Genomic DNA, 279,604 nt, shown 5'->3' on the forward strand with positions numbered 1-279,604 from the left:
TGGTGGGCAAGACCAGGGCTTCCTGGGTCAACCACGGGGCGTGGGCACCTTCTTCCCCCACACTGGCTCTGCTGCCGGAAGGATCGTCCTGGCTCCCAGCCTGGGCACCAGCGTCCCTGATTAGGAAAGTACACTTCTTTGCTTTGTATCTGAGGCGTTCTAACAAAGGCAACACACGCTCACTGGCCCACATTTTGTCTCCACCTCGGGCAGGCTAGATACTTTTTGCTACTTCTCCCTGTCGGGGCTGGCACTGGGCAGGACAGAGCAATGCCGGGGCCTCTACGGTGCTGGTGACCTGCCAGTGCCCCGACACCCCGTGGGGCAGGAGCCTCCGCCCAGCGGCTCGTGGGGTGGCTGCAGGGGCCTGGCGGGGGGAGGGGGCCTCTGGGGGTGTCAGGGAACCTCAGCGGCCCTGGCAAGGTGTCATACCTAAACAGTGCCACTGAGGATTGGAGGGGTGGTGACTGGGGCCCCATGGCCAGGCCTTCCCTCGGGGACAGAGGGGACTGGATCCAGAGGCTAGGATTCCCCCCCCCCCCCCAGCACCTGAGCCCCTGGGAGCAGGTGATGGAGTGGTGTGAGGGATTCCCCGTAACCATGACAACTGCACACACTTGGGATGGGGTGGGGTCAAGCCCAGGTGAGAACCGTGGTTGAAGGAGTCCTATGAAAACGGGATGGGGGACCCACAGGAAGCAGGAGCTTCGCAGACAGGGAAGGCTTCCGGCGATGCAGTGAGACTGCACCAGGGCTACTTGGGTCGAGGCGGGCCCGCCGCAGGAGGCGCAGGCTCCGCGCCGCCGCGCTGAATTACCTTGCGTGATTAACATTCGCCGTCCTCTGGTGTCTGCGGAGCGCCGTGGAGGCGTGGGGGGCGGGAGCATGCTTGATGTACGTCTCCTAATTCTGAAAAGCAAATAGTAATGATAATAAAGACCAAATTGAAGCCATCAATAAACGGTCTCATTACAGGCAGGAGCCAACGGGCCGGAAGGCCGGGCAGGGCTTCCCTCCCGGCCTGGCAGCAGGTCTCTGCCAGGGACCGTGTCACCGTCTGGAAAGCCATCTCATTAAATAAGTAAATACAAAGACAGCCACGCTGAAAAGTGGGTGTCGAGCGAACGCCGCTCCACCCCGGCTGGGCCCCCATTGCCGGGAGGTGGAGAGAAGCCCGTTCCGCTCAATTGCCTTGAACACGGCTTCTTTCTGCGTCGATTCTTTGTGGCTGGCTCCGGAAGGAGCCGAGGGAGGAGAGCTATGCCTGCCCCCGGCATCGGAGGCGCCTGCGTCTACTGCAAGCGCTCAGCACCGTGACTGCCACCTCCTCCTTTTCTCTCCCTTTAACCTCTGGGCGCACCTCACAGGGGGAGCCGGGGAGAGCCAGGAGAGGGGGCAGGAGGGTCTCCTGGGAGCGGATTACTGTCCAAAAATGGCAAGGGAGCCCTCCCCCTCCTACTTCTCCACTGGGCTCAAATCCTGGACTCCCTGTACTTAGCCCAGTGAGCAGAGGAGGAGAGGAGCCGAAGCTCCTCTGTAAAGGATGCTCTTCTTTCTTCTAGTCTATTTTATTTATTTATTTATTTGCCAGTCCTGGGGCTTGAACTCAGGGCCTGAGCACTGTCCCTAAGCTTCTTTTGCTGAAGGCTGGCACTCTACCACTGGAGCCACAGCACCACTTCTGGCTTTTTCTGCATATGTGGTGCTGAGGAATTGAACCCAGGGCTTCATGCGTGCTAGGCCAGCACTCTACCACTGAGCCCCCTTCCTAGCCTTCTAGTCTATTTTTAAAGGTGTGGCAGACGATACCTCAAACCCAGCCCACCTGGGTTTTCCAAGTGTGGCCAGGAGTCACGTCACCCTCTCCCTTCACATCTGAACTCAAAGAGAACACCGCGGGGTGAGGGAGCGAGTGGATGCGTGTGCTGCACCTGTGTCCCGCCCACGGCCTGGCCGGCTCACCTCAGGCCTCAGAACCTGAGACCTGAAGAAATCCAGGGAGCCCTCCCCTGCAGGGGACATTCTGGTGACCAGAATCCAGTTTAGCCCTTCAGGAGCCTGGATGAACTCAGCCGTCCATGCCAGTTCCTTCCTCTCTGTCCCCACCTAAGCTTGTTTACAAAAATGTCATACAGGGACTGGGAAGGTGGCTCAGTGGTAGAGCACTTGCCTTGCATGCATGAGGCCCTGGGTTCGATTCCTCAGCACCACATAAACAAAAAAGAAAAAAGCCGGAAGTGGTGCTGTGGTTGAAGTGGTAGAGCGCTAGCCTTGAGCTGAAGAGCTGAGGGACAGCACCCAGGCCCAGAGTTCAGGCCTCACCACTGGACCCAAAAAAAAAAAAAAAAAGTCATACACGCCCCTCGTTGGAGGGGACACCTCTGGACCTGCCAGTGTAAAATACACTCAAGCTTATTGGTCTCTCCTTGGCCATCCACATGTCCGGGATGCCCCAGAGAAGCCTGCAGCCTGGCCGCGGGGGGGGGGGGGGGGGGGGGGCGGGGCAAAGCTCCACATGAGCCAGGCTCCTCAGCAGAATTGCCAGAAAGCATTCTGCATCTCAGTGCCCAGCCTCCATTCTGGGGCCTCAGGAAGGCCACTGCATGGACCCCCAGCCCTTCCTTGCCCAATGCCCCTGGCTGTAGTGCTGCAGTCTCCCCTGAGGAGCCAGGGATGGAGAGGAATTGCTGCCGGGACCCCAGGTGGAGGGCTCTGGAGATCATAGGCAGAGCCCTGAAGCTCGTGTTGGCCCCATGGAGGACACCTGGATTGCAGTGGCCCCAGACCCAGACCCAAGCCTCCCAGTGTTACCACCCCTCCCCGCTGCAGCCCGTGCTCAGGGAGTAGGGACTAACAATCCCCAGGGAGGCAGACAGCTGGCTGGGAGCCGGCTAGGGGTTGCCGTGGCCTCACTGGAGTGACACAGGTCCAGCGCTTCCTGAAGGGCGGGTCGTGAGGCTGCCAGATAGCCCCAGGACCCGCGCTCCCCTGGGGCCTGGCCAAATCAAGTGGGCATTGACATCCCGGGGAGCCCGGGAGAAAGGGAGACGGCTGCGGGCACAGGACTGTCGGAGGCCGGGGCCAGGCTGCGCCCCCTCTGCACCTCACACGCCGCAGCTGGGGGAGGAATCCCCGTCGGCTCTGGTGTTTGAACTTCCGGCCTCTGAGTCTGTGACTTCGATCAAAGTCTTCTCATAATTTATGAGTATTTCCACTCCAGAAGACCACTCGAGTCTGAGCAGGAGCTGCTCAGACCACTCTGCAAAGGAGCGTCTGCGGAGGCAGAAAGCCTCCATCTGTGTCTGTGGGTGTGCTGGGTGCCCACCGTGGGCGGGGCCGGCCTCCCGCTCCCAGATCACCCAGGAGCAACGCCAGGCCCCACCGCGGGCTGAGTTTTGTGGGGAGAGCCGGAGGGAGCAAGTGAGCTGCGTGCGTGAGGTGAGGAGATGGTAGGAGCCATGGAGTGAGATAATAGAAGCCAAGGGGAGAAGCTGGTGTTGAGCTGGGGCTGGTGACGTCTAGGAAAGGTGGCTGTGACCTCGACTATGAGCTGCAGTACGTGCTCCAGAATTCCGATGCCGACCCCATACCTCAGGCCCACTCTTCAAAGAGGCGACAGAGGCAGAGAGCAGAGCACTGCGGCTCTGGTCACCTCTGACTGCCATTACGCCAAGCATGAGGACACGGCCACGGCCACACACAAGCCCAGGCGAGGTGCGCCCGGAGAAGCCGGCCCTGCCACACCTCCATCTCAGACGTCAGCCTCAGGACGTGGGGTGGTGGGTTTAAAGCTGCCCAGCTGTGGTCCTCCATTCTGGGGTCTGAGCAAACGAATGTGCTGACCGCTGAGGAAAAGCATGGGCTCTGAGGAAACCAGCAAAGCGTGTGTCTATGCGAGTGCCCGGCAGGTCCAGGCCCGGCAGTGGGGTGGCCTCAGGCGGGAGCGGGCCCAGCACTCTGGGCCCTGCAGAAGGAAGCTGGTCAGCTGGGTGGGGGATGGGTGAGGCCTGAAAGAAGGCTGGGGACTCCAGGTCGGCCTCTACTCTGAGTGGGGAAGAATTCACGGGGTGTCAGAGAAGAGACCGGATCTGACTCCCGCCTCAGAAGAGCCCTCGAATACGGTGCTGACCTCGAGAGAGGCCAAGGTCAAAGGCTGTAGAACGCTCTTGGATCTATGAATATAAACGATACAGCATGTAGATCAGCAACAAGGTTGATTACTTAGTTGAAATGCACAAATTCCTAGAAAAACACCAGCTAACAAAACAGACTCAAGAAGAAACAAACCAAAATTCAATGGATTATAACAAGAGATTGAGTAGATAATTTTAAAACCTTCTTTGCTCTGGCCATAATGACTTGATTGGTGAATTCTACTAAGAATGAAAGAAAAACTAATGACAGTATTTCACAAACTCTTCCAAGAAACAAATGAAAAAGCAGAGAGCACTTCCCAACTCATCCCAGGAAGACTGACCACCCTGACATAAAAACTAGACTAAGGTAAGACAAGAAAATAAAACTATAGAACAATGTCCTTTATGAATATAGACACAAAACCCTTACCAAGCCAGACATGGTGGGCACATCTATAATCCCTGCACTCAGGAGGCTGAGGCAGGAGGATCACCCACCCAGGCTAACCAAAGAGATCATCTTACAAACAAAGCAGGGGGAAACATCCTCAAAACCAAGATGGAGGACGGGAGGGGAGGGAGGGGAGGAAGGGTAAGACCTGGGGATGTAGCTCAGTGGCAGAGTATTCTTCTGTATGTAGAAGGCTTTGTTTTTGTTCCCCAGTAACACACCTGCATTCACACACACACATACTCACATGTACACATGTGCACACACACACATACACACTCATGCACACAGATCAATAAAATATTAGCAAACTGAGTCCGGGAACATAAAAAGCATAATGCACCATGACCAAATAGGATTTATCCCAGTAATGCAAGGTTGGCTTAATCAAAAAATCAATGAATGTAATACACTGTATCAAAAGGATAATAAAATTGCTACATGACCATCTCTACTGACAGAGAAAAAATACTTATAGAATGCAATATCTTCTCATGATGAAAAAAAAAAAAGATCCAACAAACTAGAAACAGAAGTGAACTTCTTCCATCCAGGCTGGTGTCACGCTTGATTTTTCACTGTGACCACCATCCAATGCTGGCTGGCAGCACAGGTGTGCACCTGCACGCCCGGCTTCCGAGGACCTTCCTAGTGCTACCTTTCCTGAGAGTAGGAAAATGTATGTGTCTGACTCTGCAGGTTAACGGCACACTGGAGATTCTAAATGAGCAGTTAGCCAGGACAAGGACTGAAAGGGAAGTTCAGCCATTGCTGTTTGCGGAGGACATGAACTTACACAGACGGGAACCTACTAAAAACAGTTAGAACGAAACAGTAGCTCGGCAAAGTTGTAGGGTGCAAATCCGCATGCACAAACCAACTGTGTACCTTAGGTCAGTTAAGGTTCTGGAGCATACACCCTAGGTAGATCCAAGCACACAACCTCAGCTGCCTTTGGCAGAAATCAGCAAGCGCATCCTCAAATGCATATAGCATCGAAAGGGACCCAACGCAGCCCAAATAGCCATGAAAAACAGCAAGGTTCGCCTGTTCCAACTTTAAATTTTATGTCACAGCCACTCATGGACTTCCCAGGGGTATCACTGCCGGCCCAGGCCTGGGACAGTCTTCGATTCCCAATAGAGATGGCGGGGTGGGGAGTGGGGGTGAGGATGCAGCTGAATGATTCTGCAGCCGCACAGCCTTGATGGACAGTTGGCATCAGCGCTCCTTTTTGCCTCCACCCTCTGGCTGGCTGGCCACATATTTTCCCAAGGGGCTGTTCTTGGTGCTGGGGGCATCAGAAATCAGAAACCCCTAGGCGACACCCCAGACTCTTCTGCTCCCCTTTCCTTTCCGATGCTCTCGTGATGGGCCAGCACGTGTCTGCTCGTGCTATGTTCCCCGTGACCCCTGCCTCTGTGGGACCTGGGCTGCCAGGGGCCGTGCGAGTCATGTGGCTCTGGGGTGCACACACGGATGAAGAAATCACGGTGGGTGGGCTTCTCTCCATCTCCGGACCCCTCAAGGTGGAGCTCAGCTTTATCCAAGTAGCGTTTACGTACAGCTGAGTCACAGCACAGGCCTTGATGACTTTGACAGGCGACACCCCTGCACAGCGGCTGCGATCGCCACCCTGGGGGGCCTTCTGTGATCCCAGCGCTCCCTCGGGTGGCATCCATGCTGCCTACAAAGCGCTCTTCCTCAGGTGCTGGGACTTAGCTTTCCCTCACCTACCCCATGAGCCGCGTCCCGCACAAAGCTCAGAGAGCAGCATGGAAATCCCTGCGGTCCCCTGCCTCGAGGAACTCACCCCTCGCCGGTGACCTTGGGGTTCCCCTTTACCAGGAGGGCGGGCTCCCTTCTAGCCCTCCTTCACTGGGTTGCTGTTTATGAACCCTGAATGAACGTTGAATGTTGCCAAATGCTTGGGTTTTGTTTCCCTCCAAAGGATCAAGTGGCTTTTCTGTTCTGCCCACAGGGAGAATTGATTTAGAAACATTACCTACATTGGCATTCCCGGTTCTTGGGCATATATTACCAGCTCGATTTTCTGGGTTCTGTTAAGGGTGTTTGTGTCTGGGCTCACGGGAACCAGTGGACTTCAATTTCCTCATCTTGTCTTGTCCCTAGCTGGTTTTGGTTCCAGGGTGAGGAGAGCGTGGTTTCATGAGCATGGGGAAGGCTGCCAGCTCTTCTGGGCTACCTTCTGCAGTGTGGTGATGGCTGTGGCCTCCACAGCCGGACTGCTTCCCAGCTCTGCAGCAGGCCTCTCTGAGCCCTACTGATGGAAGTTGGGAGGTGAGGGATGGTACTTAGAACGGGAGGAGGGAGATGGGAGACACGGTGTCCCTCATGAAGGTGTACAGAGTTTATAACAGCAGTGCAGGAGTCACCTTTGGGATCTAGCCCTGGATGACATTCACTGATTTTTTTTATTTTTTGGTTGCTTGTGGGGCTTGAACTCTGGGCCTGGGCACTGTCCCTGCGCTCTTCAGCTCAAGGTGAGTGCTCTACTGCTTAAGCCACAGTGCCACTTCCAGTTTTCTAGTGGTTCATTGGAGTTAATAATCTCACGGGGACTTTTCTGCTCTGGCTGTCTTTGAACGGAGATTCTCAGATCTCAGCCTCCTGAGATGACAGGTATGAGCCACCAGAGCCCGGCTTCATTGATTTTTTTGATTAAGCCAACCTTGCATTACTGGAATAAAACCTACTTGGTCATGGTGCATTATCCTTTTTATGCTCCCAGACTCAGTTTGCTACTATATTATTGATTTGAGTGCACGTGTATGTGTGCATGCACGTGTGCATGAGTGTGTATGTGTACATGTGTGTGAATGCATGTGAGTTACTAGGGAACAAAAACAAGGCCTTCTACGTGCAGAGGAATACTCTACCACTGAGCTGGTGTCTGCTGTGGGGAGTCACAGATGGGGGACTGGCATGAAGCTGGAGGCTCAGGAGGGACATAGCCACCCTGGGAGAGCACAGAGGGCAGGAAGAGGGACCCCGCCGGGACCAGGCGATGGCTGATGGGCGTGGGCTGCGTAGACCCTGGAAAAATTAAGGAGTGCCAGAGAGAAAAGGAAGACTAAGGGCAGAGTGGGTGGACATGGCCTGTGGAGTCCCGAAGGTCCAGGCTTTGGTGAATGGATGAGCATGGTCCACAGGACAAAACCTGCTGAGGTCTCCAGAAAGGTGGGAGGTAGCTGGGGGCAGGTGCTCGGACAGGCCAGGTGGCAGTCCCCACTGGGCTCCTCTCCTGGGGACCACCAGCGGCCTCCTGATTTCCCTCAGTACTCTTCTCCATCAGATTCTCCCAGTCTACCTCAAGCCGGACCTCAGTGCTGGGGGAACTTGGCTGATCCAAGATCCCAAACACTATAAAGTCGGCTAAAATGCACCCCCCCCCACACCCCTCCAGGGGCACCAGCAGGACCTGAGGGCTGACCAGCGTTCTGTGCTTTCTGTAGCTGTCTGAGAGCCCCTACCAACAGACAAGTCCTTGGCTGGTATTTGCTTATCCCTGAGACCCCTCCCAACTCTGAAGATTGTAAACACACCACCTGCAGACAGGCCAGTGCTTTGAGGGCTGCCTCCCCTTCCTGGATTAGAAACATAACACACTCCAAACACATTCTCCAGAGGCCACCCCAGGTCACTCTGGGATGAAATGGCCCCCCCACAAAGTTCACCCCACAACCCCCAGGGTTGAAATTTCAATACCCATAAAGCGTCCCTGCAGGTGCGCTGTCCCTCCCCCAGACCTGTCCCTCCTCCCCCAGACCTACCTCTCCTCTCCAGACCTGCCCCTCCTCCCCAGACCTGCCCCTCCTCTCCCAGACCTGCCCCTCCTCTCCCAGACCTGCCCCTCCTCCTCCCCAGACTTGCCCCTCTCCCAATCCTGCGGGGCTCCCGGCCAGGCCAGGTGGCCTCAGTGGCTTGGCCTGATTGTCAGACGTTTCTGGGCCTTGGATGCCCCATACCTATCACCCACACTTGGCGGGAAGGGAGGAAGGGCTGCGGTAAAGATCTGGGAGGCACCTGCGACCCCAGCCCGGCGGCTGCCTGGGCCCCTGGACTGCTATACTGTTACCGCAGTGTCCCAGGGGAGCGCTGCCCCGCCTTCCCGTGGGAAGAGTGGCCACGGAGGTCGGCTCCCGGGCGCTGCCGCGGGGGCGAGGGCGGACCGGGCGCTGCGTGGAGGAGGGGACCCGAGGGCGCACTGGGCGCTGCCGGGGAGGGGGGTGACCCGAGGGCGCGCCGGGTGCTGCGGGGATGGGGAGACGAGAGCGCGCCGGGTGCTGCGGGGATGGGGGGACGAGGGCACACCAGGCGTTGCCGGGGGGGGGGGGACCCGACGGTGCACCGGGTGCTGCGTGGAGGAGGGGACCCGAGGGTGCGTCGGGCGCTGCCGGGGGTGGGGGATCCAAGGGCGCGCCGGGCGCTGCGGGGAGGGAGGGCGAGGGCGCGCGGGGCGCTGCCGGGGGAGGGGGGGGCCCGAGAGCGCGCCGGGCGCTGCCGGGGAAGGGGGGTGCCCGAGGGCGCGCGGGACGCTGCCGGGGGCGGGGGATCCAAGGGCGCACCGGGCGCTGCGGGGAGGGAGGGCGAGGGCGCGCGGGGCGCTGCCGGGGGCGGGGGTGCCCGAGGGCGCGCGGGGCGCTGCCGGGGGCGGGGGTGCCCGAGGGCGCGCGGGGCGCTGCCGGGGGAGGGGGCCCCGGAGGGCGCGCCAGTGCACGCACCCCCATGCAGCACTCGCGCCCGGCCCGCAGAGCCCTCGCCCATAGCAGCCCTGCCGGAGCGCAGAATCCCGGCCCGCGTGCAGCGCCCAAGTCGGTGCACGACCCGCCAGCGTGCAAGCGCGCAGGCCCCACGGCCCGACCCCCGCCCTGGGTGAAGCACCTGTGCCCGCGTGCAGCGCCCCGGAAAAGACCGTGGAGCCCTTCCGAAGCCCAGGAAGCAGCCGGCGCGGCCCCCGACCAGAGCGGCCTCCCGCGCCCTCGCCCACGGTCCGCGGCCCGCGGCCCGGCGACCCCGCCCCGGCCTCCGAGGCCGTGGCCGGCCGCGAGGGCCCCGCGGCGGGGCGGCCCGGCCTCCGCCCGCTCGCGCCTCGCCCAGCGCCGCCGAGCCCTCCGGGGCGGGGCGGCGTCGGCGGCCGGCGCTGATTGGGCGGTGCCCGTGATTGGCGGGCGCCGGGGCCACTGGCCGCGGTCGCGGCGGCGGCCGGCGCTCGCTCGGGCTCGGCTCGGCTCGGCGCCACTCGACGCGGCTCGGCTGCTCGGCTGGGCTCGGCTGCGCGGCCGCGGACCGGCGTGCGCGGCGCGGGGAGCGCGGGGGGCGCGGGGCGCGGGGCGCGGGCCTCGGCGGCGGCGGCGGCGGCGGCGGCGGCGGCGGCCTGGTGCTCCCGCCCGCCCGGTGCTCTCGACCAGGCGGAGGCATCGCCGCGGCCCGGCCTCCGACGGGCGCTTCGCGGGGCGGCTCGCGGCGCGGCGCGGCGGGGGCGCAGAGCGGCGCGGCCCGCCCGGGGGCGCCGCCGGCCCGGTCAGCGCGGACCGCGCTCGGTGGACGCGGACGCACGGCTGGCCGGCCCCTCCCTGCCCGCGCGCCCGGGCGCCCACTCGCCGGCGCGGGGCCCGGGAGCGATGACATCGACGGGGAAGGACGGCGGCGGGGCGCAGCACGCGCAGTATGTGGGGCCCTACCGGCTGGAGAAGACGCTGGGCAAGGGGCAGACAGGTGCGTGCGCGCCGGCGGGGCCGGGGCCGGGCCCCGGGGAGGCCCCCGCGTCGGGATGCGGCGGGCCGGGCCGGACGGCCGGGAACAATGGGCGGCCGGGTCCCGCTGCGGAGCCCCGCGGGCCGCGCGGCTGCGGGCGGCCGGGCGCGGTCCAAGGACACGCGGCGCGGGCCTGGGCGCGGGGGCCGGGCCCGGCTGCACCCGGGGCCCCCGCTGCAGGTGCGCGGCCCGGCCGCATTGTGCGCCGGGGCGCGGGGCCCATTGTGCCGAGGGAGGCGGGGGCCGAGCGGCCCCATCTGCCGTCTGCCGCCGCCGCGCTAATAGGCGTGCTGCCCGAGCAGCTGCGCCCCGGCCGCGCGCCCCCCGCCTCCGCGCCGGGCCCCGGACAGCGCCTTCCCCGCGTCCGGCGCGGGTCGCCCCGGGAGGGAGGCCCGGAGCGCGGATGCCGGGCCGGCTGCGGGCGCAGGCGCCGGGCCTCCCCGAGGAGAGGTCCTCCCCGGTGGACCTGGCCGCCCTGGCCCGGACGGGTTCGATCCTCGGGGGCCCCGCTCGGACGCCAGCGGCGAGCAGAGATCTCGCATTCGGCCAACTTTCCGGGCCTGGCCGGCCCCGTCGCCCGGTCATCCCGGCGCATTCGCACAGCCGTCTTTGTCGGAGGCTGAGACTCAGCCATTTTCTTTCTTCTCCCAAGACTGGCCTGTCTCCCGGCAGCCTAGAGGTCCGATCGGCCCGTCCACCTATCCTTTCCTATGGGGGTCAGCCCCCCCCAACCAGGGCCTGGGGTCGCGGGGGACCCCCGCAGGGGCCGCCTGGGGTGGGGGCCCGGGGCCCCTCCGGGAAGGAGGCAGCGCTGGGAAGGTGCCCGTGCTCGGGTGGAAAGTGGGCCAAGACCGGCTCCCGGGGAGGCTGGCGCGGTGATGTAACCGAGCCAGGCAGGCGGTGTCTGGGCCGGGCGCTGTCCCTCCCTGGAGGTGACCCCACTGCCGGGCACAGAGCGAGGGAGCCCGGCCACGGGGCCTGGGCCCAGGGGAGGCGCAGGCCGCGGGGGTCGGCCTGGGTTGGGACCGGCGGGGGTCCTGGGAAGAACTGTGGTTGGTGAGATTCCCGGCGAAGGGCTGGGAGCCGCAGGATGCGGGAGGCAGTGAAGTAATCTAGTTATTGTACCAATAAAACGGCTCGTGAGGAGCCTTCTGCGTGAAGTGGTGACGGCCTTGAGTTAGGAGCAGGGCCGCAGGGCTGCGTGGCCTGCGCCGGCACCCTGCTCTCCCTGGAGTTACGCTGTGGTACAATTACAGGAGGTATCCATCCTGTGTGTGTGCGTGTGTGTGTCTCAACATGGCGAGCGGTGTGTGTGTGAACACTGTGCAGTGTAGGACATCCTGGGCCCTCCCCAAGCCCCCCTCTCCTCATTATGATCACTGTGCAGGGCAGCCACCCGTGTCTGGCCCCCTTGGTCCCCTGGTTCAGGGCTGGGCCCCGCCATCCCACCACTGGGCACCGAGTGCCAAGTTGCAGGGATCCAGCCCCGCACTTAGGAGGACAGGCTTCCTGCGGAGACACTGGTGGGTGAGCGTGGTCTGGGCCTGTCCACCACGGCTGTCCTGTGGGTGAGTCCAAGGGCTCCTCCTGCCGGGTCGGGTTGTGGTGTGGCCCAGGGCAGCTGTGAAGGCCGCATGGGCGGACCCCTTGGCTTGGCCCTCAGCTCTTGCCCACTTCTTGTCCGTGGTCAAGAGTCTCAAGCCTCCTTTGTTCGCACTCTTCAAATCCTTCCGCTGGGAAGTTGCTCCGAGGTCCGTCTGAGCCTACCACCTGGGCAGGTGGGGCCTGCTGGGCCCCGGGACACTGCCTCTGATGGGGCGGGGTGCTACCTCCCTCCACCTTTCAGGACTGGTGGGTCCAGCCTGCCTCCCTGCCCCTTGTCCGAGTGGCATGGGCGCAGGGAGTTGCTCCTGTCTGGTGGCGGTGTATGCCCCCCTTCCCAGGGCTGGTGTGGCTACTGCAGATGCCCTTTGGTGGCCTGGGTGTCTCTTCTGGTGGGTGAAGCACCTGAGCCAGGTGCCAACAAAGCCAGCGTGCTCAGCTGGCCTCCCCCGCCCCCAAGCAGGCCTGACTGCCCAAGCCTGGGCGTCCCTGGGCTGGGCCTCTGCTGGACCATTCTTCCACCTCCAGAAATGCTTATTCAGACCCCTCCTGGGCTGGTACTTGCAGAGATGTAGGGAGTTCCTGTCATTGGGGACTTTCCCCCCACCCCCTAGCCCCTGACTGGACAGGGAGGGGTCCAGGAGGATGTGTGGCATGGGCCTAGCCATCTGTGCCCCTCTGCCTGCTGGTGGACACAGCAGGACACCTTCCCACCAAGGCCAGAGCTCTGCATACCCTCAGCCCCCAGCACAGGGGACCCTGGAGGAGGAGGGCGGGATGGGGAGGGGGTGGGGGAGGGGAAGAGGAGGTGGAGGGGGGGGAGTGGAGGAGGACATGGGTCCCTTGGCTTCCCTAGAGCTAGGCTCCCCAGGAAGGGGAGGGTCCCTGAGACCCCTTGTCTGGTTGTGGGATAGGAAGGAGGCTGGGCCTGGGCTCACCTGGTTTGGGACACAGGCTTGTGGATGAGATGCCAGTCCAGGGGACCCGGGGGGGGGGTTCTTCCACGCTCCCACGGGTGCTTTGGAGGCTCCAGTGCTGGAGTGTGGGGTGGGACTGGTGAGGGGAGGATGGGTAGGAGAGGGATGTGGAGTCAGGTGAGCGATGCAGGTATGTGAGAGAGGGAAAGACAGGTGCAGGAAGAGACGGGTAGAGAAGAGGAGAGACTGCAAGTGGGAGACAGAGAGAGGGAGCCAGGTGGGGTGGTCTGGCAGATCCTGCGGCGACCCAGGTCCTGGAGCGGCCAGGGAGATGCAGGGGTAGGTTGCTTTTTGCATGCCCGTTAGGAGCCAATAGAGGGCACTGGAAATGGGCCGGGCAGGGGCTGAGTGGAGGCAGGCAGAGCCCTAGAGTCCGGGGTACTTGAGGTGGGGGAGCCCCGAAGGGGGCGGCACATAGCGTCTGGCGTCTCCCACCCTGCAGGTCCCTCTGTGCGCCTGCGGCGAGCCCCACAGGTGATCTGCAGCCCCCTCCCCTGAGCATCTTCTGGACATCTGACCCAGTTGTATAATAAAGGAAACTGAGGCTAGCACCGGGTGCTCTGCCGAGGGCCATCCCCCTTGAAACAGAGCATGGTCCCTGCCTCCCTCACCGAGCGGGTGTCGGGGTTCAGGTGTCCAGGGTGTGCCGCTGTGGGGGACGTGCTGGTCAGCCCCCTTCCTCCAGTGGTCACTCAGCTCCCCGTGGCCAGATGCCACGCTGTGCAGACCCTGCTGGAGCCCCAGCGTGTGGGGATTGTCCCTGTGCCCCTGCCCCTGCTCCTGCATGTGGAGGCCCGGGGAGGAAGACAGGCCGTTCTGGGTGGGCTGGGGGCCCTTGCAGTGCTGGCGCACTGGGCAGTGTGGTGCCGTGTGGCGTTGTGCCGAGGTGGATGTGCCCAGGCCGAGCCTGCCCCGTGTGCGGTGAACTGCTGAGGCCCAGCCCTGCTCGAGGCCCAGCGGTGCCCCGGGACCCTGGCGTGAGGGGCCTGTGCAGGGCAGCCGTCCCTTGCTGGCCGTGGCTGCATCCTGCGTGGCAGCACCCAAGCCGTCCAGCGGCTCTAGGTCAGTCCACAGAGCAGTGAGCGTGGAGCAGGGCCAGGCCTGGCCTCTGTGCTGTGAGCGTTCAGCCTTGCCTCTGATCCCAGCTTGGGGATCTGTCAGGGCTGACGCGGGCCCAGAGGCAAACACCACCGGAGCCAGCGGAGGAGCCAGCGGAGGCCACGGCTCTGGGGGCTTCGGGTCTGCATCCCTGGCTGTCCTGGGGGCTCTGTGTCCCCTTCCCTGTGCTGGCTGTCCAGGGTGGTCAGGCACTTTATGAGTAGCCAGGAACTCTGCGGCGTGGACTTCCTCAGTGTCCACACCTTCTCACTGACCAGCCGCCCCCAGGACACTGTGAAGCTGGTGGGGATGGCCCGGAGGGACACCAGGACCACCTCTGCCCACTCCAGCCACCGGCACTGGCCTGGAAGCCCTGTTGTGGGATAGGAAGGAGGCTGGGCCTGGACCTAGGACCTGAGCCTGCCCCAGGACCTCGCCCTTCCGTCTGTTTCTTTCCTGGTGTCCAGAGCGACCCAGTGTCTCCCCACCCTCACCTCTTCCCCATGCCAGTGCTGAGGGAGGCCAGGTTGTTGGGAGGCCTCTCCTCGGGGCTCCTGCAGCAAGGGCATCCTTGTGGGGACCCGGTGGCTCTTTTTGGGGGGAGCCCCGGGGAGCTTCAGGCTGCCTCTGAAGTCAGCACCTCTGTGGGCTGCGTGGAGGACCAGGCCTGGGCCTGTGGGTTTGTGGGCACTCCATGGGGCAGTTCCAGGGGGGCAGTTCTGGGCTGCTGGCCGCCTGGGCTTAGGCCACTTGGTGGTGGAATGGCTTTGCGCTTCAAGCCCCATCTGTAGAATGGGCTTGCTCTGTGCTTTTGTGAGCTCCAAGGGGAGACCTGTGGGGTTGGGGACCCCAGAGGTGAGGCACCCGCCCGCCTCCTCTGCTGCTTCTCGTTCTCAAGAGGTTGGGCACCCCAGGGACGTCGGTGCCAGGGGAAGGCTGCAGGTGTGAGCAGCCACGCAGCAGCGGGCAGTGGACCTGCCAGCCGAAAGCCTGGGGCCCAGCCCCAGCTGACCAGGCCAGCGCCGGCTCCTCCAGGGCCTCCCCCGGGGAGGCCGCTGAGCCGGCTTCCTCTGCGCTCTGGACAGCACAGGCTGGGCAGGGCCTGAGGCTGTGGGGACAAAGCAGAGATTGTGTGAGGCCAGCAGCCTCTCAGAGCCCAGCCCGCCAGGTCCAGGCCTTGTGCTGCTGCCTCTGAGGGCCTGTGTTCTGGAGCCCAGCAGCTGGGAGCCGGCTCCGCCTGCAGGACGCTGCCCTGGAAGTCCAGCTGTGCAAGAGAAGCCTCCCCTTTGTTGCCTGCCACCCTGGCGTCCCGGTCTGAGGTTTCTGGTGGAACCCGGGGTGTAGCTGCAGCCAGCAGAGGGTGAGGTCATGAGGATCGTGAGTCCAGTGGCCTGGGCTCAGGTCCTCACGGCCCTGGGTCCCTGGCCTGTGAGGACAGCGCCTCCTTTCCTCTGTGGCACCGTCAGGGTTGGACAGGCCATCGGTGGCCTCGGTGGCTCTGGGCTGGCAGGGTGGAGTTTGGGGCGCTTTTCCAGGGCCCTCCCGGAGCAGGCGTGCCTTGACCTGCGTGACCCCAGGGCATTCACGCGACTGCCACCACCGCCGCTCACTCTGGGCTGAGGCGGAGGGTCCCGGAGGGCGGAGGCGGGAGGGCAGCCTGGCCAGTGACGCAGACGCGGTGGCCGCGCGCGCGTCAGCAGGGGCTCAGAGCCGTGGGCGGCTTGCGCAGGAGCCTCGGAACGTGGCCTCTGAGGGCGGCTTAGCCTGGGAGCGCTGGGTCATCCCACATGCTGGGCAGCAGCACCGCATGGGGGTTGGGCCCTTGGTGGCCAGCGAGGACAGCTCCGGGGTGCGTGGTCATAGCCGGGCTGCTCGGCTGGGAGCGGTTTCCTGGGCTTCTGGTCTCCCCAGCCTGGGTCTGAGCATTCTCTTGTTGGGTAGAAGTGACTGTCACTCACCTAGGAAGGGCTCCGGCCCTCCTGCTGGCCCGGGGGTGCTAGGATGGGAAGCAGGCCCCGACCCAGGCTGAGGTGGTGCGTGTGTGACTGGGTTTTGAACTAAAGGCCTGTGCTTGCTAGGCAGGCGCTCTACCACTTGAGCCTCTTCTCCGAAAGCCCTTTTTGAGTTAGTTGTTTTTCCGCAGGGATTTCTCTGGCTACGGCAGCCAGAGGCTGCCATCGGCTCAGCCTTTGCACCTCTGCCCGCCGTTGCTTGGATTACAGACTCACACCACACCTGGCTTGTTAATCGAGAGTGGGGCTTGCTACCTGGGGTCTTCCTAATCTCCACCTTCCAGTCGCTGCTGAGCCAGGCTGGAAACTTGAGTTCCTAATGCCCCTCAGCAGCCGGCCGAGGGCTTGTTGAGCTTCCTCCTGCGGCAGGGTGAAGGCCCTCTCCAAGTACCCAGCCGCAGACGCTGCCCCGTCCTCCTCTCAAACACCCTTCTGTGTTCTGTGTCCTGTGACCTGGGCCTTGCCTGACCACAGAGTGCCCTCTGTGCCTGGCTCCTTCTGGTTGTATCCTGAGCCAGCTCACCAGGTAGCTGGTGCATCCTTCCCCGAGGCTGGCGCGCTGCAGGCAGGACCCTGCTGGTCTCCTCTGGCACAAGGGCACCTCCAGCCAGCAGGGAGCTGGGCAGGCCCGGTTCCACGTCGGAGCCAGGGAGCATTGGTGACTGCCGGTGGTTCCCCGGGGTCAGGACTTTGCATCCCCAGCGCGTGTGTGTGGACCCCAGTGCAGGGTTATTCCTGGATTCGTTCAAGAGCCCACACTGCAGTTGTGGGGGTTCTCTTCCCATGCCTTGGTTTCCCTGCCTGCACGGTGGCCTGTGGTGTGATTGATAGAAGATGCCACCAAACAGGGCTGAGCTAGAGCCCGTGCCGGCTACGGTAGCCAGTGGCACCCTCGGGGCTGGCAGCGTGTAGGACAAGGGCAGGAGAAGCAGGACAGATGAGCCCTTCTGCCTGCCCGCCCCCTCGGCTGCACCCCCCCCCCCCCGCCCGCCCACCCCTTCTGCTGGTGGATTTCCCTGCAGCTCTCATTCATTGGACAGTGAGCTGGGAGAGATGATGGGATTGTGGCAAAGCTGCTGGCCAGCTGTGCCCAGCCAAGGGGAATCTGGGTCTGCCCAGTCCCCTGGCGGCTGCCCCTCCCTTGCAGGCCCTGGGCTGGCCAGGGGCTTGTTCTGCCCCTGCCCCTTTGTGACACGCTGCCACTGCGTTGCCGGCCCCTGCCATGGCACGTACGCAGCGGGAGCTGGAGATGCTGCAGGCCCTCAGCTTGCTGCTGCCCTGTGTGCAGACCTGTGGTTTCCAGAATTTCTGCGGGTCAGAGCTGTGTGGGAACCTCGCCCAGGCCTGGTGTGGATTATGTGTAGATTTCCAGACATGGTGTTGAGGAAGGGTCTCCAAGGCCCATCAGCAGGTCTCAGCAGCTTGGGGCCAGCTTTGCTTCAGCCTTCCCCTCCCTCCTTAAAGCAAATCCTGAGCTGCGTTTGTTTGTACATGATCCGGTGTCTGCGTGAAAGGATGGAGACAGCATCACCGTCACCAGCACCCTGCAGATCCACACGGATGTCGCAACTGCAGCGGAAACCTGTCCCGCATGGCGTTGTGACTACTGAGGGCTCTGTCCGGGGCTGGCGCTGCACGCGCATGCTCCTCGCCATAGCTGTGGTGCCCACCGGGCCCTGGGCTGGGGTTCTTCCCAGGGTCCTCGGCCCCTGCGCCCCGCTTGGGTTTTGGCCTGAGCTCCTCCCAAGGGGACGCTGGTGCTCACCTTGGTCCTCTAACTCGACCTCTGACCCCGGGCAGCAGATGCCAGCTTGAGTCTATCTATTGTAGTGTATGGATGCCTGACATTGCTAGGCCGGGCAGTGGGGCATAGCAGGTATGTCCCTGACCAGGGTTCTTAGCTCACATTCCAGAATGTTCACTGTATGCCATGGGTGCACTTGCACTCTGGGCAGGGGCTGGTGCCACGCGGGAGTGGAACCCACCAGACGGGCCGTGGGCTCAGAGCCAGGGCTGTCCAGGCTCCTGACCTTAGCTGTGGAGCTCCTATGCCAACACACCTGGTTCATGTCCTGGATCTGAGGCCTCTTCCCTGACCCACGTCTGGGAGTGGCTGGCGCAGGCAGCCGGAGGGCGTCTGTGATCTGGGGTTTCCTTCCTGCGGACGTGGGCAGTGCTTGTGCCTGTGAGCACATGCTCACCACACTAGTGTTTTGAGCCTGTGTGTGTGTGTGTGTGTGTGTGTGTGTGTTTGCGCGTGTGTGCATGTGTGCACTTTGCCGTTGGCCTGACCAGGAGTGTGGCACCCTGGAAGGAGCCACACACCCATAATCAAGCCGGTGGACACTTGGCACTTAGTGGCCCCAGACCTCCACACATCTCTGGTGGGTCTCCTGGGGGTGGGGTGTCCTCAGACCCTCTGTCCGGTGCAGAGGCTGAGCTGTGGCCAGCCAGGAGCTGCCCAGCAGGGCTGTGCTGAAGGCTCCAGTGTTAGGCCTCCACTAGCAGGCTCTGTCAGCGGTTGGTTCAGACCCTGGCTTCTGGAGGGAAGAGCCAGGTAAGGGACTCAGAGTCTTGGGTGAGTGTCCAGGCCTGGCTCCAGCGGTGGGCCGTAGGTTCTGTGTTGATGGTGGAAATGGGGCACGGGCGGGCCCTGGCGTGTTCCAGGCACAGGCCTCAGGGTCTCTGGTGAATAGTGGCCTGTGGGCACTCATTCTGACTGGAGATCTTCCCCGTGGTTCTGGTGGATGAAGGGTGTGTGGCTCTGCACACCGGTCCCCTGGGAGGGGTGGACTGTCCCCTGACACTCCTGGGCCCCCTTTATTTCACAGCTCTCGTGGCCTGAGCGTGGCTGATGTGCAGGGCTTAGGTGGACTTGAGCCGTGCTGCTGCATCCAAGCGGGGGCTGTTGGCTGTGCCCTGCCTCGGGGGGGGGGCATGGGAGTGAGGGGTGCTGGCACCCCCTCTGGTACCCCAGCCTGAGCCCTGTATTTACCTAGAGTCACTTGCCTGCAGGCCTGCTGGGCAGACCTCGTCCTTGCAGAGGCTGCCCTGGCCGGCCGCGCTCCCGACCCAGACTCCCACCGTCCCAGGCCCGCCGGGTGGAAAGGGGAGCGGCTTCGGGAAGGCCTCTGAGCTGGTGGACAGCGAGGGCCGGCGGCCCGGCCCTCGGCTCAGGGAGGTGCAGGTGGCCAGGTCATCTGAAGAGCCGAGAGCGGGCCTCACGTTGGAGGTTTGTGGGCTCTAAACCCCGAATCTGGAGGGCTCTACGCCTGCTCAGAAAGCAGCACAGGTGATTTTGCAGCACACGCAGGGTGTGATGGGGTATGCAGACGGCTCAGTGGGTGGGCTGCGTGCCAGCCGGGGCTCCTGCGTGTACCGGGAGGGCATGCCCGAGGCCTGGAGGGGCACTTCCCCACGGGTGTCTGGGGTCTGTGTGAAGAAGACAGAGGGCCCCTTTGTCCTTGCCTGGCTTCTAGGAAGCTAGTGTTCCCCCCCTTCCCAGTGTGTCTGGTGCTGGTGGGCAGCTCTGCCATTCCTGCTTCAGGCTCTTTCGCTAAGTGACCAACTGGGCTCCATGCTGGGTCCTGGCAGCTTGGTGCTCTCAGACTTCAGTCCTCTCCACCCCGGGAGTGACCAGTGGCCCTCAGAGCTGCCCCAGTGTGCAGGACAGGCACCCTGAGGCACACAGGGCCATGGGCTCTGGATGCCGCTCCCTGGCTCCATGTCCTCTGTCCCCATTCCTGAGCCCTGCTTCCTGACCCCAGTACTGTCACACCCTCCTCAGGCTGTGAGAGGAGGGTAGGGCTAGCCAGGCCCCTAGGGACATGTGGACTGGAAATCTCCCTCTGCACAGTGCCCGGTCCTCTGTCCCCTGCCCATGTCCCTGCTCCTGGAGGGCAGGGTGGGGTGAGGAAAAGCAGAGCTTATAAAACAAAGAGATGATCTCCAGCCTGAGCTCCAGCGTGGAGAGGAAGGGGCAGCCAGGCGGACCTCTGGCCTGGCTCCTGGTATGGCCACCAGCTCAGCGGCTCTTAGGGACAGAGGCCGAGGTTTGGGAGTGCAGGGGTGTGTGGGACGGCAGGCTCTGGCTGTCTCCTCTCCTGTCCTTCCTGCCTGCTGCCCACTAAGCAGATTCTATTATTACCGAGGCTGGAGATTACCTCCAGGCCTGCTTCTCCAGCATGACCAGGCCCGCCGGGGGCGGGGGCGGGGGCGGGGCTGGCGTTTCCAGCCCTGACTTTGTATGTGACCGGTCCCGGCGGGATTTCTCCACCTGGACCCACTGGCATTGCGGCTGGGTGCACGTCTATCTGTCCATCTGTCTCTCTGGTTATCTGGGCTGCAGGCCCTGGGGCAGTACCCGAGTTCTACCGAGAGCTGGCAGCCCTGCTGGGGGTAGGGGTAGAGGTAGAATACTCCGGGCTGCCTCCTCTCAGGCCTGCCTTGGCTGGAGCTGATCAGCCGCTCACCTCAGTGTTTCCTGAACCAGACGCATCATGGGGCAGGCGTGGCGTCGGTGCTGGCTAAGTGACCACTGAGGTGACCGGCAGCAGCAATGCACCTGCACAGAGTTGCAGATTTGAGGTGGAGCGCCTTTGGAGCTCTGTGTGTGGCAAAGGATGCTAGGCCTGGCTGAGCCCCAGGGACCTGTTTCTGGGCAGAGATGTCCTGGAAAATAGAAGGGGGCCCTTTCTGACAGATGACCCTCCAGGACCCCCCCCCCATGCCGAGGAGGGTGCCACCTGGAGGCACTGAGCTCTCAGTGTAGGCCGGACAGGGCAAGAACACAGGCTGGGTGGGGTGGGGGCAGTTCTGAGTCTTGCCCTCTGCTGTCTGTACTTCTGGGGGAGCATGGGGTGGGTCTGGGGTGGGGAAGCTGGCCTCAGGAAGCTGTGCCCAGGGCTGAGCGTGTGCATGAGCAGGGTAGGTGCGTGCTAGTACCCATGCCTGAGTGTATGTAGGTATGCATGTACAAGTGTGTGCAGGCCTGTGTGTGGCATGTGCTTATGTGTGTGCAATTCTGCGTCTTGTGTGTGCCTATTGGTGTGTGTTTGTGTGCATCTCTATGCACGTGCATAGCCCTATGTGTGTGCCAGGCCTGTGCCTGCACGTGTACACATGCATGCAAATCTGTGTGTACATGTCTGCATGTACATATGAGGCACTTGTGTATATCTGTGTGCAAGTCAGTTTGCATGTGCATGTGTAGGTCCCTGTGCACATGCATGTGTGTAGACGTGCATTTGTTCATGCAGGCCTGTCTCTTTGTGCCTGGGTCTGGGGTTGTGTGTTTATGTGTGTGTGTTCAGGTATCTGTTCATGTGTGCATGTGTCTATGTGCACAGGCCTGTGTGTGCACACATCTGTGCAGGTGTGTCGGTGTACATGTGTTTGTCTATAGGCCTTTGTGTGCATGTGTTTGTGCACAAATCTATGTGTGGGTGTGTCTGTGTGCATGTGTCTGTGCAGGTGTGTCTATACACAAGTCTGTATGTGTAGGTGTGTCTGTGTGCATGTGTCTGTGTGTGCAGATGTGTCTGTGCACCAGTCTGTATGTGTGAGTGTGTCTGTGTACAGGCCTCTGTGTGTGTGCATAAGTCTATATGCATGGGTGTGTCTGTGTATGCGTATGTCTGCGCATACTGGCCTGTGCATGGGCACAGGTCTGTGTGTGCAGGTGAGTCTAGGTGTGGGCCTATGCGTGTATGCACATCACTGTGTGTGCATGTGTCTGTGTGTGCACATGAACAGGCCTGTATGTGTGGGTGTGTCTGTGTGCAGGTCTTTCTGCTTGTGTTTGCCTGTGTGGGGGATGATCGGCAGAAGCTCCCCAACCTCATCCCCATGGCAACCCCACCACCCATCCCAGGGTCTCTGAGGGGCAGGGCTGGCAGGTGTGCGGCTGCAGGTCTGGGCGGGGCAGGGCTGGCAGGTGTGCAGCTGCAGGTCTGGGAGGGGCAAGGCTGGCAGGTGTGCGGCTGCAGGTCTGGGCGGGGCAGGGCTGGCAGGTGTGCGGCTGCAGGTCTGGGCGGGGCAAGGCTGGCAGGTGTGCAGCTGCAGGTCTGGGCAGGGCAGGGCTGGCAGGTGTGCGGCTGCAGGTCTGGGAGGGGCAGGGCTGGCAGGTGTGCAGCTGCAGGTCTGGGCGGGGCAAGGCTGGCAGGTGTGCGGCTGCAGGTCTGGGAGGGGCAGGGCTGGCAGGTGTGCAGGGGCAGGGCTGGCAGGTGTGCAGCTGCAGGTCTGGGAGGGGCAAGGCTGGCAGGTGTGGGGCTGCAGGTCTGGGCGGGGCAGGGCTGGCAGGTGTGCGGCTGCAGGTCTGGGCGAGGCAGGGCTGGCAGGTGTGCAGCTGCAGGTCTGGGCGGGGCAAGGCTGGCAGGTGTGCAGCTGCAGGTCTGGGAGGGGCAAGGCTGGCAGGTGTGCAGGGGCAGGGCTGGCAGGTGTGCAGCTGCAGGTCTGGGCGGGGCAGGGCTGGCAGGTGTGCGGCTGCAGGTCTGGGAGGGGCAGGGCTGGCAGGTGTGCAGCTGCAGGTCTGGGTGGGGCAGGACTGGCAGGTGTGCAGCTGCAGGTCTGGGTGGTGCAAGGCTGGCAGGTGTGCGGCTGCAGGTCTGGGAGGGGCAGGGCTGGCAGGTGTGCAGCTGCAGGTCTGGGAGGGGCAAGGCTGGCAGGTGTGCAGGGGCAGGGCTGGCAGGTGTGGGGCTGCAGGTCTGGGCGGGGCGGGGCTGGCAGGTGTGCAGCTGCAGGTCTGGGCGGGGCAGGGCTGGCAGGTGTGCAGCTGCAGGTCTGGGAGGGGCAAGGCTGGCAGGTGTGCAGCTGCAGGTCTGGGCAGGGCAGGGCTGGCAGGTGTGCAGGGGCAGGGCTGGCAGGTGTGCAGCTGCAGGTCTGGGAGGGGCAAGGCTGGCAGGTGTGCAGGGGCAGGGCTGGCAGGTGTGCAGCTGCAGGTCTGGGAGGGGCAGGGCTGGCAGGTGTGCAGGGGCAGGGCTGGGAGGGGCAGGGCTGGCAGGTGTGCAGGGGCAGGGCTGGCAGGTGTGCAGCTGCAGGTCTGGGAGGGGCAGGGCTGGCAGGTGTGCGGCTGCAGGTCTGGGAGGGGCTGGGCTGGCAGGTGTGCAGGGGCAGGGCTGGCAGGTGTGCGGCTGCAGGTCTGGGAGGGGCAAGGCTGGCAGGTGTGCAGGGGCAGGGCTGGCAGGTGTGCAGCTGCAGGTCTGGGAGGGGCAAGGCTGGCAGGTGTGCAGGGGCAGGGCTGGCAGATGTGCAGCTGCAGGTCTGGGCGGGGCAGGGCCTGGGATCTGTAGCCTGAGGGAGCAGTGGAGGCTGAGTCTTATGGGCTGGTCTTGTTTGCAGCAGCTCCTCTCGGCCCTGGCCTCAGAGCAGCCACAGCAGAGCCCTCGGCCGTCCCATCAGGTCCCACACAGCTAGGGGTTGGACAGCTTCCAGCTGTGGGTCTTCTGGTCCCCTTGCATCGTGTAGAAGGTGGGAGCCTGCTCCCCAGAGAAGCCGGTGGGGCTTCTCATGGCTGACCCCGTTTCCCTCCGTGCTCTTTGTGTCTGCCTGGCCCACCCTGACCTCCGGCCCCCCACCCCCACCCGGAACCCCTGTCCTCCCGCTGGCTCCAGGCTGGTCACCCGCTGGTGGCTCAGCCAGCGGCCCTGTCACTGGCCCCAGCCCAGGCTGCGGGAGAGCTGGCTTCTTGATCAGTGAGCTGGCCGACTGAACAGCTAGGGGATGCGTCCGAATCCTCTGCCAGGCTAATTTTACAGCATGTGCTGCAGAAAGCAGTGAGTGAAAGTCTCAGGAGGCCACCTGGCCCTGGAGCCAGGGTCCCACCCACTTTGGGGAGGGTGTGCCTCTCCAGGAAGCTGGTCCCCCTTCTGCCCCCCCCCCCCAGCTGGGGCTGCCGCGGGGAGTGAGTGTAGGGCAGTGTGCTGCCTGGTTTACTCCGTGCCCGCCAGTGGATGGTTTCACAGCACTTCCGGACACACGTGAGCCGGGCAGTGGCCAGGTCAGCCACGTGGGGAGTGTGCACGGCTCCTGGTGGTTGAAGAGGTGGCTCCCCCAGGGAGTGCCTGTGACTCTTGAGGTCCCCCGGGCAGCCTTACCCCCATCACGGGCCTCCGAGCTCATGGTGACAAGGTGACTCCCTTTGGGACTCTGACTGGGAGGGGGCTTCTCTTGGATCACGCCAAGGTTGTTTCTGGCAGTTTCTGGTTGTTCAGGGCAACCTGGTGCCAGTTGGGGCTGGGCCTGGGGTAGTGGCCGCTAGGTTGAGTGATAGCCACGGTGGATGGGACCTTGCAGGTCCTCATCGCTCCACCTGCCTGAACTGCAAGCGTGGAGCCTCCCCTGTCCCCCACCCGCCCCCCAGCCATGTGTGCTGATCGCAGGGCTTGAGGGAGGCCAGGGGTCCAGGGCAGCCCTTTGGCTGCAAACCCAGCTCCAGGGACCCATCTGAGTCTCACGGGCCACCCTGTGGACACACTGTTTCCTCACACTGCTACCTAACCCTACCTAACTGCTACCTCCTACCTGGGAGCCTGGGCACCACCAGGCCACGGCCTGGGCGGGAGGGGGTGCTCCACGAAGGGCCCACTGGCCACTGTGGGGACACGCTCTTGCAAGCCCCCACCTCCTTCCCCCATGGAGGATGTGGCCCCACGCCACACCCTGAGGAGTTGCGCCCACCCATCCCGAGCCCCGCTGTGCCCAGGTCGCACCCCAGCAGCCTGTGTCAGGCTGGAGCAGGTGCGCTCGAAGGGTGGAGGTGACTTTGTACCAAGCAGGTCTTCACACGGCCATGAGACTGGCGAGCACCCAGGTCCTTCCTTCCCTGGGAGCCCTGAGTGCCACGGCCCTTCTCGGCAGGCATGGGGATGGGTCTCCTGGGGGGCGCTCACAGCCATAATCCAGTGCTCACCCGGGCATCTGTCTGTGGCCCTTCCACCTGGCCTCTACTCACCAGGCTCCGTCAGGGAGTAAAGTGCCTGGTGGAGCCGCCAGGGCACACGGGCAACTGGACGTCCACTAGGCAGCCTTGTCCAGTAGGGGTGGGAAGCCCCGCCTGTTCCCCGAGCCTGCTGGAGGCGTGGCCCTGTGGGGCTCTCGGTGCCCGGCTCTGTGGGCCTCCCGGCCTGGGGAAACGCCGGGCTTGGCTCCTCAGCACCTCTTGGCAGGTGTGGCCTTTGAGTGTGACTGTTGCGTCATGCCCAGTCAGTGGACACATCTTTGGAGACTTGCCTGTTGGCGTGTGTACCGTGTGATTCCATCCGTGAGACAGCAAAGAAAAATGGACCCCCAATTGTGAGGGACACAAAGATGCTTCTGTGGGTGACAAGTGTGTAAGTTCTGACTGGAAGGTGGTGTGTGTGTGTGCGTGTGTGAATTCTGACTGGAAGGTGGCTTCACGCGCGTGGGTAAGTTCTGACTGGAGGTCTGAAGGAACTTTTGGAAGTTGTGCAGCTGTTGCAGGTCCGCTGCGCCCCACAGGATGGAGGACGGAGGTGGAGGGAGGCAGTGGCACGGAGGAAATGAAGGCTGTGTGGGCAGGGTGGGCTTGGCAGGCGCACCTGCAGCCCTGGGGCGCAGGCACGGCATGTCGGGGTGCCCGAGCCTCTTCCCCGGGCTCAGCTGGTGAAGCTGGGATATCCTGAGCAAGCTCCTGGGCAGAGCGCAGGCTGAGCCCCGTCTCCTCCCCTAGGCCTTGGGGCAGTTTGGGAGGAGTGGTGTGCTGTGCCTCAGGAGCCGCTCACACCTTCACCCATGGACCCCGGCCCATTCTCCACCCGCCTGCTCTTGGGGGGTGGGGTGCACCTTTGTGCTAAGGCCTGTCAGCAAGGTACAGCAGAGAGCCGGGCCAGTGGGGAGCAGAAGCTTGGCGTCCCCCATCTCAGAGGCCATGTTGGGGCCACAGCTAGGGCCCCTGGGAGGGGGTGGGAAGAGAAGGGTGGGTGCAGGGAGCTGGATGCTCCTGCCCGGTCTGCTCTTGTCGCTATGGCAACAGATGGCGGTGTGAGGAAAGGGAGGGAGAGGGCTTTGTGTGCCGGGGCTGAGATTTGGAGACACGGAGGATCCTTCTGGAGTGCAGGCCTGCCGGGCTATACTCTCAGGCAGTGAATGTCTCCTCCAGGACTAGAGGGAGGGCCTTCCCTCTGGGGCCTCCTAGCCTGCATCCTGAGCCCAAGCTATAGGTTGGAAAGAGGCCTGTGTCCCTGGCTGGACAGCCCGTGGGCTGGGGGCAGCAGCCCGGTGAGGGGCTGGGTGGCGGGCACTGCCACTCTGCAGTGCTTAGGCCTGGCTGGTGGGCACGTGGTCCGGGGCACCTCACCCATTCCCACCCTTACCTCTGTGGGATCTCTGATCACAGGGGCCCTGTCCCGGGGGTAGAGGGCCGTTTCCATGGGTGACCAGGTCCCCGGCAGCCCCGCTCCTGGGACAGCTCCTGACCTCCGCCGTAGGCGCCCACCTGGCCGCTCTCCCAGCCCAGCCCCTGCTCGCTGCACAGACCTCCTCAGGGCCACGCGCAGGACACCCATGGCTGGTGCTGCCCTGTGCATCTGTGCTAGTGCACAAACGTATGGGCCCTGTCCCTGTGTGAGGGCTGACCCAGGCCCAGGCGGCCCTGTGTGTGAGGGAGAGGGGGCTGGGCCCGTGGGCAGGGGTCTGACCCAGGCCCAGGCGCCCGGCCGCAGGGGTAGTGGGAAATTCACCCACCTGGTGAGGATGCGGGGGGGCAGTGCGGGGAGCCCGGGGCGGGCTTTCACCACTGGGAGCCCAACACTTGAGAGCAGGCCTTGGACCTGGCACTGCCCCCCGTGGGAGGCGGCTGCCAGCTCCCAGCCTAGCCCTAGAGCCCAGGGGCAATTCACAGCCCGGCCTGGCATTCAGGACTCCACAGGAGCCCGGCGCTCCAGGGGCAATGCGTGCTGCCGCTTTCCTGGTGGGCAGTGAGCGGGGCACAGCAGCCGTGGCAGAAGAGGCTGCGTTAGCAGGGGTCTGGCAGGAGAGGGCTTGGGACTGTGGGAGAGCCTTCCCTGGTGGAGACTGTGTGTGGAGCCCCTAGCCTACCTGCCCCGTGTGGACCTCAGTGCTCAGACCACCCAGAAGTGCTGTGTCCCGCCAGCCAGGTCTGCAACCAGGGCACAGGGTAGGTCCTTGTCCCCAGAGGTGGGGACAGAGATGATGCCGCTTCAGGCCACCAGCCTCCGGCTAGGAAGAGGGCAAAGCCACCCCTCTGTACCTGCCCTGCACCTCTCCTTGGCAGCCTGCGGGCTTGGGGACCAGTGGGCCTCCGGGAAGGACGGAGGGGGGCAGGGCGGGTGGCTCTCCATCTCAGGGACCCCCTGTGGGAGTCATAGTGGGCCTGGGATAGGTTGACCAGTGGACCAGGGTGAGTGAGCCCCCCGGGTCTCATGGTTCATCTTAAACAGCGCCCCCATCCTACAGGACAGGTGGGGAGGTACAGACAGGTGCTGGCACAGGAGGGACTTCCCCTTTGGAAAGTCAGTGTCAGGGCCCCCCGGAGGCTTTGAAGGCAGGAGGGCGGGCTCGGAGAAGCCATGGCTGGCTTGCTAAGATGCTGCCACTTCCCACGCTTTCTACTTCCCAGAAGGCAGGGGGGGAGGAGCTGATGTAGGGAGGACAGGCTTGGGTGGGGTCTCGAGTGACCAGCAGTGGGCACTGGGCGGGGCCAGTGGCCTGGAGGAAGGAAGCTGTGTGTGTTGGTGGGCTGCTGTGGTTGTCATGGAGCTAGGAGGGCAGGGTCAGGGTTCGAAGTCTATTGAAAAGCTTCTCTGTTCTGACATCCATGGTGTCCCTTTGCGTCCCATGAGGTTCTGGAGTCCTTTGAGTTTCCTGGAGTTCCACCTTGCCTTTCTTTCTTCTGACCAGTACTACACACTGTCGTTAACTGGGGCACTATTGAAAACCAGCCTTCAGGACGGGTGGACCTGACCTGGGTAAGGCCGTGCCCCACTAGGCACAGGAAGGACTTCAGCTGGGCCTAGGCTGGGAGACCCCTTCGGAGGGCTTTTCTTCACTTGGATCACTTATCTAGATGATGGAGCCCAGGTGTGGACATGTCTCTTTTCTGTCCCTTTCCTGTCATGTTTTGAATGCCCCGAACTGATTGTTGAACGAGTGAATGGGGCTTCCCGGAATGCCTTCTCAGGCCCTTTCATTCCCAGGTTTAGGAGTTCTTGTGTTCTTGAGCCTTGGCCTCCACGTGTCCACCTGACCCTGGCCTTGAGCCTTGGCCTCCATGTGTCCACCTGACCCTGGCCTTGAGCCTTGGCCTCTGCTGTGTCCACCTGACCCTGGCCTTGAGCCTTGGCCTCCATGTGTCCACCTGACTCTGGCCTTGAGCCTTGGCCTCCATGTGTCCACCTGACTCTGGCCTTGAGCCTTGGCCTCCATGTATCCACCCAACCCGGGCCATTGTTTCTTGAGCAATGTCTTCTGTCTTCTGTAGCTCTAGCCTCTCCTATTAGTCAAATATTGGACCCTCCCTTTGGTCTTGGCTGGTTTGTTTTCCTTTCTCTCTTTTGCCTTGCCTCATTCGTTACTTTTTCATAGTTTGAAGTCCTTACTTCAATGGTAGACACTTAGATTGTTTTCTTGTTTTTCATTCCCCTCCCCCCCCAGATTTAGGCATGAAACCCAGGTCTTGTACATGTAAGACAGGCTTTCTACCATGCGGTCCTTCCAGCTTTCGTGGTGTTTCCTGAGGGCCAGTCTCTGCCTTCCAAACTGGGGGCTCCTCCCAGATGGGCCTCACTCAGAAGGAGGCTGGGATGGGAGCTGTGGTCTCAGGAAGATAAGCAGGGATGAGCTTTTGCCTGGGTCTTAGAGGAATAGGACCTCTACATGGATCTCAGGTTGTATGTGCACATGTGCTCACGTGTTTGTGTACACTAAATGTGTGTATGTGTGTGTGTGTGTGTGTGCGCACGCGCACGCGCACATGTACCAATGGGCAGGGTGTGGAACAAGGCAGATGTGTTCCAGGGAAGCCCCTGGTCCCTGTTGGCTCGATTTTGTCTCTGGCTGTCTTCCGTGGCCCGAGGGAGGGGCCATCAGCCATTCCCTGTCCCGGCCATTCCCTCTCGCACCTCTCTAGCTGGCCCGCCCTGTTCCCCTTGGGTGACAGGCTGCCTGTAGCCCCAGCCCTGCCCCAGATCCCCGTTTCCATGCTTGGCCACTGGCTCCCTTGTGTTCTGTTTGGAGGAGGGGGGTCCCTCGGAAGAATCTGCCTGCCTGCCTGTGAGCAGACCCTGGCAGCCACTCCACACTGCCCAGCCTGGACCTCCTCCTCCTGCCCCTAAAACTCCCCACTCTGTCCCCTATCGCCTGTGTCTGTGAGGCCTCTTGGGGCCTCCCTGACTGACTCTTCACCCCTCCTGTGTTGTGACCGGCTTGATAAACGCCTTGGGGCTGCTCCTGGGCAGGGGTGTTGTCCATCCGGGTTCCCATCCCTGACCGTGGGCCTGAGGTGGAGCTGGTGCTGCCTGGGCCCCTGGGTCCCTGGGTGGGCCCTAGCTCCGCCTTGACGCAGGAGCGTAGCCCGCGTGTCGGGGGGAGGGAGTGCATCCTCGATGCCCCTTCTCAGCGTGGGCTCCTCAGTGGACACAGAACAGAACAGAGGAGTTAGGGGGTGAGAGGTGAGCTTTGAATGTTCTTGGGGGAAGAGCTCAGGGCCTGACTGGCCCAGGACCCCAGACTGGGGTCTGATACTGGGTGAGACCCCTGCTGCCTTTCAGCAGAGGAGGGAGCAACGTGGGGTGGCTGGGTCCTTGGATGGAGAGAGGCTTCTCATTGAATGTCTGCCCCAAGGAGAGTGAGGCTGGCGGAGCCTGAGGTGGACCGGGCAGCGAAGGAGACCCTCCCCGTCCCCTTGCTGCTGCAAGCCGCTGCTGGCTGCAGCCTCGGCTCAGCTCTGCTCTGCTCTGCTGGGAAGGGATTCAGCTTCCCGACGCGCAGACCCATCTGTGGGCGCCTCCCTCCCCTCCTCACCCACCCTTGGCTGGCTCTGTCCTGGGGGTGCAGGGAACACCAGGGGTGTGGCAGAATGGGGCCCCGGGCTGCAGGTATGCGTAATATTTCCGGGCCTAATTGACTGGATTGAAAGTTCCTTTTTAGAGTGTGAATTGTCTCCCCAGAGATGATCACCCTGACGCTGGTGGGCAGCCACGTGATCTGTGCAGTGCTACCTTCTCCTCCTCCTCCTCTCTCCCTCCTCCCCTTCCTCTTTCTCCTCCTTCCTCATCCCCATCTCCTCCTGCTCCCTTTCCACTATCATCTCCCTCTGTCTCCTGCTCATCCCTCTCCTCTTTTCCCTCCTCCTCCCTCTTGCATGCAGTTGCTATCCCCAGCTATGTGGGTCCGTAGAGCACCCTGTATGCTGTAGCCCTGGCTCAGGGACTTGAGAGTCCAGGCAGAAGCAAGGGTGAGAGGCGGGACCCCTGGGCCTCAGAGGCTGGAGGCGGGGAGTGGACCTGGGGCTTGTCTGCGTCTGCACAGAGCTGAGTGGCTGCTGAGGAATCAGTGCTTGGATATCTGCAACTTCAAAGGCCCTGTCAATGGCCACAGAGCAGGAACGGGGCACTGCTCTGAGCCGGGATGTGTTTGAAGTGAGCCCACTGGGTGGCTCCAGGCCAGGAGCTGAACCCACAGGTATCCAGGCCCACAGCCTGCTGTCAGAGACCTGGGGGCTCATGTGATCTCCACCGTCAGGGTCGGAGGGGAGCTGCACCCCTGCTGCTCTGGACCCTTCTGGAACCCCAGCTAGCCACGGCTTTCCTGGGAGCAGGGCATCCAGGCCCCGTCAGGTGGAGGGAGGGGCAGCCTCTCCCTGGGCTGCCTGCAGGCACAACACAGTCGTGGCGGATAAGAGCTGGAGTGCTTGGGGGCTCTGGCACCAGCCTCCAGGGCGCTTCTGGGCCCTGCCACTTGGTGTCATGCTGCTCGGCAGTGTCCATGTCGCAGCTGCAGGTGCCTGTCCAGGTGACCCGGGACCCTCCCCACCTGCCCAGTGGTTAACTCCAGCTCCCCAGCCCACGTGCCCATGGAAAAGTGACCTAATCTCTGATTTCTCTCTGCTGGACCACCTCTGCCTGGTGCCTGATGGTGGCTCCGGACCTCGACCAAGAGGGTCAGGGTGGCCACACTTGTGCCAGTACTGCTGGAGGGGCCCATGCCTCTGGAAGCCCGGCTGGTGGTGCAGTGGCCCAAGAGTGTGGCCTTGAGTCCTGCAGATCTCGACTCCCGAGCGAGTGACTTAAAGCTATGAGCCTTGATGGCCACTTCTGAGGGAGAGAGCAAAGTTTAGTGAGGATTGGGGGCGCGAGAGAGGATACTTGGGAGCCTTGCTGTGGTCACACGGTGCTGCTGCCAGAACGGAGAGTCAGCTGGCCCATGTGTATGCCCAGGCCTGAGCTTGAGGAGACATGAGAGGTCCCAGTACCCCTGCCCGGCACAGGGCCACTTGCGGGTCACCAGGGGCCTCTGGCCAGCACAGGGCCACTTGCGGGTCACCGGGGGCCTCTGGCCAGCACAGGGGCACTTGTGGGTCACAGGGGGCCTCTGGCCAGCACGCGGGCGCTTGCGGGTCACCGGGGGCCTCTGGCCAGCACGCGGGTGCTTGCGGGTCACCGGGGGCCTCTGGCCAGCACAGGGGCACTTGCGGGTCACCGGGGGCCTCTGGCCAGCACACAGGTGCTTGTGGAGCTATGTGGGGCCTCTGGAAAGCACAGGTATATTTGTGCTGGTGGCACATTGCATTGAGCAATGATGTCATCATGGGGCAAACCAGAAACCCTCAGAGATAGAAGAGGCTTGTAATTAAAGGGAGAAGACAGACGTGTTTTAGGAGGTGAGTCTTCTGTGCTGCTCCCCCAGGAGGCACAGCTGGTCTTCCCGAGGCTGGGGTGGGGTCTGTCGCAAGTGTCTCTCCAGATTTGGGACCCGGGTGGTTTCATCAGCCCTAAATCCATTGATTTCACAGTGGCATCCGTAACCTAATGCCCTGGGCAAAGGTCCTTTCCAAGGCAGGCTCCACCTCTGGGCCCTGGGCATTGGGGTGAGAACACCCTTGGGGTCACCGTTCTGCCCATCCTGCCTCTGTGTATGGCTTGGGCCTCAATACAGCCCCCAGGGATCTGCAGCTCTACTTGGCACCTCCTGCCCACGGGCTCGGGAGCTGCTCGGCCTGTTGCCTGGGCAGCACAGAGGCTCCCTGGAGCCAGGGCAGCCTGCAGCAGAGAAAAGGGACTCAGGGTGAGTAGAGGGCCAGGTGAAGACAGGCTGCTCCTGGGTGGCCTCCAGCCTGTCCTGTGGGTGCCCCTCCTCCTCCAGACAGACAGACAGCAGAGACCTGTGAAACCAGTGTGGAGCTCACTCGTGTGTGGTCGCAGTATGGGGTATAGCGGCATGGGGTATACCAGCATGGGGTTTACTGGTGTGGGATTTACCAGTGTGAGATATACTGATGTGGGGTATACCAGCATGGGGTTTACTGGTGTGAGATATACCAACCTGGGATGGGTTTACTGGCATGAGATATACTGATGTGGAATTTACCAACATGAGGTTTACTGGCATGGGGTATACCAGCATGGGGTATACCAGCATAGGGTATACCAGCATGGGATATACCACCATGGGATATGCCAGCATGGGGTATACCAGCATAGGGTATACCAGCATGGGATATACCAGCATGGGATATGCCAGCATGGGGTATACCAGCATGGGGTATACCAGCATGGGGTATACCACCATGGGATATACCAGCATGGGATATGCCAGCATGGGGTATACCAGCATGGGGTATACCAGCATGGGGTATACCACCATGGGATATACCAGCATGGGATATGCCAGCATGGGGTATACCAGCATGGGGTATACCACCATGGGATATACCAGCATGGGATATGCCAGCATGGGGTATACCAGCATGGGGTATACCAGCATGGGGTATACCACCATGGGGTATACCACCATGGGATATACCACCATGGGGTATACCAGCATGGGGTATACCACCATGGGGTATACCACCATGGGATATACCACTGTGGCATTTACTAGCATGAGATATATTGTCATGGGATACTCTGATGAGAGATCTACCAGTGCAGGGTTTACTGGCATAAGATATACTGGCATGGGGTATACCACTGTGGAGTTTACTGGTGTGGGATATTCTGATGTAGGATATACCATTGTAGGGTTTATTGGTGTAAGATATACTGTTGTGGGATATACCAGTGTGGGGTTTACTGGCATGGGATATACCAGCGTGGGGTATACCACGGTCGGATTTACTAGCATGAGATATACTGGCATGGGATATTCTGATGTGGGATCTACCAGTGTGGGGTTTACTGGCATAAGATATACTGGCATGGGGTATACCAGTGTGGGGTTTACTGGCTTGGGATATACTGGTGTGGGATACACCAGTGTGGGCTTTACTGGGGTGGGATATAGGGCTGACATGGGTGCCAATCCCATCACTGGGATGGAGAGCCAGCAGCAGGAACTTTCCCAGCCCTTAAGAGGGGAGAGGGATACAGGATTTCCACGGACAAAACTCAGGCTCCTCTGTGTCCAGCTGGCCAGGGAACAGCTGTCCTTCCTCCAGCATCCATTACGTCTGTGCGTGTCCCTCCCATTGGGGCGGGCGGAGGTGTCAGTGGGGTGGTTCTGGCCCTAGGACTTACCCCAGGGGCTTTCTGGGATGGGCTGGCCACAGCTCAAAGCTCTGTGAAACTTGGCTGTGCCCAGGGATGGCTGGGAGCTTTGTGCTCCTGACGGACATACGGGACCTTGTGCTCCTGACTGACGGACATATGGGACCTTGTGTTCCTGACTGACAGACATACGGGACCTTGTGCTCCTGTGCACAGCGAGGCAGCCCAGGTCGGGGAGGCAGGCCTTGTCGGAGCCTGGACCGGAGCCTGGCCAAGGCACTGCTGCAGTTCCTAGGGTTACCTTGCATGTGAGGGGTTCTCTTCCCGGATGCTCCTGTTTACGAGCCCCTCTGATCTCCTGGCCTGGTGTGGGGCTGCACGTGGGTGTGTGTGTCAGAGACCCCTCTGCTGCTGCCCAGAGCTGGCCCTAGGACGTTCCAAGGTGGCCACGTGTGGGCCCCGGCCGCCCCGCCGTGCCTGTTCTCAGCCGATGCCTGCAGGGTGCAGAGCACCTGACCCTGCCCACACAAGGACTCCTCCTCGTGGCTTCTTGCGGACCTTCCTCCAGGGCCGCCCCTGCCACTGTGGACCGCTTGGATGGTGCAGGGCAGGCTCAGTGCTGTAGATCCATTCCTCCAAGAGCCAGCGTGGTGCTGCCCCACCCACCAGGACAGACCCTCCCCGCCCAGAGGTGCCAGAGGCCGCCTCCGCCGCCAGGCCACCCCCACAGACTATGGGAAAATGGGTCACTGTGGGCTGTGGCGGTTGCTCTGGGAGCCGAGCTGTGGGGAAACCAGCTCAGGCTGGTGTCCTTGGTCCCTGGGGCAGCTGGTGGGAGTGGGGGCGGCACCAAGGGTTCTCAGAGCGCTCTAGGGGCACTTGTCTCCTGAGCCCCAAAATGCGGCTGGTGCAAGGCGGGGGGGGGGGGGAGGTGCTGCTCATCAGCTGACTCAGGGCTGGCACTCTGTGCATCCCATCCCATGATGAGCCTCCCCCCCCCCCCCCCCGCCCTGCCTCTGCCTCCTCCCGGGCCTGCAGCTGCTGCTGAGGCAGCTAGGACGGTGCCTGTCCCCCAAGGCCGCCTGCAGGGTCAGGCCTGCAGCCCGCTGTGGGCCGCGTTCAGCACCGCGGACAGCATCCCTGCGCGCGGAGGCCTGCCTCCTCCCCTTGTGGTGCTGCTCTGGTACCTGAGGAGGGGGCCTCGTCCCTAGGCCACGCCTCCTTCACGGCTTGCCAGGCCCACGGGGGGGGGGGGGAAGAGGGCAACCCCGCCTGCACTCCCAGCCCCTGAGCGCCCCCCCCCAGCTGGAATGGGGGAAGCTGAGAGTCCCCTGTGGCTTCCAGGCAGATGACTGATGGCCCCGCAGGTGGGGGGGCAGGTGGCTGTTGGGAGAAGACAGTGTGCAGCGCCTGTCTCAGGGGTAGGGCGGTGCAGGTGCAGACCCCCTTGCCCCTCAGCCCTGGCCAGGTTTGGGAGCACAGGCTCCTTCCTCCCCGGCGTACGTGGCCTAGCCCCGCAGGCGCCGGTGCCTCCAGAGCTGTGCACAGAGAGAGCTGCTGGCTCCTTGGCCTGGCCGCCCCCCCCCCCCCCCCGGCAGGCCACCGTGCCATTATCTGTGACACGGTGTATTTTTCCTCTGGATGCGAGCCCATGTTTGTATGAAGACAATAATTAGCGATAAAGTCACAATTGGAAAATAAGCCGCCGTGAGTTGGAGGGCTGGGTAATTAAGGGGGATCGTGGGCTCTGCACCAGAAGCAGCCATCACGCCGTTCCCAGCTGCAGGCCCGGAGGGCTTCCAGGGCTGCACACCCCACTCTAGCTTCTGAGGACACCCCCACCCCACATCTGGGGCACACTCCCACCTCTGCCTCCTCCTCTGTTCCCGGGGCAGGGCCACACTTTCCTGTGGAGACGGGAAAGGCCTCGGGTATCAGGAAAGCTGTGCGGGCGAGCAAGGCTGGGGGGAGTGTGCAGAGGGAAAGCGGTGAACGCATGCTGGGCAGCTCCCTGCGCCCTGCCGCGTCTTCCCTGCATGTGACACTTGCTCACCGGTGGGCGGGGCGTGTTGCCACCAGGGAGGCCCACCGCCCCCTCGCCTCCCGACACACCTCGAGCTTGTTGGGAGCCTGTGTTCACACACCGCTGTTGCACACTGCTGTCTGGAAGCCCCACGTGCACACACCGCTGTTGCACACTGCTGTCTGGGAGCCCCACGTGCACACAGCCTCTGTTGCACACTGCTGTCTGGGAGCCCCGCGGGCACACGGCCTCTGTTGCACACTGCTGTCTGGGAGCCCCGTGTGCACACAGCCTCTGTTGCACACTGCTGTCTGGAAGCCCTGTGTTCACACACCGCTGTTGCACACTGCTGTCTGGGAGCCCCGTGTGCACACGGCCTCTGCTGCACACTGCTGTCTGGAAGCCCTGTGTTCACACACCGCTGTTGCACACTGCTGTCTGGGAGCCCCGTGTGCACACAGCCTCTGTTGCACACTGCTGTCTGGGAGCTCCGCGGGCACACGGCCTCTGTTGCACACTGTTGTCTGGGAGCCCCACGTGCACACGGCCTCTGTTGCACACTGCTGTCTGGGAGCCCCACGTGCACACGGCCTCTGTTGCACACTGCTGTCTGGGAGCCCCACGTGCACACGGCCTCTGTTGCACACTGCTGTCTGGGAGCCCCATGTGCACACGGCCTCTGTTGCACACTGCTGTCTGGGAGCTCTGCGGGCACACAGCCTCTGTTGCACACTGCTGTCTGGGAGCCCCACGTGCACACAGCCTCTGTTGCACACTGCTGTCTGGGAGCTCCGCGGGCACACGGCCTCTGTTGCACACTGCTGTCTGGGAGCTCCGCGGGCACACGGCCTCTGTTGCACACTGCTGTCTGGGAGCTCCGCGGGCACACGGCCTCTGTTGCACACTGCTGTCTGGAAGCCCTGTGTTCACACACCGCTGTTGCACACTGCTGTCTGGAAGCCCTGTGTTCACACACCGCTGTTGCACACTGCTGTCTGGGAGCCCCACGTGCACACGGCCTCTGTTGCACACTGCTGTCTGGGAGCTCCGCGGGCACACGGCCTCTGTTGCACACTGCTGTCTGGAAGCCCCACGTGCACACAGCCTCTGTTGCACACTGCTGTCTGGGAGCTCCGCGGGCACACGGCCTCTGTTGCACACTGCTGTCTGGAAGCCCCACGTGCACACAGCCTCTGTTGCACACTGCTGTCTGGGAGCTCCACGTGCACACGGCCTCTGTTGCACACTGCTGTCTGGGAGCTCCGCGGGCACACGGCCTCTGTTGCACACTGCTGTCTGGGAGCCCCGCGGGCACACGGCCTCTGTTGCACACTGCTGTCTGGGAGCCCCAAGTGCACACGGCCTCTGTTGCACACTGCTGTCTGGGAGCCCCGCGTGCACACGGCCTCTGTTGCACACTGCTGTCTGGAAGCCCCATGTGCACACGGCCTCTGTTGCACACTGCTGTCTGGGAGCCCCGTGTGCACACGGCCTCTGTTGCACACTGCTCTCTGGGAGCCCCACGTGCACACGGCCTCTGTTGCACACTGCTGTCTGGGAGCCCCGTGTGCACACAGCCTCTGCTGCACACTGCTGTCTGGGAGCCCCACGTGCACACGGCCTCTGTTGCACACTGCTGTCTGGGAGCCCCACGTGCACACGGCCTCTGTTGCACACTGCTGTCTGGGAGCCCCGTGTGCACACAGCCTCTGCTGCACACTGCTGTCTGGGAGCCCCACGTGCACACGGCCTCTGTTGCACACTGCTGTCTGGGAGCCCCACGTGCACATGGCCTCTGTTGCACACTGCTATCTGAGAGCCCCGTGTGCACACGGCCTCTGTTGCACACTGCTGTCTGGAAGCCCCACGTGCACACGGCCTCTGTTGCACACTGTTGTCTGGGAGCCCCACGTGCACACGGCCTCTGTTGCACACTGCTGTCTGGGAGCCCCATGTGCACACGGCCTCTGTTGCACACTGCTGTCTGGGAGCTCTGCGGGCACACGGCCTCTGTTGCACACTGCTGTCTGGAAGCCCCGCGTGCACACGGCCTCTGTTGCACACTGCTGTCTGGGAGCTCTGCGGGCACATGGCCTCTGTTGCACACTGCTGTCTGGAAGCCCCGCGTGCACATGGCCTCTGTTGCACACTGCTGTCCTGGAGCCCCGCGGGCACATGGCCTCTGTTGCACACTGATGTCTAGGAGTTGTGGTGCCATGCCTCCAGGTGTCTCCTCTGTTGGGGTAAAGGAAGACAGTGCCTGGTGCTGAGCCTATGCTTGGCAGGCCTTGGCTGCAGCCGGTGGTGGTTGCATCAGCCTCTTTTAGAAACATTTTTTTCTTGTTGGTCCTGGGGCTTGAACTCGGGGCCTGGCACTGTCCCTGAGCTCTTTTGCTCAAGGCTAGCGCTCTCCCACTTAAGAGCTACAGCTCCACCTCTGGTTTTCTGGTGGTTAATTGGAGATAAGAGTCTCACAGACTTTCCTGCCCAGGCTGGCTTTGAACTGTGATCCACAGATCTCAGCCTCCTGAGTGGCCAGGATGACAGGTGTGAGCCGCGTGGCTTTACTTCCTTTAAATTGTTGTTATGAAGGTGTGCAGAGTGTTGCAGTTACTTCAGTGATGCAATGGGTACACTTCTCTTTGGGCTGTGTCACCTGCTGCAGCCTCTTAATCTTTGACCTCTGGGGAGTTGGCCCAGTGTTGCTGTGGTCTTGCTCAGGTTAGCACCCAGTTCCTCTGGCTGCTGAGGTGGCACCACATTTTCCGACCCTCAGCTCATCTGAGGCCAGAGCGGGGAGGTGCACCATGCATGTGATGGTTAGTGTGTGCATATGCCTGTGAGCGTTTGTACACACACAGGGTGAATGCACACATGCTGGTGGTAAGCATATGGCAGTGTAGCGAGCATGTGGAGATGAGTGGGTGTGCACACATGCACCTGGAGGTGAGTGTGGGTTGTGAGAGGTGTGCATAAGATCCACAGACTAGAAGTGGGGTAGGCACAGATGTCTAGAGGAGTGTCTGTGATTGGTGGCAGTTGCTTGTGGATGCATAGGCGTGTGGAACTGCGTGCATACGTATGGGATGAGCCTACATGTGCACAGGTCTGCACTGTGTGGAGATGTGTGTACATGTGTGGGTTGAGTCTATACGGGTGTGCATATGCATGCAGATGGGTGAGTACATGAGTGCACACATGCATGTGGAGGTGAGTGGGGGTGTGCACTATGTGGAGATGTATTTCCATGTGTGTGGGTGAGCAGACTTGCACGTAGAGGCGAGTGCGTGCATGCAGGTGAGTCTGTACATAGGTTGCACAGTTGCATGTGGAACTGCTCACATGGGTGTGTGCACATGCACATGGGGGTGCACCTGTGGGTGCACATACTTTGTGGAATGTGCACAGTATGTGCAGGGTGCTTATGGGGTAAGTGTGGATCGCACACATGCATGTGGAATGTGCCTGCATGCACACGTGGGGTGTGAGCACACATGTAGTCAGCATACATGCACAGCGGTGTGTGTGTGTGTGTGTGTGTGTGCGTGCGTGCGCATGTGTGTGTCAGGGGCTGCAGCCCTTAGGCTGCTTCTTCCCAAGATCAGCTGACCTGTGTTGGCTCCGTGTACGCTTGGCTGTGCTGTTGCTTTTCATGGCTGCACAGGGCCTGCGCTGCCGCAGTGGAAGGACAGTGTAACAGGGAAGGGCCTGTGCTGTGGTGTTCCTCACTCTGATCCTTGCAGAGCTGAACCGAGGCCTGGCCCACCTGACCTGGGATGCAGTCCTCTGGGGATTTTGCCTGCCATGCCCCCTCCCACTGGCTGGCCTGGTCCTGATGGCATCCTGGGTCATAGGCCAGCTTTGCCCTCTGGATCTCCTGAGGGAATCATTGTTCTCAGTGTTTCTGGGCCATTCTTGCATCTCCTCTCTCCTCTACCACCCTTGTGTCCTCATCTCTGGCTGTGTCTTCCTGGTAACTGGTGCTGAAGGAGTCTCTGGCTGTGTCCTCCAGGGAGTGGGTGGTGGAATGGCAGGGTACAGAGCAGCAGGTGCTAGAGGAGCAGGTGATGGAGCAGTGGGTGATGGAGGAGCAGCAGGTGATGGAGCAGTGGTGTTGGAGCAGTGGGTGATGGAGGAGCAGCGGGCGATAGAGGAGCAGGTGATGGAACAGTGGGTAATAGAGGAGCAGCAGGTGATAGAGCAGCGGGTGATGGGAGCAGGTGATGAAGGAGCAGGTGATGAAGGAGCAGTGGGTGATGGAGGAGCAGTGGGTGGTGGAGGAGCAGGTGGTAGAGGAGCAGGTGATGAAGGAGCAGGTGATGGAGCAGTGAGTGATGGAGCAACAGGTGATGGAGCAGTGGGTGATGGAGCAGTGGGTGATGGAGCAGGTGATGGAGGAGCAGCAGATGATGGAGCATCGGGTGATGGAGGAGCAGGTGATGGAGCAGTGGGTGATGGAGCAGCGGGTGATGGAGCAGTGGGTGATGGAGCAGCGGGTGATGGAGTAGTGGGTGATGGAGGAGCAAGTGATGAAGGAGCAGGTGATGGAACAGTGGGTAATGGAGCAGTGGGTGATGGAGCAGCGGATGATGGAGCAGCGGGTAATGGAGGAGCAGCAGGTGATGGAGCAGCGGGTGATGGAGAAGCGGGTGATGATGGAGCAGCAGGTAATGGAGCAGCGGGTGATGGAGAAGCGGGTGATGGAGCAGCAGGTGATGGAGCAGCGGGTGATGGAGCAGCGGGTGATGGAGGAGCGGGTGACGGAGCAGCGGGTGACGGAGCAGCGGGTGACGGAGCAGCGGGTGACGGAGCAGCGGGTGACGGTGCAGCGGGTGACGGAGCAGCGGGTGACGGAGCAGCGGGTGACGGAGCAGCGGGTGACGGAGCAGCGGGTGATGGAGAAGTGGGTGATGGAGGAGCAGCGGGTGATGGCGCAGTGGTGATGAAGCAGCAGGTGATGGAAGAGCCCTTGCCACTGGGTGGATACCTCTAGCTACTTGTTACCCTGGTTCCTGTTTCCCATTAGAGCCTTCAGCTTGGGGGCAGGCGGTGGGGGCTTCCACTTGCGAGGTCCTGCAAAAGGGGCCTGGCCTGGTGCAGGCCTTCTGTCGGGGGCTCACCCATCCTTTGTGGGTGTCCTGGGGCCTGGGTGTGAGGAGTTGGGTTCTGCCGCAACTCCGAGATGGTGAGCTCTGTATGAATGGCAGAGGCTGTTGGCACCCGCCTCCCTCCCCTTCCAGCGCTCCTGGCTCTCCCCTGTCTGAGTGAGAATCACAGGCTCTCACGCCAGAGCAAAGACGGCCAGCAAGAGGCCCCCGGAGCCTGTGCCAGGCCTCAGAGGTGGCCTTCCGCAGCCAGCGTGCCCCACGAGGCCACCACCTAGCCGGGGCTCCCATACAAGCCAGTCCAGCCATAGCCCCGGGGAAGCCCAGCTCCTACACGCCCTGGCTCAGCAGTGAGTGCTGGCCAGGGGGGAGTCCACCCCCTGGGGGCAGCGCTCCGTTCAGCCTGGAGACAGAGCCCTCTGCTGAACACCTGGTCCGTTCAGCCTGGAGACAGAGCCCTCTGCTGAACGCCTGGTCCGTTCAGCCTGGAGACAGAGCCCTCTGCTGAACGCCTGGTCCGTTCAGCCTGGGGACAGAGCCCTCTGCTGAACCCCTGGGCTTCAGCACCCAGTCAGCACAGTGCGAGCAGACAGGAGCAGTGGCCACTGTGGCCGTGACTGCACGGGTGGGTGTGTGAGCCGGGTGTGTGTGCCTTGTAGGGGGCCGTGCACCGTGGGCCACTGTTGGGGAGCCCGCCTCACTGTCCTGGGATGGGGACTGCAGAGATCAAGGCTGCCTTCCGGGAAGTCGTTCTGGTGGGCGGCTGCGGGGCTTCCGGGCAGCCCTGCCATGGAACCTGGTGGGCCAGGGCTCAGTGGGTGAGGGAGAGCAGGACACGAGCCCCGAGTACCACGGGGACCTGCTGGCCGGCAGGTGACCAGCCCCTCCCCCCACAGGCCTTGTGAAGCTGGGGATTCACTGTGTCACGTGCCAGAAAGTGGCCATCAAAATCGTCAACCGTGAGAAGCTCAGCGAGTCGGTGCTGATGAAGGTGAGCAGCAGGCCCTGTGGGGAGGGCTCCCGCACCCCCTCAGGCTGAGCAGAGGCAGGCCGCCCCCAGGCTGCCCGGCCCCTTCCCCTCCATCCACTCCTGCTGGCTGGAGGCACTCTGCTTGCCTGCCGGGCCAGCTGCCTGGGCCTTGGTTACCCCGGCTGGGGTGGAGAGGCCCTGCCCCTGCCAGCGGTGAGGAGGGCAGATGGGTCTGGGAAGGCAAAGGGACCTGGGGCAGGGGTCAGTTTTAAGGGGAGGACGGGAGCTGGGTGGGGTCTTCGGAGCTGGCCTGGCCCTGGAGGTGGGGCTGAGATGTGGGTGGGGCAGGGATGTGTGGGCTTGGGGACCTGAGCAGGTGAGAGTCGGGGTCTGAGCTGCGGGGAGGGACCCCGCTGCGTGGCCTTGCCCGCACAGGCCCACATGGGAGGAGGGCTGTGGACAGGGACAGGGGTCCCGGCTGGTGCCCAGCATGGGCCTGGCAGCTGCCCTCTGCCAGCCCCCACAGGGGTAGGGTAGCCGTGGGAGTCTTCTGGGAGTCCTCTGCCAGCACGCGCCCCTCCTTGGAGTCCTGGGCTGGCCTCTGCCGTCCCCACATGGGGGAGACTGCACGTGCTCCCTGCAGAGCCTGCCGCACCCGCATCCATGTCCTCACTCAGCCCTTCTACCCATGGCACCCTGCTCGCCACCCTGCCCTGGATGTCCTGCCTGGTGCCCGCCCCACTGGACTTCCCACTGCAGCCAGAGGCTGGCCTTCGGGCAGACAGCGTCCCCTTTCTAGCCTGGCCCCTGATACAGTGTCCGACAGTGAAGGGAAGAGGCACACCGGCCTGGGAGGGAGGGCCTGCCTGGTGCCCCCTCCCCCTGCCAGGAGGGAGGGAGCCCCGCCCTGGGCTGGAGCCCCGCCGCAGTGGCTCTGACTCTCTTCCTGGGCAGGTGGAGCGGGAGATCGCCATCCTGAAGCTCATCGAACACCCCCACGTCCTGAAGCTGCATGACGTCTATGAAAACAAAAAATATTTGTAGGTATTGCTGGGCCTGAAGAGCGGGGTGGGGAGCAGGGCCACCGGCTGCAGTGTGGGAGGCCAGGGGCAGGAGGCTAGCAGATAGAGGTCCTCTCCCGGGCCGGGGGTTGGGGCTGGCCAGCAGATCCCAGCTGCTGGCCTTTACCCTGGCGAGCTGCTGCGAGGGAGCCTGGGCCGGGTCGCAGGGGTCACCTCGCTGCTGGGACCCGCAGGGCCATCATCAGGCTGAGACCCCACAGGGACAGGCTCTGGTCAGCGGTGCCCCTGGTGCCAGTGCTGGACCCACTGAGGCCCCCTGCCCCGCTGCCAGGGCTGCCCGGCCCCCAGCTCCCGCTGCACCCCAGCTCCAGGCTGCCCCGCAGGTCACTGGTCCCCTCCCAGCCTGGGCTCCTGCCCAGCTCCTGGCATAGAGCCCCTCACTGGCCTGCCTGGCTAGGGGTCCTTGCGCCTCTGGGGGTGGCCGTCCACTGCACCGCCGAGGGGGGGAGGACCTCGCATGTAATAGCATCCACGTGCGCCCTGTGTGGAGTGGGGGCTGGGTGAGGAGGTAGACACGGGCAGCCGGGACCCTGCGCTCAGGGTCCTGGGGCCCCACCCGGAGTCGCGCCTGCCATCCACCTGCTCACTGGCTTGCTATGGGTGAGTGCAGCCAGGGCCAGGCGCGGGCCGGGCATGCTAGCTTAGAGCTAGCTCTCGCCGTATACAAATGGCTGGAGAGAGGAGAGAAGGGCTCCTCTCAGCGCGGATGGTGGGGTGTCGGGGCTCCGTAGCAGAGACTCTGTCAGCTCAAGGCCTCGGGGCAGGGGCATGGTCTCTTGGGCCTCCCTCCAGTGCTGGCAAAGTGGGCAGCTGCTAAGGGGCTCAACTGTGGCCCTACCCCATCCACTCCATGGGGGGCAGACAGGTGGAGACACAGCTGTGCCCAGCTTCACGGCCCCCACTGCCGCGCCCGCCTGGATGGTGAGGAACAGCCCTGGGAGCTGTTCTAGGGCAGAACTGAATGGCCAGTGCTAGCCGAGGGCCTGAGGACGGGCTGGTCAGGCTCTGGGGAGAAGGCCCTTTCTACCCTAGGAAGGGGTCATGGGGCCCGAGGCCGGGTTCTGGGCGGGAGGGGCTGGCTTGGGGGTGAGCAGCATGCAGGCAGTCTGGGCTCGGCGCCAGGAGCGCCTGTCCTGTGAGGTCCTCCCCCACTCCTCCACGCCCCAACACGGCTCTGCAGCGGTGGCCCCTCCCCGCCCACTGCTGGGCTCGACTGGGCCCGAGGGGCCTGAGGTCTCCAGGCACCGGCTTGGCTGCGCCCACTGCCGCCTCCCTGGCAAGGCCTGGGGCAACCGAGGCCCAGGAGGGCCAGTCCATGCTCAGAGGGGTCTGGGGGGTTGAAGGCGGGTGTGCTCCTTTGTCGAAGCTGACTCCTCCACACCTCGTGGCCCTCCGTGCAGAGCCAGAGTGGCCGTGGGTCCCTCAGTCTGCGGGCAGCCTTCCCTGCCGGGCGGAGGAGCTATTGACGTGGAGGCCTGAGACAGGCCCGGCCCCAGCGTGCCGACCACACTCGGGCCCTGCCTGCCACGGCTGTGCGCGCCACCCTCCCGAGAGGGCAGAGCCTGCTGGCAGCTGGGGCCCGGGGCCCACGGGGTGGCGGCACCACGCTGAGCCAAGCTCTGGGGCTCCCCACCCCGGCAGGAGGTGGGCAGGAGGGCGCGGCCTGCCAGCCGGCCGTGGTGGCATTGACGCCCCTTGTCTCGCAGATACCTGGTGCTAGAGCACGTGTCTGGGGGAGAGCTGTTCGACTACCTGGTGAAGAAGGGGAGGCTGACCCCCAAGGAGGCCCGCAAGTTCTTCCGGCAGATCATCTCGGCTCTGGACTTCTGCCACAGCCACTCCATATGGTGGGTGCTGGCCCCAGGGCGGGCAGTGCGCCCTCCCCTGACCCCGCCCAGCCCAGTTCTTCCAGGGAGCAGTAGGAAGGCCACCAAGTACCCAGGGGCCTCAGCTCCATCCCTATATGATCTGGCCTTCCCTCCCCCCTCCAGCTGCCAGTTTCAGCCCAAATCCCACACCCCCTGCTCCCCTCCCCACCATGGGGAGACACCCTGATTCTCCCACAGGGTCGGGCCGGCCACTTCCCGCTGGCCACCTGTGAGATGGGTGCCGGGCGGCCCCCTCCTCCCCATGGAGGGGCTGGGGAGGGGAGAGGCCCCCGTGGAGGGGCTGGGGAGGGGAGCGGACCCCCTCCTCCCCGTGGAGGGGCTGGGGAGGGGAGCGGACCCCCTCCTCCCCGTGGAGGGGCTGGGGAGGGGAGCGGACCCCCTCCTCCCCGTGGAGGGGCTGGGGTGGGGAGCGGACCCCCTCCTCCCCATGGAAGGGCTGGGGAGGGGAGCGGCCCCCCGTGGAGGGGCTGGGGAGTGGAGCGGACCCCTGTGGAGGGGCTGGGGAGGGGTGCGGCCCCCCCGTGGAGAGGCTGGGGAGGGGAGCGGACCCCCTCCTCCCCGTGGAGGGGCTGGGGAGGGGAGCGGCCCCCGTGGAGGGGCTGGGGAGGGGAGCGGTCCCCCGTGGAGGGGCTGGGGAGGGGAGCGGCCCCCCATGGAGGGGCTGGGGAGGGGAGCGGCCCCCCGTGGAGGGGCTGGGGAGGGGAGCGGACCCCCTCCTCCCCGTGGAGGGGCTGGGGAGGGGAGCGGCCCCCGTGGAGGGGCTGGGGAGGGGAGCGGCCCCCCGTGGAGGGGCTGGGGAGGGGAGCGGCCCCCCGTGGAGGGGCTGGGGAGGGGAGCGGACCCCCTCCTCCCCATGGAGGGGCTGGGGAGGGGAGCGGACCCCCTCCTCCCCGTGGAGGGGCTGGGGAGGGGAGCGGCCCCCGTGGAGGGGCTGGGGAGGGGAGCGGCCCCCGTGGAGGGGCTGGGGAGGGGAGCGGCCCCCGTGGAGGGGCTGGGGAGGGGAGCGGCCCCCCCGTGGAGGGGCTGGGGAGGGGAGCGGCCCCCGTGGAGGGGCTGGGGAGGGGAGCGGCCCCCGTGGAGGGGCTGGGGAGGGGAGCGGCCCCCGTGGAGGGGCTGGGGAGGGGAGCGGCCCCCGTGGAGGGGCTGGGGAGGGGTGCGGCCCCCCCGTGGAGGGGCTGGGGAGGGGAGCGGACCCCCTCCTCCCCGTGGAAGGGCTGGGGAGGGGTGCGGCCCCCCCGTGGAGGGGCTGGGGAGGGGAGCGGCCCCCGTGGAGGAGCTGCGGTGTGGCAGAGGGTGTGGAACCCAGGTCAGCCATGCCGGCCTTCTACAGCCACAGAGACCTGAAGCCGGAGAATCTGCTGCTGGACGAGAAGAACAACATCCGCATCGCGGACTTCGGCATGGCCTCCCTGCAGGTGGGGGACAGCCTCCTGGAGACCAGCTGCGGGTGAGTGGGGCCCCACCTGGCCTGGCCGCCCGGGGGCTGGGCAAGCCCAGGGGCCCTCGCCGCCAGCCAGCCTGGGTTGTGGGTGGAGGAGACGGGGCCTGGCCCTGCCCTGGCCGCCTGCGTACACTCGTGGAGAAGGACTGACTGCCCGTCTCCCGTGTCTGCTCTCGATGGGAGGAGGCCCGTGGGCCTTCCCTCCGTGGGTCTGGGTGCTGCCCCGACTCCGCTCAGGAGCAGGCAGGGTGCAGATTGGAGGTCCCCGGTTCCGAATCTCGAGTCTCCTCGGGCTGACCCAGCCTCAGCCCTCCAGAGTGGGTCATGGACCTAATCCTGGGCAGTAGCAGGGCTTGGGCAGCCACTCCCGCTTCTATTCCCTGATCTGTGCGTTTGCCTTCAGGTCACCCCACTACGCCTGCCCAGAGGTGATCCGGGTGAGTAACCACGGGGTCCCTGCAGTGGGAGGAGCCTCCCGACCTGCCGTGCAAGGCCTCCAGCTCACCACAGCCCCCAGCCCCAGCCCCAGACCTCTGCCTGCCTCCCCAAAGACCCCCGCTCACCACAACCCCCACCCCAGCCCCAGACCTCTGCCTGCCTCCCCAAAGACCCCCGCTCACCACAGCCCCCAGACCAGGCCTCTGCCTGCCTCCCCAAAGACCCCCGCTCACCACAGCCCCCACCCCAGCCCCAGACCTCTGCCTGCCTCCCCAAAGACCCCCGCTCACCACAGCCCCCAGAACAGGCCTCTGCCTGCCTCCCCAAAGACCCCCGCTCACCACAGCCCCCAGCCCCAGACCTCTGCCTGCCTCCCCAAAGACCCCCGCTCACCACAGCCCCCAGACCCAGCCCCAGACCTCTGCCTGCCTCCCCAAAGACCCCCACTCGCCACAGTCCCCAGCCCCAGACCTCTGCCTGCCTCCCCAAAGACCCCCGCTCACCACAGCCCCCAGACCAGGCCTCTGCCTGCCTCCCCAAAGACCCCCGCTCACCACAGCCCCCAGACCAGGCCTCTGCCTGCCTCCCCAAAGACCCCCGCTCACCACAGCCCCCAGCCCCAGACCTCTGGCCTGGCACCTGTCAATGTCTGGTGCTGCCTTTGTCCACAGGGAGAGAAGTACGATGGCCGCAAGGCGGATGTGTGGAGCTGTGGAGTTATCCTGTTTGCCTTGCTGGTGGTGAGGCCCTGCCCTCCCCTGCCCTCCCCTGCCCTCCCCTGCCCTCCCCTGCCTCCTCCCTCCCCGCCGCCCCTCCCCGCTCTCCCGCCCTCGGTGACCGCCCCCGCCCACAGGGGGCGCTGCCTTTCGATGACGACAACCTGCGGCAGCTGCTGGAGAAGGTCAAGCGCGGCGTGTTCCACATGCCCCACTTCATCCCGCCCGACTGCCAGAGCCTGCTGCGCGGCATGATCGAGGTGGACGCCGCGCGGCGCCTCACGGTGCGTGCCCCGTCCCCGGGCCTCATGCCTTGTCCCCCCCCCCCGTCCCCGGGCCTCACGCCGCGTCCCCCCCCGCCCCCGTCCCTGACCCCGGGTCTCACGCCGCGTCCCCCCAACCCCGGGTCTCACGCCGCGTCCCCCCCGTCCCCGGGCCTCCGGCATGCTGCCAGGAGTGTGGGCACAGCGGCAGGAGTGTGGGATGAGGGTGTGAGTCCCTGGTGCCAGGATCAGTGTTCACACGCCTGACCAGTGTGTGTGCACACAGGTGTGTGCACAGGGTGAGTGTGAGCACAGGTGGGAGCTGCCTGTGTCAGGGCCTCGGTACCTGTCTTACACACTTGTCCCTCGTGCATGACAACAGGCCGGGGCACGGGTGCCGGGTGAATCAGGGTAGGGTGCCTGAGGGTGCTGGTGTGCCAGGGCCCGCGGTCTCAGATGTGTGGACATGGGCTGCGGCGGGTGAGACTGTTGTAGGATGTCTGTGTGCACGTGTGGGCCAGAGCGTGTGTGTGCCTAGGGGTGGGGATGGGCTCTGGGCTTGAGGACAGGCCCAGGTGTTTGGGCCTGGGCCTAGGGGTGAGGGGCCCGTGAGCACAGGTGTGTACCCAGCATCTGAGCCTGCATGGGGCATGTGCCCAAGTGTGTGGGGTGTGTGTTCAGATGAGGGTTCAAGTGCATGTGAGGGCTGTCCAGGTGGAAGTGGGGAATGTGTCAGGTGTGTATGGGCTGGGGTTGTGTGAGGGGTGTGCACTGGGGTGGGGGTCCAAGCGTGTGTGTAGGCTCTCCTAGTGTATGTGGGGTGTGCAGGGATCTATACACAAAGCCGGGCTGTGTCCCAGTTTTTAGGCTTTTGTGCAGGTGTGCAGGCCCCGTGTTTTAAGGGGCTTGGGCCTGGGGGGTGACTGGCTTTTGCCTGTCACCCACGTCCTGACATCCTGTCCTCTGAAGGTGGTGAGAGCAGAGAGAGACAGGGCCCAAGCCCCGGCTGGTGGCATCGGGACAGCGTGTGCCTGCGGAGGGCAGCGAGCTGCTCTCTGGGCTAGCCCTCCAGGACAGGCCTGCGTCCAGCCCAGGCGCTATCCCTCAGTCAGTCAGGGTCAGGAGGCCTGCGTCCAGCCCAGGCGCTGACCCTCAGTCAGTCAGGGTCAGGAGCCTGTGTCCTGCCCAGGCGCTGACCCTCAGTCAGTCAGTCAGGGTCAGGAGCCTGTGTCCTGCCCAGGCACTGACCCTCAGTCAGTCAGTCAGGGTCAGGAGGCCTGTGTCCTGCCCAGGCGCTGACCCTCAGTCAGTCAGGGTCAGGAGGCCTGTGTCCTGCCCAGGCGCTGACCCTCAGTCAGTCAGTCAGTGAAGATGCAGGAGGCCTGTGTCCAGCCCAGGCGCTGACCTTCAGTCAGTCAGTCAGGGTCAGGAGGCCTGTGTCCTGCCCAGGCACTGACCCTCAGTCAGTCAGGGTCAGGAGGCCTGTGTCCTGCCCAGGCGCTGACCCTCAGTCAGTCAGGGTCAGGAGGCCTGTGTCCTGCCCAGGCGCTGACCCTCAGACAGTCAGTCAGTGAAGATGCAGGAGGCCTGTGTCCAGCCCAGGCGCTGACCTTCAGTCAGTCAGTCAGGGTCAGGAGGCCTGTGTCCTGCCCAGGCGCTGACCCTCAGTCAGTCAGTCAGGGTCAGGAGGCCTGTGTCCTGCCCAGGCGCTGACCCTCAGTCAGTCAGTCAGTGAAGATGCAGGAGGCCTGTGTCCAGCCCAGGCACTGACCCTCAGTCAGTCAGTCAGGGTCAGGAGGCCTGTGTCCTGCCCAGGCGCTGACCCTCAGTCAGTCAGGGTCAGGAGGCCTGTGTCCTGCCCAGGCACTGACCCTCAGTCAGTCAGTCAGGGTCAGGAGGCCTGTGTCCTGCCCAGGCGCTGACCCTCAGTCAGTCAGTCAGTCAGGGTCAGGAGGCCTGTGTCCTGCCCAGGCGCTGACCCTCAGTCAGTCAGTCAGTGAAGATGCAGGAGGCCTGTGTCCAGCCCAGGCGCTGACCTTCAGTCAGTCAGTCAGGGTCAGGAGGCCTGTGTCCTGCCCAGGCGCTGACCCTCAGTCAGTCAGTCAGTGAAGATGCAGGAGGCCTGTGTCCAGCCCAGGCGCTGACCTTCAGTCAGTCAGTCAGGGTCAGGAGGCCTGTGTCCTGCCCAGGCGCTGACCCTCAGTCAGTCAGGGTCAGGAGGCCTGTGTCCAGCCCAGGCGCTGACCCTCAGTCAGTCAGTCAGGGTCAGGAGGCCTGTGTCCTGCCCAGGCGCTGACCTTCAGTCAGTCAGGGTCAGGAGGCCTGTGTCCTGCCCAGGCGCTGACCCTCAGTCAGTCAGGGTCAGGAGGCCTGTGTCCTGCCCAGGCGCTGACCCTCAGTCAGTCAGTCAGTGAAGATGCAGGAGGCCTGTGTCCAGCCCAGGCGCTGACCTTCAGTCAGTCAGTCAGGGTCAGGAGGCCTGTGTCCTGCCCAGGCGCTGACCCTCAGTCAGTCAGGGTCAGGAGGCCTGTGTCCTGCCCAGGCGCTGACCCTCAGTCAGTCAGTCAGTGAAGATGCAGGAGGCCTGTGTCCAGCCCAGGCGCTGACCTTCAGTCAGTCAGTCAGGGTCAGGAGGCCTGTGTCCTGCCCAGGCGCTGACCCTCAGTCAGTCAGGGTCAGGAGGCCTGTGTCCTGCCCAGGCGCTGACCCTCAGTCAGTCAGTCAGTGAAGATGCAGGAGGCCTGTGTCCAGCCCAGGCGCTGACCTTCAGTCAGTCAGTCAGGGTCAGGAGGCCTGTGTCCTGCCCAGGCGCTGACCCTCAGTCAGTCAGGGTCAGGAGGCCTGTGTCCAGCCCAGGCGCTGACCCTCAGTCAGTCAGTCAGGGTCAGGAGGCCTGTGTCCTGCCCAGGCGCTGACCTTCAGTCAGTCAGGGTCAGGAGGCCTGTGTCCTGCCCAGGCGCTGACCCTCAGTCAGTCAGGGTCAGGAGGCCTGTGTCCTGCCCAGGCGCTGACCCTCAGTCAGTCAGTCAGTGAAGATGCAGGAGGCCTGTGTCCAGCCCAGGCGCTGACCTTCAGTCAGTCAGTCAGGGTCAGGAGGCCTGTGTCCTGCCCAGGCGCTGACCCTCAGTCAGTCAGGGTCAGGAGGCCTGTGTCCTGCCCAGGCGCTGACCCTCAGTCAGTCAGTCAGTGAAGATGCAGGAGGCCTGTGTCCAGCCCAGGCGCTGACCTTCAGTCAGTCAGTCAGGGTCAGGAGGCCTGTGTCCTGCCCAGGCGCTGACCCTCAGTCAGTCAGGGTCAGGAGGCCTGTGTCCTGCCCAGGCGCTGATCCTCAGTCAGTCAGTCAGTCAGTCAGGGTCAGGAGGCCTGTGTCCTGCCCAGGCGCTGACCCTCAGTCAGTCAGTCAGGGTCAGGAGGCCTGTGTCCTGCCCAGGCGCTGACCTTCAGTCAGTCAGTCAGGGTCAGGAGGCCTGTGTCCTGCCCAGGCACTGACCCTCAGTCAGTCAGTCAGGGTCAGGAGGCCTGTGTCCTGCCCAGGCGCTGACCCTCAGTCAGTCAGGGTCAGGAGGCCTGTGTCCTGCCCAGGCACTGACCCTCAGTCAGTCAGTCAGGGTCAGGAGGCCTGTGTCCTGCCCAGGCGCTGACCCTCAGTCAGTCAGGGTCAGGAGGCCTGTGTCCTGCCCAGGCGCTGACCCTCAGTCAGTCAGTCAGGGTCAGGAGGCCTGTGTCCTGCCCAGGCGCTGACCCTCAGTCAGTCAGTCAGGGTCAGGAGGCCTGTGTCCTGCCCAGGCGCTGACCCTCAGTCAGTCAGGGTCAGGAGGCCTGTGTCCTGCCCAGGCACTGACCCTCAGTCAGTCAGTCAGGGTCAGGAGGCCTGTGTCCTGCCCAGGCGCTGACCCTCAGTCATTCAGGGTCAGGAGGCCTGTGTCCTGCCCAGGCACTGACCCTCAGTCAGTCAGTCAGGGTCAGGAGGCCTGTGTCCTGCCCAGGCGCTGACCCTCAGTCAGTCAGTCAGGGTCAGGAGGCCTGTGTCCTGCCCAGGTGCTGACCCTCAGTCAGTCAGGGTGCAGGAGGCCTGTGTCCTGCCCAGGCACTGACCCTCAGTCAGTCAGTCAGGGTCAGGAGGCCTGTGTCCTGCCCAGGCGCTGACCCTCAGTCAGTCAGGGTCAGGAGGCCTGTGTCCTACCCAGGCACTGACCCTCAGTCAGTCAGTCAGGGTCAGGAGGCCTGTGTCCTGCCCAGGCGCTGACCCTCAGTCAGTCAGGGTCAGGAGGCCTGTGTCCTGCCCAGGCGCTGACCCTCAGTCAGTCAGTCAGGGTCAGGAGGCCTGTGTCCTGCCCAGGCGCTGACCCTCAGTCAGTCAGTCAGGGTCAGGAGGCCTGTGTCCTGCCCAGGCGCTGACCCTCAGTCAGTCAGGGTCAGGAGGCCTGTGTCCTGCCCAGGCGCTGACCCTCAGTCAGTCAGGGTCAGGAGGCCTGTGTCCTGCCCAGGCGCTGACCCTCAGTCAGTCAGGGTCAGGAGGCCTGTGTCCTGCCCAGGCACTGACCCTCAGTCAGTCAGGGTCAGGAGGCCTGTGTCCTGCCCAGGCGCTGACCCTCAGTCAGGGTGCAGGAGGCCTGTGTCCTGCCCTGCGTGCTGTCCTGCAGTCTGGGTGGAGAAAGCTGAAGCCAGGCTGCCCCTAGCCTCCTGCCCACACCCTGCCCTTCCAGCTTCCTGGCCTTCCTGGCTTTGCTCCTTCTGGGCTGCTTTCCTGCTCTGCTCTGCTCCAGGAGGGCCCTGCCGGGGCAGCACAGACCTGAAGGGGCCCTGTCTGCCTCCTGCCTCTGCCCCCTCTGCTCCCTCTGCTCCCTGCCCGGCCCCGGTCCTTGCTGGCTGCATTTCCCCTGTGTCTGGGAGGTGGTAGGGGTGCTGGTCTGGGGCTTCTGGGAGCACAGCCTCCCCCCCTCCTGTCTCACTTCCACCCCCTAACGTGGGCTCCCCTTCGTACTAACTCCCTGTTTCTCTTTCCTTGTAGCTAGAACACATTCAGAAACACATATGGTATATGTAAGTAGCTCCTGTGCCCACTAACGCCTGCTTTGCCCTCCGCTGCGGCCTGCTAGGAAGGGGGGAGGATGCCGGCCAGTGCGGGGCTGCCCAGCCTCGCTCTCCGCCGCCTGCAGGGGCCGGGTGCAGGGACAGCAGCAGGACTTGGGCCCAGGCCAGGACGGGCCTCCCACCCTCCTGGCCGCCTCAGGGTTGGGTGGAGGAGCCGTGGCCTGGGCTGCTGGTGAGTGACCACCGGTTCCATGTCGTCCGCAGAGGGGGCAAGAACGAGCCCGAGCCGGAGCAGCCCATCCCCCGCAAGGTGCAGATCCGATCGCTGCCCAGCCTGGAGGACATCGACCCGGACGTGCTGGACAGCATGCACTCTCTGGGCTGCTTCCGAGACCGTAACAAGCTTCTCCAGGACCTGCTGTCGGAGGAGTATGTGGGGCAGTGGGCAGGGTGGGCTCAGCCAGCAGCCTCTGGGCCAGAGAAGAGCCACGCGAGGGCACGCTGCCAGACACGGACACCTGGGCCAGCTCCCCCCGCATCTCTTGCCCGCTGCAGGGAGAACCAGGAAAAGATGATCTACTTCCTCCTCCTGGACCGGAAAGAAAGGTACCCGAGCCACGAGGATGAGGACCTCCCCCCCAGGAACGAGATAGGTACGAGGCGTGCCGGACCCCTGTTCCAGCCAGGCCCGGCCAGCTGCCTAGCCTGACCCCTGTCTGCACACAGACCCCCCCCGGAAGCGCGTCGACTCCCCAATGCTGAACCGACATGGCAAGAGGAGACCCGAGCGCAAGTCCATGGAGGTGCTCAGCGTGACCGACGGGGGCTCCCCGGTGCCCGCACGGAGGGCCATCGAGATGGCCCAGCATGGCCAGAGGTGCGTGCCTGTCCAGGGGCCCTGGGTGGGCAGCACTAGCACCCTACCAAGTGACCACACTCATCTCCGCACCCTGGTCCTGGGTTCTGGTCCAAGGTCATGGGCTGGGCTGGACAGACCTGTGCTAGGGATACTAGGTGGGCTGAGCTGTTGAGCTAGGCAGGGCTGGACTGGGCTGAGCTGGGCTGGACTGGGCTGGGCTGGGCTGGGCTGAGCTGAGCTGAGCTGGGCTGGGCTGAGCTGGGCTGGGCTGGGCTGGGCTGGGCTGGGCTGGGCTGGGCTGGGCTGGGCTGGGCTGGGCTGGGCTGAGCTGGGCTGGGCTGGGCTGGGCTGGGCTGGGCTGGGCTGGGCTGGACTGAGCTGAGCTGGGCTGGACTGGGCTGAGCTGGGTTGGACTGAGCTGGGCTGGACTGGGCTGGGCTGGACTGAGCTGGACTGGGCTGGACTGAGCTGGGCTGGGCTCAGCTGAGCTGAGCTGGGCTGGGCTGAGCTGGACTGGGCTGGGCTGGGCTGGGCTGAGCTGGACTGGGCTGGGCTGGGCTGAGCTGAGCTGAGCTAGGCAGGGCTGGACTGAGCTAGGCAGGGCTGGACTGGGCTGGGCTGAGCTGAGCTGGACTGAGCTGGGCTGGGCTGGACTCAGCTGAGCTGGGCTGGGCTGGGCTGGGCTGGGCTGGGCTGGACTCAGCTGGACTGGGCTGAGCTGGGCTGGGCTGAGCTGGGCTGAGCTGGGCTGGGCTGAGCTGGGCTGGGCTGGGCTGAGCTGAGCTGGGCTGGGCTGAGCTGGACTAAGCTGAGCTGGGCTGAGCTGGACTGGGCTGAGCTGGACTGGGCTGAGCTGGACTGAGCTGAGCTGGGCTGAGCTGGACTGGGCTGAGCTGGGCTGGGCTGGACTGAGCTGAGCTGGGCTGAGCTGGACTGGGCTGAGCTGGGCTGAGCTGGGCTGGGCTGGGCTGAGCTGAACTAGGCTGGGCTGGGCTGGGCTGAGCTGGGCTGAGCTGAACTAGGCTGGGCTGGGCTGAGCTGGACTAGGCTGGGCTGGCCTAAGTTGGGCTGGACTGGGCTGAGCTGGACTGAGCTGGGCTGGGCTGGACTGGGCTGAGCTGGACTGGGCTGAGCTAGACTGGGCTGAGCTGGGCTGGGCTGGGCTGAGCTGGGCTAGGAGGGGCTGAGCTGGGCTGGGCTGGACTGAGCTTGGCTGGGCTGGGCTGGGCTGGATTGGGCTGAGCTGGACTGGGCTGAGCTGAGCTGGGCTGGGCTGGGCTGGGCTGAGCTGGGCTGGACTGAGCTGGGCTGGACTAGGCTAAGCTGGGCTAGGAGGGGCTGAGCTGGGCTGGGCTGGACTGAGCTGGGCTGGGCTGGGCTGGGCTGGGCTGGGCTGGGCTGGGCTGAGCTGCGCTGGGCTGGAGCTGGGCTGGGTTGGGCTGGACTGAGCTTGGCTGAGCTGGGCTGAGCTGGACTGGGCTAGTTTGTGCTGAGCTGGGCTGGGCTGAGCTGGTCTGGACTGAGCTGGGCTGGGCTGGGCTGGACTGAGCTGGGTTGGGCTGGGCTGGGCTGGGCTGGGCTAGGTTGGGCTGGGCTGAGCTGGGCTGGGCTGAGCTGAGCTGGGCTGGGCTGGGCTGGGCTGGGTTGGGTTGGGCTGGGCTGGACTGTGCTAGACTGAGCTGGGCTGGGCTGGGCTGGGCTGGGCTGAGCTGGGCTGAGCTGGGCTGGGCTGGGCTGGACTGGGTTGGGCTGGGCTGGGCTGGACTGGGTTGGGCTGGGCTGGGCTGGGCTGGGCTGGGCTGGGCTGGGCTGGGCTGAGCTGGGCTCAGCTGAGCTGAGCTGGACTGAGCTGGGTTGAGCTGAGCTGGGCTGAGCTGGGCTGGACTGAGCTAGGCTGGGCTGGGCTGGGTTGGGCTGAGCTGAGCTGGGCTGAGCTGGACTGAGCTGGGCTGGGCTGAGCTGGTCTGGACTGAGCTGGGCTGGGCTGGGCTGGGCTGGGCTGGGCTGGGCTGGGCTGGGCTGAGCTGAGCTGGGCTGGGCTGGGCTGAGCTGGGCTGAGCTGGACTGGGCTGGGCTGGGCTGGACTGAGCTGGGTTGAGCTGAGCTGGGCTGAGCTGGGCTGGACTGAGCTAGGCTGGGCTGGGCTGGGTTGGGCTGAGCTGAGCTGGGCTGAGCTGGACTGAGCTGGGCTGGGCTGGATTGAGCTGGGTTGGGCTTGGCTGGGCTGGGCTGGGCTTGGCTGGGCTGGGCTGGGCTGGGCTAGGTTGGGCTGGGCTGAGCTGGGCTGAGCTGGGCTGGGCTGAGCTGAGCTGGCCTGGGCTGAGCTGGACTAAGCTGAGCTGGGCTGAGCTGGACTGGGCTGAGCTGGACTGGGCTGAGCTGGACTGGGCTGAGCTGGACTGAGCTGAGCTGGGCTGAGCTGGACTGGGCTGAGCTGGGCTGGGCTGGACTGAGCTGAGCTGGGCTGAGCTGGACTGGGCTGAGCTGGGCTGAGCTGGGCTGGGCTGGGCTGAGCTGGGCTGAGCTGAACTAGGCTGGGCTGGGCTGGGCTGAGCTGGGCTGAGCTGAACAAGGCTGGGCTGGGCTGAGCTGGACTAGGCTGGGCTGGCCTAGGTTGGGCTGGACTGGGCTGAGCTGGACTGAGCTGGGCTGGGCTGGACTGGGCTGAGCTGGACTGGGCTGAGCTAGACTGGGCTGAGCTGGGCTGGGCTGGGCTGAGCTGGGCTAGGAGGGGCTGAGCTGGGCTGGGCTGGACTGAGCTTGGCTGGGCTGGGCTGGGCTGGATTGGGCTGAGCTGGACTGGGCTGAGCTGAGCTGGGCTGGGCTGGGCTGGGCTGAGCTGGGCTGGACTGAGCTGGGCTGGACTAGGCTAAGCTGGGCTAGGAGGGGCTGAGCTGGGCTGGGCTGGACTGAGCTGGGCTGGGCTGGGCTGGGCTGGGCTGGGCTGAGCTGTGCTGGGCTGGAGCTGGGCTGGGTTGGGCTGGACTGAGCTTGGCTGAGCTGGGCTGAGCTGGACTGGGCTAGTTTGTGCTGAGCTGGGCTGGGCTGAGCTGGTCTGGACTGAGCTGGGCTGGGCTGGGCTGGGCTGGGCTGGGCTGGACTGAGCTGGGTTGGGCTGGGCTGGGCTGGGCTGGGCTAGGTTGGGCTGGGCTGAGCTGGGCTGGGCTGAGCTGAGCTGGGCTGGGCTGAGCTGGGCTGGGCTGGGCTGAGCTGGACTGAGCTGGGTTGGGCTGGGCTGGGCTGAGCTGGGCTGGGTTGGGCTGGGCTGGGCTGGGTTGGGCTGGGCTGGGCTGTGCTAGACTGAGCTGGGCTGGGCTGGGCTGGGCTGGGCTGAGCTGGGCTGAGCTGGGCTGGGCTGGGCTGGACTGGGTTGGGCTGGGCTGGACTGGGTTGGGCTGGGCTGGGTTGGGCTGGGCTGGGCTGGGCTGGGCTGGGCTGGGCTGGGCTGGGCTGGGCTGAGCTGGGCTCAGCTGAGCTGAGCTGGACTGAGCTGGGTTGAGCTGAGCTGGGCTGAGCTGGGCTGGACTGAGCTAGGCTGGGCTGGGCTGGGTTGGGCTGAGCTGAGCTGGGCTGAGCTGGACTGAGCTGGGCTGGGCTGAGCTGGTCTGGACTGAGCTGGGCTGGGCTGGGCTGGGCTGGGCTGGGCTGGGCTGGGCTGGGCTGAGCTGAGCTGGGCTGGGCTGGGCTGAGCTGGGCTGAGCTGGGCTCAGCTGAGCTGAGCTGGACTGAGCTGGGTTGAGCTGAGCTGGGCTGAGCTGGGCTGGACTGAGCTAGGCTGGGCTGGACTGGGTTGGGCTGAGCTGAGCTGGGCTGAGCTGGACTGAGCTGGGCTGGGCTGGATTGAGCTGGGTTGGGCTTGGCTGGGCTGGGCTGGGCTGGGCTGGGTTGGGCTGGGCTGGGCTAGGTTGGGCTGGGCTTAGCTGGGCTGAGCTGGGCTGAGCTGGGCTGTGCTGAGCTGAGCTGGGCTGTGCTGTGCTGTGGTGAGCTGGACTGGGCTGGATTAGACTGGATTGTGCTAACTAGCTGAGCTGGACTGGACCGCCGAGCTGAGCTGGGCTGGATTAGATTGGGTTGGACCGGATTGAACTAAGCTGGGCTGAGCTGAGCTGGACTGAGCCTGACTAGGTTGAAGCACACTGGATTGGGCTGGGCTGGAGTGAGCTGAACTAGGCTGGGCTGAGCTGAGCTAGACTGGGCCGAACTGGATTAGACAGGACTGGGCTGAGCTGGGCTGTGATGTGGTCCAGCCATGTGCAGAGCCTCCACCCTGGCTGGCTCCTGGGTTGCTGATGCCTGGCTGTCTGCTAGCGTCCAGCAGCAGTGCTTTAGGCAAGGATGTGGTGAGCAAGCACAGGCTGTCCCAGCAGGACCCCTGGAGAGGGAAAGGCACCGAGCCTGGAAACCGGAAGTGGTGTGGGCCGGGGGGCAGGAGAGGCCTGCTCAGATCTTCCTGCTGGGTTCAGCCTTTAAGGGATCCCAACTTTCCCCTGGGAGGTGGTGTCTCGGCCATTTCAGGCCTGGAGCCTGGCAAGGCACAGCAGTCCTGGCTACTGATGGTCTCAGCCCAGCACCCCCTTCCCTCTGCGTCGGGAGCCACGAGATGGCCCAGTGTCCATCCTGGTAGCACTGCCCAGGCTGACCGGCTGCTCACAGGCCCTGTGCAGGCATCGAGGCTGGCTGGCCTCCAGCCCAGGCTCCCACCCTTGGGCCTCTTCTCATTCTCCAGCCGCTATTGCACACTTGGGTCCTGGCGCTGGGTCGGACGGCAAGCACCGGACAGTCCTGCTGGCTGTCCCGCCACCCTGGCTCTTCTCTGGTGCCTGTGCCTGACCTTGGCAGGGCTGTCAGCCCACGTCCCCGCCTCCTGCCTCACCCCTCCACCACCCTACAGGCCGAGGCCCGTGGGGCTGTGCCCCCCTTCCTGCCCACAGGGCCTTCCTGGGCCCCTGCCCTCCCCCTGCATGGCCTGTATGAGCCTGTGCCCCCTTCCCACCCACCCACGGGGCCTGTGTGGGCCCACGAACCCCCTTCCCGCTCTCGTGGCCTGCGTAGGCCGGTGTGTCCCCTTCCCGCTCTCGTGGCCTGCGTAGGCCGGTGTGTCCCCTTCCCGCTCTCGTGGCCTGCGTAGGCCGGTGTGTCCCCTTCCCGCTCTCGTGGCCTGCGTAGGCCGGTGTGTCCCCTTCCCGCTCTCGTGGCCTGCGTAGGCCGGTGTGTCCCCTTCCCGCTCTCGTGGCCTGCGTAGGCCGGTGTGTCCCCTTCCCGCTCTCGTGGCCTGCGTAGGCCGGTGTGTCCCCTTCCCGCTCTCGTGGCCTGCGTAGGCCGGTGTGTCCCCTTCCCGCTCTCGTGGCCTGCGTAGGCCGGTGTGTCCCCTTCCCGCTCTCGTGGCCTGCGTAGGCCGGTGTGTCCCCTTCCCGCTCTCGTGGCCTGCGTAGGCCGGTGTGTCCCCTCCCCGCTCTCGTGGCCTGCGTAGGCCGGTGTGTCCCCTTCCCGCTCTCGTGGCCTGCGTAGGCCGGTGTGTCCCCTTCCCGCTCTCGTGGCCTGCGTAGGCCGGTGTGTCCCCTTCCCGCTCTCGTGGCCTGCGTAGGCCGGTGTGTCCCCTTCCCGCTCTCGTGGCCTGCGTAGGCCGGTGTGTCCCCTTCCCGCTCTCGTGGCCTGCGTAGGCCGGTGTGTCCCCTTCCCGCTCTCGTGGCCTGCGTAGGCCGGTGTGTCCCCTTCCCGCTCTCGTGGCCTGCGTAGGCCGGTGTGTCCCCTTCCCGCTCTCGTGGCCTGCGTAGGCCGGTGTGTCCCCTTCCCGCTCTCGTGGCCTGCGTAGGCCGGTGTGTCCCCTTCCCGCTCTCGTGGCCTGCGTAGGCCGGTGTGTCCCCTTCCCGCTCTCGTGGCCTGCGTGGGCCGGTGTGTCCCCTTCCCGCTCTCGTGGCCTGCGTAGGCCGGTGTGTCCCCTTCCCGCTCTCGTGGCCTGCGTGGGCTGGTATTACCTTGCAGTTGCTGTGGCCTGTGTGGGCTGGAGCTCCCCTCCTTACCCACGTGGCCTGGTGGATCCCCAGCGTCTGTCCTGCTTCCAGCCTGCTGCCGTGGGGGGCACAGCCCCCTGCGGACCGCGGAGCTGTCACGCCCCAGCCTGCTTCTGCTCCCGGCCGGCCACTCGTCCCTCAGCCACCATGGGCCACGGGCTGGGAGCGGAGGTCCCGTGGGGTGGGTGGGGGTGAGCCTTCTCTAAGCCGTTTGCCACCGCCACCTTGTCTACAAGGTCCCCAGTGCAGGGTGCCGTGGCTCTGGCCTGTCCTCTCCTCCTGTCCTGTCTGCGCTGGCCTGGGAGCAGCTCCGTGGTGGAGGTCTTGCCTGGTGAGGCCGGGGGGCAGTGTGCCTGGCCGCGGCGGGCCTGGCAGCCGGCCCGCGTACGTGGGCCACGGCAATAACTCTGTTTTCTCGCTTTGTTCCTGCTGTAGTAAAGCAGTGTTCAGTAAAAGCCTGGATATCGTTGAAGCCCATCCCCAATTCAGCAGAGAAGACAGGTACACACCTTGCCCACTGTCCTGCCCTCCCAGCCCCAGGCGGGCGGAGGGGGCCAGGCAGGCACGGGGCACCTGGTGGCGGGCCAGGCTGCGGACACTTCTTGCCCCTCCTCTTCGGGAATGGGTTGTGGCAGGGCAGAGGAAGGACCCAGCCTAGGGCTGAGGCTAGGATCTGTGTCCCGGGGCCTTGCCCCGGGCCTCGCGCTCTGGCTTACACGGCCCTGCTGTACTTGCTTACTGGGATCCACCCGTGGATACAGGCATACTGCCCCCTGCTGGCCCCCTCTGTCCAGTGGGCAGTGCTGGTCCTGGCTAGGTCTAGGTAGCCAGAATTGAAGTGGATCTGTGTCTTGTGCCCGCTGGCAGGTGTGGCAGGTGGCGGGGGGGGGTGGCCCTGGGTGGGTGGTGACAGGCAGGGCTGCCACCCAGGAGCATGAGCTGTCTGCTCAGGCCCCGGCTCAGAGGAGCCCCTTGCTGCCCAGTGCCTACCTCTGCCGTCACCCTCCTGCCCCCCACCCCCACCCCAGTGTGCTCAGGGCTGGCCTGTGCTGAGCCCTGGGAGCTTGATTAGAGCTGCTTGAAGCCAGACAGGAAGCTGCGTGCGGTGCCTGTGCCCCACAGCTTCTCCCTGCTTTCCTTGTGCCCAGCGGTGTGCTCGTGGCTGCACTGTGGGCCCTTGCTTGTTGTGTCTGCCAGCATGGCTGCCCCGCCCCCTGCCCCCCCCCCCCCCCCCCCCCGTCCCATCTCCGGTCTAGATCCCAAGTGTACGCCTGGACCTTGGCCCGGCTCTGCCCCGCGTGCCTCCCTGGCCCGGCACTGCGCCGGGCATGGGTCTTGCTGCATCTAGGCGCCTTAGTAGTCAGATGGGAAAATCGAGCTCATTGTTACATGGCTCCAGGGTCCAGCCAGGAGCCAGGGCAGCCCTCGGTGCTCTGCAACTCCTGCCCGCTGCTCCCAGCCCGGGAGCCGGGTTGTGTGCAGGCCGAGTGTCCTGGCAGGACTGGCTGGCAGTGGGAGGGCTGGGAGGCGGGCAGCGTGGGTGGTCTTTTTTCCTTTTCTGTCCTCTTTTCTCCTGTGGCACCTTGTTCCTCCTGGAAGAATGGCAGGCTCTGCTACCTGGGGATGGGCAGATGTCTGTGTCCACTCTTGTGAGTGACAGAGCAAAGGCCGGGTCTTGCCCTGCAGGGCAGCACTTACCTGTGTGTTAGTGGACATGCCAAGCCAGTGGCTGTCCCCAGGATTGGTCAAGAAGAGGGCCGTGGGCGGGCCCAGGCGCTTCCGTGGGCATCTGTGGACATGGGGGGTGGGCTGGTGGCGGCTGTAGCCCACAGGCACTGTGGTAAATCAGCTTGGAGAGGCCAGGCTTGGGCACCATGGACATGAAGTGGACACGGCATGGCTTGGCCTGGACAGGGCTGTGTCCAGTCACAGAGCCTACCTTGCTCCTCCTCTGTCCGTCCACCCAAGTGCCTCCAGACCGAGCCCAAACGGCTGATGGAGGGAGGCAGAGCCCGCACAGCCGAGCTGCTCACAGGCACTGGCGGGCCAGGCCACAGAATTACCCCTGGCACTGCCGGGGCACGTAGACCACAGGGACCAGGCCCGGCTGCCTAGGTGCGGGTCAGATCCAGAGGTGTCCTGGAGGGCCATGTGGGGGACCCGGAGCCCGGCCCGTGAGTCACCGCTCTGCTCTGCATCCCAGGTCCCGGTCCATCAGCGGCGCCTCCTCCGGCCTCTCCACGAGTCCGCTCAGCAGCCCCCGGGTGAGTGATGACCGCTCCCACCTCCGGCCCGCGGGGCTGCTGTCCTGCCCACAGATAGGCCCGCCAGGCGGTGCATGCCGGGGCGGGAGGGCAGCACCCCTGTGGACCAGGCAGCAGCCCGCCCTGGCGCACAGGCCTCGGCCGCCCGGGCTGGGCCCCTGGTGTCTGTGTTTAGGCTGCTCTGGCTAACTGCACTTCTGTTTTGTGTTTGTTTTTTTTTTGTGTGTGTGTCCCTTGTTTTCTTTTGTGGCAAACCCTCCCCCTGGCTGCCCCCCACCCTTGGGTCCTGCTTGGGGTCCTGCTCGATGCCTTTCTAATCCTTGCTTCTGTGTGTGCATGTGGGGGGGGGCGCATGGTCTCTCCGCCTGCTCGCTCTCTCGCTCGCCCTCGGCGACCCCGTAGCCTGTTAGAAAGTTCGTCCTGCCCCCTCTGCCCCCGGAGCCCTCCCGTGTGGCCTGCCCCCCGGCTGAGCCCCCCCGTGTGGCCTGCCCCCCAGCTGAGCCCCCCCGTGTGGCCTGCCCCCTGGCCACCTCCGTGGAGCCCGAAGCTTGTCGGAGCATCTCGCGGCCCGGACACCTCCTCCCTCCACAGGCCGCCCCGCGGCCCAACCCCAAGACCCAGACTTTGCCGTGCAAGGCCAAGCTGACCGACAGGCCGCTCCAGGGCGCCAGGTCCAACCCGCTCCCGGCCTGCACCCAGGCCCGGCTGCCTGGCGCCAGCCTCGGCTCCCAGTCCGCCCTGGCTCCCGGCGCCCCTGCCCTGCCGGCCACCACCCGGCTCCAGCTCACCGGGACTGAACCAAACACCAAATCTGTCCCCACCATACAGGTGACCCCTCACCCCTCACCAAGGGGTAGTCCCCTCCCCACCCCCAAGGGGACGCCCGTCCACACGCCAAAGGAGAGCCCAGCAGGCACCCCCAACCCCACGCCGCCGTCCAGCCCCAGCGTTGGAGGGGTGCCCTGGCGGACCCGGCTCAACTCCATCAAGAACAGTTTCCTGGGCTCACCTCGCTTCCACCGCCGGAAACTGCAAGGTCAGTGCCCACGCAGGACACCGCAAGCCCTTCCCCCGCCGTCCCCAGACCCATGCACCTGCAGCCACGGGGGCCACCAGCCACACTGCTGTACCCCCCCCCCCAGCCCACCCTGGCCCTCTGGCCCACCCTCCCGTCTTCCTTGGACGTCATTCTGCCCCGAAGCTCGGGCAGCAGCTGTGCCAGGCAAGGCCAGTTACAGGGTTGGGAAGTTCTCAGGACAGCCTGGAACACCAGGCACCATCTGGCCAGATCTGGGCTAGCTGGGCTTCAGCACCAGGAGCTGGACAGCTCCGTCTGGGCGGGCAGGCAGGGCCTGGGGCACACCTGGTGGGGGGAAGGAGCTGGCCCCTCATTTCTCTCCCACTTCACAGTTCCAACACCTGAGGAAATGTCCAACCTGACCCCTGAGTCCTCTCCAGAGTAAGTAGTTCTGCTCAGGCGCCGGTGGGGAAATGCGGACCCGTCCCAGGACTGGGCGGGTGGGGGAGATGAGGACTTGTCCATGACTGGGTGGAGTGGGGGGGAGATGAGGACCCATCCCATGACTGGGTGGGGTGAGGTAGAAGAGGACCTGTCCCATGACTTGGCAGGTGGGGGGAGATGAGGATCTGTCCCAGGACTGGGGGCGGGGGATGAGGACCCTTCCCATGACTGGGTGGGGGGGTGGGGTAGATGAGGACCCGTCCCAGGATTGGGTTGGGAGTAGATGAGGGCCCGTCCCAGGACTGGGTTGGGGGTAGCTGAGGACCCGTCCCAGGACTGGGTTGGGGGGGAGATGAGGATCTGTCCCAGGACTGGGTGGAGTGGGGGGGGGGAGATGAGGACCCATCCCATGACTGGGAGGGTGGGGGGAGATGAGGGCCCATCCCTTGACTGGGTGGGGTGGGGGGGGAGATGAGGACCTGTCCCAGGACTGGAAGCCACCATCCGAGGCTGTCTCCTCGGCCTGTCTGCTCCCGCCCACCACAGAACCAGGCTCACTTGCTCTACTGGGGGTTCTCAGCCATGTGGCGCAGGGTAACTCAGCCTTGCTCAGAAGCCACAGACCCCTGGGAGACCTGAGGCTGGCTAGGGGACAGGCAACTGAGGTACACGGCCCTGTGAGGGCCCGAGGATGGTGGGGAAGCCTGCGTCACCGGAGAACGTGGGAGAGGGCAGCTGTAAGACCCAGGGCCGTCTCCCAGAGTCAGGCCGGTGTGCCTGGTGGCCATGCGGGGGGGTGGGGGGGCAGCCTCTGCAGGGCCGGGGCAGACAGCAGCAGGTCCAGCCCCAGTACCCCCTGCAGCCCTCAGCTGGGGGAGGAGAGCTGCACCCACCTGTAGTCCTGTAGACCTGCTGTAGTAGGTGTCTAGAAGTAGAAATGCCTTGTCCAGTACCCAGGCCCTCTCTGCCTTCTGCAGAGACTTCTGTCATTGGTGTCTGTGTTTGCACCTGTGAAAACACCACAGGACCCTCACAGACCTCCTGCAAAGAGCAGCGGCCTGGCTGGGGCCACGTGGCCTCCTGCAAAGAGCACAGGGCCAGTGGCTGCAATCCCGCTACCAGCTCTCAACCAGATCCCGTGGGGGACAGCTAGCCCCCGGAGCGGCGTCTGGACTGGACTTCCTACCTAGACCAAAGCCACCTTCTCCACCAGTATTTCAGTGAGAGGTAGAGGCACACCGCAGCGGATTCTAAGATTCTGGGTGCAGCAAGCACTTGGTTTTGTTTTGTTGGTGATCCTGGGGTTTGAACCTAGTGCTTCATGCATACAAGGCACGGGCCTCATGAGCATGGCCTCAGGGGATTTTGTTCTGGTAGAGCCTGGGGCTTCACCTTGGCTGGCCTCGGACTGCACTCCTCCTCCTAAGGCCCCCACGTAGCTGGGAGTGTGGCCATGTCTGCTATGTGGGTTGAGAGGAGAGGTGGTTAACCCCTGCCCTGTAGACTCCAGTTTCCACCCCAGGTAGCCTGGATTGAAGGTGTCAGTCACTTCAGCTGGACGTGGCCCTCTCTCCTCTTACTGGGTTTCCTAAACAGACCTGTGATGACCCTGGTTCTTGGAAAAGTAGGAAGAAAGGCACCGTTGCCTGAGGTAGCTGGCCACGCCCCTTTGAGGATCCCCTCCAGGGGTCTTGTCCCCCACCAGGGCCTGTACCCCACAAGGGCCTGCACCAGTGCAGTAGTCCAGAAACTCAACACCATCACCCTCTCCCTCCTCCCGTGTGGGGAGCCGCCTGCTGCCTGCTGCCCAGGCAGTGAGCGGGCCTGTCAGCACCCACTTGCCTCAGTCTCCTGCAGCGCTGTCTGTCTGCGTAGCTGTCTTCCTCCTGGGGCCTTGGGTGGATGGGAAGGGCCTTCCGTGCTTTCAGGACTATGTGCAGTGTCAGACTCCTGTAGTTCCCGCCAGGCCTGTGGTCCAGCCATAGGGACCCTGACACTTCTGCCAAGGGCTGCATCACCACTTATAGATCACCAGGCTTTGGAGCGGCATGCAGGGTCCCACAGTGCAAGAGGCCCAGAGTGTGGGGGGGTGGTTCTGATACGACATTGCATGTGGATTCCAGAACTGCCCCAGTGGGTCTCTGGGCCCAGAGACCCAACATGAACACCAGGGCAGGTGGGCAACAGCCTCGAGCCGAGAGCTCTGCATACACGATGGCTGCAGGCAGCAGAAGCCTGGGCACTGGGCCAGCAGCCACGGTGCCAGGTCGGCTATGGTGATCAAACAGCTCCAGACACAGACACAGAGGAGGCGGTTAAAAGGGAGGTCCCTTGCCAAGCCCGGGTCAGAACGGGAGGTGCCCAGCAGAGCCCTGACCACACCAAGCTTGGCCATCATGGCCCCAGCAGAGTCCCCGGCCTGGGCCACTGGGCCCCTCCCCTCAGCACCTGGTCTTTATGTGTCTCTGGCTGGAACGCGTGAAGTAGGTGTGACTGGTGGGCAGCAGCTCCGTGTGCTCACGGCTGTGAACTCACTGAGGCCGCGTCTGCCTGCTGCCTCAGCCGGCGTCTGTGCTGCAGCAGCATGGGGCCAGCGAGGCGCTGCCCGGCGGGGTGACAGCCTGCGTCTGGAGCAGGGTCTCGGCAGTGGCTTCCGTGGGCCGAAGGCTTCGAGATGAGGGCCGCCAGGCTGTGGTGTCTCGGGCTGGGCTGGGAATGAACACCTCTCCACAGTCCCAGGTGCTAGACTAGACTGAGGTTGAGTCGATGCCACCTGCAGCCTCCTCAGGAGGCAGTGCCGACCTCAGGAGAGACGCTCCGGGCCGGGCCCCTGTGCCCCCTGCTCTGCGCTGGCCGCCGGGCAGCGCTTGGGCCTCTGTGGGGGTGGGGCTCCTGCAAGCAGAAGGGCATCATGACTCAGGAGACAGTGCGGAGTGGACAGATGGCTGTGGGACGGGACCGACCGCACAGGGCCCTATGTGTCCGGGGCCCGCCGCAGGCAGCCCAGGCTAGCTGGGCAGCAGGGGGCAGTGGAAGACTAGCGCTAGTCATGTTCTGTGTCAAGCTGAGACTATGTTGTCAACCTAAGAAGGCAAATCTGGTTAAGTATAGAGTTACACAGACTCGGTTTGGGGTGGGCTCTGTGTGGCTGAGAGGGGTTCTGACCCTGGGGGCCGGTGAGGGTCCTGCGTTTCACAGGGCGGCACATCATCAGCTTGGGTGCGGCGTTCTTTATGTCTGTCTTGTGTATACTCACGCACAAGGCTCCCTTCATTTCTGCCAGGAAAGGACAGAGCAAGCAACTCCAGAGTTTAGGAACCTAAACAGATGGACAAAGCCAGGGTCCCTCCTTTCCCCTTGACTGAGTGTCCATCAAGTGCCCTCCAGACGTGGGTGGGGCGAGGTCTGAGTAGCAGGAAGCTGGTAGGGACAGTGGATGGACTGATTAGGGCTGGGCTGGGGTTAGGGTTTAGAGTTGATAGGGCTGTGGCTAGGTTAGGGTGCAGTGGAGGGGCAGCCGTCAGAGTGACCAGACACCGCAACCTGGTCCTTACATCCCCTGCCCTGCCTAGGCTGGCCAAGAAATCCTGGTTCGGGAACTTCATCAACCTGGAGAAGGAGGAGCAGATCTTTGCGGTCATCAAGGACAAACCCCTGAGCTCCATCAAGGCCGACATTGTGCACGCCTTCCTCTCGGTGAGGCCGCTGGGGAACTGGGTGGGTGTCCCCTGGCTGTGGACCTGCGTCCATGTGGACCGCAGGTGCCTGTGTCCCCGGGGGAGCCGGGTGGGTGTCCCCTGGCCATGGACCCACGTACCATGTGGGCCGCAGGTGCCTGTGTTCCCGGGGGAGCTGGGTGGGCATCCCCTGGCCGTGGACCTGCATACCACATGGGCCGCGGGTGCCTGTGTCCCTGGGGGAGCCGGGTGGGCGTCCCCTGGCCATGGACCCACGTACCACGTGGATCTCGGATGCCTGTGTCCCTGGGGAGCTGGGTGGGCATCACCTGGCTGTGGACCCACATATCACGTGGATCTCGGATGCCTGTGTCCCTGGGGAGCTGGGTGGGCGTCCCCTGGCCATGGACCCATGTACCATGTGGATCTCGGATGCCTGTGTCCCTGGGGAGCTGGGTGGGCGTCCCCTGGCTGTGGACCCACATACCACGTGAATCTCGAATGCCTGTGTCCCTGGGGGAGCTGGGTGGGCGTCCCTTGGCTGTGGACCCACGTACCACGTGGGCCGCGGGTGCCTGTGTTCCCAGGGGAGCTGGGTGGGCGTCCCCTGGCCATGGACCCACGTACCATGTGGACCGCGGGTACCTGTGTCCACAGGCATCCCCTGGCCAGGCCCAGCGCACCGTGCAGGTGCTTGTTTTCAGCCTCATCCTGAGCCTGCCTTCCTGGACAAGCAGGGCCCACTCAGGCCCTTGCCTGCAGGAGGCGCTATGCTGCCCACAGAGTGGGGAGCTGCCTGTGGGTGGGGGTAACAGAGGAGGTTCTGGGGGTAAAATCACCTGCAAGCAAAGGGGAGTGGGGCTAGTGACCCTGAGGACCTGGGAGGGCCTGCTGGCCCTCTGTGGACATCCTAAGGTCAGACTCTATTTCCAGTTTGTTGCTGCTGCTGCTGCTGCTGCTGCTGCTGTGTGTGTGTGTGTGTGTGTGTGTGTGTGTGTGTGTGTGTGTGTGTGTGTCCTGAGACTTGAACCCTGGGAGCTTTATTGCTCAAGGCTAGGGCTCTACCGCTTGAGCCACAGCTCCACTTCAGGCTTTTTGGTCGTTAATCGTAGATAAGAGTCTCATGGACTTTCCTACCTAGGCTGGCATTGAACAGTGATCCTCAAAGCTGAGCCTCCTGAATAGCTATGATCACAGGAGGGAGCCCCTGGTGCCCGTTTGGTCGCTTCTTTATCGCATGGCAGGCAGGTTTTGGAGTCAGCCCCGCCCGGGGTCCAGTGGCCTGTGGGGGGCCAGGCCCAGGGCTTGGGCTTTCATCTTTTGGGATCTGAAGAGCAGGAAGGCCCTGAGACTGTGGTAGAGACTGGGCCAGCACATGAGGTCCCTGAGACCCCTTAGGGGACCGCTGTCCCTGTAGGTGCCACCCTGGCCTGTGCTGGCCCAGCCCCAACCCCCTGCCCAGCCCGCCATACCTGCCCCTCCCCCAGGACCTCCATGTGCTGACGTGGGGTGCGGGGGTAGCTGGTCACTCCCAGGCCGCCTCCAAACCCAGGGTGCAGCACAGGCGCCCCTGTCCTGTTGTAACACAGGCGCCCCTGTCCTGTTGTAACACAGGTTTCCCTGTCCTGTTGTAACACAGGCGCCCCTGTCCTGTTGTAACGAACACAGGTTTCCCTGTCCTGTTGTTCCCACGGCGCCCCTGTTCTGTTGTTCCCATGGCGCCCCTGTCCTGTTGTAACTAACACAGGTTTCCCTGTCCCTGTTGCACACAGCTTTCCCTGTCCTGTTGTACACAGCTTTCCCTGTCCTGTTGTACACAGCTTTCCCTGTCCTGTTGTACACAGCTTACCCTGTCCCTGTTGTACACAGCTTTCCCTGTCCTGTTGTAACACAGGCGCCCCTGTCCTGTTGTAACGAACACAGGTTTCCCTGTCCTGCTGTTCCCACAGCGCCCCTGTCCTGTGGTACACAGGGTCCCTTGCCTTGTTGGGCCCTCTGCCCTGGGCCTCTCAGAGCACCTGCTGAGGCTCAGGTGTAGAGCCCCATGAGGTTGAGGATGGCTGTGGAGCCCACAGGGCCTGGGAGTGGGAGGAGACCCTCAGGCCAAGTTAGGGTCTGGGTTAGCAGAGACCCCCAGCCCCCTGCAGTGCCTGCTAGCATCGCCTCACCCCTCTATTGCGCCACCAGCCAGCCCGGGCCTCATTTTGTCCTTCAGGCTGCCCAGTGTTGTGCACGCGGGGTGACCCCGTCTGCGAGGTGCAGCTCGCGGCCGGGGCGGGTGCTGCGCGCCTGCCCATTTGCTAGAGTAATGGGACTCACGAGTGTGCCTGGCTCACGTCCCACGGACAGCCAAGACCTGTGGCCCTCTCGGCCACTCCCGTTGCCCAGGGGCAGCCTGATGCCCCTCTGTCCCACCTCCCACTTGGTGTATGTGCCCCCGCCTTCTGTAAGGATTCCTGTGGCCGGGAGAGAACGCAGGGCTGGCACCCTCGGCCCCGCGCTGGCCAGGCTTCCTGGCTTCGCCCAGCCACCCTGGCTGGCAGATCTCAGGATGGAGGGCTGGGGACGGGGACCCGGGTGCCCCAGGCTGATGCCACCACACCCCGCAGATTCCCAGCCTCAGCCACAGCGTCATCTCCCAGACAAGCTTCCGGGCTGAGTACAAGGCAACGGGCGGGCCAGCTGTGTTCCAGAAGCCGGTCAAGTTCCAGGTGGACATTACCTACACCGAGGGCGGCGAGGCCCAGAAGGAGAACGGCATCTACTCGGTCACCTTCACCCTGCTCTCAGGTGAGCCCCGCCCCAGCCCTGCTCCCGCCCGCTGGCCCCAGCGCCACCCTCCTCGGGCCTCACCCCCCGCCCCATCCCCGCAGGCCCCAGCCGCCGCTTCAAGAGGGTGGTGGAGACCATCCAGGCCCAGCTGCTGAGCACCCACGACCAGCCCTCGGCCCAGCACTTGTCAGGTGAGGTGGACGCAGTGAGGCCCTGCGTCCGTGAGCGGGGTTGGCGGCGTTGCGTGGATGGGAGGCACGAGGACCGAGCATGGCTCCCGGCTCCTCGGCCGGATGCCCGCCTCCCTGCCCCGAGCCGAGCTGCTCGCAGGGAGCAGGGCTCGCCCCGGGCACAGTGGGCGGCAGCACACTGAAAGGCACCTCTTGTCCACCGTAGAACCGCCCCCGCCAGCGCCAGGACTAAGCTGGGGCGCTGGGCTTAAGGGCCAGAAGGTGGCCACCAGCTACGAGAGTAGCCTCTGACGCTGGCAGGTAAGGTGCCCGGCCTGCTGCCGGGGCGGGAGGGCCGTGGGCAGGGCCTCCAGCTACAGCCAGGCTGGCCTTGAGGGGGCACCGCCTGCCCCCTCTTCCATCCTGGTCCTGGACAGGCCAGTGGGCCCCGCATCGAGGCCCGCCCCTCAGGGCCCCCTGCAGCACTCCACAAGGGCAGGGGCTCCCTGTTTCCCCACAGCGCCTGACCACCCACAGCCTACCTCAAACTGGAGACAGCCCAAGGCCTCCACCCAGGCCCACCGCAGGGCCCTCGGGAGGCGCCGGGGCTGCGGGCACGGGGCCGCTGGGCGTCTGGCGGGGCTGAGGGCCTGCGCATGCTCACAGGCCCCCTTGCTCTTCAAGGGGTGCCCTGGCCGGCGGTGTGCACGGGGCTGCTGTCACATGAGGGTCTGGGGGATATGAAGAGCGGCCCGAGTCCAGCCTCCGAGCCTCACGGCCGGGGGGTCTCCAGGGCTTCACCCAGCCAGTGTCCACGGCAGGCCTGTCAGGTGACCTGCGGCGCGCGCAGGGTCCTGGAGGTCCTGTCCACCCATCCCCATGCTCATTCCATCCTCATTCCATCGCCTGCGGGTGTGCCCAGGGGGCAGGGGCAGGGCGGGGCCAGGTGTCCTGTGGTGGGAGGAGGTGTGGTCAGCTGGGCCTGCTTTGCCCTTGGGAGGTGCCAGGCCTCCATCTTAGAGCAGAGGAAAACACCAAGGAACTGCAGCAGGGCTGTGGAGGAGATGGGGACCAGGAGGCCCAGCCAGCGACTGGGGCTGGGCAGAGAAGCCTGGAGCCCAGGGTGGCACCCAGGGCCCTCCACCTGCAGGGCCGTCTGCGCACTGCTGCTCTGCTCTGAGGGGGTCTTGGACCACCCACGGCCTGCCTGCCCACATCGTCACCCCCAGCCCCTGCCGGCTCCCAGGTGTCCCAGTGAGCAAAGTGTGGCCCGTGAAGGACCTGGCTGTGGCTCTGCCCTGCCAGCCTGGCTCTGCTGAGCCCGTCCAGAGACCGTTGGGTGCCCACTCTCGGCCTCATCTGTTTCCTTGTGGGCCTGGGGCCCCCAGTTAGGACTGTGGCCCTGCACGGTCTCCTTGAGGCCTAACCAGCTCTCTTGGGCCTCCTCACACACTGGACACAGGCCCTGTGCAGGTGTGCCCGCTACCCCTCAGCTCTGCAGCCACCCCAGGCTCGGCCCCTCCCAGGCTGGGCCTCTGCCAGCACTGACACACCGAAGCCCAGCAGAGGGAATGGGGCAAGGAAGGGGGCACCAAGAGGAACTGAGGGGCAAATGGGAGCCAGCGTGCAGTGGCTATCTCCATAGCCAGGCCTTCAGAGGCATCTGCTGCGCAGGCATGGTCCTGCGGTCCTGTCTGGACCAGGGTCCTCAGCCTGGGACCAGGCCGCACCCAGGCCTCCAGCTGACCACGCCTCTCCTCCTGGGGCCTGCCCTTAGCTCCACCCCTTAAGCCAGCTCCGCCTTAAGGGAGGGCTCAGGGACAGGCCCCACCCACAGGAGCTCGTGCACTCCTGGCTCTGCCATCCCCTGTGGCCTGCCCCCTCCAGATGAACTTGTCCACTCCTGGCTCTGCCCCTCTGTGGCCCGCCCCCTCCCAGCCGCCGCCTGTGGGTGGAGAGCGGGCAGCCTTTTTCACTCTCTCCCTCCCTCCTTTCTCCATTCTGTGCTCCAGACACCACTAACTGTATGGAAATGATGACGGGGCGGCTTTCCAAATGTGGTAAGAATCCCCACGCTCACCTGGCACCTGGGCCTGCACCGCACTGCTCTCCCCCACAGCCTACCCTGGCCAGTGCAGCCCTGCTGGGCGGGGCTGGCTTAGGCCCCCTGTGTATGCACAGGCCCCTGGGCACCTGCCACCCCATCTTCTGCCAGAAGCAGTCTCTGTCACTCACCCCTTCCTGGCAGTCTTTGCCTGTCCCCACAACCAGGAACCTCTAGGGAGCCCAAGGCTTAGGGCAGGAAGGGCTGGCCAGGGTCTTGAAGTAGGTGCTGATCTGGCCTCAGGGTAGACTGTCCACCTGTCACTCCTGGCAGGAGGAGAGGCTTGTTAGAAAGGGGAGGAGCCTATCAGGGAGAGGAGGGGCCTTCAGGAAGTGGAGGAGCCTATCAGGGAGGAGGAGCCTGTCAAGGAGGGGAGGGGCCTGTCAGGGAGAGGAGAGGCCTGAAGGAAGGGGAGGAGCCTGTCAGGGAGGAGGAGCCTGTCAGGAAGAGGAGGAGCCTGTCAGGGAGAGGAGGAACCTGTCAGGGAGAGGAGGAACCTGTCAGGGAGGGGAGGAGCCTGTCAGGGAGGGGAGGGGCCTGTCAGGGAGGGGAGGGGCCTGTCAGGGAGAGGAGGGGCCTGTCAGGGAGGGGAGGGGCCTGTCAGGGAGAGGAGGGGCCTGCAAGAAGGGGAGGAGCCTGTCAGGGAGAAGCCTGTCAGGGAGGGGAGAGGCCTGTCAGGGAGAGGAGGAGCCTGTCAGGGAGGGGAGGGGCCTGTCAGGGAGAGGAGGGGCCTGTCAGGGAGGGGAGGGGCCTGTCAGGGAGAGGAGGGGCCTGCAAGAAGGGGAGGAGCCTGTCAGGGAGAAGCCTGTCAGGGAGGGGAGAGGCCTGTCAGGGAGAGGAGAAGCCTGTCAGGGAGGGGAGGGGCCTGTCAGGGAGAGGAGGGGCCTGCAAGAAGGGGAGGAGCCTGTCAGGGAGAAGCCTGTCAGGGAGGGGAGAGGCCTGTCAGGGAGAGGAGAAGCCTGTCAGGGAGGGGAGGGGCCTGTTAGGGAGAGGAGGAGCCTGTCAGGGAGGGGAGGGGCCTGTCAGGGAGAGGAGGGGCCTGCAAGAAGGGGAGGAGCCTGTCAGGGAGAAGCCTGTCAGGGAGGGGAGAGGCCTGTCAGGGAGAGGAGGAGCCTGTCAGGGAGGGGCGGGGCCTGTCAGGGAGAGGAGGGGCCTGCAGTGCTCAGGGTGGAGGTGGAGGTCATACTGTGGAATGGAGGTTTTTGTTTTTTTTGGTTTTTTTGTTGTTTTTTTTGTTTTTTCCAATACGGGATTTTGAACTAGGAGTGGAGTTGAGGTGGGCATCTGCCCCAGAAGGGGTGGTCATCTCATTTTTGCCCCATTCTTCCTGCCTTCTGGGACCAGGAACCTAGACCTGGCTACCTGTCCCTAGTCCCCTCACCTGCCCACCATGCCTGTCCATCCACCCATCTTTCCACCCATCCATGCACACATCTTTCCACCCATCCATCCGTTCACCCATCCACCCACCCATCCATCCATCCATCCATCTGCTGCTGACCTGTCCATGCTGGCCCGGGGCCAAGCTCTGGCCATCCTGGAGGTGTGGCAGGCACATCTGTCTTCTTCTGGGCACTGCTTTGGCCTCCCCATCCCTGGGCGGGCCATGGAGCCTGCAGTGGCCCCAGCTTGGCGTTGGAGGCAGACATTGGGGGTCTTGGTCCTTGAGCTGCTGCTTCCAAGGTGGGAATGAGCCAGCTGGCGTGCAGGAGGCTCGGCGGGGAGGGGAGGCTGGGGGCCTTCAGGGGCAGGCCTGTTGGGGGAGACCTCCGTTTTCAGGAGCCCCGGGCCCCCATGGCCGCTCCCGTGCCCTGGAGTGAGGGAGCCTGCTGCCGCCTGCCACCCGCTTGCTGCCTGCTGTCCCCCCGCCTCCCCCCCATCTCAAACCTCATCTCGCTGGTTTCTTCCTCTCACCAAGGCCCCCTTCGTTCATGTGTTTGTTCTCTTTCTCTCCTTTCCCTCCCTCCCTTTTTTCTTTTCTCTCTCTCTTGTCTTCTGTTCTGTGTACCCAGGCAGCCCATTGAGTAACTTCTTTGACGTAATTAAACAACTTTTTTCAGACGAGAAGAATGGGCAGGCGGCCCAGGCCCCCGGCACACCGGCCAAGCGGAGTGCCCCCGGCCCCTCGGGCGACTCCGTGGCCGCTGGCCCTGGAGGGGACACCGAGTACCCGATGGGCAAGGACATGGCCAGGATGGGGCCGCCCGCCGCCCGCCGTGAGCAGCCTTAGACCCTAGTCCCTCCCCAGCACAGCACTGACCGTGGCCGCCGCCGCCGCCGTGGTGTGGACCCAGACCACACCCGCCCGCTCTGACGTTGTCTCGAGCCAGGGAGGAGAGGAGGGCGGTGCCCGGGCGCGGCCTGTGTCGCACTCGCTCTCTTTTCTCTCTCTCGGTCTCTGTCTCTGCCTGTCTCTGATGACGTCGCTTGTTTCCGCTCTGATACCAGGAATTATCCTGAAAAGTTAACATGTCACCTCCACGTGGCCATCCTCTGCTCCGTGCGGACACTGGCTGACCAGCAGCTGCTGTGGACCTGCCCTCCGCCCCGCCGCTGCTGGGCACGGCAGCCTCTGCTGCCCGCCGCCTCTGCCCACCCTTGGCAGCTCCATTTGGCCCAGTGGAGGAGCACCCAGCTCCCGGGAGAAGCTTCCTGCAGCCCAGCTCACCCGGACTCCCAGAGCCCTCGGCAGCGACAGCCTGCCCACAGCCTCCAGGGCGGGCCCCCGTGGGAAAAGTGGGAAGACCATGCACCTGCCTCAGCACCGCACCCAAAGGCCTCCTTGCCACCTCCCTTCTCTGCACCTCGGCCTCCCTGCCTCCTGACTCGTCCGCATCCATTTCCGCACCGCCTTGCTGGGGTTGTGGGTGCTCCTGGCTCTTGACCATCCTCCCTGGCCGAGGTGGCACACAGAAGCCTGGACACAGCAGAGCTGCCCGGGCTGTGGGGGCTGGGCCCAGATCAGTATTATTTATTTGCTGTTTTAATTTATTGAGTCTATTTCTCCGTTCTCTGTTCAGGGAAGGGTCAGAAACAGTAGTGCCCTCCGTCTGTCCGTCCATCTGTCTGTCTGTGTGTGTCGGGCAGGGTGGGTCCAGAGCCAAGGTGCCCTTTGAGGATAGAGCCGTCGGGGCGGGCGAAGCGGGGAACGGGCCGGTGGGTGCAGCACTGGCAAGCTACTGTAAACTTAAAAGAATTCCTGCAAGCTATTTTTATAAACGTTTTTTTCTTGGTTGTTTTTGGAAAAGGGTGTGTGGGGAGCTGCTGGGGCAGGGCTGGGTTTGTGTTTGGTTCCTCGCTCCTGGTTATTTCTATATACATATACATATATATATATACATATATATATATATATTTAAAGATCGATGCGGTTAGCCGAACCCAGGTTCTGTTTTATTACTGCCTAGAAGCAGCTCCAATTCCACATGGGGGTCCGGGGCGTCTTCCTGTTGTGAGTGGCTCAGCCTGCAGCCTACTGGTCAGCTGTGCTTGAAGGGGGTCTTGGTTTTGTGTCTCTGGGAGTGAAGGGTTAGAAGCCCCCAAGCTGGCACCACCCCCAAAGGATGGCAGGGGCACCTTGGGGCTTTTTTTACGTAAAATGAAAAATGTTAAAAAAAAAAAAATGGAAAAACAGAGCGAGAGTCCGCCGTGTGCTCTGCAGCGTGTGTCCTGTCCCTGGTGTGGAGGAGGGTGGCCCTGTGCCCGCACCCATGCCCGCTGGCCGCCAGGCAGACCCGCCTCGCCTCACCCATCTCCAGCTTCCGTCTGTGTTCTGTTCTGTTCTGTTTGCCGGCCCAGGCCTGGGGCTGGCCGGCGCGGCGCACAGCACGGCCGCAGGAGGCCGGGCGGCAGGTTTGATGCATGCCCCCTCCCCCTCATGTATAGATTTTAATACTTCTGTTACATTAACCTCTACCACAGGCTGAGATTTCTATACGTAAAAACCAAACACCTGTAAAGCAAAGCCACGCGGTACGCGGGTGGGGCCGAGGCAGGACGCTGACAGCAATACTCCGCCGGCTTCCTCTTTTGTACCCTGGACACACAGGACTCACCCAGGCGTCACGGAAACGGACAAGCCCCACGCGGTGTACCCCTGTCCAATAACTGTGAGCAACTTCAGTTCTGGAACAATAAATTCCTCCATAAAACTGCGTGCCACGGGGTCTCCGTCTGGGTGAGGCATGTGTGGAGAGGCGCCTGGCATGTCCAGAGTGGCCTGTGTCCCACGTGGCCCCCTCCGAGCTGGGCCCCGCTGCACAGAACGAACCCCAGCCTGCACGTGTCCTGCGGGCCTTGACTGGGCCTTCCCCATGCTGTGTCCCCTCCTCCCTGGACCTCACCAGGGGTGGGGCCCGGGGGGCAGTCCAAGGCCAATGCTGGCAGAGATGAGCCTGCTCTTTCACACACAGCCAAGGCCTGGTGGGGGCTGCCTGGGACCTGGGCCTCCCTTGGTGGCCCGGGGGCGACACACAAGGCTGGCGGGAGAGGGTCCCAGCTGCACTCTGGACAGCCACAACCCTGTGTCTGTGCGACACCCTGGCCTAGCCGCCCCTCTGCTGCTGAGGCATGCGCAAGTCCAGGTCCATGTTTGAGGGGCAGCCTGAGCTCCCCTGAGCCCCCAGGAGTCGCCCTGGGAGCTGCCCACCATGTGTATGCAAGCAAGGCTGGGGGACCTGGCCTCGGGCATGCCCACGCAGCATGGTGGTGCTGGTGCAGGGGCCGTCTCTGCCCTGTGGGCGTCTGCTAGCCCATCTCCCGGAGATGCCAGGGGCTGTCCTTCCCTCCGGTGATAACCAAGCACCGGTCCCCAGCACTGACATGTTTCCTGGGGCAGGATGGAGACCCTGCACCAGGAAGAGTGTGCCATCCCGCCAGGATGGCAAGGAGAGGCTGAGTCAGAGGTGAACCTAGGGCTCACAGAGCCAGAGCTCAGACAAGGAGACACCACAGTGGGTGGCGGGTGGTGCCCACAGCTGCCTGACGAGAGGCCAAGGACAGGCTCATGGCCCCTGCGGCACAGTGGCTGCTCAGTCAGCCTTGGCTCTCTTCTTAGCCAGTGGCGGCCCTCCCTGTCAGCCCTGACCCCGTCCTCAGACGGCCCTGACTGGCCATCTCCATGTCCTTTCTCCACCATCCAGGCCTCCGAATGGCTTTCTGCCCACATGGAGAAAACACCTGATGTTGGGCTGATCAGAAGCCTAAAGCCCCAGCACCTTCTACCCCGTGTTGGAGCAGCAGTAGGTTCTACAGTTAGGGTACAGCTGGCAGTCCTGGCTGCGGCCAGGGCTGCGCCCACCCCTCGAGCAGCACCGGGGACCTCACACTCTACCCTCCTCCCAGCACAGGCTGGAATGGGCTCAGGGAGGAGGCTTCCTTGAGGGCATGAGTTGGCTCGGCCTTGTGGGTCTCGCAGCAGGGCGCCTTCCGGGTGAAGGAGGCAGGCCCATGGGCCACTGTGCCAGGAGGCCTGCACAGATGGCTGGTGCTGCCTTCACCAGCTGCCGCCGCCCTGTGGCTCCTGGTGGGCATGGGTCCCTCCTACTCATCCCCACACAAAGCCTTCAGCCATCCTTCTGGCCAAGCAAGAAGCCTGGCTACCCACCTCCCCACAAGGAGCCCCCGTGGGCTGCCTGGCCACGTTCCTGAATGCACTGAGCAGGAAGGACGGCCACCAGGCCAAGCCCAAGCTGCCCTTGCTGTCCCCGTCCTGAGGTCCTGTGGCACCCCAGCCTCGGCGGGCCCTGCTCTGGCTCCCACACCAGTCCCAAGTGGGGTCCAGTGGTCACGATGCCTGAGGCAGGGAGTCCCCGCAGCCTTGGGGAGGGGATGTGCAGCCCCCAGGGCTCCAGCCTGAGGTTGAACCATGGTTAGCATTGGGGATGCAGACTAGGCTGGCTTCGAGCTCAAGAGCCTCCTTTGCCAGCCCCCCCAAATGCTGGAGTGACAGGCATGCATCACACTCTGCACTGCAAGGAGATTCTAAGCTGTCCCCAGTCAGCCTAGGGCAGGAGACAGCAAGCAAGCTGAGCGAGCTCGGTGGGGAACAGGGGTGGGGCGGTGAATGCCCCTGGCTTCCTGACTTCCTGCTGGGTGGAGGCAGCAGGTGGCTGGGGTGGTGGGAGGAGCTTCCCCAGCTGGGGAGGTAGGAGGAGCTTCCCCAGCTGGGGCGGTGGGAGGAGCTTCCCTAGCAGGAAGAGGAACAACTAGAGGCAAGAGTCCTGGGCAGCTGGCCCCAGGAAGGTGCAGAATAGGGGAGGGGCCTCCGGCTGGGTGCCTTGGAGCGGTGAGGGGCTAAGGGGTGAGCAGGAGGGCTAGGTGAGTGCCAGGCCAAGGCGTGGGGGGGGCTGCAGTTCACGCATGGAACAGCTCTCAGAGCAGCAGGTGCAGCAGGCAGCCCTCGGGGCCCAGGACCCCATGCTCCGCATTCTGTGCTGACCAGGCCAGGCCCTTTTCCCCTCATCCCCTCTAGCCTTCTAGAGCCTGGGCCACAAGAGGAGTGAGTCCTGCAGCAGAACCCTGCAGCAGACCTCCAGCCAACCACAGCCCTTCCTGTTGGATGAATACACCACCAAGAGAGGAGGTCCTGGCAGCCCACAACTGGTGGTAGTGCTCGCCCAGCCTGGGAGCTGGGGGACACGCAGGGCCACCCACAGAGGGTATGGCTTGCAGGCCGGCAGGAGTAGCAGGCTGAGGACACACACAGGCTCTGACCTGAGAGAATTCTTTTTATTACGACTGAACAGATGAACTAAAGCGGATCTCATCCTTCTGCTGACAGCTGCACCTCCACACAGGGCCTTGGCCTGTCCCGGCCCCGTGCTGGCCCTTTGCACGGCAGGCCCTCCCTGGGTATTTTAGAGGCAGCAGGAAGGGGTGGCAGGAGCAAACAGGAGGTGTGGGCCTTCCCGGGTTACCCCAGGCCTCCCCATCCCAGACTCTGAGCCACCCACAGCTAGAATGAAGGCAAAGTGGGGGCGGGGCTGGAACCAAAGCAGAGTGGAACCTGGAGCTACAGCCCCCCACCGTTTCTTTCAAAGCGGCAGAGCACCCAAGGGAGGGGCTGGGGGAGGAGGGCCACGTGGAAGACCCAACAGGAAAACCCCACAGAAGGAAACTCAGTCCGATACATGGGTGTTGAATGAATGAATGACTCCCAAGGCTCTTCGCTACACACCACACTCATCCATCCAACAGGGAAGGCAGGAGACGCCGTGGCCACAGCGCATCGGCGGGCCCACGCTCGGCGCGGCTCGGGGCCTGTGGCCTCGCCACCAGTGTGCCCGGTGCGCGCACACGCAGACGCAGACACAGCTGTCTCTTCGCACATGTGCACCCTGTCCGGCCCGGGGCCTCATCTCTCCTTGACGTGGTTCTGTGCCCCAGGGGCCCCGCCGCCGGCCCCGTCCCCAGCGCCGCCCCCTCCAGGGACGCTGCACAACACCTCCGTGAGGTCGTCCATGATGGCGGTCTCTTTGGGGTCGAGCAGGTTGAACTCGCGGGCGAAGAGGATGAAGTGGACGTACAGAGTGTTCAAGTGTCCGTGCAGCTCGAGGGCCAGCGTCTCCTTGAAGTGGGCCCAGTAGATGTGGCCCAGCACATGGAACAGGTACTTGCAGATCTTCTTCACCAGGGACTCAAAGGAGCTGGGGAATTCTCTGCCTGGGGGGAGGCGGGTGTCACAGGTCTGCGTGGCCACACTCCTGCAACTGGGCATCTCCAGGGCTGGCCTGGAACATTTGGGCCTGCCTCCCACCCGCACCCCCAGCCCTGCGGCCCTCACAGGGCACACCCTGGGCCAGGGAGCCACAGCAGCCTCGGCCCCACAGGTGCTCAAGTGACACCCACCTGGGAGGGCGCACTGGCAGGATCTCTGCGTGGCCGGGGGGAGGGGGGGAAGGGCTGGCCCGCAGAAGGCCAGTGGCTCTCAGCTCCCTAGGCTTCCTGAGGGACTGCACAGGGCTCCGTGGCTGAGACTGGGGAGCCCCTGCTGGTGAGTGTGCTCACTCGGGCAGCTCGGGACCAGCTCTAGGTTCCGCCAGCCCCAGAAGCCCCAGCAGTGGACTCTGGTGGCCTCACCAAGCAGGGCCCTGTCATGGCTCCATGGTCCCAGAGCGGGAGGCGGTCAACCTGAGCTTAGCCCCCTCCTTCACAGCCAGGTCTGCTGCTGCCCTCCCCCGCACCTGCACCTCTGCCTGGGCGCACGAGCCTGGCAGGCAGGGTTAAGCACGTGCCGGCCGGCGCTGGCCATGCTCTCAGACGCACCGTATTTTGTGGGGAACACATCCTCGTCCGTCACCAGCTTCTGTACAGAGCTCATGACGAAGTCCACGTACTGGGGAGCTGTGCACTTGACCTTCTTGCCCCGCTCGTCATACCAGTAGTACTGTCTGTGGGGACAGAGAGCAAGGTCAGGCTCGGCCGGCCCTCCTCCCACCCGGAGCACAGCATGGGGCCTGCGCAGGCAGGAGGCATGCCCCGCCCCCCACTGACTGGGTAGAGACCACCCCACAACGCAACAGCAACCAAGGAAAACGCAGCGGCCGCACAGCAGCCATGTGTAGATGAAAGTGTGGCCATGGTCCTTTTCTTGACTTCTGCACAACTTTAGGTTTATTCTTTCAAGTGAATGGGCCTAGAGCAGGGCCTGGGCGGCAGCCGAGGACCTGGTGGGGGCTGGGGGCTGGCTTCCCCCACTGGAAGCCACCCTCTGCTTGGGTGCTGCAGGCCTGGCCCTGGCTGCTCACCTCAAGCCCCCAGTCAGTGCGCAGGAGGCCAGTCTTCCCGTGATCCCGGGTCCCAGGCAGGCCAGGGTCACGGCGTACGGAGGCCATGAGCCTCAACGATACAGACTCAGAGAACCACGACCTCGCTCTGCTTAGAGTGGGCGCTGCGCCAGGCACCCGGCCGGTGGCCCGCATGTGGGAGCTTTGTCAGCGAGGGGTCGGGTCACGGCTGCCGGGGTCTGGCTGTGCAGGGGGACGCAGCAACCGTCACAGACGCAGCCTCTACGCACTCTCCCCTGGTGAGTATGTCTGCCTCTTTCCCAGTTGCGGAGAGGAGGCAACCGTGGACCAAGCTGTTATTCCTGTGTGGGTTTCTGTGCTGGCACAAGTTCCTATTGCTCTGGAGCATATCCGCAGGCTGGGACGTGCTCCATTTCAGGAGGCTCTGCCAAACCCCTAGCAGTACAGGGCACTGCCCATCTGTATCCCCCAGCAAGGCACCCTGCACATCCTTCCTGCCACTGGGGCTTGCGCAGGTGCTGGCCAGGGTGCAGGGGTGCTGGCTGGGGTGCAGGGGTGCTGGCCGGGGAGCAGCAGCATTTCAACTTGCATAGCTGATGCTGCGCATCTTCTCACTGGCTCACTGCCACATCTACGTCACTTTGGTGATCTTGTCAAGCCCTTTGCTCTAGAATCTGGGTTGGTTTCCTATTGGTACAATGTGAGCTCTTTATGTACTTTGGATACTTGTCCTTTGAGTAGTATATGAATCACACAACACACACTTCCTCCCATTCAAGTTTCTGTTTTCATCAATGGGTTGCACTTTGGTACCACGCCCAAGAGCTGTTGGAGTACCGGCAGTTCTTGAAACTTTCCTTCTAAACATCTTACAGTCTCACATTTTTCTGCACAAGGCATGAGGTCAGTGTTCTTTTCCCTTCTCCTGAATCATGGTGGCTGTTTTCACAGCAGCCATTTGTTGAAAGGTCTGTCCTTTCTCCATCGAAGTTCTTTGGTTATTCTGTCAGGATCTAAGAGCCATAGGTAAGTTTCCTTCTGGACTCTGTTCTGGTCACTGATCTGTTGTCTGTCCCGTCACCAACACCACATGTTATTGTGGTTTGGTAGTAAATCTTAAAAGTTGTGGGACTCCTCCAAGTTCAAAACGAGAAACTACTGCTGTAACAGAGACTATGGTTAGCTTAAATTGGCTAAAATCTCTGCTGGGCTTTTGATGGGGTTACATTAACCCAATAGATGAGTTTGGGGCAGAATTGACATTTTTAGTAAGCTGTGTCCCCCAATGCATGAACTCAATGTTTCACCAGTTATGGAGGGCCTCTTTGATTTCCTGCATTCAAGTTTCCAGGGTACAAATCCTGTGGATGTTAAGTTTATACCTAAACTAAGTAGCTCACGATTTCTCTGACAAATTAATTTAGGTTTCCAATTTCACATAATATGTAGAACTGTGTCTGACTTTGTGTGTGTGTGCACGCACGTGCTAACCTTGCTAAATTTACTGATTGAATCTTTGAGGTTTTCACAATCATGTAGGGAAATTTTATTTCTTTATTTCCAATTTGGATGCATTTTATTTCATATCCTTGGCTTTACTGCACTACTTACTGTAAGTTGTAGAATTTTTTTTCTTTTTTTTTGGGTCTGGTCGTGGGGCCTGAACTCTGGGCCTGGGCGCTGTCCCTCAGCTCTTCAGCTCAAGGCTAGCGCTCTACCACTTGAGCCACAGCGCCACTTCTGGCTTTTTTCTTTTTGCTTATGTGGTGCTGAGGAATCGAACCCAGGGCCTCAGGCATGCAAGGCAAGCACTCTACCACTGAGCCACCTTCCCAGCCCGAATTTTATGTTTTCTAAAGTACCATTCATTTAGTCCAAGTTGTAAGATGTATATGCATGGAAAGAATCTTTGCAAAGCATCTCGTATCGTTGGCTTTGTAAGGCTACTGTCCCATCCTTATACTGATAACTTCTATCTTCTTTTTTTTTATCTTTGCATCTAAAGTTTCACCAGTTTTGATCTTTCACAGAAATTGTATTTTGGTTTCCTTGATTTGACCTACTGCTTTCAGAAGTCAATTTTAGTGATTTCTAGTTTGGCTTTAATTATTCCAACTCTTTGGGAGTGTGCTAATTCCCAGGGAGAGATATTTCTCTATTACTGATGTCCGGTTTTCCTCCATAGCAGTTGGATAACTTATGTAGTATGCTTTCAATTCTTTAACATTATTCTGTGAGGACTGGGAAGGTGGCTCAGTGGTAGAGTGCTTGCCTAGTATGCATGAAGCCCTGGGTTTAATACCACATAAACAGAAAAGGCCAGAAGTGGTGCTGTGGCTCAAGTGGTGGAGTGCCAGACTTGAGTAAAATAATCTCAGGGACAGCGCCCAGGCCCTGAGTTCAAGCCCCAGGACTGGCTAAATAAGTAAAATTATTCTGTGAGTTAGGACATGACACAGCTTGGGAGAGTGACACCGGGGAGCCGGGATGTCCCCAAGTGCTGCCAGCCAGCGGTGTGTCACGGGTGGATGCTCTGGTGGGTGCTCGGTGCAGGGTGCTGCTGTCTGAGGTATAGGCAAGGCCCTGGGTTTAGTCGCCGGTACCAAAATAAGTGAACTTTAAAAAAAAAAAAAAGGTTTTGGTAAGGATGTCCAGCCTGTGGGCTTGGGGCTGTTTTGTATATGATGTTTGTGATGTGATGTGATGGTTGTGCATGGTCCTAGAATGATGGAAATATCCAAGGGGCCCTGTGGCCTTGGCAGAAGAGAAGTTTCCTGTCTGGCAAGGTTTATGTTACTAGAGAGGTTTCATGTGCTGCTTAAATTTTCTAGTATTAACCAGTCTTTTTTTTTTTTTTTGTCAATTGTGGGGCTTGAACTCTGGGCCTGGGTGCTGTCCCTCAGCTCTTCAGCCCAAGGAGAGTGTTCTACCAATTGAGCCACAGCGCCACTTCCAGTTTTCTGGCAGTTATTTGGAAATAAGAGTTTCACCGACTTTCCTGCCCAGGCTGGCTTTGAACAGCAATCCTCAGATCTCAGCCTCCTGAGTAGCTAGGATTACTGGCGTGAGCCACTAGTACCTGGCTTTATTCGGTCTTTTATAGTTATGTTTTCTTTCTTTCAAAGTAATACTATGAGTCATATTTTTGTAATGTCATTCATTCCTATGTCTTAGTGGCATTTCCTTTATAAAATTGATGAGGTTCACTAAAAAGCAGTGATGTTTTCTAAAATTTACCTTTTTTCTTGTTTCCTCACTTTTTTTTTTTTTTTTTTTTTTCAGTCGTGGGGCTTGAACTCTGGGCTTGGGTGCTGTCCCTGCGCTCTTCAGCTCAAGGTGAGCACTCTACCGCTTGAGCCACAGCGCCACTTCCAGTTTTCTAGTGGTTTATTGTAGATAAGAGTCTTACGGACTTTCCTGCCCGGCCTGGCGATCCTCAGATCTCAGCCTCCTGAGTAGCTAGGATTACAGGCATGAGCCACCAGTGCCCGGCTTTGTTTTCTCATTTTGTTTCTAGCTCTTAAATATGAAATATTGTTAAGAATTAAAAAACAAAAAACAAAACAAAGGCCAAGTGTACCTTGTGAGGTTGCTATCTATGAATCAGGATGCTCTCACTAGACCGGCCCTGAACAGTGAGAAATGAACTTGTGCTGTTCAGAGGGTTCAGTTATGGCAGCCCAAACAGACTAAGCCTAGTGAATTTCCTGTAGAGGCTGCATGGTAGAGCTCATTAAGAATCCATTCTGACACCTGCTGTGTGATTCTGTGTACACACTGGTCCCATGCACTGCTGGGGTCAGGCTTATATCATTAGCATTCTGCTTGTTCCCTTTTCTTGCTTTTTCTTCCCTTGGATTTCCTCTTTCTCACTTTCCATTGAGCTGAATTCTCTTCCTTTTTGTTTTCTTTTGGTGTTGGGAGTGGGACTGGAATTCAGGGCCTCACGCTCTTGCTGAGCTTCACCCCCTCAGGGCTGGCATTATTCCACTTGAGCTGATCGGTTTAGTATCCCACTTTAGTCTGCCCATTACAATTCTAACTATATCTCTGTCTATAGTTTTAGAGTTGCCCAGAGTTCAAAGTACAAGTTTAGCTTTTCATGCTCATTTCGGCATCCAGGCAGGGCTGCAGCCAGGAGGTGTAGTTAGTTGCCAGAAGCACCTCCCTTCCCTCCCTGCCGCAGCATCTGGCGTGTCTTCTCCACAACCTTGAGAACCAGTCAGACCAGGTTCCTATGTGGCTCTGCCCGTCCGACATGGTCTACGAGCCCAGAGGCCTTACACTTAGGTTTCTGCAGCACTCACCACCTAGCCGGCAGCCCAGACAAGTCTCCTGTGGCAGGATGCCAGACACTGTACCTTGGCCATATTCTCAGGGGCATGCTTTCCAGATGTGGAACTGATGTCTAAGGGGCACGCGCCAGCACTTCCGCTCTTTGCATTCGGAGCCTGTGGCTATGGAGCATGCGCCAGCACGACCTCCGCTCTTTGCATTCGGAGCCTGTGGCTATGGAGCATGCGCCATCACGACTTCCGCTCTTTGCATTCGGAGCCTGTGGCTATGGAGCATGCGCCATCACGGCCTCCGCTCTTTGCATTCGGAGCCTGTGGCTATGGAGCATGCGCCAGCACGGCCTCCGCTCTTTGTATTCGGAACCTGTGGCTATGGAGCATGCGCCATCACGACTTCCGCTCTTTGCATTCGGAGCCTGTGGCTATGGAGCATGCGCCAGCACGACCTCCGCTCTTTGCATTCGGAGCCTGTGGCTATGGAGCACGCGCCATCACGGCTGAGCGTCTCGGTCCACCTCCTCTCTCCTTTTAGACTCTGGTGTCAGTCTTTTTGAATTATCCTATAGGCACTGGGGGGTAGAGTCAGGCCCCAGGCTTGGCACAGCGTTCCCCTAACCCTAGCAGGTTCCCAAACCGATTGCCTTGGTGGGAGTAAGGAGCTCTGTAGATCTCTAACCAATATCCTTTTTCCTTCCAAATTATTTGAGTCCCCAAGGCCTTGGTTTCAAAGGATTCTTAGAGAGGGGTGACACAAATCATTAACTCATATAAAATGATTGCATAAGGGCAGTTAGAGCCAAGAACCAAGAGGAGAGTTTAGGCTGTCCTGGTTCTCCAGTGGCCACTGGGTACGACAGACAGCATATCTACGGCAAATCTGCCTAACTTCCCACTTGAGGCTCTTTCCAGGGAGCTTTCTCTAACCAATCCACTACTCAAGATCCTGTGGGCGTGGAGAAACCAGGGAGAGGGCTGGGCTGGTGCACACAGGCATTTCAGACACTGCTACCAGCAGCCACCCCCTTAGCCAGATGGCACATATGCTCCCAAGGGCTGCTCTCTCGCCATTGGGCAGTCCTGTCATGGGGTCTGCGTAAGGAGGCCACCTCTGTCCCAAGCACAGTGAGCTTGCTCTAGGCATGACTGCACAGTGCTGTCCTACCTAGCAGGGCTCAACACAGTGATGTGTGCCTCTTCTAGGCATGGAGAGCCAGCTGCAGAGTACACTCACCCCATGCCACCAAGAACCAAGTTGTGACCACCATGGCCACATCAACAGGTCAGCTGGTTAAGACCAAGGGAGGCCTGCCATTGGCTGTGAGGCTTCAGGTGGGCTCTTGAGAAAAGCCCGCCTCTTAACTGAGACTGCTTCTCTCTATGCCAGGACTTGGGAGAGCCACACCTCTGGGCAGGATGGCATGTACACATACATGTTCATATATGCCTGCACCAGTCCTTAACCCTTAGCCACACCCATGTTTATATATCTGCATATGCTGCTGGCCTGTGTTGAGGAGACATCAGAAAAGATCTAGCTGGGTGCCGGTGGCTCACACCTGTAATCCTAGCTACTCAGGAGGCTGAGATCTGAGGATAGTGGCTCAAAGCCAGCCCGGGCAGGAACATCCGTGAGACTATCTCTAATAAACCACCAGAAAATTGGAAGTGGCACTGTGGCTCAAGTGGTAGAGCGTTCACCTTGAGCTGAAGAGCTAAGGGACAGCACCTAGGACGAGTTCAAGCCCCACAACCAAACCAAACAAAACATCTTTTGTCCCTCCTAGCCATGTCCACTTCCATCTGGGCCTTCTACCAGTACCAGCCCTGGTCATTCCTACCCCCACACAGTGCCTCCAACCCCACAGATTCGGTCCTTCAGGGACACCTGCCTGTGTAGAAGTGAACATGCGCACACTTCCAGAAGGTACCAGGGCCTTTCCCAAGTCTCTGAGAAGGTGCACAGACCCGAGAAGCTGCTCATGCCAGCCCCTGCCACTCCCTTCTCAGCACACTGAGCAGAGGAGCACTTCCCATGACCATGCCCACTGTCCCACGGGTAATCCCTGACACCCTCCCTGCCTGGTGGCCTCTGCTGGCTCCTGGCAAGTCTCTGTCCCAACAGGGACGTCTGATAAAAGCCACCTGCTCTGCAGGGACAGGAGGGCACTGTGGAGGCCTCCACAAGCTTGCCAAGTGAGAAGGGACTCTGAGAAGCGGAAGCAGAGCAGCAGGCCCACCATGGCCCATTCCATGGCTTTCAGCAGGGGCTATGGCTAGGCTGCTACTCACGTGTTACGCACGGCCATCGTCTGACACGTCTCCCCTGTGCAAAATTCTGAGATTGTGCTATACTGCAGGTTGATGTGGTGGAAAAACGTCGTTGCTGGAAAAGAAGGAGGAAAGGGCCAGGTGAGAACACACCCCTGCTTCTGGCTGACGTGCTCTCGGACTCAGCTGAGGAGCCCGGGCCTGTCCACAGCCACACCCTCCCCAGACGGCAGGTGGGCTGCTGAGCGCCAGCTCTGGGCGTCCTGGGGGGGGGGGGGGGGCGCCTCCCTGCCCAACGCACTGTTGCTGGCCAGCCACTCATTGAGATCGATCTCCCGGGGAAGCACCACCAGCTCCTTGAACTCGAAGTCGGTGATCCTGGACTTGGTATGCTCCGGCTCCAGGTACATCTTCTTCTCCTCTGCAGCAGGCTTCTTGCCATTTGGCTTTGCTTTAGACTTTCTGTCCGGAGAGAAAGGACAGCATGGTCACCACATGACCTGCAGGAGCCAGACCATACTAGGCCTTGAACAGGGCCACCTGAGCCCCTTGAGGTCATCTGTCTCCTTTACTCAGGGCCAAGCAGGATGGGAAGGGACAAAATAATCCAGGCAGAAAGTTGCCCAGAGATAACAGGCCTCCAGGGGGCCAGAGCAGCTGGAGTCCACACTGGCATGGTTGTAACGGAAGGGTGTGGCAGCCAGGACACTGTGTGGTAAAAGGCTGTGCTAAAGGAAATGCCACTCAGGCCACAGTTGTTTCCCAACCAGAAAGGGCAGGAAGGAGCAGGAGCTCGGTGTCCATGCCTACTCCAAGAAAGGAGGCACAAACCTCATCCTGACTTCTTCCAGGTGGCCAGTCACTGCCCCTGGATGTCCAGCATGGGCCTTGGGCCAGGACCTGGGCTGGGCACCTACCTGTCCTTTTGCCTGAGGACACGGGGCAGTGAAGCCAGCCAAGACTCATGGGGCAGGGAGGCAGTCAAGCCAAACTCTGCTCTCCAGCCTGAGAGACCACATGGGGGTTGGGGTGGGGTGAAAGGTCTCTGTAGCTCTCTGAGTCCTAGTTTTTCCTTTCTTGTGTTTTGAAAGGTTCCTGATGGTTTATTTAAGAGAAAGAAGAAAGAAAAATGTTCCCTGAATGCCAGGGAAATGTTTTCCTCTTGGCTTCTCATGGCAAATCTTTGCCTTAAAAGGTGACCTGTGCTCAGCCTCTGGGGAGGGGCAGGGAGGAGGAATGACGTATCCAGAGCCAGGCATGGGACAGGGCAAGGATCCGCCCAGCGTGGGGCTCCTGACACAGCCCAAGCTGTGTGCCAGTGCAGATGTGGACACCACACACACAGTGGGGCACGTCAAGGCCCTGGAATGAGCACCTGGGCCCTGGCACAGTGTGACTTCTAGGCTTTTCAGGAGCCATGGACAGAGAAAAACCCCAAGAAGAGCTCCTCTAGCATCCTCAGAACTGCCAGTCCCTGTCCCCAACATTTCTCTGACCCTTAGTTTTTGACTTCTAATGTGTTCTGAGTTCATGTGCAGTCGGAAAGCTGAGGCCAGCTTAGAATCTAATGCTGGGCATGTGATTCAACTGCAGTAGGTGCCAGAGCCCTACACTAGTCCCTGCTGGGTCATGCCCCTACCATCCTTGCAAGACAGGTTTTCTGAGACCTTGGTCCTAGCCCTCACCACCAGTCTGACTTTTGCCTCCGATTTGCCTCCTACACATCTGTCCTACAGTAGGATGAACTTTACCGGGGCCAGTCAAATATGCTGTGCCTGGCCTATTATAGAGCAGGAAGAGGGTATTGGTATTACAGTGTGGTCAGGAAGCCAAGCAGGTGCTAATCTCTTTCTATGCGCTTTAATGTAAGATGAGGTCACCTGCAAGCTACAGTGAGTGGGGAATGGGACGACCAGGAAGCACTTCTAATGAAAAACAGTCGCGATCAACACTGGTGGCTCATGTCTATTGTCTCAGCGACTCAAGACACTGGGATCTGAGGATCAAGATTCGAAGCCAGCCCAGGCAGGAAAATCTGTGAGACTCATTTCCAATTATTCAGCCAAAAAAAGAAAGAAAGAAAGAAAGGAAGGAAGGGAGGGAGGAAGGAAGGAAGGAAAGAGAAAGAAAGAGAAAGAAAAAGAAAGAGGAAGGAAAAGAAAAGAAAAAAATGCCGAAAGTGGATCTGTGATTCAAGTGGTTGAACACTAGCCTTGGGCACAAAAACTCAAGAGAGCCCCCACAGGCCCGAAGTGCAAGCCCCAGGACTAGCACAAAGTAACAACAAAAACCAGTGATCATCATCCTAACAACTTTTGGTGTGGCTCTCAGAACCTGCTCCAGAAGGCTTCCCAGTGAACAGCCTCCGGCACTCACACTAGCACTGTTTGGGGAGTGGGGAAGGCCCTTTAAAGGACAAGGACAAGCCAGGCACCAGTGGCTCATGACTAATCCTAGTATTTAAGGGGGCTGAGATCTGAGTACCACGCCACTCAAATACTGGAAGTGGTGCTATGGCTTAAATGGTAGAGCGCTAGCATAAAGAGGCTCGGAGACAGTACCCAGGCCCAGTTCAAGCCCCACAACCAATAACAACAACAAAAGCCAAAACCAAACCTCACCACTGGTTCTCAGAAAAGCCAGGGACGGACACTGTCTGCATGGCCCGGACCCCTCTGTTACTCATCACAGAGACTGGCTGCCAACAGCCACAAGAGCACTGGCACCTTGTCTTCTGTGGCTCCCGCCCTTCTAGAATAAACAGGCGGTACACACAGCTCCCCAACCTTTCCCCTCACGCCCTTCGCTGTTTCACTCTGTCCCAATCATTCAAGGCCTACCTAGGACCCCCAGGTCACAGTGCATTTTGGGACACCCTCATGCCAGCCTCAGTTTCTCAGGCTCCCAGTCACGGACTTATCTGACTCAGTCCCAGGGGGCTAGAGTGAGGCGAGGTGGACCCAGTCTGTACAAGGGAGGATCTGGCAGACACTGGTACAAGAGTCTCAGAAGGGTGGTAGCCCTAGGAACCTGTTTCTCTCACTTTCCCGGTGGCTAAAGCATGGGACTCCTCTAGAACACCACCTCCAGTTTCTCTGCCTGGGGTATCTGTCCTCACTCAAATCCTAGCCTGGTAGAGAGCTGAGACTGCCTACCCCCTAAGTTTCCCGGGATTTGAAACAGGCTTTGTTCAACCCAAACCCAGAAGCCTACCCAGGATCATGTCCCTGCTGGCTAGGGCTTAGAGAGACTGGGTCGGTCAGTCAGGGAAACTCGTGGATGTGGATGGAGCCTGCGGGGCAGGCCTAAGCCTGGACAGGACCGGGCCAGGAAGTGGGCACCTGGCCTAAGCCAGCTGAAAGAACAAAGCCCCCGAGAGGTGTGGCAAGGCTGGACCCCCCGGGCAGGTGCCACCCTCTGGGTGTGTCCAGCCCTACAGGATCGCTGTCTCCCTGCCTCCCCCAGGCCACTTGACCACCCCCACCCGCTCTAGACATCTCTATCCTGGGGTAGTTTGCACACCTCAAGGTAGCCCATGTGGCACATTCCCCTTGGTCCTGAGACCACACAGAACACTGCACCCACTACTGTAGCACACTGTACTTCCAAGTCACTGCAAATTGGCAACCATGGCAAGAGACACCAATCAATCCTGGCCACCACAGCACCACCCTGGCTGAAAGCCTGACCTCCAAGGAGCAAAGCAAACCTGAGATTTTAAAACAGAATGAGTCTCTGTGATGTCTGTGGTGCCATGGGAGGAGACGGGCTCCTAGACAAAGCAGGGCAGCTGTGCTCAGCGGGGTGGCCCTGGTGACGTGGGGACCAGGCCACTGGTACCCTCTGGGCCCAGGACCTCAAGATGAGTGGTGGGGGACCACGTCCTCTGCCCTGGAGTCTGGCAGGCTCTGAGCTCTGTCCTGCACAGAACTTTCCCAGGCAGAGGGGTGCTGGTGGATTTGGGGAGCACACAAAGGTTAAGGAGAGAGGGAATGGAGCCCCTGAGGCAGAGGGCAGTGGCCCAGTAGGTGAGAAGCCTGGGGACAGAAGGGAGCCATTTAAAGAGAACCATGGCAGAGCTCAGTACTCTAAGAAAGGACACCCACGGGCAGGGGCCTCAAGAGGAAAAGTAGCTGGGAGCTGACCTTCCCAACCTGCTGCCCCTCCCATCCCAGACAGGATGTCATGTGGGAATGGGGCTGGGGGTGGGCACAGGGGATGAGCAAACCCGAGCCTGAGACACAGCTATTCGGGAAGAGATGCAGGAGTAACAAGAGCACGTGGAGTGGGCCATCACAGCAGAGCTCACCCACCTGTAGGGACCAGCACGCACCCGTGCTGGTCAGCCTGCCACATCCTAGGTCAAGGCTTGTAGTGGCCTCTTTTCCCATCCCTGAGCCACAGAGGACTCTGTGGCTCCAGGGTGAAGCTCAGCAGCCCCTGTGGCTGGGCCCAGCACGCCTAGCTTCTGACCCTCAGCTCACCAGCAGCATCACGCCAGGACCGGGCAGGTGGGGAGGGGCTCACTCCCTGCCCCAGCTTCTGATAGAGTCTGGCCCTGTGTCTAGGTGGAGCCCTGAAGCTAGGAGGAACCCCTCCCCCGGTGGGTACTGTATCCTTGCCTCAGAGGCTGAGGAGGCAGACTCCCCCAGTCCACCCCCTCCCTCCACACGGCTGCACTGCCCAGGCTGGGCCAGCCAGAGCTTCAGGGACCCACAAGCTCTCCTCTGGTGGAACCCTCAGACAAGAAGCACTTTCGCCAGCTGACTGTGTTTCTGACTCAGTAGGACATCCACTCGGCTGGACGCTGCCAAGAGAACAGAGAAAGGGCCACATGCCCACCGGAGCAGGTGCTCCTTCAACCCCCACAGCCACTGTGTGGAGAGCAGGCTGGGACACACCCCTCCCTGACCCTGCTAGGCAGGCCCCCGCAGCTGCCCACCAGCACACTCTCCCTCCACTGCTGGCCATTGCTGCTCTGGACAAGAGCTAATGAGGCCGCCAGACTGCCACCTCACATTAACCCTGGGCAGACAGCTCACTGGTTCCCCCTGGCACGTGCTGCGGGGGCCTCCGCACGGAGGTGCAGACAGTCACGCTGCAGGTGAGACAGACGGAGCCAGGGGTGTCCAGAGACAGGAAGGTGCAGAGGGACTGAAGGGCCGCTGAGTGCCCTCCTGAAGGGCACTAGGCTGCTTAGCTAGTTACTTGCACTTTAAGTGGCAACCCATGGAGACAATGGACAAACACAGGAAGGAGGAAAACTATGGTGGTGCTGCTCCTTCACACCCGAGGAGCAGGCCCCGGAGCCCCTCAAAAGCACTGTCCCACCAGAGACACTCACACCAGGTGCTCTGGGTCCCCTTACAGAGCTGCATGACACCTTCCATCACTCCGCACACCCAGGCTTGGGGGCAGACCACCACCACCACCGCCGCCCGTCAGAACCAGCCCCTGGCAGCCGCTCTGCAGCTGGCCACAGCCGACGGGTGCCGCTGACACTTCTCTCTCCACTCGAACACTCAAGGACAGGCTCCGGCTTCCCCTTGTTTCAAACAGCCAAAACTGCCCCGGCCAGCCACCAGCTGGAACAATGGGGCAGTCAAACCTGCTGTCAAAACACGCCCCTTGTTCAGCAGTCAGGAAGGGCAGGGGCAGGACCCTTAGGAGCCAGCCACTGAGGGTCCTGGGTGAGGGCTCCCTTCCAGGCAGCAGCAGGAGTGGACAGGAGAACTCACTCAGCAAAGTTCCAGACCAGACCTGCCTGCCCCAGACAATGGGCTGCTGACTGCTCCGGGCAGTGGGCTCAGCAGGCTGAGCTTCCAGGCTGGCCCTGCGCTGCCCCCATGGCAGCCCACCCATCCAACCTGCCTGCCTGCCCAGTCCAGACCGCCCACCGTTACCTGAGCACTCTGCTGACAGCCTGAAGCACCATTTTGCAGCGGAGCCCAGTTTTGGGGGGCTGGCTGAGTAGAGCTCGGTCTGTGGGGAGACTGCAGGGATCTCCTAACATGATGTGAGAGTCGCACAGAGTTGGGAAGGGAAAGTGGAGGCCAGGCAAGGCAGACGCCCCGTCTCCCTCCCTCAGGGGCACCCTCCGCCCTCACTCTAGACCAATGAGGTCGTCTGCAGAGACAAACAGCTGCTCCCGCTCCAGAACTAGGGCCGCCCAGGAGTGGAGAAATACTGGAGCGCCTGAACCAACTGCCTGTTCAAAGCGGAGCAGAACTGTCTGGGCAGAGCAAGACCAGGCGGAGACGGGGCGGTCCACTAGTGGGAAGGGCAGGGCCTGTCTGAGAGGCCCAGTTCCTACTCTGAGGCCCTCCCTTGCTTGGTGCCCAGCCTTACTTACAGTCCCTGGCTAACTCCTAGCCCAGCTATGCTGAGCCGGGGAAGCAGCAAGCAAAAGGCACATGGCTGATAAGCACTCAGGGATGGACAGGATGGAAAGGCGTCTGCAAGGGTGGACAGGGGCTGCTGTTCCACCCAGGAGGGTCTCCAATCAAGCAAGCCTTAGAAACAGGGTCAACAAATACCCAGAGAAGCAGGAGGGCACTGAACTGGCTCTGTGCCAGGCAGTTTCTACAGCACAGGGTTGCTAACTGGGAGCACAACCACCAAGCGTTAGAGCTGAAAGAAGCATCCAAAACACCTAATAAGCTGTATGGTCAAGGCCTTTTTTCATTTTTTTTGTCCGTCATGGGTCTTGAGCTCAGGGCCTGGGCACTGTTCCTGAGCTCCTTTTGCTCAAGGTGAGCGCTCTACCGCTTGAGCCACAACTCCATTTCTGGTTTTTTGGTAGTTAATTGGAGATCAGAGTCTCACTGACTTTCTTGCCTGGGCTGGCTTTGAACCAAAATCCTCAGATCTCAGCCTCCTGAGTAGCGAGGATGATGGGCAGGAGCCACTGGTGCCCGGCTCATTTTTGGGGGGTGGTGTGTGTGTGTGGGGGGGGGTGTCTCATTTGTGCCTAAGCTTGCCTAGGCCACAAACCTCCTATTTATGGTTCACACAAGGCCAGGACACTGCACTAGCTTTTTACTGATTGAGATGGGATCTTGCTAACTTTTTGCCTAGGTTTGCCGTAAACTTCAACCCCCAGATCTCGGCACAGCGGGCAGCTAGGTTTCCAGGTGTGAGGCACAGAGCTCCCAACTACAACTGTTAATCCCTCACACATCAGTACGTTGCATCTATTATAATGAATGAGTCAATATGGATACACTTTAGGTTTTGTGCTGGTACTGGGGCTTGAATTCAGCATGCTCTTGTTTGTTTTTTTTTTTGCTCACAACTGGTACTCTATCCCCTGAGCCACATCTACAGTGCCAGCTTTGTAATGGTTAGTTTGAAGTAAGAGTTTCTTGGATTTGTCTGTCCCAGGTGGCTTTAAACTTCAGATCTCAGTCTCCTGAATAGCTAGCACTGTGGAATGTGAGCCACTGGCAACCAGATAAAACACATACAGTTTTACTAAGAGTTCCCTTACTCAGATTTCCTGCGTGTCCTGTCCTGCTCTGGTCCCAGGACATGCCCAGAATCCCCAGGGACCCCAGTCCTATCCCCTCCTCCTGGCTCTGGCAGCCCTGAAGGCACAGCAGGAGCCCTGAGCTGGGAGGTGTCTGACACACTTCCTGGGGTTACAGGGATTGTGAGTTTAGGGGGGTAGGGGCTCCCAGGTAAAAGGGCCTCGCTGTGGGCACAGCTCACTACCAGGACAGGCCCCAGAACCCTGGGCTGGGCATGCTGTGAGCTCCCCACTGTAGAGATGAACCTTTTCTCAGGAAGGAACAGCCATGTGTGGCACTGAGATGGACAAAGGAGGGCTTGGCTTGCCCTCGCTGACTCGCCTGGAGTCCTTTCCCTATTGATTGATTCAACCTCTGGACCGTGCTGCCTTGTGAGTCAAGCTGGCCAGCCCTGACTCGGGAGTTCTTGCTGGGCACCCATCATTATAGGAGCATGTTTAGCAACCCCCCACTCCCTAAGCACTACAGGAAGCCCCCGCTCACCTTGGGTACCTCCTGCCTGAAACCTGGAAGGAGCCATTTCTCCAGTAAGGAGTCCTGACTTCTTTATGGGAGAATATTAAAAAACAAAACGTAGGCAACTGGGTGTGATTATTTCCAGGCATCTCAGCTGCCAAGCACTAAGCCTGCTAGCTACAGATACACAAATCTCTCTATATCTGTCAATTACTATCTGCATCCACTGTGGGCTAAACCTGGTTCACTCCACCATCTCCACCTCTAATCCATCCCAGTGAGCCAGGATCTCTCCACTTCCCTGCCAGCCTGAGATCCCTCCTCCAAGGAGGAGGCACCGATAGGAGCTCCTCCTTGTGACTTTTTCAGTCAGAACTGTGCACAAAAGGCCTAAAACACAACAGTCTACCTGCTAATGACCCACAATGGGATTAAGCTTCAACTTTGAGTCCTCAGGAGGACATAAACCATGCCTAAACTGTAGCAACACCTGTTGGATGGATGCTACTTGGCAATAAAAGGAAATAGACTAGCCAGGGGACAGTGGCACAGGGCAGAGTAAGACCTAGAGGATCATGGAAGAAAGTCTTTGAGACTCCATCTCCAATTAATCAACAAAATGACAGACTGGATGTGTGGTTTAAGTGGTAGAGTGCCAGCTGTAAGTGAGCAAATCAAGCAAGAGCCCAAGGCCCTGACTTCAAGCCCCAGTACTAGGGGGAAGAAAGGAAATATACTATTGATACAATAACTACGATGACTCTTCAGGCACTATACTGAATGAAAGAAGCCAGTCCAAAGGGCTACAAAGTCTATGATTGTACTTACATGGCTTCTGAGGAGACAGACTCATGGCTACTCATTAGGCAAGAGGAGAAGATGTGTCAGCAACTTTTTTTCTTACCTATTTGAGCCACACCCTGAGCCCTTTTGTTTGTTGTTATTTTGGTCTCTTTGGCTAGCCTTGACCTGGAAATCCTCCTGCCTTGGCCTCCTGAGTAGCTGTGAGTGGAGGCATGCAGCTTCCTTCTACACCAGCTTGTTTCCAGCAATCTCTGTGTATGACAATACTCTCAGAACCATGTGCTCCTTCCTGAAAAAGCTCATTTTATTGTAGGAGAATTTCTTTTGTTAATAAATAAATCCTGAGAAAATAAAAGATGCTAGAAGTGGCAAAGTCTTTAAAAAGGATCATAATAAACATATTTAAAGATTTTGAGGAGAAAAAGACTAGGGAGCTTCCCCCCCAAAAAATAAAAATTATTTCTAGAACTAAAAAAACAAATAAAAATTTGAGATAATCAGATTAATAGCAGATTAAGCAATGCTGAAGAACAGATTAAAATAAAAGCATCAAGTTATTAAAACAGCTTCTAAGTGTTCATATTTGAAAATAAGGCTTAAAATCAATATACATCTATACAGCCCCCTTAAAAAGCTAGGAAAGCAGGTCACAGTGGCTCATGCTTGTCATCCCAGATACTCGGGAGGCTGAGATCAGGAGGCCTGAGGTTTCAGACTAGCCTGGGCCAAAAAAAAAAAAAAGGCATGAAACCCCATTTCAACCAATATAAAGCAGGGCATGGTGGTATATACCTGACATCCCAGCTACATGGGAAGCACAAATCAAATTGTAGTCCAGGTCAGCCTGGGCAAAAAGCAAGAGCCTATTTTTTTTAAAAAGCAGAAATACTGATTGGGAGATCACAATTCAGGACCAGCCTAGGCAGGAGAAATTTTCCAAGATTCCATTTTGACCAATGTCTGGATGTGGTAGTACACTATCATCCCAAGTTACCAGAGAAACACGAGGTCAGGGTGTAGTGGGTACACCTGTCATCCCACCAACACGAGGAAGCAGTCTAGGCCTGCCTGGGCATAAAGTAAGACCATATCTCAAAAGTAACCAGCTCAAAGAAGGACTGGTAGAGTGGTTTAAGTGGTAGAGAGTCTGCTTAGCTAGAATGAGACACTACTACTGTTCTAAATTAAACCCCTGTACTGCCAAAAAATTTTAAAGGTAGGAAAAACACCCATATTAAGTGCAAAGTAAGAGGAAACAGACAGAAATCTATGAAATAAAAAATGGACAATAGCCGGGCGCTGGTGGCTCACGCCTGTAATCCTAGCTACTCAGGAGGCTGAGATCTGAGGATCGCGGTTTAAAGCCAGCCTGGGCAGGAGAGACCGTGAGACTCCTATCTCCAATAAACCACCAGAAAACCGGAAGTGGTGCTGTAGCTCAAGTGGTAGAGCGCTCGCCTTGAGCTGAAGAGCTGAGGGACAGCGCCCAGGCCCAGAGTTCAAGCCCCACGACCGACCAAAACAAAAACAAAAACAAAAACAGGACAATAATAAAGAATCAAATGCCACGTAAGCTTTGAAACTTTTAAGATAAGAGATAAATTTTCCAGCTCTACTAATCAAAAATGAGAAGGATAGATGGTAGGAAAAAGAAAATATACTTCATATGAGATATGAAAGGGGTCATTACTCTTGATACTACAGATACTAAGAGGCATCAACAGAAAATGCAGACAAGTTCTCTCACAAACAGAAGTGACCAAAACTGACAAAGGAAGAAGCAGAAAATGTGAACTGATGGTTAAAAACTTTCCTCTAGCCAGGTGCAAGTGGCTCACGCCTGTCATCCCAGCTACTCAGGAGGCTGAGCTCTGAGGATCACAGTTGAAAGCCAGCCCAGGCAGGAAAGTCTGTGAGACTCTTATCTCCAATTAACCACCAGAAAACTGGAAGTGGCACTGTGGCTCAAGTGGTAGGCCCAGGCCCAGAGTTCAAGCCCCATGACCAACAACAACAACAACAACAAAAATCTTTTCCTCCAGATTAGATAGACAGATAGATGATAAATATACAGACATAATATAGGTACATTTCATATAATATATAAATTTATTAATTCAACTCCACACACAGTTTCTCAGAAGACAGAGGGGGACTAGCACAACCTCAATGCCAAAATAAGATAAGAACTTTGTAAAAAATACTACAGCCAAGTATTTTTCAGAACACAGATTCAAAATTCTATGATATAATAGTAACAAGCTGACATCCAGAGAGCACCAGCCTGGGAATCGAACCTTAGCTGGCACTGTCGCACACCAGGGTGGTTCAACATAAATAAATGCAATGTATCATATAAACAGGAAAAAAAAGCAAATGATCATCTCAACTGATATAGAAAAGGCCTTTGACAAAATTTAGCATCCTTTTATAATAAAAGCTCTCAAGAAACTTTGAATAGAGTGGACATATCTGAACTTCATAAAGGACATATATGACTAAAGTATAGCTAACATCATATTGCATGAGGAAAAACAGGTAATCTCCCTCAAGTCGGGAACAAAGACAAGGGTGTCTGCCCTCCCTGGTCTTACTCATACAGTACTAGAATTCCCAGCCAGAGTAATAAAGGCAGAATAAAGAAAAGTGATTCAAGTAGGATAAGAAGAAATCAAATTAGCCCTATTTGCTGATGATAGGATCTTGTACTTAACAGACCAGGAAAAAGAAAAAAAATTAGAACTGACAAATGCCTTTGGAAAATAGCAAGAGGGCTGGGAAGGTGGCTCAGTGGTAGCGTGCCTGCCTTGCATGCATGAGGCCCTGGGTTCGATTCCTCAGCACCACATAAGCAGAAAAAGCTGGAAATGGTGCTATGGCTCAAGCAGTAGAGTGCTGGACTTGAGCTGAAGAGCTGAGGGACAGTGCCTAGGCCTAGAGTTCAGGCTCCACGACCGACCAAAAAAAAAAAGGAAGAAAGAAAAATAGAAAGATACAAAATCAATATATCCTTCCAAAGATATTTATCAGTTATAGAATATTTTTAGAGTAGCTCTTCTATATACCAACAATGAACAAGCTGAGAGAGAGAAAGAAACAAAAAAACCCACTTCCATTCATGATAACTCTCAAAGCAAAAAATTACTAAAGTATTAACCAAGGAGGTGAAACTATGAAATCTTGAAGACATCAGGTGATGGCAGAAGCTCCATGCTCATGGACTGGCAGAATCAGTATGTGAGATTGGCCACACTGGTGATGGCAATCTAGGTTCAAGACAATACCCATCAAAATCTCAGTATCATTCCTCATGGAATTACAAAGTCAATCCAAAAATTCCCGTGGAGGCAAAAAAGGTCCAAAACAGCAAAAACAATTCTATGTACAAACAGCAGTGCCAGAGGTATCACAAAAGCAAACTTCAAGTTATACTACAGAGTCAGAGTTGTAACAGCAGCTTAGTAGTGGCATAGAAAGAAGAACAACTAAGCAGAAGACCCAGGAATAAAACCACACAGCTATGTACAACTAATTTTTGACAAAAGAGCCAAAAACATACAATGGAGAAAGACAGCTTCTTCAACAAATGGTGCTGAGAAAATGGAATAGCCACCTATAAAAGACTGAACTGGATTTCTGTCTCTTACCTTGTCTAAAAAATCAACTCCAGTTAACTCAAAGAGCTCAAAATAAGATCTGAAACTTTAAATCTACTACAAAAAGAAGGGGGGGAGGGGGAACTATGGCAGATATAGGTACATTTTTCCCTACTAAGATTGCAATCATTTAGAGGACAGAAGCAAGAATTCACAAATGAGACTACATCAAAATAGTTTCTGTACAGTAAAAGAAACAGTCACCAGAACCAAGAGACAGCCCATAGAATGGAAGAAAATCTTTGCCAGCTATTTAACAAATAAAGAATATCCAGAATATATGAAGTACTAAAAAAAAATTTAAGTAGCAAGAAAAAAATCCAATAATAAATGAGCAAGTAAACTGAACAATTCTCAGAAGAAATTCAAACAGCTAGTAGATATATTTAAAATGTTAACATTCCTAGACATAAAGGAAATGCAAATCAAAGTACATCATAATTCCATGTCATCCCAGTCAGAACATAAACAAGAGCCAGGAGCCAGTGGCTCATGCCTTAGCTACTCAGCAGGCTGAGATCTGAGGATCATGGTTCAAAGCCAGCACAGGCAGGAAAGGCTGTGAGTCTCCAATTAACCACCAGAAAACCAGAAGTGGCTTTTTTGTGGCTCCAAGTGGTAGCGTGCTAGCCTTGAGTGAAAGCTCAGGAACAGCGCCCAAGCCCTGAGTCCAAGCCCCATGACAGACTAAAAGGAAGAAAGAAAAAGGGGTGGGGGAGGTGGAAGAGAAGAGAAGACACCAGGAACTCGATGTGTAACTAAGTGGGAGAGTGCCAGCCTTGAGGAACAACAACAACAAAAAGAGCCAAGGCAGAGTGCAAAGCTCAGAGTTCAAGTCTTAGAACTGGTACACAAGCAGAGGGGCGGGGTGGGGAAATGGCAAAATAAAACGAACAACAAATGCTAGCTGAGAATAAAGGAACCTTCATACACCGTGAGAATGGAAACCAGTGCAACCACTATGGAAAAAAGTATGTAGTTCCTGAAGACCAAAACTGGATCTTCCCTAGGATTGTTATACCACTATAGGACACATAGCTGAAGGGAGTAAATCAGTACACCAAAAGACACCTGTGTAACTATGCTCACTGCACTGTTCACAATATCCAAACTATGAATCAACCAAGGTGCCAAACAACTGGTAACAAAATGCCACATACATGTATAAAAAAATACCATATATATATATATGTGTGTGTGTATATACATATATACGAATACACATACATACTATATATATGTATACATTATATAATATGTATGTTATATATACATACTTGGAATATTATAGAAATGTAAGGAAAAACGTAATCATGTCATTTGTAGAGGGACATCATATTGAATGAATTGAATCATAGTTAAAGCCAAGTTCAAAAAAAAACAAAGTTATCATGTTTTCATTCATCTGTGGAAGACCTAGAACAGCCCGTATTCAAGGATATGTAAACACACATATATTCATTTACACAACTATATGTATGGATACACATAGAATATGAATCTACTTAGGAAAAGACAAGGAATGGGATAAGAATAATAGAACTTTAAAATGTATTTTCGGGGGGCAGGGAAGGTGGCTCAGTGGTAGAGTGCTTGCCTTGCATGCCTGAGGCCCTGGGTTTGATTCCTCAGCACCACATAAGCAAAAAGAAAAAAAAAGCCGGAAGTGGCACTGTGGCTCAGGTGGTAGAGCGCTAGCCTTGAGCTGAGGAGCTGAGGGACAGCGCCCAGGGCCAGAGTTCAGGCCCCACGACCAGACCCAAAAAAAAAAAATGTATTTTGGGGCTGGGAATGTGGCTTAGTGGTAGAGTGCTTGCCTAGCATACACAAAAGCCCTGGGTTCAATTCCTCAGTACCACATCAACAGAAAAGTGCTGCTGTGGCTCATGTGCTAGAGCTAGCCTTGAGTCCCAGGACTGGCAAGGTATATATATATATATATTTGAAAGAGGATGAATACCATCAAAATAGATGGTTTGCAACTATGACAAGTGAACAAGGGAAAACAATGAAATTGTTTGGGAAGAGAGGAAGGCGAGAGGAGAGGTAGGGTAAGATGTTTACATATTTTAAACATGTAGGATGTAAAAATGTATAACTGTATAACTAACATAAGGTAACTGTTGTTTCTTTTTCTTTCTTTCTTTTTTTTTTTTTTGGTTGATGGTGGGGCTTGAACTCTTGAGCTTGGGTGCTGTCTCTGCGCTCTTCAGCACAAGGCGAGTGCTCTACTGCTTGAGCCACAGCGACACTTCCAGTTTTTTTCGTGGTTTATGAGAGATAAGAGTCTCACGGACTTTCCTGCCCAGGCTGGCTTTGAACTGTGATCCTCAGATCTCAGCCTCCTGAGTAGCTAGGATTACAGGCGTGAGCCACCAGTGCCTGGCTAACTGTTGTTTCTTTTAAGTCCATGACATAATAGTAACCAACTGTCTTCTGAAAGAAGTCCATCCAAACCAGGGATCTAAACTTAGCTGACATTTGAAAATCAGTCAATGAAATTCACACTGATGGAAGGGGTGGGGGAGACACTCAGATATAGAAAGAATAAACACAGACCCTCAACAAATCAGAAATAGAATGTTCTCAACTGATGAAAGACATTTACAAAACAATACAATGCTACTGTCAACAGCTGGGAGGCTAAATACACATCTTTCCCCTAAGAGAAGGCCACTTCTCGGCATCCACTGCGGAGAAAGCAGACCCAGAAAGGCCTAAGTACTGGATGCGAAAGGCTACCTGTCTAAAGAAGCCTAGCTCCACACCCGGTAGGGCCTACCGCCACACACGGCAAGACCCAGCAAGTGCATCTGGCACACCACAAGCTACAGGACAGCGTGAACTCAGTCATTCCTATAGGACAGAAACAAACAATGGTAAATAAAGCTCATGAAAGTCCTAGTTGTATCTCAAGTGGGAATAATTTTAATAGAAATTAGGAAAACTCTCATTGCAAAGCACAAAGCAATGATGACAGAAATCAGAGACCAGACATAGTAATTTATTACTATGGCCACAACTGGAGACTCATACTGCTAAGATGTCTGTTCTCCTAATTCAACACAGACCAACACAATCCTACAAATCCCATCATAGTTTCTTTTACATTCCAGAAATGTACAGGATTATAAAGTGAAGGTGGAACCGTAACCATGCTCACAGCTGAATCATTCTCACAGAAAAAAAGACAAGTTGGAGGATTGTGCTCACCTCAAGGCCTAAAATTTACAGCTATAGTATTCAAACCTTATGTTACCGATACTAATAGGACCAGATAATGAAACAGAATAAAGGTCCAAAATAGATCACATTTCCATGCCTGATTGGACTTCAACAAAGAGGTGAAATCAATCAGTGGGGAAAAGCAAGTGCTGAGAAAGCAGAATATCCATTAAAAGAGCAAACACCATGATCCTGACACGAAAGGCATTGAAGTGAAGCTCAGCACAGGCAAAGGTTCTGAGGATACGAACAGTGCTAACCGGAAAGGAAAGAGTTCATCAAGATTCTCTCTCTGTCTCTGACACACACACACACACACACACACACACACACACACACACACACACACACACACACACACACACACACACACACACACACACACACGTAATCCTAGCTACTGAGAAGGCTGAAGTCTAGGGGACTGTAGATTGAAGCCAGCCCAGGGAAAAAGTTAAGGTCTCATTTCAACAATAAAAGTGGTTATGATGAAGTATGTCTGTCATCTCAGTTATAGTGGGAAGCATAAACAGAAAGATTACAGTCCAGGTCAGTCCAGGGAAAAAGAGAGGTCCTATCTCAATAACAACCAGAGCAAGAAGGGCTGGAGGTCTGGCTCAAGCTGTACCTGCCTAGCAAGTGTAAAGTTCAAATCCTACTATCACACAAACACAGAAAAAGAACAGAAATAGGTAAGCCATACTCACAATACATACATCTGACAAAGGCCCAGCACAGATTATATACAGCAGTCCTTAAACCCAATGAGAAAATAACACAATTTTTTTTTTTGGTTGGTTGTGGGGCTTGAACTCTGGGCCTGGGCGCTGTCCCTCAGCTCTTCAGCTCAAGGCTGGCGCTCTACCACTTGAGCACAGCACCACTTTCGGCTTTTTCTGCTTATGTGGTGCTGAGGAATCGAACCCAGGGCCTCATGCATGCGAGGCAAACGCTCTACCGCTGAGCCACCTTCCCAGCCCCAGACAACACAATTTTTAAAAAGGGCAAAGAGCAGAGAGAAGACAAGCGTGATGAGGCGTCCATCGTGGCTGGCTGCTGGGGAAATCCAAGTTGTGCCCAACATGAGGTCCCACCTCAGACCACAGACTGGCTCAAGCCGGACCGAGAACACCCTGGTGAGGTGGCAGGGCCCCCAGAGTGAGGGCACAATGCTGACAGGAGCAGAAAATGGTGCAATGGGTTTTGGGAAGTAGGTGGTAGTTTCTTTTAAAGTGAAACACGCATGTCTAAACCAGCAACTCCTCCGCTGAGAACCTATCAGGAGAAAACAAAGACTCCGGTTCACATAAACTTGTACAAGAATGTTTACAATAGCATTATTCAAAATATCCAAAAACTGAAAACAACACCAAAGTCTATGAACAGAAGACTGGCCAAGCAAGTTATAGCACCCTCAAGCCATGTGCCATCACTCTGCCCAGAAGCAGGGGACCCCTGGGTGACAGAACCCCCAGGGGAAACCCCACGGACACTATGGGAGGGGAGGTGACAGGATGAACCAGCAGAGACCCTTGAAGTCCACTTAGGTAATGTTCTAGAAGAGGCCAAATAAGCTGAGTATGGCAACATACACCTGAAATCCCAGCACTCAGAAGGTCGAGGTAGAGGATTGGGAGCCAGAGGCCAGCTGGGCTCCATAGGCCAAGCCACCTGGCCTATATAGAGTAACTGTCTCAGAAAAAAAAACCCCAGGGCTGGGAAGGTGGCTCAGTGGTAGAGCGCTTGCCTTGCATGCATGAGGCCCTGGGTTCGATTCCTCAGCACCACATAAGCAGAAAAAGTCAGCAGTGGCGCTGTGGCTCAAGTGGTAGAGCGCTAGCCTTGTGCTGAAGAGCTCAGGGACAGCGCCCAGGCCCAGAGTTCAGACTCCATGACCGACAAAAAAAACAAACAAAGAAACAAAAAACAGAAAGAGACTAAATCAGTCTTTGCTGTTTTTGCAACCTGTTATGATTACTTCCAAATATAAAGCTAAAAAACAAAGGGCCCAAAAGTCTGCCGACCAATTGCAATACATGAACCTTATTTGAATCCATACCCCAAAATACACAGACACGAGTCAACGGATAATTGAGAAATGTCACAGGTGACAGACACTCCATGTCAGGCAGAAATTCCTACTTTGCTACGATGAGAAGTCTTGTGTCTTTTCCCTTTATGTACAGGTGGGGATATTTGGTCTATGTCCAGAACTTGCTTCACAGCGGTCTGGGTGGTGAGGAAGGGGCAGCTGTGTAGGAAGTGGAGAGCCTAGCAGGCTGGTTCACCTGCCCGCATGCCCTTCCAGAAGCAGGAGTGACCCCAGCCTAGAACGTCTTGGGAGAGCAGCTCCTGGGAAACTGTCTTCTATCTTGTCCTCACCAGCAACCCTCCTCACTTCTCTCTATTCTTTTTCAAACAGACAGAGCTACTGAAGCATCGTGATTTACAGACAAACCCAAGATGCAGATGAGTGGGGAACAAGGCAGGCGGAAGGCACACGATGTATTCTCAATGACAGATGTAGGCTCGGCACTTCTGCATATGCCAGGATGGCCCTGAGAAGGTATACAAAGGGCCACCCTGCTCTACAGCCAGCCAAAACCTTGGTTCTTAGTCCTTGTGCACAGCCCTGGGGCGACAGCCATCATTACCAATGCTGCTGGGGGCCCCCTGAATCCCATCCGTCATGGCGGCTACAGGGGAAAGCGGACAGTAACCATGGAACCCGCCTGGAGAAACCACTGTTCACTCCTCTGCCTCACCCACATTTCCAGGCAGCTAGGGACAGCAGGAGAGCTGACCCACAGGGCTGACGTGATGATGCGACATTCTTCCTGTGCACAGGGACAGGCAGAGGTCTGTGCTGCTGGGCACGTAGTAGCACCTGGTGTCTAAGAACGCTGACCCAACTCTGCACGCACGCGTGTGTGCAGGGTAGAATAACAAACCGCAGCAAACCCATTCCCAGCCACTACTGAGACCAGCAAACAGCTCAGGGCTTGCGGTCTCCACGGGAAGCCTGGTCGCCCCAGCCACCCGCACCGGCTCCTCTGGGGTGGCGTGCACACCGCACCGGGCACAGGGTGGTGGGAAGGCAGGCTCCAGACCTCTGACATGCACATCGGGCAAACAAATGCAAATGCTCATGACAGCTGGCACCAAAGCTTCAACAAAACCCAGGATCAACACAAGTCTATTCTTAAGAGAAAATAAAAACCATAACCACTGGTACTTCCAGGCATTTCCTTAGAATTCCATGAAATGTCTAGGCAGGAAGAATATGCCCACCACCTCTGTGGTGGGGACTAGGCGGCCGCATGCCTTCAATGCCCTGGACAGCGTAGGCTGTGCGGGCTTCCTGCCTCCCTGCCCAGTCTGTGCCAGACTTCAGTCTGTCCAAAGTAGAGTCTGGCACTAAGGGCAGTGCCACAGACTTGCTACCGGGACACCCCACATTCAGGAGGGTCCATTGGTAGAGACACAGGTGTGGCAGCCCCGGGAGTCCGGCTGGCCACCAGGCTCGGACAGTGGTCTCGCTGGCTGGCAGGCGGTGGCGTGACCAGGGGCACAGACAAGCAGTCACATGAGACTGCCACGGGAGAGCAGACAGACACGGGGGCTCCCCAGGCTGAGCGCTGGCTCTTCTCTGCTGTCCATGTCACACAGAGCAGGTTCTGCCACCGGCCATACCACCTTGAACACCCCTGACCCTATCTGCTCTCAGAAGCAGTCCTTGACAGCGAGAAAGCGAGGCCCCTGGGTTGGAAGGCATGGGCAAATTAAAAACCTCGGTTCTTAGCCAGCTGCAGTGGCACATGCCATGACTAGATCCCATGTCTGAGGCCCACCTGACCTACACAGCAAGTGTTATCTCAAAAAAATCAAACCAAACCAAGATACCCAACCAGCCAAAGGACAGCAAAACCTGTCAATCTTCTATACATGGGCAGACTTCGGATTTCAAGTCAAATGAGTTAAGTAAGTGGAGAAACCTTAGGCCCAGACTAGACTCAAACTTAGGACTAGACTCAAACTTGAACTCCCTATGTGATGCATGTGCTCACTGGCTGGCACTCTACTACCTGAGCCACACCTCCAACCCCAGGACCCAGTTTTGTCTCTTCCCTGAAACAAGAAACCTCTGACAGTCTTCAAGAAATGGGATGGACATGAGGCAAGGAAGGTCAAGGACCTTGTGGAAATAATACAAAGGGAACCGCCCCTTCCCTTGCTCCGGCTGATGGGAGTTTGTGCAGCAGGGGTGCCTGGCTAGAGTTCAGTGGGCAGCTGAATGGAGGAGACACTTAGTGAGAGGTGGGGTTGGAGAGTCTTCCTCAAAGCCCACATAGGCAGCTCACTGGACAGCAGGTCAATGGCAAGGAAGGGCCGTGGGACACCTCCCTGAGCCCTGAGGTCGTGAGAGGAAGGGCTCGTGAGAGGAAGGGCCGTGGGACACTCCCTGAGCTCTATGTCACAGGAGGCTGCTCGTAGGGTCGTCCCACTCCAGACCTGGCTCTTTGGGGGGTCCCCCCTGGCAGGAGAGACTTGCTCCTCAGGAGTTCTCTCTCCTCTTGAGGGGATTCTGACAGCTCCATCTACAGAACACATCAGGATCCCATTTCTTTCCACTGTGTCCCGCCTCTGGTCCCTCAGTGTCCAGTGAGTGCTGCAGGGAGAAGCACGCCCTTCTTCCTGCCTCTCCTCTCCAGGCTCTGAGTGCTGATCCTTGCAAACTTCGCTCCAATCCCATGCCTCTTTGGCTCCTAAGCCCCCATGGCTCCTGCTTCCATTTCAGTGGCTTTCATCGCCCCTCCTCTGCTCCCTCAGCCCTGGCCCCTGGTCCTACTGGTGCCATAGTCACACCAGGCTCTGCTATTCTGTGAGCACCAGAGCACGCACTACCCGCTCCCCTCCTGGCCAGGACTCTCTTCTTCAGAGAGCCAAGCCTCCAGCTCCCAGGAGACGCTCTGCAGCCTGCCCTGTCCTGCACTCATACCCCACAGACAAGCATGCATACCCTCTAAGAATGGAGAACTCTAGGGGCAGGGGCCTTGTGAGCACTATTTCCCAGCATCTGGAACAGAGAGCCAGCAGCCAGCAGGCAGGTAGTATCTGCTAATGAATGAAATTCCAAATTAGTATTACAGCTCCTAAAACACTAAGAACCAGGATGAATCACATGAATCTGCCTTCTCTGCTTCAATATGCTGTTTTCAACTCTGGGGTCTGAGCCCACCCACATCTCAGCCCAGTTCCCTGGAGGCACGCAGGGGAGTGTCACAGACTCCTCTTTGGCTGACGTGGCCAAGCACACGTACCAGGCACAAAAGCAAACCAGAAGGAGAAAGAGGGCACACAGAACATGTCACTTGTGTGGTCAGCACACAAAAGCAGTGAGGAAATATCTGAGAAAGAAAAGCAGGCTAGCTGGAGAGAGAGCACGTGAAAACGTCTTCTTAGGGCTAGGGGTACAGCTCAGAGCTCTAACACCTCCTACAAGACCCTGAGTTGAAACCCAGTGCAAAAAGAAGGGGAAAGGGGAGGTGAAAAGGGGGGCGGGGGGACGGGAAAGGAAAGGAAGATGCCTTTTTGCTGAAGCTACTCTGAAGACCTCCTGGTGTTCTGTCACGGCCATCACAGGAATGACAGGGCATAGCTGGTAGACACAGGACTCTGCCCAGCGATGGAGGCCCAGACCACAGACCCTATTTATCCTCTGGCCCCTGTGGCATGGGCAGGGATGAGGATGTGACTGGGTGGTCAGCCCTGGGAGCAGTCCCAGGGTGAGGAAATAGCCGTACAGAGGCCTGCAGACCCCTCAAGACAGAGTGTACTGGCAGCTGTTATGCCCTGGCCCCCCACAATTCCCACCTGGGCTTCCCACACAGCGGACCTTGAGAACAGCATCGGAGCTATCCTTGGTCTCAGTTCATTCAAAAGAGCCTCGGGTCACCTCAGTACCATATGGGAGCTGCTCTGGCTCTCTACCCTCTGGGCCTGGCACATGCCCTCTCCTCACCAGGAGCCTCAGGGCAAAAGGCAATGGCCAGCACCCGGATGAGAGATGCCTAAGGGCCTCGGAGGCCAAGGAAGAAGGAGGAGCTGGAGGACTGGAAGAGGAAGTGTGTGAAAGAGCAAGAAACTAAAATACTGAACACAGGTGTGCATGGGCAGGTGAGTTTAGACTGCAGACTAGGAAAGCAGGGTTTATGTCAGACAGTAGAGATCACATGGTTTCACAGGCAAGGAAGAGGATACTGGAGGGCAGTGGAGGGCTGGCAGTAGCTCAGGGACAGTGGCCAGAGAGGCAAACGGATGCTGAGATCCCTGGACATGAGCAAGATGGGGCTGGGGTCAACTCCAGGCCTCCTACTCAGATGTCTCAGATGATTACACTGTGGAGACTGTCACTTAGGGAGACAGCTGCTCATCTTTCTGTGGAAACATGGAGACTTGGTCTCCAGCCTCCCCCTCCCAGAGATGGCAACAGGCAGCGCTTGGGAAATCAGTGAACCTGTGCACAATACCCCAGACGTAGGGCTTGGCTCCCCAGGAAGCCACACTGTGTGTGTGGGTGTGGTGCCCAGAAATCAGATGTCCACAAAAGGCCTGTGCCAGTGCAGACTCACGATGCACAGGACCCTGCCTGGAGCACAGGCAGCTGGCGCTGGCACTCACACACAGCCCACACTCCTGGTGACAGACCACCTAGTCAGGGAGCAAGGCCATGAAGAGTGACCACCTCAATGCCCTGCTGCCACCGACGCAACGCTGGCCTCTTTCAGTGCTGAGTAGGAGCTGCAGGGCTCCTGGTACAGTACTTGCACAGAGTCGCTCACTGGACTGTCCAGTGCGTCCCTGGAGGGGCTCGTCACAAGCTGTGTGCCTAGACAGAAACCCAGAGCGGCTGCAGTGCCCTCCGCTCCCTCGCTCCGCGGCAGCTGCAGGCTCTGCCCCTTCCTGAGCTACCAGGAGCCTGCAGGAGAGGAGGTGCCTCCCAGGTAGAGTCAGTCTAGGCAGAGAGGAGCCCCGCCAGCTCCTGGAGGAGCAGGCTTAGGAGTGCTCCCAGCTCTTCCCTGGAGCCCAGGGGACTGGGGACAAAGGGGAAGATGGGGACAGTGTTTCTTCTATTTGCCACCAGACAGCCCCCATAGCCCATTAGGTCAGAAATCACCAGGACAGGCTGTGACCTTTCAGTTGGAAGAGGGAGGAGGTCACCAAAGGCTCCCTCCACCTCCTCCAAGAAGCCTCCTGTTGCACCTGCACCGGGAGTGCCCCTGCCATCTGCTTTACGACTGCTCAATCTGTCCAGCTGCCCTGGGGGCCAAGATATAGGGCACCAATTGCCCCTGGGTGGCAGGAGGCCACCACTCTACCCCAGTGGCTCCCTTTAAGAGTGAGCCCAAGAACACAGAAGGGTAGAGGTAGCAAGGAATTGGCCCAAGAGCAGCAAGTTCTGGATCCCAGAAAGCCCCCCTTTCCCCCCAGCCAGGTCCCTGCCCATGGCCCGTGGAGCTTCCACATTGTTGTCCACTGTGCAGCATGCGGGCCAGCCCCAGAGAAACAAAGCCTAAACTTCAGGGTGGGATGGAGACGCCCCATGGGTGGTCTGCCCTGGTGCAGAAGTCAGGCATGGACATCAAGTGGCTACGGACATCGTCCGTAGTGTGGGGTGGAATTCCAGGAAGGGGAAAGAACCCCGGGACCCTCCGGGTGCCCGTCTGTGCAGCAAAGGTCTGTGGACGGGATGCTGCAGGCAGGCCTCACACAGGCCCCCAGCATAAAGAGTTCTGGGATTTGCCCTCAAGGCTGCTCTCCTCAAGTACAGCCCTTGGCAGAAAACAAAAACAAAAATGGAAACACACACACACACACACACACACACACACACACACACACACACACACACACACACACACACACACACACACACACACACACCTAAAACAACTGTAAAACAAAGGGAAAAGCTGGTCTTAGAGACTTGAAGGAGCTGTTTGTTTTTTGATTTCTCTCTCAAGGAAACATAAATGTAAATTTTAGAAACAAACACTCAATGCCTGTAATTTGGGTCCAGGCCCCCACGTGTCAGTGAGACTGCTTGGAAGTGAGCAGCACACCCCAAACGAGAAGGCTCTGCCAGCCTGTGGCCTGGGCCAGCCTCAGGAAGGAGTGGGGGCCTCGCCGTGGCCGAGGGTGCTGTCTGACTTACAGAAGAGAGCCAACAAACACTGGAAAGCAGAGCTGGAGGGTTCTAGCCTCCCAAGGCTCTGAAATGCAAACTCTAGAACATAAAGACACAATTCTTTTTCTTTTGAAGATTAGTAGCAGCTGGAATAGTGCTGATACCTAGGAAGAAGCCAAAGTAGGAAGCATCTGTACATCAGAAGTGCATGCACAGCTCATCTTTGTTTACTGAGATAATAAACAAAGTCTAACCCTGCACCGTAATCAGGGCAGATATTTCCATACCATTTTACAACCAAAGCTGATATAAGAAAGGCACACACACACACACACACACACACACACACACACACACACTCACTCACTCACTCACTCACTCACTCACTCTCCCAAGTTCCTAACCACACAGCACAGCCCAGGAGTTACCACACATAGGTCAACAAAGCCCAAGCGAGAGGGAAAGCTCTCCAGCACAGAACTGACCTACCTAATGAGGCTGCCAGCCTGAGGGGAGTGCTGCAGGGGCTCCTATCTCCAGGCCAAGTGTGTCACCTGTGAGTACCTGTGTGAGAGACCTGTGCATCTACAGATGTCCTCCCCTCCTTCTGGCACTTTCTCTGCCTCACTCCGTCAAGGATGGTGCCCTCCCCATCCCCAGGGCCTGCTCTCACAAGCCGGCTTCCCGGCAGACGTCTCCCCTAGTACATCTTGAACCCCCGTTCCTCACAGCACAGCTACCCCTCTACCCCACCAGAAAGCCCAGGACATGAATGCAGCAGCATCACGCTGTACCCTCCACAGTCCTCTGCCCTACAAGTTCCCTCCTTCTACTCTAAGATACAGATGATGCACTTCCAGTTCTCTGAAGCAATCTTAACTCCAGCTCTTTATCAGCATGACTTAGGTCCAGGCCACCAACAATGCCAATCTTGGTGACCAACAGTTGGTCTGCTTTCCTCTCATTTGTGCAAAATGGGTACAAGGAGCCCAAAGTTTCCAATCACTGGCTATGCCCGTTCTGAGCACACAGTGCTCCCTAGCACAGTTCCTGGCAGCTGATACATCCAGTTCCAAAGAGCATGCAAAGAAGCCCTCTCAGAGAACAGAGGCAGGGAATCCCAAAGCATGGCCCGTGCAATCGCCAGATGCACAAGAAGCCCTTGGAGAACAGGGCAGAGAGCCCCAAAGCCCAGACAATGCAGTATCAGATGCCACAAGTATCAAGAGCAAGGGAAGTGGGTGCTAGGAGAATGCTTCTTCACTCTGATCCAGCTTTACCTCTTTCATGTTTGCTTGCCTTAATAAAAAGACAGAAATAAACTCAAGCATTCACTCCCCAACCTCAAGAGCCAGCTGCGGGCAACTAAAGGGTGCACATGGGGAAGGGGAGGCTTGGCCCAGGAACAGCAGGACTAAGCACTGCAGCCTCCACTTGAGCAGCAGCCACTAAAAGCATGAACCACACAGGAGTAACGGGAGTCGGGCTTCATCAAAATAAAGAGCACAATGAGGCTGGGGGGGGGGGGGGGTCATACCGATAAGCCTAACTACTCAGGAGGCTGAGAAATGAGGATGGTGGCTCAAAGCCAAACTGGGCAGGAAACGCTATGAGTCTTATCTCCAATTAACCACTAGAAAACAGGAAGTGGTGCTGTGGCTCAAAGTGGTAGAGTACTAGCCTTGAGTGGAAGAGCTCACAGACAGCGCCCAGACCCTGAGTTCAAGTTCCATAATCAACCAAAAAACAGCCACAAAACTTAAATATGCTAACCCACATAAAATATACATAGAATATTGCACTTCCAGGAGAGAGGACAGCACCTGGGCCAAGGCCAGGGGGTAGCAGAAGGTCTGTTCGCACAAAGCACACACAGACGAAGCGCCCCGGCAATGGACGCTCAGGACCCTGAGAAGGGCACGGGCCCAGGTGCTGCTAGTTTTCTGCCCTGGGTGCTGTGTGCTCACCAGTGAGACCCATGCACAGGAACACTGGAATCTGCTCTCCTGTGTGTGTGTGTGTGTGTGTGTGTGTGTGGCAGGGGGTATATGTGGGTGTAGGTGTGTGCTACGTCCCACACAACTTAACACTCAGCAACAGGATCTTTAAAAACAGTAAGAAAAGCATGACTGCTAATAAGAACTGTTGACACTAGATGGTGGTTAGTGTTTATCACATTCTTCTTTTTATGAGAACTAGTTTACAATAACAAATACTTTTTTGCCTATGTCTTCAAAGATAGAAGAAGGCAAAGAAAGTTGTGAGGGACGGCAGGACCTCCCTGTGCAAACACTTGTGTCCAGAGGCCCATCCAAAGGCCCAGCCCCTGTGTGAGAACTCACCACCCACAGGAGGGACGGTGGGTAGCAAGCTGAGCAAAGCCCTTCCTTACAGCAGGCTTCACAGCAGTCACAGGGGAGCAGAGTTGCCATGCAAGCGACAAAGGCTGGGACCCCGGAGAGAATACTTAGGTCCACTCATCCACCACCCTAAGGAGGCCAGACACAGAAGCAGAAGCATGTCTACAGTAGTGGTAGGGGTGGGGGTGGGGGACGGAACCCCCCTGTACCTGGGCTTTCCAGCCCTTACACATCCAGGCTGTGGCCATGGAGACCCTTGTTCTGGCAGCCTAGAGCCAGAGGCTCCGCCCAGCTAGTCCCCAGGGGACAGGTGCATGCCAGAGGGAGGCAGTTTCTTTCCAACCACATAGCTAGAGCAGTGCCCTTGAGCCCAGCAGCCCTTTTCAGCCAGCTCTGGGTCAGGCTCGGGTGGAAGTTCACTCCATTCAAGGGAGGTGTCTCTCCTTCCCGTCTATACCAGGGCCACAGAGGCAGGGACTTACCAATACCACTAATACCTGAGATGTAGCAACTGCCTCCCTTACACACACAGACCCCACGTCAGAGACAGTGTACCCTCCCTTCCAAACCTTCCACCCGCAGCTCGGCAGTTGGTGCAGGCAGAGATGTGAAAGAGGTGCACAGCAGGCCAGAGCAGCCCAGCTTGGCAGCAGGCCCAGGGAGGCCCTGCATGGCAGCGCTCCTGGACCACATCCACTGCCTCCCAGCCAGGCCAACAGGAGCTCGGGAAGCCTGGCAGGCAGCAAACAGAGGCCAGACCGAAGGCCAACACTCTGAGCAAATGGCAGCAAGGTGAGGCCATGAGGAAAAATCCTGCCTGGCAGGGTCTAACAGGAGACGGAGTCAGGCGACAGCTCCTCCAGGGCCAGGATTTCAGCACAAATGTAGAAGGCAGAGAAAGGTACCACCATACTACCAAAATCCTCCTGGTTCAAGTTCATGTCAAACCTAATACCTAACAGTTAAGAGAGGCTGTTAGAGCCTGGTCCCGGCCACCACAACCACAGGAGGGCAGGGAAGTCCAAGGGCCTCAGCTCCTCTTCCTTCCTGAACAAGGTCCCAGCCCAGAGCTGGGTGGGAAGCCCTGGAGTGGGAAGGAGAGCCTGTTTCCACATCCCAGGCACACACAGCACGAGGCTGAGGGGGCACAGGAACAGCTCAACACTCAGAGCTCTAGGAGAACCACACACCTGCAAGCAAGAAGCACACTGCTCACTAGTCCTGGGAGCTCAGAGGCTGCCAAGCCAGGGCCACCGGAGGCAGAGGACGGCGAGACTGCCCATCCTCCTCTCCCTGTTTCACCAAGCCACATGGGGCCTGTGTACAGGCAGCCAGGAAAGGGCAATGGTAGGCCTGCCAATCTGCCCTCCCCTGCCCTGCCCTGCCCTGCCAGTATAAAAACCTCAGCTGCAAAATTTAGCTCAGGCTCAGTCCCACAGGAAGGAGAAGGGAGCCCTACAAGGGAGAGGCCGCAGCCGTGAGCACTCGGTGAGCCAGCTAGCTCCGCGCAGCAGAGCAGGTCCGAGCCTGCCTGCACCACTGACTGCCTAGATTAGAAATCCACTCCGGTCCTGCCCCACAGTGCTACCTTCAGACAAGGGGCTCCCACGGCAGCCTCATCAAGGTCTTCTAGTAGAAACCCATGGGGAAACAGCCAGAGAGAAATGGAAAGACATCTCGTGTTGGACAAAAAGGTCTCTCTCAAGGGTAAGCATAGAGGTTCCCGCCGCCAACGAGAGGTGACCGCTGCCCCAGCCACGAGGGACTACCCTCTGCCTCAGTCTGAAGAGGCCCAGGGGTGCTCCTGTAGAACCACAAATGGCCCTGCACTGGCAGGGCTGCTGTCCACGTACACACACAGCAGGTGGCATGACCAGCCACCCCAGCTCTGTGCCTGGGCAAAGGGAGTAACAAAGCGTGAGTCACAAACTACCACCAGGGCTGCAGGCCTGAGAGCTCTGCACTAAGCAACTGCCAGTAAATGCCTAAGCGTGTCCTCTTCCCGCTGTGGATGCTGAGAGAGGGACCAGCCCAGGGCCTCCCCCAGCCTGGTCAGGGCTCTGTGGGCCTCTGGCTGTTCTACACAGAGGAAAATGGGTGGGCGTAGCAGGCAGGAGGCAGGACACTCTGAGAAGACATAAAGGCCCTGGTCCTCCCATGGCTGCACTGTGGCGGGCAGGTGCCCCTCTGAGGCACACTCCTCTCCAATGGGAAATGCTCCTATGTGTCTCTGAAGCTGGAGAAGGCATGTAGGAGGACCCTGCACTCTAAGGAAGAGCGGGACAGATCCATCAAGGGGAGCCGGCAACTTCGAAGACAACTCCCAGAGGTCCCAGCAAAGCAGCACCTACCTTCTCACTCCAAGACAAACCCTGGCCCTGAACCCCAGTCAGTGCATGGGAGTTACCTGCATGGACACTCAGCCGACCCTGGCCCAGTCTCACCCGGGGGCTCCTTCTCAAAACACAGCTTGCCCAGGCATTCTCGGACTCAAAGCCCATTTGGTTTGTTTACTGTTGCTGTAACGGAATACCTTGAGCTGGGTAATTTATAATAAACAGAGTCATTCAGCCTACAGACCTGGAGTCAAAAGGCTGACACCGGAGAGGGTCCCTGCACTGCGACATCCACAGCCAATGGCTAAAGAGCAAGAAGGGGTGAGCGTGAGCAGGACAGGGCAGCCACTCCTGAAGTAACAGCACTAACTACCTCTGCTTTCAAGCTTTCCTCCAAGTCCCACTGCTCAGCCAGGCGTCACTAGCTCTTACTTAGAATTTTAGCTACATAGGAGGCTGAGATCCAAAGGATCATGATTCAAAGCCAGCTTGGAAGAACTATTCATGAGACTCTATCTCCAGAATAAACAGCAAAAACAGCTGGAGGCCTAAGAAACAAGTTAGGTGCAATATATTTGAATGAATTTTTCAGGTACAATGTCTTCAAATCAATACCAAGGATACCACTGCATCCAAAGAAAAAGGCAAAGGAGAAAAGGCTTTCCAAGGGGCTGGGAAGGTGGCTCAGTGGTAGAGCGCTTGTCTTGCATGCCTGAGGCCCTGGGTTCGATTCCTCAGCACCACATAAGCAAAAAGAAAAAAGCCGGAAGTGGCGCTGTGGCTCAAGTGGTAGAGCGCTAGCCTTGAGCTGAAGAGCTGAGGGACAGCGCCCAGGCCCCGAGTTCAGGCCCCACGACCGACCCTCCTCCCCCTCCCCCCAAAAAAAGGCTCCAAGAAGAAAAACTACCAATGGCCAATAAACTATTCCTTGCAGGCATTCCCTGCCGGAAGACCGCCTTACAGAATGCTCCAGAAAGCATGGTTTAACAGTTTCTCACAATTCACGGCCAACAGTGGAGCATTGCTTACATGGGCTGACATCAAGAGAGCCCAGCACGCTGCAAGGGGCCAGTGTGCAGGGCTGTGTGACTTGAGGACACAGGCTTGAAACCTTTGTTAGAGGTAACACTGGAGGTGGATTTTATTTCCTTATATGTGTACACATGCCTGGAATTTCCCAAGTGAAAATGCATTTCAACGGTGGACACTGGGGGCCGACATAATATGAACCTTGCTTTCTTTACATATGGATGAATTATTGGAACTTCTCCAATAAGAAGTCCATCATCACGACCAACTGTGGTGATGTGTCCTAACTTCCAGAGGCTGAGGCAGTTCAAGGCCAAGCTGGGCTACAAGAAAGAAAAAACACCATCACTACAGTAAGAGAAAATGCTATTCTAACTTTAGGAAGAGATGTACATGAAAAGGCCTACAAAGTAAACTCCAAAGAAGGCATTTTTTTCTAGTTTCACAGCTTTCACAAGCAGGGTGCTGGAGGCTCACACCTGTCATCCTAGCTACTCAGGAGGCTGAGATCTGAGGATCACGGCTCAAAGCCAGCCCAGGCAGGAAAGTCTGTGGGACTCTTATCTCTGATTAACCACCAAAAAAACCCGAAGTGGAGCTGTGGCTCAAAGTGCTAGCCTTGAGCAGAAAAGCTCAGGAGCAGCCACCAGGCCCTGAGGTCAAGAATGCAGAAGGGAGAAGGGAGCCGCAGGTACACATCTGCCTTGCCAATGCCATCATCAGGCTGGTGTGCTCATCTGTGGAATACAGTTTAACACAGCCTTTCTCAAACCTTACCAAATCAAAACTAAAGACAGACCCAGTCAGGACAGGTAAGGGCTGCAATTCTAGCTACTCCAGAAGCTGAGATCTGAGAATCATGATTTGAAGTCAGCCCAGGCAGGAAAGTCTATGATTCTTTTTTATTTTTTGGTCCGGTTGTGGGGCCTGAACTCTGGGCTTGGGCGTCGTCCCTCAGCTCTTCAGCTCAGGCTAGCGCTCTACCACTTGAGTCACAGCACCCCTTCTGGCTTTTTTCTTTTTGCTTATGTGGTGCTGAGGAATCAAACCCAGGGCCTCAGGCATGCAAGACAAAGCGCTCTACCACTGAGCCACCTTCCCAGCCCCAAGTCTATGATTCTTATCTCCAATTAACCACCAAAAATCTGGGGCATTGCTCCAAAACACACACACATGCACGCACGCACACACGCACGCAGACATATACAAGTCCTTCTCCGCAGTGAGCCTCAACTAACCCTCAGTGTGGTTTCAGTGTTTTCACAGTGACCTGAAATGACAGTCTCATCTGAGTCTTCACAGCTGCTGTCGGGATTTAGATGAGACATTCCAGCACAGTTGACCCCAAAGAACCGCACTAGCCAGCCTGCTTCGCTATAACACAGTCCACTGCCCACACTCTTAGATCCCTTGTCTGTGCTGAGCTTCCAGTCTGCCAGAACAAGGGCTCTGTGGAAGTTCTTTGCATTTCCAGGACTTGCGTATTAGAATGTATCTTTATTCCACACTCATAAATGATTGATGGATTGGCTGATGATACCGTCTATACTGGAAATTCTACTTAAGCATTGTTTTGAAGACTTTTTTAGTTTTGAATTCTGAGTCTTATATACTGGAGATGATCTGGTTTTTGGTTTGTGGTTTTTCTCTGTGGAAATTTTTTTAATCCTTTCTTCACAACTAGTGACCTCAAGTCTCACTAGGATGGGTCTTTCTTTTGGGTGTTGGATGTTGGGTGACCTCTGCAATCTGAGAACCATCTCCCATGATTCAGCTCCTTCCCTCTGCCTTCTCTCTGGAAGGCCCTCTGGCCTTCTGGGGGTGGGAGTTACCTGCCTGACTTAATGGCCACCTCCATGCCTGCCATTTTGTTCACCTGCTCTACTTGCTCAGAAATGTGCCAGATTTCATTTTTCAGAATGGCTAACTTTCAGGCATGTGTTCAGTACCCTGGAGGTCTCCACTGCATCATCCTCGTCGATGATGCACAGCAGTCTGCAGGCTCTGAACAGACTAAAGACAGCTCTGTTTGGTTCTAGTGTTGGAGGATGCTTTCTTCCTTGGCTGTCTCAGTCTCTGATACACAGGTACTCCCCAAAACACCTATGTGACCCACAGATACTGAAGGATTCACAGTTTTGCACAAAGGAGGCCATCCGAAGAGAGAATATGTGAGTGCCTCCTTCTCACTGCCAGAAAATGGAGAACTTTCCTTTTGCCTTGGAAGGCCTTCTGCTCTGCCAGCAGGTGCAAGGGAGGGGGCTGTGTGCAGAGAAACCCCACACTGTGCATGTGGAGCAGCCTCTGGGTTTCATGTGCACGACAGCGTCCCTCCACTGTGCTCGGTACCAGACAATCCCGTGCCCCACACTCCTACCCACCAGACACATAGCGCAGACTGGGCCTGCCAGAAGAGGCCTGGTGGCTGTGTGCACACCTCCAGAATACAACCCTCCGTCTCCAGCTTCGCCTCACAAGGCCCAGCATTTCACCCATTGGATCACTGGTTCTCCTACCTCTGGATTTACTGGCTGAGGCCTCCTCTTCCTCCTTGACTCCTGTGGGTTCTAGTGGGACTGGAGCAGGTTCTGAACACAAGATGCAGTCTACCCTTTAGCTGGACTAGGAAGGGCTTATACACTGTATAAGGCCCACTGGCCTTCCCTCCTAATAACCCAAAGACATGCAGCCAATGCCCACACCAGTCCTCCACTCACACAGAAAGCTGGGTACGAGGCCACACTACATGGCAGGACATCTGTGGCAGTCCTGTATCCAGGACCTTCACTGAGGCCTACAAAGCACAGACGGAAGTCTGCTGGTATCAGGACATCCCTTCCCAGCTCAGGCAGAGCCCTCTCTCCATGCCTAGCCCACAGCAAATGCTCCTGTCTATCCCTCAAGTTTGGTGACTCCACCCTGCCGAAGGCCATGGGCCATGCCTGAGCTCTGGCTCAAGGTTTCAATCCCAAAGCTAAGGATGCAGCCCTAGGATGAGTGCTACCTGAGCACACAGGAGACGCTAGGATCAATTTCCCTCCAGCACCACAAACAAAATAAAAAACTCAAGTACTATTCCATGGAGACCTACTTGGAAACCAAGAACCATCCAGCTGTGCTCTTAATCCAGGACCCTGGGCCTGACTGCTAACTCAATGCCACCCAATATACCTGGGGGGAGGGCAAGAGCAAGGCATGATGCACACACGTGCACCAGGGCCACAGTGTTAGTCCATCCTGTACAACGTTCTGCAACAACTTCCTGGCAGGTCTGAAGTTCCAAAAACTACTGCCCACTCTGGTGAAGAGTCACAGAATCACTAACCCTGGTAATGACCTGATGCCAAGCCAAGGGGCATCCTGTGAGTGAGAAATGAGGTTGCCCTCATCAAGGTCAGTCAAGGGCAAAATGCAGAACCTCCTCTGGATGTCCCTTCAGAAGAAGCACCTCAATGCTCAAGATTCTGAGCTCAAGACTCTGAGCCCTATCTGAGAACCACATATGGACACAGAGTGGACACATTCCCCAGAGTCATCCCGACAGATCTGGAGATGAAAGAGAAGATGCACGGTGGCCTAGGACCTGTTCAAACAAGACTTCATCTTAAGTAATGCCGCTCCTTCCTCGCAAGTACAGAGAACTCAGAAAAAGGCAGAAAGATTTTCTAAAAAAAAAAAAAAGAAGAAAAAACAAAGAAAAAGTGAAAACCTCTAGCACTGGGGTTAGGGGGTCAAAATAAATGAGGCTGGAAGTGGTCCAAATAAGATAATTAAGGTATCTTTTTTCACACGTTGGAGTATCAAGAGACGGAAATGTAGGTGAAGGTGAGCAATCAGATCCTCCTGCTGCTACCAGGCAGAGGTACAGGCCTTGAGGCCTGGCTCTTAGGTCACAGGTATGCATATGTGCAGACTTGTCCAGTGTTGGCCACAAGGCACCGGCACCTACCCCAGCACTACGCTAGGCACCTGAGTACTCAGGCTGTGCTGAGGCCCTGAAGGGGCCTTCTCTCACTGATCCAACAGCAACACACGGGAGTGACCCACAGCCACACACGGGAGTGACCCACAGCCACACACGGGAGTGACCCACAGGAACACACGGGAGTGACCCACAGCCACACACGGGAGGAGTGACCCACAGCCACACACGGGAGTGACCCACAGCCACACACGGGAGTGACCCACAGCCACACACGGGAGGAGTGACCCACAGCCACACACGGGAGTGACCCACAGCCACACACGGGAGTGACCCACAGCCACACACGGGAGTGACCCACAGCCACACACGGGAGTGACCCACAGGAACACACAGGAGTGACGCACAGCCACACACGGGAGGAGTGACCCACAGCCACACACGGGAGTGACCCACGGCCACACATGGGAGTGACCCACAGCCACACACAGGAGTGACGCACAGCCACACACGGGAGGAGTGACCCACAGCCACACACAGGAGTGACGCACAGCCACACACGGGAGTGACCCACAGCCACACACGGGAGGAGTGACCCACAGCCACACACGGGAGGAGTGACCCACAGGAACACACGGGAGTGACCCACAGCCACACACGGGAGGAGTGACCCACAGCCACACACGGGAGGAGTGACCCACAGCCACACACAGGAGTGACGCACAGCCACACACGGGAGTGACCCACAGCCACACACGGGAGTGACCCACAGCCACACACGGGAGGAGTGACCCACAGTCACACATGGGAGTGACCCACAGCCACACACGGGAGTGACCCACAGCCACACACGGGAGGAGTGACCCACAGCCACACACGGGAGTGACCCACAGCCACACACGGGAGGAGTGACCCACAGCCACACACGGGAGTGACCCACAGCCACACACGGGAGTGACCCACAGCCACACACGGGAGGAGTGACCCACAGCCACACACGGGAGGAGTGACCCACAGCCACACACAGGAGTGACGCACAGCCACACACGGGAGTGACCCACAGCCACACACGGGAGTGACCCACAGCCACACACGGGAGTGACCCACAGCCACACACGGGAGTGACCCACAGCCACACAGGGGAGTGACCCACAGCCACACACGGGAGTGACCCACAGCCACACACGGGAGTGACCCACAGCCACACACGGGAGTGACCCACAGGAACACACGGGAGGAGTGACCCACAGCCACACATGGGAGTGACCCACAGCCACACACGGGAGTGACCCACAGCCACACACGGGAGTGACCCACAGCCACACACGGGAGGAGTGACCCACAGCCACACATGGGAGTGACCCACAGCCACACACGGGAGTGACCCACAGCCACACACGGGAGTGACCCACAGCCACACATGGGAGTGACCCACAGCCACACACGAGTGGTACACAGCAATACACAGGAGTGACGCACAGCCATACACGGGAGTGACCCACAGGCACACACGGGAGGAGTGGCAATCTACACAGGAGCACTCCATCTGCATGTACCCTGTCTGCAGGCCTATTGCGGTTATTGGCTCTCGGAGCAGGAGACCTGGCTGGTCAACGGCGCCCCCTGCTGGAGGCAGGACCGGGTTCCAGGTTGCATCACTCCATGGCAGACAAAGTCATGGCTTAGCTTTACTCTGGTGGGTTCAACTGGGACAGCCCTGATATGGGCCTGTGCGATCTGTGAGCGGAGGTTCTAAAGGGAGTGTTGTGTTGGGCTGAACACATCTTGGACATCTCTCAGGGGCCTCACTGTGGACAGGGGAGAGACAGTGACAGAAAGAGGAAGAGATGGAGGGAAGGAAAAAGAGCAGTGAAAACCTGAAAGAGAAGGGAAAGATGAGAAAGAGAGGCACAGGAGCCACAAAGGGAAGGAAGGGTAGAGACAGCAAAGCAGGGAGGAAGGGACACATACTTTGGGGCTTCCTTGGGAACATGTGAGCAGTGATAGAACGCTGATAGCAATCAGGTATTTTTTGTTCTATTACAACTATATTTAAAAGGTCTGTTTGCTCTATAGCTGATACAGTAATACCAAAGCGTGGTGACATGCCTGTACTTTCACAACTTGGAGGCTTAAGGCCAGAGGACCCAAGTCCAAGGCCAGCCTTGGCTACACAATGAGATCCTGTTTCAAAAAGAAAAGAACACCCATCTTTCGGAGATATGTGCTAAACACATTCCAAGGGTTTCTGAGGTCTCAAAACGCTCGTGCAGAAGGCTGGGGGTGTAGCTGGGTGGGAGCCTGCTTGCCTGGCGCACACAAGGCCCTGAGCCTGATCCCAGTGTCACACAGCTGCTCTCTGGGCAAGAGTGGGAAAGCATGGTGAGGAAGGAGCTTGGGAGCTGGGCCAGACCCTGCCCCCGATGCTGTTCCGCTGTTCCCTACTCCTACAGCATGAGGGCAGGAGTAGTCAGTCCCCTGTCCCTCAGCTTCCTGGGCTCTGTTGGTACCACCCAACATCAGCAGTAGGACCTGCTGTGAGCTATGGTCTCAAACCGGCTAAAAAGGCTGCCTGGACATGCAAGAGGAAAAGAGGGCATGATGAGCTCTCAGGATGGCCTTTCCAGTTCTGCTCAACACCTAGACTCTCGTCTCCTGAATCCAAGACTCCACTTTATTCTGGGCCCAGTGGCACCGCCTTGCTGCAGTGCCCTCCGAGACAAGCCCACAATGAGGCTACGGCCACTTCCTTCCTCACGAGTCACTTCCACATGAGAAAGAGCTTTTCAGGGCCTCCTATCGCCAACCTGTAGACACCACGTGATGCCAGGCAGAGCCTCGGTCAGCCTCAGACCAAGCCACGCCCTCCTCACTTCCTGAAAAGACAGCCAAGGAGCCTGCTTCTATGCCTGTATGCAGATGGTGCCGGGTCAGAAGCACCTCTCCCCGGCAGCACGGCCACTTCAGCACAGAGTTGGAGCCACTGGGGTTTTCACCAGACCAAGTTAGCCACCAGGACCCCAAGGTAACACCGAGGCAGCCACCGTGGCTGGGTGTACAGGAGCTCGGGGCCACAGGGGCCTGGACTTGAACCTGGGAAGCCAGGCAGGTTCCACCTCTGTTTAAACAATTGGTCCAGGGTCCAGGGCACCTAACAAGGTCTCTTGGCACCACTGACTGCTTCTAGCTCTTCCCAGAGAGGAACTCCCTATAGAGGGCAGTGATAAGCCAAACAGGCCACGAAAGCCCAGTTTTCAAAGGACAGCTACACTGCCCTCGCAGCACTGGGCTACACACACACACCTGTCCTGAGACAGCGACCTGAGGCTCAGGGGAAGAGGCAAGTGCAAGAAGGTCCCTGTGCCTGACGAGAGAAGATGGAATAGGCCAAGAGTATGACCTCTACCCTGAAGAAGAGAAGGAATCCAGAACAGAGTATACCCAGGATTGTCGTCGCGTTCCTTCTGGGCCAGTCCCAGAACACACACGCGCGCACACATACACACACACGCACGTGCGCACACACACACACACACACCAACCAGACAGCAGCATGAGTAGCCTCCCAGAAGTCCAGGCTGAGATCCCCAGAAAGGCCAATGACTCCCCCGCATGTGTCTAAGCATGACATGGGAGACACATGAGGCCGTATGAAAGCTGTGCAAATAGAGAAGTGTAGTGGACGAAGCTCCCCTCCAACCATGGCCACCACCGAGCCCCAGGGTAACCTGTCAAATTACCCAGTGGTAATTTGGAATCCAGTCCTGCAGAACTGGTAGAGGGAACGACAGGCAAGGCCTGACTGATCTAATGAGGGCTGCTTCTGAAACCTTTCAGTAAGATTCCTCACAGATGTGTGTTTTTGTTTTTAATTTTTTGTTGGTCTTGGGGCTTGAACTCTGGGCCTGAGCGCTGTCCCTCAGCTCTTCAGCTCAAGGGGAGCCCTCTACCACTTGAGCTACAGTGCCACTTCCCGTTTTCTGGTGGTTAATTGGAGATAAGAATCTCATGGACTTTCCTGCCAGGGCTGGCTTGAACCGGGATCCTCAGATCTCAGCCTCCTGAGTAGCTAGGATTATAGGCGCGATCCCCGGGCACCCGGTTAATGGCTGTGGTTATATGGGGGCCGCCTACTGTGTTTGCATCATGCTCTGCACTGACCCAGGGTCAGCTTCCAGTCTTTCTCTTCCCTTCTGTTCCATTCTCTTCTTGTTGCTAAGGAAGGGGCTGGGCCCGTGACCCCAGACTCGCCTGACCTTTAGTGAGGCGGGCCCCAAGATGCAGGATGAAGCACTTGCTTCCTCAATTCCCACAATTCCTGCCATGTTCTAGCCATCCCCACAAAGGTTGTTCCCCTACATGAGCACAGACATGCTGAGCTGTTATTACTTAACTTGATAGCCCCCCATCCTCTCCTCTGAGCTTTCATTGTTGTCCATCCTGTGCAGTGACTTCAGAGCCTATTTCCAAGTGGCACATGCCTGTGGCTCCAGCACTCCGGAGGCTTAACAGAGTTGAGAGTTCAAAGCCTGGCTGTGTGTGTGAGACCTATAAAAAGCTGAGGGTGGCGATGCCTCCTGTCAAGCCAGCCACGTGGGAAGTGTGGGGGACTGAGGTCCGAGCCAAGACACAAAGGCAAATCTTATCTTAATAAGGGGGTGTTGGGGCATAGCTAGGTAAATCGTCTCCCTGAGTTCACATCTCAGTACTACCAACCAACCAACCAAACAAGACTGCCCTGAGCATGGACCACTGGGAGATGGTTTACCTCCAGCAGAGGGCCCTGGTCACAGAGGGAAGAGGCTTAGGGGGAGGCACGATCATTTTTCAAAAGAAAAAGTTCAAAGGGATAAGAGAGTAGCAGCATGGAGGTAGGGCCCGAAGAAACACAAGATGGAAGGCTGGGAATGTGGCTCCGTGGTATAGCGTGCTTACCCCACAATGTGGTCAGGGTTCTATGGTCAGGGCCCTTTGTACTTCCTTGTGAAAGGGAGGCCACTGCTTTGTCCCTTCTCATCCTCCTAGAGACTGTCTGCCTCTGCCTCTGCCTGCTGTCAAGAGACCATGTATCCTCCTGCCCCCTCCCCAGGGTGGGGGGGAGCTAGTGGTGGCACTTTTCGCTTTGAAGGATATCTCTCAATGAAGAGAGCTGCTTAACATTAATACAAGCCAAACTGTCCATCTTTTCATTTTTCTTTATAGTTAGTACTTTCTGGACCTGTGTAAGAAAATTTTTCTAACGTAAGGGTCAAGATCTACAGCACTACCATCCAAGAAAAATATAACACAAACCCTAATGTAAGCCAGAATTTTACTTTCACTAGCCACATTAAGAAAATGAAATGTCTTTATATATTTAAATCAATAAATATAAAATATCATTTCAACAATATAAAAGTGGCATGACATTTATTTTTTCAAAGTCCAATGTCATCTCCACAGCGTGCGGACATGGTCAGAGGCCACTCTGGACACACTTGACCTCTTGTGCTACCTAGCTCAAATATTTTTTCCACGGTATGAGGGATGGGTTTCACTTTGTTGGTTTTTGTTTGTTTGTTTTTTGGTGCTGGTATGAGTCTTGAATTCAGGGCCTTGTATTCTTTTGTGGCTTTTTTTGTTCAAAGCTGATGCTCTACCACTTAAGCCACACCTGCACTTCTTACTTTTGGCTGGTTAACTGGAGACAAGAGTGTAATGGATTTGTCTGCTCGGGCTGCCTTTAAACCATAATCCTCAGTCTCAGCCTCCTATGTAGGGAGGATTACAGGCAAGGGCCACAAGTGTCCACCTGGGTCTTCTTAAATATGAACATCAATTGGCTCAGGAGGTCACTAGAAAAACTGGCTGGGCATCAAACCCCACCCCCACCCCCACACCCCCACCACGAATCTTGGCAAGTCTGACCAAGGGCTTTTAATTTTATTCCCATTTTCAAAGAATTGGTCTCTGGGCTTTATGATTCTCTCAATTAGATTCTCTTGTTGAGATTTACTTCTGTCTTCATTGCGTGGACCTAACCCTCCTTCCTTCTCCTATCTTCTCTGGCTAGCATTGCTGCCCAACCTGTGAGTCAGAATCTCTGCTTTCTAGCTTGTATACTGAAGGTTCTGAGCCACTCCACGGCCTGTCCACATTGCACAAACGCTGCAATATTTGTGCTACCTTTCAGCTAAAGACATTTCTAATTCCTACTAAGAGCTCTCCTTTGTCCCACTGGTTACTGAGAAGTGTGCTTTTTCATTTCTAAACATAAGGGGCTATCTCTGTCAACAGCTGGCTTAATGACACTTGGTCAGGAACATGCTCAAAATGATCTTGGAGAACTGAGGTCGCTGAGGTCTCTGGGTCAGATCTGTATGCAGTAGTGAGCACACAAAGAGGTATGTGGCCTGTACATGGTGGACTTGCTGGTCTTTAAGTCAGCTCAGATATAATTGTGGTCCCAAGACATCATGCTGGCTTTGAGTAATGAGCTGAGTAGACAGACAGAGCCTCCTCCCTATACTTGTGCTCCTCCTAACTGAAGTTACCAAAAGGCTTTCCAAGAACTTCCGGCAGCCCAGGCTAGAGGGGCAGCTGGGTAACTGCTCCAGGAACCCCAGGAGAAGAAAATGTACAAAGCATAGCCAACCTTCTTTTAGGTGACTAGAAAGCTCTACCCCCCTCCCCCACCCCTGCCAACCTATCTCACTCTTGAAGCTCCTGGCACATGAGCACAGAAATTAAAGCACCTGAAAACCAGGGACAACAACAACAAAAACCACCCAGGGGTCTTCACACAAAAGCGAGGTAGGCAGATGGGGCTTCCGGGTGAGGACACAAGAGTAAAGGCCAGGCACCTTGGCAGGAAAAGGGACGCCAGAGGCCAGGCCAGAGCACAGTGACAGGCATGGGGTGGGGCAGCGGGTCTCATCCATAAGCAACGGCTGCCACCAAATAGTCTTTTAAGCAGGAGGAGGATGGGCTCTGCCCTCTCTCTAGTGGTTTTACAGACAGGATCTCTCTGCCCCGAGTACCTATAAAAGCCTGGGGTCATTATGTCAACCCAGGAATATGGGAAACACGGGTTCCAGACCCATAGAAGGGTTATTTCAGGGGCATTTTGCTATTTTCTTCATTCCAGACAGAAAAAAGAGCTGTCCTTGGCTAAGATGTGGTTCAGTGATCGAGCACTTGCTTAGTGTTCAAGAAGCCCTGGGTTCCAACTCAAGGGAAGGCAAGGGAAGAAGGGAGGGAAGAAGGGAGGGAGGGAGGGAGGGAGGGAGGGAGGCATAGATGGAGGGAGGGAAAGGAAAGAGGAGAGGAGAGGAGAAGGGAGGGGAGGGGAGGGGAGGGGAGGGGAGGGGAGGGGAGGAGAGGAGAGGAGAGGAGAGGAGAGGGGAAGGGAAGGGAAGGGAAGTGAGGGTGGTGGTGAGGAAAGATACCCACCATCTCTGGGCCCTGTCAGCCAGCCGAGCAAGTGCACCAACCTCAGTGAGGGTGAAGGGCTGCTGTCCACCCCACGCAGGTGGGCCTCGCACCTGGGCCTCGTAACCCTGGCAACAACAAAGCCGGCAGTAAAACCAGCAGGTGCCTGGGGACAGGGAGTGCAGCACGAAGTGTCTCCTGAGTCAACGGCTGAAAACAAAGCACCAGAAAATGCAGAAGTCAGGCAGTGACTTAGAGATCAGCAGATCAGAGGCATTCCGAAGGAGACTGAGGGACAACTCCTCCACCCTGGAGGACAAGGGTACAGCATGCCTAGAATAGCCCTGTGCCACACCTGCCACACCTGTGGTCACACAGCTGGCCTGAACCCAGCACCCCATTACCAATAGGGCTGTCCAGTGCCTGAAAGTCCCTCTCCTCAGGCACTGTGGATACCCTCAGACACTGAGGCCTTCCCAGCAGCACCTGCCCTACAAATGGGCCCCCACAACAACCATGGCATGGACGGTTACCATGCAACCAGAGACTCAGATAGCAGGAACAGACAGGTTCAGACCCAATACAGCAACACAACATCACAGTTCCTGGCAGACTGCTTGATAAAACAGATAAGGCAGTCCTCTGACAGTTACATCTAACCTGGGCCAGCCCCATCCCAACATGTCCTTGCTATGCAAAACGAGGCAGATGCAGATGAGCTGGTACTGATATAAGATCTCCCTCACATCCTCTCTGCCTGTGTCTCTTTCCAGCACCACGTGGACTGGACCACCCACTGGGCTGGAACATGACCGCTCAGCACATAGCCCAGCAGTATGGACACACCTCAGGTTTCTGTCTAGCAGCTAATCAAGAACTACCAACAGCACTGGCACAGGGAGGACCTGCTGGTCGCAAGCAGCTGTGAATCCTACTCAGCATTGGCAGACCTGCATCTTCTCCACGTACCCTTCCAATGGGCCTAGATGGCATGGGTTCCAACCTCAGCTCATTTTCCAGGACCAAAGAGCCTTACCCTTGTACGACTGGGATACAAACCCCAGGCCACCCAGGGAGCTTGGGGACCGAATGTGCCACAGGCTTCTTGAGCTCCAGCTCAGTCAACAGTGGACAACTGGGTAAGAACCCAGGGTCCTGCTGCAGTCTGGGCAGGTGTGGTCAGGTGGACGGCACTCAGGGTCCTGCTGCAGTCTGGGCAGGTGTGGTCAGGTGGACGGCACTCAGGGTCTTGCTGCAGTCTGGGCAGGTGTGGTCAGGTGGACGGCACTCAGGGTCCTGCTGCAGTCTGGGCAGGTGGACAGCACTCAGGGTCCTGCTGCAGTCTGGGCAGGTGTGGTCAGGTGGACGGCACTCAGGGTCCTGCTGCAGTCTGGGCAGGTGTGGTCAGGTGGATGGCACTCAGGGTCCTGCTGCAGTCTGGGCAGGTGTGGTAAGGTGGACGGCACTCAGGGTCCTGCTGCAGTCTGGGCAGGTGTGGTCAGGTGGACGGCACTCAGGGTCCTGCTGCAGTCTGGGCAGGTGTGGTCAGGTGGACAGAAGATTGCAGTCCAAAGCTCAGGAGCCAACAAACCCTGAATGCTGCTGATGACTTGAGAGTCTAGTGATAGAACACGGACTGAGCAGGCACAGTACTATAAGAGGAGCACAGCTACACACCTACCCTGCTGCTTCCTCGAACTGTGTAGGTCATTCTCATGGAAAAGTGAGAATAAAGACTGGTAGGCCAGAGACCCAGACCTCTTAGCAAAAAGCAGTACTTGGCAGCTTGGCGGAGGATCATGCCAGCAGTGCACAGTGCAGCACAGCAGGACATCTGATCCTGTGAACTGTGCCTGGAGCAGAACTCAGCATGCCCTGCACTGCTTCAGCCAAGACAGGAAGCCTTCCCACAAACACAGAAGAATGTGCTGGAAAATAAGATTTCAGTCATGTGGGTTTCTGACCCTCTGCCTGACAGTGCCACCTCTAGAAAGAGCTTCAGCGCTCCCTCTGACAGAGCAGAAACTCCAGTATTCCTGTGACCCAGGACACAAGAGGAGACAGGCCTCTACAGCTCAGCATCAGGAAGCTGGGCGGGAAGAAGGGTTGGGACCTGCCAGATTCAGCAGAGGTGATGCGGAGGTCCTAGGAAAAGAAGAATCCTACCCAAGAACAGAAGCCTGCAGAACATCTTCCATCCAGGGAAGGGAGGACAGGAGAGCTCATCGGAGAGCACTGCTTTCAGTGAAGGAGAGATACTGCCCTTGAGAAACAGAGGTGCTGGTGTGCTTGAGAAACAGCACTGGTGTGGGAGTTCTCAGCCAGGTGCCAAAACTCAGACAGCCAGTAGCCCGGGCAGCCTCAGCTACATACTCACAAAAACCCTCTGAGCCAGGCCACCACACCATCATCCAGGATGCAGAAACAAAATCACTGAACGATAAATGCCTGCGCCAAGTGTGGGGAGACAAGCACACACACTTCTGGAGCACTGCCGGGCAGATACACAAGCCTACACCCTCACCAGTGCCCTATAAGCACTGGGGAGCACACAGCAGAGTGCCTGTGCACCCATACAAACCCCTGAAGTGCTCTCTGACCACTCTTATTCCACCATCACCTTAACAGCTAAGTGGAGGAGCAGGGCAGAAGACTGGGAAAGAGGTGGCCCTCCTTCTTCTTAGCATGGGTACTGGGAGTATCAGGTGCTAGAGGCCAGGGAATGGACACCACTGGTTACATTTCAACTTCAATTATCATACTCAGAATGGACTCAGAACCCCTCATACCACTGTCCAAGACCACACAAGAGGATCCTGGACTCCATGCAGTGAAACCTAGCTCACTAGGGCCCTCTTGGAGGCAGGGTAAGCTTTAAGAGGCACTGCCTGAGACCCACTGCCTTCCTGAATCCCTGCAGCCTCAACACAGATGACGTGGAGTCTCAGTCCTGAACTCCTAGCTAAATGGTACTCACTTTCACTGACTAGTGTGTGAGGTGGGCAACACTGTAAGGAAAAGAAGAACTGGTGAGAGCACCAGCCAAAGCCAGGGGAGGCACCAAGCCAGGCACTGTGAAGGGGCCACAGCTTCTGCCCGCTTCCACTGCCTATACACCGCTGTGGTGCCCGCCCCAGGCTCCCCTGTCCTTCGGTCTAGATTCCAGCATGCACACACTCTGCCCGCTGTAATCCAGAGTGGTAGCCATGCTGCTTGGCCCCACCCCACCCCACACCGTGCCTGCCTGGCACCCCAAGAACTCAGGCTAAAGTCCTAATACTCAGGACTAATCACCTTTAACACTGAGAACTCATGCCCATTTTCAGAAGACTGGGCAACCGAAGGCAGACCAAGCAGATGTTCTCAAAGAAAATGGCACAGCGGCCAGTGCGGGAGCACCACCTGCATCAGGCCTCACAGACTGACCGGTGCTCTGCCTGTCAGGGCGGGCAGTAGAGGAGGAGGAAGCAAGCACCAGCAATACGAGTGGCTCCTCTACAATTCCACCCACAGAAATACCAGGGCAGTGTGGACTTTAAAAGCATTGCTCAGCCTGGAAAGGTCCCAAATGCTCGGTGACAGAGCAACAAGTTCATCTGGACACACCCAGAGCTGGTTCTAAAAATCTCACTTTCTTCAATTGCTTACTGGGAAAGTAAAGTGGACACAGTGGGACACAGCTCTAACCTGAAATACACAACAATTACTTCTGAGTGGTGAGGTAATCTGACTTTTGTTTTGATTGTTCTGCGCTTTATATTTCTACAATGGACATGGAACATCGAGTTCCACAAGAACAGAGACCTTGTACCCTACCCAGTGCCACCCAGCACAAGACACAAAGCACACCACCTGCCAGCATTTGCCAAGCGCTGAGTAAACAGGGAAGTTGTGTCTGATGGCGGGTCCTGAGTATGCCACACCGGGTTCTAAGGGGTGAAGTGGGCGTGAGCCAGTGCCTACCCTTCAGAGGTGCACAGTCAAGCAGGCAAAGAAACCACCATGGCACCAGGATGCACACCTCCAGGCGTGGCCTCTCTGGCAACACTAATACTCACCACCAGGAAATGGCTTGTCCAAACAAAGAACCTCAAACTCCTAAGGAAACTAGGGCCTCAAATTCACTTTCCCAGTCGGCCAGAAGAGATCCCACTTCACCCAGGACTGGCAGCATCCAGAGCAGGTCCCCCTCCGTCGTGGGGGACCCAAGCAGCTCATGTCAAACACACTTGTCTCTTTGTCCTAACCATCAGCAAGGCAACTCCTCAACAGAGTAAAAATGGTCTTGGTTTCCCTGGAGCCAGCTACTGTGTCAAGCAACTCTGCAGGGCCAGTCTGTCCCCACCCCTTGAGGAGGGGAGGTAAACTGCTGCTTCCACTTGACAGGAAGAAAGCAGATGGGATCTTGAACAGCCCACAAGCTGGGGTCAGAGCTAGATTATCCAGACCCTCCCTCCTATTCACCCCCACACTGGCAGAGGCTAAGGAGGTACACGTCCAGACTATCCCGGCAGCCAGCCACCCGTGGTGTCCTCTGGTCTGCTGTGCCAGAGGCCCAGATCAATGACATCATAAACACCCGTCCCGGTGGGGCCACTAGGCTCTTGCAGAGCTCCCGCCCTTTGATGAAGCCCTTAGGGGCTCTGCTAATCTTAGGCAGACAAGCAATCCAATGGGTCTAACAGATTGGCCAGTGGTACTGCAGGATGTGTAGAGGAGTGAGCAGCCCTAAAGAAACACATAGCAAGGATCCAAGACACAAAGTGGGAGCTTCCTAACACAGGTGCGCACCACTACTCAGGTGTAGGCTGTCTGACCGGGCCTGCCCAAGGAGGGTCTTCTTCCTTCACAAGCACACCTGGCTGCTTGCTAAGCACCAGGCAGCATAGCATCACTGGTCATTCCAGGCTGTGTAGGAAGCACAACAACAATGTCCCTTGACCCAGGACCAGGCTAGGAAACTGCTACTGCAGAAGGGGCCACCCTGCTAGCAGCAGGCTCCAGCGGCATCTCCTGGCCTTACAAAAGCCCTGATAAGGTGACACTGACCCAAACCCCCTCAAAGTCACACCTGTTGGGTCAATACCTAGACAGAGTAGACAGTCAACTATGCACAGAGGGTACCCAGAAATGACACCAGGCTGCATGCCTGTACCTACAACACGTGACAAGTGCCCACTGGCAGCACTGCTACTGGTGCAAGAGGCCAGGGCACCCCAGAACCGCAGGAACAGGGACGTTGCATCCCCTCGCCCAGTGTCACCCAGCACAAGACTCAAAGCACTGGGCAAGCAGGAACACAGAGCGTGACAAGTGAAGGTCCGGGGTTGCCTACTCTGGGGTCTGGGGACTCACAACCTGGTACTTGTCAACTGTGGGATAGCCCTGTCTCACCCAGCCCCTCAGCACTTCAGGCCAACAACCACGCAGGTGTCTACCCATCTTGCCCAGGAAGCGTATCTGCTCTGGAAGCCTCTGGTTAATGAGTAGCTGCAGCTGGGTGGTAATCTTAGGTTCCTCTTTCCTTCTGGACCAGTCATTTTCTCTGTGGGCTCTCCTTGAAGGCTAGCTCCCAGGGATCCTGAGGACAGCTCAAGGGCACTCGAAAAGCCAGCCACCCTCAGAAGCCAGAAACCATCTGATGTGCTGGCTGGTCCCAAAAGCCCTCACCCCATCTGAGAGCTGCAGAGGAGAGCTTGCAGCCTGCAGGCTAAAGCCAGATCTCTGTTCACTCGCTCTCCCTCAGAAGCCCACGGGTCTCATGAAAGACCTGGTTAAGAGTTAAAGCTTCTCATTAAGGCAACTGCCCCACCCAACAGGTACGACTCTTGCCAGTGTCCCTGCTACAGCCTCCACACTCCTGCCCAGTGGGTCTGGCTACTACTGGCTGCAGGTGCACACCTGCTCCTAGCAGGACTATGCTCACTTTTCACAGAACTGCAAAATTCTGAGAGAATCAGCACAAAAGGTCTCAGAATCCAGCTCCTGAGATTGCAAAAAGTAATGCCATTCTTCTACCATTTCCCCCCCTCTGGGAAATGGTCTTAATTTCAAAAATGTCATTTGTTGCTGGGCACTGGTAGCTCATGCCTGAAATCCTAACTACTCAGGAGGCTGAGATCTGAGGATCACGGTTCAAAGTCAGCCTGAGCAGAAAAGTAGGTGAAACTCTTATCTCCAATAAACCACCAGAAAATGAAAGCTGTGGCTCAAGTGGTAGAGAGCTAGTCTTGAGCTGAAGTGGAGCTCAGGGAACCTCCTATATGCCAAAGTTATCCTTCCTAAATGAATTAAATTTTTTTCAGTTTAAACTTCTAAAATGATACTGATAACTAGCTACAGCCAACCAAAACGTAGTAATTTTTGGAGTTTAAAGGGGTCCTGAGAGCAAAGTGTTTGAAAACCCTGCTCTAGACTAAGGAAAAGTCTCAGCCGGGCGCTGGTGGCTCACGCCTATAATCCTAGCTACTCAGGAGGCTGAGATCTGAGGATCGCGGTTCAAAGCCAGCCCCGGCAGAAGAGACCGTAAGACTTCTATCTCCAATAAACCACCAGAAAACCGGAAGTGGCGCTGTAGCTCAAGTGGTAGAGCGCTCGCCTTGAGCTGAAGAGCTGAGGGACAGCGCCCAGGCCCAGAGTTCAAGCCCCATGACCGACCAAAAAAAAAAAAAAAAAAAATACCAGGAAAAGTCTCAATGTGAAGAGAAGCCCCTTTGGGAAATTGAGTCACTCCAGTAAACAGCCAGTGCCAGAGAGACAGACCTTCCCAGGCCTCCCAGCCCAGCCACCCCTAGAGGCAACCCAGGAGTGATGGAGGGGCCACAAAGCTCCTAGGTGGCTAGCAGCTGATGAGCCAGACCCAACCTCATCCCAGTCTCACTGTCAGAGACGCAGTTACCAGTAAGTGGAGCCACAGCCTGGTACTTGCCCTGAGCTGGCCATGGGCACACATCAGCAGCCTTGCTGAGCTTTCCCCTGTCAGCCGTCTGTAGATGGAATAGAAACAGTGAACACTGTGATCAGAAAGGCACGTAACAACCCGTCACTTGAAGAAGACATGGCAGAGAGCGTCGCTGAAAGGAGGGCTCCTGAGGCCTGGCCTGTCCCGACAGTTACGGCAGGACACAATCAGCACCGAGGCCAGCCAGCGATGCTATACACATACAGGCAAACCGTGTGGAACAGCCAGGAGGTACACAAAGCCGTCAGTACTCTGTGTTTATGAGATCTACCTGGATGCAACCCTAGCATCAAAAATGTTCAAAAAACATTTTTTTTTTCCCTAAACAATACAGAACAACAATTATTTTCATTATAGTTATGTCATATTAGGTTCCAAGAAATCTAGAAATGATTTAAAAGTCTACAGGAGGATATGCTCAAGTCCTGTGCACATATGTACCTTTTCTATAAGAAATTTGAGTATCCATGAATTTTGGTATCTGAGGGGATAAACACAAAATAATAAGTTTATAACATTTCCAATGTAGCATTACATTTTTTATTGTTGATATGTTGTATTTTATACTGTTTTTAACATTAAAACTGTAGTGGTGGTGGTACACATCTATATTCCCAGCACTTTGGAGGCTGAAGCACAAGGATTTCACGTCAAAGCCATCTGGGGCTACAGAGTGAGAGCCTGCCTCAAGAAACTGAAAACAAAACAATAGCTGGTGGCTCACACCTAGTCTGAGATCTGGTTCTTGGTTCTTGGTTCAAAGCCAGTCTGGGCAGAAACATCCATGAGATTCCATCTTCAAAATAAAAGCTAAGCTGGAGGTGTGGCTCAAGTGGAGAGTACCAGGCTACCAGAAAAAAAAGGAGGGAAGAAGGGAGGGAAGAGAGGGGAGGTGAAGGGGGGAAGGGAGGGGAGGGAAGGAGGCTGGGTAGGCAGGCAGACAGGCAGGCAGCCAATCAACCAAACCAAAAAATTTGCCTACTGAAGACATTGTCATTTGTTTCATCCCTTAATATTCAGGAGGCCAGTATGACCTTTGTGATAACCCCCCCAGGGCAATGCATCATCCTCAGGCCACTTCTCCCACTCTGACCAGAGGCAGAAAGTGTGTGAGAACGCTGGTCTCCTCCCTCTTCAGGCTCCCACTCCTTTTCCTATTCAACTAACAGAAGAGCTAATTCAAATATACTCCCACTGGCTAAAATTGGGATGACTCATTCACCAAGATCAATGAAGACAAGATGATAAATAATAAGCACTACGCTTGACAATAGAATGAGATGAAAACAGGCCCACAAGTCCATGGTGGCATGGGGTTAGGTGGCAGAGCCATCCTTTCTATCCAGAGGCTCTATTACTCTGCTCATGCCCGGGAGGCCAGGATGCTAGCCCACTAGTCTGAACTCCATGGCATTTTCCAAGGCCTCCCAAGGTCCCCCTATAAGCATGGCCCTTACAGCCCTGGCCCCACATCCCACCCCAGCCCTCCAGGCAGCAGGAACGCTGCCTAAGGCAGGTCCTTGCCTCTGGCCAGCACAGCACAGCACAGCACAGCACAGCACAGCACAGCAGCTACCTGACTGGACCATAATACCTAGCCTGTCTTCTTTGCATCTCACAACACCACAGCGTAGAAGAAACTCAATCATGGCATCTAAAGAACAGATTTAGGAGCACAAAGACAGGTGCGGCAGGAGGAAGACACTAAAACAGTTCCCATCCACCTACAGTGGCCCCACAGGCAGGCTTCAGGACCTCGTAAAGCCCTGTCTACCTGGACCCCAGGTGGACATGCCAAGGGTCATCACCACAACCAAGCTGACTTTTCTCCAGGTTAGTGCTGGGCTTGGGCATCCAGTTCCTCAGGGCCAGCTGAAACTGTCAAGCCTTTCCCCAGACTTAACAACTCAAGCCAGCAAGATGGGACTGGGAGCTTCAACAGGTGCAGACACCAGGGTCCTAAGACTCCTCAGGTTGGACCCCTATGCTAGCCAAGGTGGGAAAGGGCACTTCCACAAGTGAGCCAAGAAAAAAAACTACACCAAGAGCCAGGGGCCAGATTTTCTCTCCTGCTCATCAACCCCATCTGCTCTACATGGAGAAGAGCTTATGCCTTTGAAGGTGGTTCTCTGCCTTCCTGCCACCCAAGGCATCAGCAGCAACATTCTAAATTTTTTTTTTGGGGGTCCGGTCATGAGGCCTGAACTCTGGGCCTGGGCACTGTCCCTCAGCTCTTCAGCTCAAGGCTAGCGCTCTACCACTTGAGCCACAGCACCACTTCCGGCTTTTTTCTTTTTGCTTATGTGGTGCTGAGGAATCAAACCCAGGGCCTCATGCATGCAAAGCAAGCGCTCTACCACTGAGCCACCTTCCCAGCCCCAGCAGCAATATTCTAAACACAGACATACAAACACATCACATGGACTTGGTCATGTCACCCTGTTACCCCAGGGAAGCAGCCACCAAGGATCATGGGATGACCTACATGAACACTTCAGGCCACTGGCAGCTAAGAAAGGAAAGTGGGAGGCACTTTGTGAGTGGGGATAAGACCCACAACAGAGACACTGGCCCTGGCAAACAGGTGCCAGCCTCCTCCTTCTCCTCTCTTTAACCTTCCACATTTTGTTTTCATTTCAATTGTTTCTACTTCCGTGTTCCCAGGCGCTGTCCTGTGGAGCTGCAGTGAACACCAGCAGGCGTGCCCCAGCCACAGAAATCCTGTGCAGAAGGAAAAACAAACACAAGGCAGGCAAAGAATGGGAGGCACTCCTGCCAAGACAGGCAGGAATGGCTCAGATCACCTTCTCTCCCAGATTAGTCTGCTGGAAGCGGGAAGCACAAAAATACCCAGGGAAGATCAGGCACTCCTGCACCTCCCCCCACACCTCATCACCCACCAGAGCAGCAAGGGAGCGGAGCAGGGTCTAGGCCTGCCCACTCCTGCCAATGCCTTAGACTGAGCCTTACTCCGTAGCACAACAAACGCAGGAAGTGGGGCTTGGGTGTTTGTCTCCCCATGGCCACCACAGAGACAGCACAGGAAATGAGGGGCTAACGGGACCAGCACACAGGTAGCTCCAATGAGGTGGCCTCCAGCACCAATCTTCCCATACCACATGACCATGGCAGAGACCACAACTCCTCCTGGGAAGTAGTTTTAAAGGTAAGCACAGCTTTATCCACTGTCTCAAGATCTGGCAGGCAGCCCCTGTTGCAGTGGCTTCTCAAGGCCTTGCCTTGCTACAGGCGGATACCAGGATGGAGCCAACACCAGGGAAGCCACTGAGAAGGGTGAACTGTAACCTTGTGCTGTGCTCTTGGATGCACCGACACAGCCTTGTCACCCAGTGTCCACTGGCCAGCAGAGCTCTTCCGCGGAGCTCTGAGAGTGGGCTTCTCTGGGAAAAGTCCACAACAGAGAAGTGACAAGTACTGGTGCATCCAACCTCTTCCATCCTAACCCAGAAGACCACCGGGGAAGCCATCGTGAAAAGCGCTGTTATGGGTGATCCTAAAATCACAGCCTGCAGAGGGCTTCCCCTGGAGAACTTGCTGTTAAGAGACAGCCACCCTTCCTGCTTCCTGTGCCACACTGCTGCTCCTTTCTCCTTGGACAATTCCTATACACCCCAGTGCACACACATCTCACTCAACTACGCTCGGGCCTCCTCTACCAGCCAGCCTGGGAGTGTGAGGAAAGCACCAATGTTGGCACCTTTGAATCTCAGCTCAGGGCGGCTTGGAAGCAGCTGTGATCTAGAAGCTAGGAGACTCTAGATCAGGAAGAGGTCCAGCTCACTGTTGTAAAAGGCTGAGTTGTGGCAGAAGTAGTCACAATTGCAAAGAGTAGAAACAGCAAGTATCCACCCACAGGTACATGAAAGAGTAAATGTGCACGTCTCCACACAACCATCTCATATGGCAGCTAAAAGGACAGAGCTGCAACATAGTAGAGTACATGCGACATAAACTTTTAAAATGGAACACTGCTGAATCTGCCACTAAAGACCACATTTGCACAAGAACTACAAATCTACAGAGACAGTGGGTCAGGATCTGTTGCCGCGGGTAGGGTAAGAAGAATACAGTAGACCCGAGGATTCTTACGGGGTGAAGGCAATATTCTAAATTTAAGTTGAGCCGGGGATAGCTCCGTGATAGAGCACTTGTCTAGTATGCACAAGGTACTAGGTTCTAACACTTAGCACTATCAAAAAAAGAAACAAAAATAAAACTTTTTAATTAAATTAAACCATACCACGTGAAGGTTAGAAAAGCCTGTAATTTTACTAAAAATTGCTTAATTGTATACTTAAAACAAGCCAACCTTGTGGCATGTAAATAATACCTCACAGCACTGCTTAAACAAAGCCTACAGACTCCGGCAAGTCCAGTCTGGTGTCAAGACCGGAAATGCTCTCCCAGGAGGCAAAGCAAAGCTATCCACCCAGAAGCCACCCTCACAGATACCTGCATGGGGCTAGCTTTCGGTTTCTTATTCAGAGCACAAAGTTGCTGGAGGCAGCTCCAAACAGGATGCAAAGCCCCAGGGCCATTTAACAAACCTGTCAGCTGAGTTATAGTCATCAGCTGCACTCTGCTTTAAAAGACCAATACCATGCTATAATCCTAGTTACTCAGGAGGCTGAGATCTAAAGATCAAGATTTGAAGCCAACCCAAGAAATACAATCTGGGAGACGCTAATCTCCAATTAACCACAAAAGCCAGAAGTGGAGCTGTGGCTCAAGTAGTAGAGCACTACTAGCTTTTAACACGAAAGCTCAGGGACACAGTACCAGGCCCAGAGTTCAAGCCCCAGGAACAGGAAAAAAAAAAAAAAAAAGACCAACACTAGGTCCCACTTCTTTCTGCTGGCATCAGAGCTGTAAAGGCCACCTGCCTGCCCTACTTGAGCCTGGAGAGTAACAGAAGAGCACTGTCGAGAAGGTACCTGAAGATCTGAAAGAAGAGCTGAGAACGCCCAAGGAGGGCAGCCCTGGGGCCAGGCTAGAGATGCACTGCTATGGAGGGCAGTGGTGCCAGTGGTCAAAGGACAGGAGGGCTGCTTGCCCCTATCAGACAGAAAGGAAGGAAGTGTGTTTCTTTTTTCAAATTGAAGTCCTAGGAGCTTCTGGATCCTGCCTTCTGATGGATAAAGCTTAAACTGCACACATGCCTGTGGCTGCTAGTATGAGTGTAGATAAGACAAAAATGTCTCCTAGAATACCACAAAACTTCCTGAAGCTTTCCCTTGGGTGATGCTTTGTTCTTAGCTGTCCAGAAAGCAACAGAGGCTATTTCTAATTCACAGATTACTCTTTGCAAGTCAGAAAGAGGAGAGGGGGACAGGGAAAGCAAAGGATAAAAAGGGAAGGAGAACAATCAGTCAGTCACCTCGTCAGTCTGTCAGTCTAGCTACACACCACTTCAATAGCAAGTTCAAAGCAACACCAAGCAGAGGAAATGTACAGGACGAGAGTCAACCAGAACCACACCTTACAACACTCTCCAGAAAAGTCCCAGCAAGGTCTGCCACCAAGTCCTAACGTGCTCAGCTCTGCTTTCCCAGCAACTTTTCCTGCAGGGCTCAGGAGCAGCTACAGAAAGGAAGATAAAGCTGCCAAAGGCTCCAGGGGAAGATATGAATTCAACTGCATGCCTGTATACCAATCTTCTGCTTTTAATGACGACAACTGAAAGAGAAGGGAGTGAGCTCAGTTTCCTTCTATCCTTAAGTCCATACTTTGATCCCAAATGGAGAAATTCAACAAAACTTTTTCTTAAAAAAAAAAAAAGATTGTTTAAAACCTAAGAAAATTGCATTCTTATGACTCTAATGATGGGAATTAAGAAAAACATCAAAAAGAATTAAAAAAAAAACACACACACCCCAAATCTTCAGACCAAAACCTTATTGATGGAATAATGGCAAGATGAAAGCCCTGCACCCGAGCACATAAAGGACACTGGGAAAAGAGCAAGCTTCCTCACTTAATACTGACCCCCTTGCTGGCTCTCCTCTGCTTACATAAACCGCAGAGAGGGAGAGGTGAGGAGGAAGTCTCTGAAGGTCAGCAGACAGCTTTCACATCTTCCTGCTCTCATAGTAATACTCAGTGAACATGTGAAGTGAACAGGGGAGAAGGAACAGAGAATACCTGGGCCTCCTAGGCCCCACCACTGCAGGACACCAGCTGTACCTGACAACAGAAATAAAACACTTCAAAGATGTTCTCACTCAAGCAACGGTTAAAAAAAAAGTCATGATCCCCAATGTCCAATCTGCAATCCACATTACATTTAAAAGTGTAACTTGAGCAGGGAAGCAGGGCTAGGAGGAGGAAAATGGGGGAGAAAATGGGGAAAGAGGTGACATTGCTCAAGATGCACCGTACTCATAACCTGACTTATGGAACTGAAACCTTTTTGTATAACTACTTAATAACACACACAAAAAAAAGTTAGCCACACTGCATGTTAATTCCTCACTGAAAATCTCCATTGCTCTTTCAGAACTGCATCTGTAATTTTACAGCTCCTTCCCTCATCAGGGGCCTTAACATCACTCTGGCCAGCTAGCCCAGCCCCTAGCCTGAAATGAGTGCTCAGCGGTCATTCCCAAGAGGGCTACTTGTTACCAAGATCTTGGCAAGGGTTACAAGAACCAGTGCCTCAGAAGACTGACGGTGGTTAACATCTAGTTATTCATAATGATGAGAGTGAAGTCAGACTGCAGTAAGTGTAAAGGCTGGCTGCTGGTTAGTCTCGGGACACTAGAGCACCTGCTACTTAGGCACACAAACATCCAATAACACACACACACACACACACACACGCACGCACGCACGCACGCACGGGCGGCTTCCTCAGCGACCCTGCTGATGGAGTCCTGTGAATCCAATGGAAGCCTGGTTCCCTCCAGAAATGCAGAATGAAGCGTCTGACGGGAACAGGGTGACACAGCTCCCGGCCCTGGGCTCCAGAGGCCGCGCACGAGATGTCTCCGCACTGACAGCTGCCAGCGTTTACCATGTCAAGCAGTGCTGGCCCTTACCTCAGTTTACCACTCCGCGACCCTGTACTGCCAAGGCCACGGTCTCCACCAGTCGGTTCCGAAGGGCAGGTCTGGGAAGGGGCTCATGGAGAGTACCGCAGCAGGGCCGGTAAGTTGGTGCGGCCTCTTCCCGAAGCCGGACGGGTCTGCCCGCCCCCCTCCCGCCCCCAGCCGGGTCCCCTGCGTCACGCACACGCGGCCCCGAGTCCCGCACTCCGGCCGCCTCCTGATTCCAGCTGGGGCGGCTGGTTCCCCGGGTTTGCCCCTCGCCGGACGCCGGGCGATGGGGACCAGGGCCGGGGACCGGTGCGGACGCCGCGGTCCTCCACGGCCCCGCGGCGGGCGGCGGGCGGGCCGAGGGCGCGGCCCCGGGTCGGCCGGCCCGGCGGAGCGAGGGCCGAGCGGCCGGGGCAGCGCCGCGCGCCCTCCTCGGAAGTGAAGCCCAGGTCACTGCGGCGGGCGACTTTCCGGGCCCGGCGAGGGCGGCCGGCCCGCCGTGCGCGGCGCCCGTCCGTCCCGGCCCGGCCCGCGGCCTCGCGGGACGGGGCCTCGCGCCCGCGCCCGCCCGCCGCCCGCCGCCCGCCGCCCGCGCCCTCCTCGGAGCCGCCCCGCCGCGGCCGCCCGCCCGAGCGCGCCCCGCCGCCCGCCCGCCCGCGCCCGCGGCCCCGCGCCGCCACCCCCGCCGCCGCCGCCGCCGCCCGCGCCCGCGGCCCCGCGCCGCGACTCACCCCATGAGCCAGTCCATGGCTGCGCGGGGCCCGCGCTCGCTCGGCCTCAGCCCCGCCGGCGGCCGGAAGTAAACACTCGCTCGCTCCCGCCCGCGGCCGGAAGTGACGCCCGCGCGGCCTGCTGGGACGCGTAGTCCCGGCGGCCCCTGCGGCCCCGCCCGGCCGCCGCCGAGCGCCGCCCCTGCGCGGGCGCGGGCGCGGGCTCCGGCTTCTCGGGGTGGGGTGGACAAGAAGGAGACGGGGGCCCTGGGCTCCGGGTCCTCCGGGAGGGGGTGGGCCCTGGGCTCCGGGTCCTCCGGGAGGGGGTGGGCACTGGGCTCCGGGTCCTCCGGGAGGGGGTGGGCACTGGGCTCCGGGTCCTCCGGGAGGGGGTGGGCACTGGGCTCCGGGAGGGGGGTGGGCGCTGGGCTCCGGGAGGGGGGTGGGCGCTGGGCTCCGGGTCCTCGTGGGGTGGGCGCTGGGCTCCGGGTCCTCGTGGGGTGGGCGCTGGGCTCCGGGTCCTCGTGGGGTGGGCGCTGGGCTCCGGGTCCTCGTGGGGTGGGCGCTGGGCTCCGGGTCCTCGTGGGGTGGGCGCTGGGCTCCGGGTCCTCGTGGGGTGGGCGCTGGGCTCCGGGTCCTCGTGGGGTGGGCGCTGGGCTCCGGGTCCTCGTGGGGTGGGCGCTGGGCTCCGGGTCCTCGTGGGGTGGGCGCTGGGCTCCGGGTCCTCGTGGGGTGGGCACTGGGCTCCGGGTCCTCGTGGGGTGGGCACTGGGCTCCGGGTCCTCGTGGGGAGGGCACTGGGCTCCGGGTCCTCCGGGAGGGGGTGGGCACTGGGCTCCGGGTCCTCGTGGGGTGGGCACTGGGCTCCGGGTCCTCGTGGGGTGGGCACTGGGCTCCGGGAGGGGGGAGGGCACTGGGCTCCGGGTCCTCGTGGGGGTGGGCACTGGGCTCCGGGAGGGGGGTGGGCGCTGGGCTCCGGGTCCTCGTGGGGTGGGCACTGGGCTCCGGGTCCTCGTGGGGTGGGCACTGGGCTCCGGGTCCTCGTGGGGTGGGCACTGGGCTCCGGGTCCTCGTGGGGTGGGCACTGGGCTCCGGGTCCTCGTGGGGAGGGCACTGGGCTCCGGGTCCTCCGGGAGGGGGTGGGCACTGGGCTCCGGTCCTCGTGGGGTGGGCACTGGGCTCCGGGAGGGGGGAGGGCACTGGGCTCCGGGTCCTCGTGGGGTGGGCACTGGGCTCCGGGTCCTGGGGGTGGGCACTGGGCTCCGGGAGGGGGGTGGGCACTGGGCTCCGGGAGGGGGGAGGGCACTGGGCTCCGGGTCCTCGTGGGGTGGGCACTGGGCTCCGGGTCCTCGTGGGGTGGGCACTGGGCTCCGGGTCCTCGTGGGGGTGGGCACTGGGCTCCGGGTCCTGGGGGTGGGCACTGGGCTCCGGGTCCTCGTGGGGGTGGGCACTGGGCTCCAGGTCCTGGGGGAGGGCACTGGGCTCTGGGTCCTCGTGGGGTGGGCACTGGGCTCCGGGTCCTCGTGGGGTGGGCACTGGGCTCCGGGTCCTCGTGGGGTGGGCACTGGGCTCCGGGTCCTCGTGGGGAGGGCACTGGGCTCCGGGTCCTCCGGGAGGGGGTGGGCACTGGGCTCCGGGTCCTCGTGGGGTGGGCACTGGGCTCCGGGAGGGGGGAGGGCACTGGGCTCCGGGTCCTCGTGGGGTGGGCACTGGGCTCCGGGTCCTGGGGGTGGGCACTGGGCTCCGGGAGGGGGGTGGGCACTGGGCTCCGGGAGGGGGGAGGGCACTGGGCTCCGGGTCCTCGTGGGGTGGGCACTGGGCTCCGGGTCCTCGTGGGGTGGGCACTGGGCTCCGGGTCCTCGTGGGGTGGGCACTGGGCTCCGGGTCCTCGTGGGGTGGGCACTGGGCTCCGGGTCCTCGTGGGGTGGGCACTGGGCTCCGGGTCCTGGGGGTGGGCACTGGGCTCCGGGAGGGGGGTGGGCACTGGGCTCCGGGAGGGGGGAGGGCACTGGGCTCCGGGTCCTCGTGGGGTGGGCACTGGGCTCCGGGTCCTCGTGGGGTGGGCACTGGGCTCCGGGTCCTCGTGGGGGTGGGCACTGGGCTCCGGGTCCTGGGGGTGGGCACTGGGCTCCGGGTCCTCGTGGGGGTGGGCACTGGGCTCCAGGTCCTGGGGGAGGGCACTGGGCTCTGGGTCCTCGTGGGGTGGGCACTGGGCTCCGGGTCCTCGTGGGGTGGGCACTGGGCTCCGGGTCCTCGTGGGGTGGGCACTGGGCTCCGGGTCCTCGTGGGGAGGGCACTGGGCTCCGGGTCCTCCGGGAGGGGGTGGGCACTGGGCTCCGGGTCCTCGTGGGGTGGGCACTGGGCTCCGGGAGGGGGGAGGGCACTGGGCTCCGGGTCCTCGTGGGGTGGGCACTGGGCTCCAGGTCCTGGGGGTGGGCACTGGGCTCCGGGAGGGGGGTGGGCACTGGGCTCCGGGAGGGGGGAGGGCACTGGGCTCCGGGTCCTCGTGGGGTGGGCACTGGGCTCCGGGTCCTCGTGGGGGTGGGCACTGGGCTCCGGGTCCTGGGGGTGGGCACTGGGCTCCGGGTCCTGGGGGAGGGCACTGGGCTCTGGGTCCTCGTGGGGTGGGCACTGGGCTCCGGGTCCTCGTGGGGTGGGCACTGGGCTCCGGGTCCTGGGGGAGGGCACTGGGCTCCGGGTCCTCGTGGGGTGGGCACTGGGCTCCGGGAGGGGGGAGGGCACTGGGCTCCGGGTCCTCGTGGGGTGGGCACTGGGCTCTGGGTCCTCGTGGGGGTGGGCACTGGGCTCCGGGTCCTGGGGGTGGGCACTGGGCTCCGGGAGGGGGGTGGGCACTGGGCTCCGGGAGGGGGGAGGGCACTGGGCTCCGGGTCCTCGTGGGGTGGGCACTGGGCTCCGGGTCCTCGTGGGGGTGGGCACTGGGCTCCGGGTCCTGGGGGTGGGCACTGGGCTCCGGGTCCTGGGGGAGGGCACTGGGCTCTGGGTCCTCGTGGGGTGGGCACTGGGCTCCGGGTCCTGGGGGAGGGCACTGGGCTCTGGGTCCTCGTGGGGTGGGCACTGGGCTCCGGGTCCTCGTGGGGTGGGCACTGGGCTCCGGGTCCTGGGGGAGGGAGGCGCTGGTCCTGGGGCACCTGCACTGTGGCATGCCTCAAACCTCCAGAATGTTCCTCTTCCAGAGTGCCCACCCAGCCGTGCCCAACCCGGCACGTCCATCACTGGTGTGCCAAGGACCCAATGCCCTCCGACCCCAGCACACACCAGATGGCGATGCCCCAGTCCCGTCAGCGCGCTGGACGTTAGCACGCCCCAGGCCCCCAGAACGTGGCCCGTCCCTGTGCCCTAGGCCTCTGCATGCCCGGACTCAGGCTCCCAGGTCCCAGGGTGCCCGCCGGCCAGAATGTGGTCTGGCCTCGATGTGCCCCAGCCGGGGTCGTGTCCGTCCCAGCGTTATATCCTGTGCCCCAGTGTGTTCCCACGGAATGTCTTAACCCTGGCACGCCCCACGCAGAAGGATGTGCCCCAAGGCCAGTGGCCCCTGCCCCACCATGTCTCCTCAGAACCGCCCATCCCGGGCAGCCCAGGGTGCCTTGGACCATGAATGTGGCCCAGGTATCCCTGCCCTGGGACGCTCAGGAGCATGGCTGTGTACCAGGCCTTCAGCTCTGCCTGTGCTATCAGACATATTCCATCCGGTGCCTGTGACAGGACTCTAACCACACTGACCCTGTCTTTGCTGTCCCCTTGAGGATGGGCTGTCCCTTTGCACCCAAGCTGTCCCCCTACTCACCTGCTTGTCCCAGTGCCTGGGTGTGTCTTTGTCCCACAGACTTTATCTCCTGGCACCTGTCTTACACCCCTGCCCCTGCCCCACCACCCTAGCTCCTCCTCTCTAGTCTCTGGGTCTCCTCCATGTACTCTGAGCAGCTATTTTACCAACTGCTGTGTCCCACAGCTGCCTGGCTGGCACCAGGAGCTCATGACTGCCTGTAAAGGGCTGGCTTCCCCATCCTCTCACAGAGCATGCTTCCTCACACGCAAGCAGAGGGGGAAACCCCACAGTGGGTGGCACAAGCACTGGACACCAAACAGAAACGCTTTACACCGGTTACCCAGGGTAATGCAAAGCGTCCATGCTTGAAACGGCACTCATCCATACACAAAGGGGACACTGCAGTCTCCCCACCCCCTCCAGGATGCTAGGAGATGGCCACACACCCCCCCCTCCATTGCAGTGACTTTCACCATACAACTCCTGGGGGAACTTGGTGAACCTTACCACAAACAACCACCTGGGATGAAACTGTTGAAGGAGCCAGCTAATAGATATCTCAAGAAGGAAGGAAATGCAAATATATGCTAGCCTTCCTCCCCACAGACACCCACAGGGCAGTGGGTTAATGGCTCAGTGATATTTCCCACGGTGACCATACTTTTAGCCCTCCTCCGTCTGGCTGTATCTCCAGCAGAGGACCCTCAGTCTCTGGCAAGCCTTGCCTGTGGCTCCCACCATCTCCCCCATCTCCAGGAGCCATGGCCTCTCACTGGGTGTTATGCAGCCTGCTTGTCTCTTCCACTTTCTAGCTGGAAGAGGAACTTCCAGCTAGAAACTTAGGCAAGCAAATTAGTGTTCCAGTGTCCCGGTTTCCTTTTCTTCATAATAGAATAACCTGTCATGATGGGGATATTGTACAAACGTCCTGAAGTGCACTTATTCAGGTGGCATAGACTTACACACATGGACCTGGGCATAGACTGTTACACAACTAGGCTGGAGGATCTAGCCTGTAACTGCATAACTGTGTTGAATACCACAAGCCTCTGTAGCACAGTGGTGTGTGTACACCCAGAGGGGTTCATTTGTGCCAGCATCATCACAAACGAATACGTTGTCACTAGCAATAGGAATTTCCCAGTGCCACTCTAATCTTCGGGAACGTGGCATTGTATGTGCAGTCCATTCTTGACCAGAACATTATGCAGCATGACCAACATCCTGTCTACCCAACTTGGCATGATGAAGCCTTCCTCCGGGTTAGTAGTGTAGTAGGTAGCAGAGAGGGAGTGGTGAGCTGTGTGGGCACATTGGGAGTGAAGTCCTCGGGCTAATGCGGTGTGCCACAGACCCAAGCTCAGGCTGCTTTCTCCTGGACACCAGTGCACGGGGAACATATCCACAAGGCTTCCTATCCCCTGCTCCAGGATAGAGTCCAGATCGCATACCCAGGGGCTTACGGGTGGTCTGACTGGGAGCCCATGTCCTCGTGGTAGATGCTCTTGAGTTAAAATTCACTGCATGCTCTCTTTCTCTGCGACTCTCTCTTTCTTTCTCTGTGTGTGTGTGTGTGTGTGTGTGTCTGTCTGTCTGTCTGTCTGTGTCTGTCTCTCGTGCGAGTACTATGGCTTGAACTCGGACTGGGGAGCTGTCTCTGAGCTTTTCCACTCAAGGCTGCTGCTCCCCTATCACTTGAGCCACAGTTCTACTTTTGTAGCTTTGAGGTGGTTATTTGGAGATCAAAGCCTCTCAGATTTTTCTGCCCCTGCTTGCCTTGAACCAGGATCTTCAGCTCTCAACCTCCTGAGTAGATAGGGGTCACCCTTCTCTTTTGGAGTGAAGTGCTGGTGTTGCCAGAGTTCCCAGGGCCAGATTCCTGTTTTCCTGGGGTGTATGTATTTCCCTTTAGCAAGCACATCTGTTTTAGGATCCTACCTGTTACAGGCCCTCAGCCCATCCATGGGACATTATCCGGGGGTGGGGGGTGGGGGTGAAGATGACATCCCAAGTAGGCTGAGACAGAGTCTGTGTGGACCTAACTTGTGGCAGAGAGCACTTGAATTATTGTGCCCCTGAGGGGGAGATGTAGGGCTCGAAGCTGACCCCCCTGAGTATCGGCGATGTTGCTGCCAGTCTCTGTTCACTGCGATGGGGCAGGGAGCAGTGGGCTGTTCCCAGAGGGTCCGAGTGTGGGAAGCATGGTAGGGTTAGGAGGTGTTGGAAAACAGCAGAACGCTGCCCCAACACAGTGCCAGGCAGGAGCAGGTAGCCGAGAAAAGCCAGAGCTATACACCACATCAGACCCGCGCTGGAGGACAAAAGGCAACATGGGGGCAATGCGGGCTGGCATATGTACCCCCCAAAAAAGGCACGGTGAAGCCCTCACCCAGATGCCTCAGAGGATGGCATGAGAGGGACCAGGCAGGTGTCACAGGTGAAGATGAGGTCACGGTGGATGAGGGCCCGGACAGCCGCAGCTGAGGAAGGCTGGGGTGAGAAGCCCGCCGTCTGCAGCCACCGGGGCCACCGGAGCAAGCAGTGCTGAGGACACTGGCGATGTTGATGCTCTGACATCAGAGATGGAGCAACACACCCTTTTTGCTTTTTGCTTTTTTTTTTTTTGTCAGTCCTGGGGCTTGAACTCTGGGCCTGGGCGCTGTCCCTCAGCTCTTCAGCTCAAGGTAAGCGCTCTACCAGTTGAAGCACAGCACCAGTTCTGGTTTTCTGGTGGTTCATTGGAGATGAATCTCATGGACTTTCCTGCCTGGGCTGGATTTGAACTGCCATCCTCAGATCTCAGCCTCCTGAGTAGCTAGGATGATGGGCGTGAACCACCAGCGCCCTTCATGACTGATGCGACCTTCAGAACCAATAGACCCATGTCCTGGAGTGCAGTTGATGGCAAAGCACCTTCCTTCTGCTCACTTCCCAAGCCAGGACGTGTCAGGCTTTGTTCCCCAACTCTACCTCACTCCAAACTAGAAAGCCTTAGAGAGCAGGGCCCACTCCCACAGCCAGGCATGATCATCCGGGTGGGATGAGGCCTGCAGGATGAGGTCAACCAGATGGCCAGGTTTCAGAGGCAAAAAATGACTCTTTTGGTGAAGTACTGACTCTGAGATACAGGCCTCTGTCTCTCTCTTTCTGTTCTGAGCCCTCTGCCATTCCCTGAGGTCCACTCACTGCCCTCCTGCAGGCCCTGGCCCAACTCTGACGGCCAGTCAGAGGCACGGTTGGTGGGTGGGTGCACACATCCCTTCCTTGTCCCTGCCTGCCTGAGGGGAGGGCCTGGCATACAGAGTGCCTTGTGACACACACACGCTCTTCCCCTGGGAGGCTGGGAACAATGGCTCCCTCTCACCTCGGAAGCTGGCTCTTCGGCTTGGGCCCATCCCAAGTGAGGCCAGCACACCCACAGCTGCTGCTGCCTGCCAGGCAGCGAGAGGCCCTCCATCCTCAGCCCACGGGGCCAGTGTTTGTGTCATCTCCTGAAAGGCTGTCAGTCTGTTTTGAGGAACAGGTGGTAGGAAGCCCTTTCTCTGGGGGCAGTGGTGGTCTAGGCCCCAGAGAGGACCTCCTCTGCCTGCCCATCACCCTGATTTCAGATCTTTGGCTCCCAGGATTCTGAGAGAAATGCCAGTGCCCTAGGACCTGGCTCTCAGTGCCGGGCCTGGCGGGGTGGGGGGGCGAGGGGGGAGAGGGCATGGGTGACAGACAGACACCCCGCACCCGATACTTGGCTGGTGATGGAGGAACACCGTGAGTGGGGTTCTGCACCTTGCCTGGAGGTCAGTCTGCCCTGGGGGGTCGCCAGGCTGCAGGCCAGCAAAGGACACCTTCAGAGGGAGAAGAGCTTTGTGGAGAGCAGGTGGAGGGAGGGTGGGGCTGGCCTGTGGGAGGAGGCCGGCCAGGGGCGGTCGGGAGGACTGTGCAGGAGGGCGTGTGTCCATGTCTGAAGGTCGGAGTCCTTGGTGGAAGCCAGGGCGTGGCTGACCTTCCTGAGCATCAGGGAGTTCCGGGGCAGGTGCAGGTCCAGAGCACGGTGGAGGACTCCGAGGAGGCAAAAGGAAGTGTCAGGCCGTCCGTCTCTGCCTCCCCCAGCCCTCCAGGGCGCGGGCAGCAGGTGGCGCTGCCCGGCCGCTCCGGCGCTCTGGGACTAGAGGGTGGTCCGCGGTCTGGCGTCCGAGCTGGGGCCAGAAGCATCGCTGCAGCTCCAGGCTGGACCACACCGGCTGGGGAAGGGCGGGACCCTGGGCTCCGGCCTGGGCAGGCATTTGCCCACTGAGGGCAGTGCTGGACCCGGCTCAGGAGCTAGCAGGTGCTCACTGCACCGGAGTCCTGCTCAAGCCTCCCCTGTGGAGGCTCCAAGGATGAACTGTGAAGGGCTCAGGGTGGGAGAGGAGGGACAGGGAGGGGCACCCTGCCGGCTGAGCTGTCCAACCCAGCCCCTGGGCTCACCAACCTCCAGCTGCACACTTGGGTTACCTGGCAGGAGTCCTCCTGGGCAGAGTATGGAGGAGCACTGAGGGCACAGGTACTAACTCCCCCCCTCCCCCCCCACCCGTACCCGCTGCAGTGATCACCTCACGTCGGGCTGACATCTCTGCTCAGCCTGCACCCCTGGCAAAGGCCTTCCCCCTGCTTGGCCTTGGCCTTGGGAAGGGACAGGTGTGCCAGGATCAGACCGGGAGAAGGACAGGACCCAAATGTGCATGTGCATGCGCGCGTGCACACACACACACACACACACACACACACACACACACATTCCAGCCTCCACCACATCCTGCTGCACTAGGTCCACTGGTCAGGGCTCATACATGGAGAAGTGTCTCGGGGGCTAGGCTGGCATCCTCCACTTCCTCTTCCTAACACTTGTCCAGAAACTAGCCCACCTTGCTCTGCACAGGTGACCATTCGCTGAGAGGAGGGAGCTGCTGCCCAGGTAGGGAATCCCCAGGCAAGGGGAGGACCGTGGTGGGAACCTGGGATGAAGACATTGCCTAGCTGGTGGGGAGGGGGTCCTGGGGTCCTCTTCACTCCTGGGCACTAGTTGGTGCCATCTGCAGGTGCCTGGCTGGGCCCGCATGCTTCTTTGCACAGGTAGACAAGATCTTCCCACTTCTACCTCTGACCTGAGCCAGGCGCAGGTCAGAGCATGGAGGTACAAGGCCCTCCTTTCTGCCAAGCTCTGAGCAGGCCAAGCATCCTCCATGACCGTACCTGAGGGGCGGTTGGAGGGGTCGCTTGTCCTGAGGACAGAAGGAGCTATTGTGCCCAACAGGGACCCGAGGTGGGAAGCTGTGGTGGAAGCCAGTCCCCACCCCTTCCCACCCTGGTAACCAGAAGGTCAGTTGCGAGTCCCCATCCGGGTACAGCTGTGCAGAGCTCCTGACGGCATCCTGCTCCCCCAAGCATGTCAGGTGCAAGCGCCCCATTGGCCTGGGGCGGGCTGTGGACCACCGCAGGGCTTCATTCCTCCTCAGGCAGGCTCCTCTCCATGAGACTCTACAACTCCGGTCCCCATCCCTTCCTCACTTCTATTTCAGGCTCCCCTCAGCTATTTATAGTTGTGTCCAACAATTGCGTCAGCCAGAGAGGCTGCCCTCTGCCACCCAGGCCGGCCCTGTGGCCAACCCCACGCCGATGTGTGATTCATGGTGGGAAAAGGGTAAGAGGCATTTTCCCCTTGGATCCCAGCACTAGGCTTTATGGTTCCCAGCCCTGGGCTGGCCAGTGGCTATGCCTCCACTGCCTCGGTCTGTGCACTCTGCCTCCCTTCGCACACCCCAGAGCTCCTTCCTCTGTCCTTCCCCTCGGGGATCAACCGTTTCCCAGCCTTCTCTCCCAGGCCATTCCCTCCCCTGAGATCACCTCTAGCACCGCAGACACTAGGAGGCTCTGAAGCTAGACAAAACCTTTTCTGGGTTTGCAAAGGCTGAGGGGAACTGACCGGACACCTGCCTGGCTTTTGGCAAGGGCCTAGGCGGGCAGGGCCTAGGCAGGCAGGGGCCTAGGCTGGCAGGGGCTAGGCGGGCAGGGCCTAGGCTGGCAGGGCCTAGGCGGGCAGGGGCCTAGGCTGGCAGGGGCTAGGCGGGCAGGGGCCTAGGCGGGCAGGGCCTAGGCGGGCAGGGGCCTAGGCTGGCAGGGGCTAGGCGGGCAGGGCCTAGGCTGGCAGGGGCTAGGCGGGCAGGGCCTAGGCTGGCAGGGGCTAGGCGGGCAGGGCCTAGGCTGGCAGGGGCTAGGCGGGCAGGGCCTAGGCTGGCAGGGGCTAGGCGGGCAGGGCCTAGGCGGGCAGGGGCCTAGGCTGGCAGGGGCTAGGCGGGCAGGGCCTAGGCGGGCAGGGGCCTAGGCTGGCAGGGGCCTAGGCTGGCAGGGCCTAGGCGGGCAGGGGCCTAGGCTGGCAGGGCCTAGGCTGGCGGGGGCCTAGGCTGGCAGGGCCTAGGCCGGCAGGGTCTAGGCTAGTAGGGTCCTAGGCAGGCAGGTCCTAGGCTGGCGGGGGCCTAGGCTGGCAGGGCCTAGGCGGGCAGGGGCCTAGGCTGGCGGGGGCCTAGGTGGGCAGGGGCCTAGGCTGGCAGGGGCCTAGGCTGGCAGGGCCTAGGCGGGCAGGGGCCTAGGCTGGCAGGGCCTAGGCTGGCGGGGGCCTAGGCGGGCGGGGGCCTAGGCTGGCAGGGCCTAGGCTGGCAGGGCCTAGGCGGCGGGGGCCTAGGCGGGTGGGGGCCTAGGCTGGCAGGGGCCTAGGCTGGCAGGGCCTAGGCGGGCAGGGCCTAGGCTGGTAGGGTCCTAGGTGGGCAGGGCCCAGGCGGGCAGGGCCTAGGCGGGTAGGGCCTAGGAGGGCAGGTACCGGCTTTGTGGCCGGGAGGAGGCAATCTCAGAGGAAGAAGCACATTTTTGCTCCTAGGCTCCTCAGGACGCAGCTCTAGGAACTGGCTCATATCTCCGCCTTCCTCCCTCTTGCCTGGTGCAGGCTGGCCCCACGCCCAGCCCTTCATACGGCCCACGTCACTGCAACCTCATGGAGCCCGCGTCTCCTTCCAGATCCCACTATGTCTGGAAATTCCCAGCCTTCATGGGCCAGCAGTGGAGCTGGGACAGCGCTCTGCCTTCCTGTGATTTGACTGGCTCCTCCTAACCCCAGGCTGACCAGGAAGGCAATTGTGTTTCCCCGGTGCCCATGCCAGCTCCACAACATAGCTGCTGCCTGTGTCTATATGGTTCAGACCTCTCAAAGGCTCCATGGCTTCCCCTTAATGGGAGGGCCTCCCACACTTAAGATGAACCAGGTTCTTCGCAGAATACCCACCCCACCCATCCCTTCTGCCCTCGAGAGCCAAGATAGGAGGTCTCCAGCCTCTGGGTAGCTCTAGGTGTGATTTGTCCTTTGCCACTTCTCCCACTGAGTGACCCTCTGCAGTGTCCCTTCTGTATGTTTAACCCCAGCGTTCCAAACACAGCCTAGCCCTCAGGGGCCACAAGCTGCCCTCTGGACTCCATGCTGGGAAGAGGCCTACTGTGTGCTCCTGCCCGAGTCTGCTCCTGCAGAGCCTTCAGCTGCCTTGAGGACCCCGCCCGTATGAGTCTGGACTGGAGGGGCACTGAGAACAACTGCTCCGCTCTTCCAAGGGTCCTCCACGGAGCTCTGCAGTGACTGGGGCCCCAAGTCCAGCTTTAGCCAGGTAGCCAGCCAGCTCTCCGCCCTACCCACCCTAACAGCTGCCAGTCTACCCATCCTCCCATCAGCCATCGCTCTCCCTCATCCTTCCACCCCAAACCCATTCGGCAGATAAATAGTCCTGCCTGGAACTCAAGATCACTCTTGAGCTAAAAGTATTGCCAATACCAGGTCAGCCTGGGCTACATAGCAAGACCCTCTCTCAAAGTAAGCAAATGAAAACCATCAAGTGCTCTCCGTTTTGGGCCTGGGGGGCAGGGGAGACAGTGGATGCCAGGGGTCAAGACTTTGTGTGTGTGGGGGGAGGCCTGAGTAGCCACAATGTAGGAGGAGTCTGGAGTTCTCCTAGTGCATTTAGCTCTTGTACAGCCCTGGGCAAGGTTGACTTCAGTAGGCCTGGCTGAGGCAGTGACACCCCCTTGGCTCTCCTACAAAGTCCTGCACTGCTACTAGGGTCCTGAGGCCCTAGAGCCCAAGCTGATCCTCCCAGGAGAGGCGGCCCTGGTTGAGCTCCTGCAGCCGCAGAGCTCCTGTGCCCTGCTGGGGGCAGGGGAGCAGCCCGCGTGCTTCAGAACAACCGGCAGCATTTCTCAAGTCCTTGGTTTTATTGACTCCTAGGGGCTGCCAGGGTTATAAATAGATGTTCTTGAGCTAAAAATAGCCATGCTAGAGGCAGACTGCTTCTAGCTTTCGTCCTTTTTGAGGACTCTTGGGGATGCAGGACTCAGGAACCCTTCCTTCTCCCTCCAGAAGGGCCAGCCTCACCCTGTTCCCCTATCCTAGCGTAAGCGTGCGCACGTGTGCACACGCACACACACACACACACACACATGCTTGGACTCATGGAGGGGTGGCTAGTGCACACACACACACACACACACACACACACACACACGCTTGGACTCACGGAGGGGTGGCTAGTGTCTGGGTTTGAACCTCTGTCCACTGGGAGAGCGGGAAGGGTCCTGGGATAGGGACTGAGAGGACGCTGCCATAGAGGGGAGCTGTGCTCAGGACACGGTCAGCTCAGATGTCTTCTGGAAATGTCCACACCGCACCTCGAGCTGCGGCTGGCACACAGCGAGTGCCCCGCGTGACCCAGAAAGCCACGTCTGTAAGTCTGTCCCGTGAGGGTGCACACAGGTTCTCGGGGCAATGCAGCACTGCACCCAAGCGCCTGGTCTGCACTAGCAAGGCAGAGCCACAGCGCCTCCGGGGAGAGGAGGTCAGCGGCTGGGGGTGGAGGTGGGAGGCACGTGGCAGGGTTTCCGCCAGATAGCCTGGTTTGCTTCTGATCCTGACTGTGTGCAAGGGTCACCCTGCAGATGTGTTTCAAGCCTCTGTGCACAGGCACAAGCCTGGAGTGGCGACCAGCACCGTTCAGTGATGCATCCAGCGGTTTCCAGGGGGTGGGGGGAACTGGGAGTGAGAGCAGGTGACAGGCAAGGTGAGTTGTTTGTTTTTTCTGGTCCTGAGGCTTGAACTCTGGACCAGGGTGCTGACCTTGAGATTCTTTTGCTCACGGTGAGTGCTCTACTACTTGAGACACAGCACCATTTCTGGCTTTTCTGAGTAGTTTTTTTTTGTTTTTTTTTAATTGGAGATTAAGAGTCTCACCTTTGGGGGGAGGGAAAGCGGGAGAAAAATGAAGGAAGGGTAACAAGGTCAACAAGAGATGTACTTACTACCTTACTTATGTAAAACTGTAATCCTTCTGTACATCACCTTGACAATTAAAAAAAAAAAAATCTCATGGACTTTCCTGCTGGGGCTGGCTTCAAACCATGATCCCCAGATCTCAGCCTCCTGAGTAGCTAGGATTACAGGCATGAGTCACCAACGCCCAGCTTCAAACTGAGTTTTAAGTTGCATAGTTTTGTTACATCAAACTTGTGCTAGCAGGTTAAAAAAGAAAAGCAGTTTCCATCACATGGTTGTTCCCAAGGCCTGTGCCTTCCCTGTGCCCGGCCAACCCAACCCAAGCCTCAGGCTCTGCCCCTCTGCACCCTCTCCTCTGCCCACCTGGCAAGTAGGTGTTGCAGATCTGACCACCAGGCTCCTGGCTTCGGGGAGCCTCCACATGGCCCACCATCCCGTACCCCTGCCCACCACCCCAGCCAGAAGAAAGAGGCAGTGGAGACCTGGGGAAAACATCTGTCTGAGGATTTATTAACAACACATTGTTTCCAAATACAAAAGGAGGGAAGAGGAAAGTGCAGCTGGGCTAGCTGGGGCGGGTTCTGGGGGGACGGGTGAGCCAGCACCCCAGTCCTCAGGGACCAGGAGCCTTGGGCAGAGGACCAGATACTTCTCTCTGCTGGACTTTCCAGCAAATAACAGGCGGGGCTAGGTCCATTCTGGGCAGCCCCAATGCCAGGCGGTGGCCAGGCAGAAGGGGTAGGAGGGGCTGGAAAGGCTTGGAGAGGGCTTGCCAGGCCCTCCAAACTTAGGAGAGTGGGTAGAAGTCTCATGCCTCACCTCCCTCCACACACTGGAGGTGGCGGCAGCTAAGACTGGACTTTCTCTCCTGCCTTGGCTGTTCATCTTGGGGTGACCAGTGTGGAAAGAGCAGGGGCAGATTGAGGCTGGAGAGCCCAATGTGCTCAGGAGAGAAGGCATGCTTCATCAGGGAGAGGGGAGGGGCCACGGGACCTGCCCCAGAGGTTTGGGGCCCAACCAGTGGTCCCAGGGCACTGTCTCCTGGACAGCAGAGGGGTGAAGGGCAAGGAGGGGGGAGCCAGTGCATCCTCCACACCCAAGGTCACCTCAGAAACCCAACGTAAGAGACAGGAGGCAAATTTACATAATTAATAATAATAATTAACCAATAATAATAATAATAAATACTTAAACCTCTAATCCATAGATTGCAAATACAACAATGATAGCTTATTTTCTCAAGGAGCAGGGTGGGTGGGACAAAGGGAGGTGGAACAGGACGTTTGCTTAAGAAGGGGTGACAGGAACACAGGGCTGGGGGTCAAAAGAAGAACAAATAAAGGGACACAGTGAGGAGGCAGCAGGGGCAGGCAGCGCCACCCAGGCCTGCTCCTGGACTCAGTCCTGCCACCTGCCCGCCCCTAGCTTCCTCCCAACGTGATGGCCCCACTAGATGTTTGAGGAGCAGGGACCTCTATCCCGCCCCAAAGCCTTGGGCTCCAGGCGACCCAGCCTCCTGGGCCCTTCTCGCTGGGAAAGCAGGGGCGGCTGGGAATTCTCTCCTGCCTTCACTCCCCGATTGGTCCTACGGGGCCAAAAAGCGCCACCTGGGGCGGAGGCTGGCCGACCCCCTGGAGGGTTTGGGAGTGCACTCTGGGCAAGGACACACAGAGGTGCCCTGAAGATCAGGCTGACATGGGCACGCCGCTGGCACATGCTTCCACAGTCCTCTGCCTCAAACGGACTTTCCTAAGCCAGGTGGGAGCCTAACTCCCTATGCAAGGCAGGGCAGGCCTGCCCATGAGACCCCCAAGCTTCAGCTGTGCCCCTGGATTCCAAGTCCTGCCTGGGGCTGGCACCGGGTTGGGGAAAGAGCCTAGGCCAGGCCCTGGCTCCATGCCCTTACTCCTGGGCCCGTGGAGTTGGCACGAGCTTGCCTTGCTCCGAGGCCTGCCTTGCTCCTTGGCCAAGTGAGCTTTCCCTGTGCTTCATATGGGCAGGGGGGCGGTTGGGGGCACCTGCCAAGGAGCAAGAAGGGTGTGCTTCCTCTGAACGGCCTCTCTGGGCCATTCTGAAGACCTGGACCTGTCTCAGGCAGGAGCAGGGGCCTTTCCGCCCCATCCTCACCCTGGGGTCTGCGTCTTCTGACTCTTAGGAACCTGCTTTGCTAAGCTCCCTGGCCCCACAGGGCCTCTGTCTGTCAACATCAGCCAGGGCACAGCTCTGGGGTGAAGGACAGCGAGGGGGCCTCCACTTTGCTGAGGCGTGGCCCCTGAGCTCGTGGGGAAGGCCCGGGGAGACTCAGACAGCACAGCAGGACTGCCTTACCCTTACCTATGGCTTTGGTGCAGAGCCCGAGACAAGAGAGAAGAAGATAGGCAGAGGAGAGGAGAGGGGACGATGGGTGGGAAGGGAGGTTCTGCGGCTCAGTTGTGGCAAAGGTTTTCTTTTTCTTTTTTAAATTTTCTTTTATGTAAAAAGTGCAGGAAGCCGGGCAGCTCTTTGCAAGGTCAGTAATGGTCTCCCCCTGCCCCTCTCCGGGCAAGAGGCAAGCAGGGGCCGGGGTCTGGCACCCAGCCCCGCTTGGGACTGAAGGTGGCCTCATATTGCTTAGACACGTGTATTTCAGTTTAAATACCAGACAGTAAAAACAGAGCTCGAGGACCGCCCTGCACTGCCTCCAAATCACGGCCAGAGTGAACAGCTTAAATAAATTAGAAAAAAAAAGTCGAAATAGTCACGTCTCCATAAAAACGGCGGTCAGAACCATTTACCTCTCCTGGCCCTGGCATGCGCACGCAGGGCCCGCGGAGGTCACGACGTGGAGATCACGACACCTCGATGACCTCCACGCTGCCCGAGAAGCTGGCCTGCTTGCCCAGGGCTGCCAGCTCCTCGGAGCGCGCGCGCCCCTCGGCCATGCCCTCCTCGAACTCCATCTGGCAGCTGCGCCGCTTGAACTGCGCCTCGGGGCCTGGCTCCTCGGCCCAGCCGGTCCGCACATCCCGGGGCTCTGCCCTCGCCTCCCTCCGCCGCAGGTCCCCGCCGCTGCCGCTGCTCCCGGGCCCCGGTGTGCCCACCCGGACAAAGGCCGAGGCCGGGAACCGGGGGGCGCCCCCCGCGCCCTGGGCGCCCTCGGGGCTGCAGCACCAGGGCCCGTCGGGGGACGGCGTGCCCGGGGAGTCCAGGGGCGGCGCCCAGGCCCCGGGCCCGGATGGCTGGCCGGGGCCAGGCAGCCCGGGCACCGACAGGGCGGAGAGGCCATGGCGCGGAGTCTGACGGGCCGCGTCCCCGAAGTTCAGGCCAAGCGCAGGGGAGCGCGCTGGGGAGCCAGCAGGGGGCCGCGGGCGCCGGCGGGGCCGGGGCCGGGCCTCTGGAGCGCCGCCCTCCGGGCCGGGGCTGGGGCTGTCGGCCGGGCTCGGGGAGGGCAGGCCGGCCGCGCCCCCCGACGGGCTGTCCAACTTGCAGAGCTTTGGGGCCTCACCGGGGTCCGGGGGCCCGGGACAGTCCGGCTGCCCACTCGGGGCGTAGGCCGACTTGATGTCCAGGGAGAAGGAGCGCTTGAGGCGGTTGGTGTCCTGCAGCCGGTCAGCCGAGAGGTGCAGGCCGCGCAGGCCCTGCTGCAGCACGCTGGTGGCCGGGGGGGCGGCCACGGCCTCCCCGCCGCCCTCCACGGCCGCCCCGGCGGCGGTGCCCCCCGTGGCGGCTCTCTCTGAGGTAGATGGGGGCAGCCGGGGCAGCGGGACGCCCGCAGCCGGGCCCGGGAGGGGCTCCGGGTCTCCCTGCAGGACGGCCAGCAGCTTCAGGCTCCGCTCGTACTCTAGCAGCTGACCCAGGAAGTTGAAGTTGGGGGAGATGGAGGGGCGCCGGTCCTTCACGAACCTGGGAGAGGCACGGCAGTCAGGCCGGCTGGCCACAACCGCTCTGCGCTCCTCGGACACGCACACAGCCCTGTCTGGGGCAGGGCGTGGGCGCCCCTCTTTCCGCCTGGGCGCCAGGTTGGGGCACACCGGTGCAGAGAGGGAGGGAGGGAGGATGCATGCCGGGGCCTGGGGTTTCGGAGGGTACCTGTAGGCATCATCCGACGACATGCCCATGGTCTTCATGATGTACGCGATGGCAATGGTAGCAGAGCGGGAGATGCCGGCCAGACAGTGGACGATGACTTGGCAGCTGGACAGCTTGGCTTTATCTGGGGGCAACCAGCTGAGTGAGGGCTGAGACTGCACTTTTGTGTCTCTCCCCCTGCCCCCCCCCCCACACCAGGAAGAAGCCCCTGCCCTCTCCCCACCAACAGTCCCCGCTACTCCTCAGGGTCCCCCCGGTGCCCGAGCAAGGCCAGGGCCTCAGGCCAGCCTTCCTCCAGCAGGCCCCCCGCCCTGCCCGCCTCCTCATCCCTAGCCTCCTCACCGATGAACTCGATGGACTTGTCCAGCCAGGGCAGCAGCTTTTCACAGTAGTTGTCGTTGATGGGAATGCGCATGAAGCGGCTCTCGCAGATGAAGTCCGGCTTGGGGCAGGAGTTGCTGGCATTGAGAACATAGCTTATTCCATTCTGGGTCATCAGATCCTGGAGGCACGGGGGACAGGTGGGAGGTGGGAGGCAGAGGAGGCAGGGGGGATGAGCGCTTCTGTTCTGCAGCCTGAAGAGACTCGGGATCTTGGGATGTGCTGGGGTTTGTGAGGAGGGGACTGAGACCAGCAGCCCCCCTCCACTCTGGCTGGGGAGCCAGGACTGTGCTATGGGCTGGCCTCCTCTCCAAGCTCCACCCACAGCCTGGAGTCGCCTCCCTGGGCGGCGGCTTCACCCTGGTCCCTCCTCACCATTTTTAAAACTCAGGATTCTTTCTGAGCTGGCCAGGGGCCCAGTGACAGCAGCAGTTTGGCATGCAGGCGCCACCTACTGCGGAAGGCACTGGAAGCCTGCTTCTCTACCCACCCTCCTGGCCCCTCCCCCAAGCCCAGCATGCAGGCTGGGCCCCTGTGGAAGGCCCTAGAAGCCTGCTTCTCTACCAGCCCACCTGGGCCCTTCCCCCAAGCCTGGCTGAGGTCCTACTGGGGAGGGGTCCTGGGTCTCCCAGTGCCCCCACCCAATGCTCCCCCCCCTCATCCACTGCCCTCCCTACCACCCCCTCAGGAGCCGCTTCCGAGCCGAGCAGCCTTGTCTTCTCCTGGGACCCACTGGCACCCCGCACCGCGGCCCCGCACGCACACACCTTGTTCAGCACATCTTTCTGAGAGCCCAGGTAGAGGTGAGGCAGGATTCGGGTCAAGCCCACACTGGGAACAGGCAGGCAGGGCTGGGAGAGGCTCATGGATGGCAGAGCAGCAGGCTTGCCCTCACAGAGGCCGGGGAAGCAGGAGGAGAAGGTGGCAAAGCCCCCTGTAGGAGACGCAGAGGAGATGCAGAGGCAGGTCAGACAGCTGGCTGGCTGAGGTGGGAGTGAGGCCAGGACACTAGCTACCACTGTGGCTGCGCCCTGCTGAGCTTCTGGCCTGAGCACCTGGACTACTCCTGGCAGGCCATCGGGCCACACCAGGGGCACGTGCTGTGGCCCATTTATAGCCTGAACCCACGCCCACACTCTTCCCCATGCAAGTTAGGGGCGGGCCTGGGGGACGCTGCTGTGATGCCCATAAAGCGGGGTCCAGGTGGCCAGTGGACACAGCACATGAGGCTCAAGTGGAGGCTGACTCAGACCTCAGCCAGGGTCTCCTGCTGGGGCACGGGTCCTGCAACACAGACAGGAAGCCCCCGCTCAACTCTGGCCTCCTCCGTGCTGATGCAATTGCTCCCTGCCTCCTGTTGGCTGGAAGTCCCAGGCACGGTCTCCAGTGCCAGGCCCGGGAGGGAAGGCCTCCTAGGGGACCCCTCCCCCCTCCGCCCTGGGCATGACATCACCCCTGGGATTGGCGTGGCCTGTAGGGGTATTTGTGGCTCAGTCATGGCTCCACTCCATCCAGATGACAGAACAGCAGGGAAACCTGGCGCGAAGCACACACGCCTGCTCCACGCAGGTGCCCTGTCACCTGCCACGCACACCCAAGCCCTGTGCCCCAGGCTGGTGAAGGAGCCTCTCCCCCCAAGAGCCAGGAAACCAGTTCCAGTCCCTAGAATGTCTGACTTGTGTCCACAGGCACGGCGTACTTATGTCTTCAGCTTCCAGTGCTGCTGGGAGGCAGAGGGAAGCGGAGGGACATGGAGACAGAAGAGGGATCCAGGCCATACCTGGCCCGGCTGGCGTGCTGCCGTGGCTGACCTGACACTGGGCAGTACCCGGCCTGTGGTCACTACTCCTGGAGGTGAAGTGAACTGCTCAGCTGCATAAGGGCTGCCCATGTACTTTTGGGTGACACGCTCCCCTGACAAAGAGGCTTCAGGTTCTAGACTCAGCCAAAGCATCTAGCACGAGAGACAACTCCAAGCCAAGGCCCACCCTGTCTCCTAGGACTGGGGTTGAAGGCAGGGGCCTCGGGCCCTGGCCATTCCCTTGTTCTTTCCAGTCCTGGTCTACGGAAGAGGTGGCAGGGACCTGGATAATTGATGCCCCGCCCAGACCATGGATGGTTGGTGCCTGGTGTGAGGGCTCCTCTGGCCTCAAAGACAGCTTGGCTTGGGGACTATGGGCATGGGAGAAAATGCCAGGTTAGGGGAGGTTAGGCCCAGCCTTGGAAGAAAAGGGGTCCTGTCCTTGGAAACCTACCAGCCAGGTGGGAGAAGCAGGTAATCTTGGCACCAGTGACAGCAAAGCTCACTGGCTCCTGGAGAGGAGTCTGAGCTGAGCTGCAGCGGCTCCTAGGTGAGGGTCTGCTTCCTTTCGGAGGGCCGGACCCCTCTGCAACCTGCCCTGAGGGGGTGAGGCTGGGACAGGGGCCTAGCAGCAGGACCCCAGCACCCTCTCCCACAGCCTCCCATCATGGGAGGACCCACCCCTGGCATTCTCCTAAGCAAAGGTCACCCATGGCCTGGCTACAAGATCCTGGAAAACCGCTCCTCCACGCATGGGCTTCCTTTTCCCCTACTCAAAGTCTTCCTTTTTTCTCACAGGTCAAGGTAGGGCCAGCTTAGAGCAGAAGCTGTGCCCACCTCCCAGGCAGGACCAGGAGTCTGTGCTGGGCAATCTGTTGGGTGGAGGGGGGACCCTGCCTTCAGCGTTCCATGCTGTCCGCCTGCTGTGGCCTGTGTTTTCCAGAGGCTGGGTGGCAGTGTCCGTGGAAATCCCTCCTGGGGCCAGGGATGGTGGGCATCCCTGGGAAGGCAGCTCTATTGGGTGTCCCACCGCTGGGCCGCCTCCCCAGGAGGTGGATCTCCAGTAGGCCTCGCAGCCACTGCGTGTGGGTGGGTGTGCGTGAGTGGTGTGTGGTGTGAGTCAGTGCCAGTGTGTGACTGGGAGGGGGCTGCCCAGCCTCCACTCCAAGGCCAGCTGGGGAGGCTACTTTTGGAGCACAGGCATGCCTGGAGGGGCCCTGTGGTGGCCCCCCAGGCCTCAGTCAGGATCAAATAGGTTGTTGCTAGGCAACCTACAGTCAACTGACTCCTTCTGGGGAATCCCAGTTTGGGGGCAGTGCCGGCCCAGGCTGGGTTCCTGGAAAGTGGGCTCTCTGCTTTGGCCCTCTTACCAAGACTGTGGCAAGGGTGGAGGGACTGTCATCAATGCCTGGGCCCCCTGCTCCCTCTCTACACTAAGCTGGCCATGGGCACTTCCTGTGGTCCACCCCTTCCCCTGCTGGGGGTAGAAGTAGGCCCATACCGCAACAGCTCTGATATGGGCAGTCAGCGGGTGGTACCAAGATCCCAGGCCCCCCTGTCCCAGCAGACACACCCGCCCTGCTGCCCCCAGCCCCAGGCAGGCCGACCCAGGAGGGAGCCTCACCTGTTAGGATGGCCACGCTGTCAAAGCAGCCGTCCAGCTTGCTGAGCAGGATGGACAGGAAGCTGTCTGCGGCCAGCACACTGGCGTCCCGGGTGCTCTGGTCATAGACCACCACGTCCTGAGGTTCAGTGGTTTCTACCTGAAGGCCAAGGGGTCCGAGATGAGAGCACTGCCAAGTGCTCTGTGCCCAGCCACGGTCGCTGGCCCACGGGGAGAGCACACCGTGGGCGGGCAGGGGGGAGGTGCCAGCCACTCGGCTGGCTAGAAGGGAAGACCGGTGCCCTGACACATGCCTTGAGCATTCCACCTGCCCAGGTGCCTCGGTAGGCTTACCTGGACAGGTGTAAACAAAATAACCCATCCAGTCAGGCGAGGGGGGGGGGGGGGCTGGTGTTCTAGCACTCCTGGGTGAAAGGAACAGATGAGAGCTGTGTCCATTGTGACAGTCCCATTTGTAGTGAGGAGTAACCAGGACCGTGGGTGCGCACGCACCCGGGCACGCATACACGCGCACCCGCGCGTGTGCGTGAGCGTGCGCACACACCCACGCGCGCGCGCGCGCGCACACACACACACACACACACAGCCTTTGTTTGGGTCTGGGCTCAGTGGAGCTGACTGCTGAGCCAGCTTGCCTCTCTTTCTTTCTCTTCCTCCAACCCCTGATAGAGAAACTAAGGCTGCAGGACCCCCTCCCTCCGCCCCCCCCACCTACCCCTTGCCAAGTCAGGACACAGCTAACTGGAAGCTGGGGTCCCCCTTACCCTTCTTCCTCACTGTGCCAGCCTCGGGCCAGATGTTGAGAGGTTTTTGCTCAGACAGGCTGACGTCCCCACCCCCACCCACACTCAGCCTTTAAGCCAGCTGAGCTGCCAACCCTGGGCTGGATGATGTCACCGGCAGCCAATAGGATCACACCCTGGCCGGAGCCTCCCTGGGGGTGATTAATCACCGGATTCCCCTTCCTTGTTGGAACTGCAGGGGGGTGGCTCTGTCCTTAGAGCAGGGGATTCCTGAACAGCGACCATCCCCCCCTCCTCTCCTGTCCCAGCTTGGCTGGTGGGCAGGGCTGCACCTGAACCCCTCCCCAAACCTCCTGCTGCTGATTGGCATGCCCCCTCCCCACCTCCCCAGAGGGGGTGAGGGGTCCTGCACAGGTAATGCCCCAGGTTCCTTGCAGGGGTAACTGGCCCCAGGCCCCCTGCACAGATAACTAGTCCTGGGTCCCTCGCAGAAGTGACTCGGCAGGTCCCCTGTACAGGTAACTAGTCCTGGGTCCCTTGCTCAGGTGACACTGCAGATCCCCTGCACAGGGAACTGGCTCTGGGTCCCTTGCACAGGGAACTGACCCCTCTGCTGACCCTGCTTGTCTCTGAACCTCCTCACCCACTCAGTATTCCGCCCTCTGGGCTTGGGCACACTTGGCCCCACTTTTCCTGTCCTCAGAGACAAAGGCCCGTCTGAGCAGCACTGTGTGGAGGGTCTGGTCTCCCAGTAGCCCCCCCCCCAGCTGTGATACCAAGGACCCCTGCCTCTCCCCGCCCCCCCCAGTAGCTCAGCTGTTGGCTCCCGAGATGATGGGGTGTGCTGGGGAGGTGGTCAGGCGCGGGGGGGGGGGGGGGGGGGCACGCGCAGCGGGGGGTGGGTGGGGGAGGGGCACGCGCAGCGGGGGGAGGGGCACGCGCAGGGGGGGAGGGGCACGCGCAGCGGGGGGGGGCACGCGCAGCGGGGGGGGGGGGAGGTGGTCAGGCGCGGGGGAGGGGCACGCGCGGCGGGGGGGAGGGGCACGCGCGGCGGGGGGGGGGCACGCGCAGCGGGGGGGGGCACGCGCAGCGGGGGGGGGGCACGCGCAGCGGGGGGGGGGGCGAGGTGGTCAGGCGCGGGGGAGGGGCACGCGCAGCGGGGGGAGAGGGGCACGCGCAGCGGGGGGGGGAGGTGGTCAGGTGCGGGGGGGGGGCACGCGCAGCGGGGGGGGGGCACGCGCAGCGGGGGGGAGGGGCACGCGCAGCGGGGGGGCACGCGCAGCGGGGGGGGGCACGCGCAGCGGGGGGGGGCACGCGCAGCGGGGGGGGCACGCGCAGCGGGGGGGGCACGCGCAGCGGGGGGGGGCACGCGCAGGGGGGGCACGCGCAGCGGGGGGGGGGGGTACCTGGCTGCGGACGGCTGGCTGGATGAGCTCCGCGATGCTCACTTTGCCCTGCTGCAGCCGCCGTTTCACCAGCTTGGAGCAGCAGATGTTGACGGAGCTCAGCACGTGCCAGCTGTTGTACTCCACAAAGGAACGGCTGTCAATGACCAGAGGGCCCCCGGGCCCACCACGCAGCAGGCTAGCCAGCTTCTTGGCATCCATCACCTTCCGTGGAAGCCGGTCCCCTGCCATGGTGGGGCAGCGGGCAGCGGGCAGCGTGGCTCCTGGAGGACGCAGCCTGCAGTGTGTGCAGTGCCCTAGTGCATGGCCCAGACCTGAGGGAGAGGCGGACGGTCAGGCACGGGTGGGCCCTGGGTTGCAGCTGCAGGCTCCCAGTGGCCCCTGGGAGGACCCTGACATGCACACGTGGGCTCCCCCTCCACAGGGAGGGGTCATCCAAGCAGGTGGCTCATGCCTACAATCCTGGCTACTCAGGCAGCTGAATCTGAGGATTTCCGTTTAAAGCTAGCCAAGCCAGGGAAGTCCATGAGACAGTCACCTCCAATTAACCACCAAAACCCAGAAGTGGAGGTGTGGCTCAAGGGTAGAGTGCCAACCTTGAGTGAAAAAGCTCAGGGATGAATGCTGAGGCCCTAAGTTCAAGCCTCAGAATTGGTATATTGGTGCATGTGTGCACAGACACACACAGCAAAGACTCATCCTGTGGGACAGTGCCTGGGAGAAACCTCATCCAGCCCTCAGGTCCTTCCTCGGGACCCCTAGGTGCATCTATTCTCCTGCCTTCCAGACCCTCTGCCCTGCTGGCCCTTGCATTTTTCCCACCCAGCCTCCTGGTGAGGCAGGGTGCAGAACTTGTCCTCAGCCAGTCCTCTTCCAAGCCAGTGGCCCTTAGACCTGCTCTCCCTGCTCTTGGACAGTGCTGTGTGGCCAGACCCCAGAAACTAATCTGCAGGGCGACTCCCTAAACCAAGAACCTGGACCCTGGCAGGGGGTGGTTGGAGCTGCTTCCACTTGCTTGTGGGCTCTAGAAGGCTAGAGGGCAGGGTACCACATGGTTTGGGGGTGTGTGTGGGGCTCCACGTCTCAGTGCTGCCAGCCCTTCAGCTGCCCCAAGGGAAGCTGGAGGGGAAGTCCAGTTGGGAGACACCCACCCCATCACGTGGGAGGCCTTGGAGTGCAGGGAAGAGCCCGAGAGCCACGGGGAAGGACTGGGAGGGCATGCTGTGCTGAGGGGTATGAGCAGGGCATGGAGGGGTGGGCAGAAGGGCTCACAAGCTTGGTACCTGGCTGCACCCTACCCGCCAGGGAACCCTGAAGCTGTAGCCAGGCCCTATTAACCACGGGCAGTATTGTTCTGTGCAGCCAAGGGGACTCATTAGCAAGTTAGCACCTTGTTGTTGCCATGGCAACAGCAGAGGTGCCAGGCAACGGGGCAGCTGCCCCACCGCCGCCACTGCACTGGCTACTGGGCAGAGCCAGCAGGCCGCCCGCAGCGCAGGCTCCCACAGCTGGGGGGCAGTGCCGATCCTAGCCCACAGCCCCGGACTTCCCAGCACTGCAGTGTCCTTCTGCAGGACAAGCCCCCTGGGGCAGGAAGAGGAAGGAGGCCTCTGCACTGTTTACTGGTCTCTGGGAGGACCTCAGGCGGTTCTGGTCTCACAGAGCACCGTGGCTCACGGTGGGCTGGGGCTGGGGCACATAGGTGTCCCGTCCGCTTTGAACAGGTCAGTGGGGCTACAACAGTCATATGGACTCTGAGCGAGTCCTCAGGGGGAAAGTGGCTCTGACTCTGCCCTTCCCAAGACTGCGGTGAGTGGGAGGGAGTCCCATCGCCCCAACGCCTTGCAGGCAGAGCCCTAGGCCCTCAGGAGATGGCAAATCTCAAGTCCAAGGCGGGAAGGAGGCTCGGCTCAGGTCAGGCCCCTTAGGGAGGCCGGGGCAGCCCCACTGCAGGGCGTCATTACCACAACAGAGCTGGCCTGACAGCTGCTCTTTACCTGTCCAGGCCCACGTGGGTTTGCACACGGACAGGCACCCCCTCCTTCCCAAACATCTACACTGCTATGTGCAACTACTCACGTGCAAATGTGTGCACATACATGCAGCACAGGAGAGCTCAGCAGTTACACGCATAAACCTTCGTGCCCACATGTCCTTACGCTCCCGAGGTCCCCACACACGTACCACAGGTGCCAGTTCCACAACCTTCTCCCACACAGCACATCCCTGGACACATATGTGGCCAGCATCAGCCTGATTCCTGGGGTAGCCTTCTCTCCAAGCTATAGCCTGTTGGTGGAGCCACTAGCTCCACACACGGGCTTCGGGGGCACCAGGTAGGGGAGGATCCAGGAATGTGTCCCCACCCCTGTTCCTACTCAGGCAGGCTCTCAGGAAAGAGCAGGCCGTGAGGGACCAAGGTGCTGAGATGCCAGCCCACTGCTACCCAGCAGCACCTCTGGAGGCCAGAAAGGGGATGGGGCAGAGCACCTCTGGATGGCAGGCCTCATCAGACCTCCGTGCACCCTGGCCTATGGATGGGGGGCAGAGGGCAGGCCATCACTGGCCTTAGCTGGGTCAATGGAAGGGCCAGGCAAAGCTGGCCTAGTTGGAGGAGGGCAGGACGGGTCCTCAGGGGTGGATGTGGACCAGGCCTGGGTGGCAGGCAGAGGCTGGAGGCCTCCTTCCATCCCCACCAGCATGTGGTCACACTGCTCTGTGGAGCTCCTGGGGTCCTGCCCCCCTTCCCCGCTATGCCCTGGCCGGCCCAGGGCCTCTACAGGACACTGCCCTGTGAGGTCCAGGCAGAGGTGCTCCTGGCCCATGGAGTTCTGCAGGCTGACCTCATTCCCTGCTGTCTTTGAGGGCTGCACATTTAGGCCTTCTCCAGACCTGTGGAGGCCCCACCGAGACAGCTGAAAACTTCAAGACCAGGACATCAACATCTGCCCAAGAGGAGGGATGCTGGAAAGAGTCCTGAACACACCACCTGAAGCACCTTTCTGATCTCTGCTCCCAGAGGTGGCCTCTGGGACCTGGGAACCTCCCGGGTGGCTGAGGGCAGAAGGGAACCTGCCCAGAACTCTCCCGAGTGCCTAGGCTGACAGCAGCAGGAGGTACTTCAGTCAGACTTAGAGACCGACTTACAGCTGCTGATCACGTGACCTGCCGATTGGTGGTGGGTGCGTGTGATTCTGTTCTCCAGGTTGCAAGGCCGGGACAGCGAGCTACGCCGCTCCTCCTGCCGCCCTGGGAACACGCAGGTCTCAGGCTGTCCTGGCCCACACCGGGCTGCACGGGGGAGCACTGTCCCGGCCCGCACCGGGCTGCACGGGGGAGCACTGTCCCGGCCCGCATGGGGGCTGCACGGGGGAGCACTGTCCCGGCCCGCACCGGGCTGCACGGGGGAGCACTGTCCCGGCCCGCACGGGGGCTGCATGGGGGAGCACTGTCCCGGCCCGCACGGGGGCTGCACGGGGGAGCACTGTCCCAGCCCGCACCGGGCTGCACCGGGGAGCACTGTCCCAGCCCGCACGGGGGCTGCACGGGGGAGCACTGTCCCAGCCCGCACCGGGCTGCACGGGGGAGCACTGTCCCGGCCCGCACCGGGCTGCACGGGGGAGCACTGTCCCGGCCCGCACGGGGGCTGCACGGGGGAGCACTGTCCCGGCCCGCACCGGACTGCACGGGGGAGCACTGTCCCGGCCCGCACGGGGGCTGCACGGGGGAGCACTGTCCCGGCCCGCACCGGGCTGCACGGGGGAGCACTGTCCCGGCCCGCACCGGGCTGCACGGGGGAGCACTGTCCCGGCCCGCACGGGGGCTGCACGGGGGAGCACTGTCCCGGCCCGCACCGGGCTGCACGGGGGAGCACTGTCCCGGCCCGCACCGGGCTGCACGGGGGAGCACTGTCCCGGCCCGCACGGGGGCTGCACGGGGGAGCACTGTCCCGGCCCGCACCGGACTGCACGGGGGAGCACTGTCCCGGCCCGCACGGGGGCTGCACGGGGGAGCACTGTCCCGGCCCGCACCGGGCTGCACGGGGGAGCACTGTCCCGGCCCGCACGGGGGCTGCACGGGGGAGCACTGGCCCGGCCCGCACCGGGCTGCACGGGGGAGCACTGTCCCGGCCCGCACGGGGGCTGCACGGGGGAGCACTGTCCCGGCCCACACCGGGCTGCACGGGGGAGCACTATCCCGGCCCGCACCGGGCTGCACGGGGGAGCACTGTCCCGGCCTGCACCGGGCTGCACCGGGGAGCACTGTCCCGGCCCGCACGGGGGCTACACGGGGGAGCACTGTCCCGGCCCGCACGGGGGCTGCACGGGGGAGCACTGTCCCGGCCCACACCGGGCTGCACGGGGGAGCACTATCCCGGCCCGCACCGGGCTGCACGGGGGAGCACTGTCCCGGCCCGCACCGGGCTGCACCGGGGAGCACTGTCCCGGCCCGCACGGGGGCTGCACGGGGGAGCACTGTCCCGGCCCGCACGGGGGCTGCACGGGGGAGCACTGTCCCGGCCCGCACGGGGGCTGCACGGGGGAGCACTGTCCCGGCCCGCACCGGGCTGCACGGGGGAGCACTGTCCCGGCCCGCACCGGGCTGCACGGGGGAGCACTGTCCCGGCCCGCACCGGGCTGCACGGGGGAGCACTGCAGGCGCCACCCAGCCCGTCCCCCACCCCCTCCGCCGGCGCCGGGTCCCCGCCCGCCCGCTCCGCAGCGCACCTCCACCGGAGAGGAAACGGTCTCCGAAGGAGTCCAGTGACCCGGCGGGGGCAAGGGCCTGGCCCTGACCCCACCCACCGCCGCGGGTCAGGTACCCAGCCGCGGGCCATTCCTCCAACCCGGTTCCGAGGCCGCGCCCGGGCGGGGATGTGCTGCTCGGCCGGAGCTTGGATGGAAGCGCGGGGGGTGGGGGGGGTGGGGGGTGGGGGGGGGAAGAGGGGGGCCAGGCGTGGATGGACATGCGGCCCAGGCGTGGATGGACGCGGGGGCCCGGGCGTGGACGGACGCGGGGCCGGGAGTGGATGGACGCGGGGGCCCGGGCGTGGATGGACGCGGGGGCCCGGGCGTGGACGGACGCGGGGCCGGGCGTGGACGGACGCAGGGCCCGGGAGTGGATGGACGCGGGGCCGGGCGTGGACGTGGGGCCGGGCGTGGATGGTCTCGGGGACCCGGGCGTGGACGGACGCGCGCCCTCCCCCAGCACCGCAGCGGCGTATTCCGCAGATCGCGCCCGCACGGAGGCCGAGCGGCCGGCCGGCCCGCAGCGGCACCCGCAGGCCCGCCCCGCGCGTGCGAGCGGAGCTTCCCAGCGGCCGGCGGCGGTCGGTCACGGCGCCCCCGGGCCCCGCCGGCGCCCCGCGCCCCTCCCGGCCCGCGCCCCGCTCACCTGGGTCTCGCCCGCCGCGGGCGCGCACCGGGGACCCGCGCCGCGCTCAGGGCGCCCGCTCGGCCGCGCCGCCCATGGGCCCGCCGGGGGCCCGCGCAGCCGGGGCAGGGGCCGGGGCCGCGCTCGGGCCGCGTCGCCTTCGCCGCCGCCGCCGCCGCCGCCGCCGCGGGGAGCGCTCGCTCGGGCCCGGGAGCGCGCACGGCGGTCGGGCACGCGCGCTCGCGGCGCGCATCCCAGCCCGCGGCTCGGCGGGCGCGGCCGGCGACTCCGGCCCGGCTCCGGCTCGGCGTCCGGCGTCCGGCGTCCGGCGTCCGGTGGGGCGGGGGCCGCGGAGCCGGCTCGGCCACTGCGGGCGCCCGGAGTGACAGGCCGGGGCGGAGGGCGGGGCCGCCGGCGGGGATGAGGTCATGCCCGGCGAAAAAGCCCCTGACGTCACCTGCAGCCAATCAGCGCGCGCGGCTCGGGGCGGGTGACGTCAGCGAATCCGGGGCCCCGGTGCGGATCAGAGGCGCCGGCTGCCGCCGCCCTCCGCCCTCCCGCGACACCGGCTCTTAAAGGGGCTACGCGGCGACCCGGTCCCTTGTCCGACCCGGGGCTCGGCGGCGCTGCCTCCGGCAAGTCTTCCGAGCCTGGGGCTCCGCGGGACCCGGAGATCTCGCGGTCCCGCCGTGCCGCGAGCCGCGGCCGCTCCCACGGGCCGGTCCCCGCGTGCTCCCCGGGCCGGCTGCGCGCGAGCCGCGCGGGGCCGGCTTCTCCCGCGGCCTTTGTTGGCGCGGGCCCGGCGCGGAGGGGAGCGAGCGCACCGCCCTACCTGCCGCGCCCGCCGGCCCCACGACCCCGGAGGCGGGAGCCCAGGCGTCCACTGGGCTCGCGGGGCGCCCTGGCGACGTGGGTAGCCCCGGGTCACGCGTCGCGTGCGTGCGTGCGTGTGCAAGAACTCACAGTGCGAGCCCCCGCAGCCACCCGCGACGTCCCACCCTGCCGCTTCCGTGGATTGCCGTCCCGCCGTCCCAACCCGCCGCCGTGGGATCGCGGGCGCGCGTGGTCCCCGGGTCCCCGCCGTGGGATCGCGGGCGCACGTGGTCCCCGGGTCCCCGCCGTGGGATCGCGGGCGCGCGTGGTCCACGGGCTCCCGCCGTGGGATCGCGGGCGCGCGTGGCCTCCCCAGGCCCCCCGCCGTGGGAGCGCGGGCGCACGTGGTCCCCGGGCCCCCGCCGTGGGATCGCGGGCGCGCGTGGCCTCCCCAGGCCCCCGCCGTGAGAGCGCGGGCGCACGTGGTCCTCGGGTCCCCGCTGTGGGATCGCGGGGCGCGCGTGGTCCACGGGCTCCCGCCGTGGGATCGCGGGCGCGCGTGGCCTCCCCAGGCCCCCGCCGTGGGATCGCGGGCGCGGGTGGTCCCCGGGCCCCCGCCGTGGGATCGCGGGCGCGCGTGGCCTCCCCAGGCCCCCGCCGTGGGATCGCGGGCGCGCGTGGCCTCCCCAGGCCCCCGCCGTGGGAGCGCGGGCGCACGTGGCCCCCGGGCCCCCGCCGTGGGATCGCGGGCGCGCGTGGCCTCCCCAGGCCCCCGCCGTGGGATCGCGGGCGCGCGTGGCCTCCCCAGGCCCCCGCCGTGGGAGCGCGGGCGCACGTGCACAGTTACACCTGGGCCGCACAGGGCAGAGCGCCCCAGGACTTGGAACAGGGGCAAGGGAGGCGGCAGGCTCAGGTCAGTGCCTAGGAGCTCCCCACAGGGCAGGGGCCTCGTTGCCCATCTGCTCATGCTGCTCACGGGGTCACAGCCCTGAGAAAGAAGCTGAAATCCCGTGAGGGTAAACATTCGGGGTGTGCTCGTACACCCCCAGGCTTGCTCTTCCCTCTCCCATTTGGCAGCCGTGGGGATTTATCCCAGGACCTGGCTGGAGCTTCCTAGCCAGCCACACTCCCAGTCATTTTCCTCCTTATTTTATTATTTTTTAAATGATGTTCAGCTTTTGTATTGGTAGTGGGGCTTGAACTCAGAGCCTGGGCCTTGTTCCCAAACTTTCTGGCTCAAGGCTGGCACATGGCCAACACCACTTCTAGCTTTTTGGTGGCTAAGTGGAGAAAAGCATCTTAGAACCTTTCTATCTGGGATGGCTTTGAACCAGGATCCTTAAATTTCAACCTGTTGAGTAGGATTATAGGCATGAACCACCAGTGCCCCGCTTGTATTTATTTACTTAGTTATTATTATTATTTTTTGTGTTGGTCCTGGGGCTTGAACTCTGGGCCTCTGTGCTGTCCCTGAGCTTTTGTGCTCAAGGCTAGTGCTCTACCATTTGGGCCACAGGTCCACTTCTGACTTTTTGGTGGTTAATTGGAGATGAGTCTCATGGATTTTTCCTGTCTGGGTTGGCTTTAAACTTTGATCCTCAGATCTCAGCCTCCTGAGTAGCTGGGACGACAGGTACCGAGGCCCCGCTTTAAACTTTGAGACAGGGTTGTGCTGACTTAGCCTGAGCTGGCCCTGATCTCTTGATCCTCCTACCTTTACCTCCTATGTAGCTGGGATTTTAGGTGGGAACCACCTCTCTGGCTTACCTGACAGATGTTCTGTAAGTGCCCCTCACTGGGCTGCTTCATGGACAGTGGAGCCAGCCCCTCTCACCCAACAGGAATCTCTTGTCTAGCCTGGGGTCTTGGAGAAAGGGCTTTGGGCCCTGGGAATAGAGCCCCTGGAGAGGGAGGGACCTGGGATTCAGCAGGTTGAAGAAAGGTCACAAGACACGTAAAACAGGCACAGATAACCTGCCAGGCTGCCCCTGTGGACGATACAGTGGGGAGGGTGGAGCGTGAGGAGCAGGTGGGTTCTAGACAGGGCTCTGCAGGGCCTCCCCCCTTCCCATCCTGTATCCAGGGCTGTGCCCCTGGCTGGCATGGCTGGAGCTTAGTCCAGGTGTGCAGACCTGCAAGGTGGAGGGAGCAGGCACTGCTGCCTCCAAGCTAGTCAGAAAAACAATGTGGGGTGGGAAGGAAGCAGGCAGGGGAGCTGGTGCGGCACTGGTGTGTTCCTTCTTTCTTGGCCTTCACTCCCCCCCCCCCCCCCCCCCCCGCGCCCTATCCCCTCCCTCCCCCACCGTGGGCTCTGGCAAAGGAGGCTCTGGAGGCAGCCAGCTCACTGCCCGCCCAGGTCAAGGTGAGGTGGGAAATGTGGCCTTGCTGGCTTTCCACTCACTCCACATCGGAAAAGTAGAGAGTCTGGGCCCAGGGGTGGGAGGGGGAGGGGGGCCTTGGCAAGGGCTGGCTGGTGGCAGAGCCATGCGAGGTCCCCAAGGGAGCAGCAAGAGTCTGCACAGGCCTGGGCCTGGCGGGAGTGGGGGCTGCCTGGGGTTAGAAGAGCCATCAGCTGCTTGGGCATGGGGGCGGGCCGGGCGGGGTAAGAGCTGGCTTTGCCCAGCCAGGCTCAATGTTAGCTGTGGGGCTCTGGAAGACATTCTGGGTGGGCTTCTACGGGAGGGGTGGGGTGTAATGTGGTCAGCACCTGCAGGTGTCCAGGAGTAGCAGTTGGTGACTGGCCATCCGTAGCCTGAGTAGGGGCAAGCCATGACCCAGAGGCCCATGTGGACATTCTGAGTGGCCCAGGAGCTCCCTTTGCCTCCTGGCCACTCCTGGGGGGCTGCCTTCCAGTCTGTTCTTTTACATCCTACTGAGCACGGTCCTTGAGATTGAGCCCTTAAAGCCTTAGGTCCTACCCACAGGGTGGGTGGGGGTGGGGGCTTATGAGGGTCCCCAGGGAGAGGGAGAAGCCCTTCCAGGGCCACCTGCTCTGTGGCTGGCATTCACCCCTTCACTTTGCTCTCTGGAAGCCGCTGGGTACCTGCTGCAGGGGCTTGCGCTCAGATCCGGCTGGGTCCGCCAATCCTGATTGGAGGCGCCCTGCTTTTTGCGGGGCGGGGAAAAGATCCAAACCCAGCCCTCAAGCGGGGCCTGGGACAGTGCCAGAGCCGAAGCCTGGCGGTCTGCGGCAGGTGCAGTGAGCCCCGCGGCTGGGTTGTCCTCGGGCGCCCTCTGCTGCCCACTGTGGCCCACAGGCTCCCGCCCAGGCCCTGGCTGGGAGCTGGCCAGAGGGCCAGCCCTTGTCTTACAGAAAGAGAAGTGGGGATCCTTGTGCTGACTGGCAGCGGGTCCATGGCCCAACCTGACTTTTAAGTAAAAAACAAACAAAAAAACCCATTTAATGAAATGTCTGCCTCAGATGTGCAAGCAGCTGTTTTGTTTTTTCCTGCTTCTTTAAAATATTTATGATTGGGCTGGGAAGGTGGCTCAGTGGTAGAGCCCTTGCTTTGCATGCTCGAGGCCCTGGGTTCGATTCCTCAGCACCACATAAACAAAAAGAAAGAAGCCGGAAGTGGTGCTGTGGCTCAAGTGGTAGAGCGCTAGCCTTGAGCTGAAGAGCTGAGGGACAATCCCCAGGCCCAGAGTTCAGGCCCCACGACCAGACCCCCCCAAAAAAAATATTTATTATCATTGCCATCATTATTATGGTACTTGGGTTGACTTTTTATTTCTGTGTGTGTGGGGGGGTCCGGTTGTGGGTCTGAACTCTGGGCCTGGGTGCTGTCCCTTAGCTCTTCACTTCAAGGCTAGCGCTCTACCACTTGAGCCACAGCGCTACTTCCGGCTTTTTTTCCCCTGCTTATGTGGTGTTGAGGAATCGAACCCAGGGCCTCATGTATGCAAGGCAAGTGCTCTACCACTGAGCCACTTCCCAGCCTTTGGGTTGACTTTGACTCTGGTGTGTACTGCGTGGGCCTCAGGTTCAAGTCTGGAAACTGGGGTGCAGGCCAGGCTTGGGGTACCCCGGGAGAGCTTGCCTTGTCTGGTGGAGGAAGCGCGACCTTCTGGAGGCTCCTTTGTGTCAGGTGTCCCCTCAGGTCTTCTTCTTCTGGAGCTTCTGTAGCTACATGTGCCCCAAATTTCTTCGGTTCTCACTCATAAATCCCACCTTTCAGGACCCGCTGTCTGAAGAGCTCCCTGGCAGGGTGGTGTGGACAGGCCAGGTCCGAGTGGACAGCTCCTCAGTCCTGCCTGTGCAGGGGACGCTGCCTGCTCCCGGGCGGGGGCATTATTAGCCTGGGTGGGCCTCTCACCTTGAGTGTTGCTTTGGAATTCTTTTTTTTTTTTTAATTGTGAAAATACAGTACAGAGGGGTTACAATTATATGGGCAAGATAATGAGTACGTTTCTTATCAAGCATTGTAGCCTCCTCCTTTGTTTCCACTTCCCATCCCTTCCCATCCTCCCCCACCCTACCCAAACCTCCTCCCCCTCCCCAAAGTTATAAAGTTCGTTTTCGGCATAACAACTTGTACATCTCATTGTTGCAATGGGTCCACCTGTATCACTATTTAAACGATTTGTTTTTCCCCTTCCCCTCCACAAATTATACTAACATCAAATACAGTGAAAGCAGGGGTTATACTGTGGGGGAGGGACATACAAAGCAACTAAGAAATAATCTTCTAAATGTGTTAGAAACAATCGCATGAAAGAAAAAAAACATTTGAATACTTATCTTGGGGTTCATTTCCTTAACATCAACTTATCTGACCTTTTCTGCTTGACTCAGACATATACTAGTTATTGCAAATAAGGGAAACCATGGGACCTATGTTTCTGTGGGCCTGGCTTACTTCACTTAATATAATTTTTTCCAAGTCTTTCCATTTCCTAACAAATGGGGCAATGTCATTCTTTCTGATGGAGGCATAGAATTCCATTGTGTATATATACCACATTTTCTTGATCCATGCATCTACTGAGGGGCATCTGGGCTGGTTCCATATCTTTGCTTTGGAATTCTAACTGGCCCTATCTGGAGGTGGGGCTTGGCTTTCACTGAGGGAGCTGCCTGCTATAGCTTTGGGGGTCTCTTCAGCAAAGTGGGGGCTCGGCAGACGACATCTCAGCACCCTGTGCATGGCTGTCAGGGTGGGGGACCAGGAGAGGCAGCAGTGGCCCTGGCCTCTGTGCAGGGAGCCTCAGTCCAAACCCCTACCACCAGTCTCCCAGCAGGTGCTCAGCGGTGAGCACACACACACACACACACACACACACACACACACACACACACACACACACACACACACACACACACACACACGGAGAACCACCGGCTCTCACCCCACCTCTCCATGATCCACTGCAGCCCAGGAGATTCTTCCCTGCATGCACCTCTCTTCCCGTGTGTGCTTCCTGTTTCTTCTTTCTTTTTCCTCCGTGTCCTCCCCCCCCCCCCCCCCCCCCAGCACTGAGTCTGGAAACCAGGACCTCACACCGGCTAGGCAGGCATTCTGTCACTGACCTAGCTGCGCTGGTTCTGCTTTGAAGTGACAAATAGATGTTGAATTAGTACCTTTTCTCTGTTCTCCCTCTTATTCCATGAATGTGGTACATTCCATTGGCTCCAGTTTGAGGGTCACGATATAAACACGGTAGTGCAAGGGAAGCACAGACACATGGATTGCTACTAACAAACTAGTGATTTGTTAGGTGTGGTGTGACTTTTGCTCCTTAAGGTGGTTTTACAAGGAGCATCTTGATGGGTAGACACCCCCCGCCCTCGTTAAGATGGAATATGTATTTTACATAAAATATATCACCATAGCCAGTGTGGTGTGTATGACAAGTTACTTTTCATCTACAGAAGATAAGCACAGATAATGTTGGAAGACAAATTCAAGAGCCCACCAAGTGTAGCTGGCTTCCACCACCTCTGCCTCCGGTCACCAAGACATCTATTAATTGGCATAAGAGATGGCAGGCATGCTTTTGAATCAGTGGGATGTCTCACGTTCAATGCATGTGGATTGGCTAGAACTCTTCTTACAGACCCCAGCCACCCTATTCCAGCTGCCTGATATTCAGCCTTCCATGCAAGTTCCTGGTCAGAAGACCCTCCCCTTCCCCCCAAAGACACAGACCTGTGGTCTCGCTGTGTTGGAATTTGCATGCTAATAATGTACCTGTTGAGTTTCAAACTTCAGAGAAATAAAGCAGAACAGGAGCAGCAAACCCTAGTGCAGCTGAGTGTGGTGTTAGACCAGCTCTGGAGGCTGAGGCAGGATCTGAGGTCCACCCAGGCTAGGCAGCCAAGTTCCCAGGCCTGGGGATATGGCTTGAGCGGTAGAGTGCCTTGTCTAGCAAGGATAAAGCCCAGAGTTGCAGCCCCAGTGCCACCAAAAAATAAAAAGGTCTGGAATTGGCATATGACCCACACACATTCTCTAGATGACTTATAATACCTAGTGTAATATAAATCTTTGTAAAAAGTCATTATACTTTGTTGTTCAGAGAATAATGACACAAGTCTGTGCTAGTGCAGTGTGATTCTTAATAAGCATTGTCAGGTTGTGTGTGTTTGTGTGTGTGTGTGTGTGTGTGTACTAGAGCTTGAACTGAAGGCCTGTGTGATGTCCCTTAGCTTTTTTTGTTTGTTCATTTTCGGTGATTGTCTTGGGGCTTGAACTCAGGGGCTGGGCACTGTCCCTGAGCTTTCTAACGCTTGCGCCACATCTCTACTTTTGGCTTTTGGGTAGTTCATTGGAGATAAGAGTTTCATAGACTTCCCTGCTTGGACTGACTTTGGACCTTAATCCTCAGATCTCAGGCTCCTGAATAGCTAGAATTATAGCTGTGAGCCACCAGTGCCTGACTTACAAATGTCTTTTAAACACATGAGTGTAGTTAAGTGACGTCAGTCAGGCTCAGATAGACAGTGGTGCGTGTTTTCTCTCATATGTGGAAGCTGGATCTAAGATGCCCTGGCACACGATAAATTATACAGGACTTCACACACCACGAGACCAAAGGAGGACACCCCAGAGGAGGAACACAAAGGTGCGATGCCACTGTGCTTCTGATCGTATAAAATCGTGTTTATTGAAATGAAAATAGAAAACCCATCTGAGTGTGTAATTCACCTGGTCTCTTGTGCATCTCACATCCCCTCCACGAAACCATGTTCACTGCCTTCCCACGCTGCCTTCCCACGCTGCATCTCACATCCCCTCCACGAAACCATGTTCACTGCCTTCCCACGCTGCTTTCCCACGCTGCCTTCCCACGCTGCATCTCACATCCCCTCCACGAAACCATGTTCACTGCCTTCCCACGCTGCTTTCCCACGCTGCCTTCCCACGCTGCATCTCACATCCCCTCCACGAAACCATGTTCACTGCCTTCCCACGCTGCCTTCCCACGCTGCCTTCCCACGCTGCATCTCACATCCCCTCCACGAAACCATGCTCACTGCCTTCCCACGCTGCCTTCCCACGCCTCCTTCCCACGCCGCCTTCCCACGCCGCCTTCCCACGCTGCCTTCCCACGCTGCATCTCACATCCCCTCCACAAAACCATGTTCACTGCCTTCCCACGCTGCCTTCCCACGCCTCCTTCCCACGCCGCCTTCCCACGCCGCCTTCCCACGCCGCCTTCCCACGCTGCATCTCACATCCCCTCCACAAAACCATGTTCACTGCCTTCCCACGCTGCCTTCCCACGCCTCCTTCCCACGCCGCCTTCCCACGCTGACACCTTGTCACCAGCCGTCCTGGTGCCGTGCTCGAGAGCCGGGCTTGAGCCGGACCTGGCCGCGTGCTCTCTGCAGGCGTGCGGGCTGGGAGTCACTGCCCCCTGCTTGCTTGTGGAAGGGGCCAGCCCACCCCTCCCCGGCAGGCTGGCTAAGACGGTCAGGGTTGAGGGCATGAGGGTGGCCGGGGGCGGGGGGAGAGGAAGGGAGGGTTTGTGGTGGGTAGAATGGGGCTCAGGGTGGGCACTGCAGCACCCAGGCTGTCCAGGATGGCTGAACTGACGGGGGCTGAGCTCTGGGCCTCCTTGTGGCTTGGGGCTGGAGGCCGAGTGGTCTGCACACTCCTTCCAGGGCTGCCTGGGTGTGGTGTGGAAAGGAGGGCAGGAGGCTGGGGCCAGGAGGCCGGCAACAGTGTACTCTCAGCATACTCAGGACGTCCCCAGCCCTCACTGCATCCCAGTCTTCCTTCTGTGGACAGTAACACTGAGGTGGCACAGGTAGAGAGTTCATACGGCCAGACCCCACAGACCCACGCAGCCAGACCACACACAGCCACGCAGCCAGACCACACACAGCCACACAGCCAGATCCCACAGACCCACGCAGCCAGACCACACACAGCCATGCAGCCAGACCCCACAGACCCACACAGCCAGACCCCACAGACCCACACAGCCAGAACACAAACAGCCACACAGCCAGACCCCACAGACCCACACAGCCAGACCACACACAGCCACGCAGCCAGACCACACAGACCCACGCAGCCAGACCCACAGACCCACACAGCCAGAACACACACTGCCACACAGCCAGACCACACAGACCCACGCAGCCAGACCCCCAGACCCATGCAGCCAGACCATACACTGCCACGCAGCCAGACCACACACTGCCACGCAGCCAGACCACACACAGCCATGCAGCCAGACCCCACAGACCCACACAGCCAGACCCCACTGATCCCACAGACCCAGGCAGCCAGACCCCACAGACTCCCACAGACCCATACAGCCAGACCCCACAGACCCCCACAGCTAGACCCCACAGACCCACACAGCCAGACCACACAGACCCACACAGACCCACACAGCCAGACCCCACAGACCCCCACAGCTAGACCCCACAGACCCCCACAGACCCACGCAGCCAGACCCCACAGATCCAGGCAGCCAGAGCCCACAGAGCCACATAGGGCACACTTGGAAACAGCCTCGGTTTGGCCTGGCCACTGCACTGGAGACCCTGGGGTCCCGCCATGCCAGCGCAGGGAAAGCTTTGTGCAGGGCTTCCCCAGCCTGCGTGGCACACCAGTCACGCAGCCTTTCCTGAGACAGGAGCTGTTTTTACACGTGTGCTGTTCCTGGAGCTTGTTCCTTGGCTTTTTCACTCAGGTCTGGCACTCTGCCACTTAAGCCCCAGCTTCACTTCTGGCTTTTTGGCGTCTCATGGACTTTCCAGCCTGCACTGGCTTGAACCATGATTCTTACGTCTTGGCCTCCTGCGTAGCTAGGATTTCAGGCTCGAGCCACTGGTGCCCGGCTGAAGCAGCTCATTTTGCATATGTGGACACCAAGTTCTAGGAAGAAAGGTGACCTGCCCGAGGCTTCTCTGTGTTTGGGTGACGGGCCTCCTGGGAGCCAGGGTGAAGAGTTCTGGACGGGTGGGTGGCCGGCAGGTCGGGACGGAGCCTGATGCACCCAGAGGGCAGAGGAGCAAGGAGGCAGCGGTGAGGCTTCACTGAGGACACCCCTGCAGGGCGGGTGGGGGAGAGGAGAAGCGGGCTGTGGTGTGGGAGGCCTGGGCTGTGGGGCTGGGGCTTGCACAAAGGCTCTCAGCTCCGTGCCCACCGGGAAGGGCTCTCAGAGCTGGTCTGTGGCCTTGCCCTGCTCTGGCACACCTCTTTCCCGAGGAGGCAGGAATCTCCACAGGCCTGACCCGCCACCTGTGGAGAGTCTGTGCCTGCTGCCCTGCACCTGGCCAGGGCTGTGGAGGCTGCGGCCCTTGGGCTGCTGTTTCTGGACACTTGCTGGTGTCACCCACCATATTTGGGTGGGGACCAAACCCAAAGTTTGGCCAAAACTGCAGGAGCCGGTGTGAGAGCTGAGTGGTTGAGCAGAGCCCAGGGCCTGAGTGTGGCGAGTGTGAGCCCTCAGAGTCTGCACATCTGCAGAGGAGTCTGGACGCCCAGCTGTGAGCAGGGCCTGGTGGCCAGGACCCAGGGAGGCTGTGGGATCTTCCCCATTCCACCCCAAACCTGCCCAGCCATCTGTCTCTGGCTCCAGTGGAAGCCTGATCCCTCCCTCTGCACTGCCTCGTCCACCCTTCCCTCCAATCTTTTAGCCTCTCCACCCCAAACAACCAGAGCTCTGTGAGCTTCAGTCCCAGGACCGGTAGAATCAGGTGGCTCAGTGGTAGAGCGCTTGCCTTGCATGCATGAGGCCCTGGATTTGGTTCCTCAGTACCACATAAGCAGAAAAAGCCGGCAGTGGCACTGAGGCTCAAGTAGGAGAGTGCTAGGCTTGAGCTGAAGAGCTGAGGGACAGCACCCAGGCCCAGAGTTCAGGCCCCACGACCGACAAAAAAAAGAAAAAGAATCAGCCCGAAGTTCAAGGACAGAGAGGAAAATGGGTGTGTCTGCCATACCATAGTGGCCTGGTGAGTTGGGGACCGAGTGGTTTGAGTGCTTATGTCCCCGCAGGTCTCCCTGAGGCCCCCGTCCCTTGTCCACCCAGGTGGCCCTGAGGCTCCCATCCCGTGTCCCTGCAGTCACCCTGAGGCCCCTGTCCCGTGTCCCCCAGGTCACCCAAGATCCTGTGCTCAGTGGGTGATCTTTGGGTGGTGGGCTGTTGCGTGTGGACCAGGCTGTGGAGATGGAACCAGCGATCTCCTTCAGTTGCTGGGACACCTCCCCACCACCAAACCTCTGCTGGACACTGGCTAGGGTGGCGGAGAGCCGATGGCCTGCATCACCCCAGGGGCCGCTTTTTGCCCCATCAGAGCAAAGCCCTGCCCCAGCATAGAGAGGGTGTGGGCACTGTGCCCAGCGAGGGGTGGGACGGCCCCTGGGGCTCAGGGAGGAGCGGGCTGTGCCAGCCAGCAGGCCACACCACGGTCTCCTGTCTGTTCAGGGAACGCATGGCCTGAGGTGTTATCTCTCCCCACCCCATAGACAGGTACACCAACAGGTGCTGAGTGAACAGCTTTATTAGGTGTTTAAAGGACAGATATTGGAGCTGCTAGAGGCTCCGGGGGGAACAGGGATGGTGTTGGGGGAGCAGCAGGCTTGGGAAGGAGGGACAGAGTTGAGGGGACAGTGGGGGGATGGAGGACCACACCCGGAGAGCGGGCAGGGCATGTATTCAGGGGAAATTATTCTTCTTGAAGAAAAAGAGCCATGATGATGATGCTTCTTGTCAGGAGACTGAAGAGCTAGCTTGTGTGTGGTGGAGCAGGGGGAAGAGGGGGAGGTAGAGGACACGTTGAGGGGTATGAGGAAGGCTAGGCAAAACCTTGGCTAGCACTCTTGACTTCTAACCAGATGTGCTCAGTTGGTAAGAAGCTTGAAAGGCCAAAAGTCAGATCTTGCACTGGTAGCACACAGGGGCACAGCAGCTGGATGGGCAGCAGCAGGGCTTGCAACAGCTGGACTGGCAGCAGCAGGGTTAGCAACAGCTGGACTGGCAGCAGCAGGGTTTGCAACAGCTGGACTGGCAGCAGCAGGGTTAGCAACAGCAGGACTCACAGCAGCAGGGCTTGCAACAGCTGGACTGGCAGCAGCAGGGCTTGCAACAGCTGGACTGGCAGCAGCAGGGCTTGCAACAGCTGGACTGGCAGCAGCAGGGCCTGCAACAGCTGGACTGGCAGCAGCAGGGCTTGCAACAGCTGGACTGACAGCAGCAGGGCTTGCAACAGCTGGACTGGCAGGAGCAGGGTTTGCAACAGCAGGACTCACAGCAGCAGGGCTTGCAACAGCTGGACTGGCAGGAGCAGGGTTTGCAACAGCAGGATTCACAGCAGCAGGGTTTGCAACAGCAGGATTCACAGCAGCAGGGCTTGCAACAGCTGGACTGACAGCAGCAGGGTTTGCAACAGCTGAACTCACAGCAGCAGGGTTTGCAACAGCTGGACTCACAGCAGCAGGGTTTGCAACAACTGGACTGGCAGCAGCAGGGCTTGCAACAGCTGGACTTGCAGCCCCCACAGGAGCCACAGCCCCCCTTGCAGCTCCCGCAGGAGCCACAGCCTCCCTTGCAGCCCCCGCAGGAGCCACAGCCCCCCTTGCAGCCCTCACAGGAGCCACAGCCTCCCTTGCAGCCCCCGCAGGAGCCACAGCTGGAGCAGGAGCAGGAGCAGGCTGGCACACAGCAGCTCATGGTTGTGGTGGTGGAGGGTGGAGGAGGTGAGAGGAGCAGGTGGAGAGAGAGGTGAGTGGTGTGGGGCCTCCTGGCCTGGCCTTTATGTCCCTGTGGGTCAGGTGTGGACTGGGCATGAGGTCACTTCCTGGTCTGGGGCACATGGTCACTTCCTGGCCCTGGGCACATGGTCACTTCCTGGTCCTGTTTAGGGCCTCTTTCTCTTGTTTTCCTCTGGGCATCAACCCCAGTGAGCAGCCTGTGTGCCTCTAGCTGACTTTCTGTTGCCTGGCAGGTCCTGCTGTTGTCATCCTCTGTGTCCCACCAGTACCATCACTGAACTCAGAACCTCAGAATCTCACTCTGCTTTTGTGCTTATGGCTGGTCCTCTACCACTTGAGCCATACTTCCAGTGTGGCATTTTGCTGGTTAATTGGAGATTGTCTCACAGGCTTTTCTGCCCAGTCTTTGAGCCACCAGCACGCAGGTACAATTTCAGTTCTATATTATTATTATTATTATCCTCAGATCTCAGCCTCCTGAGTCCCTTGGATTACACGTGTGAGCCACGGTGTCTGGCTACAATACATCTCCATCAATGTCCGCCCATTGTTCACCCTTACCCTTAGGTTATATAGTTCTTAGGTTTTCCCCTGATCTTTAAACATAGCCCCATCCACTGTCCATTTACAATTTTCTTTGCTGTCGGTTGCAATTTCAAGCAAACTAAGCCTTGCCTAAAGCTCCGCTTACAACTGAGGGTCCTGCCTCCGGGTGCTGGGCTCACCCCGCTCCCCACTTCTCTTACAAACTGTTTTGAGCATTCTATATTTTGGTCTGGTTTTGTTTTTCCTTGACTCATTTAGGAACTCTGAACCACATTCCTCACCCAGGTTTTGTTTTTGCTTTGTTTTATGGTGGTCAAGAGGGACCTCGTGCGGCAGAAGCCGAGTCCTGCCCGGCCACGGAGCTCAGGGAAGAGTGCAGCTGCTGAAGCAGGGCTCAGGCTCCAGGGCTGTGTCCGGCTGAAGGCTCCAGCACGGCGGCCTCCTGGCCTTCTCTACCACACTGCCCCCTGCCGTCCGTTCATGCTGCCACAGGGCCCTGAGCTGGACCACATCTGTGACTTCCTCTCCTTCCTTCCCCTCCCCCCCCTCCTCCCCTTCCTTCTCCTCCTTTCCCCTCCCCTCCCTTCCCTCCTCCTCCTTTCCCCTCCCTTCCCTTCTGCCCCTGTCTGCCCTTCGGGGCGGGCGCAGCATCTTCCTTCCTGCACTGCACATTCCTGAAGCTCCAGGGCCCAGCCCCTGCTGGGAAGCGGCCCACAGGCTTGGAGTGACCTGGAGACCGTGGAGACAGTGCTCTTACAGGTAGAGGGTCCTCCTCCGTGCCTCACAGCCTCTGACTGGGTTTGTGTCTCTTGCTGGGGTGGGTGGCCTGTCTCTCCCAGTGCTGCACCCTTTTCTGTGTTTGTGCTAAGGGTTTGTTTGAGTGGGCTTTTTTTCCCCTTTACTTTTCTTCTTGTTGTTGGTATCAGAATTTGAACTCAGGGCCTCTTGCTTACTCCACCTTTCTTGGTGCCTTTCTACTATTTGAACCGTGCCCCTCAGCCAACTTTTTGCTGGTTATTTTGGAGATCAAGTATCTCAGACTTTTCTGCCCCAGTTTGGTTCAAACTGTGATCCTCCGGTTCTCAGTCTCCTGAAGTAGCTAGGATTATAGGCACGAGCACCGGCATGCGGCCTGTGTACTTAGACTCTTGGATCTGTGTGTTATATACAGGGCTTCATGGATCTGAGGTTCTTGATTTCCGGCTCACTCACCACCAGTGGGACAAATGCCTAACTACCATCCTGTCCTCTTATGTGTCTTGTGTTAATAAAGACTTAAAAGGAGATGCGGTTCAATATCAGACCTCAGGGAATCAGTAGATTATGAAGTAAACAAATCTCAGAGTTGGTCAGACCAACAGCAAGAATGGGTCACACAATCAACTAGTGATGTAGGCACCCTAGTGGAAAACGAAGCGTTAATCAAAGCAGCATCAAAAGCTTCAGCACTTCAGGATTCATTTATTAAAAAATTTCAGAGAAGCTGGGCATCTGTGGCTCAGGCTTGTAATCCTAGCCACTCAGGAGGCTGAGATCTGAGGATCGTGGTTCAAAGCCAGCCTGGGAATGAAAGTCTGTGAGACTCTTATCTTAATGAACCACCAGAAAACCAGAAGTGGTGCGGTGGCTCAAAGTGGTAGAGTGCTCGCCTTGAGCTGAAGAGCAGAGGGACAGCGCCCAGGCCCTGAGTTTAAGCCCTACAATTGACAAGGAAAAAAAAAATAGGCAGTGTCCCCTGTGGAACAAACTTGTTTTTAAAGAGCCTAACAGAAAAACTGGGTAAGGATACCATCTTTATCAGTGGAAAGTCTTAGCATTATAAAAAGTTCATTTTTCTTATGTTAAGGTAATTGTTAATGGCTTTAATTATAATTGAAGTTCCAGAAAGATTTAATTTGGGAATGTCTCTTGTTGGTCTAAAATTTCTGTGTAAAAGCTGGGTGCTGATGGTTCTTGCCTGTAATCCTAGCTACTTAGGAGGCTGGGGTCTGAGGATTATTTGAAACCAGCTGGGGCAGGAAATTTTGTGAGACTCTTACCTGCAATTAACTAGAAAAATGCTGAGAACAGAACTGTGGTTCAAGTTGTAGAGAGCTGGACTTGAGCAGTAAAGCTCAGGGACGGTGCCCAGGCCCTGAGTTCCAGCTCCAGGACCAACACACACACACACACACAATTTTTTTTGTCGGTCGTGGGGCTTGAACTCTGGGCCCGGGCACTGTCCCTCAGCTCTTCAGCTCAAGGCAAGCACTCTACCACTTGAGTCTCAGCGCTCCTTCCACACACACAAAATTGAAAGCAATAAACAGTCTGTCAAACATAAACGCTTTGTTTTATGTTTAAGACTTTTTAATGAGCACATATTCATTGTTCAGGAGAGGTTTCCTCCTGACAGACATGACTTCACTTCCATACCTCATAGAGTGCCCCCTGCTGGGCTTGCCCCTTGCCCCTCCCTCACACCCCACTTCCTCAAGCAGTGTCAGCAGGAATCATGGTTCTATTCTCCTCACACTTAGAAAGTAACCAGGCCATAACGCCCCTGTTTAACCTCTCGGTGCGTCCTCCCACCCAACAGAGCCTGTTTTACTTTCCTGTGTTCCCTGTCTTAGTGTACAGTTTCTTGGAGACTGGGTCTCCCTATGTAGCCCAGGCTGGCCTGGAACTCAGATCCTCCTGCTTCAGCCTCCCAAGTGCTGGGATTGCATCCCATGCATAGCTTCACCGAGAGCATCTGGTATATAAACTGCTCAGCACGTGTTAGATGTGCAACTGGGTGTGTACGTGAATGTCTGGTAGGCGGGGCGGTCATTTTGTAATGCATAAAAGATGCATCTTTTTGTAAGCTCGCGGGTAAGCCGTGGACTCCGTGTAAGACATGGAACCTGATTGCCATGGTTTGGATAGTGTTTATTCTGTTTTGTGGTGCCGGGAGCTGAACCCCGGGTCCCATACCTGCTAGGAAGGCACCGTACCGCTCACTGCATCACCAGGCTCTGGTCTGGGGTTTGGACGTGCCTCAAGGAGGCTGGACTCACGCCGGGGCATGTGTGGGAGTGGGCAGAAACTTCAGGAGGCTAGGTTACGTGGAAGGTTGCTCCCTGGGACACGGCTAGCCCTCGAGGGGAGCAGCGGGGTGCTGCCCCCTTTTCTCTTTGCTTTCCAGCCACCTTTTGTGAAATGGCCTCCCCGGCCATGTTTGCCACAAACCCCAAAGCGGTAGCAGCCACAGACAGAAACCTCTGAGCTCGTGGGCTAAAATCAGCCCATCTGACCTTTTGGTAGTTTGTTGGAGATTAGAGTCTCACAGATGTTCCTGCCTGGCTGGCTTTGAACTGTGATCCTCAGATCTCAGCCTCCTTACTCCTCCTAGGTGTGAGCCATGTGTGCTTGGCGGCATGGGGATCAACTTTAAAAAATCAGTCCAGTGTGGGCTGGGAAGGTGGCTCAGGGGTAGAGCGCTCGCCTCACACACAGGGAGCCCTGGGCTCCATCCCTCAGCACCACATACAAAGAGCCAGAAGTGGCGCTGTGGCTCAAGTGGTGGAGCGCTAACCTTGAGCCAAAGAAGCTCAGAAACAGCGCCCAGGCCCTGAATCCAAGCCCCAGGACTGGCAAAAAAAAAAAATCAGTCTGGTAATGTTTACTTTCAAAGTCGGACGTGTTGGCCAGCTGCTTTTCATCAAATGCTGAAACATCTTTGGTCTTCGCCTGTCCCTCCCTCCCGTTGCATCATTGGATGGAAGTTTCTCGCCTTGTTGTGCACTGAGGCTCTTGTTCTGTGTTGTGCCCAGGTCGCAGGACCCCCACCAAGAAGACCACCGAGAGTCAGACTCTACAGCTGTTTTAGGTTTTATTATGACAGGCTGCAGCTCGGGGCCCCTCCTACACTCCGACACAGCGGAGCCTAGGAGGAGAGCCCCGAGCTAAGGATTTGCAGGGCTTATAAAGGCTCACAGCCAGGTGGTTTAGCACCACGTGTTGCTCTGCTACAAACAAGCAACAAGTGGTCACTGACTCAAAACTTTAACCCTTCATTCCCCTCCCTGACTTATGGTCCTGAGACACAATCTTGTGGCTCCAGCCCAAAACTAACCTCCAACAGCTCTGGATGGCTTCAACCCATCCTGAAAAGGTATCTACAAAAACTAGCAAATATTTATATCCAAACTTTCCAGTTTTAACTTCTGTGAAGTCTACTTCCCAATACACACCTGGCCTATCTCCACGGAGGCGAGCTCCTTTTGTAACCGGTTGATTAGGGGCATTGGTGAGCTGACAGGGTTTATAATTTTTAACAATGTCCTCAGTGAGTTGATTTCCTTGCCTAATTTTTACTTCTGAGTGTCGGAGCAAGTCCTGCATTCTTCAGGTTCCCATGTGAGAGACCCGATGGATTCTCTTAAGAATCCCCTTGCCCAATATTTGTGGCAAGATAAGTTTCCCTTCACCAGTTTTCCACCAGTCTTTGTTTCCTTCTCTGTCCGGGGGTTTATAGGCCATGGGAATTTTCTTTATCCACTCCAAGTCTTCTTGGGAGTACTGAGGCTCAGGAGGCAAAGCTCGTGGCCCTGGGTCTACTAGAGTCAGCACTTCTGCTCTGGGCTGGAGGGCGCCTCCTTAGCTGCCTGATCGGCCAAGTTATTTCCTCTGGTTATAGAATCAGTTCCCTTTTGATGGCCAGGGCAGTGCATAATGGCCATATTTGCTGGTTCCCATATGGCCCGGATGAGGCTTAAAATTTCTTGTTCGTTTTTAATAGCCTTTCCCCCAGCTGTCAGCAGCCCCCTCTCTTGGTAAATGGCTCCATGGACATGCATGGTGGCAAAAGCATACCGACTGTCCATATAAATGTTTAGTCTCTTCCCTTTTCCCATCTGTAGGGCTTTTTTTTTTTTTGGTCCTGTCGTGGGGCTTGAACTCTGGGCCTGGGCTTGAGCTCTTCAGCTCAAGGCTAGTGCTCTACCACTTGAACCACAGCACCACTTCTGCCTTTTTTCCTGATTATGTGGTGCTGAGGAATTGAACCCAGGGCCTCAGGCATGCAAGGCAAGTGCTCTACCACTGAGCCACCTTCCCAGCCCCCCATCTGTAGGGCTTTTGTTAGTGCCACTAGCTCCGCTCTTTGTACAGACGTTCCCTGGGGGAGTGCTTCTGCCCACACTATCCCAGTGTCCATGGTGACTGCTGCGCCCGCGTACCTTTTTCCATCTCAAATGAAACTGCTGCCATCTGTGAACCAGGTATGCTCAGCATGAGATAGTGGCGAGTCCAACAAGTCTGGCCTGAGACTATATACTTGGGCCAGGATCTGCTCACAGTCATGCAGGGGCGCTTCCAGATCCGGATCCGGCAGCAGAGTAGCTGGGTTTAATGCTGTAGGTACGCAAAAGCTGATCCATGTGGGGGTAAGTAACAAGGTCTGGTAATGGACCACGGGGCATTGCTCATCCACCAGCCAGGCGGTTGTCTTAGCACCCCCTCTAGAGCGTGTGGAGTGGCTACAGTAAGGTTTTGTCCCAGAGTCAATTTATCAGCATCTTTTACTGAGAGCTGCTGCGGCTATTATTCTTAGGCACGGAGGCCACCCAGCGGCAACAGGGTCTAATTTCTTTGACAAATAAGCAACTGGCTGCTTCCAAGGTCCAATTGTCTGGGTGAGCACTCCCTTTGCTATTCCTTTACGTTCAGCCACAAATAATGTGAATGGCTGTTCACATCAGGTAAGCCCAAGGCAGGGGCTTCCAAAAGGCTTCTCTTAATTGCCTCAAAGGCTTTTTGCATCTGCTCAGTCCAATGAAATTCTGGGAGATTTTTAGTCAAGATTTCCCTGAGGTCCTTCTTATGTTATACCTGTTGTTGCTCCAGAATTCTAGCCAAAATCTTTTCCTTGGCCCGGTCTCTCTTTTCATGCTCATTTTCACATCTCTGTTCTCTGACCTTGCTTTCCTGTCTTTGCTCCTCCATCTCTCTTATTGTAAACCTTTTCTCCCACGGCTACTAGATCCCTAATAGACTTTTCACCAAGTCTGTCTAGAGCCTGCAACTTTTACTTTATGTTTGGTGCAGCTTGATTTATATAGGCAAACATAATCATCTGAGCCAACTCCTGGGTCTCAAGATCATATGGGGTATATTGACTAAAAGCTTCCATGAGCCGCTCAAGATGTGCTGCCCGACTTTCACTTTCTCCCTGTCTAACCATAAACTTTGGCCATATTAGTAGGTCAGCGAGCCGCCGCCTTGAGACCTGCCAACAGAGCCTGGTGGTAGACGAGGAGTTGCTCCCTACCTTCAACTGTATTATAGTGCCATGTTGGTCGGATCTCAGGAAAATAGGCAGAGATCAGGGCAGGATCCGTGATGGGCACTCCTGTGGGGCCAGGGATATGTTTCCGGGCTGCCTCTCCAATACGGTCTCTCTCTTAGTGGTAAAAAGGACCTGTAAAAGCTGACTGCAATCATCCCAAGTGGGCTGACGAGTAAAGAGAATAGTTTCTAGCAAACGAATTAAATCCTGGGGTTTCTCAGAAAAGGGGGCATTTTGGACGCACCAATTGTATAGATCACTGGTAGAAAATAGCCAATATTGGAGTTGCTGTTGACCATCCGCATCCACAGGACCTATGGCACATAAGGGAAAAGCAGCTGCATTCGAAGGGGGGTTGATCCCACAGCATCTTCGAGTGACTGGCCCCTCAGAAACTTTAAGGGCAGGTGCCGAGGGTTCTATAGCTCCCTCCTCTTGATCATTCTCAGGTTCTGCAAAAGGAACCTGGGAAGGGGAGCATGGGGGAGGAAACATTTCTTCTTCCAAGTTATCTCCCTGAAAAACCGGGGGGTACCTTTTCTTTTCCTCTTTCTCAGTTTCTTTTTTTTTTTTTTGTCGGTCGTGGGGCTTGAACTCTGGGCCTGGGCGCTGTCCCTCAGCTCTTCAGCTCAAGGCGAGCGCTCTACCACTTGAGCTACAGTGCCACTTCTGGTTTTCTGGTGGTTTATTGGAGATAAGAGTCTCACAGACTCTCTTGCCCGGGCTGGCTTTGAACCGCGATCCTCAGATCTCAGCCTCCTGAGTAGCTAGGATTACAGGCGTGAGCCACCAGCGCCCGGCTTCCGTTTCTTTTTGTAAGTCTAGGAGGCTAGATGGAGTGATGCCCATGGTTTCCAGTCCTGTCAGTCGTACAGTCCAAAAAACAATAAACAGTACAAACAAAACACACCCAGGCCTGACAGTTACGAAAAAAAGCTTATGGAGATCTCCCTAATTGGTCCGCTGACTCCTGTAATGGGACACCCACACCCCACAGCAGAAGGAGCAGACCCACAGTGGGTGAGTTGGGTCTCGGTTAGGAGGCCCTCTTGGTCAATTCCGGCCCAACACCGAACAGACCCCCACCCCACAATTCACACAGATGAGGTTCCAAGGACCCTCCCCCCACCGCACACGACAGGGTTCCAGGGACCCCCCCTCCACACGGTGGGGTTCCAAGGACCCCCGCTCCACACAGCAGGGTTACCCCTGCTCCACAACAGGATCTGGGATGTCTCCCAGTTCCTCCAGGGTTGTCGTGCAAGCGCGTCCGCTTTGACAACCCTTTATGAATCGGAGCAGCCGTCCTCACAAGGGAAAACGAAGTAAAACAGACAAACGACAGGACAAGACAAATTAACAAAGACAGCGCTGTTTTACCTTTAGAGTCTGAGGTCTCGGGGGTCTTTGGGGGGATCCCGGATGAGCCCCCACTAATATGTTATGCCAAGATTGCAGGACCCCCACCAAGAAGACCACCGAGAGTCAGACTCCACAGCTGTTTTAAGGTTTTAGTTAGACGGGCTGCAGCTCGGGGCTCGTCCTACACTCCGACACAGCGGAGCCTAGGAGGAGAGCCCTGAGCTAAGGATTTGTAGGGCTTATAAAGGCTCACAGCCAGGTGGTTTAGCACCACGTGTTGCTCTGCTACAAACAAGCAACAAGAGGTCAATGCCTCAAAATTTTAACCCTTTATTCCCCCCCTTGACTTATGGTCCCGAGACACAATCTTGTGGCTCCAGCCCAAAACTGTTGATTCTGTCTGCTTCCTGTGGTGGCTTGGCCCATACACAGCTTTGGTGCTGGGGTGGGGACCTGTGTGTTGGGCTTTGCCTATTTTCAAGTGATAAAATGTAATTTGCACGCCAGTCCTTTTACTTCTGCACTGCTTCTTAGAGTATATTAGACTTTGCCAGAAAACCACTCAGACATGCAGGTACAGAGAACAAAGAAAGGTTTATTGCTGGGAAAGGGGGCGGGCAAGACCCCTTCCCACAAGAGAAGTGAGAAGAAGCACCAGTATTATCTGAGGCGACCTATATCACCTACTGAGGCTAGGAGGGGCTAGGGGACGGAGTCCCTGGTGTGGACATGCGGGCCAGGGGCTTCATCGTGGCAGACTAGGATTTATGGCTGCTGCCCAAGTGGTAGATAAGGGTCCTGCAGCTGCCCAGACCTGAGGGTCACTCTAAGGGGCTCTTGTTGCCTTCCATGGTGGTAGCTGCCCCAGAGAAGTGCCATCCCAAGGAACAGGGGGTTGGAGACTGATTATTTACTGCCTTTACTACAGGGGCCTAGTGTTGCCTAGAAAGGGAGTGTGCTAAGCTGTGGGAAGGGGTAGGAGTGTGCTAAGCTAGGGGAAGGGAGCTTATTGGGTTAACACTGCTCTTTGGCCTTTCCATTTTGTGGCGTGCATTTGCTCTGTTTCTTCTACTGTAGGTGTGATTCCGAAGGGATGGTTGGCTCCTTTCTAATTCTCCCGGAGTGCTGTCCCCCCACACAGCAAGGTTCTTCATGGACTCTCGTGTCACATTTGTACTGGCTGGCTTCCTTGGATGCAGATCCTACTGTTCTGATCCATTTTGGGGGCTCCCCCTCCCAGGGCCCTCACCATGTCCCAGGACCTCATCCTACTGAGCGAGGAAGCTGCTCTCAGCTTGAGCTGAGTTCAGATTCATTCTGTGCCTTTCTTTCTGTGAGAACCCAGCAGGAGTTTGGTGGTTTTTCTGTTCGGGGTACACAGAGGTGATATAGGGATATGTAGGGCGGGGCAGGGGATTGGGGGCTCACCTGGCGTTTTTTATACATTGCTTGGGCCTCTGCCAGTAGCTCTGTGTGTTTGTTTCCTGTGGGGTACAGGAACATTCACACTCATGGTATGAAGCGGTACCCCCCCCACCCCGCACCCCCGTGGAATTCTGTCTGAATTTCTGATCAAGCCATTGCCAGAAGGCCATCAAGTGACACTTCCTTCTGGAAGGAAGCCATGGCACGTTTCCTCCTCAGGCAGAGCCTGGCCATGGCAAATGTACCCAAAACCACATGGAATCTTATCTCTACATGATTTTGTTTTCTTCTGCATCATGTTTCCAGGGTATCCTTTTGTGTTTTGTTTGTTTGAGACAGAGTTTGTAGGTTAACTTCTAGGTTGGCCTCAAACTTGCAATCTTCCTACTTCAGCCTTTTTTTTTTTATATTATTTTATTTTATATATATATATATATTTATTGTAAAGCTACTATACAGAGGGTTACAGTTACATGAGTGAGGTAATGAGTACACTTCCTCTTGAACATTGTTACCCCCTCCATTGTTTTTCCCCTACCATCCCCTCCCTCCCTCCCTTCCCCGAGGTTCTTTTTTTTTTTTTTTTTGATTGTGATTAAATGATTACATAATTTCAAAGTCACAAGTTCATTCTAACTTCCCTGGAGCAAATTGTCTACCACAGTCTGTAATATATAACAGTGTTCACATGTTATATACCATATTTGTGATCAGCAGCATGGGGATATTTAGTAGTGGTTCAGCCAGATGAGCGGGAGTTCTTTGTTTAAGTCCTGTTAGTTTTGTCTTATCACCTAACCTTTTGGATTTAGCATCCACTTATCAGGGAGACCATGTACCGTTTGTCTCTTCGTTCTTGGCTTACCTCGCTCAACATGATTCCTTCTGGCTCCATCCATTTCCCTGCAAATGCCATTATTTTGTCATTTCTAATGGCTGCATAATATTCCATTGTGTATAGATAACACAATTTTTGGATCCATTCGTCTGTGGTGGGGCATCTGGGTTGTTTCCATATCCTGGCTATTGTGAACAGTGCTGCAATAAACATGGAGGTGCACGTGTCCTTGTATATTGGTTCCTGTTGTTCAGGGTAGATGCCTAGAAGTGGTATGACTGGGTTGTAAGGGAGGTCAATCTTTAGCTTTCTAAGGACCCTCCAGACTGCTTTCCAAAGTGGTTGTATAAGTGTACATTCCCACCAGCAGTGTAATAGGGTTCCTCTTTCTCCACATCCCCTCCAGCATTTGTCGTTGGCTGATTTGTGGATGTGGGACATTCTGACTGGGGTAAGGTGGTATCTCAGGGTTGTCTTTATTTGCATTTCCTTCACCACCAGGGATGATGAACATTTCCTCATGTGTTTCTTTGCCATTTTTATTCCTTCATTTGAGAAGTCCCTCTTTAGTTCTCTTGCCCATTTAGTAATTGGTTTGTTAGGTTTGGGAGGGATTAGTTTCTTGAGTTCCCTGTATATACAGGATGTTAACCCCTTGTCTGATATATTGCTAGTAAATATTTTTTCCCAATTAGTTGGTTTTCTTTCTAGCTTAGTTGCGATAGATTTAGCTGTGCAGAAGCTTTTTATTTTAAGGTAGTCCCATTTGTCGAGTCTCTCTCCAACTTGTTGTGACCCTGGGACTCTGTTCAGGAAGTTCCTTCCTGTGCCTATTAGTTCAAGTGTCTCTCCTACTCTGTCCTGCAGTAGTTTCAGAGATTCAGGTTTAATGTTAAGGTCTTTAATCCATTTTGAGTTGATGTTGGTGCATGGTGATAGGCTGGGGTCCACTTTTAGTTTTCTGCATGTGGCTGCCCAGTTTTCCCAGCACCAGCGGTTGAAGAGGCTGTGTTTCTTCCATTGTATGTCTTTGGCTCCTTTGTCGAATATCAGCTGGCTGTAGGCCTGTGGATTTATATCTGGATCTTCTATTCTGTTCCATTGGTCTTCGGGTCTGTTTTTGTGTCAGTACCATGCTGCCTTTGTTATTATAGCTCTGTAGTAGAGTTTGAAGTTCGGCATGGATAGCCCTCCCATATTGTCTTTATCCCCTAGAATTGTTTTGGCTATTCTAGGTCTTTTGTTGTTCCATATAAATTTTTGGACTGTTTTCTGTATTTCAGTGATGTACGTCATTGGGATTTTAATAGGAATTGCATTGAATTTGTATATTAGTTTTGGAAGTATCACCATCTTTACTATATTAAGTCGGCCTATCCAGGAGCATGGGAGGTCTTTCCATTTCCTAGTGTCTTCTGCAATTTCTTTCTTTAACTTTTTATAGTTCTCATTAAATAGTTCTTTTACATCTTTGGTTAGGTTAATTCCTAAATATTTTATTTTTTGGGAGGTTATTGTGAATGGGGTTGCTCCCTTTATTTCCTTCTCTTCCTGTGCGTTATCAGTGTATAGGAAGGCAACTGATTTTTGTGGGTTTATTTTGTATCCTGCTATTTTGCCGAAGTGACTTATGATTTCTAAAAGTTTGGGGATGGAGTTTTTGGGATCGTGGAGGTATAGTATCATGTCATCTGCAAAAAGGGATAGTTTAACTTCTTGTTTCCCTATGCGGATCCCTTTAATGTCTTTTTCTTGCCTTATTGCCCTGGCTAAGGGTTCTAGGACTATGTTGAAGAGGAGTGGAGACAGTGGGCATCCTTGCCTTGTTCCTGTTTTTAGGAGGATTGGTTGTAGCTTTTCCCCATTAAGTATAATATTGGCTATTGGTCTGTCATAAATGGCTTTTATTGTTTTTAGAAATGTTCCTTCTATTCCTATTTTCTCCAGAGCTTTTAGCATGAATGAATGTTGAATTTTATCAAAGGCCTTTTCTGCATCTGTGGCGATAATCATGTGATTCTTGACCTTGGCTCTGTTGATATGCTGGATTACATTTATTGACTTACGTATGTTAAACCATCCCTGTGTCTCTGGGATGAAGCCTACCTGATCATAGTGTATTATTTTTTTTTTATGTGTTTCTGGATTCTGTTAGCTAGAATCTTGTTAAGGATCTTTGCATCTGTGTTCATCAAGGAGATTGGCCTGTAATTCTCCTTTTTGGTTGGGTCTTTGCCTGGTTTGGGGATGAGTGTGATATTGGCTTCGTAGAATGAGTTTGGGATAGCTCCCTCCTTCTCTGTTTCTCTGAAGAGCTTGAGGAGTATGGGTATTAGTTCTTCTTTAAAGGTCTTATAGAATTCTGCTGTGAATCCATCTCGTCCTGGGCTTTTTTTTGTTGGAAGACTTTTGATAGCTTCCTGTATCTCATCATAGGATATTGGCTTATTTAATTGGTTAACTTCTTCTTTGCTCAGTTTGGGTAACTTGTATTTCTCTAAAAATACATCCATTTCCGCCAGATTTTCTTCCTTTAGAGAGTATAGCTTTTGAAAGTAGTCTGTTAGAATTGTTTGGATATCTTGGGTACCTGTTGTGATGTTTCCCATGGCATCCCTAATCCTATTAATATGGGTTTCCTCTCTTCTTTTTTTAATTAATCTTGCCAATGGGCCATCAATTTTGTTTATTTTTTCAAAGAACCAGCTTTTTGTTTGGTTTATTTTGGTTATGGTTTTCTGATTTTCTAATTGGTTAATCTCTGCTCTCAATTTGGTTATCTGGCTTTGTCTAGTAGCTTTAGGTCCCATTTTTTCTTGTTTTTCTAGCTGTTTTAGTTGCAACATGAGATTATTTACTTGGTCTGTCTCCATTCTCTTGATGTGGGCACTGAGGGCAATAAATTTGCCCCTCAGGACTGCTTTTGCTGTGTCCCACAAGTTTCTTTGTGAGGTGTTTTCATTTTCATTGAGTTGTAGGAAATGCTTTATTTCTTCTCTGATCTCTTCTGTTACCCAGGCCTTGTTAAGGAGTGTGCTGTTCAATTTCCATGTATTAGAGAAATTTCTGCGGTATGCTTTGTTATTGAGAGCTAGCTTGATTCCACTGTGGTCAGATAGGATAAAGGGGATTATGTCGATCCCTTTGTATTTGCTTAAGTTCCTTGCATGAACTATGATATGGTCTATTTTGGAGAAAGTTCCATGAGCTGCTGAGAAGAATGTGTACTGTGTTGTTTTAGGGTGAAATACTCGGTAGATGTCAGTTAATGCCGCTTGAAGTATGGCCTCACTTAATTCGGTAGCTTCTTTGCCAATCCTCTGGTTGGTAGACCTGTCCTTTGGTGAGAGTGGCGTGTTAAAGTCTCCTAGTATTATCGTATTGGGATCTATTTTATTCTGTAAGTTTGAGAGCATTTGTTTAACATATCTGGGTGCACCGATATTTGGGGCATATAAGTTGATGATGGTTATATCCTCCTCTTGGATTGTTCCCTTTATTAATATGTAGTGTCCGTCCTTGTCTTTCTGTACTGATTTTAATGAAAAGTTTATTTTGTCAGATATCAGGATAGCTACACCTGCTTTCTTATTGGGGGAATTTGATTGGTAGATCCTTTTCCACCCCTTCACTCTGAGTTTGTTTGTATGTTTGGCTGAGAGGTGGGTCTCCTGAAGGCAACAGATGGATGGGTCTTGTTTTCTGATCCAGTCCTCAGTTCGTTTTCTTTTAATTGGCGAATTCAGCCCATTTATATTAAGAGAAAGTATAGAGAGATGCATTGTTGTCCCTGCCATTCCGTTTTCCTGTTTTTCTTCTTTCCTTTCCTCCTGTGCTTGCTCAGTTAGACTTTGAGTAATGCCTGTCTGGGGCAGGTCCCAGTTCCTGGTTGCTTTCTTCAGGTTGTGTCCCCCCTCTTAGAATTCTTTGTAATGCTGGCTTAATGTTTATGTATTCATTTAGTTTTTCTTTGCTATTAAAAGTTTTCAGTTCTCCATCGAATGTGAATGCTAGCTTTGCTGGGTATATCAGTCTGGGTTGGCAGTTATTGGCTCTCAGGGCTCGTATGGTGCTTTCCCAGGCTTTTCTTGCATTCATTGTTTGTGTGGAGAGATCTGCAGTGATTCTAATTTTTTTCCCGTTGTAGTATAGCTCCTTCTTCATTTTTGCTGCATGCAGGATTGTTTCCTTATTATTCAGATCCATCATTTTTACTATAATGTGTCTAGAAGTGTTTCTCCTGGGATCTTGCTTGTTGGGTGTTCGATAAGCTTTTGTGATGTAGTTAAGATGGTCGTTTTTGAGGTGGGGAAGATTTTCATTGACTATCTTGTTAAATAGGTGTTGCATTCCCTTGCTCTGCAATTCCTCACCTTCGTCCACTCCGATTATGCGAAGGTTAAATTTTTTTAGCATTATCTGCTTGCTCTTGAATTTCCCTTTGGTTTAATTTGAGTGATTTTTCCATATCTGTCACTTTTTGGTCCAGTTGGTGTATTCTGTCTTCTGTATCTGACACTCTACCTTCCATTTCATTCACTCTGTTGACCGTGGCTTCTATTGTGGTTTGCATGGTGGAAATGGATCCCTTTATGGATTCAATGTTGGTTCTCAGAGTACTGATCTCACCTCTCAATGAGGTGAGATCAGTATGCATTACCTCTAATTTGGCGTTTTCTCACTTCTTACTGAGGTTTGTGCAGCTTCTATTTTTGCATCCAACTTTTGTTTGATATCCTGTATATCTTTTGATAGTTCATCCTTGTGCTCTTTCGATTTCTGATCCATTTCTCGCTTTATTTCTTGAGCCATTGCCTCCAGCAACCCTTGGATGTAGCTTTTGTCTTCCATTCCTGCTTTGCTCCCACTGGGGCTCTCCCCTGCGTGGCTGCTGGCTTTTGAGGTGAGCTTGCTGTCCTGGGTAGTGGTAAACCTTGTGATTTTTCTCTGTGATTTTCGCATGGGGGTTCAGGAGACTGCTCTTCAGTCTTGTTTTGGTGTGTCTGTCTTTGCTTGGTTGCTGATTCTGTATTGGTAGAGAGAGTCTGTGCCTGATCTGGATTCTGTTGGGAGCCTATCTCCAGCTGCTATTCTGACTTACTTAGGATTCTCAGCTCTCTGCTGTAGATTGCTGGCAATTCCCGCCTTTGGAAGGGTTGAGCAGCCTAGACTGCTTGTGTTTGCTCCTGTGGGTGCTCTTGGGAAGATCAGATGCTCTGGATGCACTCTCCCAAATACTGGAGTCTGCTATGGGCTCCTGATGTGTTTTTGTTTGTTTGTTTTGGGCTGGTTGTGGGCTTGAACTCTAGGTTTGGGTGCTGTCCCTCAGCTCTTCAGCTCAAGGCTGGCACCCTACCATTTGAGCCACAGCCCCACTTCTGACCCTTTTTGCTTTGTTCAGGCGCCGGTCCCCGGGCCTGGTTCCGGCCCCAGCCTGGAGCGCGCTCGTTAGGCCTGTGCTAATGTGTATACCACCTAGGTTATGCAGCCTGGAGGACACAGTTCAAATTTCTTCTAGTGTTGGTAGTCTTGACCCAGGGGCGCTGTTCCTGGCTTGGGCATTTAAGCTCCCTTCCAGGGGCGCTCTTGCTCTGGCCTGGCCAGCAGAGTGTGCTCCACCGGCTGGTGGAGCTCTCGAACAGTTCCCAGTTTTAGTGGGTCCTGTGGTCGGGGTGTTGGGGTATGGAGTCTAGGTCAGGGTCTGGGGATTCCCTCCAGCTCTGGTCTCCCTTGATGGATTCACTGTCCCCTGTGGGGTACTCACCCTGTAGGTCATCAGTTGTTGTTGCAATCTGAGTTCAGTTGGGGTGGTTGCGGGCTGGGTTGGGCGGCCCCCGGCCGGGTAGTTGCGATCGTGATTGGGCGGGTGGTCTGCCGACAGGTCCCTTTGTCGCGCTGCTGGTGCCGGGCGGCTTTGGCGGGATGGAGCCTCTCCGCTCTGGTGGAGAGTGAGGGGTGGGGGTGGGATCCTTGTGGAGACTCCCGGCTGGTAGGTTTCTCTGTTCCTGGCGATCCGCTGTTCTGCAATCCGGTACCTGGTGATCTGCAAGCGGCCCCCTGTGTCTCTGGGGTTCCGGCAGCCCCCGCCAGGCCGGCTGGCCGGTGGCTTGGCGCACTGCCGCGCGGCCAGTAAAGGTTGGGGGAGGGGTCTTCGCTCTTCTCTGTTCTGAATTTCTTCTTTTCCTCTCTTTCTTTTATTGTTATTTTCCACCTCTGGTTTTTCTCTGAGTGTTCGTCTTTTTGTTGTTGTCGGTCTCTTGGGGAGATTAAACGTTGGAACTTGAACTCTTTTTGGTTGGAGAGAGCTGTGGCGTTTCCCTACTGCCCCGTCGCCATCTTGGTCCCCCTCCGACTCCTACTTCAGCCTTTTGAGTGCAGTGGTGGTATACCTGGAGGGTCAGGGGGCCAGTTCAGTGACAGAGATCTTTGCTTTGAGTGAGCCATTCCCTGCACTAGCAGCTGGGGGTGCAGATGTCATTCTATTGGAAACCACTGCTCCCCTTTTTTCTTTTTTTTGTTGGTCATGGGGCTTGAACTCTGGGCCTGGGTGCTGTCCCTTAGCTCTTCAGCTCAAGGCTGGTGCTCTAGCACTTGAGCCACAGTGCCACTTCTGTTTGTCTGGTGGTTTATTGGAGATAAGAGTCTCATAGTCTTTCCTGCCTGGGCTGGTTTTGAACTGCGATCCTCAGATCTCAGTCTCCTGAGTAGCTAGGATGACAGAAGGGAGCCACCAGAGCCTGGCTGTGTGCATCATGTGCAGGCATGATTCCCACTCCACAGCCCAATGGGTGGCAGAGAAGATGTCAGTAGGCATGAAGTTGCTTTCTAGACCCGGAGGCTTTATTAAAAGTAAGGCTTTTTTTGTTTTTTGTTTTGTTTGTTTTTGGTAGGTTGTGGGTCTTGAACTCGGCCTGGGCAATGTCCCTGCACTCTTCAGCTCAAGGCAAGTGCTTTACCACTTGAGCCACAGCGTCACTTCCAGTTTTCTGGAGGTTCACTGGAGATCGGAGTCTCATGGGCTCTCCTGCCCAGGCTGGCTTTGAACCTCGATCCTCAGATCTTAGCCTCCCGAGTAGCTAGGATGACAGGAGAGAGCCATCAGTGCTTGGCAGGAAGTTGTTATTTTATTTTAAACAAGTGAAGTAGGGGGTGGGAGGGAGGAAGGAAAGCTCTGAGAAAGTGACCCCTGAGGGGTAAGGGGGTGGCCTGGAGGACCCTGGGGTCCTCAAGCTGAGAACAGACTCAGCACCCACCAGTCCGAGGGTCATTCCTGACCTCAGCAGCCCAGAAAGAGGCAGGAGGAGCCCCTGCAGCTGTGAGCTGGGCAGCTGCCTCTGAGCTGGGCCATCTCCAGGGTCTAAGAGTAAATTTCTCCTCAGGAAGGAACAGGAGACACATCGCAGCACAAGAGAGGGCGGGAAGGCCACAAAGGGAAAGAGCCAGCTGTGGGAACTCAGGGGAGAGAGGTGGGAAGTTACGGACTTAGAGACACCTAGAAGCACTTGTCACCAAATAGCCAGAGACCAGAAACCTGGGCTCAGAGCCTCAGACCTTGCACTGGCAACAGCAGGGTTTACAACAGCTGGACTCACAGCAGCAGGGTTTGCAACAGCTGGACGGGCAGCAGCAGGGTTTGCAACAACTGGACTGGGAGCAGCAGAGTTTACAACAGCTGGACAGGCAGCAGCAGGGTTTGCAACAGCTAGACTGACAACAGCAGGGTTTACAACAGCTGGACTCACAGCAGCAGGGTTTGCAACAGCTGGACTGACAGCAACAAGGTTTACAACAGCTGGACTGACAGCATCAGGGTTTGCAACAGCTGGACTGACAGCAGCAGGGTTTGCAACAGCTGGACTGACAGCAGCAGGGTTTGCAACAGCTGGACTGACAGCAGCAGGGTTTGCAACAGCTGGATTTGCAGCCCCCACAAGAACCACAGCCCCCCTTGCAGCCCCCACAGGAGCCACAGCCCCCCTTGCAGCCCCCACAGGTGTCGCGGACCGGCTCTGTCGGGACGACGGAGGACACCTAGTGGAGGAACTAGAATAGGTGGGGAGATGGCAAACAGACAACTCACACACAAGAGGAGTGGATGCTGAGTGCGATTTAATGCAGAGGATAACAAACTTTTATAGCAAAAATCTCCATAAGAAAGGGCAAAAGGTTACACAATCTTGTTGCAGGGCTTCATTCTTGGGTGGTCACCAGCTGGTCGCCTGATAGGCACTTGTTTCCGGCTTATCTCTAAGAAATACAATGGGTTTCGATGTTTGTCACCAATTAACCATTACCTATTTTTATAGAGGCCTTAACTGTCCCATAAGATCTTTCCTGTTCCTTTTTTAATAGTAAGCACCACGGAGGCCTAGATCTAGCAAGTCTCTTAGTAAATAAAAGAGAGTAGCAGGAAGTTCTTTCTCCTAAGTAGTTCTCTCAGCAATTGCCATACATTCTTTCTGTTCTAGCCAACCCTACAGCTTCTTGTAAATCCCTTACAAACAATTCCTTCTGCTGAAGTGAGTCGTGAAACCCCCAATACTTTTATATTTACTTATGACTTGTCTACTAGCCTCCATAAGAGGGGTTTTCAGGGTAGCACTTAACTCTGGTGAGTTAGTCATATTTTTAAGACATCAGATATTGGAGTCGTCAACACTCTTAAGAAAGAGCTTTAAATAAGGGAACGTTGAGCATGAGTAAGTACAATGAGCAGCAGAAACAGTAAAAGATTAATAGGCACTCTTATACAGTGAAGAAAAGAAAAGCAAGAACAGAAACACATCTTTCCCTGGGGTTTGCCAGCCTTTCCAGGGCCTCTTTGAAGCCCCATTCTCTGAGGTAGACTTCGGTGAAGTCCCATTCTCAGAGACAGGTCTCTTTGAAGCCTCATTCTCAGGTCTGAAAGCTGGTTTCCCATGCTAAGCAGACTCCACTGGAGTAGGCGTGGCACACAGGAGCCACAGCCTCCCTTGCAGCCCCCACAGGAGCCACAGCCCTGTGGGGTCAGGTGTGGACTGGGCACGAGGTCACTTCCTGGTCTGGGGCACATGGTCACTTCCTGGTCCTGTGTGGGCTTTCCCTGGGAAGTTGTGTGTCATTGCAAAGTAACAAGCATGGATGAGTCATGTGGCACACTTCCTGAGACACACTTCCTGGGACAAACCTTGCAGGACAAATGAAGCAGGACACTTGGTGAGCGGGGCTGGGCTCTGTCCCTGCTGCCCGCCGCACTCACCCCTCCATGTGTGCGCTGTTCCAGGAGGTCTTGAACAACAGCAGGCTCTTATGTAGTCAGAGTTCTGGGCCTGCTCTTGACGCTAGATCCTGTCTGAGAGAGAAAGTTCTGGAGCAGTCACTCTCCCCTATGCCGGTGGTCTGGGACCCTGTGGCCTGGGCTCTGGGGCTCCTTCCCCTGAGCTTCCTTGGTGACTTTCTTGCTGTGCCGTCCTGCTTCATTCTCCGGCATCTGGCCAGCCTGGGGCTCTTTGCTCTGGTTAGTTGGGTCAAGATTTGTCACTCGGGTTTATTCTTTCAAAGAGTGCTTCTTCATCCATTGCTCTGCACTATTATTTCATTTTTCACTCATCAGCTCTGATGAGTGACTTGTGGGACTGGGAAGGTGGCTCAGTGGTAGAGCTCTTGCCTTGCATGCATGAGGCCCTGGGTTCGATTCCTCAGCACCACATAAGCAAAAAGAAAAAAGGTGGAAGTGGCGCTGTGGCTCCAGTGGTAGAGCGCTAGCCTTGAGCTGAAGAGCTGAGGGACAGCACCCAGGCCCAGAGTTCAGGCCCCACGACTGGACCAAAAAAAAATTGTCTGAAAATAATTCTTGTTACTTTAAAGGGGATGCCAGAGGGGTTATAGTTGCATAGGTCAGGTAGAGTTCATTTCATTTGGGACAGTGTCACTCCTGCCCTCAGTCTGTCCTAGTTTTTCCCTCTGCCCCTGCCCACAAGTTCTAGAGTCCATTTTCCACGTTGTGTCCAGTGAGGAACATAGCTGCATTTGTCCACCCTTTGCTCAGCTCTGATCTTTATTATCTCTGTCCTTCTGCTGACTTGGGGCTGGCTTGGAGACCTTACACCGTTAGTTACTTTGGAGGGATGTTAGGATGATCTCTGAGTAGAGTGGGGTATTTAAATCTCCTATTTTTTTATTTTTTTAAAGCAAGGATTGATTGATTGATTGATTGATTGATGTTTTTCCCACCAATACAGTGGGAAAAATCAGATAAAGGAAAGATTTCTTGACCCCTTGAAGTATCATTGCATCTAGACCTTCTGTTATTGTATGTTTTTTCTTACGTTGCCTTAAAAGCTTTCTCTTTATGATTGCTATGGGTCAGAGGATCACTCCTTTTATGCATGTATCCTGGCTTCTATCTCTTGGGGTGGATTTTGCTTGGAGTCTACATTGGGAGATATGAGCACAGGTACTCCAGTTACCATCTAGCTTCTCTTCACTGGGCATGTGATCTTCCATCCTTTCCCTCAGCCTGTGTGTGTCTTTCCCAGTGATCTGCATTTCTTTCCATTTTATCCCATTAGCCAAGTCTGTGCTTTTTTTTTTTTTTTGTCAGTTGTAGGGCTTGAACTCTGGGCCTGAGCTCTGTCTGTCAGGAATTCAGGTCTAGGTGAACATTCTACCGCTTGAGCTACATCGCCACTTCCAGTTTTCTATTGGTTTATTGGAGATATTTGTCTCCTGGACTTTCCTGCCTGGATTGGCTTTGAACAATGATCCTCAGATCTCAGCCTCCTGAGGAGCTGGGATTACAGGCATGAGCCTCCGGAGCCTGGTTGAGTCTGGGCCTTTTATTTTTTTTTCAGATTTTTTATTTTATTTTATTTATTTACTTTTTGCATTTTTTTTATTGTAAAGATACTATACAGAGGGTTACAGTTACATGAGTGAGGTAATGAGTACACTTCCTCTTGAACATTGTTACCCCCTCCATTGTTTTCCCCCTACCGTCCCTTCCCTCCCTACCTTCCCCGAGGTTCTTTTTTTTTTTGATTGTGATTAAGTGATTACATAATTTCCAGAATTTCACAGTATTGTGAAATAATGATGCTCATTTAAAGTCACAAGTTCATTCTAACTTTCCTGGAGCAAATTGTCTATCACAGTCTATAACATATAACGGTGTTCACATGTTATACACCATACATGTGATCAGCAGCATGGGGATATTTAGTAGTGGTTTGACCAGATGAGCGGGAGTTCTTTGTTTCTTAAGTCCTGTTAGTTTTGTCGTATCACCTAACATTTTGGATTTAGCATCCACTTATCAGGGAGACCATGTACCGTTTGTCTCTTCGTTCTTGGCTTACCTCGCTCAACATGATTCCTTCTAGCTCCATCCATTTCCCTGCAAATGCCATTATTTTGTCATTTCTAATGGCTGCATAATATTCCATTGTGTATAGATAACACAATTTTTGGATCCATTCGTCTGTGGTGGGGCATCTGGGTTGTTTCCATATCCTAGCTATTGTGAACAGTGCTGCAATAAACATGGAGGTGCACGTGTCCTTGTATATTGGTTCCTGTTGTTCAGGGTAGATGCCTAGAAGTGGTATGACTGGGTCGTAAGGGAGGTCAATCTTTAGCTTTCTAAGGACCCTCCAGACTGCTTTCCAAAGTGGTTGTATAAGTGTACATTCCCACCAGCAGTGTAATAGGGTTCCTCTTTCTCCACATCCCCTCCAGCATTTGTCGTTGGCTGATTTGTGGATGTGGGACATTCTGACCGGGGTAAGGTGATATCTCAGGGTTGTCTTTATTTGCATTTCCTTCACCACCAGGGATGATGAACATTTCCTCATGTGTTTCTTTGCCATTTTTATTCCTTCATTTGAGAAGTCCCTCTTTAGTTCTCTTGCCCATTTAGTAATTGGTTTGTTAGGTTTGGGAGGGATTAGTTTCTTGAGTTCCCTGTATATACAGGATGTTAACCCCTTGTCTGATATATTGCTGGTAAATATTTTTTCCCAATTAGTTGGTTTTCTTTCTAGCTTAGTTGCGATAGATTTAGCTGTGCAGAAGCTTTTTATTTTAAGGTAGTCCTATTTGTTGAGTCTCTCTCCAACTTGTTGTGACCCTGGGACTCTGTTCAGGAAGTTCCTTCCTGTGCCTATTAGTTCAAGTGTCTCTCCTACTCTGTCCTGCAGTAGTTTCAGAGATTCAGGTTTAATGTTAAGGTCTTTAATTCATTTTGAGTTGATGTTGGTGCATGGCGATAGGCTGGGGTCCACTTTTAGTTTTCTGCATGTGGCCGCCCAGTTTTCCCAGCACCAGCGGTTGAAGAGGCTGTGTTTCTTCCATTGTATGTCTTTGGCTCCTTTGTCGAATATCAGCTGGCTGTAGGCCTGTGGATTTATTTCTGGATCTTCTGTTCTGTTCCATTGGTCTTCGGGTCTGTTTTTGTGCCAGTACCATGCTGTCTTTGTTATTGTAGCTCTGTAGTAGGGTTTGAAGTTCGGCATGAATAGCCCTCCCATATTGTCTTTATCCCCTAGAATTGTTTTGGCTATTCTAGGTCTTTTGTTGTTCCATATGAATTTTTGGACTGTTTTCTGTATTTCAGTGATGTACGTCATTGGGATTTTAATAGGAATTGAATTGAATTTGTATATTAGTTTTGGAAGTACTACCATCTTTACTATATTAAGTCGTCCTATCCAGGAGCATGGGAGGTCTTTCCATTTCCTAGTGCCATCTGCAATTTCTTTCTTTAACTTTTTATAGTTTTCATTAAATAGTTCTTTTACATATTTGGTTAGGTTAATTCCTAAATATTTTATTTTTTGGGAGGTTATTGTGAATGGGGTTGCTCCCTTTATTTCCCTCTCTTCTTGTACATTGTCAGTGTACAGGAAGGCAACTGATTTTTGTGGGTTTATTTTGTATCCTGCTATTTTGCTGAAGTGGTTTATGATTTCTAAGAGTTTGGGGATGGAGTTTTTGGGATTGTGAAGCTATAATATCATGTCGTCTGCAAAAAGGGATAGTTTAACTTCTTCTTTCCCTATGCAGATCCCTTTAATGTCTTTTTCTTGCCTTATTGCCCTGGCTAAGGGTTCCAGGACTATATTGAAGAGGAGTGGAGACAGTGGGCATCCTTGCCTTGTTCCTGATTTTAGGAGAATTGGTTGTAGCTTTCCCCCATTAAGTATAATATTGGCTATTGGTCTGTCATAAATGGCTTTTATTGTTTTTAGAAATGTTCTTTCTATTCCTATTTTCTCCAGAGCTTTTAGCATGAATGAATGTTGAATTTTATCAAAGGCCTTTTCTGCATCTGTGGCGATAATCATGTGATTCTTGACCTTGGCTCTGTTGATATGCTGGATTACATTTATTGACTTACGTATGTTAAACCATCCCTGCGTCTCTGGGATGAAGCCTACCTGGTCATAGTGTATAATTTTTTTTATGTGTTTCTGGATTCTGTTAGCTAGAATCTTGTTAAGGATCTTTGCATCTGTGTTCATCAAGGAAATTGGCCTGTAATTCTCCTTTTTGGTTGGGTCTTTGCCTGGTTTGGGGATGAGTGTGATATTGGCTTCGTAGAATGAGTTTGGGATAGCTCCCTCCTTCTCTGTTTCTCTGAAGAGCTTGAGGAGTATGGGTATTAGTTCTTCTTTAAAGGTCTTATAGAATTCTGCTGTGAATCCATCTGGTCCTGGGCTTTTTTTTGTTGGAAGACTTTTGATAGCTTCCTGTATCTCGTTGTAGGATATTGGCTTATTTAATTGGTTAACTTCTTCTTTGCTCAGTTTGGGCAACTTGTATTTCTCTAAAAATGCATCCATTTCTGCCAGATTTTCTTCCTTTAGAGAGTATAACTTTTGAAAGTAGTCTGTTAGAATTGTTTAGATATCTTGGGTACGTGTTGTGATTTTTCCCGTGGCATCCCTAATCCTGTTAATATGGGTTTCCTCTCTTCTTTTTTTTAATTAATCTTGCCAACGGGCCATCAATTTTGTTTATTTTTTCAAAGAACCAGCTTTTTGTTTGGTTTATTTTGGTTATAATTTTCTGATTTTCTAATTGGTTAATCTCTGCTCTTAATTTGGTTATCTGGCTTTGTCTAGTAACTTTAGGTTCCATTTTTTCTTGTTTTTCTAGCTGTTTTAGTTGCAACATGAGATTATTTACTTGGTCTGTCTCCATTCTCTTGATGTGGGCACTGAGGGCAATAAATTTGCCCCTCAGGACTGCTTTTGCTGTGTCCCACAAGTTTCTTTGTGAGGTGTTTTCATTTTCATTGAGTTGTAGGAAATGCTTTATTTCTTCTCTGATCTTTTCCGTTACCCAGGCATTGCTAAGGAGTGTGCTGTTCAATTTCCATGTATTAGAGAAATTTCTGCGGTATGCTTTGTTATTGAGAGCTAGCTTGATTCCACTGTGGTCAGATAGGATACAGGGGATTATGTCGATCCCTTTGTATTTGCTTAAGTTCCTTGCATGAACTATGATACGGTCTATTTTGGAGAAAGTTCCATGAGCTGCTGAGAAGAATGTGTACTGTGTTGTTTTAGGGTGAAATACTCGGTAGATGTCAGTTAATTCCCCTTGAAGTATGGCCTCACTTAATTCGGTAGCTTCTTTGCCAATCCTCTGGTTGGTAGACCTGTCCTTTGGTGAGAGTGGCGTGTTAAAGTCTCCTAGTATTATCGTATTGGGATCTATTTTATTCTGTAAGTTTGAGAGTGTTTGTTAAACATATCTGGGTGCACCAATATTTGGGGCATATAAGTTGATGATGGTAATATCCTCCTCTTGGATTGTTCCCTGTATTAATATGTAGTGTCCATCCTTGTCTTTCTGTACTGATTTTAATGAAAAGTTTATTTTGTCAGATATCAGGATAGCTACACCTGCTTTCTTATTGGGGGAATTTGATTGGTAGATCCTTTTCCACCCCTTCACTCTGAGTTTGTTTGTATGTTTGGCTGAGAGGTGGGTCTCCTGAAGGCAACAGATGGATGGGTCTTGTTTTCTGATCCAGTCCTCAGTTCGTTTTCTTTTAATTGGCGAATTCAGCCCATTTATATTAAGAGAAAGTATAGAGAGATGCATTGTTGTCCCTGCCATTCCGTTTTCCTGTTTTTCTTCTTTCCTTTCCTCCTGTGCTTGCTCAGTTAGACTTTGAGTAATGCCTGTCTGGGGCAGGTCCCCGTTCCTGGTTGCTTTCTTCAGGTTGTGTCCCCCCTCTTAGAATTCTTTGTAATGCTGGCTTAATGTTTATGTATTCATTTAGTTTTTCTTTGCTATTAAAAGTTTTCAGTTCTCCATCGAATGTGAATGCTAGCTTTGCCGGGTATGTCAGTCTGGGTTGGCAGTTATTGGCTTTCAGGGCTCCTATGGTGCTTTCCTAGGCTTTTCTTGCATTCATTGTTTGTGTGGAGAGATCTGCAGTGATTCTAATTTTTTTCCCGTTGTAGTATAGCTACTTCTTCATTTTTGCTGCATGCAGGATTGTTTCCTTATTATTCAGGTCTATCATTTTTACTATAATGTGTCTAGAAGTGTTTCTCCTGGGATCTTGCTTGTTGGGTGTTCTATATGCTTCTGTTATGTAGGTAAGATGCTCCTTTTTGAGGTGGGGAAAATTTTCACTGATTATCTTGTTGAATAGGTGTTGCATTCCCTTACTCTGGAATTCCTCACCTTCATCCACTCCAATTATACGAAGGTTAAATTTCTTGGCATTATCTGCTTGCTCTTGAATTTCCCTTTGGTTTAATTTGAGTGATTTTTCCATATCTGTCACTTTTTGGTCCAGTTGGTGTATTCTGTCTTCTGTATCTGACATTCTACCTTCCATTTCATTCACTCTGTTGACCGTGGCTTCTATTGTGGTTTGCATGGAGGAAATGGATCTCTTTATGGATTCAATGTTGGTTCTCATAGTACTGATCTCAGTATGCATTACCTCTAATTTGGCGTTTATCTCACTTCTTACTGAGGTTTGTGCCGCTTCTATTTTGCATGCATCCCTTGTTTGATATCCTGTATCTCTTTTGATAGTTCATCCTTGTGTTCTTTCAATTTCTGATCAATTTCTCGCTTTATTTCTTGAGTCATTGCCTCCAGCAACCCTTGGATGTAGCTTTTGTCTTCCATTCCTGCTTTGCTCCCACTGGGACTCTCCCCTGCGTGGCTGCTGGCTATTGAGGTTAGCTTGCTGTCCTGGGTGGTGGTAAACCTTGTAATTTTTCTCTGTGATTTTCGCATGGGGGTTCAGGAGACTGATCTGCAATTTTGTTTTGGTGTGTCTTTGCTTGGTTGCTGATTCTGTATTGGTAGAGAGAGTCTGTGCCTGATCTGGGTTCTGTTGGGAGCCTATTTCCAGCTGTTGTTCTGACCTACTTAGGATTCTCAGCTCTCTGCTGTAGCAATTCCCGCCTTTGGAAGAGTTGAGCAGCCTAGACTGCTTGTGTTTGCTCCTACAGGTGCTCTTGGGAAGATCAGATGCTCTGGATGCACTCTCCCAAATACTGGAGTCTGCTATGGGCTCCTGATGTGTTTTTGTTTGTTTGTTTGTTTTGGGCTGGTTGTGGGCTTGAACTCTAGGTTTGGGTGTTGTCCCTCAGCTCTTCAGCTCAAGGCTGGTACCCTACCATTTGAGCCACAGCACTACTTCTGACCCTTTTTGCTTTTGTGATGCTGAGGAATCAGCTCCAGGGCCTCATACATCCAAGACTATCACTCTACTGCTGAGCCGCCTTATCAGCCTGAGCTCCTGCTTACTATCAGGTGCTGGCAGCCTGTGTTGCCCAATTCCCAGCCTAGAGTATATGGGTGGAGTTTTGATGGGGTTTGGGCTTCTCTTTTCCTGAGCCTCCAGGTCTTTTGTTGTCACAGGCGTGCTTCCTGGGGAGTGCTGTTCCCTGTTTTTCTCCCCTCTGTTAAGGGGTATGCTCAGCTTTTGATTCAGTTGGGAGGAGCTGATTGTGTTATTCAGGCTCCAGATCCCCAGCCCTGGTTCTGGCCCCCGCCTGCACGCTTGTTAGGCCTGTGCTGATGTGTATACCACCTAGGTTATGCAGCCTAGGGTACACAGTTCAAATTTCTTCTACTGTTGGTAGTCTTGACCCAGGGGCGCTGTTCCTGGCTTGGACATTTAAGCTCCCTTCCAGAGGCATTCTTGCTCTAGCCTGGCCAATGGAGTGTGCTCCATGGGCTGGTGGAGCTCTCGAACAGTTCCCAGTTTTAGTGGATCCTGTGGTCTGGGTGTTGGGGTAGGGAGTCTAGGTCAGGGTCTGGGGATTCCCTCCAGCTCTGGTCTCCCTTGAGGGATACACTGTCCCCTGTGGGGTACTCACCCTGGAGCCAGTTGTTTCTGTGTGGTGTAGGTCGTCAGTTGGTGTTGCAATCCGAGTTCAGTTGGGGTGGTTGCAGGCGGGGCTGGGTGGTGGTGGCTCTGTGTGATTCTTTTCTGTCTCTGCCTCTATCGAAGCTGTCGGGTCCACAGTGTCCACGCTCAGGTGGCTTCTGCATGGGTGATCTGCAGGCAGCTCCCTGTGTCTCTGAGACGGCCGGGTTGTAGAGATCGGTGGGTCTGACGCCGATACCTCAGGCGGCTTCTGCGCGGGTGATCTGCAGGCAGCCCCCTGTGCCTTTGGGACCCCGGTGGCCCCGCCGGGTCGTCGCGATTGTGATCGGGCGGGTATGGTGCCTCAGGAGGCTTCTACGAGTCTGGGCCTTTTAATTGGAAAGTTAAGACCATTTACCTATGGGTCATTGTGGACTGTCATGAGCTGATGCTCATCATTCAGTGTGTCTTTTTCTGCTTATTCTGAATAGTTTTATTTTTATATCCTCCTTATTTGTTTTGGGAGTTGGCTGATTTTTATTTTTTATTTTAAGTCATTTATTGTTATTGTAAAGGTGATATATTGGGGTTACAGTTACATAAGTCAGAAAATGAGTACATTTCTTCCTTTTTTTTTTTTTTTTTTAACAATGTCTCATCTTGCTTCATTTTCTCCATTTTTCCCTCCTGAACCCCTCCACCACAAGTTGTATAGTTTGTTTTCAAGGTGTCTAGTGAATATCACTGCTGCATTTGTTCACCCTTTGTCCCTCCATTTCTGTACCTCCCTTACCATCCCCCAAACTGATAAACTTACATACAAGACATAAGGTACAGAAATCAAAAACAGCAACAAAGGAGAAAAAATAGCAAAATAACCAAACCTTCTTGTTTCCATTTCTCAGAGTTCATATCAGTAAGTGGCATTTTATATGATCAGATGTACATAGCTAGTGGGCCTTTGTGATCCTCTCCTGAGAATATCTGTCTTTGTTCTTACTGTGTGAGTGTTTAAAGTCCTGTATAATTCATCACGTAGTTGGCTGGCTTTCTGAGTTGAACATGCTCCATTCTTTTCTAGTTCTTGTTTGTTCATCCATTCCTCTCGACATCTGTCCTTTCCTCTCTTTACCCATCGGTTCCTCTTGTTGTCCATCTGTCCCTCTTGATATCCATCTGTCCTCTCATTATCCATCTGATCTTCTTATTAGCCATCTGTTCCTCTCATTAGCCATCTCTCTCTCTCATTATCTGTTATCATTAGTCATCGGTCCCTCTCATTATCTATTTGTCCCTCTCGTTATCCATCCATGCCTCCCCAGCTTTCCCATCATCTCCAGCTTGCTTCCTCATCTCTGTATGGGATTTCCTTTAGTAATATTCTGATGCCAGCTTTTGGTCCTGAATTGTTTTTGTTTAGTTTTATCTCTCCATCAATGTTAAGGGATAATTTTGTTGGATACAGTAATCTTGGGTGGCAGGTATTATTTTCAGAAATTGAATTTGTCATTCCACGTTTTCCTGGATTCTAGGATTTCTCTTGATTTAGATCTGATGAATTTGCCTTTGTAAGTAACCAAGGCCTCATGCCGTCAGCCCTCCCCACCACCCAATCCTTCCTTGGCTCTGTTTTCTACATTTTAACTGTGATGCAAAGTGGAAGATCTTTTCTGGTCAAGTATAGTATCTGCTGCTCTAGATACCTCCTGGGTTTCCATAGCTTCCCTAGGTTCACAGAGTTTCTTGCTATAATTTCACTGCATAGACATTCTGTGGTTTTTGTAGTTTTTGTTTGCATCTCAGCTCCTTCCTCTGATGCACAATTCTTAGTTTGGTCTCTTATCTGTCTCAGAGCACTGGAAAGCTGGCATGTGATTTCTGTGGTTTTGTTTCTGTCTGATTTTCACACTTCCATGACACCATCTTCCTCCCTGCCATCCTTTCTTCTGCTTGATCTAGTCCACTGGCGACACTTTCCATTGAGGCTTTCTATTTTATTTATGGAGTTTTTCAATTCCAATATTCCCATTTTTTCCTCATATGCGTGTGTATTTGTGTGTGTGTGTGTGTGTGTGTGTGTGTGTGTGTTTGTGTGTTTGCATGTGTTTGTATACAAATCCTGGGGTTTGAACTCAGTGCCTAGGTTTTGTGCTCAAGCCTTGTGCTCTACCACTTGAGCCCAGATCCACTTCTAACTTTTTGGTGGTTAGTTGGACATAAGGTTGTCACATACTTTTCTACCCCAGCTTGCTTGGACTATAATCCTCATATCTCAGCCTCCAGAGGAGCTAGGATTACAGGTGTGAGACACAAGAATCTGGGTTTTTCCTTTTATTACTTTCAAATAGTTGCCTAACATGTTTTCCAATTCAAGATACTTTTTTCTTTTGCTGCTTTTCTTTTAAAAATGGTTTCCATTTAACATGTGTATTTAACATTCTGTTTTTTGTTTCTTTTTTGTTTTATTTTCTGTTGTTGTTTTTAGAATCTCAACTTGCTTCTGTATTTCTCATTTCAGCTGCTGAATTTCTTTATCCATTTATTTGACTCCTCTTTGAGGCCATTGACCATTTCTAAACTAGACTTTGAGCTCCTTGTGTGGCATTTCAGCTCCTGGGATGCAATGGGTTTCATCACTAGGGGAGGTAAACATTTGAAGGCTCCATAGAGGGTACAAATGAACACAGGATGTAAGTGCTTTCCTCGCATTTAGGGATTTCTGCCTTGTGATCGTTGCTTCCTTTGTGGGGAGTCTTTCATAGTCCCAAGATGGTGGAAACAGGGTGATCTGATGGGTCTCCTTGCCAGCCTGTGCTGCAGGGATGAGTGTACACACAGAACATGGAGGCCCCGTACGGAACTCCAGATGCTGGGGGGAGGGTTGGCATGACGTGCCAGCCACGTGTCCTACTCTATTTCCCAGCAGGCCAGCTCTGCCCAGTGCCCTGAGGGAAAGCAAAAAGAGGGCACAGGAGCAAGGCAGCACTATGGGCAGTGGGTCCTCCAGCCCAGGGATCCCATCATGCAGGATCAGAAGCTCAGGGGGACCCGGGTTCCTCAAGCCCTCCACACACAGAATCAGGGGATTAGCTGGCTCTCCAGCTCCAGGCCCCATCCTGTGGGATCAGGGGTCAGGGGTCCTGGAGAGCTCCATACTTGGAAATGCTCACATGTGCCCTTGGGGCTCACAGTGTGTCAACCATTAGGGGTTGTGGGCTCTTGAGGGGGCTGGCGGGTGCTGTTAGGTCAGATGCAGGTGGATGTGGGTCTGGTCAGCTCTCAGAGAGTGGTGGGGTGAGGGCATGGGCTTCCTGTCTTCTCCCACAGAGCTGGAAGATGGGTGAGGGGCCTTTGCTGTCCCACTCTCAGCCTTGGAACTGTGAGCCAAGTCCACCTCTTTCCTCCATTATTTCATTTTACCAACAGAAAACAGACTAATAATAAAAGCAGCACTGCCACGACACATACACTTGGTTGAAACTTTTGGAATGAAAGGTTCTGGACAGGAGTGGAGCCTGGCATAGACTCAAGCCCCAGGCATCCCCCAGGAGTTGGTGGAGAACTGGATTCCCTAAAAAAGACAATCTGGTCAGACTTAACCTGTTGTTCTCTGAGAAAGAGAAGTTCCAGTGTGACTGCTGCTCACCACAGTGACCCAGGGCCCAGTGGCAGGATGCCTGCCCTGTGCCCTGACAAGTCCCACCTGGGAGAGTGTTTGTCCTGCCTCCAGGCCAGTTCAGGCCTGCCATTGTATACAACTCTTGTTTCCTCCTCTAACAAGCAGCTCAGTATCCAACCACCATTGGAACCCAGTCCGAGAGGCACAATGGAGAAGAAGCTGCCGAAGCAAGCGTTTGGAAAGGAGCAGAGATCACAGCAGGCAAAGCAGCCATGAAGATGTGTCTGCAAGGAGTCCTTAGCTGGGTTCAGCAAAGAGAGGCCGGCGCAGGTGGGCGGAGCACTTCCATAAAGCTGCCTGTGGTGGATAGATGGCTTCTGATTTGACATCGACAACAGAATAAGGGACTGCAAGTTCAATGAATAGTCTCTGGCCAGAGAAGCAAGGTCAAATGCTTAAGTTTTTGCACTTCCAGTGGTTCCTGGTATTTCCAGCTGAGTGGACATCTTTCTGTGACCAGTGGGTGCCACGCCACCTTCTGCGGAGTCTGCGTGAGAGATTGTGTTGGACAAAGAGCTTCAAGGAAGCATGACCCCAGGAAGGGGGTGTTGGTTCAAGGCTTCCCATACACTTGGCTGCACCTTTATAGACTCTACCTTTATTCTTACTATATTCTTCTTGGCTGTACATTCGTTGCCTTTATTCTCATTTTGCTTATTTTTCTATTGATCTGCGAACAGAGCATGTTGTATTTTTCCAGTCCAATAGAGATGGCTTCTCTAAGTAATAAAGACTAAGGCCAAAGATTAAATGTGGGCAATCCCCCAATCCATCTATCATCTGATGTGACGTTGCCTCCAGAAACCCTACAACTTCACAAGTGGTTTTGCAGCTCACGCATAGTAAATATAGAGACTTAAAATTTCTAGATATGTCCAACAGACAAAATCAATAAATTAAACTAAGTTAGAAAGAGGTATCCTAGTAGTTTAGAGAGTTCTAAAAAAGAAGAGACCTCTGATTATATAAGAAAAAGAAAGATTCTCCCAACAGTTATGATTAAGTTTAGTCCAACTTACGTTATAGGGAATAGATGGTGTTTTCACACAAAATATAAAGTTAGTAACATATTTCCTGAACCAACCAAGAACCATTTCCTTATACAGGAGCTTATAAAGATGAAATTAGTTGGATAAAAATAAAATTAAAAAGAGTATAATGTAAGTACAGCCCTGTCTTAGGTTTGTTAATTATTAAACACAAAAAGGCTGAATAGATGACGTATTCTATTAAACAATATGCTAGACTTGTTTCGCACCACTTAGCTTAAACAGTTGGTGGGATAGTCATTAATTTTCATGTAATTCATCAATGCTTTGCCTTTAAAAAAAATTGATTACGTGCTTAAATAAACAAAGAATCTATGTCACAATCACACACTGTATAAAAATGTTAATTCTCCTCAATAAAGATACACTCAGATGCAACTCTTTTGAGTCTGTGTTTGTTTGTCACTTCACCGAATCCTTTGCCCACCTATCCCGAGATCCCTGTCCCGTCGGTCCCAGTGCTCCAGCCGAGCTGGTCCGTCGCACAGCACCGTTCTCCAATTCTGAAGGGTCTTGAGAGGAAGAGGTACCTGGCCTCTGGGAAGTGGATAGGGCTGTGATGCTCTGCCGGGGCTAAAAATAATTTCTTGGTGCTGTTCTATACTACCCATGTTATCTTTGATATCTTTGGAAATAGATCAAATGAGCCAAGTACTGGTGGGTCACAGCTGCTATCCTAGCTACTCCCAAGGCTGAGATCTGGAGGTTCGTGGTTCAAGATCAGCCTGGACAAAAAAGTTTTCTAGAGGGCAGAGAAGGTGGCTCAGTGGTAGACCGCTTGCCTTGAATGCACCACATAAGCAAAAGAAAAAAGCCAGAAGTGGCACTGTGGCTCAAGTGGTAGAGCACTAGCTGAAGAGCTGAGGGACAGCGCCCAAGACCAGAGTTCAGGTCCCACGAACGGACTCCCCCCCAAAAAAAGTTTTCTAGACTCTATCTCGAAATAATGAGCAAAACAGCAGAGTGGTGGTACAGTTCCAGTGGTAGAGCACCAGCATAGCACGTGCAAAGCCCTGAGTTCAAACCCAAGTATTGCAAAAAAGAAGAAAAGAAGAATGACAGAGAGAGAAATAAAGGAGAAAGGGCTGGAAGGAAGGAAGGAAGGAGAAAAAGGAAGACCAAATAATTTTTAAGTGAGAGTTGTGAGTGGAGGCAGACCTGCCTTGCTGTGGTCTTTTGAGACCTGTGCACTGTAATAGGTAGCAGGCTGTAAATGGCTAGATAATTGCAGGACTGCCAGGAGAGACACCCAGTAATTGAAAGCAATTTCCTTTCCACGTAACTCTGAGCTGCAAAGGTGAAGAGCTGGAGGGAGATTGGCCCTGGGAGACTTATACGTGTTCCATACAGACCTGGAGAAAATACTCTTCAAGACTCCATAGATTTCTTGTGCTGTTTTGCCTTGTTGTTGTTGTGTTCTGGTACCAAGGCTAGAGCTCAGGGCCTCACATGCTCACTCAGCTGTTTTGCTAATGGCTATGGCTCTACAGCTTGAGCCACACCTCAGGTGTTGTATTTTGCTGGCTAATTGAAGATCGAGTCAAGCAGACTTTTCTGCCCCAGCAGAAGTTGAATTGATCCCTTCAGATCTCAGGCTCCTGAAGCAGCTAACAGGAACCAGTCACCAGCATCTGGCTCACAAGGCTCCATCTTGACAGAAGTAACTGTGTGTGGTAGTGCATACTTGTCATTTGGGCACACTCCTGGGAAAATTGCAAGACCCCATAAAAAACAACTAATGGGAAATGTAGCTGGAGATGGGCTCCTTGGTTTTGCACCTGCCTGGCCAGTGTGAGGCCCCAAGTTCAGGTCCAGTCCTGGGAAAAGGAAAAACACGTTCAGTTGTTCCAACAGTCTTTGCTGGAGAGAGGGCCTGGGACCCTCCTATGGTCAGATGGGACCCCTGACCACGGGCAGCCCAGGATGTGATCTAGTAGGAGGGGCAGTGACTGCTTCCAGGTGTGCCGGTTCCCTAGGTAACACAGACACTGGGGGAAGACTTAGCCAGGAGGTGGGGAGGTCTCTGCACAGGGCCAGCTTGCCCCAGGACAGACATGACACCTTTGTTAGATTTTTGAAGGAGTGTTGGGATCATCTCTGGGTAGAGTGGGGTATTGAAATCTCCTACTTTTGAAAAAAAAATCAAGGATTGATTAATTGATTTTTCCCCCCACCAATACACTGGGAAAAGTCACACAAAGAAAAGATTTCTTGTTTCCCATGAAGTATCATTGCATCTAGACCTTCTGTTATTTTATGCCCTGCAGTGATTTTATCTTGTGCAGCATTTAATGCTGTGGGTCTCAGAGGATCACTCCTTTTATGCATGTATCCTGGCTTCTATCTCTTGGGGTGGATTTTGCTTGGAGTCTACATTGGGAGATATGAGCACAGGTACTCCAGTTACCATCTAGCTTCTCTTCACTGGGCATGTGATCTTCCATCCTTTCCCTCGGCCTGTGACTGTCTTTGCCAGTGACCGGAGTTTCTTTCCCAGTGACCTGAGTTTCTTTCCACTGAAACTTCCTCTCCATCTTCTTCTTCTTCTTCTTTTTTTAAAAATCATATCAGCCAAGTGTGAACCTTTTAATTGGAGAGATAAGACCATTTACCTCTGGGTCATTGTGGACTGTCATCAGCTAATGGTCATCATTCAGTGTGTCTTTTTCTGCTTATTCTGCATAGTTTTATTTTTATATCCTTCTTATTTGTTTTGGGAGTTTGCTGATTTTCATTTTTTATTTTAAGTCATTTATTGTTATTGTAAGGGTGATTTATAGGGGGTTACAGTGACATAAGTCAGAAAATGAGTACATTTCTTGTTTTTAACACTGTCTCATCTTCCCCCATTTTCACCATTTTTCCCTCCTGAACCCCACCCCCATAAGTTGTATAGTTTGTTTTCAAAGTGTCTAGTGAATATTACTGCGGCATTTGTTCACCCTTTGTCCCTCCATTTCTGTACCTCCTTTACCCTCCCCCAAACTGATAAACTTACATACAAGACATAAGGTACAGAAATCTAAAACAGGACAAAGGAGAAAAAAAAAAAAGCAAAATAACCAAACCCTCTTGTTTCCATTTCTTGGAGTTCATTTCAGTAAGTGGCATTTTATATGATCAGATGCACATAGCTATTGGGCCTTTTTGATCCTCTCCTGAGAATATCTGTCTTTGTTCTCACTGTGTGAATGTTTAGAGTCCTGTATAATTCACCATGTAGTTGGCTGGCTTTCTGTGTTGAACATGCTTCATTCTTTCCCAGTTCTTGTTTGTTCAGCCATTCCTTTAGATATGTGAACTTTCCTCTCATTATCCATCTTTCCCTCTTAATATCCATCCATCCTTCCCATTATACATCCATCCCTCTAGTTATCCATCTGTCCTTCTTGTTAGGCATCCGTTCCTCTCCTTAGCCATCCATCCCTCTCATGATCTATTTGTCCCTCTCGTTATCCATCCATGCCTCCCCAGCTTTCCCATCGTCTCCAGCTTGCTTCCTCATCTCTGTATGGCATTTCTTTCTTTCTCTCTTTCTTTCTCTCTTTCTTTGTTTCTTTCTATCTTTCCTTCTTTCTTTCTTTCTGTCTTTCTCTCTCTCTCTCTCTCTCTCTCTTTCTTTCTTTCTATCATTTTTTTCTTATGTGTGTGTCCGGTCCTGGGGCCTGAACTCTGTGCCTGGGCACTGTTCCTCAGCTCTTCAGCTCAAGGCTAGCACTCTACCACTTGAGCCACAGTGCCCCTTCTGGCTTTTTTGTTTTTGCTTATGTGGTGCTGAGGAATGGAAACCAGGGCCTCATGCGTACAATGCAAGCGCTCTACTACTGAGCCATCTTCCCAGCCCCTGGGATTTCTTTAGTAGATATTCTGATTCCAGCTTTTGGTCCCAAATTGTTTTTGCTTAGTTTTCTCTCTCCATCAATGCTAAGGGATACTTTTGCTGGATATAGTAATCTTGGTTGGCAGTTCTTTTTTTTCTTTTTTCTTTTTCTTTTTATTGTGAAAATACAGTACAGAGGTGTCCCAATTACATGGGCAAGATAATGAGTACATTTCTTATCAAGCATTGTATCTTCCTCCTTTGTTGACCCTTCCCATCACTTCCCATCTTCCCCCACCCCCCTACCCAGTCATCTTGAGCTGAAGAGCTGAGGGACAGCACCCAGGTCCAGAGTTCAATACCACGACCAGCAAAAAACAAAACAAAAACAAACAAACAAACAGTACACAGAGACCCACAGCAAGCAGGTCTGCCTCCACTGTCTATGGTCGTCTGTTTGTGCCATGGATCTTTCTGGGGTTTTAATATCATGTCATTTTATGAGAACTACAGATGAGTCTCAGCCCCTCTGCTGTGTTGAGTGCTTTGTCCATGAGTGTGTTCCGTGCCCTTATTGACAGAGATATCATTGGGTTTGTCTCTCTGCATGGTATGGTTGGCAGCACGCAGGTCTCTGTTTAGTGAAGTTCATGCTTCGTGTCCATGAGAAACGGGGCATTTGCCAGCACTCGCTGCCATTATGGAGCTCCCTGTGTGCGTGGGCCCCGCAGCCTGAGATTTGCTAAGACACACTTACTAGTCCCATGTCCCTGCATGCAGGCACCCATGAACCGAGGGAGCTGCTGCCAGTGGGTGGTCTTCCTGGAACCCTGCCAGACAGCCTCCCACAGGAGCCTATCCCCTCCTCAGCCCCAGGCTCACACAGGCTCAGCCTCCTCTCAGGAAGGCCTGGGCTTGGGCAGGGGCACAGGCAGCTTGGCCCAGGCAGCATGCCCAGCTTTCCTACCTGGCCACCCATGCCCTGGACCCTGAGGCTCCACCTTGTCCTGCCAGGGACCACCGTCCCTGGACAAATGAAGAACCAAAGAACTGAACTTTATTGGTCAGATAGAAGCTCATATAATATAAATAAATAAATAAATAAATGAATAAAGCTCACCACAAGAATTAGATCATGCTTTGGAAAGCTTTTTATTTAAGGACACCACAGCATCCTGTTGGACATGGTAGGGGGAGGATGAGAGAGACAAAGCAGGGGGTGGGTGAAAAGAGGGAGAAGAAGGGAAGGGGAAGGAAGGAAAAGGGGGCAGGGAGAGGGGGAAGGAAGAAAGAGAGGGGAAAGGGAGAAAGGGAAGTGAGAAAGAGGGAGGGAGGAAGAGAAAGGGACAGAGGAAGGAAGGCAGGGCTGCAAGCAGAGGAGGGAAGGAGAGAGGGAGGGAAGGAAGGAGGCAGGCAGGGAGGCAGGCAGGGAGGGAGAGAGCAGTGTCAGGGCCAGTGTTGAACAGCTGGAGGAGTCAGGGATGCTCTGGCAGGGCCCAGGGGTTGAGGGAGATTAAAGGACCAAGAGGGCTGAGGGTGTTGGCTCTTGAGAAGGGGTGGGTCAGCAAAGACAGCAGGACCAGCTTGGGGTCTGCCCCTGGGCAGGGTTCCCTGCTAGTGCCTGAATGCTGGCTCTGCAGGAGGCCAGGGTTCTGGAGCATAGTGGGGGTGGAGCTTCAGGTCTGTGAGAAGCAGCAAGACCTTTGCTGAGAAACCCAACTGTTCCAGCTTACCTGTGTCTGTGATCAGAGCCTCAGACCTTGCACTGGCAGCACACGGGGGCACAGCAGCTGGAGCAGCAGGGTTTGCAACAGCTGGACTGGCAGCAGCAGGGCTTGCAACAGCAGGACTCACAGCAGCAGGGCTTGCAACAGCTGGACTGGCAGCAGCAGGGTTTGCAACAGCATGATGGGCAGCAGCAGGGTTTGCAACAGCTGGACTGACAGCAGCAGGGTTTGCAACAGCTGGACTGACAGCAGCAGGGTTTGCAACAGCTGGATTTGCAGCCCCCACAAGAACCACAGCCCCCCTTGCAGCCCCCACAGGAGCCACAGCCCCCCTTGCAGCCCCCGCAGGAGCCACAGCCTCCCTTGCAGCCCCCACAGGAGCCACAGCTCCCCTTGCAGCCCCCGCAGGAGCCACAGCCCCCCTTGCAGCTCCCGCAGGAGCCACAGCCCCCTTTGCAGCCCCCGCAGGAGCCACAGCTGGAGCAGGAGCAGGAGCAGGCTGGCACACAGCAGCTCATGGTTGTGGTGGTGGTTGGTGGAGGAGGTGAGAGGAGCAGGTGGAGAGAGAGGTGAGTGGTGTGGGGCCTCCTGGCCTGGCCTTTATGTCCCTGTGGGGTTAGGTGTGGACTGGGCACGAGGTCACTTCGTGGTCTGGGGCACATGGTCACTTCCTGGTCCTGTGTGGGCTTTCCCTGGGAAGTTGTGTGTCATTGCAAAGTAACAAGCATGGATGAGTCATGTGGCACACCTCCTGAGACACACTTCCTGGGACAAACCTTGCAGGACAAATGAAGCAGGACACTTGGTGAGCGGGGCTGGGCTCTGTCCCTGCTGCCTGCCGCACTCACCCCTCCATGTGTGCGCTGTTCCAGGCGGTCTTGAACAACAGCAGGCTCTCCACGGGCTCCCTGGTCTTGGGGTGTCATGTAGTCAGAGTTCTGGGCCTGCTCTTGACGCTAGATCCTGTCTGAGAGAGAAAGTTCTGGAGCAGTCACTCTCCCCTATGCTGGTGGTCTGGGACCCTGTGGCCTGGGCTCTGGGGCTCCTTCCCCTGAGCTTCCTTGGTGACTTTCTTGCTGTGCTGTCCTGCTTCATTCTCCGTCATCTGGCCAGCCTGGGGCTCTTTGCTCTGGTTAGTTTTTTCAAGATTTGTCCCTCGGGTTTATTCTTTCAAAGAGTGCTGCTTCATCCATTGCTCTGCACTATTATTTCATTTTTCACTCATCAGCTCTGATGCTTTGTAAAATAATTCTTGTTACTTTAAAGGGGATGCCAGAGGGGTTTCAGTTGCATAGGTCAGGTAGAGTTCATTTCATTTTGGACAGTGTCACCCCTGCCCTCAGTCTGTCCTAGATTTTCCCTCTGCCCCTGCCCACAAGTTCTAGAGTCCATTTTCCACGTTGTGTCCAGTGAGAGACATGGCTGCATTTGTCCAGCCTTTGCTCGGTTCTGATCTTCATTGTCTCTGTCCTTCTGCTGACTTGGGGCTGGGCTTGCTCTTCCTTCTCTTCAGTCGTGGATGGGCATGCTGAGCTCTGATCTTTCACGTAGGTTCCCATCGCTACAAACCTTCCTTCTACCACTCGTTTCATTGCTGTGGAATTGCAAACACTGAAAAGTGTTATCTTTACTTCCATTTGATTCTAGGAAGCCTTTTGTTCCCCTCTCCTCCTTCTTCAATGAAAGGTCTATTGGGTGAGTGTGTTTTCTCTCTGTGATGTCTTTTTGTCTTCTTCTACTATGATACTGTGGCTGTAAGGAAATAGTCAGTTATTTTCTACTTGTTGTAAGACATGGGCTGAAGTGTGATCTATTTGGAGTCATTCCATGGTTGGCTTAGAAGAGGGAGCGTGCTGTGGCTCCAGGTGGACTAGACTGTAGACATCTGCTGAGGCCATCAGCCTAAAGCTGACTTGCCTTCTGTAAGGTGTATTCAGTAGGTAGTTTCACTAGGTGGCGCATGAAGAGAACACCACTAGGTATTCAGAGAGGAAAAGAAGTGTATTTACAGCCCTGCTGCCCAGAGGTGCATGGTGGAGAGGCATGGCGGAAAGGGGAGACCCACCCCAGGCCAGGACTTATCTGGGCCAGAGATGGGAAGAGGTGTGGCCAGGTGGAGGAAAGGTCTGGCCACACTGGATCTGGATCTGACCTCAAGGCCTAGGACCCTCCTATGGTAAGATGGGAGCCGGGACCCCCAGCAGCCCAGGATGTGATCTTGCAGGAGGGGCAGTGACTGCTTCCAGGTGTGCCGGTTCCCTAGGTAACATAGGCACTGGTGGGAAACTTAGCCAGGAGGTGGGGAGGTCTCTGCCCAGGGCCAGCTTGCCCCAGGGCAGACATGACACCTTTGTTAGATTTTTGGAGGGGTGTCGGGATCATCTCTGGGTAGAGGGGGGTATTGAAATCTCCTACTTTTGAAAAAAAATCAAGGATTGATTAATTGTTTTTTCCGCCACAAAGACGCTGGGAAAAGTCACACAAAGAAAAGATTTCTTGCTCCCCATGAAGTATCATTGCATCTAGACCTTCTGTTATTTTATGCCCTGCAGTGATTTTATCTTGTGCAGCATTAAATGCTGTCTCTTTTTGATTGCTGTTTGTCTGGGTGGATGACTCCTTTTATGCCTGTAAACTGGCTTTTTTCTTGGGGTGGATTTTGCTTGGAGTCTTCATTAGGAGATATGAGCACAGGTACTTCAGTTACCATCTAGCTTCTCTTCACTGGGCATGTGATCTTCCATCCTTTCCCTCAGCCTGTGAGTGTCTTTGCCAGTGACCTCAGTTTCTTTCCACTTAAACTTCTTCTTCTTCTTCTTTTTTTAAAATAATATCAGCCATATGTGTGCCTCTTAATTGGAGAATTAAGACCATTTAACTTTGTGTCATTGTTGTCTGTCATGAGCTGATGGTTATCATTCAGTGTGTCCTTTTCTGCTTATTCTACATAGTTTTATATTTATATCCTCCTTATTTGTTTTGGGAGTTCGCTGATTTTCATTTTTTATTTTAAGTCTTTTATTGTTATTGTAAGGGTGATTTATAGGGGGTTACACTGACATAAGTCAGAAAACGAGTACATTTCTTTGTTTTTAACAATGTCTCATCTTCCCTCATTCTCTGGGTTTTTCCCTCCTGAACCCTTCCCCCGCAGTTGTATAGTTTGTTTTCAAAGTGTCTGGTGAAATATCACGGCAGCGTTTGTTCACCCTTTGTCCCTCCATTTCTGTACCTCCCTTACCATCCCCCAAACTGATAACCTTATGTACAAGACATAAGTTACAGAAATCAAAAACAGCAACAAATGTTAAAAATATAGCAAAATAATCAAACCCCCTTGTTTCCATTTTTTGGAGTTCATTTCAGTAAGTGGCAATTTATATGATCAGATGCATACAGCTATTGGGCCCTTTTGATCCTCTCCTGAGAATATCTGTCTTTGTTCTCACTGTGTGAATGTTTAGAGTCCTGTATAATTTATCCTGCAGTTGACTGTGTATGTGAGTGGAACATGATCTACTCTTTCGCAGTTCTTATTTGTTCATCCATTCCTCTCGTTATCTGTCCTTTCCTCTCATTATCTAATGGGTCCTGTTGTCCATCTTTCCCTCTTGATATTCATCTCTCCCTCTCATTATCCAGCGGTCTCATTAGACATCCTTTTGTCTCATGAGCCATCTGTTTCTCTATTATTTATCTGTTATCATTAGTCACCCGTCCCTCTCTTCTATTTGTCCCTCTCTTCCATCCATGCCTCCTCAGCATTCCCATCATCTCCAGCTTGCTTTCTCATCTCTGTATGGGATTTTTTTAGTAAATATTCTGATGCCAACTTTTGGTCCTGAATTGTTTTGGTTTAGTTTTATCTCTCCATCAATGTTAAGGGATAATTTTGTTGGATATAGTAATATTGGTTGGCAGGTATTATTTTCAGGACTTGAATTTATCATCCCACATTTTCCTGGATTCTAAGGTTTCTCTTGATTTATCTGATGAATTTACCTTTGTGAGTAACCAAGGCCTCCATGCAGCCCTTCCCATCCCCCTACAGTCCCCACCCCATATCATTCCTTGGTTCTGTTTTCTACATTTTAACTGTGATGCGAAGTGGAAGATCTTTTCTGGTCAAGTGTAGTATCTGCTATTCTAGATACCTCCTGGTTTTCCATATGTTCCCTAGGTTCAGAGATTTTCCTGCTATAATTTCACTGCATAGATGTTCTGTAGTTTTTGTAGTTTTCGTTTGCATCTCAGATCCTTCCTCTAATGCACGGATTCTTAGTTTGGTCTCTTGATCTGTCTCAGAGCACTGGAAAGCTGGCATGTGATTGCTGTTGTTTTGTTTCTGTCTGATTTTCACACTTCCATGACACCATATTCCTCCCTGCCATCCTTTCTTCTGCTTGATCTAGTCCACTGGCGACACTTTCCATTGAGGCTTTCTATTTTATTTATGGAATTTTTCAATTCCAATATTCCCATTTTTTCCTCATATGTGTGTGTATTTGTGTGTGGTTGTGTTTGTGTGTGTGTGCATGTATGTGTGAGTGCGTGTATGTATGTGTGAGTGTGTGTGTTTGCATGTGTTTGTATACAAATCCTGGGGTTTGAACTCAGTGCTTGGGTTTTGTACTCAAGGCTGGTGTTCTACCACTTGAGCCCAGATCCACTTCTAACTTTTTGGTGGTTAGTTGGACATAAGGTTATCACATACTTTTCTACCCCAGTTGGCTTTGGACTATAATCCTCAGATCTCAGCCTCCTGAGGAGCTAGGATTACAGGTGTGAGACACAAGAATCTGGGTTTTCCACTTTATTACCTTCAAATGGTTGCCAAACATGTTTTCCATTTCAAGAGATTTTTCTCTTTTGCAGCTTTTCTTTTTAAAATGGTTTCCATTTAGCATGTGTATTTACGTGGGCACTGCATCCTATCAATTCTGTTTTTTTGTTTTTTTTTTTTTTGTTTCCTGTTGTTGTTTTTAGAATCTCAACTTGCCTTCTGTATTTCTCATCTCAGCTGCTGAATTTCTTCTTATTTCAAATTAGCTTTCCAACTCTATCCATTTATTTGACTCCTCTTTGAGGCCATTGACCATTTCTAATCTAGACTTTGAGCTCCTTGTGTGGCATTTCAGCTCCTGGGATGCAATGGGTTTCATCACTAGGGGAGGTAAACATTTGAAGGCTCCATAGAGGGTACAAATGAACACAGGATGTGCTTTCCTTGCATTTTGGGATTTCTGCCTTGTGATCTTTGCTTCCTTTTTGGGGAGCCTTTCACAGCCCCAGGATGCCAGGCTGGGCTGAGGGCTGAGTGCACACACAGAGCATGGAGGCCCTATGTGGGAGGACTCCGGATGCTGGGGGGAGGGGTTGGCATGACTTGTGCCAGCCACGTGTCCCGCTCAATTTCCTGGCAGGCCAGCTCTGTCCAGTGCCCTGAGGGATGGTGGGAAAAGGGCAAAGGAACCAGACAGCACCCTGGCCAGCAGGTTCTCTAGCCCAGTGATCCCATCATGAAGGATCAGAGGCTCAGTAGGTCCCGGGCTTCCCAGGCCCTCCACACACAGAATCATGGGGTTAGCTGACCCTCCAGGTCCAGGCTCCATCATGTGGCATCAGGAGTGAGGGGTCCTGGAGAGCTCCATACTTGGGAATGCTCACATGTGCCCTCGGGGTTCACAGTGTGTCAACCATTAGGGGTTGTGGGTGCTTGAGGGGGCTGGCGGGTCTGTTAGGTCAGATGGAGGTGGATGTGGGTCTGGTCAGCTCTCAGGGAGTGGTGGGGTGAGGGCATGAGCCTCCTGTCCTCTCCACACAGCTGTGAGATGGGTGAGGGGCCTTCGCTGTCCCACTCTCAGCCTTGGAACTGTGAGCCAAGTCCACCTCTTTCCTCCATTATTTCATTTTACCAACAGAAAACAGACTAATAATAAAAGCAGCACCATTCCCCAAGTCTGAAGGGTCCTGAAAGGAGGTACCCGGCCTCTGGGAAAGTTGATGGGGCAGTGATACTCTGCTGGGGCTTAAGAACATTTCTTGGTGCTGTTCTATACTACCTATGTTATGTTTGCAATCTTTGGAAATAGCCCAAATGAGCTGAGTGCTGGTGGGTCACACCTGTTATCCTAGCTACTCCCAAGGTTGAGATCTGGAGGGTCATGGTTCAAGATCTGCCTGGACAGAAAAGTTTTCTAGATTCTATCTGCAAAATAATGAGCAAAATAGCAGGGTGGTTCTATGGTTCCAGTGGTAGAGTACCAGCAGAGCCAGTTCAAGGCCCTGAGTTCAAACGCAAGTATTGCAAAAAATTTCGAAGAAAGGAAGGAAGAAAGAAAGAGAGAGAGAAATAAAGGAGAAAGGGCAGGAAGCAAGCAAGGAAGGACGGAAAGAAGGAAGGAATGAAGGAAGGAAGGAAGGAGGGAAGGATGGAAGGAAGGAAGGATAAAAAGGAAGACCAAATAATTTTTAAGTAAGCATTGTGAGTGGAGGCAGACCTGCCTTACTGTGGTCTTTCAAGACCTGTGCACTGAAATATGTAGGAGGCTGTAAATGGCCAGATAATTGCAAGACTGCCAGGGAGGCACCTAGTAATTGAAAGCTATTTTCTTTCCAGGTAACTCTGATCTTCAAAGGAGAAGAGCTGGGGGGAGGTTGGCTCTGGGAGATTTATGTGTCTTCCATACAGACCTGGAGAAAATACCCTTCAAGACTCCATAGGTTTCTTGTGTTGTTGGGCCTTGTTGTTGTTGTTGTGTTCTGGTACCAAGGCTAGAGCTAAGGGCCTCACATGCTCACTCAGCTGTTTTGCTCCTGGCTGTGGCTCTATGGCTTGAGCCACACCTCAGCTGTTGTATTTTGCTGGCCAATTGGAGATTGAGTGAAGCAGACTTTTCTGCCCCAGGAGACGTTGAATTGCTCTCTTCAGATCTCACGCTCCTGAAGCAGCTAGGATTACAGGAACCAGTCACCAGCATCTGGCTCACAAGACCCCATTTTTTTTCAACTTTTTTTTTTTGGTTCCGGTCGTGGGGCCTGAATTCTGGGCCTGGGTGCTGTCCCTCAGCTCTTCAGCTCAAGGCTAGCCCTCTACCACTTGAGCCACAGCGCCCCTTCTGGCTTTTTTCTTTTTGCTTATGTGGTGCTGAGGAATGGAACCCAGGGCCTCAGGCATGCAAGGCAAGCGCTCTACCACTGAGCCACCTTCCCAGCCAACAAGACAGAAGTAACTGTATGTGGTAGTGCATACTTGTCATCTGGGCACACTCCTGGAAAAAGTGCAAGACTCCATCAAAAACAACTAATGGGAAATGGGACTGGAGATGGGGGCTCTGTGGTGGTGCACCTGCCCGGCCAGTGTGAGGCCCCAAGTTCAGGTCCAGTCCTGGGCAAAGGAAAAACATGTTCAGTTGTTCCAACACTCTTTGCTGGAGAGAGCAAGAGTCTTCCCGCCATTCAAGCCATGGCACCTCTGTCACAGCCCTGTGGGCAGCGTCCCCATCCTGTTCCCTGACAGTGATCATGATGGTGGCTGCCTTGGACAGTCAGTGTGTACTTCTCCGGAGGAAGTGGCCACGCATTCCTACTTCAAGATCACTAAGGCTTTTCTTGTTCTTTTATCTTCCTATAAAATGTCTGTGGTCGCCTGCATTTGCCACGGATCTTTTTTTTGGGGGGGTGGGGGGGAGGTCTGGTCGTGGGTCTGAACTCTGGGCCTGGGTGCTGTCCCTCAGCTCTTCAGCTCAAGGCTAGCACTCTACTACTTGAGCCACAGCGCCACTTCCAGCTTTTTTTTCCTGCTTATGTGGTGCTGAGGAATCGAATCCAGGCCCTCAGGCATGTAAGGCAAGTACTTTACAACTGAGCCACCTTCCTAGACCTACCATGGACCTTTCTGAGTTTTGATGGCACGTCATTTTATGGGAACTCCAGATAAGTCTCAGGGCCTCTGCTGTGTTATGTGCTTCGTCCATGAGTGCAGTCAGTCCCATTATTGACAGAGATGTTCTTGGGTTTGCCTCTCTGCATGGTATGGTTGGCAGCATGCAGGTTTGTGCTTTGTGAAGTTCGTACTCCGTGTCCATGATGAACCGGGCATTTGCCAGCACTCGCCGCCATCATGGAGCTTCATGTGTGCATGGGCGCCGCAGCCTGAGATTTGCTAAGACGCATTTCCTAGTCCCATGTCCCTGCATGCAGGCACCCATGAACCAACGGAGCTGCTGCTGGTGGGTGGTCTTCCTAGAACTCTGCCAGGCTTCCACCCCCAGGAGTCTATCCCCTCCTCAGTCCCAGGCTCACACAGGCTCAGCCTCCTCTCAGGAAGGCCTGGGCTTGGGCAGGGGTGCAGGTCGCTTGGCAGAGGCAGCATTCCCAGCTATCCTACCTGGCCACACTTGCCCTGGACCCCGAGGCTCCACTTCATCCTGCCAGGGACCACCGTCCCTGGACAAATGAAGAACCCAAAAACTAGACTTTATTTGTCAGATTGAAGCTCATGTAATATAAATAAATAAATGAATGAATAAAGCTCACCACAAGAATTAGACCATGCTTTGGAAAGCTTTTTATTTAAGGACGCCACAGCATCCTGTTGGACATGGTAGGGGGAGGATGAAAGAGGCAAAGCTGGGGGTGGGGGAAAAGAGGGAGAAGAAGGGCAGGGGAAGGAAGGAAAAGGGGGCAGGGAGGAGGGGGAAGGAAGAAAGAGATGGGAAAGGGAGAAAGGGAAGTGAGAAAGAGGGAGGGAGGAAGAGAAAGGGACAGAGGAAGGAAGGCAGGGCTGCAAGCAGAGAAGGAGGGAAGGTGAGAGGGAGGGAAGGAAGGAGGCAGGCAGGGAGGCAGGCAGGGAGGGAGAGAGCAGTGTCAGGGCCAGTGTTGAACAGCTGGAGGAGTCAGGGATGCTCTGGCAAGGCTGGTCCAGGGGTTCAGGGCGCTTAAAGGACCAAGAGGGCTGAGGGTGTTGGCTCTTGAGAAGGGGTGGGTCAGCAAAGACAGCAGGACCAGCTTGGGCTCTGCCCCTGGGCAGGGCTCCCTGTTAGTGCCTGAATGCTGGCTCTGCAGGAGGCCAGGGTTCTGGAGCATAGTGGGGGTGGAGCTTCAGGTCTGTGAGAAGCAGCAAGACCTTTGCTGAGAAACCCAACTGTTGCAGCTTACCTGTGTCTGTGATCAGAGCCTCAGACCTTGCACTGGCAGCACACGGGGGCACAGCAGCTGGAGCAGCAGGGTTTGCAACAGCTGGACTGGCAACAGCAGGGCTTGCAACAGCTGGACTGGCAGCAGCAGGGCTTGCAACAGCTGGACTGGCAGCAGCAGGGCTTGCAACAGCAGGACTCACAGCAGCAGGGCTTGCAACAGCTGGACTGGCAGCAGCAGGGTTTACAACAACTGGACTGGCAGCAGCAGGGCTTGCAACAGCAGGACTCACAGCAACAAGGTTTACAACAGCAGGATTCACAGCAGCAGGGTTTGCAACAGCAGGACTCACAGCAGCAGGGTTTGCAACAGCAGGATGGGCAGCAGCAGGGTTTGCAACAGCAGGACTCACAGCAGCAGGGTTTGCAACAGCTGGACTGACAGCAGCAGGGTTTGCAACAGCTGGACTGACAGCAGCAGGGTTTGCAACAGCTGGATTTGCAGCCCCCACAAGAACCACAGCCCCCCCTGCAGCCCCCACAGGAGCCACAGCCCCCCTTGCAGCCCCCACAGGAGCCACAGCCTCCCTTGCAGCCCCCACAGGAGCCACAGCCCCCCTTGCAGCTCCCGCAGGAGCCACAGCCCCCCTTGCTGCCCCCACAGGAGACACAGCCTCCCTTGCAGCCCCCGCAGGAGCCACAGCTGGAGCAGGAGCAGGAGCAGGCTGGCACACAGCAGCTCATGGTTGTGATGGTGGAGGGTGGAGGAGGTGAGAGGAGCAGGTGGAGAGAGAGGTGAGTGGTGTGGGGCCTCCTGGCCTGGCCTTTATGTCCCTGTGGGGTCAGGTGTGGATTGGGCACGAGGTCACTTCCTGGTCTGGGGCACATGGTCACTTCCTGGTCCTGTGTGGGCTTTCCCTGGGAAGTTGTGTGTCATTGCAAAGTAGAAAGCATGGATGAGTCATGTGGCACACCTCCTGAGACACACTTCCTGGGACAAACCTTGCAGGACAAATGAAGCAGGACACTTGGTGAGCGGGGCTGGGCTCTGTCCCTGCTGCCTGCCGCACTCACCCCTCCATGTGTGCGCTGTTCCAGGCGGTCTTGAACAACAGCAGGCTCTCCACGGGCTCCCTGGTCTTGGGGTGTCATGTAGTCAGAGTTCTGGGCCTGCTCTTGACGCTAGATCCTGTCTGAGAGAGAAAGTTCTGGAGCAGTCACTCTCCCCTATGCTGGTGGTCTGGGACCCTGTAGCCTGGGCTCTGGGGCTCCTTCCCCAAGCTTCCTTGGCGACTTTCTTGCTGTGCTGTCCTGCTTCATTCTCCGGCATCTGGCCAGCTTGGGGCTCTTTGCTCTGGTTAGTTTTTTCAAGATTTGTCCCTCGGGTTTATTCTTTCAAAGAGTGCTGCTTCATCCATTGCTCTGCACTATTATTTCATTTTTCACTCATCAGCTCTGATGCTTTGTAAAATAATTCTTGTTACTTTAAAGGGGATGCCAGAGGGGATTCAGTTTCATAGGTCAGGTAGAGTTCATTTCATTTTGGACAGTGTCATCCCTGCCCTCAGTCTGTCCTAGATTTTTCCTCTGCCCCTTCCCACAAGTTCTAGAGTCCATTTTCCACGTTGTGTCCAGTGAGAGACATGGCTGCATTTGTCCAGCCTTTGCTCGGTTCTGATCTTCATTGTCTCTGTCCTTCTGCTGACTTGGGGCTGGGCTTGCTCTTCCTTCTCTTCAGTCGTGGATGGGCATGCTTAGATCTGATCTTTCATGTAGGTTCCCATCGCTACAAACCTTCCTTCTACCCCTCGTTTCATTGCTGTGGAATTGCAAACACTGAAAAGTGTCATCTTTACTTCCATTTGATTCTAGGAAGCCTTTTGTTCCCCTCTCCTCCTTCTTCAATGAAAGGTCTATTGGGTGAGTGTGTTTTCTCTCTGTGATGTCTTTTTGTCTTCTTCTACTATGATACTGTGGCTGTAAGGAAATAGTCAGTTATTTTCTACTTGCTGGAAGACATGGGCTGAAGTGTGATCTATTTGGAGTCATTCCATGGTTGGCTTAGAAGAGGGAGCGTGCTGGGGCTCCGCGTGGACTAGACCGCAGACATCTGCTGAGGCCTTCAGCCTAACGCTGACTTGCCTTCTGTAAGGTGTATTCAGTAGGTAGTTTCACTAGGTAACGCATGAAGAGAACCCCACTCTGTATTCAGACAGGAAAAGAAGTGTATTTACCACCCTGCTGCCCCCGCGGTGCATGGAGGAGAGGCATGGCGGAAAGGGGAGACTCACCCCAGGCCAGGACTTATCTGGGCCAGGGATGGGAAAAGGTGTGGCCACGTGGAGGAAAGGTCTGGCCACACTGGATCTGGATCTGACCTCAGGGCCTAGGATCCTCCTATGGTCAGATGGGAGCCAAGACCACCGGCAGCCCAGGATGTGATCTAGCAGGAGAGGCAGTGACTGCTTCCAGGTGTGCTGGTTCCCTAGGTAACAGACATTGGGGGGAGACTTAGCCAGGAGGTGGGGAGGTCTCTGCCCAGGGCCAGCTTGCCCCAGGGCAGACATGACACCTTTGTTAGATTTTTGGAGGGGTGTCGGGATCATCTCTGGGTAGAGTGGGGTTTTGAAATCTCCTACTTTTGAAAAAAAATCAAGGATTGATTAATTGTTTTTTCCGCCACAAAGACGCTGGGAAAAGTCACACAAAGAAAAGACTTCTTGCTCCCCATGAAGTATCATTGCATCTAGACCTTCTGTTATTTTATGCCCTGCAGTGGTTTTATCTTGTGCAGCATTTAATGCTGTCTCTTTTTGGTTGCTGTTTGTCTGGGTGGATGACTCCTTTTATGCCTGTAAACTGGCTTTTATCTTGGGGTGGATTTTGCTTGGAGTCTACATTGGGAGAAATGAGCACAGGTACTTCAGTTACCATCTAGCTTCTCTTCACTGGGCATGTGATCTTCCATCCTTTCCCTCAGCCTGTGAGTGTCTTTGCCAGTGACCCAAGTTTCTTTCCCAGTGACCTGAGTTTCTTTCCACTGAAACTTCTTCTTCTTTTTCTTTTTTTAAAATCGTATCAACCAAGTGTGCGCCTTTTAATTGGAGAGTTAAGACCATTTACCATGGGGTTATTGTGGACTGTCTTGAGCTGATGTTCATCATTCAGTGTGTCTTTTTCTGCGTATTCTGAATAGTTTTAGTTTTTATATCCTCCTCATTTGTTTTGGGAGTTGGCTGATTTTCATTTTTCATTTTAAGTCTTTTATTGTTATTGTAACGGTGATATATAGGGTTTTACAGTTACATAAGTCAGAAAATGAGTACATTTCTTTGTTATAACTGTGTCTCATCTACCCACATTGTCTCCATTTTTCCCTCCTGAACCCCTCCCCCACAAGTTGTGTACTTTGTTTTCAAAGTGTCTAGTGAATATCACAGCGGCATTTGTTCACCCTTTGTCTCTCCATTTCTGTACCTTCCTTTCCTCCCCCAAACTGATAAACTTACATACAATTCAGAAGGTACAGAAATCAAAAACAGCAACAAAGGAGAAAAAAATAGCAAAATAACCAAACCCTCTTGTTTCCATGTCTTGGAGTTCATTTCAGTACATGGCATTTTATATGATCAGATGCACATAGCTATTGCACCTTTGTGATCCTCTCCTGAGAATATCTGTCTTTCTTCTCACTGTGTGAATGTTTAGAGTCCTGTATAATTTATCCTGCAGTTGACTGTGCATGTGAGTGGAACATGATCTACTCTTTCCCAGTTCTTGTTTGTTCATCCATTCCTCTCGTTATCTATCGGTTCCTCTTTTTGTCCATCTGTCCATCTTGATATTCACCTCTCTCTCCCATTATCCACCTATCTTTCTCATTAGATATCCAGTTGTCTCATGAGCCATCTGTCTCTCGTATTATTTACCTGTTATCATTAGTCACCCGTCCCTCTCATTATCTATTTGTCCCTCTCTTCCATCCATGCCGCCTCAGCATTCCCATCATCTCCAGCTTGCTTTCTCATCTCTGTATGGGATTTCTTTAGTAAATATTCTGATGCCAGCTTTTGGTCCTGAATTGTTTTTGTTTACTTTTATCTCTCCATCAATGTTAAGGGATAATTTTGTTGGATACAGTAATCTTGGTTGGGAGGTATTATTTTCAGGACTTGAATTTATGATCCCATATTTTCCTGGATTCTAGGGTTTCTCTTGATTTAGATGTGATGAATTTGCCTTTGTGAGTAACCAAGTCCTCCATGTCCACCCCCCGTCCCCGGATATCATTCCTTGGTTCTGTTTTCTACATTTTAACTGTGATGTGGAGTGGAAGATCTTTTCTGGTCAAGTGTAGTATCTGTTGCTCTACATACCTCCTGGGTTTCCATGTCTTTCCTAGGGTCACAGAATTTCCTGCTATAATTTCACTGCATAGACGTTCTGTGGTTTTTGTAGTTTTTGTTTGCATCTCAGCTCCTTCTTCTGATGCACGGATTCTTAGTTTGGTCTCTTGATCTGTCTCAGAGCACTGGAAAGCTGGCATGTGATTGCTGTTGTTTTGTTTCTGTCTGATTTTCACACTTCCATGAGTGCCACGGACTGGGTTCTGTTGGGACGACGGAGGACACCTAAGGGAGGAACCTGGAATAGGATGGGGAGATGGCAAACAGACAACTCACACACATTAGGCGTGGATGCTGAGTGCTGAGTGCGATTTAATGCAGAGGATAACAAACTTTTATAGCAAAAGTCTCCATGAGAAAGGGCAAAAGGTTACACAACCTTGCTGCAGGGCTTCTTTCTTGGGTGGTCACCAGCTGGGCACCTGATAGGCATTTGTCTCCGGCTTATCTCTAAGGAATACAATGGGTTTGGGTTTCGATGTTTGTCACCAATTAACCATTACCTATCTTTATAGAGGCCTTAACTTTCCCATACGATCTTTCTTGTTTTTTCTTTAATAGTAAACCTCAAGGAGACCTGGATCTAGCAAGTCTCTTAGTAAATAGCAGGAAATTCTTTCTCCTAAATAGTTATCTTAGTAATTGCCACCCATTCTTTCTGCTCTAGCTGAGCCTACAGCTTCTTGTAAATCCCTTACAAATAATTCCTTCTGTTGAAGTGATTTGTGAAACCCCCAATACTTTTATAATTACTTATAACTTGTCTCCTAGCCTCCATAAGAGGGGTTTCAGGTTAGCACTTAACTCTGGTGAGTTAGTCATATTTTTAAGACACTCATCAGTTATTGGAGTCGTCAATACTCTTAAGAAAGAGCTTTGAATAAGGGAACATACAAAAAGCAGCAGAAGCAGTAATAGATTAACAGGCACTCTTATGAGGAAAAGAAAGGCAGAAACACATCTTTCCCAGGGTTTGCCAGCCTTTTTCCAGGAGTAGGCCTCTTAGAAGCCCTATTCTCCGAGGTAGACTTCGGTGAAGTCCCAAAACTTGGAGATAGGTTTCTGTAAAGCCCCATTCTCTGAAGTAGACTTCGGTGAAGTCCCAAAACTCAGAGATAGGTCTCTGAAGCCCCTATCATGGTCTGATAGATGGTTTCCCATGCTAAGCAGACTCTACTGGAGTCAGCGTGGCATTTGCCCCCCCTTTTTTTATTATTAGTATTTTTTTTTCACCAGTCCTGGCTCCGTGTATCACAGTTAACTCAATTTTATACCAGCTGTACTTGTAAGCTCCAATTTTAACACATACTCATACCATTTGCTACATACTTAAACTTTCTGAGGTTTGTCTTCTTTCCTTTTAAACACTTAAAGACAATCCTTACTTTTTAAATCCTTTCTTATCCAAAGTGGATATCAATTTTTTCCCCAATTCCTTTCCCAAGGCTTTCTTTACTACCTTCTTTCTTTACAATCCCTTTTCCAAGGCTTTCTTTACCACCCTCTTTCTTTACAATCCCTGAGCATCTTTGTAGCTGTAGTTTAAAACTGCACAATTTTCCTTTTGCTTGTGGAACCTTTATCTTAGAACAGCCTCAAAGCACCACTGTGATGTAGAAGCTTGCTAGATTTTAAGGCTAAGAGTATTACCTCCATTGATAACACATTCAGGTTATTACCATACCAGAGCCAAACTAGGCTGTGACCATAGAGTGGATTTCCAGTCACTATGCACTGGCAAGCAAGCCAGTGATATCCCCAATATCCACTGTGGGAAGAGAGGGTTTTTGGATATCACCCAAAAGAATGTCCCACAAGATCTTAGATTCAGCGGCAGTCAACCAGGAAGCAGACTCAGGTGATGGAATCTTTAGGCAGGAGTTTTTCCAGGTGGCTGTCAGGCCGTTGAACTTTAACCATTAGGGTATGCAGCAGCAGCAACAGCAGCAGGGTCTCTCAGTGGCTCCAAGGGACTGTCACACTTCATGCCGGGCTGCAAATTCCTACACAGACTGGTTAAGGATACATTGCATAGGCTTGGTAGGCTTTGATCCTGCTGGTTTTTAAGATCTTTAAACAATAGCCCAGGACAATTTACCAAAATCACAACTTTTTTACTAACCAGATATTTTTGTAAATAGACACAGAAGGCTCAGAAGGCTGTCTTGTAGCCATCTCTGACAGATGCAGTCTCCACACCTTGCACACCTACAACAGTTAACACTATTTTTTTTTAATTATTTTTATCTATTTTGCCTCATTTCTCCAAAACTGACTCTAGACCCTTGATCTTAAAATGGGGGTAGAAGCGCGAAGTCAATCTTCTGTAACTTCTTCAAGCTGACTTCAGGGGCGTTGATCTTACCTAGCCAGGAACCTATAACCTTAGTCTATTTTACAAAGAGGCTATCAGGGTTAGATGTCATTAAGAACAATATTTAACTTTTGACAACTGCACAGACCTTTTTTCCAGCTACAGCAGTGTAGCTTGTTTAACACTCTGGTTTGTAAAAGCATCTTTTAGATGGCTTAGGAATGTGATCTCTAATGATCCCAACAATGCCTAAATTACCTTTGCAGGCCTTGAGACAGATATCAATAGAAACACTCTCTCAGGTTTACAAACTTTTTCCTGAGCAGATGAATTTCATGTAACTGATGTCAGCTCAATTGGAGCTGCCAATTAGCACATAAAGGGGTTGAGATTTAAACTATCCCCCACATTTTTATAACATTAGCTTTTTACTATCACAGAGGACTGGCAAGTTTCTGTCCCTTACAAGGTAGTCATGAACATTAGGCATGCTTCCAAACTATCTTCCTATGACCTCCCGGCTCTGACCAGTTTTGAAGGGCCACAAAATGACTCTAGGATCTGAAATTTCTGCCATCCAAGCAGTGGCCTGCCTCTGGATGCTCCTCCATTGCTTTTGTCCCAGGAGTGTCTTCTCCACATTGGGATAAATGCCTCATTGGCATTTTCCTTAGCTGGTCGCTGGACTCGAACTCAGGGCCTGAGCACTGTCCCTCAGCTCTACAGCTCAAGGCTAGCACTCTGCCACTTTGAGTCTCGAGCTTGGGGCTTGAGTACTGTCCCCTGACTCTTTAGTCCAGGGCTAGTACTCTGCTGGCTGAATAGAGATGACAGTCTCACAGGGACCTTTTTGTGTGCCCGGGCTGGCTTTGAACCAGTTTCAGATCAATGAGTCTTATAAAAGGCCATTTTACTCCAATTAAAAGCAACAAGGTGGTCAACATAGAAGTAGCTTTTAAGCATGCTCTTACCTGAAACTTATTAAGAGTCAAAGTTACATTTGACAAACTTATAAGAATCCTCTGTGCTTTGCTCTGGACTTGCTGGAAACTTAAAAAACCTATAAGAGCAAACTAGAATAGCAATCATTTTGGTAATCCTAATTTTTCCTTTGTGCACATTGAGGCCAATGTCAAGAACAATTTTACATTTAAACTTTATATCCAAAAATCCATTTTTTAAATTTTTTTTAAAAGCCTCTTATTAATCACCTTTAATATTTCATACTTTAGTTTTCATTTGCGTTTTGAAAAGATCCCTTGAAATCTTGAGGCCAAGTGTCACTCATTGCCTCTTGGTTGCTTGTTTTAAAGCAGACACACATTAAGATTTTTAAACTCAAATGACAATTGTTCCTTAATGCAAAAATTACAGTCACCATCATTATACCACGAGGCTAGACTTAACACCTCTATAACTTTCAAAAACATCTTAATTGTAAAACATTAAAAGCAAGTCACATTATACAAATAACTTTTTAGCCCTCTTTTTAAGGCCTCTCTAATTTTAATGTTAACACATCCAAGGGGAAGTTTTAGCAATACTAATCAGATCATCACATCACTCATTTTAACCATCATGTTTTCAGTGTCTATCTTCAGGGAAAAGAGAGAACAAAGATGGGCCACTCAGCCCCTTCTATGGAATGGGCACACACCCAATCCGACTCTTTAGGGTTAGATGAACTGCGTTTGTGCCAGCTTGCCTCACCATGCGTGGACTCCTCCCAGGGCCTGTCCCACCATGCATGGCCAGCTGAACTGCACTTCTGCTTGTTCACCCCTTACCCCTAAAGATAGGTCTTCTGTTGGCTTCTAAGTTTTTCCCCGTCTCTTCTCTTGGTTCTCGAATGAAATACAGTTTTAGACAGACAAAACAGGTAACATCTTTGGCAGTGTTAAACTAACCTTTACATTTAAATTTCTAATATTTATCCCCAAATTTTAGCCAAGGGAATTAGATCCCAAACAGCCAATGCATTTTTGTTAAGCCAGATAACTTGATTACAGAATAAACAGTCTTATGCATTTTAAAACATTAGTCTTTTAAAATACCAGACTTTCTAATTTGCAAGTTAAAGAATCTTTACAAAGCCATTTAAAACAATGTGAAGATTTTTTAAAATCTTTGGTAATGTCCAAACCTCATAACCTTTTGAATTTTTAAATTTAAACTCACCCAATTGTTACAGCATGCTGACAATTCTTATCTTTGAACATGTTCACAGACACACACAAAACACACAGATCTTAAAGCGCGCAAAAATCAAAATCAGTTGTACGTACATTATTTCAAGTTTTTAAACAAAAATTTAATACAGTATTTCTTTTAACTAGGTACCTTTGTTGGGCTTCATTTTCCCAGAGCTTGTTTATCTAGCAAGGCAATTCACTAATTAGTCTTTTGAATCTCTGTGCTGTTCTCATTCAGCAAGCTGAATCCAGAGTCTGCTGAGTGAGCCTGCCATACTCACCCAAAACTTCCCTACCTCAGAAAACATAAAACGAACACGCACACTAAACAAGACAAACAAGTGGCCACAAAGACAAAATCAGGTCTCAGTGAATGGGGTGACATCTCACCACTGACCAGGGGACTCGAACCCCCTCTACTTATTCCAGAGAATTTTTCTTTTTAGATTCTTCTGAGATTTCCAATTATACTCAAATTATACCCCCTCTCTTTTACCTCTTTGAAATGACTGAGCAGGAGGTTGAGAGGAGTAAGCTTGCTTTGTCCTTGCCCCATCTCTGCGACAAGGAGTGTCCAAATTAATAAAACCGAGATAAGAAAGAAAAAGAAATTAAAATCACACACACACACACACACACACTCACGCCGCATACGGGGGTTGGTAATGTACGCGCACTTGGTCACGCTTTCTCTGGGGAGGGGGGCGATCTGGTCCGGGCACTCCTGGAATTCTAAAATGGTGGATGGGGCAATTAAGTGCACACTCTTCCTCTGGTCTAGGGGATCAGTAAGCCCCTCATCCACCGGCCCCAGGGCTGCATGCCTAAGATTCAAATTAGAGTTAACAGAAGACATATACGCACACTCAAGACAGACAGCAAGCGCGTCAGACTGCTGGTCTGACAGTCTGTCCAGAAGGGCTTCCAACCAGAGAGAATCGGCCAATCAGAGGGACTCGAACCCCCTCTACCCGATCTCGAGGACAGCTCCACCCAGGGGTCCAGGGGACGTCTCCCACTGGCCCCGCTGGCAGTCTTATAGCGCGTCTGCCAAGACTCTCCGCCAGCCCCAAGACCACACCTGCAGGCTTTCACCATTCCTGAAATATGAAAATTGTATCAAATGATCTAATTGTTTCTTATTCTCTTGGGGAGGGGCTGGTTGCCCCTCTGTCCATTTTTTGTTTCCTCTTGAAGAGGAGTTCCGTCTTTATGGAACTTAGATTTACATTCACTTTTTCAATGGTTCCCTTTTTCCTGCGGGAACCTAGGATTAGTTTGTTCTCCCTTTGCTGCTATGGAGGCTTTAGTGCCTCTTGCTTTTAGCATATGTTTTAAAATAGAGACAAACTATCCTTATTCTTAGAAGATGAACTCCCCATGATTTACTCGTTATCTTTCTCAGCCACAACTGAGGGGCCTGCAGCACCCCAATGAGCTTCTGACTACTATTCCAGGTGAAGGGAAATGAGAGAGATGCTTACCTCCCAAGGCTCCTTGACTGAAGAGACTGCTTCATGCCCCGCTCCGAGGACACCTAAGGGAGGAACCTGGAATAGGATGGGGAGATGGCAAACAGACAACTCACACACATTAGGAGTGGATGTTGAGTGCTGAGTGCGATTTAATGCAGAGGATAACAAACTTTTATAGCAAAAGTCTCCATGAGAAAGGGCAAAAGGTTACACAACCTTGCTGCAGGGCTTCTTTCTTGGGTGGTCACCAGCTGGGCACCTGATAGGCATTTGTCTCCGGCTTATCTCTAAGGAATACAATGGGTTTGGGTTTCGATGTTTGTCACCAATTAACCATTACCTATCTTTATAGAGGCCTTAACTTTCCCATACGATCTTTCTTGTTTTTTCTTTAATAGTAAACCTCAAGGAGACCTGGATCTAGCAAGTCTCTTAGTAAATAGCAGGAAATTCTTTCTCCTAAATAGTTATCTTAGTAATTGCCACCCATTCTTTCTGCTCTAGCTGAGCCTACAGCTTCTTGTAAATCCCTTACAAATAATTCCTTCTGTTGAAGTGACTTTGTGAAACCCTCAATACTTTTATAATTACTTATAACTTGTCTCCTAGCCTCCATAAGAGGGGTTTCAGGTTAGCACTTAACTCTGGTGAGTTAGTCATATTTTTAAGACACTCATCAGATATTGGAGTCATCAATACTCTTAAGAAAGAGCTTTGAATAAGGGAACATACAAAAAGCAGCAGAAGCAGTAATAGATTAACAGGCACTCTTATGAGGAAAAGAAAGGCAGAAACACATCTTTCCCAGGGGTTTGCCAGCCTTTTTCCAGGAGTAGGCCTCTTAGAAGCCCTATTCTCCGAGGTAGACTTCGGTGAAGTCCCAAAACTTGGAGATAGGTTTCTGTAAAGCCCCATTCTCTGAAGTAGACTTAGGTGAAGTCTCAAAACTCAGAGATAGGTCTCTGAAGCCCCTATCATGGTCTGATAGATGGTTTCCCATGCTAAGCAGACTCTACTGGAGTCAGCATGGCACATGACACCATCTTCCTCCCTGCCATCGTTTCTTCTGCTTGATCTAGTAAACTGGTGACACTTTCCATTGAGGCTTTCTATTTTATTTATGGAGTTTTTCAATTCCAATATTCCCATTTTTTCCTTCATATGTGTGTGTATTTGTGTGTGTGGGTATTTCTGTGTGTGTGTGCATGTGTGTGTGAGTGTGTGTGTTTGCATGTGTTTGTATACAAATCCTGGGGTTTGAACCCAGTGCCTGGGTTTTGTACTCAAGGCTGGTGCTCTACCACTTGAGCCCAGATCCACTTCTAACTTTTTGGTGGTTAGTTGGACATAAGGTTGTCACATACTTTCCTACCCCAGCTGGCTTTGGACTATAATCCTCAGATCTCAGCCTCCTGAGGAGCTAGGATTACAGGTGTGAGACACAAGAATCTGGGTTTTCCACTTTATTACCTTCAAATGGTTGCCAAACATGTTTTCCATTTCAAGAGATTTTTCTCTTTTGCTGCTTTTCTTTTTAAAATGGTTTCCATTTAGCATGTGTATTTATGTGGGCACTGCATCCTATCAATTCTGTTTTTTGTTTCTTTTTTTTTGTTTGGATTTCTGTTGTTGTTTTTAGAATCTCAACTTGCTTCTGTATTTCTCATCTCAGCTGCTGAATTTCTTCTTATTTCAAATTAGCTTTCCAACTCTATCCATTTATTTGACTCCTCTTTGAGGCCATTGACCATTTCTAATCTAGACTTTGAGCTCCTTGGGTGGCATTTCAGCTCCTGGGATGCAATGGGTTTCATCACTAGGGGAGGTAAACATTTGAAGGCTCCATAGAGGGTACAAATGAACACAGGATGTGCTTTCCTTGCATTTTGGGATTTCTGCCTTGTGATCTTTGCTTCCTTTTTGGGGAGCCTTTCACAGCCCCAGGATGCCAGGCTGGGCTGAGGGCTGAGTGCACACACAGAGCATGGAGGCCCTATGTGGGAGGACTCCGGATGCTGGGGGGAGGGGTTGGCATGACTTGTGCCAGCCACGTGTCCCGCTCAATTTCCTGGCAGGCCAGCTCTGTCCAGTGCCCTGTGGGATGGTGGGAAAAGGGCAAAGGAACCAGACAGCACCCTGGCCAGCAGGTTCTCCAGCCCAGGGATCCCACCATGCAAGATCAGAGGCTCAGTAGGTCCCGGGCTCCCCAGGCCCTCCACACACAGAATCAGGGGATTAGCTGGCTCTCCAGCTCCAGGCCCTATCCTGTGGCATCAGGAGTGAGGGGTCCTGGAGAGCTCCATACTTGGGAATGCTCACATGTGCTGTTGGGGCTCACAGTGTGTCAACCATTAGGGGTTGTGGGCGCTTGAGGGGGCTGGCGGGTCTGTTAGGTCAGATGGAGGTGGATGTGGGTCTGGTCAGCTCTCAGGGAGTGGTGGGGTGAGGGCATGGGCCTCCTGTCCTCTCCACAGAGCTGTGAGATGGGTGAGGGGCCTTCGCTGTCCCACTCTCAGCCTTGGAACTGTGAGCCAAGTCCACCTCTTTCCTCCATTATTTCATTTTACCAACAGAAAACAGACTAATAATAAAAGCAGCACCATTCCCCAAGTCTGAAGGGTCCTGAAAGGAGGTACCCGGCCTCTGGGAAGGTCGACGGGGCAGTGATGCTCTGTTGGGGCTTAAGGACATTTCTTGGAGCCGGGCGCTGGTGGCTCCCGCCTGTAATCCTAGCTACTCAGGAGGCTGAGATCTGAGGATCGCGGTTCAAAGCCAGCCCGGGCAGGAAAGACCGTGAGACTCCTATCTCCAATAAACCACTAGAAAACCGGAAGTGGCGCTGTAGCTCAAGTGGTAGAGGGCTCGCCTTGAGCTGAAGAGCTGAGGGACAGCGCCCAGGCCCAGAGTCCAAGCCCCAGGACCGACAAAAAAAAAAAAAAGAACGTTTCTTGGTGCTATTCTATACTACCCATGTTATGTTTGCAATCTTTGGAAATAGCCCAAATGAGCTGAGTGCTGGTGGGTCACACCTGCTATCCTAGCTCCTCCCAAGGCTGAGATCTGGAGGGTCATGGTTCAAGATCTGCCTGGACAAAAAAGTTTTCTAGATTCTATCTGCAAAATCATGAGCAAAATAGCAGGGTGGTTGTATGGTTCCAGTGGTAGAGTACCAGCAGAGCAAGTGCAAGGCCCTGAGTTCAAACCCACGTATTGCAAAAAAGTTAGAAGAAAGGAAGGGAGAAAGAGAGAGAGAAATAAAGGAGAAAGAGCAGGAAGGAAGGAAGGAAGGAAGGAAAGAAGGAAGGAAGGAAGGAAGGAGAAAGAGGAAGACCAAATAATTTTTAAGTAAGTGTTGTGAGTGGAGGCAGACCTGCCTTGCTGTGGTCTACCAAGACCTGCAATACGTAGGAGGCTGTAAAAGGCTAGATAACTGCAGGACTGCCAGGAGAGGCACCCAGTAATTGAAAGCAATTTTCTTTCCAGGTATCTCTGATCTTCAAAGGAGAAGAGCTGGGGGGAGGTTGGCACTGGGAGAGTTATGCCTGTTCCATGCAGAATGGAGAAAACACTCCTCAAGACTCCATAGGTTTCTTGTGTTGTTTGGCCTTGTTGTTGTTGTTGTGTTCAGGTACCAAGGCTAGAGCTCAGGGCCTCACACGCTCACTCAGCTGTTTTGCTCATGGCTGTGGCTCTATGGCTTGAGCCACACCTCAGGTGTTGTATTTTGCTGGCTAATTGGCGATCGAGTCAAGCAGACTTTTCTGCCCCAGCAGACGTTGAATTGATCTCTTCAGATCTCAGGCTCCTGAAGCAGCTAGGATTACAGGAACCAGTCACCAGCATCTGGCTCACAAGGCTCCATCTTGACAGAAGTAACTGTGTGTGGTAGTGCATACTTGTCATCCGGGCACACTCCAGGCTCACACAGGCTCAGCCTCCTCTCAGGAAGACCTGGGCTTGGGCAGGGGCCCAGGCAGCTTGGCCCAGGCAGCATGCCCATCTTTCCTCCCTGGCCACCCATGCCCTGGACCCCGAGGCTCCACCTCGGCCTGCCAGGGACCACCGCCCCTGGATGAATGAAGAATCAAAGAACTGTACTTTATTAGTCAGATAGAAGCTCATATAATATAAATAAATAAGTAAAGCTCACGACAAGAATTAGACCATGCTTTGAAAAGCTTTTTATTTAAGGACGCCACAGCATCCTGTTGGACATGGTAGGGGGAGGATGAGAGAGACAAAGCTGCGGGTGGGGGGAAGGAGGGAGAAGAAGGACAGGGGAAAGAAGGAAAAAGGGGCAGGGAGGAGGCAGAAGGAAGAAAGAGAGGGAAAATGGAGAAAGGGAAGTGAGAGAGAGGGAGGGAGGAAGAGAGAAAGGGAGAGAAGAAGATAGGGAGGGCAGCAGGCAGGGAGAGAGGAAAGGAGAGAGGGAGGGAAGGAAGGAGGCAGGCAGGGAGGCAGGCAGGGAGGGAGAGAGCAGTGTCAGGACCAGTGTTGAAGAGCTGGAGGAGTCAGGGATGCTCTGGCAAGGCTGATCCAGGGGTTCAGGGCGCTTAAAGGACCAAGAGGGCTGAGGGTGTTGGCTCTTGAGAAGGGGTGGGTCAGCAAAGACAGCAGGACCAGCTTGGGCTCTGCCCCTGGGCAGGGCTCCCTGCTAGCGCCCTGAATGCTGGCTCTGCAGGAGGCCAGGGTTCTGGAGCATAGTGGGGGTGGAGCTTCAGGTCTGTGAGAAGCAGCAAGACCTTTGCTGAGAAACCCAACTGTTGCAGCTTACCTGTGTCTGTGATCAGAGCCTCAGACCTTGCACTGGCAGCACACGGGGGCACAGCAGCTGGAGCAGCAGGGTTTGCAACAGCTGGACTGGCAACAGCAGGGCTTGCAACAGCTGGACTGGCAGCAGCAGGGCTTGCAACAGCAGGACTCACAGCAGCAGGGCTTGCAACAGCTGGACTGGCAGCAGCAGGGTTTACAACAACTGGACTGGCAGCAGCAGGGCTTGCAACAGCAGGACTCACAGCAACAAGGTTTACAACAGCAGGATTCACAGCAGCAGGGTTTGCAACAGCAGGACTCACAGCAGCAGGGTTTGCAACAGCAGGATGGGCAGCAGCAGGGTTTGCAACAGCAGGACTCACAGCAGCAGGGTTTGCAACAGCTGGACTGACAGCAGCAGGGTTTGCAACAGCTGGACTGACAGCAGCAGGGTTTGCAACAGCTGGATTTGCAGCCCCCACAAGAACCACAGCCCCCCTTGCAGCCCCCGCAGGAGCCACAGCCCCCCTTGCAGCCCCCACAGGAGCCACAGCCTCCCTTGCAGCCCCCGCAGGAGCCACAGCCTCCCTTGCAGCCCCCGCAGGAGCCACAGCCCCCCTTGCAGCTCCCGCAGGAGCCACATCCCCCTTTGCAGCCCCCGCAGGAGCCACAGCTGGAGCAGGAGCAGGAGCAGGCTGGCACACAGCAGCTCATGGTTGTGGTGGTGGAGGGTGGAGGAGGTGAGAGGAGCAGGTGGAGAGAGAGGTGAGTGGTGTGGGGCCTCCTGGCCTGGCCTTTATGTCCCTGTGGGGTCAGGTGTGGACTGGGCACGAGGTCACTTCGTGGTCTGGGGCACATGGTCACTTCCTGGTCCTGTGTGGGCTTTCCCTGGGAAGTTGTGTGTCATTGCAAAGTAACAAGCATGGATGAGTCATGTGGCACACCTCCTGAGACACACTTCCTGGGACAAACCTTGCAGGACAAATGAAGCAGGACACTTGGTGAGCGGGGCTGGGCTCTGTCCCTGCTGCCCGCCGCACTCACCCCTCCATGTGTGCGCTGTTCCAGGAGGTCTTGAACAACAGCAGGCTCTCCACGGGCTCCCTGGTCTTGGGGTTTCATGTAGTCAGAGTTCTGGGCCTGCTCTTGACGCTAGATCCTGTCTGAGAGAGAAAGTTCTGGAGCAGTCACTCTCCCCTATGCTCGTGGTCTGGGACCCTGTGGCCTGGGCTCTGGGGCTCCTTCCCCTGAGCTTCCTTGGCGACTTTCTTGCTGTGCCATCGTGCGTCATTCTCCGGCATGCGGCCGGCCTGGGGCTCTAGTTTTTTCAAGATTTGTCCCTCGGGTTTATTCTTTCAAAGAGTGCTGCTTCATCCATTGCTCTGCACTATTATTCCATTTTTCACTCATCAGCTCTGATGTTTTGTAAAATAATTCTTGTTACTTTAAAGGGGATGCCAAAGTGGTTATAGTTGCATAGATCAGGAAGAGTTCATTTCATTTTGGACAGTGTCATCCCTGCCCTCAGTCTGTCCTAGATTTTCCCTCTGCCCCTGCCCACAAGTTCTAGAGTCCATTTTCCACGTTGTGTCCAGTGAGGAACACGGCTGCATTTGTCCAGCCTTTGCTCGGTTCTGATCTTCATTGTCTCTGTCCTTCTGCTGACTTGGGGCTGGGCTTGGTCTTCCTTGTCTTCAGACGTGGATGGGCATGCTTAGCTCTGATCTTTCATGTAGGTTCCCATCGCTACAAACCTTCCTTCTACCACTCGTTTCATTGCTGTGGAATTGCAAACACTGAAAAGTGTCATCTTTACTTCCATTTGATTCTAGGAAGCCTTTTGTTCCCCTCTCCTCCTTCTTCAATGAAAGGTCTATTGGGTGAGTGTGTTTTCTCTCTGTGATGTCTTTTTGTCTTCTTCTACTATGATACTGTGGCTGTAAGGAAATAGTCAGTTATTTTCTACTTGTTGGAAGACATGGGCTGAAGTGTGATCTATTTGGAGTCATTCCATGGTTGGCTTAGAAGAGGGAGCATGCTGGGGCTCCGCGTGGACTAGACTGCAGACATCTGCTGAGGCCTTCAGCCTAACGCTGACTTGCCTTCTGTAAGGTGTATTCAGTAGGTAGTTTCACTAGGTAACGCATGAAGAGAACCCCACTCTGTATTCAGACAGGAAAAGAAGTGTATTTAACACCCTGCTGCCCCCGCGGTGCATGGAGGAGAGGCATGGCGGAAAGGGGAGACTCACCCCAGGCCAGGACTTATCTGGGCCAGGGATGGGAAAAGGTGTGGCCACGTGGAGGAAAGGTGTGGCCACACTGGATCTGGATGTGACTTCAGGGCCTAGGATCCTCCTATGGTCAGATGGGAGCCAAGACCACCGGCAGCCCAGGATGTGATCTAGCAGGAGGGGCAGTGACTGCTTCCAGGTGTGCTGGTTCCCTAGGTAACAGACACTGGGGGGAGACTTAGCCAGGAGGTGGGGAGGTCTCTGCCCAGGGCCAGCTTGCCCCAGGGCAGACATGACACCTTTGTTAGATTTTTGGAGGGGTGTCGGGATCATCTCTGGGTAGAGTGGGGTATTGAAATCTCCTACTTTTGAAAAAAAATCAAGGATTGATTAATTGTTTTTTCCGCCACAAAGACGCTGGGAAAAGTCACACAAAGAAAAGATTTCTTGCTCCCCATGAAGTATCATTGCATCTAGACCTTCTGTTATTTTATGCCCTGCAGTGGTTTTATCTTGTGCAGCATTTAATGCTGTCTCTTTTTGATTGCTGTTTGTCTGGGTGGATGACTCCTTTTATGCCTGTAAACTGGCTTTTATCTTGGGGTGGATTTTGCTTGGAGTCTACATTGGGAGAAATGAGCACAGGTACTTCAGTTACCATCTAGCTTCTCTTCACTGGGCATGTGATCTTCCATCCTTTCCCTCAGCCTGTGAGTGTCTTTGCCAGTGACCCGAGTTTCTTTCCCAGTGACCTGAGTTTCTTTCCACTGAAACTTCTTCTTCTTCTTCTTTTTTTAAAATCGTATCAACCAAGTGTGCGCCTTTTAATTGGAGAGTTAAGACCATTTACCTTGGGGTTATTGTGGACTGTCTTGAGCTGATGGTCATCATTCAGTGTGTCTTTTTCTGCGTATTCTGAATAGTTTTATTTTTTATATCCTCCTCATTTGTTTTGGGAGTTGGCTGATTTTCATTTTTCATTTTAAGTCTTTTATTGTTATTGTAACGGTGATATATAGGGTTTTACAGTTACATAAGTCAGAAAATGAGTACATTTCTTTGTTATAACTGTGTCTCATCTACCCACATTGTCTCCATTTTTCCCTCCTGAACCCCTCCCCCACAAGTTGTGTACTTTGTTTTCAAAGTGTCTAGTGAATATCAGGGCGGCATTTGTTCACCCTTTGTCTCTCCATTTCTGTACCTCCCTTTCCTCCCCCAAACTGATAAACTTACATACAATTCAGAAGGTACAGAAATCAAAAACAGCAACAAAGGAGAAAAAAATAGCAAAATAACCAAACCCTCTTGTTTCCATGTCTTGGAGTTCATTTCAGTACATGGCATTTTATATGATCAGATGCACATAGCTATTGCACCTTTGTGATCCTCTCCTGAGAATATCTGTCTTTCTTCTCACTGTGTGAATGTTTAGAGCCCAGTATAATTTATCCTGCAGTTGACTGTGCATGTGAGTGGAACATGATCTACTCTTTCCCAGTTCTTGTTTGTTCATCCATTCCTCTCGTTATCTATCAGTTCCTCTTTTTGTCCATCTGTCCATCTTGATATTCACCTCTCTCTCTCATTATCCACCTATCCTTCTCATTAGATATCCAGTTGTCTCATGAGCCATCTGTCTCTCGTATTATTTACCTGTTATCATTAGTCACCCGTCCCTCTCATTATCTATTTGTCCCTCTCTTCCATCCATGCCGCCTCAGCATTCCCATCATCTCCAGCTTGCTTTCTCATCTCTGTATGGGATTTCTTTAGTAAATATTCTGATGCCAGCTTTTGGTCCTGAATTGTTTTTGTTTACTTTTATTTCTCCATCAATGTTAAGGGATAATTTTGTTGGATACAGTAATCTTGGTTGGCAGGTATTATTTTCAGGACTTGAATTTATGATCCCATATTTTCCTGGATTCTTGGGTTTCTCTTGATTTAGATGTGATGAATTTGCCTTTGTGAGTAACCAAGTCCTCCATGTCCACCCCCCGTCCCCCGATATCATTCCTTGGTTCTGTTTTCTACATTTTAACTGTGATGTGGAGTGGAAGATCTTTTCTGGTCAAGTGTAGTATCTGCTGCTCTAGATACCTCCTGGGTTTCCATGTCTTCCCTAGGGTCACAGAATTTCCTGCTATAATTTCACTGCATAGACATTCTGTGGCATTTGTAGTTTTCGTTTGCATCTCAGCTCCTTCTTCTGATGCACGGATTCTTAGTTTGGTCTCTTGATCTGTCTCAGAGCACTGGAAAGCTGGCATGTGATTGCTGTTGTTTTGTTTCTGTCTGATTTTCACACTTCCATGACACCATCTTCCTCCCTGTCATCCTTTCTTCTGCTTGATCTAGTCCACTGGCGACACTTTCCATTGAGGCTTTCTATTTTATTTATGGAGTTTTTCAATTCCAATATTCCCATTTTTTCCCTCATATGTGTGTGTATTTGTGTGTGTGGGTGTTTGTGTGTGTGTGTGCATGTGTGTGTGAGTGTGTGTGTTTGCATGTGTTTGTATACTAATCCTGGGGTTTGAACCCAGTGCCTGGGTTTTGTACTCAAGGCTGGTGCTCTACCACTTGAGCCCAGATCCATTTCTAACTTTTTGGTGGTTAGTTGGACATAAGGTTGTCACATACTTTCCTACCCCAGCTGGCTTTGGACTATAATCCTCAGATCTCAGCCTCCTGAGGAGCTAGGATTACAGGTGTGAGACACAAGAATCTGGGTTTTCCACTTTATTACCTTCAAATGGTTGCCAAACATGTTTTCCATTTCAAGAGATTTTTCTCTTTTGCTGCTTTTCTTTTTAAAATGGTTTCCATTTAGCATGTGTATTTATGTGGGCACTGCATCCTATCAATTCTGTTTTTTGTTTCTTTTTTTTTGTTTGGATTTCTGTTGTTGTTTTTAGAATCTCAACTTGCTTCTGTATTTCTCATCTCAGCTGCTGAATTTCTTCTTATTTCAAATTAGCTTTCCAACTCTATCCATTTATTTGACTCCTCTTTGAGGCCATTGACCATTTCTAATCTAGACTTTGAGCTCCTTGGGTGGCATTTCAGCTCCTGGGATGCAATGGGTTTCATCACTAGGGGAGGTAAACATTTGAAGGCTCCATAGAGGGTACAAATGAACACAGGATGTGCTTTCCTTGCATTTTGGGATTTCTGCCTTGTGATCTTTGCTTCCTTTTTGGGGAGCCTTTCACAGCCCCAGGATGCCAGGCTGGGCTGAGGGCTGAGTGCACACACAGAGCATGGAGGCCCTATGTGGGAGGACTCCGGATGCTGGGGGGAGGGGTTGGCATGACTTGTGCCAGCCACGTGTCCCGCTCAATTTCCTGGCAGGCCAGCTCTGTCCAGTGCCCTGTGGGATGGTGGGAAAAGGGCAAAGGAACCAGACAGCACCCTGGCCAGCAGGTTCTCCAGCCCAGGGATCCCACCATGCAAGATCAGAGGCTCAGTAGGTCCCGGGCTCCCCAGGCCCTCCACACACAGAATCAGGGGATTAGCTGGCTCTCCAGCTCCAGGCCCTATCCTGTGGCATCAGGAGTGAGGGGTCCTGGAGAGCTCCATACTTGGGAATGCTCACATGTGCTGTTGGGGCTCACAGTGTGTCAACCATTAGGGGTTGTGGGCGCTTGAGGGGGCTGGCGGGTCTGTTAGGTCAGATGGAGGTGGATGTGGGTCTGGTCAGCTCTCAGGGAGTGGTGGGGTGAGGGCATGGGCCTCCTGTCCTCTCCACAGAGCTGTGAGATGGGTGAGGGGCCTTCGCTGTCCCACTCTCAGCCTTGGAACTGTGAGCCAAGTCCACCTCTTTCCTCCATTATTTCATTTTACCAACAGAAAACAGACTAATAATAAAAGCAGCACCATTCCCCAAGTCTGAAGGGTCCTGAAAGGAGGTACCCGGCCTCTGGGAAGGTCGACGGGGCAGTGATGCTCTGTTGGGGCTTAAGGACATTTCTTGGAGCCGGGCGCTGGTGGCTCCCGCCTGTAATCCTAGCTACTCAGGAGGCTGAGATCTGAGGATCGCGGTTCAAAGCCAGCCCGGGCAGGAAAGACCGTGAGACTCCTATCTCCAATAAACCACTAGAAAACCGGAAGTGGCGCTGTAGCTCAAGTGGTAGAGGGCTCGCCTTGAGCTGAAGAGCTGAGGGACAGCGCCCAGGCCCAGAGTCCAAGCCCCAGGACCGACAAAAAAAAAAAAAAGAACGTTTCTTGGTGCTATTCTATACTACCCATGTTATGTTTGCAATCTTTGGAAATAGCCCAAATGAGCTGAGTGCTGGTGGGTCACACCTGCTATCCTAGCTCCTCCCAAGGCTGAGATCTGGAGGGTCATGGTTCAAGATCTGCCTGGACAAAAAAGTTTTCTAGATTCTATCTGCAAAATCATGAGCAAAATAGCAGGGTGGTTGTATGGTTCCAGTGGTAGAGTACCAGCAGAGCAAGTGCAAGGCCCTGAGTTCAAACCCACGTATTGCAAAAAAGTTAGAAGAAAGGAAGGGAGAAAGAGAGAGAGAAATAAAGGAGAAAGAGCAGGAAGGAAGGAAGGAAGGAAGGAAGGAAGGAAGGAAGGAAGGAGAAAGAGGAAGACCAAATAATTTTTAAGTAAGTGTTGTGAGTGGAGGCAGACCTGCCTTGCTGTGGTCTACCAAGACCTGCAATACGTAGGAGGCTGTAAAAGGCTAGATAACTGCAGGACTGCCAGGAGAGGCACCCAGTAATTGAAAGCAATTTTCTTTCCAGGTATCTCTGATCTTCAAAGGAGAAGAGCTGGGGGGAGGTTGGCACTGGGAGAGTTATGCGTGTTCCATGCAGAATGGAGAAAACACTCCTCAAGACTCCATAGGTTTCTTGTGTTGTTTGGCCTTGTTGTTGTTGTTGTGTTCAGGTACCAAGGCTAGAGCTCAGGGCCTCACACGCTCACTCAGCTGTTTTGCTCATGGCTGTGGCTCTATGGCTTGAGCCACACCTCAGGTGTTGTATTTTGCTGGCTAATTGGCGATCGAGTCAAGCAGACTTTTCTGCCCCAGCAGACGTTGAATTGATCTCTTCAGATCTCAGGCTCCTGAAGCAGCTAGGATTACAGGAACCAGTCACCAGCATCTGGCTCACAAGGCTCCATCTTGACAGAAGTAACTGTGTGTGGTAGTGCATACTTGTCATCCGGGCACACTCCAGGCTCACACAGGCTCAGCCTCCTCTCAGGAAGACCTGGGCTTGGGCAGGGGCCCAGGCAGCTTGGCCCAGGCAGCATGCCCATCTTTCCTCCCTGGCCACCCATGCCCTGGACCCCGAGGCTCCACCTCGGCCTGCCAGGGACCACCGCCCCTGGATGAATGAAGAATCAAAGAACTGTACTTTATTAGTCAGATAGAAGCTCATATAATATAAATAAATAAGTAAAGCTCACGACAAGAATTAGACCATGCTTTGAAAAGCTTTTTATTTAAGGACGCCACAGCATCCTGTTGGACATGGTAGGGGGAGGATGAGAGAGACAAAGCTGCGGGTGGGGGGAAGGAGGGAGAAGAAGGACAGGGGAAAGAAGGAAAAAGGGGCAGGGAGGAGGCAGAAGGAAGAAAGAGAGGGAAAATGGAGAAAGGGAAGTGAGAGAGAGGGAGGGAGGAAGAGAGAAAGGGAGAGAAGAAGATAGGGAGGGCAGCAGGCAGGGAGAGAGGAAAGGAGAGAGGGAGGGAAGGAAGGAGGCAGGCAGGGAGGCAGGCAGGGAGGGAGAGAGCAGTGTCAGGACCAGTGTTGAAGAGCTGGAGGAGTCAGGGATGCTCTGGCAAGGCTGATCCAGGGGTTCAGGGCGCTTAAAGGACCAAGAGGGCTGAGGGTGTTGGCTCTTGAGAAGGGGTGGGTCAGCAAAGACAGCAGGACCAGCTTGGGCTCTGCCCCTGGGCAGGGCTCCCTGCTAGCGCCCTGAATGCTGGCTCTGCAGGAGGCCAGGGTTCTGGAGCATAGTGGGGGTGGAGCTTCAGGTCTGTGAGAAGCAGCAAGACCTTTGCTGAGAAACCCAACTGTTGCAGCTTACCTGTGTCTGTGATCAGAGCCTCAGACCTTGCACTGGCAGCACACGGGGGCACAGCAGCTGGAGCAGCAGGGTTTGCAACAGCTGGACTGGCAACAGCAGGGCTTGCAACAGCTGGACTGGCAGCAGCAGGGCTTGCAACAGCAGGACTCACAGCAGCAGGGCTTGCAACAGCTGGACTGGCAGCAGCAGGGTTTACAACAACTGGACTGGCAGCAGCAGGGCTTGCAACAGCAGGACTCACAGCAAAAAGGTTTACAACAGCAGGATTCACAGCAGCAGGGTTTGCAACAGCAGGACTCACAGCAGCAGGGTTTGCAACAGCAGGATGGGCAGCAGCAGGGTTTGCAACAGCAGGACTCACAGCAGCAGGGTTTGCAACAGCTGGACTGACAGCAGCAGGGTTTGCAACAGCTGGACTGACAGCAGCAGGGTTTGCAACAGCTGGATTTGCAGCCCCCACAAGAACCACAGCCCCCCTTGCAGCCCCCACAGGAGCCACAGCCCCCCTTGCAGCCCCCACAGGAGCCACAGCCTCCCTTGCAGCCCCCGCAGGAGCCACAGCCTCCCTTGCAGCCCCCGCAGGAGCCACAGCCCCCCTTGCAGCTCCCGCAGGAGCCACATCCCCCTTTGCAGCCCCCGCAGGAGCCACAGCTGGAGCAGGAGCAGGAGCAGGCTGGCACACAGCAGCTCATGGTTGTGGTGGTGGAGGGTGGAGGAGGTGAGAGGAGCAGGTGGAGAGAGAGGTGAGTGGTGTGGGGCCTCCTGGCCTGGCCTTTATGTCCCTGTGGGGTCAGGTGTGGACTGGGCACGAGGTCACTTCGTGGTCTGGGGCACATGGTCACTTCCTGGTCCTGTGTGGGCTTTCCCTGGGAAGTTGTGTGTCATTGCAAAGTAACAAGCATGGATGAGTCATGTGGCACACCTCCTGAGACACACTTCCTGGGACAAACCTTGCAGGACAAATGAAGCAGGACACTTGGTGAGCGGGGCTGGGCTCTGTCCCTGCTGCCCGCCGCACTCACCCCTCCATGTGTGCGCTGTTCCAGGAGGTCTTGAACAACAGCAGGCTCTCCACGGGCTCCCTGGTCTTGGGGTTTCATGTAGTCAGAGTTCTGGGCCTGCTCTTGACGCTAGATCCTGTCTGAGAGAGAAAGTTCTGGAGCAGTCACTCTCCCCTATGCTCGTGGTCTGGGACCCTGTGGCCTGGGCTCTGGGGCTCCTTCCCCTGAGCTTCCTTGGCGACTTTCTTGCTGTGCCATCGTGCGTCATTCTCCGGCATGCGGCCGGCCTGGGGCTCTAGTTTTTTCAAGATTTGTCCCTCGGGTTTATTCTTTCAAAGAGTGCTGCTTCATCCATTGCTCTGCACTATTATTCCATTTTTCACTCATCAGCTCTGATGTTTTGTAAAATAATTCTTGTTACTTTAAAGGGGATGCCAAAGTGGTTATAGTTGCATAGATCAGGAAGAGTTCATTTCATTTTGGACAGTGTCATCCCTGCCCTCAGTCTGTCCTAGATTTTCCCTCTGCCCCTGCCCACAAGTTCTAGAGTCCATTTTCCACGTTGTGTCCAGTGAGGAACACGGCTGCATTTGTCCAGCCTTTGCTCGGTTCTGATCTTCATTGTCTCTGTCCTTCTGCTGACTTGGGGCTGGGCTTGGTCTTCCTTGTCTTCAGACGTGGATGGGCATGCTTAGCTCTGATCTTTCATGTAGGTTCCCATCGCTACAAACCTTCCTTCTACCACTCGTTTCATTGCTGTGGAATTGCAAACACTGAAAAGTGTCATCTTTACTTCCATTTGATTCTAGGAAGCCTTTTGTTCCCCTCTCCTCCTTCTTCAATGAAAGGTCTATTGGGTGAGTGTGTTTTCTCTCTGTGATGTCTTTTTGTCTTCTTCTACTATGATACTGTGGCTGTAAGGAAATAGTCAGTTATTTTCTACTTGTTGGAAGACATGGGCTGAAGTGTGATCTATTTGGAGTCATTCCATGGTTGGCTTAGAAGAGGGAGCATGCTGGGGCTCCGCGTGGACTAGACTGCAGACATCTGCTGAGGCCTTCAGCCTAACGCTGACTTGCCTTCTGTAAGGTGTATTCAGTAGGTAGTTTCACTAGGTAACGCATGAAGAGAACCCCACTCTGTATTCAGACAGGAAAAGAAGTGTATTTAACACCCTGCTGCCCCCGCGGTGCATGGAGGAGAGGCATGGCGGAAAGGGGAGACTCACCCCAGGCCAGGACTTATCTGGGCCAGGGATGGGAAAAGGTGTGGCCACGTGGAGGAAAGGTGTGGCCACACTGGATCTGGATGTGACTTCAGGGCCTAGGATCCTCCTATGGTCAGATGGGAGCCAAGACCACCGGCAGCCCAGGATGTGATCTAGCAGGAGGGGCAGTGACTGCTTCCAGGTGTGCTGGTTCCCTAGGTAACAGACACTGGGGGGAGACTTAGCCAGGAGGTGGGGAGGTCTCTGCCCAGGGCCAGCTTGCCCCAGGGCAGACATGACACCTTTGTTAGATTTTTGGAGGGGTGTCGGGATCATCTCTGGGTAGAGTGGGGTATTGAAATCTCCTACTTTTGAAAAAAAATCAAGGATTGATTAATTGTTTTTTCCGCCACAAAGACGCTGGGAAAAGTCACACAAAGAAAAGATTTCTTGCTCCCCATGAAGTATCATTGCATCTAGACCTTCTGTTATTTTATGCCCTGCAGTGGTTTTATCTTGTGCAGCATTTAATGCTGTCTCTTTTTGATTGCTGTTTGTCTGGGTGGATGACTCCTTTTATGCCTGTAAACTGGCTTTTATCTTGGGGTGGATTTTGCTTGGAGTCTACATTGGGAGAAATGAGCACAGGTACTTCAGTTACCATCTAGCTTCTCTTCACTGGGCATGTGATCTTCCATCCTTTCCCTCAGCCTGTGAGTGTCTTTGCCAGTGACCCGAGTTTCTTTCCCAGTGACCTGAGTTTCTTTCCACTGAAACTTCTTCTTCTTCTTCTTTTTTTAAAATCGTATCAACCAAGTGTGCGCCTTTTAATTGGAGAGTTAAGACCATTTACCTTGGGGTTATTGTGGACTGTCTTGAGCTGATGGTCATCATTCAGTGTGTCTTTTTCTGCGTATTCTGAATAGTTTTATTTTTTATATCCTCCTCATTTGTTTTGGGAGTTGGCTGATTTTCATTTTTCATTTTAAGTCTTTTATTGTTATTGTAACGGTGATATATAGGGTTTTACAGTTACATAAGTCAGAAAATGAGTACATTTCTTTGTTATAACTGTGTCTCATCTACCCACATTGTCTCCATTTTTCCCTCCTGAACCCCTCCCCCACAAGTTGTGTACTTTGTTTTCAAAGTGTCTAGTGAATATCAGGGCGGCATTTGTTCACCCTTTGTCTCTCCATTTCTGTACCTCCCTTTCCTCCCCCAAACTGATAAACTTACATACAATTCAGAAGGTACAGAAATCAAAAACAGCAACAAAGGAGAAAAAAATAGCAAAATAACCAAACCCTCTTGTTTCCATGTCTTGGAGTTCATTTCAGTACATGGCATTTTATATGATCAGATGCACATAGCTATTGCACCTTTGTGATCCTCTCCTGAGAATATCTGTCTTTCTTCTCACTGTGTGAATGTTTAGAGCCCAGTATAATTTATCCTGCAGTTGACTGTGCATGTGAGTGGAACATGATCTACTCTTTCCCAGTTCTTGTTTGTTCATCCATTCCTCTCGTTATCTATCAGTTCCTCTTTTTGTCCATCTGTCCATCTTGATATTCACCTCTCTCTCTCATTATCCACCTATCCTTCTCATTAGATATCCAGTTGTCTCATGAGCCATCTGTCTCTCGTATTATTTACCTGTTATCATTAGTCACCCGTCCCTCTCATTATCTATTTGTCCCTCTCTTCCATCCATGCCGCCTCAGCATTCCCATCATCTCCAGCTTGCTTTCTCATCTCTGTATGGGATTTCTTTAGTAAATATTCTGATGCCAGCTTTTGGTCCTGAATTGTTTTTGTTTACTTTTATTTCTCCATCAATGTTAAGGGATAATTTTGTTGGATACAGTAATCTTGGTTGGCAGGTATTATTTTCAGGACTTGAATTTATGATCCCATATTTTCCTGGATTCTTGGGTTTCTCTTGATTTAGATGTGATGAATTTGCCTTTGTGAGTAACCAAGTCCTCCATGTCCACCCCCCGTCCCCCGATATCATTCCTTGGTTCTGTTTTCTACATTTTAACTGTGATGTGGAGTGGAAGATCTTTTCTGGTCAAGTGTAGTATCTGCTGCTCTAGATACCTCCTGGGTTTCCATGTCTTCCCTAGGGTCACAGAATTTCCTGCTATAATTTCACTGCATAGACATTCTGTGGCATTTGTAGTTTTCGTTTGCATCTCAGCTCCTTCTTCTGATGCACGGATTCTTAGTTTGGTCTCTTGATCTGTCTCAGAGCACTGGAAAGCTGGCATGTGATTGCTGTTGTTTTGTTTCTGTCTGATTTTCACACTTCCATGACACCATCTTCCTCCCTGTCATCCTTTCTTCTGCTTGATCTAGTCCACTGGCGACACTTTCCATTGAGGCTTTCTATTTTATTTATGGAGTTTTTCAATTCCAATATTCCCATTTTTTCCCTCATATGTGTGTGTATTTGTGTGTGTGGGTGTTTGTGTGTGTGTGTGCATGTGTGTGTGAGTGTGTGTGTTTGCATGTGTTTGTATACTAATCCTGGGGTTTGAACCCAGTGCCTGGGTTTTGTACTCAAGGCTGGTGCTCTACCACTTGAGCCCAGATCCATTTCTAACTTTTTGGTGGTTAGTTGGACATAAGGTTGTCACATACTTTCCTACCCCAGCTGGCTTTGGGGTATAATCCTCAGATCTCAGCCTCCTGAGGAGCTAGGATTACAGGTGTGAGACACAAGAATCTGGGTTTTCCACTTTATTACCTTCAAATGGTTGCCAAACATGTTTTCCATTTCAAGAGATTTTTCTCTTTTGCTGCTTTTCTTTTTAAAATGGTTTCCATTTAGCATGTGTATTTATGTGGGCACTGCATCCTATCAATTCTGTTTTTTGTTTCTTTTTTTTTGTTTGGATTTCTGTTGTTGTTTTTAGAATCTCAACTTGCTTCTGTATTTCTCATCTCAGCTGCTGAATTTCTTCTTATTTCAAATTAGCTTTCCAACTCTATCCATTTATTTGACTCCTCTTTGAGGCCATTGACCATTTCTAATCTAGACTTTGAGCTCCTTGGGTGGCATTTCAGCTCCTGGGATGCAATGGGTTTCATCACTAGGGGAGGTAAACATTTGAAGGCTCCATAGAGGGTACAAATGAACACAGGATGTGCTTTCCTTGCATTTTGGGATTTCTGCCTTGTGATCTTTGCTTCCTTTTTGGGGAGCCTTTCACAGCCCCAGGATGCCAGGCTGGGCTGAGGGCTGAGTGCACACACAGAGCATGGAGGCCCTATGTGGGAGGACTCCGGATGCTGGGGGGAGGGGTTGGCATGACTTGTGCCAGCCACGTGTCCCGCTCAATTTCCTGGCAGGCCAGCTCTGTCCAGTGCCCTGTGGGATGGTGGGAAAAGGGCAAAGGAACCAGACAGCACCCTGGCCAGCAGGTTCTCCAGCCCAGGGATCCCACCATGCAAGATCAGAGGCTCAGTAGGTCCCGGGCTCCCCAGGCCCTCCACACACAGAATCAGGGGATTAGCTGGCTCTCCAGCTCCAGGCCCTATCCTGTGGCATCAGGAGTGAGGGGTCCTGGAGAGCTCCATACTTGGGAATGCTCACATGTGCTGTTGGGGCTCACAGTGTGTCAACCATTAGGGGTTGTGGGCGCTTGAGGGGGCTGGCGGGTCTGTTAGGTCAGATGGAGGTGGATGTGGGTCTGGTCAGCTCTCAGGGAGTGGTGGGGTGAGGGCATGGGCCTCCTGTCCTCTCCACAGAGCTGTGAGATGGGTGAGGGGCCTTCGCTGTCCCACTCTCAGCCTTGGAACTGTGAGCCAAGTCCACCTCTTTCCTCCATTATTTCATTTTACCAACAGAAAACAGACTAATAATAAAAGCAGCACCATTCCCCAAGTCTGAAGGGTCCTGAAAGGAGGTACCCGGCCTCTGGGAAGGTCGACGGGGCAGTGATGCTCTGTTGGGGCTTAAGGACATTTCTTGGAGCCGGGCGCTGGTGGCTCCCGCCTGTAATCCTAGCTACTCAGGAGGCTGAGATCTGAGGATCGCGGTTCAAAGCCAGCCCGGGCAGGAAAGACCGTGAGACTCCTATCTCCAATAAACCACTAGAAAACCGGAAGTGGCGCTGTAGCTCAAGTGGTAGAGGGCTCGCCTTGAGCTGAAGAGCTGAGGGACAGCGCCCAGGCCCAGAGTTCAAGCCCCAGGACCGACAAAAAAAAAAAAAAAAGAACGTTTCTTGGTGCTATTCTATACTACCCATGTTATGTTTGCAATCTTTGGAAATAGCCCAAATGAGCTGAGTGCTGGTGGGTCACACCTGCTATCCTAGCTCCTCCCAAGGCTGAGATCTGGAGGGTCATGGTTCAAGATCTGCCTGGACAAAAAAGTTTTCTAGATTCTATCTGCAAAATCATGAGCAAAATAGCAGGGTGGTTGTATGGTTCCAGTGGTAGAGTACCAGCAGAGCAAGTGCAAGGCCCTGAGTTCAAACCCACGTATTGCAAAAAAGTTAGAAGAAAGGAAGGGAGAAAGAGAGAGAGAAATAAAGGAGAAAGAGCAGGAAGGAAGGAAGGAAGGAAGGAAGGAAGGAAGGAAGGAAGGAAGGAGAAAGAGGAAGACCAAATAATTTTTAAGTAAGTGTTGTGAGTGGAGGCAGACCTGCCTTGCTGTGGTCTTTCAAGACCTGCAATACGTAGGAGGCTGTAAAAGGCTAGATAACTGCAGGACTGCCAGGAGAGGCACCCAGTAATTGAAAGCAATTTTCTTTCCAGGTATCTCTGATCTTCAAAGGAGAAGAGCTGGGGGGAGGTTGGCACTGGGAGAGTTATGCATGTTCCATGCAGAATGGAGAAAACACTCCTCAAGACTCCATGGGTTTCTTGTGTTGTTTGGCCTTGTTGTTGTTGTTGTGTTCAGGTACCAAGGCTAGAGCTCAGGGCCTCACACGCTCACTCAGCTGTTTTGCTCATGGCTGTGGCTCTATGGCTTGAGCCACACCTCAGGTGTTGTATTTTGCTGGCTAATTGGCGATCGAGTCAAGCAGACTTTTCTGCCCCAGCAGACGTTGAATTGATCTCTTCAGATCTCAGGCTCCTGAAGCAGCTAGGATTACAGGAACCAGTCACCAGCATCTGGCTCACAAGGCTCCATCTTGACAGAAGTAACTGTGTGTGGTAGTGCATACTTGTCATCCGGGCACACTCCAGGCTCACACAGGCTCAGCCTCCTCTCAGGAAGACCTGGGCTTGGGCAGGGGCCCAGGCAGCTTGGCCCAGGCAGCATGCTCATCTTTCCTCCCTGGCCACCCATGCCCTGGACCCCGAGGCTCCACCTCGGCCTGCCAGGGACCACCGCCCCTGGATGAATGAAGAATCAAAGAACTGTACTTTATTAGTCAGATTGAAGCTCATATAATATAAATAAATAAGTAAAGCTCACGACAAGAATTAGACCATGCTTTGAAAAGCTTTTTATTTAAGGACGCCACAGCATCCTGTTGGACATGGTAGGGGGAGGATGAGAGAGACAAAGCTGTGGGTGGGGGGAAGGAGGGAGAAGAAGGACAGGGGAAAGAAGGAAAAAGGGGCAGGGAGGAGGCAGAAGGAAGAAAGAGAGGGAAAATGGAGAAAGGGAAGTGAGAGAGAGGGAGGGAGGAAGAGAGAAAGGGAGAGAAGAAGATAGGGAGGGCAGCAGGCAGGGAGAGAGGAAAGGAGAGAGGGAGGGAAGGAAGGAGGCAGGCAGGGAGGCAGGCAGGGAGGGAGAGAGCAGTGTCAGGACCAGTGTTGAAGAGCTGGAGGAGTCAGGGATGCTCTGGCAAGGCTGATCCAGGGGTTCAGGGCGCTTAAAGGACCAAGAGGGCTGAGGGTGTTGGCTCTTGAGAAGGGGTGGGTCAGCAAAGACAGCAGGACCAGCTTGGGCTCTGCCCCTGGGCAGGGCTCCCTGCTAGCGCCCTGAATGCTGGCTCTGCAGGAGGCCAGGGTTCTGGAGCATAGTGGGGGTGGAGCTTCAGGTCTGTGAGAAGCAGCAAGACCTTTGCTGAGAAACCCAACTGTTGCAGCTTACCTGTGTCTGTGATCAGAGCCTCAGACCTTGCACTGGCAGCACACGGGGGCACAGCAGCTGGAGCAGCAGGGTTTGCAACAGCTGGACTGGCAACAGCAGGGCTTGCAACAGCTGGACTGGCAGCAGCAGGGCTTGCAACAGCAGGACTCACAGCAGCAGGGCTTGCAACAGCTGGACTGGCAGCAGCAGGGTTTACAACAACTGGACTGGCAGCAGCAGGGCTTGCAACAGCAGGACTCACAGCAACAAGGTTTACAACAGCAGGATTCACAGCAGCAGGGTTTGCAACAGCAGGACTCACAGCAGCAGGGTTTGCAACAGCAGGATGGGCAGCAGCAGGGTTTGCAACAGCAGGACTCACAGCAGCAGGGTTTGCAACAGCTGGACTGACAGCAGCAGGGTTTGCAACAGCTGGACTGACAGCAGCAGGGTTTGCAACAGCTGGATTTGCAGCCCCCACAAGAACCACAGCCCCCCTTGCAGCCCCCGCAGGAGCCACAGCCCCCCTTGCAGCCCCCACAGGAGCCACAGCCTCCCTTGCAGCCCCCGCAGGAGCCACAGCCTCCCTTGCAGCCCCCGCAGGAGCCACAGCCCCCCTTGCAGCTTCCGCAGGAGCCACATCCCCCTTTGCAGCCCCCGCAGGAGCCACAGCTGGAGCAGGAGCAGGAGCAGGCTGGCACACAGCAGCTCATGGTTGTGGTGGTGGAGGGTGGAGGAGGTGAGAGGAGCAGGTGGAGAGAGAGGTGAGTGGTGTGGGGCCTCCTGGCCTGGCCTTTATGTCCCTGTGGGGTCAGGTGTGGACTGGGCACGAGGTCACTTCGTGGTCTGGGGCACATGGTCACTTCCTGGTCCTGTGTGGGCTTTCCCTGGGAAGTTGTGTGTCATTGCAAAGTAACAAGCATGGATGAGTCATGTGGCACACCTCCTGAGACACACTTCCTGGGACAAACCTTGCAGGACAAATGAAGCAGGACACTTGGTGAGCGGGGCTGGGCTCTGTCCCTGCTGCCCGCCGCACTCACCCCTCCATGTGTGCGCTGTTCCAGGAGGTCTTGAACAACAGCAGGCTCTCCACGGGCTCCCTGGTCTTGGGGTTTCATGTAGTCAGAGTTCTGGGCCTGCTCTTGACGCTAGATCCTGTCTGAGAGAGAAAGTTCTGGAGCAGTCACTCTCCCCTATGCTCGTGGTCTGGGACCCTGTGGCCTGGGCTCTGGGGCTCCTTCCCCTGAGCTTCCTTGGCGACTTTCTTGCTGTGCCATCGTGCGTCATTCTCCGGCGTGCGGCCGGCCTGGGGCTCTAGTTTTTTCAAGATTTGTCCCTCGGGTTTATTCTTTCAAAGAGTGCTGCTTCATCCATTGCTCTGCACTATTATTCCATTTTTCACTCATCAGCTCTGATGTTTTGTAAAATAATTCTTGTTACTTTAAAGGGGATGCCAAAGTGGTTATAGTTGCATAGATCAGGAAGAGTTCATTTCATTTTGGACAGTGTCATCCCTGCCCTCAGTCTGTCCTAGATTTTCCCTCTGCCCCTGCCCACAAGTTCTAGAGTCCATTTTCCACGTTGTGTCCAGTGAGGAACACGGCTGCATTTGTCCAGCCTTTGCTCGGTTCTGATCTTCATTGTCTCTGTCCTTCTGCTGACTTGGGGCTGGGCTTGGTCTTCCTTGTCTTCAGACGTGGATGGGCATGCTTAGCTCTGATCTTTCATGTAGGTTCCCATCGCTACAAACCTTCCTTCTACCACTCGTTTCATTGCTGTGGAATTGCAAACACTGAAAAGTGTCATCTTTACTTCCATTTGATTCTAGGAAGCCTTTTGTTCCCCTCTCCTCCTTCTTCAATGAAAGGTCTATTGGGTGAGTGTGTTTTCTCTCTGTGATGTCTTTTTGTCTTCTTCTACTATGATACTGTGGCTGTAAGGAAATAGTCAGTTATTTTCTACTTGTTGGAAGACATGGGCTGAAGTGTGATCTATTTGGAGTCATTCCATGGTTGGCTTAGAAGAGGGAGCATGCTGGGGCTCCGCGTGGACTAGACTGCAGACATCTGCTGAGGCCTTCAGCCTAACGCTGACTTGCCTTCTGTAAGGTGTATTCAGTAGGTAGTTTCACTAGGTAACGCATGAAGAGAACCCCACTCTGTATTCAGACAGGAAAAGGAGTGTATTTACCACCCTGCTGCCCCCGCGGTGCATGGAGGAGAGGCATGGCGGAAAGGGGAGACTCACCCCAGGCCAGGACTTATCTGGGCCAGGGATGGGAAAAGGTGTGGCCACGTGGAGGAAAGGTGTGGCCACACTGGATCTGGATGTGACTTCAGGGCCTAGGATCCTCCTATGGTCAGATGGGAGCCAAGACCACCGGCAGCCCAGGATGTGATCTAGCAGGAGGGGCAGTGACTGCTTCCAGGTGTGCTGGTTCCCTAGGTAACAGACACTGGGGGGAGACTTAGCCAGGAGGTGGGGAGGTCTCTGCCCAGGGCCAGCTTGCCCCAGGGCAGACATGACACCTTTGTTAGATTTTTGGAGGGGTGTCGGGATCATCTCTGGGTAGAGTGGGGTATTGAAATCTCCTACTTTTGAAAAAAAATCAAGGATTGATTAATTGTTTTTTCCGCCACAAAGACGCTGGGAAAAGTCACACAAAGAAAAGATTTCTTGCTCCCCATGAAGTATCATTGCATCTAGACCTTCTGTTATTTTATGCCCTGCAGTGGTTTTATCTTGTGCAGCATTTAATGCTGTCTCTTTTTGGTTGCTGTTTGTCTGGGTGGATGACTCCTTTTATGCCTGTAAACTGGCTTTTATCTTGGGGTGGATTTTGCTTGGAGTCTACATTGGGAGAAATGAGCACAGGTACTTCAGTTACCATCTAGCTTCTCTTCACTGGGCATGTGATCTTCCATCCTTTCCCTCAGCCTGTGAGTGTCTTTGCCAGTGACCCGAGTTTCTTTCCCAGTGACCTGAGTTTCTTTCCACTGAAACTTCTTCTTCTTCTTCTTTTTTTAAAATCGTATCAACCAAGTGTGCGCCTTTTAATTGGAGAGTTAAGACCATTTACCTTGGGGTTATTGTGGACTGTCTTGAGCTGATGGTCATCATTCAGTGTGTCTTTTTCTGCGTATTCTGAATAGTTTTATTTTTTATATCCTCCTCATTTGTTTTGGGAGTTGGCTGATTTTCATTTTTCATTTTAAGTCTTTTATTGTTATTGTAACGGTGATGTATAGGATTTTACAGTTACATAAGTCAGAAAATGAGTACATTTCTTTGTTATAACTGTGTCTCATCTACCCACATTGTCTCCATTTTTCCCTCCTGAACCCCTCCTCCACAAGTTGTGTACTTTGTTTTCAAAGTGTCTAGTGAATATCAGGGCGGCATTTGTTCACCCTTTGTCTCTCCATTTCTGTACCTCCCTTTCCTCCCCCAAACTGATAAACTTACATACAATTCAGAAGGTACAGAAATCAAAAACAGCAACAAAGGAGAAAAAAATAGCAAAATAACCAAACCCTCTTGTTTCCATGTCTTGGAGTTCATTTCAGTACATGGCATTTTATATGATCAGATGCACATAGCTATTGCACCTTTGTGATCCTCTCCTGAGAATATCTGTCTTTCTTCTCACTGTGTGAAAGTTTAGAGTCCAGTATAATTTATCCTGCAGCTGACTGTGCATGTGAGTGGAACATGATCTACTCTTTCCCAGTTCTTGTTTGTTCATCCATTCCTCTCGTTATCTATCAGTTCCTCTTTTTGTCCATCTGTCCATCTTGATATTCACCTCTCTCTCTCATTATCCACCTATCCTTCTCATTAGATATCCAGTTGTCTCATGAGCCATCTGTCTCTCGTATTATTTACCTGTTATCATTAGTCACCCGTCCCTCTCATTATCTATTTGTCCCTCTCTTCCATCCATGCCGCCTCAGCATTCCCATCATCTCCAGCTTGCTTTCTCATCTCTGTATGGGATTTCTTTAGTAAATATTCTGATGCCAGCTTTTGGTCCTGAATTGTTTTTGTTTACTTTTATCTCTCCATCAATGTTAAGGGATAATTTTGTTGGATACAGTAATCTTGGTTGGCAGGTATTATTTTCAGGACTTGAATTTATGATCCCATATTTTCCTGGATTCTAGGGTTTCTCTTGATTTAGATGTGATGAATTTGCCTTTGTGAGTAACCAAGTCCTCCATGTCCACCCCCCGTCCCCCGATATCATTCCTTGGTTCTGTTTTCTACATTTTAACTGTGATGTGGAGTGGAAGATCTTTTCTGGTCAAGTGTAGTATCTGCTGCTCTAGATACCTCCTGGGTTTCCATGTCTTCCCTAGGGTCACAGAATTTCCTGCTATAATTTCACTGCATAGACGTTCTGTGGCATTTGTAGTTTTCGTTTGCATCTCAGCTCCTTCTTCTGATGCACGGATTCTTAGTTTGGTCTCTTGATCTGTCTCAGAGCACTGGAAAGCTGGCATGTGATTGCTGTTGTTTTGTTTCTGTCTGATTTTCACACTTCCATGACACCATCTTCCTCCCTGTCATCCTTTCTTCTGCTTGATCTAGTCCACTGGCGACACTTTCCATTGAGGCTTTCTATTTTATTTATGGAGTTTTTCAATTCCAATATTCCCATTTTTTCCCTCATATGTGTGTGTATTTGTGTGTGTGGGTGTTTGTGTGTGTGTGTGCATGTGTGTGTGAGTGTGTGTGTTTGCATGTGTTTGTATACTAATCCTGGGGTTTGAACCCAGTGCCTGGGTTTTGTACTCAAGGCTGGTGCTCTACCACTTGAGCCCAGATCCATTTCTAACTTTTTGGTGGTTAGTTGGACATAAGGTTGTCACATACTTTCCTACCCCAGCTGGCTTTGGGGTATAATCCTCAGATCTCAGCCTCCTGAGGAGCTAGGATTACAGGTGTGAGACACAAGAATCTGGGTTTTCCACTTTATTACCTTCAAATGGTTGCCAAACATGTTTTCCATTTCAAGAGATTTTTCTCTTTTGCTGCTTTTCTTTTTAAAATGGTTTCCATTTAGCATGTGTATTTATGTGGGCACTGCATCCTATCAATTCTGTTTTTTGTTTCTTTTTTTTTGTTTGGATTTCTGTTGTTGTTTTTAGAATCTCAACTTGCTTCTGTATTTCTCATCTCAGCTGCTGAATTTCTTCTTATTTCAAATTAGCTTTCCAACTCTATCCATTTATTTGACTCCTCTTTGAGGCCATTGACCATTTCTAATCTAGACTTTGAGCTCCTTGGGTGGCATTTCAGCTCCTGGGATGCAATGGGTTTCATCACTAGGGGAGGTAAACATTTGAAGGCTCCATAGAGGGTACAAATGAACACAGGATGTGCTTTCCTTGCATTTTGGGATTTCTGCCTTGTGATCTTTGCTTCCTTTTTGGGGAGCCTTTCACAGCCCCAGGATGCCAGGCTGGGCTGAGGGCTGAGTGCACACACAGAGCATGGAGGCCCTATGTGGGAGGACTCCGGATGCTGGGGGGAGGGGTTGGCATGACTTGTGCCAGCCACGTGTCCCGCTCAATTTCCTGGCAGGCCAGCTCTGTCCAGTGCCCTGAGGGATGGTGGGAAAAGGGCAAAGGAACCAGACAGCACCCTGGCCAGCAGGTTCTCCAGCCCAGGGATCCCACCATGCAAGATCAGAGGCTCAGTAGGTCCCGGGCTCCCCAGGCCCTCCACACACAGAATCAGGGGATTAGCTGGCTCTCCAGCTCCAGGCCCTATCCTGTGGCATCAGGAGTGAGGGGTCCTGGAGAGCTCCATACTTGGGAATGCTCACATGTGCTGTTGGGGCTCACAGTGTGTCAACCATTAGGGGTTGTGGGCGCTTGAGGGGGCTGGCGGGTCTGTTAGGTCAGATGGAGGTGGATGTGGGTCTGGTCAGCTCTCAGGGAGTGGTGGGGTGAGGGCATGGGCCTCCTGTCCTCTCCACAGAGCTGTGAGATGGGTGAGGGGCCTTCGCTGTCCCACTCTCAGCCTTGGAACTGTGAGCCAAGTCCACCTCTTTCCTCCATTATTTCATTTTACCAACAGAAAACAGACTAATAATAAAAGCAGCACCATTCCCCAAGTCTGAAGGGTCCTGAAAGGAGGTACCCGGCCTCTGGGAAGGTCAATGGGGCAGTGATGCTCTGTTGGGGCTTAAGAACATTTCTTGGAGCCGGGCGCTGGTGGCTCCCGCCTTTAATCCTAGCTACTCAGGAGGCTGAGATCTGAGGATCGCGGTTCAAAGCCAGCCCGGGCAGGAAAGACCGTGAGACTCCTATCTCCAATAAACCACTAGAAAACCGGAAGTGGCGCTGTAGCTCAAGTGGTAGAGGGCTCGCCTTGAGCTGAAGAGCTGAGGGACAGCGCCCAGGCCCAGAGTTCAAGCCCCAGGACCGACAAAAAAAAAAAAAAAGAACGTTTCTTGGTGCTATTCTATACTACCCATGTTATGTTTGCAATCTTTGGAAATAGCCCAAATGAGCTGAGTGCTGTTGGGTCACACCTGCTATCCTAGCTCCTCCCAAGGCTGAGATCTGGAGGGTCATGGTTCAAGATCTGCCTGGACAAAAAAGTTTTCTAGATTCTATCTGCAAAATCATGAGCAAAATAGCAGGGTGGTTGTATGGTTCCAGTGGTAGAGTACCAGCAGAGCAAGTGCAAGGCCCTGAGTTCAAACCCACGTATTGCAAAAAAGTTAGAAGAAAGGAAGGGAGAAAGAGAGAGAGAAATAAAGGAGAAAGAGCAGGAAGGAAGGAAGGAAGGAAGGAAGGAAGGAAGGAAGGAAGGAAGGAGAAAGAGGAAGACCAAATAATTTTTAAGTAAGTGTTGTGAGTGGAGGCAGACCTGCCTTGCTGTGGTCTTTCAAGACCTGCAATACGTAGTAGGCTGTAAAAGGCTAGATAACTGCAGGACTGCCAGGAGAGGCACCCAGTAATTGAAAGCAATTTTCTTTCCAGGTATCTCTGATCTTCAAAGGAGAAGAGCTGGGGGGAGGTTGGCACTGGGAGAGTTATGCGTGTTCCATGCAGAATGGAGAAAACACTCCTCAAGACTCCATAGGTTTCTTGTGTTGTTTGGCCTTGTTGTTGTTGTTGTGTTCAGGTACCAAGGCTAGAGCTCAGGGCCTCACACGCTCACTCAGCTGTTTTGCTCATGGCTGTGGCTCTATGGCTTGAGCCACACCTCAGGTGTTGTATTTTGCTGGCTAATTGGCGATCGAGTCAAGCAGACTTTTCTGCCCCAGCAGACGTTGAATTGATCTCTTCAGATCTCAGGCTCCTGAAGCAGCTAGGATTACAGGAACCAGTCACCAGCATCTGGCTCACAAGGCTCCATCTTGACAGAAGTAACTGTGTGTGGTAGTGCATACTTGTCATCCGGGCACACTCCAGGCTCACACAGGCTCAGCCTCCTCTCAGGAAGACCTGGGCTTGGGCAGGGGCCCAGGCAGCTTGGCCCAGGCAGCATGCTCATCTTTCCTCCCTGGCCACCCATGCCCTGGACCCCGAGGCTCCACCTCAGCCTGCCAGGGACCACCGCCCCTGGATGAATGAAGAATCAAAGAACTGTACTTTATTAGTCAGATTGAAGCTCATATAATATAAATAAATAAGTAAAACTCACGACAAGAATTAGACCATGCTTTGAAAAGCTTTTTATTTAAGGACGCCACAGCATCCTGTTGGACATGGTAGGGGGAGGATGAGAGAGACAAAGCTGTGGGTGGGGGGAAGGAGGGAGAAGAAGGACAGGGGAAAGAAGGAAAAAGGGGCAGGGAGGAGGCAGAAGGAAGAAAGAGAGGGAAAATGGAGAAAGGGAAGTGAGAGAGAGGGAGGGAGGAAGAGAGAAAGGGAGAGAAGAAGATAGGGAGGGCAGCAGGCAGGGAGAGAGGAAAGGAGAGAGGGAGGGAAGGAAGGAGGCAGGCAGGGAGGCAGGCAGGGAGGGAGAGAGCAGTGTCAGGACCAGTGTTGAACAGCTGGAGGAGTCAGGGATGCTCTGGCAAGGCTGATCCAGGGGTTCAGGGCGCTTAAAGGACCAAGAGGGCTGAGGGTGTTGGCTCTTGAGAAGGGGTGGGTCAGCAAAGACAGCAGGACCAGCTTGGGCTCTGCCCCTGGGCAGGGCTCCCTGCTAGCGCCCTGAATGCTGGCTCTGCAGGAGGCCAGGGTTCTGGAGCATAGTGGGGGTGGAGCTTCAGGTCTGTGAGAAGCAGCAAGACCTTTGCTGAGAAACCCAACTGTTGCAGCTTACCTGTGTCTGTGATCAGAGCCTCAGACCTTGCACTGGCAGCACACGGGGGCACAGCAGCTGGAGCAGCAGGGTTTGCAACAGCTGGACTGGCAACAGCAGGGCTTGCAACAGCTGGACTGGCAGCAGCAGGGCTTGCAACAGCAGGACTCACAGCAGCAGGGCTTGCAACAGCTGGACTGGCAGCAGCAGGGTTTACAACAACTGGACTGGCAGCAGCAGGGCTTGCAACAGCAGGACTCACAGCAACAAGGTTTACAACAGCAGGATTCACAGCAGCAGGGTTTGCAACAGCAGGACTCACAGCAGCAGGGTTTGCAACAGCAGGATGGGCAGCAGCAGGGTTTGCAACAGCAGGATGGGCAGCAGCAGGGTTTGCAACAGCAGGACTCACAGCAGCAGGGTTTGCAACAGCAGGACTCACAGCAGCAGGGTTTGCAACAGCTGGACTGACAGCAGCAGGGTTTGCAACAGCTGGATTTGCAGCCCCCACAAGAACCACAGCCCCCCTTGCAGCCCCCGCAGGAGCCACAGCCCCCCTTGCAGCCCCCACAGGAGCCACAGCCTCCCTTGCAGCCCCCGCAGGAGCCACAGCCTCCCTTGCAGCCCCCGCAGGAGCCACAGCCCCCCTTGCAGCTCCCGCAGGAGCCACATCCCCCTTTGCAGCCCCCGCAGGAGCCACAGCTGGAGCAGGAGCAGGAGCAGGCTGGCACACAGCAGCTCATGGTTGTGGTGGTGGAGGGTGGAGGAGGTGAGAGGAGCAGGTGGAGAGAGAGGTGAGTGGTGTGGGGCCTCCTGGCCTGGCCTTTATGTCCCTGTGGGGTCAGGTGTGGACTGGGCACGAGGTCACTTCGTGGTCTGGGGCACATGGTCACTTCCTGGTCCTGTGTGGGCTTTCCCTGGGAAGTTGTGTGTCATTGCAAAGTAACAAGCATGGATGAGTCATGTGGCACACCTCCTGAGACACACTTCCTGGGACAAACCTTGCAGGACAAATGAAGCAGGACACTTGGTGAGCGGGGCTGGGCTCTGTCCCTGCTGCCCGCCGCACTCACCCCTCCATGTGTGCGCTGTTCCAGGAGGTCTTGAAAAACAGCAGGCTCTCCACGGGCTCCCTGGTCTTGGGGTTTCATGTAGTCAGAGTTCTGGGCCTGCTCTTGAGGCTAGATCCTGTCTGAGAGAGAAAGTTCTGGAGCAGTCACTCTCCCCTATGCTCGTGGTCTGGGACCCTGTGGCCTGGGCTCTGGGGCTCCTTCCCCTGAGCTTCCTTGGCGACTTTCTTGCTGTGCCATCGTGCGTCATTCTCCGGCGTGCGGCCGGCCTGGGGCTCTAGTTTTTTCAAGATTTGTCCCTCGGGTTTATTCTTTCAAAGAGTGCTGCTTCATCCATTGCTCTGCACTATTATTCCATTTTTCACTCATCAGCTCTGATGTTTTGTAAAATAATTCTTGTTACTTTAAAGGGGATGCCAAAGTGGTTATAGTTGCATAGATCAGGAAGAGTTCATTTCATTTTGGACAGTGTCATCCCTGCCCTCAGTCTGTCCTAGATTTTCCCTCTGCCCCTGCCCACAAGTTCTAGAGTCCATTTTCCACGTTGTGTCCAGTGAGGAACACGGCTGCATTTGTCCAGCCTTTGCTCGGTTCTGATCTTCATTGTCTCTGTCCTTCTGCTGACTTGGGGCTGGGCTTGGTCTTCCTTGTCTTCAGACGTGGATGGGCATGCTTAGCTCTGATCTTTCATGTAGGTTCCCATCGCTACAAACCTTCCTTCTACCACTCGTTTCATTGCTGTGGAATTGCAAACACTGAAAAGTGTCATCTTTACTTCCATTTGATTCTAGGAAGCCTTTTGTTCCCCTCTCCTCCTTCTTCAATGAAAGGTCTATTGGGTGAGTGTGTTTTCTCTCTGTGATGTCTTTTTGTCTTCTTCTACTATGATACTGTGGCTGTAAGGAAATAGTCAGTTATTTTCTACTTGTTGGAAGACATGGGCTGAAGTGTGATCTATTTGGAGTCATTCCATGGTTGGCTTAGAAGAGGGAGCATGCTGGGGCTCCGCGTGGACTAGAGCGCAGACATCTGCTGAGGCCTTCAGCCTAACGCTGACTTGCCTTCTGTAAGGTGTATTCAGTAGGTAGTTTCACTAGGTAACGCATGAAGAGAACCCCACTCTGTATTCAGACAGGAAAAGAAGTGCATTTACCACCCTGCTGCCCCCGCGGTGCATGGAGGAGAGGCATGGCGGAAAGGGGAGACTCACCCCAGGCCAGGACTTATCTGGGCCAGGGATGGGAAAAGGTGTGGCCACGTGGAGGAAAGGTCTGGCCACACTGGATCTGGATGTGACCTCAGGGCCTAGGATCCTCCTATGGTCAGATGGGAGCCAAGACCACCGGCAGCCCAGGATGTGATCTAGCAGGAGGGGCAGTGACTGCTTCCAGGTGTGCTGGTTCCCTAGGTAACAGACATTGGGGGGAGACTTAGCCAGGAGGTGGGGAGGTCTCTGCCCAGGGCCAGCTTGCCCCAGGGCAGACATGACACCTTTGTTAGATTTTTGGAGGGGTGTCGGGATCATCTCTGGGTAGAGTGGGGTATTGAAATCTCCTACTTTTGAAAAAAAATCAAGGATTGGTTAATTGTTTTTTCCGCCACAAAGACGCTGGGAAAAGTCACACAAAGAAAAGATTTCTTGCTCCCTATGAAGTATCATTGCATCTAGACCTTCTGTTATTTTATGCCCTGCAGTGGTTTTATCTTGTGCAGCATTTAATGCTGTCTCTTTTTGGTTGCTGTTTGTCTGGGTGGATGACTCCTTTTATGCCTGTAAACTGGCTTTTATCTTGGGGTGGATTTTGCTTGGAGTCTACATTGGGAGAAATGAGCACAGGTACTTCAGTTACCATCTAGCTTCTCTTCACTGGGCATGTGATCTTCCATCCTTTCCCTCAGCCTGTGAGTGTCTTTGCCAGTGACCCGAGTTTCTTTCCCAGTGACCTGAGTTTCTTTCCACTGAAACTTCTTCTTCTTCTTCTTTTTTTAAAATCGTATCAACCAAGTGTGCGCCTTTTAATTGGAGAGTTAAGACCATTTACCTTGGGGTTATTGTGGACTGTCTTGAGCTGATGGTCATCATTCAGTGTGTCTTTTTCTGCGTATTCTGAATAGTTTTATTTTTTATATCCTCCTCATTTGTTTTGGGAGTTGGCTGATTTTCATTTTTCATTTTAAGTCTTTTATTGTTATTGTAACGGTGATGTATAGGATTTTACAGTTACATAAGTCAGAAAATGAGTACATTTCTTTGTTATAACTGTGTCTCATCTACCCACATTGTCTCCATTTTTCCCTCCTGAACCCCTCCTCCACAAGTTGTGTACTTTGTTTTCAAAGTGTCTAGTGAATATCAGGGCGGCATTTGTTCACCCTTTGTCTCTCCATTTCTGTACCTCCCTTTCCTCCCCCAAACTGATAAACTTACATACAATTCAGAAGGTACAGAAATCAAAAACAGCAACAAAGGAGAAAAAAATAGCAAAATAACCAAACCCTCTTGTTTCCATGTCTTGGAGTTCATTTCAGTACATGGCATTTTATATGATCAGATGCACATAGCTATTGCACCTTTGTGATCCTCTCCTGAGAATATCTGTCTTTCTTCTCACTGTGTGAAAGTTTAGAGTCCAGTATAATTTATCCTGCAGTTGACTGTGCATGTGAGTGGAACATGATCTACTCTTTCCCAGTTCTTGTTTGTTCATCCATTCCTCTCGTTATCTATCAGTTCCTCTTTTTGTCCATCTGTCCATCTTGATATTCACCTCTCTCTCTCATTATCCACCTATCCTTCTCATTAGATATCCAGTTGTCTCATGAGCCATCTGTCTCTCGTATTATTTACCTGTTATCATTAGTCACCCGTCCCTCTCATTATCTATTTGTCCCTCTCTTCCATCCATGCCGCCTCAGCATTCCCATCATCTCCAGCTTGCTTTCTCATCTCTGTATGGGATTTCTTTAGTAAATATTCTGATGCCAGCTTTTGGTCCTGAATTGTTTTTGTTTACTTTTATCTCTCCATCAATGTTAAGGGATAATTTTGTTGGATACAGTAATCTTGGTTGGCAGGTATTATTTTCAGGACTTGAATTTATGATCCCATATTTTCCTGGATTCTAGGGTTTCTCTTGATTTAGATGTGATGAATTTGCCTTTGTGAGTAACCAAGTCCTCCATGTCCACCCCCCGTCCCCCGATATCATTCCTTGGTTCTGTTTTCTACATTTTAACTGTGATGTGGAGTGGAAGATCTTTTCTGGTCAAGTGTAGTATCTGCTTTTCTAGATACCTCCTGGGTTTCCATGTCTTCCCTAGGGTCACAGAATTTCCTGCTATAATTTCACTGCATAGACGTTCTGTGGCATTTGTAGTTTTCGTTTGCATCTCAGCTCCTTCTTCTGATGCACGGATTCTTAGTTTGGTCTCTTGATCTGTCTCAGAGCACTGGAAAGCTGGCATGTGATTGCTGTTGTTTTGTTTCTGTCTGATTTTCACACTTCCATGACACCATCTTCCTCCCTGTCATCCTTTCTTCTGCTTGATCTAGTCCACTGGCGACACTTTCCATTGAGGCTTTCTATTTTATTTATGGAGTTTTTCAATTCCAATATTCCCATTTTTTCCCTCATATGTGTGTGTATTTGTGTGTGTGGGTGTTTGTGTGTGTGTGTGCATGTGTGTGTGAGTGTGTGTGTTTGCATGTGTTTGTATACTAATCCTGGATTTTGAACTCAGTGCCTGGGTTTTGTACTCAAGGCTGGTGCTCTACCACTTGAGCCCATATCCACTTCTAACTTTTTGGTGGTTAGTTGGACATAAGGTTGTCACATACTTTCCTACCCCAGCTGGCTTTGGACTATAATCCTCAGATCTCAGCCTCCTGAGGAGCTAGGATTACAGGTGTGAGACACAAGAATCTGGGTTTTCCACTTTATTACCTTCAAATGGTTGCCAAACATGTTTTCCATTTCAAGAGATTTTTCTCTTTTGCTGCTTTTCTTTTTAAAATGGTTTCCATTTAGCATGTGTATTTATGTGGGCACTGCATCCTATCAATTCTGTTTTTTGTTTCTTTTTTTTTTGTTGTTTCCTATTGTTGTTTTCAGGATCTCAACTTGCCTTCTGTAATTCTCATCTCAGCTGCTGAATTTCTTCTTATTTCAAATTAGCTTTCCAACTCTATCCATTTATTTGACTCCTCTTTGAGGCCATTGATCATTTCTAATCTAGACTTTGAGCTCCTTGGGTGGCATTTCAGCTCCTGGGATGCAATGGGTTTCATCACTAGGGGAGGTAAACATTTGAAGGCTCCATAGAGGGTACAAATGAACACAGGATGTGCTTTCCTTGCATTTTGGGATTTCTGCCTTGTGATCTTTGCTTCCTTTTTGGGGAGCCTTTCACAGCCCCAGGATGCCAGGCTGGGCTGAGGGCTGAGTGCACACACAGAGCATGGAGGCCCTATGTGGGACTCCGGATGCTGGGGGGAGGGGTTGGCATGACTTGTGCCAGCCACGTGTCCCGCTCAATTTCCTGGCAGGCCAGCTCTGTCCAGTGCCCTGAGGGATGGTGGGAAAAGGGCAAAGGAACCAGACAGCACCCTGGCCAGCAGGTTCTCCAGCCCAGGGATCCCACCATGCAAGATCAGAGGCTCAGTAGGTCCCGGGCTCCCCAGGCCCTCCACACACAGAATCAGGGGATTAGCTGGCTCTCCAGCTCCAGGCCCTATCCTGTGGCATCAGGAGTGAGGGGTCCTGGAGAGCTCCATACTTGGGAATGCTCACATGTGCTGTTGGGGCTCACAGTGTGTCAACCATTAGGGGTTGTGGGCGCTTGAGGGGGCTGGCGGGTCTGTTAGGTCAGATGGAGGTGGATGTGGGTCTGGTCAGCTCTCAGGGAGTGGTGGGGTGAGGGCATGGGCCTCCTGTCCTCTCCACAGAGCTGTGAGATGGGTGAGGGGCCTTCGCTGTCCCACTCTCAGCCTTGGAACTGTGAGCCAAGTGTACCTCTTTCCTCCATTATTTCATTTTACCAACAGAAAGCAGACTAATAATAAAAGCAGCACCATTCCCCAAGTCTGAAGGGTCCTGAAAGGAGGTACCCGGCCTCTGGGAAGGTCGACGGGGCAGTGATGCTCTGTTGGGGCTTAAGAACATTTCTTGGTGCTGTTCGATACTACCCATGCTATGTTTGTAATCTTTGGAAATAGCCCAAATGAACTGAGTGCTGGTGGGTCACACCTGCTATCCTAGCTCCTCCCAAGGCTGAGATCTGGAGGGTCATGGTTCAAGATCTGCCTGGACAGAAAAGTTTCTAGATTCTATCTGCAAAATCATGAGCAAAATAGCAGGGTGGTTGTATGGTTCCAATGGTAGAGTACTAGCAGAGCAAGTGCAAGGCCCTGAGTTCAAACCCACGTATTGCAAAAAAGTTAGAAGAAAGGAAGGGAGAAAGAGAGAGAGAAATAAAGGAGAAAGAGCAGGAAGGAAGGAAGGAAGGAAGGAAGGAAGGAAGGAAGGAAGGAAGGAGAAAGAGGAAGACCAAATAATTTTTAAGTAAGTTTTGTGAGTGGAGGCAGACCTGCCTTGCTGTGGTCTTTCAAGACCTGCAATACGTAGGAGGCTGTAAAAGGCTAGATAACTGCAGGACTGCCAGGAGTGGCACCCAGTAATTGAAAGCAATTTTCTTTCCAGGTATCTCTGATCTTCAAAGGAGAAGAGCTGGGGGGAGGTTGGCACTGGGAGAGTTATGCATGTTCCATGCAGAATGGAGAAAACACTCCTCAAGACTCCATAGGTTTCTTGTGTTGTTTGGCCTTGTTGTTGTTGTTGTGTTCAGGTACCAAGGCTAGAGCTCAGGGCCTCACACGCTCACTCAGCTGTTTTGCTCATGGCTGTGGCTCTATGGCTTGAGCCACACCTCAGGTGTTGTATTTTGCTGGCTAATTGGCGATCGAGTCAAGCAGACTTTTCTGCCCCAGCAGACGTTGAATTGATCTCTTCAGATCTCAGGCTCCTGAAGCAGCTAGGATTACAGGAACCAGTCACCAGCATCTGGCTCACAAGGCTCCATCTTGACAGAAGTAACTGTGTGTGGTAGTGCATACTTGTCATCCGGGCACACTCCAGGCTCACACAGGCTCAGCCTCCTCTCAGGAAGACCTGGGCTTGGGCAGGGGCCCAGGCAGCTTGGCCCAGACAGCATGCCCATCTTTCCTCCCTGGCCACCCATGCCCTGGACCCCGAGGCTCCACCTCGGCCTGCCAGGGACCACCGCCCCTGGATGAATGAAGAATCAAAGAACTGTACTTTATTAGTCAGATTGAAGCTCATATAATATAAATAAATAAGTAAAGCTCACGACAAGAATTAGACCATGCTTTGAAAAGCTTTTTATTTAAGGACGCCACAGCATCCTGTTGGACATGGTAGGGGGAGGATGAGAGAGACAAAGCTGCGGGTGGGGGGAAGGAGGGAGAAGAAGGACAGGGGAAAGAAGGAAAAAGGGGCAGGGAGGAGGCAGAAGGAAGAAAGAGAGGGAAAATGGAGAAAGGGAAGTGAGAGAGAGGGAGGGAGGAAGAGAGAAAGGGAGAGAAGAAGATAGGGAGGGCAGCAGGCAGGGAGAGAGGAAAGGAGAGAGGGAGGGAAGGAAGGAGGCAGGCAGGGAGGCAGGCAGGGAGGGAGAGAGCAGTGTCAGGACCAGTGTTGAAGAGCTGGAGGAGTCAGGGATGCTCTGGCAAGGCTGATCCAGGGGTTCAGGGCGCTTAAAGGACCAAGAGGGCTGAGGGTGTTGGCTCTTGAGAAGGGGTGGGTCAGCAAAGACAGCAGGACCAGCTTGGGCTCTGCCCCTGGGCAGGGCTCCCTGCTAGCGCCCTGAATGCTGGCTCTGCAGGAGGCC

General features: G+C 55.4%; 6 protein-coding genes across 15 annotated transcripts in view; 1 reads left to right on the forward strand and 5 right to left on the reverse strand.

Moving 5' to 3' along the window:
* Window positions 1-9,856: 9,856 nt before the first annotated feature.
* On the forward strand, window positions 9,857-74,563 carry Brsk2 (BR serine/threonine kinase 2). 5 transcript variants are annotated; one of them, XM_042671534.1, is made up of 20 exons: window positions 9,857-10,326; window positions 41,760-41,854; window positions 42,788-42,873; window positions 44,622-44,762; window positions 46,135-46,251; window positions 46,649-46,682; window positions 47,355-47,423; window positions 47,537-47,683; window positions 52,674-52,705; window positions 52,961-53,125; window positions 53,252-53,349; window positions 53,423-53,573; window positions 61,770-61,830; window positions 62,659-62,866; window positions 63,241-63,289; window positions 66,865-66,988; window positions 69,579-69,759; window positions 69,843-69,932; window positions 71,924-71,971; window positions 74,028-74,245. In XM_042671534.1, exons 1-20 carry the CDS (start codon window positions 10,233-10,235, stop codon window positions 74,243-74,245), a joined length of 2,208 nt encoding a protein of 735 aa, XP_042527468.1. In that variant the 5' UTR covers window positions 9,857-10,232. The 5 variants fall into 5 exon arrangements, with proteins under 5 accessions (XP_042527468.1, XP_042527471.1, XP_042527469.1 ...); XM_042671535.1 differs by having other exon boundaries at window positions 9,863-10,326; window positions 74,076-74,245; XM_042671536.1 differs by lacking the exons at window positions 71,924-71,971; window positions 74,028-74,245 and adding exons at window positions 60,002-60,067; window positions 74,464-74,563 and having other exon boundaries at window positions 10,233-10,326.
* Window positions 65,722-143,072, reverse strand: Mob2 (MOB kinase activator 2). 6 transcript variants are annotated; one of them, XR_006146331.1, is made up of 6 exons: window positions 93,229-93,353; window positions 87,627-87,787; window positions 87,347-87,440; window positions 80,281-80,405; window positions 79,006-79,677; window positions 65,722-65,732 (listed from the first exon to the last, which is right to left on the reverse strand). XR_006146331.1 is itself a non-coding variant. In XM_042671543.1 (6 exons), the coding sequence occupies exons 2-6, from the start codon at window positions 93,258-93,260 to the stop codon at window positions 79,370-79,372; spliced, it is 720 nt and encodes a 239-aa protein (XP_042527477.1). In that variant the 5' UTR covers window positions 93,261-93,307; window positions 142,988-143,005; the 3' UTR covers window positions 78,726-79,369. The 6 variants fall into 6 exon arrangements, 5 of the variants coding, with proteins under 5 accessions (XP_042527477.1, XP_042527478.1, XP_042527479.1 ...); XM_042671543.1 differs by lacking the exon at window positions 65,722-65,732 and adding an exon at window positions 142,988-143,005 and having other exon boundaries at window positions 78,726-79,677; window positions 93,229-93,307; XM_042671546.1 differs by lacking the exon at window positions 65,722-65,732 and adding an exon at window positions 142,988-143,005 and having other exon boundaries at window positions 79,547-79,673; window positions 93,229-93,307.
* Window positions 143,073-156,600: 13,528 nt separating this feature from the next.
* Dusp8 (dual specificity phosphatase 8) lies at window positions 156,601-166,373 on the reverse strand. Its single transcript, XM_042671540.1, has 6 exons — window positions 166,111-166,373; window positions 163,962-164,100; window positions 161,304-161,470; window positions 160,498-160,657; window positions 160,156-160,279; window positions 156,601-159,969 (listed from the first exon to the last, which is right to left on the reverse strand). Exons 1-6 carry the CDS (start codon window positions 166,339-166,341, stop codon window positions 158,916-158,918), a joined length of 1,875 nt encoding a protein of 624 aa, XP_042527474.1. The 5' UTR covers window positions 166,342-166,373; the 3' UTR covers window positions 156,601-158,915.
* A 17,344-nt stretch (window positions 166,374-183,717) lies between these two features.
* Window positions 183,718-219,630, reverse strand: LOC122101195 (keratin-associated protein 5-4-like). The gene is given in 2 exon segments (XM_042671526.1): window positions 183,718-184,387; window positions 219,620-219,630. Coding segments are annotated over 2 exon segments (681 nt in total).
* A 2,950-nt stretch (window positions 219,631-222,580) lies between these two features.
* LOC122101196 (keratin-associated protein 5-5-like) lies at window positions 222,581-225,298 on the reverse strand. The gene is made up of 2 exons (XM_042671527.1): window positions 225,262-225,298; window positions 222,581-223,053 (listed from the first exon to the last, which is right to left on the reverse strand). The coding sequence occupies exons 1-2, from the start codon at window positions 225,296-225,298 to the stop codon at window positions 222,581-222,583; spliced, it is 510 nt and encodes a 169-aa protein (XP_042527461.1).
* Window positions 225,299-263,404: 38,106 nt separating this feature from the next.
* The window catches only part of LOC122101197 (keratin-associated protein 5-2), a gene marked incomplete at its 5' end in the record, with an annotated part of 16,877 nt that continues 677 nt past the window's right edge, over window positions 263,405-279,604 (reverse strand). Inside the window, 4 exons of the mRNA XM_042671528.1 lie at window positions 263,405-263,555; window positions 263,742-264,071; window positions 266,679-266,687; window positions 272,100-272,355. Of these exons, the coding sequence (XP_042527462.1) occupies window positions 263,405-263,555; window positions 263,742-264,071; window positions 266,679-266,687; window positions 272,100-272,355 (746 nt within the window). The remainder of the gene's footprint in view (window positions 263,556-263,741; window positions 264,072-266,678; window positions 266,688-272,099; window positions 272,356-279,604) is intronic.

This window comes from Dipodomys spectabilis, unplaced genomic scaffold (genome assembly GCF_019054845.1).
Source record: "Dipodomys spectabilis isolate Male_0828 unplaced genomic scaffold, ASM1905484v1 ptg000639l, whole genome shotgun sequence".
NCBI classification, from domain to species: Eukaryota; Metazoa; Chordata; class Mammalia; order Rodentia; family Heteromyidae; genus Dipodomys; species Dipodomys spectabilis.

Bases quoted from the DNA above. Each gene is read 5' to 3' on its own strand.
- Brsk2 (XM_042671534.1), top strand. From the start codon at position 10,233: ATGACATCGACGGGGAAGGACGGCGGCGGGGCGCAGCACGCGCAGTAT. The intron at 41,855-42,787 runs GTGAGCAGCAGG...CTTCCTGGGCAG, and splicing joins GCGAGTCGGTGCTGATGAAG to GTGGAGCGGGAGATCGCCAT. The intron at 44,763-46,134 runs GTGGGTGCTGGC...GGCCTTCTACAG, and splicing joins TGCCACAGCCACTCCATATG to CCACAGAGACCTGAAGCCGG.
- Mob2 (XM_042671542.1), bottom strand. From the start codon at position 93,338: ATGTTAGGAGATCCCTGCAGTCTCCCCACAGACCGAGCTCTACTCAGC. The intron at 87,788-93,228 runs GTAACGGTGGGC...CTCTCCGGACAG, and splicing joins GCTGTCAGCAGAGTGCTCAG to AAAGTCTAAAGCAAAGCCAA. The intron at 79,678-80,280 runs GTGCGTCTGAGA...GCCTCCCCCCAG, and splicing joins TGTGTTCCCCACAAAATACG to GCAGAGAATTCCCCAGCTCC.
- Dusp8 (XM_042671540.1), bottom strand. From the start codon at position 166,341: ATGGCAGGGGACCGGCTTCCACGGAAGGTGATGGATGCCAAGAAGCTG. The intron at 164,101-166,110 runs GTACCCCCCCCC...CTTGGCCTTCAG, and splicing joins AGCCAGCCGTCCGCAGCCAG to GTAGAAACCACTGAACCTCA. The intron at 160,280-160,497 runs GTGAGGAGGCTA...GGTTGCCCCCAG, and splicing joins CAAGTCCATCGAGTTCATCG to ATAAAGCCAAGCTGTCCAGC.
- LOC122101196 (XM_042671527.1), bottom strand. From the start codon at position 225,298: ATGGAAGATCACATGCCCAGTGAAGAGAAGCTAGATG. The intron at 223,054-225,261 runs GTAACTGAAGTA...GCTGTGTGCCAG, and splicing joins CAGTGAAGAGAAGCTAGATG to CCTGCTCCTGCTCCTGCTCC.